This window comes from Spermophilus citellus, assembly GCF_964194105.1.
Source record: "Spermophilus citellus genome assembly, chromosome: 1".
Taxonomy (NCBI): Eukaryota; Metazoa; Chordata; class Mammalia; order Rodentia; family Sciuridae; genus Spermophilus; species Spermophilus citellus.
Window position 1 is genome coordinate 38,268,325 of NC_138182.1, and position 288,358 is coordinate 38,556,682.

Here is a 288,358-nt window from a genome sequence, read left to right on the forward strand (position 1 = left end):
CCAAGAAAAGCCCAGGACCAGATAGATACACAACTGAGTTCTACAATATCTTCAAAGAAAAAAATTAATACCAATACTCCTCAAATTATTCCTTGAAATAGAAAAAGAAGGAACTCTTCCAAACTCATTCTATGAGGCCAATGTCACCCTTATCCCCAAACCAGACAAAGACACATCAAAGAAAGAAAACTTCAGACCAATATCTCTAATGAATATAAATGCAAAAATTCTCAAGAAAATTCTGGCAAATTGAATACAAAAGAATATTAAAATGATAGTGCACCGTAATCAAGTGGGGTTCATCTTAGGGATGCAGGGTTGGTTCAACATACAGAAATCAATAAAAGTAACTCATCACATCAAAAGACTTAAAGATAAGAATCATATATCATCTCAATGATGCTTAAAAAGCATTCAACAAAATTGAGCACCCCTTCATGTTCAAAACACTAGAAAATCTAGGGATATCAGGAACATATCTCAACACTTAGCTATCTATGCTAAGCCCAAGGCCAACATCATTCTAAATGGAGAAAAATTGAAAGCATTCCCTTTAAAAACTGGAACAAGACAGGGATGCCCTCTTTCACCACTTTTATTTAAACATAGTTCTTGAAACTCTAGCCAGAGCAATCAGACAGATGCAAGAAATTAAAGGAATACGGATAGGAAAAGAAGAACTCAAACTATCACTGTTTGCTGACAACATGATTCTGTACCTAGAGGATCCAAAAAATTCCACTAGAATTTTTTCTAGGACTAATAAAAGTTTTCATTTTTACTGCTGGAATGATCATCACCCATTCCCAGAAGTTTTTTTTGTCTCTTTCCCTTGTCTCTTTCTCTCTTCTACCTGCTCTCATGTTATTTATTTCTGCCCATTCTCAAACTCCTGAGTTCCTCCCTCTTGTTCTCACCAAGAAAGTTTTCAAGGGTTCTAGTCTTAGTATGTACAGCAAGACAGTGTAGGAGAGCCAGCCTGCCAAGGTGAAACTCCATTTCCATCATTTCCCTGCTCTCTCCTCTTAAGAAGTCACTTACCTCTCTGTGCCTTTGTCTCTTATATGGATATTAGGGATAACAAGAGCACCTGTTTCAGAGGGCTATTATGAAAATTAAATCAGTGAATATGTATAAAGCACCAAGATGAATTCTAGTACACAGTAAAATTTGAGTTACTTTTATGTGATGTATTTCTTTTTTTGTCTTTTAAAAAATCATTCTTTTTAGATATACATGACATATATATGATGTAATATATATATATATATATATATATATATATATATATATATCGCCTTTTTTTGGAGGGATTGTCTTATTTCACTTAGCATGATAGTCTCCAGTTCCATCCATTTACCAGAAATGCCATAATTTCATTCTTTATGGCTGAGTAATATCCCACTGTGTATTTTCCATTTTCTTTTCATTGTGTATATTCCATTTTCTTTATCCATTCATCTGTTAAAGGACACCTAGGTTGTTTCCATGGCTTGGCTATTGTGAGTTGTGCTGCTATAAACATTGATGTGGCTGCATCACTGTAGTATGCTGATTTTAAGTCCTTTGGGCATAAATCAAGGAGTGAGATGACTGGGTCAAATGGTGGTTCCATTCCAAGTTTTCTGAGGACTCTCCATACTGCTTTTCAGAGTGGTTGCACCAATTTGCAGTCCCCCCAGCAATGTATGAGGGTACTGTTTTCCCCACATCCTTGCCAACATTTATTGTTTCTCATATTCTTGACAATTATCGTTCTGACTGGAGTGAGATGGAATCGACGTCATTGATTTCACCCCACTAACCTTCTGACTGCACTCACTGTTGCCTTCTCACAACCAAATGGTCTAAACAAAAATAACAGTTTGTCCTCTGTGAAGGATTTGCCTAGGAACCTTGAAATAATTTCTTCTGTTTCTTAAATGGATAGCCACAAACTTCTGGGAAGTTAGGGGAAGAGGAAGGCACTTCTGAGAAAACTTCTTTGAACAATCACGCTGAGAAAGTGGATCTATTGGTGCTACCATTCATTCATTCACTACTCTACAAACTTTTATTGTGTGATTTATTAGTTTGCTAGAGCTGCTGTAGCAAAGTTCCGCAAACTGGGTGGCTTAGAACAATATAAATGTACTGTCTCAAAGGCCAGATTCAGCCTTTCTGTGGGTGGTGTCATTTTCTAAAACAGTGAACAATTCTTGGTAAAGAATTAAACAAGGCACTATCCTCCCTCAATGTTCACTGCAGGACCATTTCGGGAAAGTTTTATATATGATAACAACAGGAAGAAATGAGTGTGTATGTGTGTGCACATATATTTGTATTTAGGTAGAAGTTGAAATAATTGTATATATTTGAATTAAGTGCTATGCTCAGCTCATTTTAAATAGGATTTCCACCTACATGAATGTCTGACCTATTTGGAAGTTGTGTGGGGACCACTCTTCTTTGTGCAGGATTGTCCTGGGAGTAGCAGTTGGTCTAACATCCCTGGCTCTGCCATGAACTAGCAGTTCACCTAAATTGTTGCAATCATCAAAAATACCCCCTAAATTTCTAAAACCCAACCTGTAGAGGACTGTTCCCCATTGAGAATCTCTTAGCAAGTCCAAAGCACTACTGGTTGGTCAGTCCTCTCTGTAATAGCCCAGGCATATGCTTAAGAAATACTTACTGAATGAAGGAAAATAGTATTCATGAATGGGAGACTCCAGAGTTGGTTAACTATCAGCAGCAGGAACTTTTGTAGGTATAGGAAGCTTCCTAAGGCAACCATGCACTCAGAATGATTTTTGATTGATTCTTAGAAAATACTCAATACTTTCTTGAATTAGCAGAAAGTTTGAGTTAGGCAGAGAACTACTCATGAGATATAATGATACACCTAAACCTCAAAGGAAGCTTATTTATACTGGTCTTCTTTCTCGTTCTTTTCAATCCTATTGGCAAAGCCCTAGGTCATACCTTATATTATACCAACTTCCCTGTTTGGGGATCCCCTCCCCCAAGCAACAACAAATGTCATCTGTTCCCATTCTGATGATCCTACAACAACTCCCAACTGCCTTATGCACAATATTAAAATTCTAGTTGAAGCCTTTAAGGTTCTTTACCAATGGATTCTTCTTACTCCAAGCCCTAGCTTCTGCTCTCTGCCTTATTCTAGCAGCCCTGGACAATCCTCTGCCTCTCTCTGCCCTCATGGCAAAATCTTATTCCTTTCAATTTTCCAAACACTAATCTAAGAATCACCATCTCTCTGAATTCCTTCTAATTAGCTTAGTTAATACATAGTTCTCAAACTTGACTGTTGATTAGAATCCTGAGACATGGGCTCCACCCAGGACCAGTTAAACCAGGATCTCCAGGGCATAGAGCCCAGGTACTCAAATATTTTCAAACTCAGGATTCCCAGCATAAGCCATGTTTGAGAACCACTGTGCTAGCTCTTCACACAGCACCTGGGTCTTATTAAGCTTGAACTCTAGCTACTGCATCTGTGAATGGTTTTCTAGCATGGACTTTCCATCCACAGTAAGACAGGAAATTCTCAGTGTATTTTGACCTTAAATGTGCTTAAGAATCACCTGGTGATCTTGTTCAACTGCAAATTTCCACTCTAGGAATCTGAGGTAGGAGCCTGAGATTCTGCGTCTGTGCATTGGAAGTTTTCAGCATTTCAAAATATGCCTTCAAAATATGACCACGTTTAATACACCTACCTGTTTTATCTAACACGTGAATTATTCTCAAACTAAGAATTTCAAGGAAGGAAGAAAGGAACACCTCACTGGTTCTCTGAGGAGTTGTTTTAAGCTGTTCCTGGATATGTAAGACCTCGTGCAAATATTTTTTACTGGAAAGAAATGTCTAAAGAAATGATTCAATTAAAAAAGATTAAATCAAAACCACACTGAGATAATATTTCACACCCACTTGAATAATGGCTTTAATAAAAATAATGGAAAATAAGTGTTGGTGAGGATGTAAAGAAATTGAAACCCTCATACACTGATGGTAGGAATGTAAAATGGTTTGGAAAACAGTCTGGCCGTTCCTCAAATGATTCCATGTAGAGTTCTGATGTGACCCCAAAAGTGTCCTCCTAAGTTTACGCTCATACAAATTGAAAAAAAAAAGTATTCATCAAAAACAAGTACAAGAATATTTATAGCAGCACTACTCACAATAGTCAAAAGGTGGAAAAAATTCAAGTGTGCTTCAGTTGATGAATGCATCAACACAACGTGGGAGTTGTTGTAGGAAATATTATTATGCATAAAAGGAAATATTATTCAGCTATAAAAAGGAAGGGAGTATTGAATCAGACCTTAACATGGCTGAAACTTCCAAAAAATATGCTAATCAAAGGAAGTCAAACACATATCATAGGCTCCCATTTGTATTTATATTTCCATTTTATAAAATATATAGCATAGGCCAATCCATGGAGACAGAAAGCACAGTAGTATTCCAGGAACTGTGGAAGAAAGAGTGACTGCTTAGTGGGCTCAGGGTTTCCTTTTGGAATAACAAAAATGTTTTGGAACTAGATAGACGTGATAACTGCACAACTTCATGAATATATTAAGTGCTACTAAACTGTATACTTGAAAATCATTAATATTAGATGAATTTGACCTCAATTTAAAAATTATAAAATCATGGGTCTGTGTGAGTACAGTAATTAATCAATGAAGATATAGAGAATTGAGTATGAAAGTTACTTATGTATTTATGTATTGTCCAATCAGTGCACCACATGGTACTAGGCACCACCTTTTCCTATCCAAGACCAGAAACTATCTCTTTAGGCTCTTTGTGGTCCATTATGCCCTCACTGTATAATTTCATGTCTTCTACCATGAAAAAAATAAATAAAAGTAGCCACATTGTTGTTACTCACAAGGCCAAGGGTCTTCAAAGCCTATTGGATTGAAATATTCCTGATCTTCTTGCCCCTGTATTTATTGATGTGGATTCCATCATAACCATGCACTGCATCACCCACGTGAATACTGACTTCCAGTGTCTCTTCCGAAGGTCTTACTCTGCTTGGTTCTTGGGTGATGACCATAAATAGAAGTCTTCCCCAGAATCTGAAGGCAAATGTGAACAATAATTGGTTTTTGTTTTTGTTAAGTTAAATTTGCTGTTTGGAATTTCATAGAATGAATGTACAACAACATATCTTCCCACCATGTCTGTTGCACTCTTTAGGGTATAATCTCTGCATGCCTGCAATGGGATCTCTTTCAGTGTTGGCTGCATGGCTGCCTTCCACACACCACCACCCACAGGGAGGATTAGAGGAGCCTAGGAGTTATCTCATTCATGCAGTGAAGATCCTTCCCTTACCCCTGGGCAACTGGAACCTGATTACGGAGAGCCTGACATCAGTGCATCAAGTGGGCACTCCAAGGGCATTGACTGACAGGACCACTTATCATGAGGAGTGATAGTCTTGAAAGCCCTGGGAGGAGGTACGCACAGCTCCTTGTTCAGATCTAAGAGCGGGACTGGTTTGGGAGCAGGTATGGCCCACTGAGTTCTTTGTGAAACAGCATTCTGTGCCTGCTGAATGGAAAGAGAGAACAGCACACCTCCACCTTTAGAAACCTGATTTGGGGGCTCAACAAAATTGAATTTTGATTTTCAAATGAACACAAGTTATTGCAAGTAACAAAAATGGATACCTACAAAGTAAGAAAAAAAAATGTCAGTTAAAGATTGACCCTTTGATTTAAAAGGGTTTTACAGAAAACACGGAAGAAGAACAAAAAGAATCATCATCATCATCATCATCACACCACCAGACGTGGAAAGATAAAATTCATACCCTCACCTGAATTTAACAATTTGTCTTAAAAATCTTGTTTTCAATGTCCTGGGAGAGAGCAGGGAGAGAAATCACTTTTTTTTTTTCTGTCATTTGTCAAGTTTATGACTTTATTCTTTGTTTATTTATGGTTCTCTTTGACTTTTATTCTGAAAATTCCCACTTAAATTAGAAGGAAAAAAAAGTTTGCAAGATTCCAATACATCATTCCACTGTGTAGATCTGGTACCTATATTAAGAAGCAACAGATTTGCTTATATGGAGACAGGATGTGGAAACAACCTAACCCTTGAACTACAATGAAGACTCTTCAGTTATGGCACATAAAGCAGACTCAGTGACCATCATTCTTTGGTTTCCACGCCTGCAATAACTCTTCCCAATGGTATTTTCATAAATCTTCGTTATGAGGAAGCGTGGAGGCTTGCTGACAAGTGAAGAGAAGAGGAATCTAATCTTGATGTGGTCATTTCCTCTCCCCAAACGTGAATCCAGAGTAACTGAGTTGCTCTAGGCTGCATGATCATCCAGCAGTTCAGAATATTCTTTCAGAAAATAATTGCATCCTTAGACTCATCAGTTCATCTAGAGAAAGTTCTAGTTTTTTAAACTAATATAATTCCATCAATACCTAACTCATACCATGTAAAGAATGAGATTATTGCAATAAGACTCACAAGCATGAGTCATGCCTACTATGTGACAGACAGAGTTTTAGGAGATGGAAAATTGAGGCCATGACAAGACACAGGAGGCCATGTTTTTGTGTGAGGGCTGTTGGACAAATAATTATAGGGGCAGAATTACAATTGCTATTAATGTTGCAAAGAAAAGTCCCAGGGGCTGTGAAATCATAAGAAATAGAGACTGACATTTTGGAGAGGTCAGAAAGGCCTTCCGGCAGGGGGAGGGGCTATTTACAGAAATTTAAGCTGAACTTTGGAAGGATGAGAAAGAGAAGGCTTTAGTTCCTTTAAATATCTGACTTTCACTCTCCCAGAAGTCTCAGTATTTATTTTAATGCTTTTTCCTTTATCTCACCAAATATTCACACAATAAAAAGGCCTAAGCTGGCGTATTTGTTGGAAAAAGGGGATAATTCTTATTTAGGGCTATATTACTATTATTAATTATTATAAAGTATAAATTATCCAGATCCTAATTCTACTTCCTAAGTGTAGTTAGTCCCCAATTCTTGTTCACCAACATTGGTGGGGAAAGAAATGGAACTCAAGAGATCCACTGTAATGTACGGGTGTAAGAATGTTGATTCTTACATTGCTCATTCGTCACATTAAGTCATTTAGCTGCTTGGATGCTTTTCCAGGCTACTTAGAGCAACGTGTCCTTTATGTTTGTCAGACATTTTTCAGCCCCTCAATAATTACAGCATTCTCTGTGAGATACAGTATCAGAAACTGCTCAAGTATAATTATTTTACTTGGGTAGAGACCAACAGGAAGAGGGCAACTTAAAAATCAATGGTGCAGTTCTCCCAGCTCCCAAGATGCATCTCTCTGGAATAGTTCTACGAGAAATGGATTACCATATGCTCATTAGAGATGGTCTTACTCTTTGTCTCTTGCTCACTATGTTTTTGAAAATACAATGACACATGATCACCCCACCAATTACTTTGATTATCCAAATGCCTGGTTCAATCAGATAGAGAAAACCAACTGTATAGATACAGTACAGGAACATTTACTATATCAAAGACATTCTTCTAGGCTAGTTCTCGAGATCTCCTGCAAGTTTTCAAATGTTCACAGATTAGATCTTTATATGGACTAATGAGAAAATACTGTGAATTAGGCCCAGATGGTCACACTTTAGTATTAAGTCTGAGTAATTCACCAACAGAGCTTCTTCAACTTCCTCCATAGCATGGAGTGGTTTTGCCCCTTGGGAACACTCTTCCTGAACACACATCTCCAACCTCAACCCAGCAGCACTCATAATCACACACTGACTCCCCCTCTTCTCCATATGAGCTCACAGTCATAAGCAGCCATGCCCTTCTGAGATCTCAAGTGAGGTCCTAGCCAGGTAAGGAACCCTCAGTATAAACTATCAGTTTAGCTACTCCAAACCCCTATCCCAGTCCTTGACATGCTACAAGGAAACAGCTCTGCTAACAGACCAGTTCCACAGGCGTCCGAGAATAGAAAATAAAAAAGAATTTCCTCCATCTGTGCTCAGGGTTATGTGTCTCTGTCACCCTCCCAGTTGGAGGTTCTGAAGTAGCCTCTTCCATTTTGACTGCATCGAATTTATTCCGTCCAGCATTTTGGAGGCTTCTCTTGCCTCTGTCCTCAGCCCAGAGAGGAGAAACTTAGCAGAAATAACAGAATTCGTTTGTCCTCAGTTGACCTCCAAGGAAACTAGGACAGCAAGAGGCTAAAAAGGCAAGGACTCTCCATAGCACACCAGTGGTCAAGGCTGGCTTTCAGCGGCGCCTCTCCAAACAGCCAAAATCAGTGTCAAACCACCAGCCCAGGCAGCCTTTCCAAGATGCTCCCAGTGTTTATTCAGCCACTAAGTGTTCTGCCCAGAGTGGACTCCACCCAATGGTGAACTAAGGCCAATCAAACATTTGTCCACATAGTTGGGAGTGACATGCCCACCCAGTCTGGTCTTCTCATGATGCCTGCAGGGTCTAGCTAAAGTTGGCTCCTGACACACAGGTGCTAGGCACCTGGCCAAACTTGGAAGGGATCTCTGGGGTGAGGTGGGAGGAGATGTTTGTACAGAGCACTGGCACCCCTACCCAGAGCCACAGTGAAGGCCACTGTGAGTTGTGGAAAGAGGTTGTTTCAGACCTCATTGACCAAGATTCTAGTTCAGTCTCTTTCCACTTATGCAACCTTGAACAAGTTCCTTAATGACAACGGAACTCAGTTTTCATCCATCTGTAGATTGAGGATAGTGATAACACTTCTGTACAAGCTTGTCATGGGGCCAGAAGTCAAGAACCTGGAACAGTAATGGTCACAGGAGGGGGTCACATAAATGAGAGAGAAGAGGAAAGAGCCTTCCCCCAAGAGACTGAGCAGGTCTTTCAGTACTACAGATGATATGGTGGGAGTCCCTTTGTCCCAAGTCTGGGCTGGAATCCCAGCAGGCTGCTCTTGGAGCCCGTTATATGGAGTGGTAGAGAGACACCAGTCTGGGAGACACCAGTCTGGCCTACGTTTGCTTTAGCCAATTCTATTGCCTTGGATAATCCACCTTAATTCTCTAGGGCTCACTTTATTTATTTATAAAATGGGACTGTTGTGAACTGTTAAAGTCTGTGGGTTCAAACCATTCCCCTGTCACTTCCGATTCAGGTAACTTTGTCAGTAAGAGAGAGTCTCTTTCTGCTTAGGAAGCTCATGGCTGAGGTTCTGAAGCGCGCGTACACACACACACACACACACACACACACACACACACCTACCCAGAGTCCAATATTTAATCCAGTATTCAAGATCTACAATGTCCTGTGCTATCCATTTAGACCACATTGTTAGGATTTCCATTGTATACATGTGGGGACTAGACAATGTCCAACGGTGCAAGATCTTCAACCTTCAGCAAAGACTCCACCAGTCTCCAAGCTGCAGTTACTAGTGAAGGTAAGCAGACTCTTTGGATATATTTTTAACACCCTGCATGGAAACCAATAAGTTTTTTTTATTAACATAGTTATCAGAAAAATCAATGGTCTCAGAACTTCTCCTTCCAGAGTCAGAGCCCTCGAGGAACATACAGTTGAGCCCATTTGTGAGTCAATGGAAGAGCAACGAAATCTCTTCAAGAAAACTAGTCTTGCTGGTACTAGGACTGCTTACCCAGTCTTGATTTTTAAAAATCTTGGAAATACTGAATGACAGTAACTTTCCTACAGCACTGCGGTTTCTTCCTTCCCACTTTCTGCCACAGAATTTAGCTAAAAACAATATATGATGTCATCTCAATCATTGGTTGATTAAAACATCTCTAAAAAAAGATATCCTTCATTACCAGGGGCCACCTACTCAGCTGGTCTCTGAAAAAGTGTTTATATTTCCATCTTTAGGCATCACAAGAGGCTGAGGGTTTTCTATACAATGTTGGCATAACTTTCCTATATCTCAGGGTTAGGCTTCTCAGCCTGAGGAAGAAAGGCTAATAAAATACATCAGCCTGTTCGTGTGTGGTGTTTATGCATATGTCACGAAACATCTGGTCCGAGACATTGTTCTCCACTGTTAGAATTGGTAGTTATTTTGATAGAGAACTATTGGCATCCGCACCTCCAAGCACATCTCACGTTGACATTTTCCACAGAACACTGGGATTAAGTGCCTATCTTCTGCAGGGCAAAAATATCATTTGATTACTTTTGCTCAACATATTTCTTTACTGGATTTTTAACCAGTGCCTGTAAAAATTCTCCTTGGAGCTGACTCAGCTCATAGAAAGTGTTCAAAATGCTTATTGTTCTGCTGTGCATCTCTAGTGCCTGGAACTAGTAAGCCATCAGTAAACATATTCTGGGTGAATGAGAATGCCTTAAAATTATTTATTATACAATAGAGAGATAATGAGAGTGAGAGCCATGGGAGGCCATTGAAGGGAAAGAGGGCATAGATTGGAGTTGATTAAACCCTGTACTCAGTGAGCTTGTGCTTTTTCTTCAGTGGTAAGGAAAGGAGAGTGAAGAAAGAGAATTGGAAATAAGTAGGAATGAGGCAGATATACCAAGCAACAAACTGGAATATCTCTTAATTGTTGGAAAACACACACACACACACACACACACACACACACTTTCCAGGTCAGACTATGGACACACAAACTCACAGTCAGGGATACTCACCTCCTCCAGTATTCCTTTCAAGAGTGTGAGACCCACTGAATTACATAAATTTCTCCATGTTTGTGTCACTTGCTGAGGGCACAGTGAGGACAGGAGGATTATGGGAGCTTGTTTTTACATATTGGTAAATATATCTGGACTTAAAATATTCCTTCCCCCATTTCCTTCTCAGTGATCCTGTCAAAAGTTTTTTAGGTTCTTTCTCCTAATGGTATAATTTTTACTTCAATGTGGAGCAGTACAGGGGAATATGAAAACTCAGAGACAAAAAAACCTTAAGATGTAATTTTCCACCTCATCTTCCCCTCCACCTCCCATCTCCATCACTTTGCTGTTTAAACATGAACTGAACTAAACTTCACAACACACTGGTTATATTGTCAGGTGGTAAGGACAGCCTCCAAATACTCAGAACTTCAGCTAGGTCCAAATGAGACTGCAGATCCCAGATCACACGTACCCCATCACCTCTTGAATTCATAGGGCCCGTGGGCAAACAGAGTCCTTGATTCAGTATACATCTAATGTGGCTCTTTATTCAGTATCCTTCTAATACAACTTCTCATGGTCTGCACATAATGCAAATTTTTAAATTTTTATGTAGGTTTTAGGTGTGATGCATGATACACACATACATGTTGTGTCTATGAGGTTACAGGTCAGTTTTTAATGATTCAAACTGCAGGGTCATTTGGTTTTTCCGTAGGAGCCAGGGCACATCAGGGACCCATTTACCCGGATCCCTGTCATGTTCAGAAACTGAGTAGAACTGCAAGAGCAGCATTCAGCCAACGCAACTTTAGTGAGTGCCAGATGCTGAGCAAAGATCCTGCTCTCACAACGCCTGTATACCACCAGAAGGGCATACATAACAAGAAAGTAAATGCATTAAAGTATGTATCATATGTCATCTGATGGTAAGTAGCTGTAAGAACAATAAAGAAGGATAAAGGGAGAGTGATGAGGTGGGGTGTGTCCTGGCAGAGAGGGAGGTCAGGGAAAGCTTCTACTGGAGGGGACCTCTGAGCAAAGACCTGAATAATATAAGAGATAGAGCCATACAGGTGCTCAGAAGAAGAAGGTTCCAGACTAGAGATCGTCAAGTACAAAGGTCCTGAGGTGAAGCCTGCTTGGTTGTTTCAGAAATATCCAGCAGGTTGGTATAGAAATGGGTGCGGCAAGAGGTGAACATGAGAGCACTTGGCTTATATCAGGCAAGCAGATTCTCATCTCCGGGTGACTCTTGTCCTCTTTGGAAGCAGGACAAGTGTTTGCCAAGCGTTTTAAAATGTTCAAGGCAAACTAGGAAATTTGGACTTTTGTATGAAATCTCCGAATGCTTTCATGTTGGCTCAACATTTTTAAATATTCTGTAAGCCAAAGCAAACACATAGGCAAAGCCAAATCTAGCCTACAGTCAGCTTGTGGACTCTAAAATAAATAGAAGCAATTACTTGATGTGTTTAATATCAGATCTTTTCACCCTACCTTTGGCAATCAAATTTTTTTAAAAAAAATGTACATTAGTGTCTGGTCCAAGCTAGAGTGCATTTTGCTATTCTTGTATTCAATGAGAGTTAGTTCTGTGGATCTCCACTTTCCCGGCTCCAATTGTAGGCTGCCTTTTCTTATTTGATTTAGTATTCTCAATAACCACTAGTTATCTGTGCTACATAAATGTTTTCATAATGAAGTTCTAAGTTAATTAATCAGAATGAAACTTCTGAATGTATTTTTCTCTGAAATACTGATATGCATATTAAAAGAATCCCAAATACATAACTTAAATCAGAAGAGGAAAGCCATTATAAATGTCCAAAAAAAAAAAGCAGAAGAAAAAAAAAGCAGAAGAAATTACATTGTATTTGTAACAATAACCCTTAAAATATCAAACCCACTACCATTTGTACAAGTATCCGAATTATGAGCAAGCATTTGGAAATTCCCAAACTATCATTCTTTATGGAAAGAAAGAGTGAGAAGACAGAAATGAACACAGCATAGCCATGGAGATGCTATCCTTTGCAATCTAGAACTAGGGCATGTCTCTGCCAATTCTAAACATCATTGAATGAAAAGAATTTCCTTCAAGAAGGGGATGCTTCTTTCACGTATGACCCCTGCTTTCCCTTCCTGATGAGCTGGCAGACCTTTGTTTACACTAAGACCTAAAGGACATACACACAAAGCCACTAGGGCCACCACTCTGCACTGCCTTTGGCAATTCCCAAAGCCTCTTCCTTATTTACTCCCCTTGGATTCTCTCAATCACTCTATGAAGTCATACACAAGCTGAGAATACAAGCTCAGGGAAACCAAGCGTAGAACCCCATGTCCCACAGCTAATCTATGCCAGAGCCAGGCCTTCCAAACTCAATGGCAGTGATCTCTCTAATACAGCATGTTGCCCTCTTTTAACATATGCAAAGCTTCAGAAATATACGTCTTTTCTAAAACAAACAAAAAAATATTTAAAAGACTGAGTATGAGCCATATTTTAAGCTTAAAGCTCAGCCCTTATTCATGGCTCCTTCTATATGATTTGGAATCTTTAAAATCTATGACACTCCAAACACCAATTTCAAAGCCAAATAAAATTAAAACATTCTTATATTTAAAGAGGTAGAAGAGAGAACCATATGATCAGGATTTGTACAATAAAATAGGAACTATTTCCAAGAAATAATTTAGTTCCTGTATTTTGCCTTTGGTTGATATCCATTAGATACAAAACAAAATAATTCTGTTCATGGTATTGAGCTAAAATATGAGATCAAATTATGAATCTTTGTTCTAAATGATTTGCAAGTCTACTCGAAGCTACTAGAAATTCCAGATACTACATAATGACAATGTGTCTAAGAGTTAAAGTTAAGACCTAAAGAGTTAACCCATCTGTTCCTTAATGCAGTCACTGCAGTATCAAATTTTAAGAAATAAACATGTTTTTTACTTAGAGTTTCAATCTAAAAAAAATTTTGCCCCTTCTAAAAGGTAGAAATGTAAAGAGTTGTGATTTTAAATAATTGATAATGTTCCCAAATTTTGAGACTGTATGAAACACTATTAGCTAGTCTGAATGCAACCTACATGAATTGGTTAATAAGATAATAGGATTTTAAACCATTAAACCTAGAAAATAGAGAATAACACAAAAGAAAAGCTATACACAATGGCCCAGCACTTTCAAATATGGTATTGAAAAAAAAAAAAAACATCATATTTACTCACCCCAGGCCAACCTGAATTGTGAGGTTAGGAATATATATAATTTACCCCCTAAGAAAAAGTAAGTATATAGTGAAAATGATAGGGTTTTTTGGTGGCAATTCAAAACAGGGTAATTGGCACCAAAAATTATACGGCAATTTTAAAATGAGAAAAAAACTTGTTGGGATTGAGATAAAGAAGACAAATGGTGTTTTTAGTTGAACTTGCAGTGGAAAAGTGTGCTTTCTTGGCTAGCCCCAGAAATAGTTCTTCAGAATAATAAATGTGGAATTTTAGGAAAGTTACATCCTTTCTCTGAGCCTCAGTTTCCACATCTGCAAGATAAGAACAATAATAGGCCTTAAGTATTTCATGTGAAAGGTATAACAATAAAATGAGGAGATGAATTTTAAAAGTGAATTAGTAGGCAAATCTAAAGCTGTTATTTCTGTTAACTTCTGTATTGTACTAGTATTTGTTAAGATAATATAGCAGCCATTAACTTTTCATTATGACAGTAAAGAATGAAAACAGATGTTCACACTAGTAAATATTTTTGATTAGCTTCCAGAATCCATCACTCTTTCCCGATTCAAACAGTGCTCTCCCTAGTCTTTGGAGAATTACTCACCCACCACTATCAGTCATTTATGCTGAGTCACGGTGTTTAACTTCTCATCACCCTGACTAGAATAATTGGCTCAGAGATGAGTACATACTTGGTATCCAGATGAATATAAGCTTAACTAGAATCAGTGAGATATGACAAGATATTTGCTAGAGAATTCCAGAAAGAAAAGCAAAATCTTTTTTTAAAAACTTACTAATTAGGAATTACAAAGCCTTTTCATTTCCTCCTTGACTTAATAGTTAAAATATAATCACAACTAATTTAGAAAATAATTTTAAGAAATAATCTTAAAAACCAAAACTTGTGAGATAGAATAAAACTGAAATATAAGGCAAATTAATAGTCTTAGTATTTGCTGTGGCCTAACCTATCTGAACATTGATCTTGGTCTTCCCACCCTTTAGAATTATGAGGAAATAAATTTCTGTTTTTTATAAATAACCCAGTCTGTGGTATTTTGTTATAGTAGCACAAACAGACTAAGACATTGTTTTATTAGTAAATTAAAAAGAATGAAAAAATATGAATAAGGAAACAAATTTAAGGAAATCAAGATTATCAGAAAGTACAAAATAATCAAATTTTCAACTATAGGAGTTGGTATTTAAAATCAAGATGGTGAGATAAAATAATTCTAACAAATTTTACTAAGAAAACAGAGAAGTAACTGAATAAATCTGGAGATAAAAATGCAGAAGAGAATCAAATGTTGAACATAAAATAACAGAAAAATAATTTTTAAAAATTTTAATAGCCACTCCAGAAGATAAAACAAATTTGTTCAGATAGAAACTAGAAAGGAATGAGTGAAGGAAGTTAACAGCACTCGATAATTACACATAAGACTTTGGCCTACATTAAAAATACATTTAGAGACTCCAAAATGCAGAAGCAAGAGCATGACACAATGAGTTACTTAATCACTTCACTCAAAGTATCCAGAAAGGCTTTTGCTGTTTGCTTGTTTATCTTAAGTTGAGACATGATATAAGCAGAAGACTTTTACTTCTGAGGTAAGAAACGAGTGTTTAGGTCCAATGGATAGGAAAGTCCCACAGGAATCTAGTTATACCCTCAGGGAAGACATAATTCCATGCATCCAGTATATGAGCTACTGGTAAATACTGGCCAGCTGAACAATCTTCTTCTCCCCTACAATAACTGGAAGTAATTATGGTGAACCACAATGGCAGCCATGTACGAATAAGGGAATATGAAAGAAGCATAAACCCAGAATCACCAAACATCCTGATGAAATTATCAAACTTCAAGACCAGCAGAACTGACACTTGTGAACATACAGTTAGTAAAACAAATAAAAACTTTTACAAGAAAATATTAATTTTCTCAAAGGGATAGAACACATCACATCCGTGAAATAAAAGAAAATCACTACATAAAAGAATTAGTTGAAGATCTTAAAAATGAAAAAAGAACTATGATATTTGAAAAACCTAAGAAATTGACTGAATAGGAGAATAAATATGATGAACAGCAAATCAGAAATCTCAAAGATTAAGCTACAGAATTTCCCCGGAACACAATATACACAGAAATGTGATGGAAAATACGAAACAGAAGTTTACAGAATAGATAAAAGATTCAAAGTTTCAATGTTTATCCAGTAAGAGTTTAAGAGAGAACAGAGGATATGCTTTTTTTTTTTTTAAGGACACATGAAACATTCACTCAGTGATGTTATTTACTAGGCCACAAAATAAGTTTCAGTGAATTTTAAAAGACTGATATAATACAGAATATGTTCTCTGAATACAATAGCATTAAGTAAAATCAATAATAGAAAGAAACCTGGAAATATTTTTAAAATTGAACCCTATACTAAATGTATTCAAAGAAACAAATCACAATGGAAATTAGAAAATTCTTAATTAAATAGCAATGGAAACAGCAATAAAATTTATGGAATGCAGCTAAGACCACAGGGTAAAATGTATATATTTAAATACTTCAGGAAAGAAAAACATCAATGATATAACTTTCACAGTATTAAGCTAGAGAAAGAAGAGCAAATTAAATGCAGCATACATTAAAGGGATGAAATAATAGATATCAGAATAAAAGGCAACAGAATAGAAAACCAACAAAAAATAAGGAAAATGAATACAAATCAAAAGTTAGTTCCTCAAAAACACAAAACAAATTTGATAAATTAGCTAAGTTAATCATCAAATATAACAAAACAACAACAACAAAAAAAGATCAAAATCACAGAATACCTGTAGCAGGAACGAGAGTAAGTGCTCTAATACAGACCATTCTAGCATTCATGAGAAAGTCAGAGAATATGGTGAATAAATTTAGAATAGTAAGTTGGACAACTCAGGTGAGGTATACAAATCCCTTCCAAATTCCAAATTACCCAATTGCCTTAAGAAAAATATAAAACTACAATAAGGTACCTACCACATCCACTAGTCTAGTTATAAAATACCAGATTTTGGAAGAACTTGGAGCAACTGGAACTCTTATGTAGTTCTGGGATAAAAAAAAAAAAAAAAAAACCCAGTTACTTTAGAAAAACAATTTGGTGGTTGCTTGTAAAGTTATAGACATGCTTGCCAATGTGACCCAGCAACCCCATTCCTAAATAACTTACCCAGTAGAAGTGCAAACCTAGGTTCACACAAAGGCTCACACACAAAATGTACATAGGACCTTAATTCACCAAGCACACAAACTGGAAATGACATAAATGTCAATCATTGGGTGAATGGAAAAGCAAATTGTAGGTGTCCATATAAAAAATACTACCCAGAAATACAAGTAGTGAACAATGATACCTTGAAGTATGGATAAAACTAAGAAAAAAAAAAACCCAGTGAAGAAAATCCAGATACAAAGGAATACATACCGTATGATTTCATTTAAAAGAAATTCCATAAAAGGCAAACATAATCTATAGAGACAGAAAGCAGATTAGTGGTTGCCCCGGTCTGCAAGGAGGAATTGACTAAAAAGAGGCACGGAAGAACTTTGAGGGATGATGTAAACATTTTCTATCTCAGTTATGGTAGTGGTTTCACGGGCATAAAAATTTGTCAAAATTCATCAAAATGAACACTCAAAATAGGTACATTTTGAATTAGTACAGCCATTATGGAAAACGGTATGGAGATTCCTCAAAAATGACAAATAGTATTCTGTGATCCAGCAATCCAACTCCTGGGTATCCAAAGGAAATGAAATCAGTCCATTGAGGAGATGTCTGCACTCACATGTTTACTGCGGCATTATTCACAACGGCTGTCAGATGAATAGAGAAAGAAAATGTGGTACCATGTGCACAATCGATGGTCCTATTCAGCCTTAACTTTAAAAAAAGGAAAGGAAATTCTGTCATTTGCAACAACATGGATAAACCTAGAGAACGTTATGTTAAGGGAAGTAAGTCAGACATAAAAAGACAAATGCTGCATGACCTCACTTAATTGCAAAATCTAAAGAAAGTGGAACCCATAGAAGCAGAAAGTAGAATGGTGGCTACCAGGATGGAATGAGGAGTTCAGGAGCTGCTGATCAAAGGATGTATAATTTCAGTTAGGAGGAATCTATTCAAGAGATCTACTATGCAACATGGTGACTATAGTTAATAATGTATTATTAATGCTCTTGAAAATAATGACGAGAATAGATTTTAAGAGTTCTCACCACAAAAATAAATATGTGAGGTAATGCATATGTTAAATAGCTTTGTTGAGCCATTCAATAATATATGCCCATTTCAAAACATCATATTGTATATGATAAGTATATATTTTTGTCAAATGAAAGATAAACATTTGCTTAAATATGTGCATTTTACTATATATAAATTGTGCTGAAATGAAGCTGGTTTCAGCTTTTTTTTTTAATTCCTTCTCTAGACTCCACTTCCCTTTCAACTACTACTGCTCTATTCCTTTTGCTAAAATCAGAATTGCTCTTACTGGTTTTCTGTAATCCCCCTCCTCCTATTCCAATGGAAAATCAGCATGTTCCAATCAGGATTTTCTGCATGCCACCCTGATAAAACTATTGTGCTTATTCAACAATGGCTTCCCTTTTACTGAATCCTTTGGCAAAATCAGTCCTCAACTTTTATAACTTCTCAGCAGAATTTGACACCATTGTTCATTCCATCTTTCTTGAAATGCTTTGTCTTCCAGTAGATTCCTCTCCATGGTTTTCCTCCTAAAACAGCAATGCTTCTACATCACCCCTCAGGGTTTACATGATGGAGACCACCAGGTTCCAGCCCTGGACCTCTGCTTACTCTGCCTCTAGTCATTTCTTTAGAGATATCATCCATTTTCGTGGTTTAGTTGCCGGCTACATGTGGATAACACCCACATGGAAACTGTAGTGTGAACCTCTCTCCAGAACTCCAGATTTAATCCAATTGCTTACTTCACATCTCTCTTTGGATGACTATTAAATGTCTCAACATTAGGACCAACCCCCTGCTCAACCTCTTCCTCCCACAGTACCACGACCATAAACTCCATTTCCACTTTTCCAATTCTTCAAATCAAAATCTTTGGTGTCATGGGGGTTTTCTGTTTTCTTTTGCCATCCACACAATTGGAGCCTAATCTCAGCAAACATCTCCACCCTCCCCAACTTTGTCCTTCTGGCAACCGGCCATTCCCTCTTCAGAGTTCCTCTTGGAGGATTTCCTTTTCTGGAGAGACTTTTCTGCCTGACTTCCTGGACACTGAGTTCCCTTTGCTCTCGATCCCTATTATCTTACGGAAATCGCTAACGTATACCATTTCTGTTAGATTTTTTTTGTTGAACTGCTTTGAATAAAAATCTTCAAAATTACAGCAGTAACTTAAACAACAGAAAGCTATTTCTCATGTGAAAATCAAAACAAATTCAGAATAAGCACTCCAGATTGGCAAAGCTGCTTCTTGACACCCTCAGAGACCTAGACGCCTGATCTCCATCATTCCAGCCTTGGGTTTCTCAAGTTTACTCCATGCTCAAGATGGCTACTGGAGTTTCAGGCCAGAAGAAGGAGGGCAACAGAAAAAAAAAAAAAAAAAAAAAAAAAAAAAAGCTGCCCCTGCTGCTGAGTTAGCTTCCTTCATGCTCTCCTTGGAAGTCCACAAAGACACATTTCTATTTATATCTTTATGGGCAGAATGTGGTCACACCTAGTAACAAAGCAAGTTGCTTCGGTTATTGTTGGACACTCTGCAGATCATGAACCCAGATACAAAACAAGTTTTAATTTCTAAGGAGACATGGGAAAGCAGATGTGGGGGTAACTAGTGGCTTCTGACTCACATCCAAACTACTGCCAACTAGAACTTCTTGTTTTGACGTCTGCCTTCCCACTGAACCATGAGCTGCTTGAGGTTCAGGATTGGATTTTATCATCTCTGGATAGATAACACCTTGTACAGTGCCTGACTTAGAGGCAGAGAGGATGTCTGCTCTGTTCCTCATGTTCTCAATGCTCACAAAGAACTGAAATTCAAAAAGGTGCAGGAATGAAGGAGATCTGTCGTTCCAAGGTAAAAGAAATAGAAAATCAATTCAGTGCAACAAGAACTTAGTTGCCACCTATTTTTAAGACCCTAGAAAGAAATCATGTCAGGCTTCAAGCAAAAGGCTTAACACATAGCTTATAAATATTTCACAGGGAGAGCAGAGATTTTCACAAGCCAAACTACTATTAGAGGATCCAAACCAAGATGTAAATTCCGGGAAGAATTTTTCCTTGTCAGTGTCCTCCCCTCTCTTAATTGAGAACCCTGTGCCACTTACCTCTTTCTCCCTGTTTATCAGAACTAGACAGGTGTACACAGAGCAGGGAAAAGAAGCAAAATGATCTGCCTGCTACTGACCTATTTAGAGAGAAGACAATATATTCTAGCTTTAAATATATTAAATGTCTCATCATTAAATGACAAACTATATTGCCTATTCAATTGGTAAGTTATTATTGATCAGAAAATGTCTTTTAATGGACATCTGGTTTTGGTTCCCACCTGAGCTTCAGGTCAGCCAGAAAATCAACCCACTCTTGTGACTTGACTTATGTCAGTAAGTTGATTAAATAGGAGCCTTTTAGGGAAATGCAAGTGCAGCAAAAATTGATTAACAAGCATTAATGAACCTTGGGCTGAATGTCCCATGAATAACCAAACCTAAATCCTAAAAAGTATCCTGATCACTCATTTTATAGGAGAACATATTGCAGCTGCAGAACTTTATCTGAGGATCTGAATACTCTCAGACTTCTGAAATAATTTGCCCTCTGTGGAGAGATTCAGTTAAATATAACTTAAGAAAATATGTTATTAAATTGTCACATTAGTTATTCTACTTTGACATCATGAAAAGTCTAGTTCATAAGACATTTTCATTATCTGAATTTTTTTAAAGAGTATTAATGGTTTCGAAAATGTACTGTGTAAAAAAATAAGAGGCCTCTTTAACCTTTGATTACCAAAACTGAAATCCTGTGAGATGGAACCCAAAATGACCCTTGTTTTAAATCTCCATATTTATTGTCCATTTTATCCTCGGAACAAGGCCTACTCCAGAGACATTTTGAGCTCATCAAATATGTAAATTGTTTTTCAAACACTTTGGGGTTACCACAAAACCTAAATTGTTTTTAGCCAACCAAGCACTTTCTCTCTTTGGTTTTAAAAGCCAATTGTATTTTTTTTTCCAAGAAAATTTAATTCAGATGTTTCTGATTCACTTGCACTTACATAATTAAAACACCATTTTGCAAGAACTGATTGGTGTGCAAGAAAGCTCTTGAGTTTCTTGTCTAAGCCTCTTTAAAATCTGTTTTCTGAAAAACAGGAAATCTTGCTTTGCCAAAAGCAAACCAACTGCAGTGGCATATTTGGATTGAAAGTCAGAGTTATCTCATGGCCAGACTTCCAGCTGCTGGCCATGAATATTCCTGTCCTTCATCTAGAAGGTGTGTCCCAACACCTGTTCCATAATCTAGAATACTCCATGATAACAAAAGAAGCTTTCCTTAAAAATCCCAAAGTTAATAATGTGAGTTTCCCCTGCCTTCAAGAAAAAAAAAAAAAACAACCTCCATTCCTCTAAAAGTATTCTCTCTGGCTTCCAGATGAACACTGGGCCTTGAGGGAGTCTAGGGTTCCCTCATTAGTACACTAAGAGTCCACCAAGAATAGAAGGCAACTGAACATTGACAATAAAAAGACATCAATTAGGATCTCACCAGTTGTTGCCATTGAACAAATATGTATTGAGCACCTATTGTGCCAATCACTGTGTCATTAGAGACAGAAAACGATGATTCCCAAGGAGGCACCTGTCTACAGGTTGAATGGGCTTGAGAAAGCAGAAAAATTGAAATACAAGTGAGAACGTACAACGAGAATATGAAGAATACCACAAGAGATCAATAGAAAGGATTAAGGTAACATAAAAGAAAATAGAGGATAAGAAACTTGAAATGCATCTAGAAATAGTGGTATTATTGAACAGGCAACCGTAAACCATAATCCCATAAATGTTGAATCTGTCTGCCTTCTACACGAAACAGTTTCTTCATTAAAGGATCTGGCAGTATCTTTATATCCCAAGCTCTTAGTGCCTTCATTAAGGGATCTGGCAGTATCTTTATATCCCAAGCTCTTAGTGCCTGGAGGATAATAAATGCTGGTTAATGTTGAATTAAGTAATAGAGTCATCAATAGAGTATTTAAACTTGATTTCTACTTGAAAGCTGCCAATAAAAGTTGAATACTTAAATGAGTCAATGAATACAGTCTTCCAATTTTTCTTTCCTTAGTACTGGGGATTGAACCCAGGAGTGCTTATCCACTGAACCAAATACACAGCTCTTCTTGCTTTTCATTTCGAGACAGGATCTTGCCTAGGACCTCGATAGGTTGCTGAGGCTGGATTTGAACTTTGAATTCTCCTGCCTCAGCCTCCTGAGCCACTGGAATTACCAGCATGCATCACAGTAATACTCCACATTAATTTGGGTGGAAGGTTACCCCATCTACCCTCTTCCTCTACCAGGTGGGAAAACTGAAGTCCAGAGAGCCTGCTGGTAGAGTTGGTCCTGCTCAGAGATGGAGAAGCCACAGAGCCAAGAATGGTAACTGAGACCTCTGATTCCCAGAAATCTTTCCACTCATTTCAGGAATAATCACTTTTTATTATGTGAAATCAACTGCACTCCTGCTAAATAAACTCCAATTCACACTTTTATGAGTCTCTCTGGCAAAATGGGGCTCCGCTGTGTCCATCCCTTTATCTCACAGCTAAAGCCAGAGTGATTTCTCAATGTCACTGGAGCAACAGTGGATGACTCCTTACACAAACCCAACAGCAAATGAAAGGACATCACAGTGGGCTGTGAGTCCTGCTGGATCAGACCTGGCTGGGAGAAGCGGGCATAGAGGTGGAGGGCATGGAGCACCCCCACCCCCAGCCATAGTAGCAAGAGAGCAGAGGTAAGGTAGGGAGAGGGCAGAGGAAGCTCCAAGTCACTGCAAGGATTGTTTTGTTTTGCTGTATTTCATTTCATTTTTTTTACAACTGATATCCACATTTCAAAACAAAAGAATAAGACTTCTGGTAGATTTCCTCAAAGGCAACTGCTGAGAGATTTGCCAAGGCCTGTGCCCCAGGGGTTGGTTTAGATAAACAAGGGCATTGGGAAGCTGTGTAATCTAAACTTTTCCCTCTGGTCCATGCCAGCATTTTAGCTGCCAATAAGTAGATGTGTTTTTGCTTCCAAAAATAAAAAGTGATTATACTCTTGCTACCCAAGTCTACCCTTGGCCACTCCACGGACCATCACAAAGAGAATAGGAGGGATGCACTTTGTGGTGTTGTTTTTGGAAAGCTCCTGTTTAGAAAGCTCTGGAGGGTGTGCTGTCATGGAGGGGCTGACTGCTGTGGGCAAGAGTGACCACCTAATGGAGCCCCTGGAAGGGCCTCTCCTGCCAGGGACACATGGCTTCCATTAGTCAAGAGCCTGCTGGCTTTCTGACCTGGAGTTCCTTCTCATTGTCATATGCTTCTCTAGACTGGACATGAAGGTAAAAATGAAAAAGTGGAGAAAATTGGGTACGTCTTCTGTAATTATGTAAGAGAAAAATATCCCAGGTCAACACCATAAGGACTTAGAAATGTCATCTGTCTTAGTCTGTTCCTCTTTTTAAAAGAATCACTAAGAATGGGTCATTTATGAAAGAAATTTGTTATTTTGGTTCATGGACCTGGAGTCTAGGAAATCCAAGCACATAGCAATGGTGTCTAGTGAGGGTATCCTAACATGGCGGAATACAAAAGGGCAAACAGGTGCATGTGGAAGATGCAAAACATGAGGGCAGCCTCACTTTTTTACAATCCACTCTCTCAATAACTAACTAAGTCTCACAAGAAAGGCAGTGGTCTTTCTTACTTACCAAATCGCCTCTTAATGGCCTCTTAATTATGCCACAATGGTAATCAAATTTCAACAGGAGTTTTAGAGGACAGACTGTATTCAAACCATAGCACCATCTTTCTCCTGAGATTATGATACAGGAAGACTTGGAATCCCATTTTACACCATTTTCTCCCATTCCTTACAGAAGTCCACAGCCTCTGTTCTACTCAGGTGACCAATTTGTCCTAGTTTGCCTGGACTTTCCTAGTTCTAGTACTAGAGGTCCCTCAAAGGCCTAGTCATGCCCTCTTACTAGTAATGAACAGAGAAAAACGGAGAAATGGAACACTGGGCACTACATACTGCACTACATACACTACATACTGCATCATGTACCACTCAGAATTCTCCCAGTGGAAAAGGACATCTTCTAGTCTATGGAGTATAAATTACCAAGAGTATGCAATTATCCTTTAACCCTTGATCTTTTCTCACCTCTGTACTTAATTACCATCATATTTCCAAAGTTAACTTTCTTCTAAGTTAGTGGTACTTGCGAAGTGGTCACAATTGCCTCACTCTGATTTTGGCTACTCTAGTCATGTTGCCTTCTCCTTTGTCTGATTCCTGCATTCCTCTCCTAAGGACCATTAACTAGTCTGTTAGCTAGGCCATTAACTAGACCTAAATAGTCTAGGATAATGAACCTATCTCAAGACCTTCAATTTAATGACATTTGCAAAATCCCTTTTACCACATCAGGTAGCATATTCATAGGAACTGGGGATTAGGACCTGAACATGGTTGTGGAGAGGACTAATCAGCCTACCACAAGAGGGTAAAAGCCTAGAAGTGAGGAGGAACTGGTAAATCATGACATCTTGGTCTCTTCTTTAGCAACAGCAAATTTCTTCCTGAGAGTCCTACCAGCCAGCCATTCCCCCTGTGTAACAGGACACAGCAATGCTCCCACACAAACTTTAAGGTAGGACCCCAATTTTTTTCTAGCCCCTGGAAAACAGCTAACCTCTATAACTTACATACTAAAAATAAAAATGGCACATGTAGGAAAAGAGAATGTTAAATGTAGGGGTTTAGATGAGAGAGGGTCGCTGATTCTCCTTTCATCAGACACTATTGCTGTATTTATATGTAGATGTCATAGAATTTGAGAAAACCATTTTTATCACAGACACTGAATAAAAAAAAACATATACACATGTACCCGTAAATTATAGAGGGGGGCTTAAATCACTGGATGTGTCAAATAATGGGATAAAATGATCCAAAGTTATTTCATGTCATAGGCAAATATGTTAAGGCACACTTTGTTGATGTCCTACCAGAAATTCAAGGACACTCTTATTCATCCAGCCACTGAAGATTCCTTGTTCCCCATATTCCCGATGATCTGAATGAGAATAGACAGTGTCTTAATGGGAGGGAGAGGGCCCTAATCTCAAAAAGCTACATCCTTTCCCAGAAAGGAAAGGCCCTGCAGGTCTGGTTATAGAGCTTTCTGTGCAGGACATTTGGTGTGGAGATAAACGTAAGCCACACTTACATGTGGTAGCTTTTAACCCCCTATAATTAGGTTTAAAATCTTTTAAAACATCAATTTCTGCAGTCAATCTAAGTGCCAATGTGAGAAGAGCTAAGTTGTCGATTTTCACTTTGCCAATTTCCACAAAGAGAAACAAAGAATTTTTTTCATGTGTGCAAGAATCCCCCAATTTAGTCAAGACTGGAATTTTACTGCTTTTACTTTTACAGCACAGTGTTTTTCCCATGGTGGTGGTAGAGGGGTAAAGAAAGAGAGAAAAGAGACAATTTGCCATTGACTTGGAGGCCAGAGTGGGGCCGGGGGTGGAAATCACAACAAATTTTCAATTTTCATCCTGAGGGAGTTGGTCAGTTATTGAGTCAAGCCCATATAAGGATGTCAAATAATGCTGATCCAGGGACCTTGAAAAATCACCTTTTGTTTTTGTGGAAAAGGGAGAGAGGAAATTGAGGTGAAACTGCAAAAAGTTTCATTTTGTTTTCATGAAACCAGCAAAAAAGAAGGTCCTCTTCGGCCGCCAGTGCAAATGTTTTTGCAAAGTTCCACTGCCAAGAGTCCTTTGATGCTGGCCAGTTCTCGTAATTGAAAGATACCTTTTTAAATGAGCTTGCAGGTTTCTTATTGGTGAGAGCAGCCTTCCTCATCTGGGTGTCTCTTTTCCCTCCAGCAAGACCCAGTTTCTTCAAGGACTTCCTTGAAGATCATCCACGATGTTGGAAGGTGAATCACCATGAGAACAATACTCAGCGGCACACTTTAAGAACAGATTTCTTTTCATCACACTTTAAGGATTTTGATACCACCAAATTATATGATGAAATGCAAATCGATAATCTCTGGGCTGTGTCATGCCATCAGTTAGTTCACACATGAGAACCTTATGGGTCTGCTACTGATAATATCAAATTTCATCTTTGTATTAAACAACTTTTATAGTAACTGGAAGAATAACCAAATAAGGCCAATGGAGGCGAACACCAATGTCTGTAAGAGAATTATTATTTTTGTACGGGGAAGGGCTGCAGAAAGACACTGAAAGTGTATTTTTCATAGCACTCCACCAAGACATTTAATAAAACTGCCATTCCTAACACACTACCAGCCACTTTGGAATTGTTTTCACAGTTACTCAGCAGGAAACTAACATTTGAACCTACCAATCTTTTGAGTCGCAAATTCAATTTTAAACTTATTTAAAAAGCCTCAAGAATATCTATCAACAGGCAGAGGGATGATAATAACATGAAATTTTATGAATTATTACTTTCCAATCAAGGGTGACAGACTTGCTTATATGAACAGGGTGAGACTTTTCATAAGCAGAAGAGTTCCATCCAAGTTCTCCTGATTCTATTTTGCCAAAGAAGGAAAAAGGATATTACATTTTAAAATAAAATTCCTCCAAATAAAATCCTACCAATGCTGAATGTCTGAGAGTTCTTGTGGTGCCTTTATGTTGTAAATGCTGGGGTTTTATATTACTTATATAAGTGTTAGTCTCCAATAGAGCTGGCAAACAAAACTCAAGAATGCTGAAAGAACTGAAATACCGTATCTGAGTCATTTAGGCCCAAAACAGACATGGGGACATGGAGCCGGAGAAGGGTTCTCTCAGCCCACTGTGACTGTGTTTTTCACTTCAGCTCCCAGACAAAGAACTAGGAGTAATGGCTGCTAATCTCATAAAAGCGCAGTGACTGCATACAAGTTGGAGACTTAGGCAGGTACTTGCTAATATTTGTAAAGCACCACTTCAAAAGAGAATTCTGGATGCATAGAACTGAATCCAATTCCTTAGAGGCTTTGATTCTATTCTTATGACAAAGGGTGAATCTTACAGATACTGGAAATAGCCAGTCTCAGTCACAAGAGATTGTCTTTTAAAGAAAAAAGCCAAACCAGGAGCTACAGATCCTCAAAGACATTAAACTGCATTCATCCACACTCCCATTACTTTCAAGTTGGTTCCAGGACGGGCCTGAAGTTTGCTGAGCAAATCAAGGGTGAAAAGAATTACAATTTAAATAGCTTAAGACAAACTGTTTCTTAAGATCCTTTAAAAATAATTTAGAAGTATTTCTTCAACTATAAATAACTGACATGTTAATTACAAATGATGCTTTAAGAGTGACATGCTAATTATAAATAATGCTTATATGTATGTCTTCCAAGACCCCCTAGGAGGCAACTGCTCTCTTTGCATATCTAGTACAAGTTGCTCAGCATGTGAGAAGGCGGTGAACTGGAGCTTTAAACAAGAGTTTTTTTAAGCCCATGTCTCGCAAATTCAGGTTGTCTCGCCTCCATTAGTCTGAAATAATAAATTTTTTATGGCAATTCTTTAGTGCACATTCATTCCCAGACTGTTAACTCATTGTGGGACCTATGGCAAGTTACTTAACCTCTCTGAGCTTAAATTTATTCCTGTAGGGAAATAGTGGTGTCCATTTGATCAATGAGTTAATAATGCACATAAAGTGCTTCGCAGAGTAAGGAACAAAGTAGGCTTCAGAAAATGAGAGTTACTACTTATAACAGTTGTAGTCAGAGAAGTAGATTCAGGATTAGAGAAGTTGAAGCAGGATTCAACTGATGTTTTAAGTTACATATTTAGAATTTCTCAGAAATTTGAGCCATAAGTCTGTAGTAATTAAAGTGATTTTGACAAGAGCCCAGGGGGAAGAATTTTCACTAGTCCAAGAGAGGAAGAGAAGTTAAGGATTCATTCAACGAACATCATCTCCAAATAATCCATCACTGTTGCTAGTCAGACATGTCATTTAAGGCCAAAGAGACTTGGCAAATAAGAGCTGGATATCACTGAAGAAAGCCACATGAATGAGAAACTCCACAGACAGACTCAAATTAATCACAGATTAAATCAAATTCTGCCACAGCCCAGTCAATCCTCTTCTTCTCCATAGACCATGACTCCAGATAATGAAGGTCAGCATACTATTTTAATATAACAATTTTGAAAGTTTGTGCCCCCTCACCTAAATTCTCTGAAAATCTCAGGGTTTCTTTTTCTTTTTCTTTTTTCTTTTTTTTTTTTTTGTTAACCTTCCAAGGAAACTGTGCATCCGTGGAACCTGAAAGCTAGGTAGGACCTTAACCACAAGAATACCAGGTTCCAGTGTCAAAGAGGGAGTCTGCAGCCATTCTCACAATCTGTCACAGGAGAAAGGACACAGTGAGTGAGTGACTCTACCTGAAAGGACAGTAAGCACCCTGCTCACCTGTGTATGTCCATAAGTACTCCCTTTCGTTCCCATCTAACAAACAAGTTTTTATTGAGCTCTTGTGACATGCCAGGTGCTGCACTACATTCTGCTGAGGAAACAGAGACCATAAGATATGACTCTGACCCTCCATTTATAAATTCAGGTACCATTTGCAGGACCTGTTGCTCTTTGCAGCTCTCAGTTTAAATCTGTGGTTGTGCCTCTAAACTTAACCTAGAAAGAGACACTCCAATCGCACACAAATTTTTGTTTTATGCCTTTCCTTGCTTTGGAGGAACTGTATCAAGTGAATTTCTTTCACAATATAAATATTCATCTATCTGGTAAAACCTTCATATCTTAAAATTGACTTCATATAAGCCTCCAGAGATCTGGTCAAAGAGAAAGTTAACTTTAACTCCTTCTCAATCACATTATATATAACACTTTATGTTATATATAAAAAGTGAGATCTATTTTTAAATGTAGCATAATTTTTCTCTTCTGGAAGTTATTTTCTTTCTTTCTTTTTCTTTTTTTTTTTGGGGGGGGAGGGTGGGGCACTGGGGACTGAGCCCAGGGGAGCTCAACCACTAAACCACATCCCCAGGCCTTTTTATTTCTTATTTATTTATTTTTTTTATTGATTGTTCAAAACATTACAGAGCTCATGATATATCATCTTTCATACATTATACTCAATTGGGTTTTGAACTCCCATTTTTACCCCAAATACAGATTGCAGAATCACAACTGTTACATACTCACATTATTACATAATGGCATATTAGTGACTGTTGTATTCTGCTACCTTTCCTATCCCCTACTATCCCCCCTCCCCTCCCCTCCCCTCCCATCTTCCCTCTCTATCTCCTCTGCTGTTGTTCAATTCTCTCCCCTTTTTTCACCCCTCCCCCTTGCCCCTCATAACCTCTTATAATTTTGTGTATCATTGAAGGTCTCCTACCATTTCCATATGCTTTCCCTTCTCTCTCCCTTTCTCTCCCCCCATTCGTCTTTGTCTTTGTTTACTGTAGTCTTTTCCTCATGCTCTTCCTTCCTGTTCTGTTCTTAGTTGCTCTCTTTATATCAAAGCAGACATTTGGCATTTGTTTTTTAGGGCTTGGCTAGCTTCACTTAGCATAATCTGCTCTAATGCCATCCATTTCCCTGCAAATTCTATGATTTTGTCATTTCTTAGTGCTGCATAATACTCCATTGTGTATAGATGCCACATTTTTTTATCCATTCATCTATTGAAGGGCATCTAGATTGGTTCCACAGTCTAGCTATTGTGAATTGTGCCGCTATAATCATTGATGCGGCCGTATCCCTATAGAGCGCTCTTTTAAGGTCCTCAGGGAATAGTCCGAGAAGTGCGATAGCTGGGTCAAATGGTGGATCCATTCCCAGCTTTCCCAGGAATCTCCATACTGCTTTCCAAATTGGCCTCACCATTTTGCAGCCCCACCAGCAGTGTACAAGTGTACCCTTTTCCCCACATCCCCGCCAACACTTATTGTTGTTTGACTTCATAATGGCTGCCAATCTTACTGGAGTGAGATGGTATCTTAGGGTGGTTTTGATTTGCATTTCTCTGATTGCTAGAGATGGTGAGCATTTTTTCATGTACTTGTTGATTGATTGTATGTCCTCCTCTGAGAAGTGTCTGTTCAGGTCCTTGGCCCATTTGTTGATTGGGTTATTTGTTATCTTATTGTTTAATTTTTTGAGTTCTTTGTACATTCTGGATATTAGGGCTCTATCTGAGGTGTGGGGGGTAAAAATTTGTTCCCAGGATGTAGGCTCTCTATTTACCTCTTTTATTGTTTCTCCGTTTAGGATGATGCTAGCCTGAGGTTTAGCATATATAGCTTTTACAATGTTGAGGTAAGTTCCTGTTATCCCTAGTTTTTCTAGTGTTTTGAACATAAAGGGATGCTGTACTTTGTCAAATGCTTTTTCTGCATCTATTGAGATGATCATATGGTTCTTGTCTTTAAGTCTATTGATGTGGTGAATAGCATTTATTGATTTTCGTATATTGAACCAGCCTTGCATCCCAGGGATGAATCCTACTTGATCATGGTGCACAAGTTTTTTGATATGTTTTTGTATTCGATTTGCCAGAATTTTATTGAGAATTTTTGCATCCAAGTTCATTAGAGATATTGGTCTGTAGTTTTCTTTCTTTGAAGTGTCTTTGTCTGGTTTTGGGATCAGAGTGATGTTGGCCTCATAGAATGAATTTGGAAGAGCTCCTTCTTTTTCTATTTCTTGAAATAGCTTGAAAAGTATTGGTATTAATCCTTCTTTGAAGGTTTTGTAGAACTCCACTGTATACCCATCCGGTCCGGGGCTTTTCTTGGTTGGTAGTCTTTTGATAGCTTCTTCTATTTCTTCCTTTGTTATTGGTCTGTTTAAATTGTGTGTGTCTTCCTTTCTCAATCTGGGCAGATCATATGCTTTAAGAAATTTATCGATATCTTCACTATCTTCTTTTTTATTGGAATATAGGGTTTCGAAATACTTTCTAATTATCTTCTGTATTTCTGTAGTATCTGTTGTGATATTGCCTTTTTCATCCCGTATGTTGGTAATTTGAGTTCTCTCTCTTCTTCTCTTCATTAGCATGGCTAAGGGCCTGTCTATCTTATTTATTTTTTCAAAGAACCAACTTTTAGTTTTATCAATTTTTTCAATGGTTTTTTTCGTTTCAATTTCATTGATTTCTGCTCTAATTTTAATTATTTCTTGTCTTCTACTACATTTGCTGTTGTTTTGCTCTTCCTTTTCTAGGTTTTTGAGGTGTAGTGTGAGTTCATTTATTTGTTGGTTTTTTTTCTTTTTTTGAGGAAAGAACTCCAAGAAATGAATTTCCCTTTTAAAACTGCTTTCATTGTGTCCCATAGATTTCCGTATGTTGTGTCTGTATTATCATTTATGTCTAAGAATTTTTTGATTTCCTCCTTTATGTCTTCTGTAACCCATTGATCATTCAGTAACATATTGTTTATTTTCCATGTGATGTAGGATTTTTCCTTCCTTCTTTTATCATTGATTTCCAATTTCATTCCATTGTGATCAGATATGGTGCATGGTATTATCTCCACGCCTTTATACTTACTAAGAGTTGCCTTGTGGCATAATATATTGTCTATCTTTGAGTAGGATCCATGTGCTGCTGAGAAGAACGTGTATCCACTTGATGATGATTGATATATTCTATATATGTCGGTTAAGTCTAGGTTATTGATTGTGCTGTTGAGTTCTATAGTTTCTTTATTCAGTTTTTGTCTAGAGGATCTGTCTAATGGCGAGAGTGGTGTGTTGAAGTCACCCATAATTATTGTGTTGTGGTCTATTTGACTCTTGAACTTGAGGAGAGTTTGTTTTATGAATGTTGCAGCTCCATTGTTTGGTGCATACAAATTGATAATTGTTATGTCTTGTTGGTGGATGGTTCCTTTTAACAGTATATAGTGTCCTTCTTTATCCTTCTTGATTAACTTAGGTTTAAAGTTGATTTTATTCGATATGAGTATGGCCACTCCTGCTTGCTTCCGAGGGCCATGTGAGTGGTATGATTTTTCCCAACCTTTTACCTTCAGCCTGTGTATGTCTTTTCCTATCATATGAGTCTCTTGAAGGCAGCATATTGTTGGATTTATTTTTTTGATCCAGGTTACTAGCCTATGTCTCTTGATTGGTGAGTTTAGGCCATTAACATTTAAGGTTACAATTGAGATATGATTTGTACTTCCAGTCATGCTTCTTTATTTATTTATTTTAGTTTGGCTGGTTTTACTTTTTGGTTATTTTCCTCCCCCTTTACTGAGATACCTCCTGCTGTTAGTATTGGGCACTATTTTTCAATTCCTCTTCTTGTAGTATTTTGCTCAAAATGCTTTGCAGTGCTGGTTTTCTTGCTGCGAATTCTTTTAGCTTTTATTTATTGTGAAAGATTTTAATTTCATTGTCAAATCTGAAGCTTAATTTTGCTGGATACAGTATTCTTCGTTGGAATCCATTATTTTTCAGCGTTTGAAATACATTGTTCCAGGATCTTCTCGCTTTCAAAGTTTGTGATGAGAAATCTGTCGTTAACCTAATTGGTTTACCCCTGAAAGTAATCTGCCTCTTTTCTCTCGTAGCTTTTAATATTCTCTCCTTGTTCTGTACGTTGGCTATCTTCATAATTATATGTCTTGGAGTTGGTCTACTATGGTTTTGAATGTTTGGGGTCCTGTAGGCTTCCAGGATTTGGCAATCCATTTCATCTCTCATCTCTGGGAAGTTTTCTAGAATTATTTCATTTAATATGCTGTCCATTCCTTTGGTTTGAGTCTCTGTGCCTTCTTCTATCCCGATGACCCTCAAATTTGGTTTTTTTGTGACATCCCATATCTCTTGAATAGATTGCTCGTGGGATTTAAGCATCTTTTCTGTGTTGACTATATTCTTTTCAAGTTTATAAACCTTGTCTTCATTATCTGATGTTCTGACTTCTATTTGATCAAGTCTGTTTGTAATATTCTCGTTTGAGTTTTTAATTTGGTTTATATTTTCCTGTAATTCTAGGATTATTGTTTGATTTTTTTTTAAGATCTCTATCTCCTGGTAGAGCTCGTTCTTTGCCATTTGAATTTGTTTGTTTAATTCATTTTCAAAATATACTTTTATTGCTTGGACTTGCTGTCTCATGTCTTCCCTAATATTCCTTTCCATTCGAGTTAGGTATGCCTTGAGTTCTTTCCCTATCCCTGCTTCTGATGTTTCTATGTCCTCCTGTAGAATTAAGTTGTCCTGCATTGTTTGTACTCCTTTTTTCCCTTGTTTTCTCATGTTGTCCACGTTACTTTCCAGCTCTATTTGATTGCCGTGTTTCTGCTCTCTTCTATAGATTTGTTTTGGTTCTGTATTACTCTGTTGTTTCTTCTTTGTGTTGTTAAACTGCCTACTAACATGGATTCTGCTGGGAAGGAATTCCGACGGCCGAGCTCCAGTGATGTCACTACTCTGCTATGATGGGCCCCAGGCTCCTTGCTGGCGTGTCCTAATGGGGCTGTGTGACTGGACTGTCTCTGTTTGGTTTCAGCTCTCCGTCGAGGCAGGCAGGCAGTCTCCAGCCGCCCAGTATCTCAGGCAGTGGGCGGGTGATCGGTCGCGGCGGGGGAGTGGACTCCGGCCGCCCAGTCACGCGGGCAGCGGGCCAGCTGTCACCGGTGGGCGGGCGATCTCTAGGCATCCAGTCCAGCGGTCGGTAGTCAGCGGGCGGGTGTTCTCCTACCACCCAGTTACGCGGGCAGTGGGCTAACTGTCGCCGGCGGGCCTGCGGTTTCCAGCCGCCCAGTCGCGAGGGCCTGGCCTCTAGTCCCCTAGTTTCTCCTGCTAGTCTTGGTTTCTCCTGCTAGACCAGATTTCCCTTGAATGATGGCGCTCGGCAGTTCAAACTGTACTCTGGACCTGCCGTTTGTTGGGTGTGGAGGGTGTCTATTGGGGACCCCGGCACTCTATTGTTTTGTTTCCGTTGTGGGGGATAGAACTGTACCGCTTCCTTCCCCCTCTGAAATCCCGCACTCAGCCCGGGGGTCAATGCGGGCTCATCTGGCAGGATTCCACAGAATTGTAGCCACTTTTCTCCCTGCTTGCTAATTAATCACTTCTCTGCGGCACCCCGCCTTCTGTAGCTGCAGGGAAGGCCGGGTGAATCAGTCAGCCCGGATCCCCGGGGTCGCACAATTGGCTATTGGGATCCCTGGCACTCTATCGTTTTGATTTTTTCTGCTTGCCCATCCCCCAGCGCTGGCTAGACAGGTTTCGTTTTGGCTGCTGATGGGAGCGGGAGTTGAAGGTCAGGTGTCTCTAGTTTTCCCCTAATCTTTATGCGGGCTCACTCTGATACTCCCTCCCCCGGAAAGCCTAGGAGAGGTTTTATGTGGATCCCCCGATGTATGGGAGATGGGCTGAGTGACACAGATATGTTTTATTGTTGCAGTCTGTTGGAGAGTGGCGGTGGATACTTCAGCTCTCCAAGATGGTGGCGCTGATTGCCTTGGTGGAGTTTCCGTTGTGGGGGACGGGACTGTATCGCATCCTTCCCTTCCTTCCCCGTCTGAAATCCCGTACTCAGCCCGGGGGTCAGTGCGGGCTTGGCCGGCGGGGTTCCACCGAATGGCAGCCACTTTCCTCCCTGCTTGCTAATTAATCGCTTCTCTGCGGCGTCCCACCTTCTGTAGCCGTGGGGCAGGCTGCAGGGATCAGTCCTTATTTTTTATTTTAAGACAGGATTTTGCTAAGTTGCTTAGGGCCTTGCTAAATTGCCAAGGCTGGCTTTGAACTTGGGATTTTCCTGACTCAGCCTTCCAATCTACTGGGATTACAGGCATGCACCACAGCACCCAACATTATTTTCTTTCTTATTTTCTCTGCCAAGAAAGATCCTGAACAAGTTGCTTAACCTCTTTCACCTCAGTTTCCATATCTGTAATATGAGAATAATCACAGCCCCTGCCTCATAGTGATGTTGTAAGGTTTAAATGATGAAAGATACAAAAACTCTTGAAATAGTGTCTGGCACATAGTAGGCATCCAATAATAGCTAGTCTCATTATCATTGTTATTTTTAGATTAACACTGGCTGTAGCATTATCTTGCTTGCATGCCAGGTGGCTTCTTTGAAGGAGCATCATGGAAGAGTGTGGTGATTCTACCAACATCAGTGGCATCAGAATGCCTCTGTCTAAACCCTCCACCAGGCTTATGTGCCTTACAGAGTAAAACCACTGGACAACAGTATGAAAAAGTTTAATTTTGGTCCCAGTTCTTCTATGAAATTGCTATGTCATTTTGGGCAAGCCAATTTCTAGGATTGCCAAGGAAAAATACAGGATACCCAGCTAACTGTAATTTTCAGATAAACAACAGAGTCTTAGCAGAATGTTTGAAAATGACAAAAAAATTAGTTGTCATTTTTATGAAATTCAAATTTAACTAGGTGACCTGCATTTTTATTTGTTAAATCTGGCCACACAAACTTAACCTTTCTGAGCCTCATAGATAAAATAATGACACTGAATTAGAGTAGGGTTTCTTAAATCCTGCAGAACACTTTCTAGAAGATACTTTTTAATAAATATGATCAATTATCCAATTAATTTGAGAAATGCCTCAAGTTGTACTCTGCTTCTAGAAATTTACAAATTTGTTAAATGCTATATAAATTCAACAATAAATAAACCTGTTTAACTTGATTTAATTAGCATTTACCAAAGGTCTTTTCTCACAGAATTGTCCTTGTGCACCACTTAACACCTCTAGAAAACCTCTGGGACATGACAAACCAGAAGATACCCAAGGGTCTTTCCATCTTTGAAAGTTTTGATTCCAAGGATCCAAAAGTGAAAGCCCAGAAATTACAGTATTTCTTTCTGTAAGAAAATACAAGTGTTAGCAATTGGTCTGGTAGAAAATACAAGAGTTAGCAATTGGTCTGGTAGAAAGTATCATCCATAGAAATTTTTTTTTTTATTATTTTATTGTTGGTTGTTCAAAACATTACATAGTTCTTAATATACCATATTTCACAGATTGATTCAAGTGGGTTATGAACTCCCATTTTTACCCCGTATACAGATTGCTGTGTCACATCAGTTACATTTCCATTGATTTACAAATTGCCTTTCTAGTGACTGATGTATTCTGCTGTCTATCCCATTCTCCACTGTCCCCTCACCCCTCCCTTCCCCTCCCCTCCCCTTCTCTCTCTCCATCCCCTCTACTATAAATCGTTTCTTCATAGAAAATTTTTAAATAGAGATTAATGCATTGGACTTACTAGATAGAGACTTTAAATTGCCCCTTTTAAATATGTCAAAGAAGTAAAGAAACCATACCTAAAGAAGTAAAGATAAGTACAAGAATGATATCTCATAAAATAAAAAAATATCAATATTCTCTACCATAGAAATGAACAAAATAGGAATCCTGCAATTGAAATATCCAATAATTGAAATTAAAAATTCACTAGAGGTATTCAACAGCAGATTTGTTGAGGCAGAAGAAAGAATCACTGAACCTTAAGATAGGTCAATTGTGGGACTGGAGTCATGGCACAGAGAGAGAGTGCTTGCCTAGCACATGTGAGGCCCTGGGTTCAATCCTCAGCACCACATATAAATAAATAAAAGATCCATTGACAATTTAAAAATTTTTTTAAAAAAAGATAGGTCAGTTATGATTGTTCATTCTAAATAATATGCATAAAAAATAATAAAGAAAAATAGAGGCATAAGCCATCAACCACACCAATACATATATAAACAGAGTCCCAGAAGCAGAGGGTTGAAAGAAAGGGGGAAAATAATATTTGAGAAGTAATGACTGAAACTTCCCAAATTTAATGAAGAACATTAGTTTACACAACCAAGAAACTCAACAAATTCCAAGTAGGATAAAATCATAAAGATCCACATCTACATCATAATGAAGTTGCTGAATAACAGAATTTTGAATACTTCATCAATGTGTGAAAAGTAACAATATATTTTAAAATAACAAATGAGTGAAAGAAGAAATTACAGTAAATTAGGAAATACTTTGAGATGAATGAAAATAAAAAGATAACATATCAAAACACTTATGACACACAGCTAATGCCATACAGTTATTTTTTTCTAAGAAGAAAATTTATGTCTGTGAATGTCTATTTTGAAGATGAAGACCTCAAATCAATAAACTAACCTTATACCTTAAGAAACTAGAAAAATAAGGGCAAACAAAAGTAATAAAAAGCAGGAAATAATAGATATTAGAGTAGAAATTGATGCAATAGAAAACAGAAAAACAATAGAAAAATAAATGAACTAACAATTTATTCTTTGAAAATATAGACAAAATTGTCAAATCTCTAGTTAGAATGACCAAGAAAAAAGAGATTTTAAGTACTAAAATCAGTTACTAAAAGCAGGAATGAAAGAGAAGAAATTGCTCCAACCTTACAGAAATAATGAATTTTCACTTGTATAGAAAATAAAAAGGGTTATAATCAAATATTTTGGACGACTGTATGATAACAAATTATACAATCCAGAGGTAATGAACATATTCCTAGAAACATACTAATGCTGATACTGATTCAGGAAGAAATAGAAAATCTAAATAAACTTATAACAAGTTAAGAGATTGAATTAGTAGTTCTATGAAAAGCTCAGGAACAGATGGCCTCCCTCTTAAATTCTGCCAAATGTTTAAATAACAATTAAGACTAATCCTTTACAAATTTTTCCACGAAACAGAAAATGAGGCAATATTTCTCAACTCATTCTAAAACCAGGCAAAAGACATCTCCAGAAAAACTCAGATCAATATCCCTGTGATCATAAGTGAAAAAAACAAAAATCCTCAACAAAACACAAGCACACTTAATTTAGTATGCATTCCTTTTTTTAAAAAAATATGCAAAATGACCAACTGGAATTTATTCCTGGAATGCGAAGTTGGTTTAATGTACCAAAACCAATCAATGTCATTTGGCATATTATTAAAAAAAAAAGGAGTAAACATTACAGGATCATCTCTAATCAACATAGAAAAAGGATTTGACCAAGCTCATTATAAAAGTCATTTCACATTAAAACATTCAATAAATTAGGATAGAAAGAAACTTCCTCAATCTGGTAAATAGCATGAAAGAAGAATTCTTAATGAAGAATTCTTAAAGAAGAATGCTTAATGCTGAAAGCCTGAAAGTCTTCCTACTAAGACCAGAAAAATCAAGTTCTTTCTAGACACATCTATTCAACATATACAGGTGGTGCTTTTGCCCACAGCAATTAGTGAAGAAAAGTAAATAAAAAGCATCCAGATTGGAAAGGAAGAAGTCAATCTGTCTCTATTTGCTAATGACATGATCTTATAATAGAAAATTCTAAAAAAATCCATGAAAATCTATTAGGGTTAATAAATCAGTTCAGCAAGGTTATAGGGTACAAGAGCAAAACAGGAAAAATGGATTTTATTTCTCCACACTAACAATAAGCAATCAAGAAATGAAATTTAAGAAATTCATTTACAACAGCATTAAAGAATAAAATACCTGGGGATAAATTTAACAAAGTGAGTGAACTACTTGAATACTGCTAGAAACCATCATGGAAGGAAATTAAAGAAAATCAGTGGAAATACATCCTGTACTCATAGATTGGAACACTTAAAATTGTTAACATAAAAAATTCCCTAGATCAACCTATAGATTCCCCACTGTCTATCAAAATCCCAGCTGCCTTTTTATTTCTCATGCATAAATTTACAAGCTAACCCTAAAGTTCAAATGCAAATTCCAGGGACCCATAATAATAAAAACAATCCAAAAAAGAACAAAGATGGAGAACTAAGACTTGCCAGTTTTGATACAGCATGGAGCTGTAACAATTAAGATTATATGGTAGAGACATAGGATAGTCATACAGATTGGAATAAGACTAAGAATACAGAAATAAACAAATACATTTGTAGTCAATTTAGGTTTTACTAGAACGTAAGAACAATTCGAGGGTGAGAACAATATTCTTCGATGGTGCTAAAACAAATGGCTATGCACCTGCAAAGAATGCAGGTGAATCCCTACCTCATATCATACACCAGAATGAGCACACAATGTATAATGTCTATATGTAAAAGCTAAAACTATAAAGCTCTTAAAAGAAACTATAGCTGTAAAATTTGTGACCCTGAATTTAGGCAATGATTTCTCAGATATGATATGAAAATCACAAACAGCAAAATAAAAAGTATCTAAATTGAACTAATCAAAATTAAAAAAAAAAACTTTTGTGCTTCAAGGAGTACTATGAAAAAAGTGAAGTTAACCCATGGGATGGAAAAAAAAATTTGCGAATTATATACCTGATAAGAGTCTAGTATTTAGACTAGTATATACCAGTTATGGTTTGGATATGAGGTTCTCCCAAAAGTTCACGTGTGAGATAATGCAAGAAGGTTCAGAGGAGAAAGGATTGGGTTAGAACAGTCTTAACCCAATAAATGAATTAATCTTCTGACAGGGATTAACTGAGTGGTGATTTGGCTGGAGGAGGTAGGAAGGGCCATCACTTTCTGTATATATTGTATCTGGCAAGTGGAGACCTCTCTCTCTCTCTGTTTCCTGATCACCATATGAGCTGCTTCCCTCTGCCACACTCTTCAGCCATGATATTCTACCTTACCTTGAGCCTGGAGGAATGGAGCCAGCCTTCCATGTACTAAGACCTCTGAAACCGTGAGCCCTCAAATAAAGTTTTCCTCCTCTACAGTTGGTCTGGTTGGGTCTTTATGTTAAAGCAGCAAAATAGCTGACTAAAACAATACCCAAGATAACTTTAAAAATATGATAAAATACAAAATAGGGCTGGGAATATGGCTCAGTGGTCAAGTGTCCTTGAGTTCAAACCCCAGTACCCCCCCCCCATTGTAGCATTAATTATTTAGCCAAAAAGTGGAAACAACCCAAATGTCCATTAACTGGTGACCACTAACAAAGAAGATATATATATTCAAACAGAGGAATATTATTCAATCATAGCGGGAATGAAGTTCAGATACCTGATGCAACATGGATGGATCTTAAAAACATGAAGCACAGTGCAGCCAGCCAGAGGCAACAGGCCATGTGCAGTATGAGTTCCATCCATTTATGTGAAATGTCTAAAATAGGCAAATCCATAATCACTGAAAGTAACTTAGTGGTTACCAGGAACGTAAGGAGGGAGGGACTGTTAATGGGTAAAAGTTTTCATTCTGGGATGATGAAAGTGTTCTGGAATTAGTGGCAACAGTTAACCCAACTTTGTGAACAGACTTTAAAATCACTAAATTGTGCCCTTTGTACAGATGACCAGTTTATGTGATTTATATCTCAATTAACAAATGCAAGCCTAGAACTTGATATGTCATTACCAAATACTCAAATAAGAAGGGTTTGCTTCTAGAGTGAATAAGAAGTGAAGAGCATCTCCAGAAGCAAGACTGCAGGCTTTGGGGAGAGGAAAAATAAACCAACTCTCCATGATTTTTTAGATGAGCAGCAGGGGGAGCCCTTGATAGCAAAGAAAATTACAAAAATAATATTTATGCTTCTGATCATATAGCTAATAGATTCTTTAAACAGAAAAAAATCTGGAGAAACACCAAATAAAAGTAATAAAAACCCACCAATAATTCTACTATCCTATCAACCACTATGGCATTCTGTTTGTGCAAGTCCTTCCAGTCTTTTTTCTATGTATGTGCATATGTATGTATATGTATGTATGTGTATATATATATACATCCAAACCCATCAACAATTCTGTTCTGTTGTATATGTGGCTTTGTATTCTGGTTTTTTTTCCACTTTGCCTTTTTTTTTCATTTTTGGAAAGCTTTAAATATTCTTGAGACTATATCTCTGCAATCTGTAAGTATAGATGAACCATAATTAATTAAACCTATCTTTAGAATTTCTCAGTTATAAAGAACACTGAAATAACTCCTTTCACCTAAATCTTTATATTTCCTAAAAATGTCTTCTAATGATATGACTCCTTGAAAAGGTTATTATTCGGTCAAATATTATATCCATAGCTTTAAGTCGTTAGATACATACAACCAGAAAATATAGAAGACTTTGGTATCTCCACCAGCAGCGTGTGAGATTTTTCTTTTTCCTGAACTTTGCTCAAATATGTAATTATTGGTTGGCATGGTTTCGATATGACATGTTCCTCAAAAGCTTATGTGTGAGACAATGCAAGCATTTTCAGAGGTGAAATGATTCGATTCTGAGAGGTTTAATTTAATCAGTGGATTAATCTACCGACATGGATTAACTGGGTGGTAACTGTAGGCAGGTAGGGTGTGGTCCAAGGAGGTAGGTCAAAGGAGACTTTCCTTGCCCCACCCTTCTGCCATGATGCTCTGCCTCACCTCCAGCCCAGAGCTGTGGAGTGGGCCTACTGTGGACTGAACCTCTGAAACTGAGCCAAAATAAACTTTTCCTCCTTTATGTTGTTCTTTTCAGGTCTTTTGGTCACAACAACTAAAAAGCTGACAAAAATTGTTGTTATTGTTGTTTTATTTTAAATATTTACCAATTTGAGAGATGGATGTTGGTGTTTTCTTTAAATTATTTAAAAGTAGTGAGCCTCAAGTTTTCCATGATTTATTGCCTAATTTTTTTCCTCTTTAATAAATTGCCTTTCTTGGTAAATATTAATGATTTTTCTGTTTAGTATACTTATCTTTTAATTATTGATTTCTGGAAGCTCTTCATATATTCACCATGTTAAGATTTGTTATATTTTGCCTTTCCACCCCGTATTCTTTGTCTTATATTTTTTATTGATGAATTTCCATGTAGGCAAGTTTTCTACTTTTATGTTTAAAAAAATTGTCTTCTATTTTTATAGAGTCTTCTTCTACCTTTTTGCTTAAAAAGTACTTCAACATACTGGGAATTTGTAATTTTTTTTAATTATAGGTGGAAACAATGTCTTTATTTTATATTTATGTGGTGCTGAGCATCGAACCCAGTGCCTCAAGCATGCTAGGTGAGCACTCTACCTCTGAGCCACAATTCCAGCCCTGTGAATTTTTACTATAATTTTTTTTCCTTTGTGTTTTCATATTTAGAATTTTTAAGTTATTGAAGTCATCAAGAATCTGATCAGGGATATGTTTTGAGTCCCCTCTCCCTTCAAAAACTAGACTAATCACACCAGCATTATTTGTTGGAATAATCTTTCATTTTCCCCACTAGTTTAAAATAACTTTATCACATTCAAATTTCATACTTCATAAAGTTATTTCATATAGTACATATATATGTATATATATTCAAATGTATTCAAGAACTCTGTTTTTTTTTCTATCTGGTCTTGCACAGTAATCATGTTATTAAAATTCTATAGCAGGACTTTAAAATGTGGAGTATAGTACACTTTATCTCTTTAAATCAAGTTTCTTGGTTATTTTTAACTATACATTCTTCTAGAGTCACTCTACAGTAATATTTTCATTCAAATATATTCCAATCAGGATTTTGATTAGTACCATATTGGATCTAACCATTAATTTGAGAAAAAAATGACATCATTCAATGATGTGGACTATGTCTCAATTTATTCACCTCTACTTTTGAATTATTAACTAAAATTTTACAGCTAAACTTAAAGAGAACCTGTACATTTAAAAAAAAAAACTTATTAATCTTGTTCTTGTTTGCTTTGCTTTTCTTTCTCCCCCCACCTCACCACAGAGTAAATGAGCTTTTTCTCCTCTTTATAACTAATATCTGGTGGTGGGTGTTTATGTTTTGTATCTAGTCATCAGAGAAATAATCTATTAGTTCTAATAGTTGATTTCTTCATTTTTTTCTAAATAAATTATCCTTAAGAAATACTAAATTTTCACCGCACCCTTGCTTTGGGATCTTTCAACTTTTAATATTAAGGCTGTCTTCTTATTTTTTTAAAAAAATAAAAATAATTGGATAAAAATGCCCACATAAAAAGTATAAATAGACGGGGGCACGGTGGCGTTCCCCTGTAATTCCAGTGGCTTGGGAGGCTGAGTTCAAAGGCAGCCTGAGCAATTTAGCAAAGTCCTAAGCAACTTAGTAAGACCCTGTCTCAAAATAAAGTATTAAAAGGTCTGGGGATATGGCTCAGTGCTTAAGCACTCCTAAGTTCCAAGGGGTGGGCGGGGTGGGAACAACAGTATTAATAACTCTGAAAAATAATCTAGATTCTATTCTTCCTATTGAATCTTAAAGAGTTAAGACTACCCTGTAGCATTTTTAAAAATTTAATTAAAACAAAATTCCGTTCAAGTTATTTTTAGAGAAGCATTAGTGACTCAACATGCTCTTTGGGTTTAAATGACCTCTAAAACTACAGTATTTTTTTCCTTAATATTCACTTTTTAGTTGTACTTGGACACAATAACTTTATTTATTTATATGCGGTGCTGGCATTGAAGAACTAAGGGCCTTGCACATGCTAGGTGAGTGCTCTACCACTGAGCCACAACCCCAGGCCTAAAAGTACAGTATTTTTAAAATTTAGGTTTGTTGAGTTATAATTTGCATTCGTAGAATTCATCCTTTTCAGGTGCGATTCTATGGATTTTGACAAACATACACAGCCAAATTGCCGTCACAATAATCGAGACAGAATATTTCTAACACCCTGAGAAGTTGTCCTCGTCCCTTTGAAATGAATCTCCTTCTTCCCGGCGTCTACTCCTAGTATTCTACCATTGCCTAGATGTTCTGCATAACATTTTTATTTCTCAGACTTTGAACTGGAGCCAGAGATGGCCATTATCAAGTAGCACATGGTCCTCTGTTGCTCGTTTGAGCCCACCTTTTCTTTGTTGACAACCAAAAGATCAGTCCTCATATCAGCAAACCTGAACTCCAGCCCTAAATCCGAACAAATTCCTCCCCTGAAACTTGGCTTCAGCAGGACAACATACCCAGACAAACCTGTCGGGTAGCTGAGCCAGCAGGAGAGGGGTCCTCACAGCATGGCATGCCAGTTGCATGCTGTTCTCTTTCTAGCTGAACTCTCTAGTCTAGGTTGGAGGGATGGGTGTGGGTGTGGGTGGGTGTGTGCATGTACGTGCACACATGTACATACCTTGCAAAGTCTCGGTGTATTTGACGCGTTTTGTACACCTCCACTGTGAACAACATACTGGGAGATAATGAGCCAGCAAGTTCAGAAATAATCCTCTTTGTTGGTGAGAGCTGGGGGCGTCTGGGATGCCCTGGGTCCTCCAGAGTCAAAATGGAACATCAACACCTCAGGAGGACCTGAGGTCTGAGGCCAATTTCAGAAAATGCTGAATTGCCAAAGAAACACTCCTTAAGTAGAACATTCAAAGCTGTAGGGGTTTTCACTTTTGTCATTTCTGCAAAGGCCCGTTTTCTTCTCCGATACTTTTTTCTCCTGTTCTATGCACAGGGCTCGGGCTGCTTCCCCAGTTTACTTACATAATGCTGTAAAGAAATCTATCCGTGGTTTTATGTTACCCTGTTGGAGTGTTGTCTGTGAATAGAGGGCATAAAAGAGGATAAATTGCCTAACTCAATCCACCCTTGAGGCCTGCCACATTAAAAAGATATACCACGGAACTTTGGTCTGCCCTGGAATGATTGGAAAACTAAGAGACTGCAGTATTGAAGTAAAACTCTAGGCCTCGTTGGATGTAGATAACTCTTTGATTTACTGTTGGGTTTACATATAACATTTTATATTTGTCAAGGCCTCTCAACATTCTTGGTTAATAACTAGTCCCTGGAGAATCTTTGTAGTTTATGTTAATTCTTATCCTGGAGAAAAGTGAGGCACAGAAAAGGTGGACGAGAGGACATTTGAGCAGGCTAAAATTCAAGCTCACAGGCACACAAACTCTATGATCCACCAAAGTCTGGAGTTGACCACTTAAGCCTACTTTACTTCAAGCACAAAAATATCTAAATTGTGTGCACAATGAAGTAATGAAGTGCCCTTATTTATTTTCAATTCTCTCTCTCTCTCTCTCTCTCTCTCTCTCTCTCTCTCTCTCTCATACTAATTATTAATTGCTTATGCACTTGAGAATTTGCTTAGCACTATATGCAGAAAAAGCTGAATAGAGAAACTTCTATCTGCCCACTTGGTCCTTCATTGGAAAGGGTTCCTGCCATTTACCTAATCCAGTTCACTCAAGACTGGTGCCATGACAGCTCCTGTCTTGAAAATCCTTGATCTAAATGGCCTTGTACCCTATCTATCTTCAGTCTGCCTTTCCTCTCTGTAGACTGGCCGATTGACAGATTTTACCAGCAGCAACGAGGAAGCACCTGGGTCAGTAGTGCAATCCTGGAGAGCAATTGCAGTCTTGAAAGGCAGAGTCAACCATTTTCATTACCAGCTTCCTCTCAGGTGTTTTTACTGAGTCCTGGGCTTCAGATTTCCATTACTAGGAGGGGAAGGCAGAGGAAGTCCTGCTCTACCATGCCCTAGGGTTCCAATAATGGTTCTTGGGCATTCCCTGCCATTCCTGGACACCATATGGAAAGTGAGGCAATAGTTTACACAGGCAATAAACACCCAAGACCTGTGCCACAAGTGTCCTATAGGATGGGGACAGCCGTTCTCCTCTCCCAGGTTCAGGTTTAGAACAAGTCTATGTGGAAGAGTCAGAAGGAAGACTAGTGGCTGCTGAGTGAGGCAAAAGAGTTAGCTGTGGCTTTTGCTTCCCTGTGGCTGGCTTCTTCCTGTCCTCTAAGCCATCAGACCTTACCACATAAGTAGATGTATGTTAAGATCCATTTGAGGAGAAAAACAAACAAACAAACAACAATAACAACAACAACAACAACAAAAACAGGACATAATGCTAGCATTATGGAACTGGCATCTGTCCATGTTGTAGGCATTGTGCTAAGTACCTATTATTTTATTTCATTTAATTCCAACAAGAACCATATTCAGACAGGTATTGCTGCTGTGCCACTTCGTAGGTGGGGAGACTAAGGAACAGGAATTAAAAGGACTTGTCCATATGGACACAGATGCAGTGGATAATTGCATCAGCACTCAAGCTGAGGTTCTGAGCCCAAAGAACTAGATTGTGCTCCGGTGCACATTTCATGTCTAGAAGCAGCACAAAGCATTTTGCAGTGACTAAAATAGCCACATGCATGAAGGGGAGTAGAGAATCAAAAAATCAAAAAAAGGGAGGAGAATCAAAGCCAAAGCCCAGCTGGGCAGGAAGAGAGAATCTGAGGGTATCCCCGTGGGCTGCTGAAACCTCGTCAGGTCCATTTGCTTTTGTTAGCACAGATACTGCACAGTCATTTAAAAACATGTGCTGGCCTGGGAGGAACATCATCGGATGGCAGCCACCCACCTGGTGCTAGCAGCTGCAAGGAGGGAACGTGTTGGTGAATGTGGGTCAGCTCTTCCTGCCCAGGGTGGCAGGCAAGGAAGGTTGATTTTTTTTTTTTTTTTTTTTTTTTTTTTTTTTTTTTTTTTAGTGGACACGATGAGGAAAGCGATTCTGAAATGTTTTCCAAAGAAATAGAAAGTAGTTAAATGGAAGCTGGCACTCCACGGCCTTAGGAAAAAAAAGAGGAGTACCATGGCTAACCCCCAAAGAAGCGCATGTCCAAGCCACCACAGGGTAAGCAATGACAGATCCATAAGTCTGGGCCCCAGTCACAGTGACAAGCTCCATCTCTCACAAATGCCACACAACTCTCAAAGTCACAACTTTGCTACCACATGTGTGTGCACTTGTCCGGTGCTTGCACAGAGCACCCGCCTCTGCCAAGACTTTCCCAACTGCACACAATAATCAGGCAACCAGCCTCCAGAACCCAGAGATACCCCCTTAATCTCCCTGCAAAGACTTCCTAAAATTCTCAGGGATCTGTACCAGAGGCTAGGGAATGCTTTCTTGGAAGCAGAGCCGTTCCCCCTACTGGGATGCATGCCCCAGAGCCGGAACCCCAGCCCTACCCTATGTGGAGAGTAACTGCTGGATCTAATGGTGTGGTGCTGCGCACACTTTCCTACCAGCTGTAACATTCTGTCACTCTGACCCTGTTATTACTGGCTCCTGCCTTATTTTAGGGACATTAACCTGCACACATGTGTCTGCTAGCTCCTTGCCGGTAAACTCCAGGTTAAAGGCTTCTCAGAAAAAGGGGCTTTGTAAGTCTTCCTTTTACAGACATTTTTGCATTTTTTTCCAGTTGCTTCTCTTTTCTTCCTCATTCCTTCCTTCCAAGAGGGGTGGGGGATGTCAATTTTTCTTCAGGACACCTTGTAAACCAGCTGGTCGTATTTTGTGAGAATGTGTTGTTCTATGAGCCTGCTTCTAGGCCACAGGTTCAGAGCTGTGGAAACTGCCCAGGCTGTTCTAAAATGCTGAGCTGGGGTGACTTGTGTCCAGCCTCGGGCTAAGCCCCACCCTGTGAACTGTAAACTGGAGTGAATAAGGCTAACCAACTACTCCTTCCTCTGCCAGCATCCCACACCCCAAGGGAATGGCAGAAGAAGAGGAGTCTGGGACATGACCCCACTCACTATCAACAGGTCTGACTTTTTCTTTGTCTTTCTTTTTTTTTTTTAAGAAAAATTAATACTTCTTTAGAATCGTGCAGGATGGAAGCCAAGGCCCCAGGCATGGTATTCACACTTCCCTCCCCTGCACAGTTGTTCCCTTTCTATGACATGGACCTACAGAATAACAAGCCCCGTGGGCTCAGACTCTAAGCGCTGTCCTCACACCTGGTAACTCCAATATCCTCATCTACTGCACTAAGATGTCTACCATGGCAAGAGATTCAGGCACAAAATTCAGTGTGGGCAGTATGAGAGGGTGGTTTCTAGTCAATTTGGGCAGAATTTTGTTCTAAGGAACAAAATTTTATGAATGCTTCAAGATCTCCCTCTGGATTTGCTGCCCCAGGAGACTATTTCTCACTGCAGAAGGAACTGAGGATAGAGCTGAAACACATCTGGGCTTGGAATCCCCAGGATTTCATCTCGCCCTTTTTGACCACTTTTGTGGGTCTGGGTGTCTCTGGGCTACAGATTCCTTCCCTATAAAGTGAAGATCCTAATCTCACCCTACAGAGCCATGGCCTGGTTCACACTGAAAGGAAAGTGAGGAACCAGGAGACAGGCGAGCAAGAAATAAAACGGAGACCAGGCAGAGACACACATGAGAGTTTATATGTCAGACCTGACAAATAAAGGCACATCTCTCCATAGATGGAGAGAGGCAAAACAGGATTGGGGTTCAGGACTTTCATGGGGCAGGCTCAGGGATTAGAGCCAGGGGAGTCCTAATGCGGGCAGTGAAGGGTGGGGTCGGTATGAGGGAGTGGTGAGCCTTTCTCAGAAATGCCCTTGGGTGGGAAAGCAAAATTTTTCTTAAAATGCCAGCTGTCACTTAAGATGGCCGTCCAGGTGCTAAGCAAGGACCTTACACACATCACATGAAGAAATGTGTAAGAAATTGCTTTGAAAAATGGAAAACACCACAGATTTTAAAAACAGAGAGGAGAGAGACTATTGTTATTAGGCTTATGTTTTGAGGCAGGCAAACAGGCATAGAAAAGAATTAGAAATCATCCTCTCTAAGATTCTGGGAGAATAATGGCCTTATTCTCCTCCTCCAAGGGTAAGATCTTTTTTTTTTTTTTCTGGAATGTTCTGCTATGACAGCAGCAGTAATAGGAGCAACTCTGCTGCTATTAGTAATGAAATAGCCAATTCTGCACTCAACTGTGACAGAACTCTGACTGAATTATGAACCTGACATCATTTCATTGCTAGCCTTCAAACCACCTGAACAGTTCCCAATTCACTGGTGAGAGAGTGCAGTGTTAGGAGCTTGGATCCTAGGACCAGGGTCCCCTGGGAGTAGCTCATTTGTATGACACCTAACTAGATGATTTGAAGCAAGTGATATCACCTATCTGTGCTTCGATTTACCCCCTATAAAATCAATATGATAACATCAGCTACCCCCATTGTGTTGTGAGAATACATTGAGTGATGAATGCAAAAGACTTTGAGAAACTTCTGACATGTTATAAACTAAGGGTAGCTATTTTTATTTTCCAATAAAATAGTTTCTCTCTTTAAAATTTCTCTCTAAATTGTGGGAGGAGATTCTTCAGGCACAATGGAGAATGGAGGTTGAGTTGGTTTCAAGAAATCCAACCCCTACTTTCCTCCCCCACTCTAGTATGAAGTATCTGCCATGCCAGAATAGGTGAGATCACAGGATGAAACCGAGCCAACATGGTGAGCAGATGCACGATGTCTCCACTCACTGGTGGAGCCCAAAACTAAATGAAAACAGGTAACGTGGCTGGATCTGAGTTCTCCAGCCACTGCTGTATGACCCCAGATGCCTGATCCGTCTCTCTCTACTTCCCTTCCTAAGCTTTGCAATGGGATAACAAAAGTACCTGCCCCACAGGGCTGTTGCTTAGAATAGCAGAGTAGATACACAGAACCTTAATTTCAACTATTATTATTATTACCCAACTTTGTGATTTCAAGTTTTGAGAAACTACATAAATTTCATATTAAATTTAGAAGAGCTGAAGAGCCAGATAAATGCAACCTATAGCTATATATTTTTTGTTTGTTTTTGGAGACAAGGAAAGGAAAAGCCACAACTTGGCAATTGAGCTATTTGGTCATATAGTGAATCTACAATTGTCAATTCACATAAAAATTGTTTTTAATTAGAGTGAATTGTTTGGATCACAAAAATTTCTGTACATGAAAACTCTATCCCCCTTAGACTCTTCAATTTTCTGTCATAACCTAACCCAGTAGATGTGGATAATCCTAGTCATTGTTTCCAACATTGGGTGTAGAGGATAGAGGGGACCATGCCAATGTCTACTAATTCTGGTCACTCTAAAATTCCTTTTGCTTTTAAATTTCCCTAGTGTGGCACACCTCCCTATTTGGGAGACTATGTATCTTCAAGAATTGGCTCATCAGAATATTTGAGCAAACTCACATTGGAGAGAACTGGAAAGTTCCATGTGATTTTCAAAATTTTTAAATAGCCCCATGGGGCTGGTGACCTTAATCAGGTCAGCTATCAAATTTTGGATAAAAATCATAATGTGAGTCAAGTCAACCAACAACAGAAGGGATGGGTTGGTCGACAGCATTATTTTTCTCTCCTGGCCCCTGCAGTGAAGTTCTGGCATTGGGGCTACCTCTGCAGACAGAGTGTTTGGTTTCTGACACACTGGGAGGGTCCCTGGGGAATGCTGGAAAGGCTGTCAGAGTCAAAGGGCTGGTGTCAGTAAAGTTAGCACAAATTTAACAGCCCTAGAACAAACCTGCCCTTTTATTTCTCCAGTCTGATAATCCAAGCAATTAAGGGACAGAGCAGAGATTTTGGTGGCTTTTTGCATTTTTAAAGTTCCATCTGGGCAAACACAGAAATGTGTCTCCACGTTATCCAGACCTGCTCGCTGTTTGCTGTGAGCCTCCAAGATGACACTGGCAGCTGCCGTCCCAATGCACATATTTTTGCCTTTGACTGAAAGAAGACAGAAACCTGAAGAGAAGGAATGGGGCTGTGGAGAAAATGGGCTTCCATGAGCATCCTGGGAGACTGGTCCCCATCCCAGATGTGCTGGCCGTGAGTGAACCTTCCTTCATAATGACGTGACAATGTAAATAAACAGTGTGAATCTGCAAATGTTTGATGCAAAGCCCTGGGTTCAATCCCCTGCACCATTAATTAATTAATTAATATGATTATAGCCAAGGAAATGGAAGAATGAAATATAGTATCCCGGTGGGGGTTCAGGGGAGATTTTAGATATTATGTGGGAAAAGCCTTGAATTAGACCATTCCATTATATTGGATTGTCCAGCGATGATGGTCACCCAAGCCTTAGGAAATTGAAGCACCCGATGAAAACCCAATCTAAGGATTTCAATGGCTGTGTTTCTAAATACACCGCACACATCCCACTATTAAAGCATTTAAAACTGTATCCAAAGAAGTTATGTGGAAGAGGGACTATAATTTCAAAATCACTCACTGTAGGACTGTACACTTAAACGTGAACTTGAAACTAAATGTTGCAGAGTTAAACCAATTTTATTTGATAACACCAGGAGAATTTACACTCTTTCATTTGGGGGTGGATGGAGCCCTTGGCACAGTCTAGAATTTAAGGCTCCTACCCCACAGGAACAGTTAACTCTTTGATCCTACTACACTCTGTTCTCCTAGAAACATTTAACTTCAAAGTTAGACGTTTTGTTTTGTTTTTTCTTGGCTGCTTTTTTTACCCTAAGCCCTGCAGGCTGACATACTAGATTCTTTCCCTCTCTCCCTGCCCCCCCCACACCCCTCTGTCTCTCTCTCTCACTCTCCCTCCCTCCTCCCCTTCTCTCCCTCTCCTTCCCTGAAGTTTCTAAAGCAATTCCTACAGTTTTAGTTTTCTTTTTCTAAATTTACAAACTTGGCTTCTGGCTATAAAATGTCTCCCCAGCCTCCAGCAGCCCCAGCCCCCTGCAGCCATTATTGGCGTGATCTGTAAATTAACTGGAGTCACTCAGAGCCCTTGGTTAGTTTTTAGTCAAACATTAGCAGCAGTGTTTACCCTTGTGTAATCTTCAGTTGTTACTTAATTTAATGCCAGTCAGCATTTTTTTAACATGTTCAGCAAATCCTTGGCACGTGCTGTTTAAATTCTTTGCTCTTCCCCTCCCCCACCTTGACCCAAATCAAGCTAAATTTATCTGAGTAAAGGCTTGCTCATATTTAATTTGCTAGTGCAGTTTGCTGTCTTCTCAAGGAGAGAAGAAAGAGTTTGCTTTCTGTGGCAATGCAACTGCCTTCTACTCAGAGACCTTGGTTTGGCGTCCCGTATCCCACCTGACATCAAAGAACGTGAACTGTAAATTGTTAGTTTTTGCTGCTTGTTGTTCTGTGGGGATCTGTGAGTGATGTAGGATGGGAAGCATCCTCAGACTTCCATTTTGAGGATAGTGGTGTGGCCCCGGAGAAGAAAAGCCATTGGAAGTGAACTTTGAAGCTCTGCCAAGGGGAGAGCTAAATGCTCAACTGTCACGTCATAGCTCAAGAGCAATTTGATGTGTTTTGAACCTTTTTCTTCAGCTGCTACTGCCTTGAAAAGTAAATAATAAGAGCACTGGCCATCCTGAGGTGTTCTGGTGCTCCTTTTGTAATGTGACTTCCTCCCAGGTCCAGCAGAGAATGTCTCCAAGGCCAGCGTAAAGGAAGAAGGAAATGGCACAGGGACCCTCAACTGCAGAGAAGAGCAAAGCCCCTATCAAGGATGGATGTGGGGAAATTATGAGACCATCTTCAAAGATGCAACAGACAGCCCCTCTCTGTTTCCACCCGCTCTATACAGGAACTCCTTCCATTCGGAGGCTTTGGTTAACTCCTCAATATTCTGGGTTGAGGGCCAAGAGGACAAATATTACCTTGAAAGTCTTATACTTTTGCAGAAGTGATTTTTTTTTAAAAAAGTGTACATCTAAAGAAGAGAAAGGTTTGAGTCAGCTTCCAGGTCTCTACTAAGGATTCCACCCCTTCCCCAAAAACTTGACCTTGCATTTCATTCTCTCAGCAGTACCTCTGTTTCCTGGTCAATAAAAAAATCACGATTCTCTTCCATACACCACAAGGGGAAATCCTATTGCTAAGGACCTTAAATGGGTGTTATCCCTCTGGTGATATCCAAGGGAGATAGTTATCCCTTGAAGAACAGCAGTGTGGATAGATGGGACAAGAAGAAGAAAACTAGGGGACTTGAGGTGCAGCTCAAGTGGTAGAGTGCTTGCCTAGCAGGCACGAGTCCTGGGTTCCATCCCCAACACTGCAAAAAACGAAGAACAAGTGGGAGGGAGGAAAACAAGAAACACTGAGGACTGAGGCTTCTTCATTCAATTGCTACAAATGATCAAATACCAAAGGTTTTTCGCTGTTGTTGTTTGTTTGTTTTGTTGTGGGTATTTTTTTTTCCTCTCTCATGATAGATGAGATGTTCCTAGCCTGAAGTCATACAAAGTCCATGGTCAGATTTCTAGGAAAGCCTCAATGAGGAGCTGAATTATGTGCTATTAACTCAAACTGCAGCTGTCCTGGGGGTCGAGAGACCTGTCTGAGCTCATGTTTCAAGTGCACACTGGTGACCTGTGGTTGGGGGGGCAGGTGTTCCTGGAGGTCAGTCCTGAGATCTCCAAAGCAGCCCGAATGACACGTTTCCCTTTCCCTGACCACCAGTTCCTGGTTCTCCCCCTACCCCAGAGCCTTCTCCGTAACATCCCCCACTGAGGCTCAAAAGCCAGCCATTTTGCTACACAAACTATAACTCAAGAGCAACTTTCTTGAGCCATCTTAAAAGTGCTCAGAGCACAGGACTGCACCAACAAGAACTTTAAGGGGTAAGAACTCGCCCCCAGATAACAGCTCTTCTCAGTGAAGCAATCTGCTGCGGTCCCTCCTGTGCCCAGACAGCACTCCTGATATATTATAGCTGTGCTGCAGAATCGCTCTCTGTTATTTCCACTGCTGAGCCATCCAGCCATTGGCATGCAAGGCTTACTCCTTCATTTTCTTTGCACAACTCTTTCATCAGCTTTCTCTTTAATTTCCCTGTCTTGCCCATCCTCAACCCAATGTAGCAGTGACACTTGTTTGGTTCTCACTGACAGTGTGTGCCTTTAAACCTCCTCAGAGGAGAGCACTTGAAAATACAAAGTGGAACTTTTTCAGGAAAAATGTGTCATTTAATTCGAGGTATAAGCCCTAACAATAAATCCACTTCTTTTCCACTATGTAATCCTCTTTCCCTCTCTGTGGGTGCATGCAACACATGTGTGCCTATGTCTGCTAGGGCGCCATGTTGTGTAGCTCTCTTTCCTAGCACTTTTGTGTTGGTGGCCTCCATCTGCTGGTGCCTGCCCAGGACCTTGCACTAGTCAATGAGAAATCAAACAAACTGGGTGCAATGAGACGTTTACAGCCATTCACCAAGAGAAAACTTTGGGCCCATTCCCAAAAGGCTAGGCTTTAAGGCTGCAAAGAAGCTGCCTTGCAAACTTCCCCCCACACTTAGGGTTTACTCTGTTTATTCTGTCAACCCTGTTTATTCTTTCAACTCTGGATTCTCAGCGGAACAACTCATCACACTACAGCCAGATTGTGGAGACACAGAAAATATCCAGAAAGAACCCCAGCGAGCACAATCCTGCTGATTCACCCACTAAGCCATTTGTTAACAAGCTGGTTTGGGGTCTTTCTTTTCCACAATTTTCAACACTTTAGGGAATTAATACTGCCAGCTGTTCTCATCTTTAAACAAAATAGCCTACATAATTGGGAATTTAAAATAATTTTCATTATGATAGTCCCCTTCAGAAACATGTCAGACCCAAATAATCAGTTAATGAAATAATTTGGAAATCTGGTCAGCGCCAAACAGACGTAAATATGACTCCAGACAATGCTTAGTAAACATTTGCTGATGCAGACCTGGTTTCCTAAGGTTTTAAATGTACAACTAAATGACATACAACTTCTAAACATCCTGGCACCAGAGAATTAACTAAAAGGCTACCAAATAGCAAACTGGACATGGGGTAAGGGAGAAGTTGCAGGATCCAACATGATCAGACTCAAACTGTGTTCCATACTTGCTGTATAACCTGGAGCAAACGACATGTTCTCACTAAGCTTCAGTGTGCTCATCTAGAAAATAAGGATCATAAGAAGAATCCCCCAAATCAGTAGGTTGTGGGGATTAAAATTAGGAAATGCATATGAAACACTTAACTAACTATGGCTTCTCACTCTTGAAAGCACTTAATAAAGGAAAACCATTGGGCATTCTTGTCCTATAGATAATGTCTTTAAAAACTGGGAACTTAAAATAATATTTTAAATTTATGAAACAGGACATACCACTTTGGGAGAAATATCTGACTCCCAAACCAGGTGATGGAACATCTTGGAAATCCAGACCCCGCAGAGCAGACTTGTTAATGTGCCAGGGACAGGGCCCCTACCCAGCTGACACTCAATAAACATTTATTGATACTGACCATGGTCTCCTCAGGTTTAAAATAAAGTGTGTCTGGAAGAATGACAGAATCACTTGTGGTTATTTCTGAAATATTACAGCATCAATGTGAAAATTCAAAACATCACCGAAAAGAAATCTGGATATCAATGTTATTTGAAAGATCGCAATGACCCTAAATTCAAGCATTGCATGCGAAGCAGAGATTAGAATATGAAAAGACCAGACTGAAGAAAGTATTCCTAGAAATGGAGGGGCCTAACCAACTTTCACAGAGATTTTTTTTTTATTTTATTTATCATCCTGTTGTCTCCACAGGATAAAGGAATAATGCCAGCAACCCATCTGCAGGGTCCCCGGGTGAGACCACCAACCCTCTGCATTTAGCCAAAGGGCTACCAAATTATAATGGAACTTGGGTTGATTGAATCATTTAGACTCAAATTCAAACAGATGATCTCACAGAGGAGAGCCCCCACACATAGATGGGGAAGACTAAGGGAGGCCATAGTTTAAAATTTTTCTTTTTATCAAGTTAGAGCTTGCAATGTGACAACAATTAAGTTGTAGGGGAGGCTTTTTAGCAGAGTTCACGCTGGTCTCATTCTAACTCACTGAAATACACCATTTGCTTTTCTCATCTTCCTTTAATTTTAGTCTAACAACAACCATGTATCTTAGTATTCTCTCCCACACAGAGCAAAAGAAGAGCAGAATGTGCAGAATTCAGTAAGGCATTGATGAATTCGCGTTGGTCTCTCTTGGAGATATTAAAAAGACAACCAAGCTATGACCTCCATCCTTGAGAATAAGTCTCTAATCTTCAGGGATAAACATTTTAAAGGAGCCACTTGCTCTTCACTAAATATCAGATAAATTGATCTCTGGAACAGTTAAAACGCCAGGCTGTGTGTGTGGTACAGTAGCACACACCCGTCATGCAGGAGCACACACAGGCACACAAGCACACGCCCAGGTGGAGAGAACGCAGCGGCAGCAGCAAGTCTTTCTTTGGTTTGCTTTCTACAGTCATTTACATTTCCAATGCAGAGCAGAACCATAATAGGAAGGAAGCCTTTTGCAAGAAACAGGCGGGCGCACCGATCCACATGAAGGGGGTTTGTCTGCAGGTGGGTATGAGAATGCAGGGTTTATGGAAACTTAACCTGTTATTTGTTTATTTTCATATTCGTTGTTGAAACAGCAGATCTGGGTGAGTTTAGCCAGTCTACCTACTATGATTCTGGGGGAGGCTCAGCTAGTTCCACCACTTGTCCATTCCACCACACAGGCACATGAAGCAATTTAGCCGAGTCAGCTGCCCCAGAAGCCACAGGCTCTGCAGTGCCTATTAAAATCCAGCAGGAGCCCCGATGAGGTTCACTGGCCCTGGGCCCAGTGAGCTTCTGACTGCTGTCTGGCCTTTCAGTCAGCACGAGGATTGCCCTCCTCACCACCCTTAATTTTCCTTGTCCCCACTGAAGAGTTACATGAAGAAAAGCTTCAGTCTTATGTTCATACTAAGAACCAGCTTTTGGATTACCATATTTGTATCAGTTCTTGTCACTCCCAGAAAGAACTGGGCCTTTTGCAAAACATGCAAAGAAAACTCTTCTTATTGTCCAAGGGCAAGGGCAAAGCTCTCACCCTTCTCCCATGTGGCTTTATCATCAATCATCTCCATGCTCAGGAAGAAAGTGAGTGCCCTCACATAAGAATCTCTGACACACACACACACACACACACACACACACACACACACACACATTTTTATTCCCCCATAAACTTGATTAATCTCAAGAGAGATTGTGTCTCACTTTCTTCTTTCTTTTATGCCTACTTTTTTCCCCCCCCTTTCTTTTCTAACCTGCAGAAATCTTCTCTATTTTTTTTCAGGGGTTAACATAATGCCATGAAACGTTGATTAAGATAGAACCTGAAGCTCAACTGTATTTTAAAATCCAAATCCTTTTAGGAGTCAGAGGAAAACTGCTCCTGCCGCCACCAGGCCGTGTCCTTCAAAGCCTTAGATTCCACCCACAGCCAGAGTATTTTACCATCTGCTCATTAACTTTTCAACATTATAAAAATTGAGAAAATGCACTCATTTACCAAAACCTGTAGCTAACCCTAACATGCAACTCAACACTAAAAATAAAAATTAATACTATCTAGAAACGTGTTTTGCCCCATCCCAGCTTCCATTGTTAAAATGAGCTTTTACTTGGAACAAACTGTTGTCAAAATTCAAATATCCTTAGAGCCAAAAGAAACCTCTGACTTCAGAGCCTCCTCTTGGTCTGACTTGCTTCGCTGTAACCTAATTCAGTGAGGATTAGCAGGGTTGTGGATTGAGGTATCCCTTCTAAAGCCCAAGCAAATGTCATGTCCAAAGAAGATGACATTAGTCAGAGAAACAGGCCTGCCGCTTACTAGGGCTGGCTGCTTGCTCTCTTCTGCTTAGCTTTGCTTATGTTTGTTTGTTTTTGCTTTTCTGAATCCTGGCTTTTTAGCAGGACATAGAACCCAACTCAACCCACCCTCAAGTTCCAGTCTTTCCAGTTCAGACTGTCTCCTCACATGGAATGACTCCAGAATGGTCGGCCAAGAGAATAATTAGGATCTCAGAGAAATCTACGAAGTATTTAAAGAACTACCAGAGAAAGCAGGTAGAATGAAATGGAAGCATTGACTGTGAAGTTACAAAGGAAAAGAGATGAGAAAGAGAAAATAAGCCACGGGTCGGGAAGGTAGAGAAAGAGCAGGCCAGGAGACAGGAGGAGGTTTGCCCAAAGAACAGCTGTAGGCTCCAAATGTAGGTGCTGTAAAATAGGAACTTGTCCTAAATACTTTCTCCTCCCCTGCCTGGCTGTGCCAACTCTTGTAAACTCTTCCACATTTTTATGGTCTTTTAGGTACAGATGCTTGCTCATCAGCTCAAAGGTGAACTGCAACTATTTCACAGAAAATAAATTCAGAGTATTTTTATGTGATCAATGCTCCAAGACAGTAAGGAAAGAAAAAAGATTCAACATACAAGTCTTTAAAAAAAAAAAAATTCATTCTAGCCAAACCCTTAACTTAGACGGTCCCCCTGGCTCCTTTTCACTGTGCTCCCCACTAGACAGAATTATTTGGAGTCACAAGTAGAGAAGTCACAATTGCCACCGCTTGGCTGGCTGTTCAGGAGTCTGCACACTCTTCAGGGTTCTCTCCAGGGAGCACAAAGATCAGTGTGAAGGTTTTACTTCAACACTATTCGGGGCCTTTGGGGACTGCAACTGATTACATGAAGAAAGGTTTCAAAACTACACAACACACTGGGGCATAAATATGGCCTCTGTCCCTAAGGGGTACCTGAGAATAATTCCTTATTTAGTTTTTTTGAAATCAAGCAAATGTTCAAAGTAGCACAAAGTGAAACCTAAATGTGCTCATCAGCCCAGCTGCCTCTGAGGCTGGCCTTGAGGCTGGGGGGTGGGGAAGTGGTGGCTTCTCTCTGAAGCTTGGCTGCTACAAGTCCAGGAGCAGCCAAATTGCAGGGGCTGGAGGAAGCCACCTTCCCAGCCTCAGGGCCTCCTCCAGAGTGGCAGAGACAGGCCAGCGGTCCTCTTTCACACAGGCAGAAAGGAAGGAGGAAAACCAGAAATATAAAGGGGTGAGCTGGAAATTTTAGGACCCTGGATACAAACATTTTTGCAGCAATTAAATATTAAATCAAGCAGGAGAAATTATATTGAACAGGAAGCAAACAGAGGAGGGGGAGGGTGAACCTTTATTTCTGCTTTGATAAAACTAAACTGAGGTCCAAGAAAAGAGAAGAGGTGCCCTCCACTGGGTTACTCATTTTCTGTCTTCAGTAATGAACGAATCCAGCTAATCCATAGAGCCCAGGGTGTCCCCTCCCACACAGAGGCTGCTTTTCTCAGACTCTGTGGTTGATAGTGTGTGTCAGAAGGGAACCTCCTCCCCATCCTCTTCCTCAGCTGAAGATGGGCTCCCTGAGTCACCAAGATTACAGAAGAGGAACTTGCAGTCACTCCCACTTCTGTCAAGCACCCACATCTCTGCCTGCAGACCATGCTCTCTGCTCACTCCTGTCACTCTGTGTGAACAGTCCACAGCCCCGGGACCACCCTCCACCTGTGCACTAGAACCCAAACATTTTCACATATCCAAGGGCATCATTTGACCCTGGTCCATCTGCAGTATCAATGTTTACTCTATTATTTCTACACATCAACATGCTACAAGTTCTCCCACATCAGAAAATAAATCTCTCAGCCCACTTGTCCCGTCAGCTACCATCCACTGATCTTCTTGCCTTACCAAAAAAAAAAAAAAAAAAAAACTTCTTGACAGCATTATTTATGCCTGTGTTTTCCAGCAGAAGTGTAATATGAGTTACATCTATTATTAATTTTTCTAGTGAAATCAATTTTAATAATATAATTTACTTACCCCAACACATTCAAAGTAGTATCACTTCATTGTAACATTGCTATAAAATTTAAGATAGTTGACACCCTTTTTCATACTAATCCCGGTATATGTTACCCTCACAGTGTATCTCAATCCAAAGTTCACAATTCCAGGTGCCCAGTAGCCAAATGTATCTAGAGGCTTGCAATGTGGACAGTGATTCTCTCTTGTCCTGGTCTGTCTTCCTCCCATCCTCTCTTGAACCTGCTCCTCTCAGACTCTGCCTTCATCGCTCTATGAAAACTGCTCTTGTCAGCGTCTCCAATAATTTTGCTCTGCCTAGAGGTCAGTGCTCAGCCTGGTTCTTGCCTGACCTACCAGTACCATTCTACCCACTGATCTCTCTTTCTTGCTCTATAAACTGTCTTCACTTGGCTTCTAGGAAACACAGTCTCCTGGCTTTCCTCAGGGCTGTTTTCTCAGTCTCCTTTGCTGGTTCTTCTCATCTCTTTGCCCTTTTATAGTAGCCCTGTGGACATGCCTCTTCGCTTTGCTAGGTGTGCTAACTCCTGGATGATGCCATCCAGCTCTTGGTTGACAAGTCTGCACCCTGGATCTCTCCTAGACTGCAGGCCCACAAGCTCCATTTGAATTCATACATCGCCAATGGGACATCTCAGAGCATATCAAACCTAACATGCACAAAAACAGGTCTCCCGGTATTAACCTCTCAAAACCTTTTTCTCCTGCCTTCATTCCATCTTCATATGGCAACCCCTTGCCCTAGCCTTGAGTACATCTTTGGCTCATATCCTCCATCTACCCCTTCAACAAATCCCCTCAACTCTACCTTCAAGTTAGAATCAGTCTGTCTATTTCTGTCCACCCTGTCTACTTGGCTCCTCACAGTGGTGGACTGGTACAGATGAGGTGATCAGTAAATGAGTGGCTACATGGTGAACCTGTGAGAAGTAGAGAAAGGCTGGTTTTCTGTTGGTTTATGCCCAACTGCAAATGATATTACAGATACTACCATAATACCAGAAAGACAGGGGTGGAGACAAGAGGTGCCCTTGAATAGAGAAGGAGAGACTAAACTAAGCAGAATAGCTTAGTTGTGGTCACTGCAGCATAACCAGGTAGAACGTCATGGCTCGGCTGCCCTGCTTCACACATATCCATCCAGACTCACCAACTCAGGTAACCCACCAAGCCCCTCAAGAATGAGCATCATTTTCTCCTGTGTGGGCTGCTCGGATTATAAATGCCTTCATGCCTGTCCCATGGGCCATCTTTCTTGCTCCTTCAACCTGGTAAGAGAGAGAAAAATCTATAGACTTATTGTTCAAAGTTTACAAGTCAGATTTGTGCTCACTGAATTTTTCCAGTGTCATTGAATCTAAAATTTTTAAATAAATTTGTAGACATCACAAAGTAGGAGATCCAGGGGTTTTATATGTAAATACCAAAATCTATTGCATATGCAAAAACCAAATTACAAGACTCTGAGCTTACATACAGCAGTTGCCCTGTCTGTCCCCATACCTTTTGGAAAGAGAGAGAAAGAGAGAGAGAGAGAGAGAGAGAGAGAGAGAGAGAGAGAGAGAGAGACTTTTACTCTGGAATGTGAACAAATCCCAACTAGGAATGAGGGGGAGGTTTGTAGATTTTTACTACTCAGAAATGTAAGCAAATGACTCCAAGGGAGAGGATCTCTCTGGAGCAATACATTAGTTGTGGCTTGTAGGCATATTTGTTATTCAACCATCTTTTAAACAAGTTTGCTAGTGCTCTTTGCTAGGAAAGTCTAAACTGTGCAGAAATGCAAAAATCTTCACAGAGAATCTCCTCCCAACACTATCCTGGAACAGATCATCGCCCAAACCCTCTCTATCTCCAAACTCACTAAATCAGGTCCCAGTGAAATCCTTTCCATGCAGCTTGCTTGTGACCCTTCAGATCCAAGCATTTTTGGGTTTTTGTTATTTTTTGGTTTTTAAAAATGTGTTCTTTTTAGATATACACCAGAGTACATATTATACATATGTGGAGTACAGTTTTGTGGTTGTACATGATGTGGAAATACATTGTGTATTCATATAAGAACAAAGGAAAGTTATGTCCGATTCATTCTATTGTCTTTCTTATTCTCGTCCCCCCTCCCTTCTCTTCATTCCCCTTTGTCTAATCAAATGAACTTGTATCCCCCTACCCCACCTTACTGTGTGTTAGCATCTGCATATTAGAGAGAAAAGTTGACCTTTTGGGGGATTGGCTTATTTCACTTGGCATGATAGTCTCTGATTTCATTCATTTACCAGCAAATGCCATAATTTCATTCTTCTTTATGGCTGAGTAATATATCATTGTGCATATGTACCACATTTTTCTTATCCATTCATCTATTGGAGGACACCTAGGTTGGTTCCATAGTTTAGTTATTGTGAATTGAGCTGCTATAAACATTGATGTGGCTGTGTCACTGTAGTATGTTGATTTTAAGTCCTTTGGGTATAAGCTGAGGAGTGGGATAGCTGGGTCTAATGGTGGTTCCATTCCAGATTTTCAGAGGATGCTGAGGGCCATTGCCAAGTAGGAATGACGCATCGAAATTTCCTTGCCAGCGTACCCCATGTTAAATGGACTTGCCTTGGAAATTCGCTGTGACATTGCATGTGTGTTTGAGAAAGGTGACCCTGCTCAAGGACCAGGGTGGATCCAGGATTAGGGTGTATCCTGCAGGTTTGAGGAAGTATCCCGCTCCTTGGGTTTAGGGCGTTCCGGTTTAAGACAAGTTTAAGGCGTTCCCAGTTTAAGACAATATGGGTTTTAGGGAAGTTGGATGTTGAAGATTATTGCTGCTGGGAATAGGGCGTTCCTGCTGCTTGAGTTCCCGTTGAGTTCTCGTGAGATTCAGAAAGTATTTGGAGAAGAAAGCCTCTTGGAGTAGGTGAACTGGGCGGCGGCAGAACTGGGATTTCCCCAGAACGTGTGTGTAGAGGCCGGTGTGAGTTCGGGAATAAAGAATTGCTGTTTGAATCTACAAAGCTGTGAGTGGCTCGTGATCTTGTGCCCAGCCAAGACTGCGGCAAGAGGAATCTCCACATTGCTTTCCAGAGTGGTCTCTAACCTCCTTGGAACCTCCATTCCATTAACCCTTCTACCCTCTTCCAATCTAAGTGCTTTCTCTTTCAAATGATTCCTTTCTGGGCTTGAATTGCATGATGCACCTATGGCAATCACATTTGCCAGTGTCCTGAACTCCCTTCCTTTCTGTTTTTATATCAACAGCTGCTAACAAAATTCTAGTGTTTCCTAAACCCAACTGTCTTTTTCTCCTGTGCGTGAACCCAAACAGACAAGTATTGCCAGAGAGAGTAACACACAGAGCAGATTGTAAAATCGTGAACATCAAAAACAGGTGTCTTCAACACCCCTCAGCAAGATTTCTACATGCACCTATGGCTTCTCTCTCCTGCAGAGCTCTCTAGTAATTTTTGCAAACTTTCCACTGGCTCCTCACACTTCTGATTTGCCTTTTAATATCCCCCACCTTCCACCTCACTCTTAACAAATGACCTCACTTCCTACTTCACAAGGAAAACATAAGCCATAAGACTAGAACTCCCACAGGGAACTCTTTACATCTCCAGCCATCCCCTTTTCTTCCCTTTCTGCAGAATAGAGTAGCCTTTCTCCTTTATAAGGCCATCACTCTCATTATTACATTGGCCTCTTCAGGAAAATTCAGCTAATTATTTTTCCTCTTTTACATGAAGCGGATCTTTCCCACTGACATTTACACTTACTCAAGTTTCTCTTGTCTACAAAGAAAAAAAAAACCCTTCTTTATTTGTAACTAGTCCCTCCACATTATACTTACTGTCCTCCCAATGTCTTCTCCACTCTGCAGACTTTGTGTTCTTTTCTCTTTTTATTCCTATTTTGATTGCGACATTATAATTAATTATACGCAGTAGTAGAATTTATTTTGCGACATTTGTACATCCACCTAATTCTTCATGCTCTTTTCAAATTAGACCAAACCTACCCTATTTAAAACTCATCATTGTTTTCCCAAGCCTGTCGAATGACAACCCAAACCCATTATATGCCTCACAGGGTCCCGCATGGCCCACATCTGCTCACTCTTCAAGCTTTATTTTGTTATCACCCTCCTCCTTACTCTCAATACTACAACCTTGCTGATTTTTTAGCCCATCAAATGTACCATACCCCTGACTCTCCAGGACCCTTTTATATGCTGCACCAGAAGTTTACCTGTTACTTCATTCTGTATACCTTTCCCCAATCCTGACCAGCTCACCTAGTTCAAAAATTATCTCATCTAGGGAAGACTTACGAGAACCCTCATGTCAGATAACTTCCTTTCAGAGTAACTTGAAACACAGGTTACCTGAAACAAAGAACTACCTGAAATACATTTACCTTTGTAATTACTCGGTTGGTATCTATATTCCTTCAATAGATCACAAGCTCCATTGGGGAACAAAAAGATTCCAGAATTATTTATCTGAAGCATAGTCAATGGTAGGTAAAGTACTGGATATATCTCTGATGAATGAATAAATAAATAATAAGTAAATGAGCAAAGATATAAACAAATAAATAAAGACTGGCCCAGAAGAACCTCCCCAACTACGTAATTCATGTAATCTTATCTATAGTCTCCATTTGTGAAGATAACGAAATAGAGTTTGCTAAGGCAGAAATTGCCTCAGGTACTCACTGGTGTTCCATTCTGAAAACAAACTGAATTACATGCTAAAGCAAGGACCAGGACTAAGAGACCCAGTGCTGCCTTCTGCTCATCTTCTGACCATCTTGCTAATCCCCAAAGGAGGGCACTCACCACAAGGCATGGTAGTCATCTCAGTTTCCATTATTCTTGGCATGATTGCTGAGGGTCATTTCAATTACAGCCCTCTGGTCCCTGATTGCAGGGGCCATCTGAACCTAAGAGTGCTCACTTAATCCTGCTCAGAAAATACAATATCATATTCCAGTTTGGTGGTTGGATGCACCAGATGAATACACATGGCCAAGACACTGAGGGCTTATGAACTCCATGGGGCCTATATGCTTTGTGGAGAAAATTCTTTTGGGATTTAGGCACTTGGAAGACATGACTACAGGGTCTGAGTTATTAGATACATTTTTAGGGAGTCTGACTTGAAAGTTGCTTCCTCGCCTTTAGCATAGAATCAGCTAATCTGCAAAGAACTTCTAGAGGAAGAACAAATACTTTGCATTTACAAGTGGACTCCTCAGAAGACGCTGGGATGAGCTAATCACTGAGGTACCTGAAGAATTGAAAACAATTTAATTTAGTGGATACAAATTCCAAAACAAAAACTATCATAGGAGATATTCATTATGGATTATCTTCTAGAAGCCTGGTGCTTTGCAGAGAGTTCACAATAATCTTATGAGATTGGAAATGTCTTTAAAATTTTTCATATGAGAAAACTGAAACTTGAGGAGGTAATTTCTCTAATGTTCCTTAACTTACCAGTGAGAAGGTCAAATTTCAAATTTATCTGAATTTAAAATTCCCAATTTTTCTAGAAATTACACCATGAAAATACCTGAAATGATGTAAGGCTATGACTTCTAGAAGACATTGCATTTCTCCATAGTTTCCTCTTTTACCTCCTGCATTTTTACTTCCATTCTTCAGGACTTTTCCTGTCTCAACTCAAACATTGTTTTTTTGTTTGAAGTAATAGAGTAAAATGTCCTTGGGACATATCTGGATGAATTTCATCCAGGAAAAATTTCTTGATCATCATCCACACTAAGCCAAAGTGCCTTCTGTTGGGTTTCAAAGAGCCTAGGATCTACCATTCTGATGTGCACTAGGTTGTCACAGTTACCAGTCTGTGTTTCTCTGCTATGAAACATCTGAATGGGATGAGCCAGCTCATAGTCACATTTGCATCTCCAGCTTCTGGCACTGGGACTGGCACATCGTAGGTAGGTGTTCAAACATGCTTTTGGATTAAAGTTCAACAGAATATCTCTTTATTCCTTTCCTGGATCCTTAAAGAATAGACACTATTTTTTAAAGTAATAAATAAATAAATAAATAAATAAATAAATAAATAAGAAAAACCTGCAGAAAAGGGTTTTCAAGAATATAGTGCTTGCCCAAAATAGCATGAATAAAAAGAACAAAGAATGTACTCCCGACCCCACATTGGCACTCTGACAAGCATGAAGTGACAAGCGACAGTGCTGAGAGAATTCTATGAGCATGGAAAGAGACCCTCTCTGAAGCACTGTGTAAAAGAGAGCCCTGAAGCTGAGGATGCACATTAAGAAAAGGCCTTCTGCAAACCAATCCTTGCCCTAAAAATTAAGTACCACAAAAGGAACCTGAAGCCTATGATGCATTGTGGGCAACCAGAGCAGAAACCATCCCCTATTCAGCTCAACTCCTAACAAGGCTGGCTCAATAATCCACAAAAAACTCCTAGCAGAAGAAGTGTGCTCACTTCCAGGTATGAAACCCACTTCCCTTCCTGTGTACTGTTCTACAGGTATCCAGATTCAACCAGAAAAAAAAACAAAACAAAACTGCACAGTACACAAAAAATGTGGCAGGGAAACAACACAACATCAAGAGTAGATTGATAGAACCAGAGCCAGATAGGAACATATGTGTTAAGAAATTTAAAATAATTATAAAAATTTAAAATAATTATAATGAATATGTCAAAGGCTCTAAATAGGAAAGGGAGACAATGTGTAATATCAAAAGAGTGATTTCAGCAGAGACAGAAACTCCAAGGTAGATTCAAGTAGAAAGGCTAGAATAATAAAAAGTTACAGTAACAGAGATGAAGTATACTTTTGAGTGGACTATAAGTAGCTTTATGACAGTCAAGAGAAAAAAAACAGTAAACCTGAATATAGATTGATATAACTTACCCAAACTGGAATTCAAAAAGAAAAAGAAATAGTGGAAAGAAAAAGCAGAATAGAATATGCAAGGTATGCAGGATAATTATGTATATCAAAGATACTTTTAGGGACAGGATTTTGGCTTGGTGTTAGAGTACTTGCCTAGTACAGGTGAGGTACTGAGTTCGATCCTCAGTGCCACATAAAAACAAATAAAATAAAGGTATTTGTCCATCTGCAACTAAATTTTTTTAAAAGATACTTTTAATTGGATTTCTACAGGAAGAGGCAGAAAAGTACAAAGCCAACAATTTTCTAAAATCAACAACCAACACTAACCCTAGGATCCAGTAACACAAAGAACACTGAAGAGGATCCATGCAATACAAAACAAACAAACAAACAAAAACAGAAAACCAACACTAGACATATCCAAATTGCTTTAAAAAAAAGGAGGAAAAAAAAGAAAAAATTTGAAGGTAGCCAAAAATAAATAAATATCAACATAACTAAATGACTGAATAAATAACTTGGAAAGAAAAGACAGATCTTCCTTGCTGAAAAATTTCAAATAATTTATATAGCAACTATATGGGTAAGAAGAAGAAACAATACTTTGTAGTTGTTATGCATGGGCTGTGCATACCGACATCTTTCCAAAGAATACAAAAGAGAAGGTCAGGAGTAATTTTACAGTAGAGACCTGTCCAACACTGCCTAGCAAGGTGGTTAAGGTCAACATTGAGAGTAAACGTGATGTTGACAGTATGTCTCCAAGATGTTGTGAACCATCATGTTGTTAGGCAAATGACATTCAGCCTCTGTGACTTTTATCCCCAAACCCCACAACCCCAGTCCAATCATGAGAGGAGCATCAGATGAATCCAGCCTGAGGGACAAGTTACAAAACACCTGACCAGAACACTTCAACCCTACTAAGATTGTCAAAAACAAAGAGAATGAGAAAAACTGTCAGTATCAAGAGGAGCCGAAAAAGACTAAATATGACTAAATATAAGGAGGTATTTAGACAGCATCCTAGAACACAAAAAGGATATCAAGTAAAAACTATGGAGGTCTCAATCAAGTATGGACTTTCATTAATAGCAATTTATTAATACTGGTTCATAATAACAGCAAGTGTACACTACTAAGTTGAGATATTAATAATGGGGTATAGGGTATATTGGAATTGCATTTTTTCTGTAAACTAAAACAATTCTAAATATAAAGTTTATTTAAAACAAAATTAAATGAAAGACACATTACATGCAGAGGAATAAAGATAAAAACAACCTTCTCACCATAATCATGATAGTCAAAATAAAAGAAAATTAAGTGATAGTTATTAAAGATATTTTTTGGTCAGCCAAATAAAATTTTTAAATGAAAGAGAAATGCTTTTAAAAAACCAAGCAAACAGAATAGAGTTAATTGCCAAAAGACTTATACTATAAGGATACTCAAGGAGTTATCTAAGCAGAGGAATAGAATGCCAGATAACAATTTACCAAGAAATGAAGAATTGCTAGAGAAGAAAAGAATAAAGGTTTATAAAATTTATTTTCTTTCTCCTAAGTGCTCTAAAAGATACATAATTCTGCAAAGGAAAAACAGTAGAAATTTTCTGATTATAACATATGTAAAATTAAATTGTGTAGCTAGGCATGTAGCTACACCTGTAGTCCCAGCTACTGGGGAGGCTGAAACAGGAGGATCACTTGAGCCCAGAAATTTGAGACCAGCCTGGGTAATGTCATAGCAAGACTTTGTGTCAAAGAGAGAGAGAGAGAGAGAGAATTGAAATGTATAGCCCAGGTATAGGATAAAGGAATTAAGACTATTTTGGAAAGGTCCTTACATAACATAGTGAAGGGATACAGTATTATTTGAAAGTAATTGGATTAAATAAAAATGAAGATTACAACTCTAGGGCAGCCACTAAAAATAAAATTAAAACAGATTAAATAACAATCCGATATTATCTTGAAGAGATAGCTGAACTTCCATATACCTATAGTCCCATTATTCACAATAACCAAGGCACAGAAGCAACCTAAAAGCCCACTGAAGATGAATGGATAAAGAAAACATGGTATATCCATACAATGACAGAGCATCCAACCTTTAAGAAGGAAATCCTACTATTTGCAGTAACATGGATGAACCTGGAAGACATTAAGCTAAGTGAAATAAGTCAGACACAGAAGGAAAAATGTTATGAGATATTACTTACATGATGAATCTAAAATAGCCCACCTCATAGCAAAGAAGGGAATAGCAATTGCTTGGAGTTGTAGAGAGGAAGAATCAGGAGGTATTAGTCAAAAGGTCAAAGTGTTGATTACATAAGATGAATAATATTAGAGACCCATTGTAAGGTCTATACTATTGCTGTATGACAAATGTGAAAATATTCTGAAAAGGGTATTAAGAGTTCTCATCACAAATAATAATGATAATAGTAACATTAAATAAAAAGGACAGGGGAACATCTGGAGGTCATATAAAGTTTATGACATAGATTATAGTGATGTTCATGAGGCTTGCTCATTTCTGAGCTCATCAAGTTGTATACCTTGAATATAGACAGCTTTTTGTATGCCAATCATATCTCAATGAGGTTGTAAAAGATAATAATAAAAGTCATAAAACAAAATGATAAAAATTTAAATTATCCCTTCAAAAGGCAAAAAGAGGAAAAAAAACAGAACAAATTGAAAATAGCAAGAGAGCTGGCAGATTTTAATCCATCTAAAAAATGTTATCAATAACAACATTAAATATAAATACATAGGTTTATAGTAAAGGGATAGAAAATGTATACTATAGAAACTATACTATAAACTATATGCAAACTATATGTGTGTATGTGTGTTGTTTTTTTCTATAAATATATATGTATATACACATATATATGCACACACACGCATATACACATATTCAGGTGCAATTAAAATACAAATTAAAACCACTATAAGTACCACTACTTATCTACTAAAATGATTTTAAAAAAATTTTTTAAACTTAACAATAGCAAGAGTTGGTAACAAAGCAGAGCAACTGGAAAACTCACACATTGCTGGTAAGAATACAAAATGGTACATCTCCTTTGTAAATCGGGGTAGTCATTTCTTGTAATCTTAAACTCATACTTATCAGTCACCTCACTTTCAGAATTCTACCCAATAAAAGTAACCTATGTCCACACAAAAGCCTAGGCAAATGTTTACCAATGCTTAACTGATAATCACCCAAAACTGGTAATACCAATGTCCAAATGTCCCTCCAAGGGTGAATGAACTTGGATAAACAAATGTGGTACATCCGTATAATGGAACACTACTCAAAACAAAACAAAACAAAAAAAAAGGAATAAATTACTGATACAGGAACACATCATGAACAAATCTCATTTTGTCATGTGTTATGGTTTGGATGCAAGGTGTCCCCAAAAAACTCATGTGTGAGACAATGAAAGAAGGTGCAGAGAAGAAATGATTGGGTCACAAGAGTCATAACTCAATCAGTGAATTAATCACCTAATAGGATTAATTGAGTGGTAACTGAAGGCAAATGGGGTGTGGCTGGAGGAGGCGGGGCATTGGGGGCATGGCTTTAGGCTGTATATTTTGTATCTGGCAAGTGGAGCTCTCTCTCTGCTTCCTGATCACCATGTGAGCTGATTCCCTCGGCCATACTCTTCCACCATGATGCCTTGCCTCACCTGGAGCCCTGAGGAATGGAGCCTGCTGTCTACAGACTGAGACCTCTGAAACTGAGAACCCTCAAATAAACTCTTCCTCCTCTACATTTGTTCTGGTCAGGCCTTTTAGTCATAGCAGTGAAAAAGCAGACTGAAACACCAAGTGAAAAGCAAGACACCTGATATCCTTTATATGATATTCAGGAAACTGCAAAACTCTAAGGCTGGAGAACAGATTGGCAATTGCCTGGAGGTGAGAAGATGGACTACAAGTGGGCAGCATGAGTGGTTCCTTTTAAGTGTGGGAACCCTCAGTGTGTTGATGGTGGTAGTGGATACACAACTACACATTTGTCAAAATGGTGTACCAGGACAATTGGGTTCTACAGCAAACAAACTTAAAACAAAAATTAAAGATCTGTTACACAAAGGAAAAGACAGAATTTAAGAAAAACAGTCTATCCTCTAGAAACCTGGCCACCCTACAGAAGGGGTTCTGCCCCCAGGAAAAAAAAAAATCATGGTCCTACTCAGCTACCTAGGTCATCAAGGCTTCAGATTAACCATCCAGTGCAACACTTCACAAAAGTTCTCTGGGAAAAAAGAAATGCACCTTAAGATATAATCATTAAATCAAACACGACACTCCCTCTTCATGTATTAAGCTCCTGATTACAGGCCAGCACTGCAAAATGTTTGAGTAAATATAACCAAGTCTTTCCCCCTTCAACATAGCAAGAGCTTGAAAGCCTATAAATGTGCTATTTCAGCTGTTTTAAGCAGCTTATCATGATTTTTGTGAAAGTCTGGCCTCAAGACTTTGGATCCCTTCTTAATAACATTTAATGCTACCATTATGTAATTGAATCCATTTTGTCCATGTAGTGGGAATATCATTAAACTGTAATTCATTTCACTGTCTTCTAGCTTTCAGACCCTCAAGTCCAAGTCCAGCGCACCAGGAACTTGAAGCAGAGAATGATCCTAATCCTCCCCCTACCCACACCCTCCTGAGCCAGACCCTTTCTCCTCACTGCAGTGTTAGGTTAGCCATTTCATTATCAAGACCAGGATGCTTCAAGTTTGCAGAGTGTGTGCATGGTATCTGCAGGCCCCAGGCTCAACTGTCAGTGCCTTCAATTCCCTGATGCTGAATGATACCCCCTGTTTTACTGAGTCTTAATCAGGGCCCAGAGCATTTTTGGAGATGCAATCATATCAAGAGATGGTACTTTTTACATCAGTTACCCCTTTGACATTAAGTAACTGGCACCTTGCCACCTAATGTGCAAGTAGCCACATTATTATTGAAACCACATGTTCATTAGCAAGGTTGGCACCAACTCAACCTCCACTGTCCTAAGTTAATGTTATATTCCATTATAGTCCAGACAACGGGACAGTGTAGGATACAGTTTGGGCATGAGAACAAACAGTCCTGTTTGATGAAATCTGAGTCTTCAACTGTTAGAAATATGATCCAGTTTCTATCTTGACATATGTCTGCACTGATGTTTCAGAGAGGGACATGTTTTGAAAGAAAATACCATTCTTTCAGTGTTATCTTTGCAAAATTGTATTTAATTCTTTCCACTACTTGCAGGGATAACCGGAGTCCGCTGGCTTCTTGCTGGGCTAATCACTTTATCCCTGGAGATTCATGCAAAAGTGTTTCACTTAATATAAAGGAGTGACTCAGAATCATTGCTTTCAATTAAGAAAGCCTGAGAGAGTTCTGAGAACAGTGTTCTCTTCTTTTAGAAGTAGGGAGGAGGGGTGCAAAGACAGGGAGGAAGGGAAGGAAAAAAGGGAGGAAAGAAAGACCATAAGCAGAAAAAAAAAAGACTTTTGCGTTCAACATGAAATCATCAATTCCATTCACTGGTTTCACAGAATTTAATTCAGATTGCGCAAGTTCTCAGCCTTTCAGACATTATTTATGCACAATGCATATTGAATCTCTTGTTCCATCCTGCGAGAAAAGACATGCTGGATCATTAAAAATGTTTATTATTATTTCTTCTCATGTGTGTGTCTCACGTGCGGGTCAGAGGGCTTGGATTTTCTTGTATCCCTTACTGGTGAAGCAAACCCACTTTTCACAAAGCTGTGGTAAGTGTTTGTTTAAATCTATTAGTGGTGTTATGTTACAGAAGAGTTTCTTATAGCTGGCCTATGACAACGACCCTTCTTGTTTATATCTGGCAATGACAAAACAGGATTTTATAATTTTAGAAAACTACATTGTAATGAGTGGATTAAGTATTTTTATGTTTTCTGCTGGAAATAGTGGCGTTGAAGATCAAGTTTTTGTCTGAGATGATCCATGAGGTATTATAATCCTTCCATGTACAACTAGGTCTGTTCGAATAAAATATTTTCCATCAATCTGAGGATGACCTAACTCACCAGTTTCTCCCAAAAGCATCTATATTACAACCCAAAGTAAACAGTACTCTTAGATCAGCATAAAAGTATCAGCCAATAAACTACATCGGTGAGCAGATCATCCCACCAGGTTTCCTGACAAGTGATTATTTGGACTGCCTGAGAAGATGGCACTGAGCCAGTACTATGTTACCCAAAAGTAAGGCAAGTGTCCAGGCCCCAACAAAGCATGAGTACTAAATTTTGGGATAAAAAAAATCATTGAAGGAATTTGATATTTAAATTAATTTTTAATAAAAATTATTAATCCCATGGGGAAAGACTATTTCGAACTGCATATTTATTTATATTTATCTCTGTTTATTCATAGTGTATGATTATTTTCCTTCCAGCTGGCTTTGGAGGAACTTAATCTTTATAGTATTAGAGGCTTTGAAAGGTTTTCCTGCAGTTTTGCTCTGCTTATTGTCCTGAGACCTGAGAGGAAAATCCCTGACCTATTTCTTGAGCATCCTTCTTTCCATACTCTGGATCTTTCCAGAGTTCCCAACACTAACAGAGCAGTGATTCCTATTTTCTACCAACTGCAAATTCAGTTTAAAACCACCTGAAGATAGGAAAATAGACTCCCTTTTCTTATATAAGCAAAGAGTTAACTCTGACAGACAATGTGCTAAATGTGTTCTTTTATGCAGGCGCTTGCATGTCTAGTTTGAGCTACTCTGCCCAGGCTCATTGTTCATATGACCTTTAGCAAGTAGCTGAGAAAGGCATCCATTGTTTCCTTGCATTTAATGAGTTTAAAAACATACTCCCCCCTCCCAACAACTGAAAAGGCAAGTCAGAGAAGAAATGATGAAAGCAAAGATGAAGTATTTTCCCCCAGGAAAATTTATATATAAAGTCAGCCATGAGACAGTGGTTAATTTAGAAACTGCTCCATGTTTGTAAGCTATGTAGTGGGTTGAATAGTTGTAAAGATTAGCCCCTAGTCAGCTCCTTACACATGTTTTCTATACAAGATAATTTTTTTTCTTTCAATCAAAAACAGCAGTATAAGTCAATCATATAAGCTGACCTGGCTGAGTTGGCATCAAAACATACTTATTGTGTTAGAGTTGATGATTCAATAGATAGATAGAAAGACAAAAGGTGGGTAGGTAGATAGTGTTGGTAAGCTTTCTGTTACTGTAACAGATCAACCTTTAAAAAGAAAAAAGGTTTATTTGGGCTGACAGTTTGGGAAGTGTCAGGCCTCAGTGGATTGGCCCTGTTGCATTTGGGCCTGTGGCAAGGCAACACATCAGCGTGGGGAGTGTGAGGTGGAACAAAAATATGCTTACCTCATGGCCAGGACAGGAAAAGAGAGAAAAAGACCAGAATCCCACAATCCCTTCAAGGGTACACCCTCAAAAACCTAAAATCTCCCACTAGGCTGTACCTCTGAAAATTTCCACCACCCCCAATAGCTCAAAACTAGGTCCAAACTTTTACTGTGGTCTTTGGGGAGACATTTCAGACCTCCAAACAATAGCATGGATGCATGGATAGACATAATTAGATTATGTCTATATTATATGTTGTATCAGAAAGAAAGATGTGTATATTATGTGTGTGTTATACTTATAAACCACCCCCCAAACCCCATCCCAAGCTGACAGGAGGATGGCTATGATAAGTAGCCATCCTTCTGATTATTTGCACAAGTAATTTAGTATTATTAGTATTTCAATCACTGACTGTGATAGCCAATTCCAAAGATGGCCCCAAACAATCTTACCCTTCCCAGTATGCTCACGATACTCCTCTCATCAAGAGATGGAGTATCACGTGCCTGCAGTCCCAGCAGCTTGGGAGGCTGAGGCTGGAAGATGGCAAGTTCAAAGCCAGCCTCAGCAAACAGGAAGGTGCTAAACAATTCAGTGAGAACCTGTCTCTAAATAAAATACAAAAAAAGAGCTAGGGATGTGGCTCAGTGGTCAAATGCTCTGAGTTCAATCCCTAGTACCACCACCACCACCCCCCAAAAGAGAGAGAGATAGGGTATATTTCCCTTCCTCCTGAATCTTGACTGGCCCTGTGGAGCTTTGACCAAGAGAATGGAGAAGAATGTTCCAAGACTTTAGAGCCCAGGCATTAAGAAGGCTGGCAGTGTCTGCTTCCTTCCCTAAGTCTCGAGTGACCATGTAAGAATCCTAGGACACTCAGATGGAGAGAGGGGTCATGGGGCGAGACTCTGGAAGCTGAGCTACCAACGGAGAAACAAGCCACAGAAGGGAGCTCCAAGTCCTGAGACGTTTAGCTGTAGCCTTCTCCACTTTCTAGAACTCCAGGAGAAATGCAGAGAAAGAACAGAAGCACCATCCAGTTGAGGAGGATGAGTATTTCAAGCCACTAAGTTTTCAGGTGGTTTCCTGTGCAGTAATCAATAAATGAGACTATTCTTTAAGTGGCAGTTGTTGTTGATTTGGTAAAATGACAGCTTCACATTTTAAATAGAACACAACAGACCAGCATTTGTTTGGGTTTTGGTTTGGGGTTTGGTGTTGTTTTTGTTTTTGGACACCAAATAGTTCTAAAACAATATTATTCAAATGCACTAAATAGCATCTAAATTGAATTACTTTTAAAATACAAATGATTTGTCCAACAAGAGGAAAAGTGTTTGGCACAGTGTGTTTTGAATGTTAGTGATGCCCAAAAGCATTTTGAAGAAGTTCTCCTACGCTTGGTGTAAAGGGCTAAAGGAAGTTTTGCTTCCCTCCTCAAAGGTTCAATGATTGAGCCTCTGAAAAACTGATAGTCAATTAACAAAAGATAATAATATCTACTTATTGTTATATAGGGAGCATCACATGGAGGAAAGTGGATTACTCCCAAACCCCAGGGGAACCAAGACCTTACACATCCTCTTGGTAAGGGAGTGGGGAAGAAGGCTCACAGCAGCAAGAGCTGTCTTGTACAGAGCTCATCACAAGGAACAGCCACCTGTCATTTCTGGCTGGTTAGATGTCAGACTCCCAAACTCTTCTTTCTGGGAAAAGGTCTTTCTGAGGTAGAAAGCAGGAGTGGTAGGGGATCAGATCAAAAAGGCTTCACCCAGAGCAGAGGTTTCCTTTACGAATGCAGGATTTGATATAAACTCTTTAGAGAAGGACAGCTTTTCAGAGCCATTTCAAACTGCAGAGTTCTGTGGTTTCTCTAAATAACCAACTCAAAATGTGCCAGAGAAATGTAGAAGGGATGGGATGTTTTACACTACCATGTTGATTAGCGCCTTCTACACCCTAAGTCTTAGCAGGGCTGTCAAAGAGGCATTCCCTAATGTTTCTAAAGCTACTTATCACAGAAAGTTCGAATGAATCTCAATTTAGAAGAGCATAATAAACCCTCATTTATCCAATATTCAGTTTCAACAACTATCAATTCACTGTCAATTTTGTACCCAATGCCATTTCCTTGCTATTTCAAGTACAACCAAAGAAACATATTTTGCCTATAAATATTTCTATGGATTCATAGATAAGAGATAAAAATTATTGTTTAAAACAAAAAAACACAATATTGTTGTTATACCTACAATTTTTAAAATATAATTATTTAATAGTATCACATATTTTATTAGCATTTAGAGGATTATTTTTGATTTGGTTAAGATTTAAATAACTTCTATACATTGTTAATGGTTAACGTTTTCTAGCTTTTTTTGTTTTTAACTTATAAGATCTTCCTCTCCTTTTTTCCTTTGCCAATTTTGTTGTTGCTACAAATACTGGATTGCTTTTCCTGTACAAATCAGGTTTTCTACAAGCCTAGATTTGCTGACTGCATTTTCTTCGTGCCATTTATCATGTTTTGCTGTTTCTTGTGATCCTGCAAAATAGCAATTAGATTGAGATTTAATGGGATTTGGGATTGATTTCTTTTTTTTTTTTTTTTAAAGAGAGAGTGAGAGAGGGGAGAGAGAGAGAGAGAGAAAATTTTTTTTTTAATATTTATTTTTTAGTTCTCGGCGGACACAACATCTTTGTTGGTATGTGGTGCTGAGGATTGAACCCGGGCCGCACGCATGCCAGTCGAGCGCGCTACCGCTTGAGCCACATCCCCAGCCCCTGGGATTGATTTCTTGGTAATAATGCTTCACAGTGGTAATGAGAACTTCAACTGAGAAAGACATATTCTAATTATTTCTTTTTTGGCAACATTAGCAACCACTGATGATCACTGACTACATCCATTCATTAAGGGTTGCGAAATTATGAAACTTAAATTGTCTTGTGTCTTTCCAATGAATTACCTGAACTCCATCTTTAAGAGAAATTTCCCTTTCACCTGAAGTACTTTTAGTATAGAAAAGCAATCATCAGTATAAATACTTGACAATTTTTTTTATTTATCACTCCTCAAATAATAAGTTGATTCCCTAAGTCATTCAAAGATGACCAATATGATGGTTTTATACCATTAGAAATCATGGATACAAATAAATTGATGTGTTGCAATTCATTGACATTTTTTTCCAAGTTTATTGCTTAAAATTTAGCCATTGGGAACTGGGAATATAGTTCAGCTGGTAGAGTGCTTGCCTCGCATGCACAAGGCCCTGGGTTCAATCCCCAGCCCTACAAAAAAAAAAAAGCTGGTAGGAACAACTTCAAAACAGTTCCTCTCCTGCAGACTCTAGAATTCATATCACTTCCCTGACCTTTCTTGTTTTCTGTTATGACAAGATGTTCCAGATTAACCTTGTACGTTTTCTGTCCTGCAGCTAGACTAAGCCATTTAAAATCTCCAGTCCTAGTTCCTTTTCTTGGGACACAGCATTTAAAGAACACAATCTAAATCCCACAGCTACTCCTTTTTACTGGATTGATGGTTGATTTTATTTCTATGCACTGAAAACATGGTAGTATTTTTTGAGCATGTTGGGAATTGAGATAAAATCAATTCTAATGTAGACAACTGTGTTTTCACTTCACCTCCTTCATCTTATATTTCAATTTCCTTTCCCTATGCCAAAATTCCAGCTCTGAATGACACTCAGAATATGCCTGTAAACTTGGTTTTTCATCAGTCTGATAGTTAATTCTTGTCACAGTATAATTTCAACATACATTTCTTTTCCTGTGCATGAGATTATATACTGGTTCATTTGATCAAGGATATTCACATCTCATTTTTGAGAACTGTCTATCTCTACCTGATTTTTCCATAGGATCATTAATATTTTACCTCTCTGTTTTAGTTACTCCATTTCCATAACCCTTTGTCCTCAAGCAAATTGTAAATATGTCCTCCATGCTTGTCTTTTGTCTTTTTGTTTTTCCTAACGTAGATTTTTTTTCCTGTCATATAACATTTGCATTTATGTTATTGGGAGTGTCCATCCTTTATTGCTTCTGAATTCTGAATCAGAGGAAAGTTCTCCACCATGGTTTCTTCTGGTACTTGTAGGGTGTCTTTTAAATCTCTAATACATTTAAAGTTTATTTCGATGAGCAGTGTGAGGAATGAATCCAATATTATCTTTGTATAAGGCCACGCAGATTTTCCAACATGTTTTAAAAGTCTATCATTTCTCCCCACTGATTTTCATATACAATTAAATCTATTTCTGATCCACTGGTCCCTTTATTCATGAACAGGAACCACCTTCTTTCAATTATATAGCTGTATAAACATAAGCTAGCTAATCCATTCTCTATTTTCTTTATTTGACTATTCTTTCTTGTTTTTCCAAATAAACTTTTTAGTTAACTTGTTTAATTGATTATAAAAAAATTAAAAACCTGATGACATTTTTATTGGGATTACAATACATTTATAAACTAATTTAAGAAGGATTGACAACTTTATTATGTTGAATTTTCCTATCCAAGAACATAGTATGCCTTTCCATCTGTTCAAGTTTACTTTTGCAGTTTGGGGGAATGTTTATAGTTTTCCTCATACAGATTTTTATTCCAGGCCTTGTTAAATATACACATACGTATTTTCTTTTAATTCATTTTTTCAATTACATTCTATTTTATTGGCTATTAAAGGTGGAATCTTCCTTTCCATTCTATCTGTAAAATAGTTTTTACTTTTATGCATAAAGACTTCTTTTCATATGCTGATTTTATATCCTAATACTCTATGATATTCTTTTATTAATTAGTTTTTTAATTGATACATTTGCTATTTCCAGATATTCATTCAATAAAATCTAAAAATAATTTTGCTTCCTTTCCAATTTTTATTGCTAATCAAACTGTCATCTTCTGTCCAGTTTTCTCTATTTCATAATTTTCTCCACTCTGCCATTTGTAATTTTGTGTATTTCTGCTTTTTTTTTTTTTTTGCATTTCTTTCTTAATTATCTCATCTAATGGTTTGCTATTTTGTTGGCTTTATAAATGGCAAGTTTTTTGTTGTTATTTAGCTGTTCCACATTTTTCTTGCTTCTTTCTCATTAATTTCTGCTTATATCTTTATTGGGGTTTTTGTTTGCTAGTTTTATTTTGTGGAGAAAGAGTCCCACTATGTTGCCCAGGATATCAACTAGAACTTCCAATCCACTTGCTTCATCCTCCCAAGTCATTGGGATTACAGGTGTCTACCATGGTGTCCAGCTCTGATTTTCTCTTTATTAATCCTCCCCCTTTTATTGTTATTATTACTAGTATTGTTAAGTGAGCTTTTTATTTATTTATCTTTTCATTGTTTATCATTATAGGCTTTTTGAAGATTATGAAAGTTATTTTGATAGCTTCTTTAGCCTGAAAGTTAATTAATACCATTAATTATAGTTGTTTTGCTAATTTCTATTTTATTGCACCATAATTAAAAATATTACTTAAAGTTTTTCTTCTCTTTGTTTGATACCTTCTTTGTTGTTTAGACATCATAAACCTTTTTTTTTCCCCCAGTACTGGGAATTGAACCCAGAGGCGCTTTAACACAGAGATACATCCCCAAGCCTTTTTAAAATTTTATTTTGAAACAGGGCCTCGTTATATTGCCCAGACTGGCCTCAAACTTGAACTCCTCCTAGCTTAGCCTCCCAACTAGCTAAGATTACAGGTGTGTGCCAGGACACTCAGCTAGACACAGTAAACTTTAATAAATGTTCCACATGCATTTGAAAACAAAATTTATTCTCTCTTATCTATGTTCAGAATTGAATATTTATGTATGAGATATCTTAATGATTATGTCATTTAGATCTTCTATAACCATAATAACATTTTTATCCACTTAATCTGAGATTGGGAAGTGTGCTTAAAACACTTTTTCCTGGCATATTTTTACCGGTCTCCCTATTGCTATGTTATTGCAAATATAAACATTCATAACTTGTATTTAAACTGTGGATTGCAACCTTTTATATCACAAGATCTTCTTTTTCTCTTTCAATGCTTTTAGAGCTAAAATCTACCTTGTCAAATATCTTAGCTAGCAAGCCTTCCTTTTTCTTTTATCTTTGTTCACCTTCTGAACATCTATGTAAAAGTTTATCTCCTGTATTATCTGTATTTATCTCCTGTAACACACAGTGTTACATTTTGCTTTGTTAAGTAATATCATTTTTATTTTAATAAGTAAGTTACACCCATTTGCATTGACTAATATATTCCACATATTTAGCTGCAATCTGTTATTTTGTGTGTTTGTGCGTGTGTATGTGTGTGTCCTCACATATTAAATACAAGGCCTATTTTGTACTCACCCATTTCTTTGGCATATATTTGATATTTTGGAAGGTTTATATTTTTCTGGTTACTTTATCTACTAACACCATCTGTTTCTCTCTCTCTCTCTCTCTCTCTCTCTCTCTCTCTCTACTAGCTATCATTCAACTATACACATGATTGAAATTAGCTGGTAAACACTCCTCCCATTCTCTCCTTTTATCTAGTATTTAACTTGAAATACCCTTTTTTGTTCCTAGTTTTTACCTATAAGGCAATAAAAGAACTTATTTTACTTATACTAAAATTTTCCCTGGTTATCCCCCAAATCTCTTATAATTGATCTATCTACATTGTCAGAACATATAGCCATGATATACTATAAAGTCTCTCTCATAGCATTATATAATATTAATTCAACACATTACTATACATTCGTTGCTCTCAATCCAGTCCCACTAATTGTTTTATTTACCTGATGCTTGTTTTTCAATTGTGTCTTCATGAAGCCTCAGAAGAACCACATCACAAGTAGTTTTGCATAATCCTCACAGTTTGTCCTTGACCTTTATAATTAAATATGTTTGACAAGGTATGATATCTTTGGCTCATATTTCAACTCTTGACTCTTTTAAATGTATTACTGCATAGTCTGCTGAAACAGATCTGAAAAGTCTGGACATCCAGATTTCCTTTCCTTTATCAATGACTTCATCTCTTTGTTTAGATGACCAAAGGATTGCTCCCTTTTCTTTAAAACCCATAATTTTAATGGAGTAAGTCTTGAGTAATTTTTCCCAGGTTTACAGTATTATTACCTTCCAATAAGTTGCTTCAAGTCAAGAATTTTTTTCTTGAATTATAATTTTGACCATTTTTTCTATCCACTGCTTGCTTTGGTTCTCTCTTTGGGGACTCTTATTATATATGTGTTGGATTTTTCTTGCCTGATTTTATAGACATCATCTTTTCTCCAATCCTTTACATTTCTTTGTCCTCTTTATATTTTGATGTTTTTTTCTTCTGTTTCTCTTAAGTGTTATCCGATTCATTTAGTTGCTCTTAGTTTTCTTTTAGCTCAGATTTCAACACTGAACCTGATATGTAAAAAGTTGAATTTCCAATTCTTTGATTTCTATCTTCCCTCTTTTGGATTCTTTTCTTCAATCACCTCATTTCTGAGTTTTTCTAATTCTTATTTGTGTTGCTATTATCATCAATATCAATTATCTGTTATTTTCTTCCATATCTATTATTCCAGATATATTACATGCTTCTTAATTTCTTTCAGCCCATTTTATAAATGTTGGGTTACAGTTTATGTCTGCCTTGCAATCTTTTGCTGGGGCGCTCTCATTGTCTGTAAAGACACTGTTCTATTAATTTTTTCTTTTTATTTCCCTCCTCCTCCTCCTCCTCCTCCTCCTCCTCCTCCTCCTCCGATGCTGGGGATTGAACCCACTTAACCACTGAGCTACATGCCCAGCACCACCCCCACCCTCTATTTTTTTGTATTTTATTTAGAGACAGGGTCTTGCTGAGTTTCTTAGGGCCTCACTAAGTTGCTGAGGCTGGCTTTGAACTTGCAATCCTCCTGCCTCAGTCTCCTGAGCCACTGAAATTACAAGCATGTACGATTGCACGTAGCCCCTTTTTCTTATAATAACTTTATATGGGGTCTAATCATTATCCTTCCCCCATTGCTCAAGTTAAATGAGCAATGTGAGATGTGTGCTCTTACACTTTCAGGTTGGTAGTGAGGGCCTAATTCTGCAACAAACTTTTCTATCTGTCGTTATTTTAAACAGCTTTTATATCCGGAGGGATTTAAAAAGCATGGCCTCATACTGTCTATTGTCTATACTTTCTCTTTTTCTTTGCTTCACCATCTGAGTTTTAGATACATTCTATCCTCAACATAAGGTTTTGTCCAAAACACAAGTTTCAGTTGGTCAGTTCCAAGAGCCTGACAGTCATCCATCAGTCATCTGACCTGACATGGCCTCCTTGTGTTCACCTTCAATGGGGTCCTGGAATGCCCCTTCCATGAGCCAGTGGATATCCTTGGTGTTGACCCTTGTGCTTTTCAGTGAATGGTATTGATGAGCTGGGCTTCTCCACCATAAGTGGAGTAAAGTCCATCATAAGTCTAGACTCCCTTCTTCTCTTCTTGCACACTTTTGGTGATGTCACACAATTCTTTTTGCTCTCAGACTTCTTTACAGATCATATCTCATCCATACCTCTCTAGGACATTAAGGAATAATAAAAGCTAAGAAATTGGCAAATTTTGAGATAAAACATACTTTATACCAGTACTGGTAAGGGCTATGAGTTAATCTTCTAAATGTTATTTTTAACATTCTAGGTACTAATATATGGATGCTGTGGAGGCTCACTGAATACTGATGATACTAAATTCTTTAGTTCTCTATATTTCCATTCTTTATTATTGTTTTGGATTTTTCTCTAACTCTGACATCTCATTTTTCTTTCCCACAAAATAGCAATTTCTTTCAGCTTATGTGCAATCTCAATCCCAATCCCATACCAATATTTAGCCATTGGTAATAGTGTTCCATAAATAGATGGAATAGATTTGTTATTATATTAAATGAGTTGCTGTATACAATATACTTAGAACAGTTCATAGAAGTTATACCTGGTACAAAGTAAACATCACATGAATGTTAGTTTCTATTGCTATGAGGACATTTATCATTGGTATTGCTTTTATCAAGGGAATACATATTCTAGCCCCTTTCACTTATCGAGTAGCTTGATAAACACTTCTAATGCAGTGTTTTAGAAGGAAGTAGACTTTATGTTACACAGAACATTATTTCTGTGGAAAGTTAAGTCGTTGTGTTTCAAATATGTTCTATTGTCAAAACACAAATGAAAAAACTCTAGAGTAAAGGGAAATAATATTTCCTTAGCACACCGTGGTTCACTAACAGTGATATCTAAAGCATGATCACTGTGCTCACCCACTTTCTTCCTTTCACATCCTCCCCTGCCATGCTGCCCTAGCAGTTTGCTCTTATAGTTCCCATCTCTGAGCACAGTGTTCACCTCAGAGGCAAACTTAAGCATACTTCTCTTTGCCTCAAAGGAAACATGGACAGAAGAGACACAGATGATTTCTAGGTTGAGTTGTGTTTAAAAAATGGATTTTTTTTGTACTGATGTGTGTATTTTACTTTAAAACATTCATATAGTCAATGTAATATAATGTTTGACCAATTCAGACTTTAATTCTAAGGATGGTTAGCTGCCATGATATCCAGAACGCAGAGTTCATGGGTGGCCATCTACATGAAGGCCATGTTCTACCATGTCCATTAGAGTCTTGAGGTTCCCAGTGTCTGAATCAACAAGCTATTCTGCTTGCTGAGTATCCTAAATATCAAAATGGGTTTTATTGGTTAAACTATTGAATATCATGATAACTGTTAGAAATAGGCTCATTGGCAAAATCAGAAGTACTAAGATATGGAAATCAGCCCATGCAATTCAGAAACCCTCTTGTAGGAACCAAGTCTGAAAATCCAATGGATCCTATGCTCTAAATGATTAGGAGGGATGCTTAATTATAGCACTTTTTCAGAGGATTTCTGATTTCCTACTGCTTATTGCAAAATCCTAACTCTGGAATATCATGCCTGTTTAGAGTGTATCTTTCATAAAAGATGTGGCAAGTGTCAAAAAAGAATGAGAACATAGACTTCATCAAACTTACAGGACAGGTTATCTGAACTATTTTGTTCTTACTGGCTAACAAATGGCAGTATAATAAATGTAGAGGGGCAGAATCTCTTCTGAGATGTATTTTTGTTACAGACCTGTAGAAAGTTTGTAGGGAGATAGTTAATCCTAGACACCTCTAATTTCTTTGGTAGCTACTGCTACCTAACAAAAAATAAGAAAATAAATTTTTTTAAAAAGACAAAACATTAAGAGTTCTACATTATTCAAACTACTACTTTGGGAAGTGGTAAGTTACTTGATATTCAAGAAATTCAAACAGACACTGAACCTTGACTGCATTTTGATCACTAAAAAGCTCTTAGCTAGACTGTGGTCAAAAACACCTTTCTTAAAAAGAAGATAAAACAGACATTATTTTTAGAGTAGTTTCAGATTTATATAATAACTGGAAGTACACAGAGTTTTCATCTACCCTACACTCAATATCTTTATTGGATTTGTGCAGCTATAACAGAACACCTGAAACTGAGGAATTTATGAAGAATAAAAATTGATTGGCACACAACTGTGGAAGCTGGTAAGTCCAAGATCCATGGGCCACATCTGGGAAGGGCCTTCTTCTTTCATTCTCACATAGAAAGAGGCAAGAGGCAAAAAGTAAGAGAAAGACAGACAGACATAGAAAGAGAAAGAAAGGGAGGAAAAACATCATTCCTTCCATAAAGGCATTGATTCATTCATGAGGTCAGAGACACCATGGCCTAATCAGTTCTCATTAGGCCTCACTTCCCAAAAACTGTTGCGTTAAGGACTCAGCTTCTAATACATGCTTTTGGGGAAACATATTCAGAGCATAGCACTCAGTTTCCCCATTGTTAATATCTTACATCTGTGTGATGTGTTAGTTATAATATTAAGACATTATTATTAACTAAGTCCACAGTTTATTTAGATTATTTTATTTTTTGCCTAATGCCCTTCATCTTCTCTGGGATCCCGAACAGAATACCACATTGCATCTAGTTGTCTTGCCTCTTTAGTCTTCTCTTTGCTGTGGAATTTCTCAGGCTGTCCTTGTTTTTGATGACCTTGATAGTTTTGAGGAGTACTGGTCAGGTATTTTGTAGGATACAGCACTATTGAAAATCGTGTGCTTTTTTTTTTTCTCAAGGTCAGACACCAGTAACGGGTTATGGGGAGGAAAATCCTAGAGGTAGACTGGCATTTTCATCCCATTATATCAAAAATACATATTGCCAATATGATTTATAACCTTTGACCTTGGCCTTGATCACCTGGCTGAGGCATTATTTGTCAGGTTTCTCCAATGTACATTTGTTCTTCCTTACCCTTTCTATTTCCACACTGTGCAATCTGGAAGGAAGTCACTATATGCAGCCCACACCTAAGGAATGGGAGCTATGCTTCTTTGCTTGAGTAGGGAGTATCTTCATAAATTATTTGGAATTGTTCTCCTTGGGCCAAAGTGCCTTTTAACTCAAGTTTTTATGATTCTGTGAATTATCTTTAGGAATCCCGAAACCTCCATCGATGTTCTTCCTGCTTGTACATGACTTGCAACATTTTCTAATTTTCCTAAGTAATTATCAGCAACATATCAAGATTTTGTATTTTATCATTTACTTCAACTATCAGACAAAATATTATAAGACTAAATAAATAACTAAATCTTAACATTATGTAAAACATTTTTCTCTCTATTGGTTATTCCTGTGGTTAAGGGTAGCATCATTAATAAAAGATATATGTGAAGTACCCTCCAAAAGCAATCGGATTCTGGGGAAAACAATTCTGCAACACTCTTTCTTGGTATTGCAAAGCATTTTAAATTATCCAGAGACATAAAAATAGAAAGAAATCAGCAAGTGGTATTTTCTTTTGTTTTTGTTTTAGGAACAAGAATTCAACTATGATCACTCCATAAATTTCCAGCACTTAAGAAAACAAAGTAAACTACTAATTTGGAGGCAGAAACCCAGTATTTAACCATAGAGACACAATCCTGTACAATAACTGGATGTTCTATAAATATCTCTTCCTTTCTGCACCAAGACTGACAGAGGAGAGCTCTCCATGAGAGCAGTATAGGAAAGGTCAAATGTCAAGAGTCCCATCGTAAATTCCCAAGGGAGAAGAGACAAAATCCCAGAAAGTCTGGAGTTTCCAGATGTTTTCTCTGTGCCAAACAGACACGAGAAGCCATGGGAGGAAGTTGGAATAAGCAGAAGAATGTTATTTTCAGAGAAATGATCATATCAGACCTGAACATTGAATGCTCCCATTCTCTGAGAGAAGAGGCTAAAGTAAAGTTAAAATAATTCTCTGATCTCAAAAGCTTATTCATGCATAGATCATTCAATATCAGGCAAGCAGTGTCTGGGTAAAGTGGCTAGGCAAAAAAGTGAAAATTATGGTATTGGAGCAAGTATATGTGGGGGGGGGGGTGGATGTATTGTGTATTGAAAATGTGCAGGTTTTTGTTGTCTACTTAAGTTCAGGTACGGAAATCATAGTATAATCATGATAGAATCTACTTTTTGTCAGCACTTTACAATTGGAAGAGCTTTTTAAAAGTATTATTATTATTATTATTATTATTATTATTATTATTTGTAGTTGTAGATGGACAGCATGCCATTATTTTATTTATTTTTGTATATGGTGCTGAGGATTGAACCCCGTGCCTCACACATGCTAGGCAAGTGCTCTCCCACTGAGCCCCAACCCCAGCCCAGCCCCAGCCCCTGGAAGAGCGTTTTGACATTTGTTCTATGTAGATTCCAATTCTTCTGATTAGTAAAAGGATGTTATTATTATTCTCATTTTACAAAGGAGAAGACAGCGCAGGGATATTTAATGACTTACTTGCTCAAGTTTTTGGAACTGGACCCCAGCTCAGCAGCAACTCAGTTCTTTGAATTGCTGCCCCTGGAGATTTTTCACTACACTGTCCTGATTTTCCTTATATGTGCATGAACTGAACTTGCCCCAGGCAAAAAGTGTGGTTTCTCAATTGTGAAGATACTGATTCTAGTTCATTAGACTACAAGTAAATACACACACACACACACACACACGTACACACGCGCACACACACACACACCACACATACTTGCCTCCCTTTATTATATTAACAATATTTCTTTCCCAAACACCATTAAGAACCACTGTATCTTCTCTATACCAGTCTAAATCTTGACAGTCTTTAAGTAGCTTATGTTAAGAACATGAACACTGCTATTTATTTTCAAATATAAATGTGTTAGGTTTTCATTGCTGTGACAAAAATACCTGACAAGAACAATTGAGAGGAGGTGAAGTTTACTTTGGTTCACATGATCAGCCAGTTCCATCACTTTGGACCTGAGGTAAGGGGTGAAGCATCATGGCCAGTGGAGGAAAACCATTCAGTTCAAAGTGGACCAGAAGCAGAGAGAGAGGGAGGCGGTGGGGAGAGGCTGCAGGGAAGATGAATTATTCTAGGGCATGCTCCCCAGAGAGCCACTTCCTCCAGCCACACCCCAACTGCTTACAGTTACCCCTCAGTCCAAACTAAGATGAGTTGATTAGGTTGCAGCTCTCATAATCTACTCATTTCACCTCTGAATATTCCCACATTAACACAAGCATCATGTGCTTATGTGTATCCAAACCATAACAATAAATATTAAAAAGGCTTTTTTAAAAGCACTCTATGCTCCAGCCCCCATATACTGTTACAACTCAGAGGAGCATGCTAAACTTCCCCTCCATACCTCTCTCAGTGAATCTAGGTTTCCTCCTCCTAAGAACAACAAAAAAATTGAAAGTAGAGGCCACTTATCTGAATGCATCCCTGGCATATGTGTTTAGTTGGATGCACTGAAGGTAAAACCAAGAAACAGCAAAATACTACAAACCTTCTTTATTAAGGCATGTCGAAAAAATCCTTAATCCACAAATTTTCTTTCCAATATATCTCGAAGTTAGGAATGTTTTTAACCTGCAAAATGATGTCGGGAATTACAGTAATTTTCCAGGTAATTTAAATTCAAAAACTTCCTTCCCCTCATTTTGCTGTGGCATTTTGGCCCAAATTAGCCAGGTGGTCGTTACTATTCTGTGCCTCACTTTCAACCTGAAGAGCTCCCACCTTTGTAAGTACTGATACATGTTGAGCTCAGACCACATTCTGGCTAAATCAGCACACACTTGCCTGGCCGGTTCCCTCCCTGAAAAGAACAACCTTTGGTTTCTCCAGCTTCCTAACCCAGCCATCGGAGAAGAAATTCAGGGTGAAAAACCCTTCCTGGGTCATCTTGCTCCATCTTTAGAAGTATGAGGGACTTCTTAAGGTTTACTCTCTGGGATTTTGCCTGAGCTTTCCTGCTTTAAACAGAGATCCCATCCTGTTCCACAATTCAACTTCATATGCCTCACCGTCAGTATTGATGAATCACTGTTGACATTTTTCTCCATTTCTGTTTTGGAGATATTTTTTGCCCTACACTATTTTCATCTTTACATTTTCATTGTCTTCCAATAAATAATGATAGCTAACAATCATAAGCATTTACAAAGTGTTGTAAACATGTGAATGTCTTTAATCCTCACAACAACTCTATTGGTTGGGTGAGTTTAATTATAAAGTCCATTTTACAGATAGTGAGGTTGAGGCACAGAGGATTTAAGGCTGCACAGCTGGTAAAGAGGCAGACTCAAGACCTGGAGTCCTACAGTCTCATTCCAGAGAATGGGATGCAGCCAGTCCTCTGTGTGGCCCCAACAGGCTCCTTTATCTGTATGAGTCAACTGGTCACCTAAGGTGTAGTGTTCCTCATAAATTAATTCCTTTTCTATCTTGTGTTGCAGGGAGGCTTGAAGGTCACCCACTAGTCCATTTTACTGTCTGATAACTAAAAGACTGGTCTTGTCCACTGAATACTCTTTATCCGTGCCATAAGTATAAAATCTGGTCTTCTGACAAGAATAGAGGAAGGGGATCAGGGGGATCCAGCAGAGAAGGGAAAGGGGAAGTACTGGGGACTGAAATGGAGCAAACTATGTTATACTCATTTATGAATATGTCAAAATGAACTCCATTATTATGTGTAACCATAATGCACTAATAATTTTTTTTTCAATTTGGTATGCTAAGCATAATTTTCAGAAAGACCCCCCTTAAGAGAATAATAATAACGAAATGACTATGTTTCTTCTTCAACCCACCTCCTCAAGAAAATGACCTCATGGACTTCTTGGCCATTGGTATTGTTTTGCAGAAGCCTATCAAGGTGAAAAGGGACGGTTTGTTTTCATATTATGACATATTTTTTGAGTACTTTATTTCAAGTCATCATTCCCTTTGTATCTAATCCCCAGTTTATATTATAATAATAACAACAACAACAACAACTAGCATTAGCTCAAGCTGACGATATTGCAGGTACTTTCCATTGCCTTACAGGGATTAAACTCTATGTATGCAATAGGTACTATTTTTATAATGATACACATTTCGTACATATAAAAATGGAATTATGGAAGTGTTAAAAAACCTGCCCAAAGTCACACAGCTAGTGAGAGGGACCACTAATGCCTGGGACTCTACCATCACTCTCCTCACTATTTTTCCAAACAGAGATAATAGTACCAAATGCTCCATATGCTCCTCTCTTATTCCCAAGTGCCTTGCAGGTGGGCAGGGCCATGTGACTAGCTTTAACCAATAGAACAGGAGTAAAAGTGAGGTATGAAAATAAATACCATTCAAAAAATGTTACCAAAATAAACAGCTGAGCATTTATGTATTGAGATGGTGTTTTAGTCAGCTTTTTTTTGCTGCTGTGACTAAAAGACCTGACCAGAGCAACCATAGAGGAGGAAGAGTTTATTTGAGGGCTCACAGTTTCAGAAGTCTCAATCCACAAACATCAGGCTCCATTCCTCAGGATTCAAGGTAAGGCAGGACATCACGGCAGAAGAGTGGCAGAGGGAAGCGGTTCACATAATGATCAGAGAGCAGGAAGGGAGGTCTCCACTTACCAGATCCAAATATATAAGCCAAAGCCATGCCCCAATGCCACCCCCTCCAGCCACACCCTACCACTTTGTTAGTGCTCAGTTAATCCCTATCAGAGGATTAGTTTTCTGATTGGGTTAAGTCTCTTATAACCCAATCATTTCTTCTCTGAATCTTCTTGCATTGTCTCGCAGGTGAGTTTTGAGGGACACCACATCTAAACTATAGCAGATGGTGATATCATACAATGGAGGGAAACTGGACCCCAGAGCCTCTGTCTGGAGATTTGCTGCTCTAGAAAGTTTTCTGACCTGCATTGGATTGTATGAAGCAAGAAATGAACCTTTATTATTAAACCACAGCATGTAGACATTTACAATATTAATATAACATGGTAACATAATATTACTCTAATGTGTTGATCTTCCTATTTCTCTGTTAGCTATAATCTTATATCTTAGACTTTTAGCTTAATAATCTAATTTTATTAGGAAGGAAGTGACTTAAAGGATTTCTAATTTTATCAGTAATTGATAATAGGACAATTGATTTAATGGAAATGGAAGAGTTTTTTAATGTTGATCTTAAGTATGAATAGTAATTCTTCTATAGATAACAAATATCTAATGCCTGTATTATTTTATTATTTTATTAACCAACTCATAAAAACCTCCAATAAACTAACATTTCATGTTCAAATTTCTAATATATTTACTCAAAGATCATGGTTCAAACAGAAAAAACAGTCAGGGAAGGAAGGAAAAATGGAGAAAGTTTGGCTTAACTGAATTATAGTATTAAAAGTCCCAGAAAGCCAAATGGAGAGGTCCTTGCAGACAGGAAAGGCAAATTGGACCTCTTTCTGTAAGTAGCAAGGGCCACTGAAAGTTTTGGGGCAGGAAAGTGTAAGAGTTGTGCTTCAAAAAACCCCTGATCTACAGCTAAGTATCAAACGAACCAGATGGAGAATGGAGGCTGAATAGATTGGGGAAATTATTATCCATCTAAACTCAGGGATGAGTGAGGAGGGAGGAGAAGAGAGGGTTTGCAGAGATATTGAAGAATTAAAACTCAACAAGATTTTGGTCACAAGAGATTGAAAGGAAGAAGCAAAGACCATTTTGAGTTTTAGAACCTGGAAGGCTGGTCTGGGGTTGTGGCTCAGTGGTAGAGTGCTGGCCTAGCATGTGTGAGGCACTGCGTTTGGTTCTCAGCACCATATATAAATGAATAAAATAAAGGCCCATTGACAACTAAAAAAAAGAAAAGAACATAGAAGACTGACAGGATGTTGGTTTCATGAATACACAAAGAACACAAGATGGGGAGGGGGCAGACTGTTCAGCTTTATCTTCCTATAGAGTCACTGGCTGTATATTTTAACATTATGTCTTACTAGAAAGCAAGAAAGTTTCTTTCAGAGATTCCTACATGAGTTCTCATAAATATCATATGTTACTTTTCTCTCTGGAATTCATTCTCCCTCTCTCTCTCTCTCTCTCTCTCTCTCTCTCTCTCTCTCTCTCTGTACTAGTGATTAAACTCAGGAATATGCGAGCACTGAGCCACAACCCCAGCCCTATTTTGTATTTTATTTAGAGACAGGGTCTCACTGAGTTGCTTAGTGCCTCACTTTTGCTGAGGCTGGCTTTGAACTCCGGATCCTCCTGCCTCAGTCTCCCGAACTGCTAGGATTACACACCCGGCTGGAATTCTCTTTCTTTCTTTTTTCTCTAATAAACTCTCTTACCAGAAGAAGCCTAACTCCAGTGGCAACTACCTCATAGAGTCACCCCCATATCCCTCCCTGCCATGGTTCTTGCTGACAGTACCCTTCCTACGGGGACTTAACTATATACACATCAATTAGATTCCAAGTCTCTAGAAGAGAAAAATGTATGCTTCCTTATGTGCTTTAATCTCACCCTAATTGTGTGATGAATATGTGCACACAGAGAGAGAAACTTGCTATGGTGGGAAGGGATTTGCTACCATTCATATGTTTGCACTATGCATTGTTATGACTGTTAAAACATATACTCAATATTTGACAGATATTAATATAGCCCTACCATATATAATTTGCTCCAATTATTGAAATATTCCATGTGAAATAATGGAACAAATTGATGCATAATAGGTGGTCTTTCCCTTGTTGACCAAGAGGCCACCATTAACTCCACATGTTTCGACAATTGAGGGCCAAGAATTGTGGGTAGAAAAGGTTTTACAGATGGCAAAACAAATAGAAAGAGAACTTTCCTCAAAGCCTCAGTTATATCAGGAAGACAGTTTTCTTTTCTTCCCACTCCAGATCCTAGGGCTCCTCTTCCTTTTGAACTTTCTAAAATGCGCACACTACCCAAGAGATCATTTGAAGCATATCTCATGCAATCTGACACTTTGGGTAGATAAACTTATCTTCTCTTTCCTCAGCTATAAAATTGAAATGCAAAAGTGAAATGAGCAATCGGAATAACTATTAAAAGCAAAGTTGCTTTGGGGATCCGATGCCAGTGTTCCTCTGAGACCAGGCTCAAATTTACCACTTCTTTCCCAAACCATCTAAAATCAGGCTCAGAGCCCATTCCTAAATTCACTCAGAAGAGCCAAAGGGTTAAGAGATGATCCAGAAAGCATAATGTGGCATTTCAAATGACTGCACTTCCAATTGAAATGCAATGTTTATTACTTGGATTCCCCCCTTTCCCTTCCCACCCTCCTTTCTCCAACCCCAAGGCATTCTTTGATTTTTATTAAAAAGAAATAAATTATTGTCTTAATTTAATCACACAACTAGCAGGAAAATGAATTCGATGGATAAAAATTCTCACAAGGGGTAAATGATAGAATTCCCTCTTAGCCAAGCTTTCTGTCTAAAATGAGACGGCTTTTCAGAATTTACTGCTGTTATTAAGCAAAGGTCCTCTTGACAATGAAGCGGTGCCTCTCGGATAGAGAGTCCTCTGTAGTACAGGCTAAAGTGCTCTGTGATGGACGACTTTGACGGGCTCCAGGGACCTCACCCTTTCCGTGCTATAGTCTGTTCTTTGTTCACCAGACGAAGAGGCTCGAATGGGATACACAGTTCAAGACCAGCACTTGGAGAAGGATGGACATAAGGATGCAGAGTACCTTGTTTCTGCCAGGCGAACATGATGAATTACTGTGTATTAAGAAAGTGTTGACACATGTGGGAATAAGCTCTTGACAGGCTTGCCAGTAATTAAGGCACATTGTATGTAAAGTCACTACAAAACATTGCAGTCTGGGTCTTTGTTCAAGGTCTTCTGCCAAGTGGTGTTATTCATAAGCTTGATGGAAAATACGTGTATCTACGAACTCTTTGTGGTTCAGGGGAGGATGGGGCAAGAAGAAGAGCGAATGAGTTTTATGAATGTTTTCCATGTCCCTGAAATTAGGTAGGTACAGTAAATGTTTTCCTTCTGCTTCAGAGGGCCATAGATGTTTCAAGATAAATCACGTGAAATGGACAGGACAGGAGGGGACTTAGGGGATGTTTGGGGAAAGCAGAAAAGTTTCTGATCCTGTACTTTCTCTGATCATTTATCTTTATTATCCCCCCCCCTTTAAAGTTCAATGGAACGACCAAGAACTGTATAATAGAGCAGTGTTTTGTGTCCCCTTTCTTAAATCCACCTGGCTCCTTTATCTTTGGCCACTGCCAAAAAATTAGGCTTCCTATCTGTGATAATCTCTAGGTTGACCCAGTGCTGACAAGCCCTATGCCCATAACTAGGCTTCAGACCAGAGCCAGAAGTCTCCATCCAGACCCTTCCCACCTGGCTTCCAACCATCTGCACAATCTCATTCCCCAGCCCAGAAAAGGCCTCAGGACCGAGCTCCCAGTCAGGAGCCCCAAGGAAAGACAGAGCTGAGTTACTTCTGCTGTCCAACAAAATTTAGGACATTTATGATTTGTAAGTGCTGTATCATATGTCGGTCTGGCACTTTTAAAACTTATTTTCCTAATAAATTGTTTTATTGAGTGATAAGAAATAGAATTGACATCCAGGCCAGGTGTAATGGAAATTCTTGGGATTGTACATCACTAGAAACCAAACTAAACTTCTTGTTCCCTGAGGTTTGAACAGAAAAGCTCATGTAAACAACAGCTTCATACTGAGTGATTCTCACTGGAGAGCTATTATCCCAAATTGCACCTCTGCAAAGGACGGATATTCAGACTGGACACCTGGCTGACATAACGGTGACTTGCAGGCTCTGCCCTACACTCAAAGGACCAAAAAAACAGACTGAAGGTGGGACGGGCTTTCACTTGCCTCTGCTTATCCTGTCTAAGGGACCCCCTGCCTCCACTTCCTTAGCTGCTAAAATGAGCCAAGATGTCAGAACTTTCTCACACATCCTTAGTAAGCCTCTGACAATGGTTCTGAATCTGGCTGCATGACAGAATAACCTGGGGAGTTTTAAAAGTACATATCAGTGCTCAGGAGATCATTATTAAAGTCTCCCAGATGATTCTAACGTGCAGCCACGGGCCTCTGGGGAAGCCTCAAGTCCTATTAACAACAGTGACAACAGGTATTCCTTGGAGACCTCTCCAATGCAAGTCAGACACTTGTCACAAAATTGGCACACTGTGCTGCAGTGATCTGTCACTCATTCTTTTCATGACTACTTTCTTTCCTTCAAGAAAAGGCAATGCATTGATTTTGTATTATGAAATTGTGAAAATAAATGTGTAAGAGCATTCCATGTTTAATATAGAAAGTTTGGAAAGTAAATTATGAAGAAAAATACAAAACCCCAAATCCCCAAATACAGATACAAATGCCTTTACTATTTTAAGATATTTGTTCCCAACCTTTTTATATCTATACATGATAGCATGCACATCTGTTTAAAAAATTGGGATTATACAAGATTATCTAGGAATATCTTATGTATACCATAAGATATACATAGGAATTATTGTTCCTTGAAAATTTAAGAGAATTTACCATATAACTATATTGTTCTAAAGTCACTTTTGGATATAAATCTTTGACATTAAAAACTTTTCATTAGTGTATTTGTCCATTTAATGTTTCTTTCTTTTAGAGTCATTCATGATAATTCACAATTGTCCAAGCTTGAGACCCATTTATTTGGCAATTTTCATTTTATCGGCATAGAGTATAATGTAGTGTCTCTTTATATCCCTTGTTAATCTCATGTGAGTTCTCAGTTGCCGTGGGACAGGTGGTACCAAGAAAAGGTGGACCCAGAATCTCCTAGAAAGCACTTAAAGAGATCATGCCCCAGCAATTTCCTAAGGTTCCCATCATGCTGTACCACACCCATCCCTTGCTCCTGCCACTGCCAGTCATCACTGAAGTGAAATGGACCCAATGACAGAGAGCCACACATGCACATCACACATACAAATGACATGAAGTCATCAAAAAGGATATTGAGAACCATCTTGTGACTACTCTCACTGCAGAACCCCTTGGAGTAGAAGACTCTTCCATCACTGGAATAGAATCACTGTCCTCTGCTTTGATCCATCAGAAGCATGACTTGAAAGAACACACTACACATGGTCATGCAGCGCTAATGCTACTTACATTCAGTGTGGAGCAGAACATCCATACTTATAACTTCTGCACATGTTCCTGCTATAAACCATTGGGCTTCACAGTTATATCCAATTACTTTTCATATCCAAGAATTCAATCATCCCTGTCATAAGATGTTCATTACATCTAAAATTTTATTTTTGCTTTCTTGGCAATTTACAACCCTTCTTAACATTGGCCCTGAGGAAGACATGGAGTGCTTCCAGACCTGCAAAAGAAAAAAAAAAAAAAAAAAAACTAGGCGTCTTTCCGGACAACTCGATGAAGATGTATGCTCAGTGCTCAATGGTCGTCCAGAAAGGGTCGGAGATGGGGAGGGCGGCAGGCAGTGATGGAAGTTACTTGGAAAAATATGGGATGTATTATCATTCTGTTTAATAAATCATTCCTGTCTTAATCTTTATCATTCAGAATCACCCTCCCAAGAGGAAAATATGTTCCACAAAAGATCAACAAAAAGGCAATAAGGCAGGGTGTGAATTTTCACAGACTGAGGAATTGGAAAGCTCAGTACATTTTAGGAAAAGGAAAACATTACTTTGGAGTAATTGGAGAAACATGAAATAATGTGCATAGGTGTAACAAAATTAAAACAAGAGAACAAATGAATGACTGGCATTCTATGCAAATTAATCAATGCTCTTAAAATCTCTAGCCACAATTATAACAATGATTCAGATTTTTTTCTCCCCATGTTTTATTGGTGTATTATAGCTACATGATGAATTTCTTTTTACATATTCATACATGCAGACAATGTAACAATATAATTTGGCCAATATTCCTCCCCAGAACTCTCCTTTCCTCCCTCCTTCCATACAATTCAGAATGTTTAAGCCAATTTTTATTAACTGACAGATCACTAGAGGATTCATTTAAACTGAATTAAAGACAATGAAAAAAATCATATAAAATTCCAGTTCCTAAAGACAAGCAGAACAAGTTGCCTTCTACATTTTTCTGTACTAGAAAAACTATCAACTTCTAACTTAAACGGTATCATTCATACTTTAAGAAATTATGCAAATAGATCAAATAAAGTAGTTTGAGTGAAATATGGTCCTATATAAGTAAAAGACCACATGAAAATGTCATTTTCCTGGAGGACTCAACACAGTACATAAAGTGAAATCTGAAAATCATACAACCAAAAAGAAGCTTTGTTAAAATAAGACTCACTGGGAAACACTTAATAAAGATGATTAACTCCTACTTGGAAGAACTGAAGGACAAGAGCTTTGGCACATTTATGAGACAATGATGAGCGACCTCACATAAAAGGAGCATACACACAGCACTGTGTATAATGTGTTTTCCCTATTTGGACATTCAACTCGGCCTATAAATGAGTTAAGAATGTAACTACATGCGTTATAGATAACAATATTTAAAAATTAGGACTAGGTCTTCCAGCACTAGGAATTTGCCGGCCATAGAGAACTGTCACACTTCTATGCTTTTCCCCCCACATCTTTATTGGTGCATTATATCTGCATGTATTTATGAGATTTGTTGTTACATATTTGCACACAGTATAACAATATAATCTGGCCAGTATCACTCTCCAGCATTTCCCCTTCCCTCCCTGTCTCCCATCTCTTGGTCCCTTTCCTATACTGATCTCCCTTTGATTTTTAAGAGATCCACCCCCATCTTTGTTTTTTCCTCTCTAGCTCTTGCATGTGAGAGAAAACATACCCTTGACCTTCTGAGTTTGACTTATTTTGTTTAACATGATGATCTCTCATTCCATTCATTTTCCCACAGATGCCATAATTTCATTTTTCTTTGTGGCTGAATAAAACTCCATTGTATATACACACCACATTTTCTTATCCATTCATCCACTCATACCTCTATGCTTTAAAAGCAAGCAGAAAAACTCTTGGTGAGGGCCTGGGAGGAGAACATTATGAAGACAGGCTTATCATTTAGTTCTGCAGAACTCTAAAGAGCCAGAGGATCAAGGAAAAGCCTGCTCTGAATTAATAATCCTTGCTAAGAAGTGTCAAACCAAAACCCTCAGTCTTCTAAGATCTCAGTGTTACTCAGACAATGGTTCTTTTCCCTCTCTCAAGAGGATATCCCCTTAATCGCTAGATTGTATGCCTAGCAACTAAGAGACAAGTCTTATAAATAAGAACATAAGATATCACAGTGATTGGCACACTGGTTTTGGCATTAAACAAACATAGTATGACTTACCAGCCTGGAACAACAAGGAGATTACTCAAGCTCTGTGCATGTCAATTTCCTCATAGGAACAGTGAGAGCAGCAACAAACCACTCCATGTACCTTCTGGGAAGTATAAGTGAAAGATGAAATATATACACAAAAGGCAAGAACTGGAAAATATTGGCTTTTATTACAGAAAAGCTGAGCTACTACCTACATTATCTGAACATGTAGGCTCTCACAAACTGCACATATTCTATTAAAGCAGTATGGCAACAGGTCTCAAAAATCTTAAAAGTGTTAGTATTGCAGAAGATATCTCACTTCTAGGAATGCAGCTTAGGGAAACATATTCATATATAGGAATGCACATTGCATTAATGGATTTTATTTTAAACTTTTTTTAGATTATTGCTGATGCACATGCAGTTACATTAAATAAATGCAGAGCAATCCTGTAGACCCTTTCCCACATTTCCCCTGATGGAAGTATCTTACAAAACTGTTGTCCAATATCACAACCAGCATATTAATATTGATATGGTCAAGATGCTAAGTCTTTCCATCACCACAAGAATCCCCAGTGGTGCCTTTTATAGCCACAACTACTTCCTTCCTGCTTCTCTCCTGCCCCTTATCCCCACCACCACCACTGCCCCAATCCTTGGCAATCACTGACCTGTTCTCTGTGTCTATAATGTTGTTATTTCAAGAATGTTTTATAAATGGAATTACACAGTATACAACCATTGAGGTGGGCTTTTTATACTGAACCAATGCCTGGAGATTCATCCAAGTTGTTGGGTGAACCCAGAGCTGCTTCTTTCTTATGGGTGAGTGGCTCTCCATGGCATCCATGTACCATGACTTGTGTAACCTTCGCCCCTTGAAGGACATCTAGGTTGTTTCGAGTATAGGGTTATTATGAATAAAGCCGCTATGAACATAAGCTTTTATGTCTATGGGAAAAATGCCCAAGAGTTCAATTGCTGGGTTGGATGGTAGTTCATATTTCATTTTTTAAGAAGCTGCCAAACTGTTTTCCAGAGCAGCTGTACCATTTTACATTCCTGTTAGCGATGTATGAGTGATCCATTATATTATTTTAAACACTAAAAATGGTAAATAATCCCATTTTCTAGTGTCAAAAACAAATTATGCTACAGTCTCAGGGTAGAATATTAATTCAGCTATTTAAGTTAGTATGCTAATACATCTTCATTGGAAAAAAAAGCATACCACTTAATGCTAAGTTTAAAAATTCAATTATAAGTATGCATAAATAAATATAACCATATAAACATATTTTTATAACATTTATATGTTATATAAACACACAGACCAAATATATAATATGGACTAACTCTGAAAAACAAAATTTCAAAGGGCTTTTTAAAAACACTTATTTTTCTGAATTTTCTACATTGACTATGTGCTACTTTCATAATTTAAAAATGTCTCTTTTGTGGGGGTGTGTGGCTGTGGCTCAGCGGTAGAGTGCTTGCCTCGAAGGTGCAAGGCCCTGGGTTCGATCCTTAGCAACATATAAAAATAAGTAAATAAAATAAAGGAATTGTGTCCAACTACAACTAAAAAGTAAATATTTAAAAAACTAAAAGTAGGGCTGGGGATGTGGCTCAAGCGGTAACGCGCTCGCCTGGCATGCGCAGGGTGCTGGGTTCGATCCTCAGCACCACAAAAAAATAAAATAAAGATGTGTGTCTACCGAAAACTGAAAAATAAATGTTAAAAAATTCTCTCTCTCTCTTTAAAAAACATTAAAAAATAAAAATGTCTCTTTTTAACCAATTACATTTTGATTGTCTCACCTAATAAATATCTTTTTTAAAAGTAGCCCCATAATATTCTACAGTATGAGTGTTATTATTTATTGAATGTATTCCCAGATTAAAACATTAATGACTTTTCCTGCTTTTTGCCACTTCAAACAAGTTCATAATAAGCATCTTTGAACACATACTCTTACATGCTGATGAGTTCATTTCTAGAGAGATCCTGAAAGATAGTACTAATGGATCAGAGAACATGATTAATTTTTATTTTAACCTTCCAGATGACTTTCCCAACAAGGAACATTTCACATTCCCAAGGACAATTTATGAGCACTGTTTCCCCCACATTCTTTCTACTTCTGAATATGATAAATCCTTCACATTTTTTTGTCAATAAAATGCATAAAAGTGACGGTTTGTTGTAGCTTTAATTTACATTCTCCTCACAACATCTTTTCACGTGGGTACTGCCCATCTGATTTCCTCTTTTATTACCTGTTGATACTCTTAGTCCCAACTTAAAACTAAGTCAATTAATTTTTTTCTAACCAGTGTGTAGGGTTTTCCTTATCAGTGTGCGGGGTTTTCTTTTAAGAATATCAGAACATTAACCTCTTAAAGTGTTTGCTTTATGCATTACTAATATTATCTCCCTATTGGAAATTGTTTTCAACTTTGTTTGCTGTATTGTTTTCCAAGACAAAGTTGTTTTTCTTTTCTTTTTCTTTACAGTCAAACTCATAGGTCTTTTTGGCTTCTGGGTTTTTTATTTAGAAGTTCACTGAAGGTTATACAGAGGACATCATAGTTTACCTTTTAGTATTTTTATTATCTTATATTTAACTCTTAAATGTACTTTTATTTTTCTTTAATAGTCTTCATATACAGTACACAGCAAACATCTACCTAGATGGAAGGAAGGGAATTATTTTCTTACCAATTTAAAATGCCAAATTCCTATATGAACTTAGAATTATTCCTAAACTCTCTATTAGGATGTAATTTTTGTGCTGACACCTACTATTTTGATTAAGTAGTTTTATAAGTTTTCATATCTGATAAGGCAATTTTGAAAATTGTCTTTGAATTTCAAACATGCTTATCGTTCTATACAAAGGCTTAAAATGATTTTTTCCCATGATATATTAACTGAAAATTGTCAAATTGCTAAATAGCATACATTATATGGAACTTATGATCATATAAAAATAGAAAACACTGAGAGAAGGGAGGCCAGTGGTATGCATGTGGTTTGCTTAAGTTGCATGAGTGTAAAGAAAAGCCCAGAAGTGCACAAACCAAGCTGTCAACAGTGGTTTCTTCAGACGGATGTGATCAGGAAGATGGGGTAGGTAGGCCTCTCCCCTCAATGGTTGCCTGTGGTTTGACTTGTTACAAAACCAATAGTTTGAAAGAAAGAGCCAGTTAAATATTTTAAACAAATGAAACGTAATTATGTTATTAAATTTGGAAGACACATCAGAATTTATTTCTTCCAACTCCTACTATAACAGGAATCTGCTTGGCAACACCTCTACCAGATGGCCTTCCAGGATATCTGAAAACTTCCAGGGACAGGGGTTTTTCTTATTTTGGCATGGCTGCCTGCTCTATCACTGAAGAGCTCCAACTGTCCGTCTCTCATATGCACCCAGGTCCTGGGACCTACAGAGCAACATAGTATTAAAAGATTTGCATTCCCTAAGCATTTAGTTGTATGCTGCACTACAAGCTAGGTCAGTTCTTCAACTGTATCATTATCGTCATCATCACAATTATCCTACATGTTTTGGAGCATATAGTAAACACTGCTAAGCATTTTACGTGGATTTACTTATTTAATTCTTGCAACAGCCAGTGATGTGGCTGTTGTTAACTTTCCTCATTTCCAGATGAGGAAAATGAATCAGAGATGAATGAAACTGCCTGAAATCATTTAGCCAGGAAGCAAAAGCATCAGGAATCCAATCTAAGTCTCTCTAGCTCCAAAGACTATAATCTCACTAGTACCCTGCACACCACTCTCCCTTTATAATAATAACACTATGAGGACTTTTTTCTTAACATAAACAATGCTGCAGTGGACATCTTTGCTCTTCCTCCTTTACCCATGTGCCAGAAATGAAAATCCAGCTCACCCTTTCAGTGTTGCACTATAAGGTAGCTGTTTGATTTATATGCTTGCTACGAATAGCTGAATAGTGGATCCCCAAAGATATCCAGAGCCTCATCCTAGAACTTGTGAATATCACCTTGAAAGGCACAAGCGACTTTACAAAAGTGATCAAAGCAGAGAGAGGTGTGACTACAGGAGAAGAAGAGAAAATCAACCTGATTATGGAAGCTGGGAGAGAAAAGATGATGTCACGTGAGGAAGGGGCCACAGCTAAGAAGTGCAGGCAAGGATGAGAACCCCCTGCCATCGCTGGAAGAACCAGTGTGCCCACACCCTGATTTTGAACCCTTAAAGCTACTTTTGGATTTCTATTCTCCTTATCTGTGAGAGAATAGACTCATGTTGTTTTAGCCCACTAAATGTGTGGTAGCTTGTTATAGTAGACATAAATAATCAATATACTTTCTATGACATTTTTTTAAAATCATTAGTACGTGGAGTTAGATCTCTTTTCTCATTTTTTCTATTCCTATTCCTATATCCACTGAGCTATATTATTTTCTTCTTTGTTAATATTTTGAATTACATTGATAGATGGAAGAGTTTTTGTTTGTTTTGGTATGGGTTTTTTTTTTTTTTTGGTGGGGGGTGGTCCCAGGGATTGAACCCACATCCCTAGACCTTTTCGGTATTTTTATTTAGAGACAGGGTCTTGCTGAGTTGCTTAGGGCCTCACTAAGTTGCTGAGACTGGCTTAACTTGAGATCCTCCTGCCTCAGCCTCCCAACCTGCTAGGGATAACAGGCATGTGCCATGGTGCCCAGCCTGATAAGTTTGTTGTTGTTGTTTTTTAAGAGAGAGAGAGAGAGAAGAGAGAGAGGAAAAAAAATTTTTTAATATTTATTTTTTTCAGTTTTTGGTGGACACACCATCTTTATTTTATTTGTATGTGGTGCTGAGGTTCGAACCCAGTGCCCTGCGCATGCCAGGCGAGCGCATTACTGCTTGAGCCACACCCCCAGCCCCCTGATAAGTATTTTGACAGCAACTCATTCCAACATTTTTGAGGAAAAGTCACATTAAGGATATATTTTTTAAATTTGCAAGCATTTTGCTTGTCATTTTTTACTGCCCAACTACACCCGCCCACCATATCTTCACATCTGAATATCTGCCCCTCTGTCCCCAAGGCCTTTTCCTGATAGAATGCTGTCATTTCAGGCTCCCACATCCTGTATTGATGTCACAGTTTGTAACTGAAATGCACCTTCCTTTCATTTATAATATATAAAAATTGAAGAAGTACCTTTTGAGTACCAGGCACAAGAGATTGAAAAATTGAAGACATAATCTACTCCTTCAAGTAAGTTGCAGTTTGGTGGGGAGACACACACGGAATGATAGGATAAAGTTCTTTCTTTCACAGAACATAGAAGGAACAGCAAGAACAGGAGAGCCAATAACCATGCATGGTACATATTTCTTGTCTGACTCTAAGGTCTGGTGCTTCTGTGGATCGACCTCACACTGCTCTGCTGAAACTGTCCTGGTCTTTTGGATGCTCCTTAAGAGTCTCTTGAAGATCAATTTTATCAGCCACATTTCTGCAGGCAATCCCCCAAGGTCAGGCAGTCTTTTCTGGCTTCCTGCCTGAACCAGAGTCAACTGTTCACAAGGGACTTCCTGCTGCTTAAGGAGTCTTCTTTCTCAGCTTTTTCTTTACCAACCCCAGAACCAAGTGCCCTCCCTGCCTCACTCCCCTGAAGTACAGTGTCTTCTCTTCCCCAGCCCACCAAACAATTGGAGTTCTTGTCTCAGGGTCACTCTCAAAAGCAGGTAAGCATCAGAAAAAGTTTAAACATATTTAACTTCCAGCCTACTCTGCCAATTTCTGGAAAAAAAAATTGTATCCCAAGGAAATAATTAGAAAGGTACAGTCAAAAAAATGTTCACAGAAGCATTATTTATAAATTTTTAAAGTTAAAAAAACAGCCTGTATCCTTGTATCAATAAAGAAATGACAAATTTTAATGTGTCTTTATAATGGAATATATAGAGTCACTGAAATTGATAAAACATATTAATTTTTGTTAACATGAAGAAATACTCTTGACACATGAGTGGAAAGGAAGAATGTAGAGAAGCATTTATAATAAGATTTAATCTATTTCCCAAGAACTGGGAAAACAGAGTTTAGATTAGAGGAGCAACAACATCACATTGCAAAAGGAGAATATAAGGCGGCCATTAGCTGGGGCCATTGATATGATTAATTAACCAGAATCAGATATACCATCAGCAGAAATATGTGACAGAGACGATGTTAAATAATGCTACCTTTGATCCATCCTAACAGGGGACAGGGTGCAATGGAAGCTGTCAATTGGTAAATGGCCACATCATGCCATGCTTTTTTAATATTGGCAATTCTTATTATTTTTTTCCCTTGGTGATTTATAGGCAGTAGTTGTAAAAATACTTTGGCAACCAAATGCTTTATCTAATACCACCATATGTCTAAAGCATAGGAAACTGGCCTAGTTTTTACATGGATAAAGTCTCTAAAATTTCTTGACAGATCCGTTGTTGGAAACCTCTACTTTCTATGTAAAATGTGTATGTTTTTTCAAGGTTCAATTGGACATGACTTTCCCATGATCGGTTCAGAAATAAACAGACAAGGATTTAGTAATTGTGTTAAAGCATGTCATCTGTTAACTTGTAAATGTTGACACTGACAGTTGACAGGTAGATAAGAACTGTTTATAAGGATTGCAGGCATTTCTGAGTGTGTATTTACTCAAGCTTTCAAAAGTTAAACTTAGAATTTCTACACGTGTGTAATGTTAAACATACCATCTATTTTGAACTTAATATGGTATATAAACATGTTTATAAGAATTGTATTCATTTTTTTGAAAAGCTCTTTTTTATCCAAGTCAAAGAATTTTTATGTGTTTTGGAGCACAAATTTATTTAATCAAAGGTTTAAAAGTTTAAGGAAGTATAAAAATGGCTGAACCATGTGAAGGAATTAGGAATTCTGAGAAACCATGGGTGAAATTCTAATGAAACATTGGAGAAGAGGTTCAATAAATCCCCAAACTAAAATAAAATTCTAAGATGATAAAGAGAGAAAAAAACACTTAAGAAAGGCAAGTACTCTTGGAAAAGAGTAAAGGAAAAAACCATAGACAAGATCAAATTGGAAATAACTCATGTCAATAATTAAATTGGAAAAGCACTTCAAAGAAAATATATGTGCTAAAATAGTAGTAGGCAATGCAGATATTGTCAGCAAGAGTTATACACATGGAACAAATATAATCGCCTTTGGTTAATAACAATTAAGAGCTGATAGACAAGTTGCATTATGTCAGGGAGGGCTAGTGTACAACAGTTACATGACCACGTGCTGCTACTTATTAATCTGAAGGTCATAAATCACGTCACACGTGTTAGTAAATTCTTACAGCAGCTCGGTTGATGTCGTGGTATCTTCTACAAAGCCAGGAAAATAGGACTGAGGCATAGACCCAGACACAGAGAACATTAATAGCAAACCTGGAAGAGAACCAAAACCTTAACCTATGAACCTCATTCCTACTTTTGGATCCACCTCACCAAACCAATCCCTTGAGATGGTAGATTGATTGCCCTCGAATTCAGTTGCCAATTTTTAACTGTTACTTTTATTCCTGCAACCCTGCTGTGCTGTAGAAACTCAAGTTTGAAATAGTCCTTTGCTTTGCCTATTAGGAAAGCCACAGAAAAATTAAGTGCTGGAAACCAACACCTCCACGTATTTCCTCACTTGATTTATTTGGACTCAGTGGAAAACTCACACGCCTGTAGCTGTGCCTGGAAAGCCAGCCTGAGGACCAGAGGGGTGTGAGACAGGGGGCTCAGGGCCATGCCTTCCTATGGTGCCAGCTCAGCTCATCCTGTCATGAGGAGACTCTCAAGTTGACTTTGACGAGAAAGAATGCTCTGGCAGGAAATTAAATTCGTGCCTGGAAATATTCCTTACAAGACTTCAAAATTGTTTTTCAATAAAGTTTGTAAGTCATTTAAGAGCTAGCAGGGTAGCCACAAATTGCACCAAGCAGCGCTAAGTCCAATCTTAGGCCCAGAGGAACTATGCCGTGTGCACAAGACAGGGGCATGACACTTCATGGCAAGAGACCTGAGAAAAGGGAAAGGTAATCGGCCCAGAGGCACCTGATTCAGAAGGGAAGAGGCTCTCCCTTTGTATTTCATTGTATTCTTCATATATTGAGAAAGGGGAAACTATTATTCCTAGGGTGGAAGGACTTTTATTGGCAAATTTCAGCAAAGTTGAGAAAAGATTGAGCAAGGAAAGAAGATGAGCATGGTAATGGGACCCATCACGGAAGTTATTATCACTATGAGAGAAAGTGACAATTTGAAATTACATGTAGGTCCCAGGAAGAAGACTGTAAAAGTTACAAGAGAGCAAAGACAGGCAAAATGTTCAACACAAAATTCATAAATATGTATGTATGGGACAGAGAGTCAGAGACAGCAACAGAGACTAGGATGTCACAAGAGCCTGTCAACAGAAGCTAGGATGTCACTAGGATGTCTCACGAGAGAGTGAGGATGACTTGCAAATCCAAATTTCCTTCTTGGGTATTATCTGAATACAGCAGTGAAACCTTGGTCCAGTCCTACTCCCAAAGAGGAGGACCTGAGCTGAGAACAGGACTGGAAGTCAGGAGCAGAGAATGGACCATCCTGTTACAGTTGACTGTAGCAGACCAACAAATTAGAGATTGGAAGGAGACTTAGAGGACTCAGCAGGAAAAATTCCCCCAAACCAAGGTATAGAGGACATTCCAGGGCCTGATGCTTGATCTGAAGAACTCTGATAACCAGGGCTTCCACTTAGGCCATTTCCTCTTAGCTGACTCTGAGGCATAGATCACAGGTCTGATCACAGTTCTAGCACAAGTATTTTTCTGCTCATTTAAAAACCCTATGATGGTTTTAATTCCTGTACTGCCTGGGAAGTGATTGAAGGAGACAGTAGTTCCATCCATTTTTGCAGTTAGACCATAATGACCCACCACCTCCTGGACCCAAGCCACCTTAACTCTTCCCTTTTGTTCTTCAGGGTTTCTTCACAGTCACATTGCTGAGTCGTCCCAGGAATGGAACAGGGCCATCTCAGTGTCTGGAGACCACAGGTACCTCACGGTGCAAGTTCCAACAGCAGCAGTATCTGGTCAAGAGCATAAAGCCAAGAGTCATATCTGACAAGGGCCCTGGGGGGGGGGGGAACCTTTCCAGAGAAGATAAAAGAGAAAGCCTTTAACAGTGGGTTCTTCCCTGTAACCAATTCAATACCTTTATTTTCCTCATTGATTATCACAAACTTTTTTGGGAGGTGGAGGGTACCCAGGATTGAACTCAGAGGCACTCAACCACTGAGCCCCATCCCCAGCCCTAGTTTGTATTTTATTTAGAGACAGGGTCTCACTGAGTTGCTTAGCACCTCTTGCTGAGGCTGGCTTTGAACTCACAATCCTCCTGCCTCAGCCTCCTGAGCCACTGGGATTACAGGCATGCACCACCTGTCACCAGCTCTCACAAACTTTTAATTCAAACTCACAGTTGTGTTTCCTTATTCCTCCTGGGACTTGTGAATTTGTTGTTCACCTGATTTTCATGCTGTTCCTCCTTGGTTTACGTTCTTGAGTTTTGCTATCCTTTACTGAATGTCTTTCTTTCCAAAGTAGTTTAATTTTATTTTTTAATATTTAATTTTAGTTGCATTTGGACACAATACTTTTATTTATTTTCATGTGGTGCTGAGAATTGAACCCAGGTCCTCCAACGTGCTAGGCAAGCACTCTACAGCTGAGCTACAACCTCAGCCCCAGTAGTTTATTATTATCACCAGAGGACTTGCCACTACTCCTTCCCATTGGCAACTCATTAAAAAAGGTAGCAGCCAGTACTAATCCCAAGGTTCAACTCTGCATTATTGCATTATTCATACTTTGTTTTTCATTTGACCCCGCTCTTTGTCTTGATTCAAACTATGTAATTTTTTTTCAATCCATAATTCATCATTCTTACAGTTGACATATTTGTACATATGCCACGTATCTATGCATGCACATGTGAAATTATTTAAACAACATTCTTTTTTAACTTTACTTAAAAAAACATTTTAGTTGTAAATGGACACAATATCTTTTTATGTATTTATTTTTATGTGGTACTGAGGATTGAACCCTCACACATGTGATACAAGAACTCTACAACTGAGCTATAGCCCCAGACCTTTAACTTCATTTTTTAAAGGACAAGCCTAACATAGCTGAAAAGTACAGTCTACCCTCTGAAGGTGTGTTCTCACGTATATCTTACACAATTTGTAAGACTTTCTCAGTTGCTTTGAAAACTCTTTCAGAAGGAGACTGTAATGTTATCTAATTTTTTAAAATAAAATAATGGGTCTTAATCAATTAATTCACTACAATCCACAGATAATAAACTGAATATTTTTTCAATAAATCATACATTAAAAAATAAAGTTTTTTTTAAAATCCATATGTGCTCATGGTAGGAAAACTAGAAACTAAAGAGAAAAAAGAATGAAATTTCCCATCAACTCTAATGTGACTGATCTGTTGATGTCATCAGCCTGTGCAATTTAGGTTTGACACTGACAATATTGCAGGTGAACCAAATGACTTTCTAAACAGTTAAAGGAAATGCTCAATTGATTTAATTATCCCACAATTTCCTGCAGAGTTAGAGCCTTTGACCTGCTTCTATCTCCTAATAGCAGTACTGATAACAATAAGGCTCATAATAATGATCATCAGTATGGCTCACATTTGAGTTTTTATCATATTAAGCTCTTAAACACTGTACAGACGCCACCATATTTAATGTTCATAAATTTTTCATGGGAGAGGCATGATTATGCACCCCCACTATGCAGGTGAGAAACTGAAGTCCTGGTCCCAGGTTCCCTCAGCCGTAAGTGGTGGGTCCATGCCTAGTGATCTGACTCCAAAAGCTGGTTTTATTACCACACCAGTGGATTGTGGAACTTGAGCAGCTATAAAAATCACCTGGAAAACTTGTTCTCATGTCAGATTCTCCAGCTCCAGTTGTTGACACTGGGATTGTGCAGGTCTTAGCTGGGGACTGGGGATCTACACTTCTAAAGCAGACTTTGACCAAAATGGTACACCAACTTCCTGCCCCGTTATGCTGATTGTGTGAGGTAGAAACCATGAACCACCTCCAAATAGTTCTCTAGTCTAGGAGGTCTTCAACCAAGTGTTTCTTATACTTTTGGGAGGATCCACGATCCCTGTAAGAATATGATGGATGTTACAGACCTCATAATCGAAATGCACCAATTTTTTTTTTTTTTTGGTATTACCCCCCACCCCAGGGATTTAAAGCCTATACTTTAGTATACTATTCCTGTACTAATCTTTCTCCACCCTTTTTTTTCCCCTCAACCTCATTATTTCCACTTGTGCAATAAGGACACTAATGCTACTGGCTGCCTGTTTTGCAAGGCTGATATCAGGATATTTTTTTAAAATACGGGTTTTGAAATACAGAAACAGAAACACTGCAAGTAATAAACCTCATGCTTATAATAACAATAGAGAAATAGGGAAGAAGAGATTTGAGTAAGAAGGGGCCCACTGTAGTTTGAATCTAAAGTGACCCCCCAAAGTTCCATGTGGCAAAGGCCTGAACCCCAGTGTGGTAATCTTGGGAGGTGATAAAGCCTTTAAGAGATGAGGCCTAGTGGGAGGTCTTCAGGTCATTGGGAGTTTGCCCTTGAAGGGGGTAGTGGAACCCCCATCCCACCCTCCCTTCCTTGTTTTCTCTTTTGTTTCTGGGCCGTGAGTTGAGTAGTTTTGCTCTGTCTGGTGCTCCCTACCACAGGCCCAAAGCAACAGGGCCAACGGATCACAGACTGAAACCTCTAAACTATGAACCAAAGTAAACCTTTTTTATTTATATGTTGATTATCTCAGGAATTTATTATAGTAACAAAAAGCTGACTAACACAGAGCTCCCAAAGAGGAACTCAGACAGCACTGGTTAAGGGAAATAACCAGCAAACAATCATGAGCATATTAAAGTGGACATTTGCCCCTTGTTGAATACCTGCCATGAGAAAGGCACTCTGATTCGTACCTTAAAACCATTTTCCTCCTAGTGACAACAGCTCTTCAATGGTATCATTTTTATTTCACTAACAAGGAAACCCGGGTTGATAACTTGCCAAGTACTGAATAGCTAATAAAGTGACTCAAACTCAGATCTGTCTGCATGCAAAGCCCTTCCAACTTCCATGATGTAAGGAGATGGCCATGGCTCCTTTTAAGACCTGATTCCATACACGGCCCAGGCAGAGATTTCTGAGGCCAGTGCCCGGGACAAAGAACCTGAACCTCCACCTCCTCTCCCAGCCACCAATTTACCTCCTAACAGGAAAATCTGCCACACCTCAACAGGCTTCATTTCCTCCTGCTCTGTAAATAAATAGGTCCTGAGGCACAAGGTCACCCAGAACTCCTCCCAGCATTCTGAAGGTTAATGTCTCTAGGCTTGCTCCGTGGCCAGTCCTACTGTGAAGGCTCCTGGGAGCAACGGCATGAGTCAGAGGCTAGAGGCTATTCCAACTAGTAGGAAACAGCTTTTCCTTTAAATAAATTTCACTTTCAGAAAAGGCTTTAAAGCACATCACAGGGCCATGAAACATTTGGCTCCATGTAAATCCTTCCACAGCAAAAGGAAACCTCCTCGTGTACCAGAAAAACTCAAACGAAGTCCAGGAAAGTCTTAGCCCTAAGTGCCGAAGAGATATCTGGTGGAAAAGAGTGATTCATGGCTGCTCTGTTTCAAACCCACAGCCATTCTTTGGAAGGACTCTTTTTCACAATAGAAATTAATAGCGAGAACAAAGGAAAAAAAAGAAGTGTTAAGTGGAGTACTAAGCCCAGCAGGTAGTCTGCTCTGCTTCCCCCTAAGCCACCCGTGCATCCTCCTCCTCCGCAGCCTCAGCACAACCTAATGTCTTTTCCTACTTCTGCTTTCACATCCTTGTTTTATGGAATAAAGCGGTAACCCCAGCTTGCCTCAGCACTACCAGATGTTGCAAGGACTCTCTTAGGGCTTGAATCCCATCTCTCCCTTGGCCTCAGGACTCCTAGCCCATGAATGCCACGGGCCTTTGCAACAAAGTGGGTACATCTTAAGTTGCTCCTGCTTTTTTTGAACTATAAAGTGAATCTTTTCCAGTTGAATTTTAAAAAGTGGGAGTGGGGATGGGGGCACTAGGTCCAGTATCTATCTCAGTCTACTCTTGGCTGGTTAGTGGAGAAACATGTATCGTCAGGCAGTTGCTTTACTTGTTATCAAAAGATAAGCTTTTTGGACCCAATGTAGACCTGATGCTGCTGTTTATTAACTAACCTGGTGACATTCAACAAATTTTCATACTTCTCTGGGTTTTTATATAATACTTCATGCTGGGTATGATGGCACATACCAATCATCCCAGCAACCTGGGAGGCTGAGGAAGAAAGATTGCAAATTCAAGGCCAGCCTCAGCAGCTCAGTGAGACCCTGTCTCCAAAAAAGGAGGGGTGGGCAGGGACCAGGGATGTAGCTCAATGATAAAGCATCCCTGGGTTCCAACCCCAGCACCAAAACATAAATAAGTATAATATTTTATTATGATGGTTATTGGTACAGATTTTGTGTCATATATCATCTGGGGGTTTCTAAGACACCCAGAAGCAAAAGCTTATTCTCGACAGGACAATCCTAAACCCAGGCTCTGGCTAGATAATTAGTCTTAACATTTTTCTGAACAGAATTTAATAGGTAACAGATTCAACATTTTATTAAACATAATAAAACCCATAACCATGGATTTCTAATTGCTTACCATTTACCAGGATACAGTAGACAAACAATAGCTTGGAATTCAGGAATCAAAAGTAACACATCAGTGCTTTTGTAAATAATTGTCTAAAACCAAGGCAATAGTAACCAGGGAGGGCAACCCTCGGTAATACCTAACTCAGAAAGTTTGATTCAGCCTCTCACTGGCAAGCTGTAATGGTCAGAATTCCTCTGATAGGGGGGCAGAGGGGGACCAAGCAAACAAACTAGGTTCTTCTAGGGCAGTAGAAGCAATACCTCTGCCTCCCTCTGTATTCTGAGTAAGTATGCATCTAAGTCACATGCATCACTGGCTGCAAGGAAGTCTGGGAAATGTAGGTGTTTAGCTTTGGGGCACTTGTAGTCTGGAAGGCCCAGGAAGTAGAGGTTGAAATGGATGCTGAGTGACAACCCCAGAAACCAATGCCAAAAGACTATCTTCCTCACAATCTCTTCTCCTCCCACCCCCAGATTGCTGGGAAGAATATGGGAAAACCAGTTCCTCGCTGTAGTAAGGATTTGACTGTACTAACAGAAGGTGAGGAGTGAGCAGAGCTGTTTGTTTAGGCTGCTCTGGAGAAGGAGGGAGTATAATCAAGTGAAGGAAGCATTGCCTAGGTAGTAATCCCTCATTGGGCAGCAACATTTAAGAATGAGCACTGTCCTCCTTTGTCTGAGCTCATTATGTCCCTGACTGCCCTACCCACAAGGCAGTGTAGGGTAACTTCTCTTCTGAATGAGGCGGTCAGATTACTTAACCTGTGAGTGACTGAGTCCTATGGGGCAGGGTGGACAGCAGATGAGCCCCCCAGTCATCGGCTGATCCTGCAGTATTGGCAAAAGCCGAGCCTGGGAAACATTCCTTTCCAAAAGGTAAGGATGTTAACAGCCTTGACACTCGGCTCTGATGCTCGCAGTTATCAGATGTTCCAGGACAATGGGCTTCCTGGGTGCAGCAGGATATTAGCAGAATGCTCCTAGCACTGCAACAGTAGGATAGCTGCAAAAATGTTTCTAGCTCTGTAACTTTTTAGAACACAAAGAAGCCTCTTGCAGTGCCCCTATGGTTTAACTTCCTGATCATGAGACCCTATATAATAAACTTGCAGTTAGTTCTGGGTCACTATTCCTCCATCAGAGTACATTGATGGCCCCAGCTTTACTTGGAAATGTCTCTGTGTTTTCTTCGTATATGTTTTTCTCCATCTCCAGTCACCCTACTCAAGACCATTATTAATGTTTGCACAGGTCGCAGCAAGGCAGAACTTCTTGGCTCACCAGTGGGTAACTGGGGAAGGGATGGGTAGAAGGTCATCTATTTATTAATAAATACCTAGCCGAAATAGCCTTGTCTCTACAAGGAGAGTAGCCACAGTGTTGTTGATATTTGTAGGTATTTTATTACAGGCTCTTTGCTTCCAGTCTCACCAGGATAATGTGGGGACTATACCTTCTTTCAAGTGACTCTGAATCTCAAGTCCCACCATTTGTTGAGCAAAATTCTAATAAGCGCTATTCTGTACCCAGGTACAGGAGACATAAAATTTTAAATAAATGAGACAGACACAGCTTCTGCCCTTGTAGAGCTTACAGTCTGGTGACAAATTCTAAAAAGATGCTTAGCATAAAAAACAACTTCTTTACAGCCCTGAGACATGTGCAGAATTTCTGAGATGAATCCCTCACACCTCTGGATTCTGTTTCCACACATTAAAAAGTCTCAGCTAGGGCTGGGGATGTGGCTCAAGCGGTAGCGCGCTCGCCTGGCATGCGTGCGGCCCGGGTTCGATCCTCAGCACCACATACAAACAAAGGTGTTGTGTCCGCCGAGAACTAAGAAAAAAATAAATATTAAAAAAAAAAGTCTCAGCTAGCCAGTTTCAGTGGTGCACATCAGTAATCCCAGCAGTTTAGGAGGCTGAGGAAGGAGGATCACAAGTTCAAAGACAGCCTCAGCAATTTAGTGAGGCCCTATGCAACTCAGTGAGACTCTTTCTCTAAAATACAACAAAGGGCTGGGATGTGGCTCAGTGATTAAAGCACCCCTGAGTTCAATTCCTGGTCCGAAGGAGAAAACAAAAATCTCAGCTACAAAATAAAATAACTGCAGGCTTTAAATTTGGAGAGTGTTCTTGGAGAACACACAAGGTCAGGGCAATCTACAGACCAAGCATAGCATGCACAGCCCCTGTCTAATGACTGGCAGACATTTCTCTTCTCAAGGAGGGAGCCTGGGGCTGATAGATATATCAGTGAGAGCCCTCACAAAACCTCCATCACAATGACAATTAACAGGCCACAAGTCACTTCACTCATCTTCCTGGAAAACAAGGATTACAAGGAAGCAAAACTAACTTAGCCCTGGTTTTCTTTCAGTTTGGCTAATACCTGCTTTCAGCTAGCTAGGAGGAAAACTATATTTTTAATTAAAATTCCCTCTTAATTCACATGGTTTAGATCAGAAGGAAGTGTAATATAAACAAACAAACAAACAAAAAGCTGGGGGAATTTTGCCAAAAAGATTTAAGGGTAGTTCTCCACAGTGTGAAATCCATCGAGTGCCCAGTACCCTCACCTCCAGGTTGATTCCAGTTTGGATTATAGTAGGCTGGAATTTGGGTAACATTTCATGCTATCCTAACAAAACAGTTACAATGTTAGAAGATAAATGGTCTAACCCTTGTGAGTGATCCCTTTTGCCCTTTCTTTTCAACAATTTTTATTATGAGCTAAGCTAGTGTGGGGCACTAACAATATCAGGTTGGGTAAGTTATGGTCCCTGCTTTCCAGAAAAGTGGCCTGCAGTCACAAAAGGAGGTCAAGTACAATTTCATGAAAGACAAAGGGTCCTATCTGACACAGGGTCCACCTAAACTGTCTGACAAGGACTTGAAGCAACAATGAAAACAAAGACCAACTCCATGAGAAAAGCAAAGCCTATTTATTCAGAGCTCCCTGGAACAGGGAGTCAGCCACCATCACTTAAGTTTGGGCAAGAACTCAAAGGCAGCAGCGGAGTGGGGAAGCTGTAGAGTGGAAAGAAGGGAAGGCGTGGGTATGCCCCGATGGAGGGTGTTGGCATGGAAGCTGTAGTCAGGTCAACCAGAAGTTGGCCATCCTATGGGGCTGGTTAGGGGACATATTGGGTTGTTCTCTGGTTGGTCCAAAGTTGGAAGTGGGTAAAAAATTAGAGAAGTTGTCAGTTATTCTTGAAGTCTTGGTCAGCTGGGGCTAATTATCATAGAATTATTATTTAGCTTCCTGGATTATTAATAAAGATAACAATCTGGCTTCCTGAAATCTGCTTATAGCAGGCTGGTGACCTGAGAAGGGGATTGATTTCCTGGGCAGCTTAGGGATCAGAATTTTATTTTTATATATGGCCTAGCTATTGTCCAATTGTAGCCTAGCCTAAGGTTCTGTTCTGTCCTGGCCCTGGACTCCATGTGACTCCATCCTGCCCGCTTGCAGCACTTCCCACCTGGCTTCCTTGGTGCCTCCCAACATGTTGGCTGCTGAGCTTCAGGCCATTCCAGGAGACAGTCTCTGACTCCATCCAAACATGGTTCTCCCCACCTCAGTATCCTAATGCCACTCTGTGTAAGACAAGGTTAATCACGCTCACTGAAAAACAAGCAATTATTTAAACAGCAAGTTATTGAATCACACATGACCCTGTGGCAAGGGCCTGATTCATTTTTAATGGGATTAAATATTGTGGGTATAAGCACCCCAAGGCAAGCATAATAGCAATGCTATAGCAAAAACAAAAACACAAACATTACTGAATAAAAAGGCATTTAAAGAAAAATAATACACAGTATCATATTTTAAATAATGTATGTGTGTGTCTGCATGGAAAAAATATGGAAAGGTAGGAAAAAATTCAGCAAGTTCTCTCCCAGTTGTCGGACCAAAGGGTTTTTTTATTCTTTTTGCTTGTTTAATTTCTTAAAAATTTTACAATCAACATGCATTTTTCATGAAATAGTAACAATAAACTTTAATTTATTGAAAGCCTATAGAGTTTTTTTAAAAAATAGAATCCTTTCATTAACAACCTATCTGACTCATGGATTCATTCACAACTGTCACCCATCATTCTCCACTTTTGAAGTTATTATAAGGAACACATAAGGTAGATGTTTCCATTGGTCTTACAGATGAGGAAACCAAAGCACAGGCAGGTTGACAACTTGCCCAACTTCAACTTTGGTGCCTTCAGCCACTATTCTGTTTTGGTTCCTCTGTAGGACACATGTCCTTTAACTATTTATTCCTCCTCCTCCTAGCAGGCATATGACCAAGAAAAATCACTTCCATTGGCAAACAGGGATGGTAATTATGCCCACCTCCTGTGGTGGACTATAAGGAAAGGAGAGGACTAGGGCTGTGGCTCAGTGGTAGAGCGCTCATTTAGCACATGTGAGGCCCTAGGATCGATCCTCAGCAACACATAAAAATAAATAAATAAAGGTTAAAAAAAAAAGGACAAGGAGATCACATACACAGAGGCCAACACCGTGTCAAGCCCACAGGAAGTATTTAGCGCATGATCACCAATGTAAGGGGCTACTGTTGTCAGGATTCTATGAATTTTGTATTTAAACTCAAAGAAACAGCAATGAATAACAGGAATTTTTTTCATAGGGATTAAATTAATTTTAATGAAGAAATTAGGGTTTGAGGTAGTCAATATTAGTTAAGAACAAATGTGAAGAATTTTTAAAAATCCATTCTTGGGATAATCTCCCCCTTTATTCAACATTTACCAATTTCAGTAATGAGTTATGATTTATTTTGACAGAATAGCAGAAGAAAGGAAGTTCTAACCTTTCTCAGTTCATATTACCTATGCCTGAGGTCAGGCCGCCCTGGGCCTGAGGGCAGCTGAGACTTCACAAGACCCTGAGAGGCTGCACACCCTCACTTCTTACTCTGATCCTGACTGCCTAATAAAATTGTCCAAGAATCTATGAGACATTCTAATGTACCAGACCCACCCTAGGGGCTGTGGCAGAATTGGTCTGGGTGGGGCCTTAGCAAAGGTAAGGCTTAAAAAGCACGCCAAGGTGATTCAATGTACAGTCAGCCAAGAACCATTCAAACTGAAAGCACAGAGAAATAAATTCTTTGGGACTTAATTTACTGATCAAATATAGGAGACAAATAGAAGTTTGTTGGATTAGACAAAGGGAAATGAAGGGAAGAGAGGGGAATGGGAATAGTAAAGGCAGAAGAATGAGCTCTCCTATGTTCATATGTGAATACATGAGCAATGAAACTCCACATCATGTACAACCAAAGAATGGGAAGTTATACTCCATGTTTGTGTGATATGTCAAAACATACCCTACTTCCATGTATACCTGAAAAGAATAAATTAAAAAAAAAAAGAAAAAATATGAGACAACAGTTACAATCCCAAGATTCAAATGCATGTTCCAAAGCAATTAACATTCACTTTGTATTTAACTTGTTTTCATTTAAACTCTCCACTAATGAAAATAATACCTAATATTTCTTGAGCACTTATAATATGCTTGACACTTCTAAACAATTCATAGTTAAATAGATGGTGTAGGATTGGAATTCAGGAAGCCTGACCCAAGGATCTCATCCTGATTTTATGTTTTCAATAATGTAAGCATTCTTAAACTTTAATAAAGGGTTAGCGCTGGAGGCATCACAATATCTGACTTCAAAGACACTACAGAGCCAGTAACAAAACAGCTTGGTATTGGCGTAAACATACCCACATAGACCAATAGAAGAGAATAGAGGACCCAGAATTAAACCCATCCAAGTACAGTCATCTGATTGTCAATAAAGGTGCCAAAACATACCTTGCAGACGAGACAGCCTCTTCTAAAACTGGTGCCAAGAAAATTGGATAACCACAAACAGAAGCATGAAATGAGATTGCTATCTCCCATCCTGTATAAAAATCAACTCAGAATGGATCAAAACCCTGAATTTGAGACCTGAAACTTTAAAACTACTAGAGGAAAACAGAGGAGAAATACTTTAAGATACTGACACAGGCAATGATTTCCTGAATAGAACTCCAACAGATCAGGAAACAAAAGCAAAAATTGACAGATGGGATTATATTAAATCAAAAGGCTCTGCCCAGTGAAGAAAGCAATCAACAGAATAAAGGGATGATCTACAGAAAATGAAAGTCTTTGCCAGCTATTCATCTGACAGAGAATTAATATCCAGAATATATAAAGAACTAAAAAAATAACAAGAGAACAAATAATCCAATCAATAAATGGGCAAATGGAAAGGCAGCAGAATACAACAGACACTAGTATGGCAATATGTAAATCAATGGAAGTGTAACTGATGTGATTCTGCAATCTGTATACGGGGTAAAAATGGGAGTTCATAACCCACTTGAATCAAAGTGTGAAATATGATATATCAAGAACTATGTAATGTTTTGAACAACCAACAATAAAAAAATGGGCAAATGATCTGAACAGATATGTCTCAAAAGGAGGAGAGATGGCTCATAAAAAATATATATAAAAGAAGGTTCAACATCTTTAACCATCGTGGGAATACGTAACAAAAATTCATTGAGATTCTCTCTCACCCTAGTCAGAATGGCAAAATAAATAAATAAACAAAAAGCTAGAGTGGCTGTAGAAAAAAAGGAATCCTAATACACTCTTGATGGGAATATAAATTAATATAGCCACCATGGATAACAGTATGAAGGTTCCTCAAAAACTGAAAATAGTTCCAGCTGATAAACCACTCCTGGGTATATACCCAAAGGAAATTAAGTGGGCATACAAAAGAGATACCTGCATACCCATGTTTACAGCAGCACTTTCACAATACCCAAGATATGGAATCAGCCTAGGTGTCTGTCAACAGACGAATGGATAAAGAAAAGGATATATATACACTACACAATGGAATTTTATTCCACCGTGAAGAATACAATCATGTCATTTTCAGGAAAATGATGGAACTGAAGATTATCTTATTAAGCAAAATTAGCCAGACACAGAAACATACCATGTTTTTCCTTATGTGTAGAAAGTAATAAAAATTAAAACAAGATGAACTGAAAATAGACTATCAGGGCAGGGGAAGGGACCTGGGGGGAGGACAAAAGAGAGAGGGTAGATAAGATCGAAGCACAAGATGTGTGTGTATGGAAATGTCACAGGAGAGCCCATTAATTTGTACAGTTAATATGACTGAATATTTATAATGAAAATGGATTAGACATTGAAAATTAACTTAAAATTTGAAAGTATTACATTTTTTTGCACCTTCCCAAATAGGCATTTCTTATTTGTAAAAGTGTTCCTCTTATCTACTTAAGATAAGTACAGAAAGAATGTACCACAATATAGCAGAGGCTGTATATCATATCATAATAGCATACTCAATGATGAAAAACTAAAGACTGTTTCTCTAAGATCAGGACAAGACAAAGATGCCCACCTTTGGCACCTCTACTCACCATAGTACTAGAAATCCTAGAGAGAACAATTAGGTTAAAAAAAAAATCAGAAGCATCCAAATTGAAAAGGAAGAAGTAAAATAGTCTCTGCTTTCAGATGCCATGATCTTATATATAGCAAGCCCTATAGACATAACCAAAAAAAAATTGTTAGAACTGGGGCTGGGGATGTGGCTCAAGCGGTAGCGCGCTCGCCTGGCATGCGTGTGGCTCGGGTTCGATCCTCAGCACCACATACAAACAAAGATGTTGTGTCCGTCGAAAATTAAAAAATAAATATTAAAAATTCTCTCTCTCTCTCTCTCTCTTTAAAAATATTGTTAGGACTAATAAATGAATTCAATAAAGTTTCAGGATACAAAATCAACATACAAAAACAAGTGCTATTTCTATACATGGACAACAAATTTTAAAAATCAGGGGAAAAAACATAATTCAACAATCACTAAAAAAGGCTTATATACTTAGAAGTAAATTTAGCCAAGGATGTGAATGAAATATCTGTACACAGAAAACTTTAAAACACTGATGAAGGAAATTGAAGAAGACACAACTAAATGAAAAGATACCTAGAATTCACAAATTAGAAGGATTAATATTGTTAAAATGTCCATATTATTCAAATTGATATATAAATTCAATATAATCCTCATCAAAATCTCAATGGTATTTTTCACAAAAATAGAGAAACAATTCTAAAATTCACAAGAAGCCATAATAACCTCCAAAGAGTCAAAGCAATCCAGAGCAAGAACAAGACCAAAGGCATGGCATTTCCTGATCTCAGATTAGGTTCCAAAGGTATAATCATAAAAACAGTGGGGCAGCAGCATAAAAAAGAGACACACAGCTGAATAGAACAGAAGAGGCCACCCAGAAACAGACCCTCATATATACAGTCAACTAGATTTTGATAGGTTCACCGAGAGGATGCAATGAGGAAAGGGTAGTCTTTTCAATAGATGGAGTTAGGAAAACAGGATATTGACAGGCAAAACAATGAAATTGGGCCTGTATCTCATTCCACACACAAAAGTCAACTCAAAATGGGCTAAAGACTTAAGTATCAGACCTGGAATTAAAACCACTAGAAGAAAACATAGAAGGAAAACTTCTTTTCTTGTGGGAGGGGAGGGAGGTACTAGGGATTGAACTCAGGGGCTTTCAACCACTGAGCCACATCTCCAGCCCTTTTTTGTATTTTATTTAGAGACAAGGTCTCACTGAGTTGCTTAATGCCTTGCTCTTGCTGAGGCTGGCTTGGAACTCACAATCCTCCTGCCTCAGCCTCCTGAGCCACTGTGATTACAAAAGGCTAAGTAAATCTTCTTGACACTGGTCTTAACAATGATTTTTTAAATATAACACCAAAAGCACAGGTAACAAAAGCAAATGTTACCTGTAAATTAAGTATAGAAAGAATGTATCTCAACATAATAAAAGCCTTCAAACTAAAAAATCCTGCACAGCAAAGAAAACCATCAACAGAATGAAAAGGTGGCTTATGGGTGGGAGAAAATATTTGCAAACCAGATATCTAATAAGGAGTTAGTACCTAAAATATATGTGTGCAACTGTGTAACTCGGGCGAAAGGGCCCCAATTTTTAAAATGGGCAAGGATTTGTAGGGCACAGTGGTGCACACCTATAATCCCAGCAGCTCAAGAGGCTGAGGCAGGAGGACTGGGAATTCAAAGTCAGGCCCTCAGCAACTTAGTGGGACCTTGTCTCCAAATAAAAATATAAAAATGCCTGGGGATATGGCTCAGTGGTTGAGCGCCCTGGGTTCAACCCATGGTACCAAAAGAAAAAAAAAATGAGCAAAGGACATAATTGAACATTTCCCCCAAAAAAACCCATACAAATGTCCAAAGTACAAATGGCCAACAGATATATGAAAGGTGCTGAACATCATCAGGTAAATGTAAATTAGAACCACTCTACCACCTTATACCTGTTGGGATGGCTTTTAGTTAGTTAATATGTGTGTGTGTGTGTGTGTGTGTGTGTGTGTGTGTATAAAACATATACATATGTGTATACAAAAATGTTGTCAGGACAGAGAAAGGGAAGTTTGGTACATTGTTGATGGGAATGTAAATTAGTATAGCTATTATGACAATTCTCTAAAAAAGTATTAAAAATAGAACTACCATATGATTCAACACATCCACTTCTGTATATTTATCCAAAGGAACTTAAATCAGAATCTTGAAGAACCCTGCACCTCCTGTTCACGGCAGCATTATTCACAGTAGCCAAAAAACAGAAACAACCTAAAAGTCTACTGACAGATGGATAGATAAAGAAAATACATATATGTACAATGGAATGTTATTCAAAAACATGTAAACCTACTATTCAGGACAACATGGATGGACCTGGAGAACATTTTGTTAAGTAACATGAGCCCAAACCAGAAAGACAATAATTATATAATCTCACTTTTATCTGGAATTGAAAATAGTTAAACTTACAGAAGCACAGAATAGATGGTGGTTGCCAAGGGCTGGGGAGCAAAGGAAATGAGAAAGTGATATTCAAAGGATGCATTTCAATTATGCGATAAATAAGTTCTGGAAATCTGCTATGCAGCATGTTGCCTATATCTATAGTATGCTATAATGTATTGTATACTTAAAATTTTCTAAGAGTGTATATCTTATGTCACGTGTTCTTGTAAGAAATAATAATAGTAAAAGGAAGAGAAAGAAACTTTGAGAAATGATGGATAGGTCTATATGGCCTTGATGGTGGTGATTGTTTCTCTGCTGAATATTAGCCCCAAACTCTTGGACACAACTATTGGAACTAACAAACTCATGAAATTGTGTACATTAACTATATACAGCTTTTTATGTGCCAATCAGATCTCAATGACATGTTTTTAAAATAATACTATCTAACTGAACTCTTGACATTTCCTCCCCTGGAAAATAAACTCTCAAATTACCTTTTACTTGATTTAGTTATTTTACTTTCATAATTTTGAATTTGAAAAATGAGTAGGGTACTCACAGAAGGGATCTGGTGTCAGACCTACCATTTAGAATGTGGAGTATAATTTAATGATGTGAAGTGAGCAGAGGGGAAAAACACTGAGTTATGCCCAATTTTTAAAACTTGTTGTAAATTTTTTGGAAACTGATAATATTATACCACAGGTACCATATCCCTATTCAGAAACTGAAATGAAAAACTGTGCAACTATATAGAGTATTTGGCGCACACCCCAGGAGGCACTTCGTTTGCATAAACTAAATTAAAAAAGATCAATATTTGCATGGAGTTGGGGAAGGGCAAAATCTTGAACCATCTGGGTAATTGTGTAATTTACTAAAATAAACCTTACCACAAACTGCTTGCTTTCTTCACCCACAATCAAGAGTTAGAAATAATAAAAGTATCAGAGGAGGGGTTATGTGATTCTTATGTTTGTGAGAGAGCTTGAGTCTTTTACCCCAGGGTGTGTCACTGTTAGGGTTAAAGGATAACTTTCCTAAAACAAACAAACAAACAAACAAACAAACAAAACCATTTGATGATTGCTTATAAATACATGTTTAAGAAAAAAAAAAACTAGTTTCATTTTAGTCTTGAATGTCTCAGACTTGGTCACTCTTCCCTAAGGGAAATTACTGTGGAGTAAATGAGCAAAATAGTCTTTAGCAAAATGTTATTTTTCACAGTCAGAGAAAAGCACCTTTGCCCTTAGTGTTCTTCCAAGATGTGTGATTCCAGGACCTCAGACTTGGCAAACAGATTGAGGAGCCCCAATTGAGAAGCAGGGCCAAACCGACTCCACTAGCTGAGTGTTCTATTTAAGGTTTTCATCTCCAGATAACTGAGTGCTGTAATAGGAGTATTTCTGCTCTGTGGTGAAGTCTACTTAGAAACAAAATCTCCAAGGAAAAGGCTACCAAGTAAACTGAACTCGCTGATGTTCTCTCCAGACAATAACAGCCAGTTAAGGAAGACAACTGGAATAATTCATCTTCCTAAATCACAAAGCATGAAAGGCAATATGAAATATGATATGAAGACTGCAAAAATAAGTGTACAAAAGTCAGGAGTATTCATCCAAAATAAAAAATATGGGTGAGTATTAACTAAATTTTTAGAAGTTGCTCTGATATGTTTTAGTCCACAGAAAGAATTCCTTCCTGCCGAGACTCAGTGTCAGGTAGCAACATCAAGTCTAGCCGCTTAGAAATACGCAGGTGTGGCAGCATTGAAAAGCTGTCAGCAGTGAGTTACATCCAGCTGACTGCCCTTCGAATCCCCATTTTATGCATTCATTCCTCACCCAGCACACAGCCCCCGTGTGAATCTGTCTCCTTGGACTTGGCAAACATACCTGGCACTTCTTTTGTGTTAACCCTTGGCTTCCATTGTGAGAAAAAGTCTGTCTTCTCCACTTCTCTGCTTTGTGTCTCTGGTTGGCATCTCCCAATTATTTCTAATCTACTTCTATACCCACCCCTAGAGGCACTGGGCTACATTCACTTCACAAGATTACTTCAAAATAGATAAATTCTAAGTGGATCAGTTAGAAAGAGGCCCTGACAAATCACAACTCCAGGGAACAATTTTAATATCCCTAAAGCAGATCAGAAAAAAAGTAAACAACAAAATAAATGACCTTGATCTAATAAACATGCATCACACAGAGGATGCTGTGCTTTTGAGAATACGTGAAACAATTCCAAAAACATCTTTGAAGCAAAATTAAGGCAGACTCAACAAATACCAAAGAAATAATATCATATAACTCTGTTCTTGAGCCATAACACAGCATAATCAGGAATCAATAAAAATTTTAGTTTATGTTTGAAAACTAGAAATATGCTTCTAAATAATTTGATGGTCCAAGAAGGACTGTTGTGGAAATTTTTTTTTTTTTAAAAATGGAAGTGTTTTTCAGGATGCAGCTAAGTGGTATAGGAAAAATGTATAGAATTAAATTCAGATTAGGGAAAAAATCAATGTAAATTAATAATTAATACACTCAACTCAAAACATTATTTTTAAACTACAAAGTAAGCCAGGGTAGAGGGGAGAAGAGAATATGGTAAGAGAAGAAACAAATTAAACAGAAGAGGGTAAAGAAAACAGTATTAACAAAACCAAACATTCTTTCTTTGAATAGCAAAACCTTTGGCAAGAGACAAGAAAGAGGGTATGCAGAATAAGAAATATTAGAAATGAAAAGGGAGCAAAATATAGATATAACAAATGTCTTAGTCTGCTTTGACTGTTATAACACAGTACCTTAAACTGGGTTATTTATAAACAACAGAAATTTATGGCTCACAGTTACAAGGTCGAGAAGTCCAAGCTCAAGGTACCAGCAGATTCCATGTCTGTGAGGGCTGCTGTCTGCTTCACCAGCAACTATATCTGCTGTATCTTTGGCAGGAGTATTGGACAAGCTCCTCGGGTTTCTTTTATAACCATCTCCTAAACTTTCCACCTTTAAACACTATTTCATTGTGTCTTAGGTGTCAGAATATGAATTTGAGGGGAAGCACACTCAGGCTAAGGAGTAAAGTTTTGTGAAATGAAATGAGAATACCATAAAATTTTTTTTTTAGAAACTTAAATATCATGGAAATTTTCCTGAAAAATACTGCATCTACCCAAAATTGATTCAAGAAGCAGCAAACACATAAACACACACACACACACACACACACACAAAAAAAAAAAAAGAAACATATATCCACTAAAGAAAGTGAATCAACAATTTAAAGGTGGGGAGTGGGGGTGTGTTATTTTACAAAGAAACACCAAAGTATCAGGACCAGACAAGTTTAGGGCATATTTTACCAGACCTTTAAGAATTATATAACTGCTTTCTTATTCAAACTTCTACAGAAACCAAAAGAAAGAAAAATCTCTCCAATCTTTTTATGAGACGAGCAAAACCTTAATATCAAAACTGAACAAAAAAACAGTATGAGAAAGAGAAATTTCAGGCTCACTTTTATGAGCATAAATCCTACCCATAACATTAGCAAAAAACGAGGAATGTAAAGATGATTTAACAAAGGTAAAATCTATTAATATAAGACGCAGACCATATCTGATTAACAAAGAAAGTCAACATACTTTCATAATAGGTTTATGAAACTAGGAAGAAGGAAAGAAAACTTTTTTAACCTAGAAAACAGTATATGCAAAAAATATATAACCTCTTATCTAGTGATCAATGGTAGAAGTACCTACTAAAAAGTTATTAATATAACATAACTGTTTAACTTGTTGCTGGAGGATTTTACCAATTCAATAAGACAAGAAATAGAATGAAAGGAAAAGGGAAAAAAGTTAAAAATCACCATTAATTGAAGATCATATTTTTGTCCACAGAAAATCCAAAAGAATTCACAAACTATTGGAACTAACAAGAGGGTTCAGCAGGATTGTAAAATTTTAAGATCAAATAATAATAATAATAATTAATGCCATTTCCATACATAATCAACTATAAGTTAGAAAATAAATGACAAATTAAAATTACCATTGGGGCTGGGGATGTGGCTCAAGCGGTAGCGTGCTCGCCTGGCATGCACGGGGCGCTGGGTTCGATCCTCAGCACCACATAAAAATAAAATAAAGATGTTGTGTCCACTGAAAACTAAAAAATAAATATTAAAAAAATTTTCTCTCTCTTAAATAAATAAATAAAATTAACATTCCATGATAAATGGATGCTTTTAATATTTAAGACCCTTGGAGATAATCTATCGAAAGTAGCATATTACCTTAAAGATTTAAATTATACAATTTTAATAAAGGATATAAAGTAAATGAAAAGATACACTATATATTTATTTACTAGATCATCTCAATATCATAAAGGTGTCAACCTCCTTTAGATTAATCTACAAATTCAAGGAAGTCCCAATAAATATGGCTGCTTGTCATGGAAATTGAAATATTTTTCCTGAATTTTATTGGAAAGGTAAAGAGTCAAAAATGGCAAAGGAGAGTACAGAAAAAAAAATACTTCTCCAGTTGATAGCAAAGCTATGGCAAATCTGTAGTAATTAAATAATAATTAAAATAACATAAAAATGACAGATCAATGGGAAAAAAAAATAGAGACCTTAGAAATTGAAACAGTCCCAGAGGAACTGTCTTTATGATCTTGGGTAGGAAACAATTTCACAAACAAAATATATTAAGCCCAAACCTAAAGGCAAAAAAAAAAAAACCTATAAATAAATTCAACAACATTAAAATAAATCCTCCACATAATTTAGAAGTTAAAAATCAAGCTACAGATTATGAGAATTATTTGCAGTCACTATGAAAAAATATTAATAATACAAACATATAAATAACTTTTACATACCAAAAAGTCTAACCAATAGAAAGTGGACAAACGATATGAATAATCAATTCATAAAGGAGCCGTTTGACTCACCAAAATACAGATAAATGATGTCTAACTTCATCAGTCATCAGGGAAACGTAAATTAAAATAATAAAATAGCATTTCATGCTCATGAGATAAACGAAAATTAATAAGTAATGAAAAGTATGAAGGATGTATAAAACTGAAAATTCTACAGGTGGAAGTTAAACCTTATGTAAGCTTTAAAGACAGATAATTGGCATCATCTAATAAAACCGATGAATAACCCAACTATTCAGGAATGCCAAGCCTCAGTGTATATCATAAGAAAACTCTAGCACGTATTCCTTCAGAATCATGCAAAGGATGATCACCGAAGCATCACTGATGATGTTAAGAAAGACAGAATCAACTGTGTAGTGTCTGCGACTAATGGAATGGATAAATAAACCATGGCATATGTATCTATCAGAGCATGGATCAGCAGCTAAAATGAATTAACTAGGTCCACAAACATGGATAAATATCAAAAAGGTAAGAGGAAAAAAAGCAAGCACTATTCATATCAAATGTCAAGCATACTAAATGATATGATAAAGTTAATAGAAATAAATATGTAAATGTGTATATATACTAAAAGCATCAGGAAAGTAAAAAACACAGATTAACTTCAAAAAAAATGTACTCTGGAAGAAGGAAAGGGAATGAATGGGTCAGGGAAGGTAAAATTAGACACACAGCTGCTATGTTCTGAATTGTGACCTCCTTGGTTCATACATTGAGGCTATAACCTCCACTGTGCCTGTATCCAGTGATGGGACTCTAAGGAGGTAATCAAAGGTAAGCAAGGTAGTTAGAGTGGGGACAGCCTCCTGATGGGAAGAGGCATCCTTCCTCCTGCTCTGTGTACATGTACCAGGAAAGGCCATGTGAGGTCATAGCAAGCCAGGAAGAGAGTCCTCACCAGGGACCAAAACCATAAGCACCCTGCTCTTGAACATCCCGGCTTCCAGAACTATAGGAAAATAAATTTCTGTTGTTTAAGCTACACAATCTATGGTATTCTGCTATAGCAACCCAGGCTAATACAATGGCAAAACATTGACATTTGTTAAATCTAAATAGCGGCTCTACAGGAGTTTCTTATATTACTCTCTGTGCTTTTTATTTTATTCTGAATATTCCTTCTAGATGTCTGCAGTCATTGTATAATCTGATGCTACGAGGAGAACATCAGAATTATAGTCACACTTAGAACAATGCTATAGAAAACTCAGTTTTCCCAAGAGGTCATAAAGTTTTATAACATTTCACTGAATAAAGTCTTCTAATATGGAGGGTTACTCTTGCCAACTAGTGAGGTCACATGAGATGCCACCAGGAGATTGGAAATCTGAAAGGCACTGATGCCCTTCTCCTACATTGAGTGCCTTCCTGGCCAAGCAGTAAATGCCCAAGAGGATGGATGCTATCACTGGTTTTCTGTTCCATTCCTTAAATATTAGAGAAAAAGACTGTGCTGGTTCCAAACCTGTCACCCAAACCTGTTGACATGCCATCATTCAAACAGCAAGAGTGTGTTGTGTGCTATCCATATCCCAGTGTACTAAAGACTGTGATACTTGGTGTGCAGCCAGCAGATTAACACGATTACATTGTAAGCACTCAACAAGACAGTCATTAAACAAAGAGTTTGCATTTTGTATATTACTATTTGATTTTTAGTTCAGCATTTATGAGTTACTTAGGCATTACCGCATGAAACAGGACAAAAACTAAACCAAGATGTTTTAGATTGGAAGTCATTATCCTGGAATGGGGACCTGGTGCCAGTGGATCTTAAAGTTTATAGTGCATCAGGATCACTAGGAAGACTCAATGAAACACAGATTGCTGAGCCCCACCCCCAAATTCCTAATTCCAGAGGTCTAAAGTGAGGCTCAAAAACCTGAATTTCCAGCAAATTTCTAGTTGATGATGATTGCACTGGTTTGGAGATGACATTTGGGGAATTGCTGGTCTAGCCTTTCAGGGATACGTGGAGAAAGTAAGGTTTCCCTTCATCTGAACCCTACTTTATTCCTACATGTAGATATATATAATATGTGATAACAAAAATGTACAGTGACATATATAACAACCATGTTATCCCTTAAATTGTAAATTCATAAAATGAAAAATATTAATAGCTACCAAAGAGTGTCTATTGGGAGCAGGTCACTGTGGTAATCGCTTATGATACATTGTTTAGTTTAATCTTCACAACAAATCTATAAGGTGAGATTATCCCTATTTTCCAGATGAGTAAGCTGAGCCCCAGAGAGGTTAAGAGACTGGCCAGCTAGAAAGTGGTGACACTGGAGTCTGTACCCATGTCAGGCTTCAGAACCCAAGCACTCAACTTTAGTTCCATATTGCCTTTACCTCTGGAATAGCCAATGGGACTTTTCCTGACCCCACATCAATCCACAAATCTGATAGCTGTTTACAATTTAGAGCAACGACAAGCAACGACAAGTACAGCCATCAAGTTCATACTGAGAAGCTGGTAATGGGGAAAGGCAATATAGAATGGGCTTCCTCTCCCCTGAAATGAACCACTTGCCCTGCTGAGAGGAAAGAAGACCAGAAGAAACAAAATTGAAGACATTAATAAAAGATCCAGGTAGCATTCTTCTTCTTGATCTCTCAAACCACAAGAAAGATTCCTCCGCAATACATTCATTTCCTATCTCAGTCTCAGGGGCATCATTTGCAAACACAATAAAGAAAATGACTAACTGCAGTTTCAAGGAAATATTTTGGCATCCTTTGGTTTGGTTCTCTCTTGTGAGTGAGATATCTCAGAAAATGGTGAAGTCCCAAAGTTTAAGAGGACACAACAGAAGACACCAATAGTTTCTTAGCAGTCCTAGAAGTTTGATGATAAAAAAGAAGAACAAGGAGGGGCGGAGGAGGAAGAAGAGGAGGAGGAGGAGATATGTGGCCAGATTGGCCCAGTCACAAAGCTAATAAAATGTCAAGAACACACAGACTGGGAAAATGGAGACAAGCTGCTCTTTAAATAACTGGGAGCAAAGTGCCATCTTTCTTTTTAAAGTTGACGGCATGTTCATTCTTTAGATTTTTATAGTTTTCCTAAGTTTTAAGGAAGAAAAAAGTTAAACCATTAAATACTAAATGGACAGAGCGGAGCTTCCCATTAAAATGAAGGCACTTTGTTTTACTGTTCTGAAAACCCTAATGAGCTCCAGACTATTAACTACATTCCGTCAGTTTTTGAAAGAAGAAATGTCCAATGCATTTCCAGAAGGCAAGTTAGATGGATAGCTACTTAATTTATCTTAGAATTACAAAATTTTAAAAATATGCTAAATGCATAGGAAAAAAAAAATGGCACATTATACTCTTCCTTTAGGGTATGTCCAGATCAAAATCGTCTTGCTTTCTGTCTGTGATAAGGCTTGTTATGGTTTGGATATGAAGTGTCCCTCAAAACCACTCTTGTTAGGCAAAGGAGAAATATTCAGAGGTGAAATTATTAGATTATGAGAGCTGTAACCTAAATAAGGGATTAATTCGTTTGATGGATTAACCATTTGAATAGATTACTGGGTGGTGACTGTGGGGCATGACTAGAGGAAGTAGGTCACTGGAAGCATCCTCTTGGTGATTATATTTTATCTCTGGCTTCTGGCTCTCTGTCTGTCTGCTTCCTGGTTGTCATGAGCTGAACCAAGCTCCTCCACCACGCTCTTCTGCCATGATGTTCTGCCTCACAACTGGCCCAGAGCAATGAAGTTCGCCAACCATGGACTGAACCTCTGAAACCATGAGCCAAAATAAATTTATCCTCCTCTAAGTTGTTTTTCTCATGTATTTTGGTCACAGAAACAAAAAGCTGACAAACTTTCGGCTTTTAGTGACATTAACCTTAGAAAACTACTGCCTCAATCTATAAGAGGTCATTCTGCTACATGGCTGATGATGTCAGCTTAGTTGACATTGATCTTATATGCATGTGGGGTTGAGCAACCTAATATCTAATTAGCATCAGTGTTTGTGCATAACTCAGAATTAAATCTTAAATTGATTCATATGCCTCTTTCTCATACTGAACTTGTAATTGGCAAATCCTGTCAAATCCACCTTCAAAATTCATCTCAAATCCAGCTTGTCTACCTTCACCACCTCCACCATAGGTCAAACCACCAGCATCATTCACTTAGACTATTGAATTGGGCTTCATCCTGCTTCTGCTTCTACAGAATATTCTGCCCAGGGTGGTCAAAGTAATCTTTCAAAAACCAAAGTTAGGTTATCTCCACAGCTCAAACCTTCCAATAACAACCCATGTCACTTGGAATAAAAATCCAACGTCATTACAACAGACTACAGAGTTCAACTAGCTCAGACACTGAGACATCTCTCAGACCTAATTCCTACCTCTCTTTCAGTGATTTGTAGACTTGACCATCTAAGTGCTGCACAGAAATCACAGTACTTTAAAACTTTTTCTCCTTCCTCAAAATCCTCCCATTCTCACTCCTAGCTGATAGCTTTGCTCCCAATGTGCTAAGAAAGCAATATCAATTAGAAGAAAGTTCCTTGCTCCCACCTCCATATTTACCACCTACAAGCATCTGTGCCATTTTCTCTGCCCTCCCACTGGACACACTGGCCATGCTTCTGCTCAAAGCCAACTTATTTTCTTGTTCACTACATTCCTTTCCTCTTACCTCCATCAATTCTCTCTTCTCACTCCTAGCTCATCAATTTGCCCCTCCCTGCTGGATTAGTCTCATCACTACACAAACATGCTATAATTTCTCCATTTCTAAAAATAAAACCACCCCATGGCAACAAAACCTCTCTAAAAAGATGTCGATATTTTCTCTCCTCTTATTCACTCTGGATCCCACCTCAACTTCTCAAAGTAAATTTAAATCTAATGTGTCAGAATGTACCTTGCATGATCCATCAGCATTTTTTACATAATCCATCACTCACTCCTGATACAATTTCTTCACTTGACTTCCAGGATGACACAAAAATTCGGGTTTTGCTCCTGGTCACCTACTTTCCTCTACCCCACTCATTCCTTTTCCCACTCCTAGACTTGGCTTCTCTGACGTCATCGCCTATCATGCTTCCTTTTCTCTAGCTAGCTACACAAGTTGGTCTCATTGCTGTTCCTCGGGTTTATCACCTTAACAAGCTCTATCATTGTTCTTATCTCTACCTGGGGTACTCTTCCCTCAACTCCTTTCAGTTTTTGTTCAGTGTCACATAATGATCGATCCCTTCCCTGACCACCATACTTGAAATGGCAAAATCCACTGCCCTTCAACTTCTTTTTCTCCATGGAGCTTACCTCCTACTAAAATATAACAAAATTTACTTATTTGATTTAGGTCTTCCATTTGGCCAGACTATGGCCACTTCATCATTAAAAACTCATTTACCAGAGAGCTGTGATTCCAGATACCTAGCAATATGCATTTAGTAAATAAGCATCAAATTAATGAAGCTAGTAGTCTTAGATTCTAGCATAAAGTTAAAAGATATATCACTACTAAGGACTATACATTAAAAAGAAGAGGCATACCAAAATAATGAGCAAAAATATTCAATAATAAAAGTGTATACTAAGTTCCCAATACATTGCTCACTGTACAGCAAGCTTTAACATTCATTGTCTCTAGAATGATGTCCATGGTCATGTTGGGAGATACTTAACCATTCTTGAAAAGAGATGCCCCTCAAATCCTTGAGTCAGTGCTCTATATAACTAAATGAGTAGAGAGAATTAGATCCTGCTTGACACATAACAGTCACTGGTCCTTAAATGCTGTCATCCCATTAGTAGTTTGCTCCTAAATTTTTCCAACTCTTCACATGAACATGGTTATTTTATAGAAACAATTCTAAAGCAACACAAGCAGCCAGATGATTTCAAGCCAAACTAACGATCCCAGAACATGCAAGGCATGACTTCTCTGTACAAATCCACTTCAGAGCAAGGGTCAAAATCATTAAACTGACGGTAAACTTGAATCACTAGGTCCTGAGTGCCCCATGACTCCAGAGGATTGAGATTTGTAAGAAAAAATGCTAGATGCAGGGAACATGTATAACCACTCTAGAAGATTCTTTATACAAATGCCTTTTGTCTGAAATCAAAACTCAAAAAAAAAAATAGAAATCAAAGTTTCTACTTTTAAATGAAAAATATCTTTTCAAAGACTTTCAAGAGTTAATTGTAAAAGGAAAAAATTCTAAGCATGAAGTAAGAAGATATCAGTGCTTGACTTGAGTAAGTATTCTATTAAATCTTTTCTTTTCTGTTTAAAATGTTCCCTAGAAGGGTCCAGTTCCTTTAAGTGTAAAAGTTCAAGCTTAACAATTTCTGAGAGCTTTGGTGTTGGTATGATGACCAACTTTCTCCCACCTCCCACATCCCTCACTCCTGAAGAAGTGTCTTTCTTGAGAATTGAGTTGTAAGTGACTTGGCCATAGGATGTGCCACAGGAGATGAAGATGAGAATCCATGTTTGCTGAGTTTTAACTTCAAATTGAAATACAAGGTCTGCTGTAACAAGGAAATCCTCCTCCACAGACCTAGACAGCTCCTCACTTCTGATCCCCTTGGTCACACATCTATACTACATCCCCCCAGCCTTCTTTACAGTCAGGTACACCAGCCCATGGAAGGTGAGGGGAAATGGAGCATGCCACCCCCAGGCCTCACCTACGGAAAAGCTTTCCAGGCAATGCTAGCTTGACACCAATGGGCATAACTACCTTAAAAATCCTGGGTCAGACGCAGCAGAGCTACAGATGAAAGGACCCCAGGAAGGAGCCATGAACCACTACTTAGAATTGTACATTTAAAGAGAAACAACTTGGGACATGACATAGATAATAAAATAAACCTTTGGTAAGTCGTTGTTGTTACAGCAGCTGTCATTATCTTAACAAACATAGTTCAGAATGGGAAGATTTAAAGTAAATTTCTAATGACTAATCCAGTTAAGGTAGTAACTGTACAGCAAGCTCTAACGTTCATTGTCTCTAGTATTCAAATCCAACATGCTTGCAGCATCTGTAAGTAGGCAAACAGCAGGGTCTGCCTTTCAATGTCTAAAGCTTTCAGTGAGCTCAGAACTTGAGATTTCTATAAATATGACAAAAGTTTGCTGTTGCTAGTGTTGAATAAAAATACTCAAGATCTCTTTTACTCTTAATATCTCTTCTCCCAAACTCAACCTTGGAGAAGCCAGAAACATTGGAAAGAGTGAAGGAAGAGAAATGAGCTAGGAAGAAAAGGAAATTATCCTTGAGCCATGGATGAGACCTGGGCAAGGTGAGGGATAAGCTTTGGATTCAACATAAAATTGAAGTTCCATTTTTCATGGACAGGACTTTCAAAGGATAGAAATAAGTCAGTGATCAAAATGAAGAAAAGGGGGGAAAAACAGATGGGAAAACAGAAAACAAACATAAACATAAAAAATATATATATCACATCATTTCAATAGTCATATTAAAAGTAAATGACCTAATTCCCTAATTAAAAGGTAGGGATTATCAAATTGGAAAACCCAACATCATACTACTTACAGGAAACCATACCTTAACAAATTAACATTATAAGGAACAAGAAAAATGACATCACTACAGATTTGACACATATTAAAATTATAATAAAAGAATATTATAAGCAATTTAACACCAATAAATTTGGCATAGGTAGAATTGACCAATCACTCAAAACATAAAAATTATCAAAGCTCTTTTATAGAAAAAAAATAGATAACATAATTAATCCTATACTTATATCAAAATTTGAATTTATAGATTAAAAACTTCCAACAAAGAAAACTCATGGCCCATGCTTTTACTGGTGAGTTCTACCAACATTCAAGAAGAATAAAATCTATTTACATTAACTATTTCAGAAAAGCCATCCAGATAGGAAAAGAACAGGTAAACCAGTAAATCTTCTGTTATTCACAGATGATATACTCATTTATGTGGAAAATTCAATGGAATCTGCAAAAAAAAAAATTTTAAGTAAAACTAATAAGTAAATTTAGCAAGGTTATAGGCTACAAATCAATATCCCCCAAAAAACATCTTGTATTTCAAGCAATGAACACTTGAAAATTGAAAATTTAAAATATTTATAATGGCAAAAATATGAAACAGGTATAAATCTTCAAAAGATTACAAGATCTAGAAACATAGAACTATAAAAACTGCTGAAAAAAACTTTAAAAGAATACCTATCTATTTAGATGTATACCATGACCACAGTTTAGAAGACTTAATTTTGTTAAGATATCAATTCTTCCCAAATTGAACTAGAAAACCAGTGTAATCTAATGGAGCTCCTAGTAGGCTTTCTGTGAAAAACACAAATAGAGGCAAAAACTATAAAACAGTTTTAAAGCAATTTAATAAGAAAGGTATAGGATGTATAGAATCTTCTCAAAATATATAATGCAGATCCTGAAAAAGAATGAAAAAGCATTCCATGTTCTTGAAAGGGAAGGATAAATGTAAATTTTTTAATTCTCAAAAAATTAATGTACAAATTAAATGCAATTTCAATAAGTAGCCCAATATTTTTTTAAATTGAGTATTCAAAATTGTATGTGAAAGAACATATAACCAAAAAGTGTAAAAAAAATGGTATGGAAAGATTTTTCTTACCAAATTTCAGGATTTATTATGAAGCCATAAGCTCAAATAGGAACAAATAAATGGAGCAATAAAACAGAACAGATACTCCAAAAATACATCCCGGTATAAATAAGTGTTTAATATATTATAAAGGTGATATATATTCAATAAGTTAAAATGATAGATTATTTAATATAATCACTAGTAAATCCTAGGTAGTCATCTACAAGAAAATAAAAATGAACTATGTCCTTTAATGAATACAAAAATAAGTTTCAAAAGGATTAAAGTTTTAACAAAATTAAGAATATCTTTTTAAAAAAAATCTCATCACTCTCATTACCCAAGAGTATCTCAAAATTGTGACTACTTCTTAACTATGACTAGAAAGCTAAAAGCTAAATCTGGCTGCATTCGACTACATAAAAAAATTTTAAAGTTATTGAAGAGCAACAGACCTCATAAACAAAGATAATGTACAAAAAGTTGGAAAATATTTGTAACATAGGTAATAAATAAAAGCTTATTTTATAATATAAAAAGATCTCTTCTAAATAGAAGAGAGACAAAAACCCAGTAAAATAATGGGCAAAGAATTTGCAGATGAGTAAATCAACAAACAAATAAAAAGATGTACAAATTCACAAAGCAATAAGTATGGGTATGTAAATTGCAGTAACAACATGATCATTACCTTATATCCATCAGGTTGACAAAAATTATAGAACCACAATCACTTATACAGGTTAAGACAGAACAAAAAGAATACTTTTAAAAAAAAGGAATACTCTGAGATACTGCTGGTGGAGACAGGAAGTGATTTAACCTTTGGGGAGGCAATCTAGCATCATCTCCTATAAAAGAAACTGTGATAGATAGATAGATAGATAGATAGATAGATAGATAGATAGATAGATAGATGCACACACACACACATACACATATATACATATACAAATTGGAATATTACTCAGCAATCAAAGAGAATAAAATCATGGCATTTGCAGATAAGTGGATAGAGTTAGAGAAGATAATGCTAAGTGAAGTTAGCCAATCCCAAAAACTAAATGCTGAATGTTTTCTCTAATATAAGAAGGCTGATTCATAGTGGGGTTGAGAGGGGGAGCAAGGGAGGATTAGTCCAACTCTAGATAAGGCAAAGGGATGGGAGGGGAAGGAAGGGGGCATGGGGGTAGAAAAGACAGTGGAATGAGATGGACATTATTACCCTAAGTACATGTATGAAGACGCAAATGGTGTGAATATACTTTGTATACAACCAGAGATATGAAAAATGGTGCTCCATATGTGTAATATGAAGTATAATGCATTCTGCTGTCATATATACAAATTAGAATTTTAAAAAACATATATTCACACTAGGACCCACACAGCAAAAACATTCATGGCTATTCTATAAAAATAAGAATATTTATTTGTAAAGACATAAATAAAAAGATATTAATTGCAGCATTGTAAATGGGGATAAAAGAAGAAAAACTAGAAACAAAAGCAATGCCCATCAATAGGAAAATGGCTTTATAAAAATTCCAGCCATTAAAAACAGTGAATTGGAATCTACTAGATGACTTGGAGAATGTTTAAATGAGACATTTTTGAATGAAAAAAAAAACTAAATCCATAAAACATGTAACATATGAACCTACTTTCATTTTAAAAAAAAATCACATATACAACTTTGTGGGTATACATAATGTGTGAATGTATACATATTTGTATTTTATATGGAGATTACATGAGGATAGTAGATATATAAATATATATCATTTAAAAAGATATGTATATAAAATTTAAAATATTTTAAGGAAAAAAGATGAAAGCACCAATAATAATAAAATGACTTCTCCAATCATCAAAGAAATAAAAAAATAATAATAAGATAAGATTTTTCCTTGGAGGATTAGAGAATATTTTAAAAATTGGTAACACCCACTGGTTGTGTAGATATAAAGAATTAAATACTTTCAAGTGTTTGTAAGTGTAAATTATCAGGACCTTACTGGAGGATACTTCTGCAGTGTTTATGAAGAGCCCTTAAGTAACCACTGTGCAATCAGACATAAATGTATATTTTTTTAAAAAAGAATGTAATATCAAGAAATTGTAAGCAAATTAATGAATGAAACAATGTATGTAAATTGCACAACACAAGCTTGGAATATCAACTAGCACTCAGAAAATGTCCTGACTGAAGGATTAATTAATCAAAGGGGAGCCCAGCTCACTAAGACAGAAAAACATGATAAAGTATTTAATAAATGGCACTAGCATCCTGGAATGGAAAACAATGCAAATTTTCAAAATGATACTGGGAATCTATATTCATGACCTAGAAAGACACTCCCAAATCACAAAATTTTATTAAAGAGAAAAAGAAAGTTGTGAAGCTGAATCCATTCTTGAAAAATGTATTGCAACTGCACTTGTGTAGAAAAAAATCTGGAAAGCTGTGCACAAAATAATAACAGTAGTCATATCTGAGTGGTGGAAATTTTTTGAGGTTCTTTTTTTTTTTTAAATCTATGCTTTCAGTTTTTCCATGAGAGTGCATTTTTGCATAGCTTTTAAACTTTCCAAAGTGTAACAGTATGGATGAGTGTTGGGATATGGAATAAGAATTCCTGCTCCAAACTTAATAGCAATGTAACATTAGATATTTGACTGTTAAAAATCTTTTTTCTCATCTGTTCATTAATACCATAAAACGAAAGTACCCATCTCCTGGTCCTTCTTAGACAATTGACATTTACTGTACATGAATTCACAGCAAAATCAGAAGGAGGGTGCATGCTGACCTTAGTTCATGCTAGCAAAATTTTTATGTTGTTCTAATGCATATTTAAAAGACTGGAACAGACGTAGGAACTTACATGGTTATTTTCAAACATCTCATGACTTGAAAGAACAGGTGTTGGAGAAAAGTGTGTCTACATATTTGCTAGGCAAGCATTCTCAAGTTTCTTTTCTAATCGTGGAAAAGATGATACATTAATGGAACTATTACCCCTACTTCCTGAAAACAGTCAAGCAACCAGATGCATGAAACCCACATTCAGGAGCAATGAAGTCATGGGTAAGAGTCCCAAGCATTCTAGCAACGAAGCTAAAAGAGTTGCATAACCTACAAGTCTCAACAAGTTTTCCCAGGTCCACCATGTACCTAATAAAACTTTTTCAAGGACTACTGAAGAATTTCCAATTCATCTATCATGGCCTTTGGATCAACTCCAACAAAACACAAAGTGTCCCTGATGGGGATGTTTAGGGATGCAATTGTTGCATGCATGGAAATATTTGATTCACAGATGGAAAGAGGAAAAAAAGGAGAGGACATTCAGTTCTGGGACCAAAAGACTACAGTGACAATGAAGAGCAGGAAGTGGGATGGATGCCTCCACTTGCCTTGGGAGGGCAGAGAAGGGAGGACAGTGAAACTTCACAGGGAGCTTCTGCATCGCACACCAGCCCAGCGCCAGCACCATTCTTGGGTGCTGTGAATTCCTTTCAAATGAAAGCAAGTGATACTGCTTCAAGAAAGAACAAGAAAGCTGAGCATTCAGGATAGTTCAGTGTGGAGTTAAACAAAAATGATGCAAGACAATGCACTTTTTTATTGGGGGGCAGAGGGCAGGTACCGGGGATTGAACTCAGGGTACTCGACCACTGAGCCACATTCCCAGTCCTATTTTGTATTTTATTTGGAGACAGGGTCTCATTGAGTTGCTTAGTGTCTCGCTGTTGCTGAGACTGGCTTTGAACTCCCAATCCTCCTGCCTCAGCCTCCTAAGCTGCTGGGATTTCAGGCATGTGCCAACGCGCCCAGCCAAGCCAACCCTCTTAAAAGTCAGCCTGGGCTTGTGCAATGGCCTCTTCACTGCCCTCCCTGTTTCCCTCTTGCCTTCCATTAGTTCACCTTCGAGAGTGATCTTCTTAAAACACAAATCAGATCATGTGCTAAAGGTTTCTCTTCACAGTTACAATATCCAAAGTCACCGACGGTGGCCTAGAGAGTAAAGATGATTCTTAGTTTTCCTTTTACAAACTTGGTTTACGGCTATGGAGGGTACACCCTACCCCACACTCCCATGGATCATTCCTTTGCTTGATCCAGGTCTCCTGTCAAACATCATCTGCTGAAAGACTCCATCTCTGTTGAAGAATGGTGTTCTGTCCCCAGTCCCTGCTTTGATTTTTTTCTAATGCTTTATCACTATCCTTTCCTTCACATTTTTATTTCTTAATATCTTGCTGGTTGGAATTATGCCCTGCGATGGCATAACTTGGTCATCTTCACTTGCTTGCTCCCAGCACTGACAGCCATGCCTGGCACTGGGCAGAGGCTCAGGCAACAACCAATAAATGAATGAATGGGCAAGTGAATGACTCTCTGGCCCTGCCTGGCCAGTATTCATTCAGGCTGCACTTGTACTGAGCCTTACTTGAGCTAGTGATTTGTAGAATCCATGGCAACCAGTACAATGTTTACACTATCAAACTAAATTTGCCTTTTCCTTCTGATGACTTTGCCAGGTTCGAGTTGTCATGGGAATTGTCTGTGGAAAATGTCTCTAAGACAAGCCCTGAGTATGGCTTTCTGGCAGTCAAGTTCTCTATACGGGAGCTTCCCCAGCCCCATGGTTCAGGCTTGAAGGTCTTTGCCTACCTATTAGACATCCGTAACCTTGAACTTTGCCTCTCTGCATGCAAGAGCTGAGCAAGGAACTAAGAGTCAACCTGACCTTGTGCTTCTTATTAAAATGTCCTGAAAAATACACAATACAAAAAAAGAAATCACCCAAATCCCAGCACATCCGATTTCTGTTGAAACAAGCCATACATTGTCACCGAAGTAAGGAAATTGAGTCTCTGAGTGTTTAAGGGACCTGCCTGAGTTTGTGTCACTGGTAAGTGTCAATGCCCAAATGCCTAGCTCCACATCTGTCTGGCCCCCAAATCTAGGTACCTTCTAAAACATAAAGGATGCCGGTTTTTAAAAGGAAAATGGATTTTTCTAAACTTTTTAAGTGGCTCATGTCCCAAAGGAGACCTGAAAAACATATTCTTGATTGGATGGTAAACAGTTGTCAACAACAGCTCCCAGGTGACTCAAATTCCAACACAGCCTATCAACCAGCTCGGTTTCCCCCAGCTTTAAAGACAGGCTATAGATGGATGGATATACTTCGGCCACACCACAGCCGAGGACGCCTCCCTTGGCCTGGATTATAGGCACATCTGCCTTTGTTCTTCTGTTGCCAATAAATGGTTGCTCTTGAATAATCAAACCGGAAGAAAAAACTGACCTTCAGTGCAACTCGCAGGGAGCTTAACAGTTACCACTTAAATTACTCACAAACTAAATTTCTGTTTTCAGGTCTCAGAACCTGTCACCAAGACTGCTGTGGGAGAATCTCCATCCCCCGAGGGAGGTTCAGGGAGTAGCTCCCCAAAGTTCCTGTTTCGCTTTGTCTCAAAGTAGACGCTTGGGATCCCAGCTAAGAGACCCGAAGCACTCAAAACTGTAAGCCTAAACAGCATCTGACACCCCTAGGCTTTGGGAGGGGATGCACCACATTGAGCCCTTCTCTTGAAAAGTCTTAACCTGGGGATTGCTAAACTTGCATGCAGAGAGCTGCACAAACACTCTAGCTCAATTCTCACTGCACCCAGCCTTGAACTTTACAAGGGAAGCCCACCATCTGCTTTTGGTTGTCTCTTGGCTTCCCTCTACCACCAATTTAACCCAAGGTACCATATGGGTCTGAAAAATGGCATCACGTCTCTCGAGATTCTTCATGATATCCACCCCAGAGCAGGTGGAGAGGACAATCCTGAGAGAATGAAGATATAGGATGGCTGGTCACCCTGAAAGCCCACCCTCCAAGGCTTTGCTCATCCCCTGGTAGAGATGCTGGGCTCCAGGATATGTGGGTGCAGGCTGAGATCCAGGGGGATGTCAAACAACTATTTCTTAGGGGTGAGAAGGCTTGTCCTACATCCTGAAAGAACAGAGAGGTCACCTGGGGCAACTACTCCTCTGGTCTCTGTCTCTATAGTTTTGCTTTTTCCAGAATGTCATATAAATGGAATTCTATAGTATGTAGTCTTTGGAGTCCATTTCTTTTATTCAGCATAATGTATTTGAGATCCATCTACATTATTGCTTGTATCAACAATCCTTCCTTTTTTATTGTAGGTAGTATTCCATTGAATGGATATACCATCAGTTGAAAGATATTGGGGTTATTTCTAATTTTTAGAGATCGTGTATAAATGGCTATAAATATCTACCTGTAGGCTTTATGTGAACATAATGTTTCCTTTCTCTTGGGTAAATATTGGGGAATGGTGTTGCTGGTCCTATAGTGAGTGTATTGTTTAACTTTATAAGAAACTGACAAATTGTTTTTTAAAGTGTCTGTATTATTTTGTGTTCCCACCAGCCATGAATAAAAGTTTCCATTGCCTTTCATCCTTACCATTCTTGATATTGTTAGTTTGCCTTTAATTTTTACTTAAATTATTCCTATATGTTTGTAGTGTTATATCATTGTGGTTTTATTTCACATTTCCCCAATAACTAATGATGTTTAGCATCTTTTCATGGCCTGTTTGTTTTCTCATTGTTGAGTTTTGGTAGTTCTTCACATACTCTGAACACAAGTCTTCTGTCAGGTATGTGATTTGAAAATATTTTCTTCCAATTTATTACTTGTTTTCATTCTTTTGGTGTCTTTCCTACAGTAAGAAGTTTTAAGTTTGATAGAAATCTAACATCAAATTTTCCTTTTATGGATTGTTTTTTTGGTGTCAAGAATTGTTTTTGATAATCTCAACCCAGAACAGTCTGCCAATATCAAAAACATTTCAGAAGCATTATTAAAAATAAAAAGAATAGCCAAGTGCCGTGGCACGCACGGATAACCCCAAAGTTGAGGGAGACTGAGGCAGGAGGATTGTAAGTTCAAAACCAGCTTCAGCAACTTAGCAAGGTAGGCAACTCAGCAAGACGGTGACTCAAAAATTAAAAAAAATTAAAAGGGCTGAGGATGTGGCTCAGTGGTGAAGCACCCATGGGTTCAATCCCTGGGACAAATAAATAAATAAATAATAAAAATAGAAGAATACAAGAGGTTAGGGAAGTGCCCCAAGACCTCACCAGGAAGTAGCTGAGCTGAGATCAGCACTTCATCCAGGAGACCCTTACAGGAACGTAGCATGTTTAAATAGAACTTTATAGTCTTCAAAACACCTCCTTAGCCATGAATACATGGAAGTATACTGGGTGAGGGAAGAGCACTCAGGACCAACATTGGTACTAGCCACAAAGGAGAAGCTGAATAAATATTTGTTGAATAAATTACAGAATGGACGAAAGACAAGAGAGCCCAAAAACCAGGCAGCTGGGAAGAGGAACTGGAGTGTGCTTTAGACATGTTCGGAGAGGGGGCTCAGTTCCAACCACTCACCTCTGCTGGCCTCAGGCCATGTGTAAGATCCAGCAAGGCTATGAAACCCAAATTCCCAGATAACCGAAACAGGTTTTAAAAACAAAAGGCAGCTAAACCAACAACTACCCTAATTTCCATATTCCTCTTTGCTTTGCATCCTTGAGTTGTTCCCTTACTTTCTTGAGAGCTCAAATATGCACTTGAAAGAATGTTTGTTATGGTCCATCCAGCATTTCCAAGTGCTTTTAGCAGAAGAGTTTCAGGTTATCTGGTTTGCCTGTATTACTGGAAACTGAACCACAATTTAAAAAAACAATATGTTTTTCAGGGTAATGGAATTCTACTTCATGTACTTAGCCTAACATTACTCACCTAAAGTCACCCTACTTCAATATGTACTTGAAAAACCTGCACCCAGTGAGTGTGTGCTCTGTCCTGTCTCCACCTCCCTGCCATAGGTCCACCTCCCTTCCCACACTAACACTCACTGAGGTCTATTTCCCCTTTCCTTCTCCTGCTTCAGAGATCCTTCATCCCCTGTTCTCAAATTTGGGGAATCAATTGCCCAGCCCAAACCAAAACAGCATTCTCCCCAGTAACAGCTCAGTGCACAGACCAAACCAGAGCATAGTCTCCTCCTTGATAGTCAGCAAAGTGTTTTTATAAACTATCATCTCATTTTAGTCTTCTTATTATCCCAGGATATGGGCAATACTGTCCTTATTCTAAAGAAAGGGAAGAGGCTCAGAGGACCCAAGTAGTTTCCCTTTTCAACAGAGAAAGTGGTGGAGATGGCTTCAATTCCAAGTCTCCTAAATGGATATACATTTTCCCTTGGATCACAGCAGTCAGTACCAGATAGTAGGTAAGGGATAATAACTAGAATGTGTGGTTTTTAAATATATGTAGTTATAGATGGACACAATATCTTTATTTATTTATTTTTATGTGGTGCTGAGGATCAAACCCAGGGTCTCACACATGTGAGGCAGGCACTCTGCCACTGAGCTCCCCCCCAGCCCCTAGAATGTGTTTCTTAAATGCTCTCTCCCATAACTAAAAGAGGGAAGATGATGAAGAAAATTTTGATATTAGGTTTACTAAGCTGATTGGATCCTATCTAATGGCCCGTGGATGCTAGAACAGGGAAATATCCAAACTGAATAAAAGCACCGTGGACTTTATCAAGTACTTTCCCAATATGAGTACTAGCATTATAGGTGACAAATAGCAGCACTTATTAAGTTATATATTCTTTTTGCTATTCTTTTATCAATTACCCTAGAGACAGCAATATTTGCATTTCTAGTATGTTCTGCAACTGATTAGTGTAATTCTGATACACACTAATATCTGAGAACTATTTCCACTTTTGAAGGAAGGATCCAGAGGACACCCAACAAATGTGGGCAAGGGGATTTGATGTGAAGAGCTAGATGAGGGATGAGCAAAGCTGTGGGGATCTCTAGGGCCAGAGGGCAGGGACTGGTCCCCATCATAGGACCCTCCTTTGCCTTACTGCTTGGGGAATGAGTGGTCAGGAAGCAGCTTCTTTCATGAAGGTTAACTGGCTATTTCACAGCCCTGCCAGCTTCTGAACTCCACACGGCGGCTGGGCATCTCTTACGTTTAAGTTTGTTGCAAGGTTCAGTGTTATTCTGACCATCAGGGAAGGAGGAGGTAGGAGGAATTTCCTGTAATAAAAGTATTTGGCTATCTTTCAGCATCTGTGAACACATGGTCTTTAGATATAATTGTCAGTATTTTAGACCAAAAAAAAGTTAAAAAAAAAAACAACTGAAATCACTGAAACCAATTTTTAGAGTACCCATCATTTTTCTTCAGACCTATTACTAAATATCTATGACCAAACTTGGCGTTAGCTGAAAGAATCAAGGTATCTGTGGATCATAGCTAGAGATGGTCAGGAGAAGCTGGACACAGATCAGATCTCCAGAGCAATGAACTGGACTCAGGCTGCTGCATTCTCTGCTGATAGATGCATAGGTCAAACAGATGTGCAAGTCAATTCCCTTATATCTATATTTTAAAATATTTAAGCAAAGAATTGCATTCTTGTTTTAATTTTTTTTTAAAAAAATCTTTTAAGACTACAATAAGGGTGAAAAGGAGAAATAGCACATTTTTTGATGTGTATGAAATTTCCACCAAGGAATTCCTATATTATATTATTTTTCAGTAAAATTTTAAAACAAGGTTAATTTGTATCTATTTACTTTGTACTATCCTTTATTATGGAATTTATTTATACCTTTGCCATCAAACACTACTGTTTCCGTTTTGTTTTGCTTTGTGTCAAGGAGACTATTTTAAATTTTCTGTGCCACAGCTATCTACTATTAGGGGTAGAGGTGGGGTTGTAGACTCAAGAAATCATAGGCAGGTTCCTGAGATCTACAGAATGAGCTCTAAGTAGGTGACTACAGCCAGGCATTCATAAACCTAGGGTCGCCAACACATGTAAATATCTTATCTGGAATATTTCTCTTCAAAGACATACTTACTACTCTTCAAAAATTCAGAACACAGCACCACCCAAGGAGGGCTGAATGCTGCATTTTCTAAAACACTGTTGTCTAAAATGTGTTCTGGAAACCACCAGATCCATGAGCTGCTTTGTGGGGGGAGAAAGCAATCTGTAAGCAAATCAATGTGCAAAGCCATGTTTTCTGACAATGAGGATAAAAACAGTAATTATAGCAGCGGAGACTCAGGCCCTGGCAACATTATTATTCACAACTAAAATAGAAACAGCAATAGAGATCCCTTTGCTCAGTTCAATTGCATAACCCAAGAGGAAAGACTGAGCCGGTGTCAACACATAACCCGAAGAAATTGCTCTGTAGTCTTGCACACAGAGGAAGTATGGAACATGATCTCTGTCCTTCTTAGCTGCAAAAGGCACAATGTTCCCCAAGAGCAGGACAGAGGCGTCAAAGACTCTCTGACAAAAGTTCTCCAGCACACAATCCCTTCCTTCAAGCACTCAACATTTAACAATGATTTTCTTTCTTTGCTTCACTCTTTTACTGTCTATGTCTCCAACCTAGAATGTACGCTCCAAGAGAAGAGAACCATGTCATTCACGTTTCCAGTTCACCTAGCAGCAAGCTTGACATAAAACATAAATATTTGTAACTAAGTAAATGGGTGAAGTCCCTGATTAAGGCCTGACTTTTAAGGTCTAAAGTTTACTAAGAGTCATCAAAGAGATGGATTTTCAAGAGAGCTGGAAAAACATGTCATGCAAATCCCCAGAACGACATCTAGACCATATCAGCTTTTCTCTGCCCCTTCCCCACAAGCCCACCCTACTTGCATGCCCAAGATCAGCTTTGGGATCACTGTGTCTCCTGGAACCACTCAAAGGCCACAATGTGGGGTCACAGGTTTGCAGCTGACTTCCAATTTCGCCAGACAGCTCTGCTTGTCTTTACATTTTAAATAAATCTTGTTGACTGAGATTCGACTAGGCTCTTCCCTGAGCTGTGCCCTCAGTCCTGGCCAGTCCACATGAGCCTGGGCTCAAGAGGACAAAGCAGCCTTGGGCTTTCAAACATGAGAAAGCAGAGCTTGGTGGAGCCCTGAGGGAGGACAGAATGGTGTACCCACTCCTCCCGAAAGGGATTGCTCATCTAAAGTGGAAATTGCGCTTACCACTCAGTCTTTTGAACAATTGCTTTTGAACAATTTCCTTCAGAGCAAAGGAACTCATTCTGCAGGCCAAAATGCTGATCAGATAATGAAAGTTAGAAGAGTCATTATAACATCCAACACTTAGGTGGTGTGTGCCAAGAGCCTGTGCTCTGCTAGGCATGGCGTATGCATGGTTATCACAATCCATCCCCTCAAACACCCTACAATGCAGATCCTGCTGTTGCTACCATTTTACAGAAGATGAGAGCTCAATACCTATTAAATCAAACAATAGAAACCCAAGGTAACAATCAAAGCAACCCAGCCCCCTTGCTGCTGTCCCACATATCCAATGTAACGAGCAGCGGCAGGTAAGATAGAAGGACTGGAGTCCTAGTAAAGTTATTGCTTCTCTGGGCCACCCAGCGGCACCTGAGAAAGACTCCATGGTATCGATTACTCATTTTGATGCACGGGCTATAGGTCTAAACAGACTCCGGTACCTGCATTAGTCACTGGAGAGCCTTTAATCCATTACTCAATGCATTACTCAGCTCCTGGTACTGGGGAGGGAGTGGCGGGAAGTCGAGCTCAGTTATACATGGATGAAAACAATAATAATCTTGAAAACACCTGCACCTGTGAAGAAAGGGCCATAGTTTGAAAACACTGGACTGTCTAAATGTTTGATAATTTGACATTTTAAAAGGCTTGCCATGGATCTTATTTTGAAGCACACAGTATCCTCATGTGAGTGATCAAATTTTAAATATTCATCCTATAATTAAGAGTCACCCCAATCAAAAGTGAGTCACTGAACTTTTCTTTAGTGTTGTATTTCAGTAAGCCAGAATAAACACATGAAATTGTTACTATGGAACCAAAGGTACTGAAAGGACCCAGCCTCTCATTAAAAAATTGACACACCAGCAGGAAAAAAAAATGATGGATGTTGTAGTTATTTTAGGGAAAATCATATCCCAAATGTTGAGGTTAAGTCAGCCACCCCTTTTCCTCAAGGAAAAAAAAAGTTTCCGATGCAAATGGTTTGACTTAATGCCATGGATATTTATAACAACAGTCTGGTTAGGGAATTTATTTGCTATTCATCAAGTAAATGTCCCCAAGGATTAAAAGTGCCCAAAGAAAATATTTTTGAAATAATAAATGAAATGTCTTTTGGGGTGGGAAGCAGCTATGTTCATATTCAGCAATAAGACTGCTGAGTGTTCAAAGCCCAAGTCCACAGGATGGTGCCTTTGGAAAAGATAGCAGGACATGTGTCTTTGCTGTCATGACCAAATGACAGCTAGGCCTTTCTTAAGTTGATACCCAAGGAGCTACCCCAGAGTGGTACTCAGATCTAAAATTAGAAAGGCACTGATAGTCTTTTTTTAAGTAACTCCTTAGGCTTTAGAGGGAAAAGAGGCATAACTTTTTTAAGAATATCATTGGAAAATGTCATCCTCACTCTATTTAATTGACTCTTTTTAGTTGTACATGACAGTAAAGTCCATTTTGATATAATTATACAGCATGGAATCTATCTTATTCCAATTAGGGTCCCAGTCTTGTGGATGTACACAAGAATGGGGAGATTCACTATGTATTTGTATATGTACGTAGGAAAATTATGTTAGATTCATTCCACTGTCTTTCCTATTTCTATTCCCCCTCCCTTCCCTTCATTCCCCTTTGTCTAATCCACTGACTTCTATTCTCTCCCCATCCCCCTGCCCCTACCACTTGTGGGTTAGCTTCCATATATCAGAGAAAACATTCGACCTTTAGTTTGGGGGGATAAGCTTATTTTACTTAGCATGACACTCTCCAGATCCATCCATTTACTAGCAAATGTCATAAAGTCATTCTTAACAGCTAATACTCCATTGTGTGTGTGTGTATATATATATATATATATATATCACATTTTCTTCATCCATTCATCTGTTGAAGGGTACCTTGGCCGATTCCAGAGCTTAGCTATTGTGAATTGTGCTGCTATAAGCATTGAGGTGGTGCATCACTGTAGTATGCTGATTTTAACTCCTTTGATTATATACTGAAGAGTGGGATAGCTGGGTCAAACGGTGGTTTCATTCCTAGTGTTTTTGAGGCATCTTCATACTACTTTCCAGAGGGATTGCACCAATTTGCAGTCCCACCAACAATGCACGTGGGCATTTCCCCCACATCCTCGCCAATGTTTATTGTTACTTGTATTCTTGATAATTGCCATTCTGTCTGGAGTGAGATGAAATCTCAGTGTAGTTTTAATACGGATTTTTCTAATTGCTAGAGATATTGAGTACTTTTTCTTATATTTGTGGACTGTTCATATTTCTTCTTTGGAGAAGTGTCTGTTCTGTTCCTTTGCTCATCTATTTTTTTTTGTTTTGTTATTTATTTTTATTCTGATTTGTTATATATGATAGTATATTACACATATAGAGCACAATTTTTCATACTCTGGTTGTATATAAAGTACATTCACACCATTGGTATCTTCAAACATGTACTTAGGGTAATGATATCCATCTCATTCTACTATCTTTTTTATCCCCATGCCCACTCCTTGCCCATCTATTGATTGGGTCATTTGGGTTTTTGTTTTGTTTTGTTTTGTTTTGACACTAAGTTGTTTGAGTTCCTTGTTTGGTGCCATCCCATTTATTTATTTTTTATTTTACTTCTTGCCTTTTAGGAGTCTTGTTAAGAAAGTCAGTTCCTAAGCTGATATATTTGAGTGTTGGGCTTATATTTTCTTCTAGTATGTGAGAGTTCATGATCTAATGCCTAGGTCTTTGATCCACTTTGAGTTTTGTAAAAATAGCAGGGAATACAGAAATATTGTTCTGGTGATATGAAGTTTACAGAAGCGCTACCCAAGGTGCTCTCCTGCAGGGTGACTCTGTGAGAGCCACCCAAGCATGCAGTGGCATCTAGAGCCAGACAGGGAGGCCAACATGTTACCAAGGGCCAAAGAAGGCTCTGTGAGGGTGGGGAACAGCATTGGGTTCTCCCTCCTGCCTGGTCTCCTTCTAGCCGTCTGGTCCAGGTGACCCAGCACCATATTGATCCTGTCTTTATTTCAAATGTCGATATTTTGTTCAGGTACAGATTTTTCTTTGCATTCATTTTTTAAAATTTTATTTCAAATATTTAATATTTGTCTATTTATAAGTGATGCATTAAAAATATTTGTCTTGTTTGTTGCATTTTGGACAATCCCTGAAACTTTGTGCCTGTAGCAAATGGTTCATTTACCTCACCCGGTACTCTACAGTGTTTCAGAAAAAGAAAGCCTGCTTCCCCAGAAGATTCTTTTTTTTTTTTTTTTTTGATGATGAATTCTTTATTACAATCACAGTTTATCAGATATTTCAGGCAAGGTAATAATTGTTATATCAGACCTTTAATTATAAAACCAAATTTCATCTGTCTGTATTTGCATTTATAAACAAACATCTAAATTATATACACATTTTCAAAAACACTATTCTTGAAAGAATCATAGACTCATCCTTGGAGGATTCTGCTCAAGGGCAGCCACTGACAGGGAGAGTCAGCTCCCAGTTTCTCTCTGGGCAAAATCTTCTGCTCACAGAACTTCCCCTCCCTTAACCCATCAGTCCAGAGCCCACTCCAGCCCAAGCTGAAAGGCAGGACTGGAGTGCTGGCATTGGAGTCCTGGTTCCAGCCTCTTGTCTGCCTTCTGTTAGCCCGGCCTCCAAGTTTTGTGTTATCTATAAAGACACCGACCTCCTGGATTTGCTGTGAAGATTCAATAGGGTAATAGGGTCAATCACTGAGAAGTGTTTAACTTTATTTTTGTACCAGAGACTGAACCCAGGCGTGCTTAACAACTGAGCCACACCCCCAGCTCTTTTTTATTTATCATTTTGAGACAGGGTCTCGCTAAGCTGCTTAGGGCCTTGCCAAGTTGCTGAGGCTGGCTTTGAACTTTCGATCCTCCTGCCTCAGCCTTCTGAGTTGCTGGGATTACAGGTGAGCACCACCGCACCCAGCTATAACAGAACTTGTGATCAGTGTCAGTCATTACTGTTGTTCTCAAAACTTTGGTTCCTCCACTAGTTACTTCACCTCCCAGAATCTCAGATTCCTCTTTCATAAAATGAGGAAATATTAGCAATAACTCTTAAGGTTGCGGTAAAGATTACATGAGTTTCTATAATGATGTCTGCACATAGTGTTAACTACTGTTATTACAACACACGACTGTTGTTAATTTCACATTAGTTTATTCTCCCTTCTCTTCCCCCTCCTCCCATAACTACTGCTGTTACTACCACTGCTGCTGCTACCATTACTATTCCAGAAGTTGGAGAGCGTTATGGTTTGGCTATGAAGTATCCCCCCCACCCCCCAAACTCCTGGTTAAACTCCTGGAATGTTCAGAGGTGAAATGATCAGATTATGAGAGCTATAAGCTAATCAGTGGATTGATCCATTTGATGGATTAATAATTTGCATGGACTAACTGGTGGTAAATGTAGGTGGGTGGGGGATGGCTGGAGGAGGTGTGTCACTGGGGGTGATTCAGGGAAGGTTCATCTTTCCTGAGGCCCCTTCCCCTCTCTCTCTATGATTCCCAGCCATCAGAAACTGGGCAGGTGTATTCACCACCAAGCCCTTCAGCCATGATGTTCTGCCTCACCATGTGCTCAGAGTGAAACTGTGCACTCAAAATAAACTTTCCTTTTTCTAACTTTGTCTTGTTGGTTGTTTTAGTCATAGCCATGAAAAACTGACTAACACCAGTAATTAATACAGTTAAATGAAACAGCAACTTCTTCTTCCATGGGAGGGACCCTTGGGCTGTGTGTTATGAGCAAGCTATGCCATTCACAAAGACCAAATCCATTTGTCTTTGTCTACAAAGTCAGAATTTACTGAGAATTAATAAATTCACGAGTTACACCATTTCCCTTGGTTGCAATTCACCTAGTACTCGTAGATCACCTGCTAGTCATAGGCTGAAAAATCACAAGTTCTTTTATTCCACCCCAAACTTAATTTCTAATATCTATAAGGCTCAAGTCACATAATTTACTTCACACAAACTAAGAAAGAGTTAAGACTGCCACAGGGTTATAGGATGCTGTGCCAAGAGCAAAGGCAGAGAGAAGATAGGAATGCAAAGAGTCATCGTAGGTGGTCAGATAAGGGCTCTAACAAATCAGTTCTGTAGAGTTGCCAAGAGAGGGGAAGGTCTGAGACTGACAGCAGTTTCAGAGTGTCAGGTTGCAGTGTCAGCTTGAGGTGTCAGGTTGCAGTGGCCTTGCCCTGTTGTCACTGGCAGAAGATAATACACTGAGCTGAAGCCCAGGGACAGAGTATAGGAGGCTCATCTCTGCAATTTTCTGGGGCAAGGCTCATGGTAATTGTCCAGATGATGGGATCCGGGTGTTACTGTGTCCAGTCTTAGGGGGCTCTTCCTTTTATGGGTGTTAGGTGAGGGGATTGCATTTTGGAGGATGATGAGCTCCTGTGTCCAGTATTTCTGATATGATCTGGGATGCCCACAAGTCCAGGTGCCCTGATTTAGTTTGATAAGTTGGTATGAATAAGTTATTTATCAATTTTTGCCTTTCGGTTGTGCCAGGAAGATGGTGGTTGTCAACTTGTACAAACAAGGTAGAGTTGTTCTGCCTTGGCACTTAAAATCAAAAGGAATAATTCTTGGCAAATTTCTGTTTTACGAAATGGAATAACTCAAGGTTAGGCTTTGGCCTGAAAACTACTGTTCTATACATCGTGGAGTATTTCAGAGCAGGGTACAGCCTGCTCTCCTCACTATGTTTAAACTTTCACATTAATTTACCATATGCTATGCTTTTCTAAAATGTTTTAAGTTGTTTAAATATTTTTATTTTCTTCATACGATGCCAAATAACCTGTTGGGTTGATTTGCTCCTTTTTCAAGCTAAGTTGTTTGGGTATGCTGTAGACAGAACCCGAGACAACAGAAGAGTTACTATACTTCAATTGTTTATAAGGGAGCAGCATAAAAATAATCTTTAAAGCTAAGGGAATGCTAATATTTAGATCTATCTAAGGGAAAATAATAACTGTTTGTGATTTCCTCCTTCTTCACTTCCAGGGCAAACATTTTTAAGGGAGGATTTTATTTTGTAACATAAATTGTTTTCTATATAATCCAAAAGACATGAGTGATTAAGAGTGAGCTATAGAAAGGGATGCCCATAACTAGCAGCTTGGGTACAGTCAGATATAAACATATATTTTGTTTGTGAAACATGTAGTCTGGAAAAAAAATCACAACTTACTAGATGTCACGGTAGGGTCAAGATATGAAGAAAAGGTCATTAGAACAAAGATTTTTTTAAATAAAATAAAAGTGAGATATAATAAATAGGTGCATACACATACCACACTAAGCCTGAGACAAAATTGCATCAAGGTTCACCATCATCATCATCACTGTTGCTAATTATGACTAGTATTAGTACTGATTTAACGTTGTGATTCTGATTTAACTTAACCAAGAACCTTAGCCAAACACAAGTACCTCAATTGCAGATAAATAAATGCTTTTCATATAATGGATCATTAACATTTCAATACTGTACAATGTGTTCTATACAGTTTATTATCACTAACAATAGAATCAATAGCTGCCTGGTGGTGCATGCCTATAATCCCAGTGACTCAGGAGGCTGAGGCAGGAGGATTGCAAGTTTAAGGCCAGCCTCAGCAACTCAGCAAGGCCCTAAACAACTTAGTGAGACCCTGTCCCAAAATAAAAAATAAAAAAGGCTGGGGATGTGGCTCAGGGGTAGAGTACTCCTGGGTTGGATCCCAGTACCGAAAAAAGAAAGAAGGGGAGGGTGAAGGAGGGAGAGGGAAGAAGGAGGAAAAGAAAGAAATAAAGAAGGAAGGAAGGAAGGAAGAGAGAGAGAGAGAGAGAGAGAGAGAGAGAGAGAGAGAGAGAGAGAGAGAGAGAGAGAGAGAAAAGAATCCACTGTATTGGCACCAAGATGCAAATACAACTAAGGTGAGGAACCTGCCTTGCAGGCCAGTGGAGAAAACAGATATTACAATATGAAGCAAAGTTCTATCATGATGAACATCCTAGGATTAGGTATCATTTTCTTTGTTAAAAGAAAAATCTGGGGGGCTGGGGTCATAGCTCAATGGTAGAGCACTTGCCTAGCATGTGTGAAGCGCAGGATTTGATTCTCAGCACCACATATAAATAAATAAACATCCATTGACAATGAAAATAATTTTTTTAAAAAAAGAAAAATTTTGGACAAATTAAGTTTAGCAGAATTTATTTAGAAAAAAATAACAAATCAGCCCTCAGAACAGGTTGTTTAGAGAAACTATGTATAATATGTGGTAAGAAAGCATCTATGAACAAAAACAGAAATGAGCTACAAAAAATGGAAATGAGGCACAGAAACAGCCCCACTGCTTGTAGCTGGATGTTTGCCCTATTTGAACATAGGTAATACTTTTGGTGGCTTGAAACTGACTGAAGCTTGGCTATAGTCATTGGCTGAAACTTAACTATTGTTATAAGAGTATAATCCTAAGTAAGGTTTTCCTGTTAGTTTGCTTAAGTTAGGTTGTACTTTTTTTTACATAACAACCCAGTATGGAGGCCTCCTCAGACAAAATTGAGTTTAATTTAATATCCATATTATGTCACAGGGCTAGGCTCATCATCCTTTCAGCCTCCACAATAGCCCCAGTTCCTTTATTCTAATTCACTCCAGAATACGTCCACCTCCTGCTAAAAACCTCAGTGGTTCCTCCGGGTCCACAGTGGTATTTCCCAGTCTAGGTTTGGGAATGCTACTTTCAGGAAATCCGATAAGGTATTATGCAAAACGGGGGGCCTATGGTTCCTTCCTAAGTAGATGGATCACTTGCTTGAGTTTTTGCTTGTAGCTCTCCACTTCCAAATGCTCTCACCCTATTCCTTTATTCTACCTCTCTGTTCTCTATGTGAATTCTTATCAATACTGAAAAACCACTTAAATACCACCTTGTCCACACTGTCTTCCCTAATCTTTCCAGTCTGGGTGAATCATTCCTTTTCTATATTCCTGTTACTCTGCATATTGTAGCATGGATCACTTTGTATGACACATGTCTTTGCCTCCATCAATAGATTATTAGCTCCCTGGGCTTCCTCTTTGTTCTCCCCGCATCCATTGCATTGTCTGACACATAAATGGTGGTGTACACACTGAAAATTTCATGCCAGTGTTCCACACATTAAAAAAAAAGCCACTATTTGACACCTGCATTTTGAAGAAATTCAGGTATCAATTTCATCTGCATCTTTCTTCTAAATTTAAATTCCATGTTTGAAAGGGGAAGTCTTATCAATAAATAGGCTTCTGCAGTTATTACATAGTGATTCCTAGGTCATACACGGCATCTTATTTTTTTTTCCTTCTGGCTAATTATAAAATGACATAGTAAGTATTTTAATTTGTATTAATTAATTTCCATAGTAAGTATTTTAAATTGAAAAGTTTTCAGCTGTATGAAGTTGTAAACGAAAAGGTAAAGAGAGGAAGTCATACTTTATGTCATCACAAAATATATATCTCAGTGCCTGAACCAACAAGTATTTGCTGGGAGTGTTTAAAAAGTTATACTCTTTTGAGAAAAAAAAATAGCCTGTCTAAATCCCAGCTCTAACCCCAGATGGAAGAAGCCTACCTACCTGCTGCCTGGGCTTTTCCTCTAAATTCTCTTTCTTTTGTGTTTTATTCTGCCCCCTCATTTCCAGGCACCTCTAGAAAATCAGAGAAATGGCTCTCTCCTCCTCCACTTATGCCATTCTCCCTGCCCCACTGCCTTCTCCATGAGACAAATTAAATTGTTCACTTTGCCAAATGATTCTCAGACACTTTCGGCTCAGCAAAGAGGTTGGCTTATTTTGCTTGATGATTGGGAAAAAAAATTGACATTCTTCTTCTTATTATTAAAATGCAACTCATTCTGGCCACAAAGGGAAAAACCTGCATCATGGTTCCCAAATGTTAAAATGTTCAGTTAAGTGGCACTGTGTTTTAGTCAGCTTTTTCACTGCTGTGACTAAAAGACCTGACAAGAACAAATTTAGAGAAGGAAAAGTTTATTCTGGGGCTCACAATTTCAGAGGTCTCAGTCCATAGACAGCCAGCTCCATTCTTCAGGGCTTGAGGTGAGGCTGAACATCATGGTGGGAGAGTGTGGCAGAGGGAAGTGGCTCACATTATGATCAGGAAGGAGAGAGAGAGAAATAGACTCCACTCTCCAGATACAAAATATATACCCCAAAGGCACACCCCAATGCCCTACCTTCTCCAGCCACACCCTAACTGCCTACAGTTACCACTCGGTTAATCCCAACAGGGAACTTAATTCACTGATTGGATTAAGATTCTCATAACCCAATTATTTCCCCTCTAAAGCTTCTTGCAGTGTCTCATGCATGAGCTTCTGGGGGACATCTCACATCCAAACCATAATATACTCTCTCTTCACATCTAAACCCTCAGAAACTAGCAAACTCATGCGGGTTCTCCCAAGACTCTACTCCTTCGCCTTCCTTCCACTACGCCCAGCCCTCCAGCACTAGCTAGAAGTAGGGTACAGCTTGTTGAGGCTGCTAGGCTGTCCTCCTCCATGCCTCTGCCCCTGGGATTTCTGCCCTCATCTCAGACTTCCAAACTCAGCTCAGGATCTCCTCCAGGAAGTCCTTGCTGACTACAGGGCACATGGTGATCCTTCCTGATGCACAAGGTATTTTATGCATTAAGGCCTGGGTGGGCATTCAAAATGTTCCTAGCCTCATGTTCATTGTTATGTCTTGACTCTCCGACCAGCCAGGCAGGGCGCTGAAGAAAGGGAGGGCATGAAATCTGAAGTCATGCAGCTGTTGGTTCTGGATCCTAATTTCTGAACTACGTGAGGCTCAGTTTCATTTCTGTTAAAATGAAGGAATTAACCAGCCCTTACAAAGTTTAGGGTTGCTGTGAGTCCTATGCAAGGTGTCCCATGTGAAGCCCTTGCCTTCATGCCCTTCATGGGCTAGCTGTCTGACTGCTTCTCTGAGGGCAGGACTATATCCTACACCAGCTCCTGGATCCACAGAATGCCTAGCACAGTTCTGCAGGACGTGATCAGCAGCAATTCTTGATATGCCCAGAATTAACAAAAAGCTGGAAACACAATCCCAGTTGGCAAGGATATGAGACAGATCTTTAACCACTTAAGACCAATGAATGTGCCGCTAGAGTTGAAGTGGAAAATGAGATAGTATAAAAAAAGCAGACAGATCCTTGCACACAGATCATTTCTGTGTAGTTAGAATAGTTAGAAGCCTATTTTATTGAGCACACATAGAATAAAAAAAAAAAAACACCTTTCGTAAGGGCTGCCTTGAGTCTTGCAGGGATATGCAATAAAATGATGGCTCCTTCAGAGGTCTTATTAGGTTCTATAATACATCAGATCAAAAGGCAGGGATTTGAAATAACAATGAGATCTGAAGTGTATTTCTTCAGTTTCTGTGTGAGCAGAGAAAATGCTGCACTCTTAAGTGGTGGGGTTCACTGACTAAGCCTTCCTCTTCACCTCAAAGGCCAGAACAAAACAACAGGACTTTTTCAGTTATACAAAGTGTGGGAGGTGAAGATTTCCAATTTATGCGATTCCTATCACTAAATGGAAGAAAATGCCATTTATTCACATAAGGGGCTTCACTGCAAAGCAAAGCACTTCTCTCTGCTTACTTAAGCACTGGGGTAGAATACGGAAAAGCACAATAAATTCTAAACATGGTGCACATCTGGTCCAAAAACCACAATCAATTTATTGCTGCATCTGAAACATTTTCAACGACTGTCATATAATATATTTTCACACATTTCTAACAAGACGTTTTCTTGGAAACAAAATAGACAGGTATATCTGTCAGTTCAATTTCTTGCAAATGAAACAGAAATATGTTTGGCTCAGATGTCTGTATGGTCTTTGGAGCAGCGTAACTATCATATGAGAAGAGTATTATTATTCAAAGATGCCAAAAGCTCAGCGATTACTTCCAAAGGGTGGAATCACTGGCTACAGAGAAAAATGAAAAGATAAATTTGCATGTGTGTGTACCTTCCCTTTTTTCCCATTCCAACACAACCATTTATTGAACTTACTTGAAAGAGATGTGCCCGTGTCTTGTTAAATCCATCTATCTCTGAGTACTAAAATATTGGAGACCTTATTAAATGAAATCTTTTGATCTCTGTGGCTCTTTAAACAGAACTTTATTAAAAGTTTCATTAAAAATTAAAATGCAATTGAAATCACATTAAAATGCTTGAAAGTTCTATGTTTTCACCCTAATCCTTCAAGGGTGTTTGCAAGGAGAGTAAAAAAAAGGGTACCTGATAGACAACGAGTCCCAAGCCCAATAAAGAGGGCTGCCAAAGTATCTCAATATTGGCCCCAGTGAAACCATTTACTGGCTCACTGTTGGCTGTGTAACCTGCCTTTGAGCACTTTCTCCTTTGCAAAAACCACAGGACTCCTTTAAGAGCCATGTCTTAGTACATGAAACTTTCAAGTGACTCATCCTTCCCTTCCCTCCTTTCTTCCTTGCCCCAGCCCCAACCCCCATCCATACAGGCTTAGACCTTTCCAGAGAACCCACTCAAACCCATGTTCTATTTGCAGGGCTGGCAAGACATGAGAACAAGATTCCTGGACCCTGACAGGATTCAGAAACAGAGTGGACATGGTCAACCTCCTAAAGATTTCTGACCCCTAATGCCTGGGTTGCTCTTTCCGAGTGCATTGACTTTGCCTGGTCAATGCCACATCACGCTTCCAAAACTCAGTTGAACTAAGACTTTTTGATGGTGCTTTCCCAACACGAATGCTTGCCCTGAATGAGGTGGTCTGTTCTCCAGCATCCGAGACATCCCTGCACCAACCATCTCCTCCCATCATGCTAGTGTCCAATAGACTACCATGTGTGTCATTGTGTCTCTTTTGCACACCAGCCTGCAAGTCCCAAGTTATACTCTTATCACATCCCCAGCACCTAGGATAGTGTGTTTTATAAGAAAGGGGCTCAACAAATGTTTAATGAATGGAAGAACCATCACAGAAAGCCAGAGAACTCTTAACAATGCTTAGACCGAAAAAGAGCTTCAGCTGGTCCTCCATGAATATAAAAGAGAAGCTCAGAAAACAGCCAACTCGGAGTTTTGGTGTCTTTCAACCAACAGGAGATGATAGTAAGGAAGTCCAACTGAACTGTGAGGAAATGAAGGAGAAAGATGTTTGCTTTTACAACTGGGGCCCAACGGCCAGTTATCAGAAGAAGAGACCTAGAAAGGAGACCAAGGAAAGTACCCAGAAGGGAATTTAAGGAATCAAAATGAAGAGACTCCATGGAGCACACACTACACTCTGAAAGACAAGAGGAAGACAGGACAGGAACAAGGTGAGGAAACCAGGCAGAGGCAGGCAGGATAGGATGGATCAGCCAAATTTCAGCATCCTACAAAAGGTCTCTTGAATATGAAAAGAGTTGTATTCAGGGGAAATTTTAAGACTTTTCTTATATTAGTGAACAAAAAAAGAAGAAGAAAAGCAAAGAAGGGGACTGGAAGGGAGGTAGAGAGAAGCCCACAAAACAAAGTGACCCCATGTTGTGCTCATTTCTGTCAAACAAACTACAAACTGTACTGATGAGTGGATCTGATCTGGTGCTGAAGTTCACAGAGGAGAATTCCAGTGGAAAACAGAAAACATATGGGTAGTTTCATGAAAACAGAAACAGGGGTGCACACGCACGTGTGGGGAAGGGGTGGTGCAGCCACAAACACATCGTGTTCTGCCTGCCGGGGCAGGGTCCATAAAGCAGTGCAGGTGTGTTTGTAGGAGAACGCCTAGCAGCAGCTGAAATAACCAAAAACAAGGTGGTGAATGGCTTTCCTTGGCCAATATGGGACAAATTGGCAAAGTAGATCGTTCCACGCAGAGCTCTCTCCAACTATTTGAGAATTCTACCATCTCTCCTGAGGTGCCCCAAAAAGGCAAAAGGGAAAGGTAGAGCCTTTTAAAACTTTATATGGTTTCTTAAGCATCTTAATTTTTAACAAAAAGTTCTTAATAATGCTCTGGATAAAAGACTGGAGTACTTAAGAAATCCTTTTTATAATGCCAAACTCTTTGTGCAATGTATGTATATATATTTTAAAAGACCGTGGTCTGGCAAATACTGACAGCCTCTAACACACACCATATTCTCCTTCCGTTTACTGAGCCGCTTGATGCTGTGGCCAAGGGCGAATCCATTCAATGCTCTGCTCCGACTTTGCTTCATATACCGGTGAGGAGTTTAAAGTGAAATGTAACATAGTGGTCGTTTCCAGCTGCCTTAGCCACTGAAATGTGTTTATCCAGCAGACGTTGTTTAATGCTAGCTTCTGACACATTCTGAGGCCCAAGCAAGCACATGAGTGGCATGTATCTCAGGTGCATTTCGGGAGGTGAAGGCCATGTGGGAGTTGGCCATCACAGCTACCGAAGACAGCTTCTCATAAGTGCACAACAGAATGCTTGACACTTTTCCGTCATTCAGTTAATGCTTTACAATTTATGAACTCCTTTCTTTGAGGCTCAAAGAAGTTGCATGATTCACCAAAACTCTGTGGCTCAGTGCCAGGGCTAGAAGCTTCACGGGCTTTCTTTCTGCAGGCCAGGCTCTGAGGATGATCTGCCTGGAGCACTAGTGCCCAGGGGCGAATGCAGCAATAGTGTGTAATGATGGACAGCCCAGTTCTGGAGTCGGGTAGAAAAGTGGCCCTTAAGAGAGGAGTCAAAGGCGCCTCTCAAAGATGAATTCAACACCATGTTCAAAGAACAACCCAGAAACCATTCTCAACACAGGAGAGAGGTATTATGATAGCATGGTCAGCAATGACTTTTGGGGATCCATGTTACAGAATTCAAACATTTGGGGAAGAGAAAATAACATTTCATGTGGCCTAAGCATCAGGGAATTGCTAAAGTTTCAGGCATATAGATAAATGTGCCACTCAGAAAATGAGTCAGTTGGTTAAATCTTCTTGCCCTTTGTCTGAGAAGGAAGTGTCAGAGATGCTTGGAGAGAAAGACAAGGTTCTCTCAACAACAAAAAGCAACACAATGGTTTTGTTTCTTTGATTGTTTGTTTTTGCAATGCTGCAAAAGCAATGCATTTTTCCAAGCTATTCGTATCCAGCTTGTGAAATTAGATTTCCTTTTAGCTTCTTGGATTTATGTGGTGGGTTTCAAACTGTCTTCTGAATTCAAAATTTGACTTTTTTTTTTTTGCTTCAAAGAATTAAGAAGTTAAGAATAACCTGAGAACACAGACCAAACTAGTGAAGGAAAGTCAAATAACAATAAGAAAACAGGAACTTTCCCATTCATTCATAGATATGAAACTTGACTCATTTTCTAAGGGAATAACACATCAATCCTATTCTGTAATTTAGCCTTTTTGTTCTTATCTATAAAGAAGGAAAAATAATAGACCCTTTCCACGTCCACAGGTTGTTGTAGGGATTAAACACATCGCTGTAGATTACTTGGAACAGTGACCAACAAAATAAATGATAAGTAAATGTTAGCTATTATTCTTATTCCAATGAGTGTTTTGGTTTCTATAAATCATAAAAAGTGATCCTTGCACACATGGGTGCAAGCAGTTTCCAGTGGTTCTTTAGGTCTATGAAATTTGATCTTCCTTACTTTTCCTTGGCAGGAATCTTAACTAGCAAAAGTTATTGATCCAGGTAGCAAGATCCACAGCTCTACATGACTGTTTCCACTCACTGAAAATTTCCAGAAGGTAATCATTTCAGGCTGAAATTGTCCTCACTTGGTCTCAGCCCAATGGAAACACACTTGCATTGGACTATGGAAGCAAAAGCTATGCCCTGCTTTGGAGTACCCAGAGTTGAGGAGCAATAGACTAATTCCTATCCCAAAATCATGTCTAAAGTTTAGGTGAACTTTAGAAATTTCACTGAAACATTGTAAGTTTAAGCTTCCCTGCATATAAATGTGGGATCACCCACTCGGCCACTGATGAAGACATTTGTCTTGACGTTCCCTTTTTTTTTTTTTTTTTGAGACATGGTCTCACTATGTTGCCCAGGCTGGCCTGTAAATTCTGGGCTCATGCCACCATCTTTGGAACTCTTGTCATTTTCAAGGTGTATTTCTTTTTCCCCTATGAGACAGAGTGGTCCCAAGTTGAAATTTGTTTTTCAGGTCCCAGTTTTTTAGCTAAAATACTTTAGATTTTAATAGTTTCTTCTCTGATTTTTCCCTCTTATTTAGCTTTGCTAAATATTATATAGCTCTGAGAGGCTGGTGACCTTGTTTTGGAAAATATTTTTACCATACATTAAATGCCAGAAGCCCTCCACTCTACCTACCAGACTCAGTCCTTGTCTTCATGGTGCCAAGACATTCAGATCTAGAGTTCATTTTTTAATGGTCAGACTGAGCACAGTCTGTACCTAAATCATCAACATCCTCAGCAACTGACCCAGTGCCCACCAAAGTGATGGCAGGTAACTGTGTTTAAAAAAAATAAAAATAAAAATGAATGGTCATTGAGTAGGCCAAACTAGCACATGGTTTGCTAAATATTTTACATGTCTAGAGATGATTTTGATCTGTTGCAAGTTTTCATTTATTATAAGTACTTTATTTCTCCACCACAAAGATCTCTTTTCTCTTTGACCAAGTTATAAAAGCAGTGGCTACACATCCTCACATCTGTGATCATTCAGGGTTGTCTGGTTTTGACTGCATGGCAATCGGAGTACAACCTGTCCAAAGAAAAATGCCTCTGAAATGAGAAATGAAACCCCTCTGGCTTCCCTCTCCTCTGCCACGCTTCCATAAATCAAAGAATCTATTCTGATCTGAATTAGGAAAGAGCATGGATACAAGGAATGGAAATGGGCAAGGGCACACACCTCCCTCTCTTGATTCTGCATCAGAGCAGGCCACCAGGACTGTGTAAACTCCCAGGAGTGACAGATGCAGAACTGATAGCCCCCAAAATCCTGCACCCCATTCTCATCACCACTTTCACAATATGAGCTCTGGTCAGCCTGAAGTTCCTAAAAGGCAAAGTCCAAGTCTCTACTGACTGATATTCTCAGGGACCTAGGGCGGGGGAAAGGAGATGGAAGTGCTTGAGTATTTTGGGGATGTAGGAAAGATGGAATGACAGAAGCAAGAGATAAATTGAACTTCCTTAGAACCTGCATATTACTAAGATATTGCTATCAATGACGCTGTCTAGAAAATAGTCAACCAACCCTAACTACCACCTGATGCCTCAAAAGTAAGTTCTTTGTCCTTTTTGCTCTCATTCATCATCCCTAATTTCATCTTTCCAATGCTCCTTTTATAACAAAGGAGGTAAGCTGTCAGCCATCATCTGATCCACAGATATGATTTGTGTTCTGCCATTGTTGCCAACTCTCTTAGTCTCTTATAATAAAATACCCCATACTGGATAACAGAAATTTCTTTCCCCACAATTCTGGAGGCTGAGAAGTCCAAGACCAAGGTACTGTGCTCACTGGTTCAGTTCCTGGAGAGGATTCACCCCTTGGGTGCAAGTGGTCAATTTCTCACTAAGTGGCCTTTCCTCAGTGCATGCATGCAAGGAGAGTAAAAGGAATCACTTCTTTTCTTATAAAGCTACAAATCCCACTATGAGGGCCCCAGCCTCATGACCTAATCCAACCCCAATGATCTCCCAAAGGACCATCTCCAAATACCATCACATGGGGGTTAGGGCCTTAATATAACTGTTGGTCTGTAACACCATTTTCAAATCTGGAGTCTTCATTCAGATTCTCACCATCTTCTGAAGAATGAGAATATGTAATTATTTGTCATCCTTCCACCTAGTTGTCACCTGGCACAAACTGGTTATGTCTGAATATAAAATGCCCCTTTAGGGAAAGTAAGTTCCTGCCAGGTCACTATAGCCACCACAGCTTCCTACTGTCTTGCATTCATGTCTCTAATTTGTGTCCAGATCATTTTCAGTTTTCTGGAGAACACGAGCCAAGAGGAAGACCTGAAATCAGGTTGTTATCTTATGTCTCCATGTGGTTTCCTTTAAATACAGTGTTCGGCTGGAGGTGGGGGTTGGCAGAGAAGCCTAAAAAACATGGATGATGATTGAGAGCAAAAAGGACAAATCATATTGTTGAAAATAGTGACGGCTTCCCTTGAGTCTTCAAGATTTGTAGGCATGGAAAATTAGACACCTGAAGCCCATGACATAATCTCTGAACCAGAAGGCCAGATTCTTTGACTGGGCCTCAGGCTCTTGGAATCTCCTGATTGTTCATCTCATATTAATGATCCAGGGGAAATACTAGAAGGCAAGTTAACCAGGTTCACCGCTGACTGGACTGGGAGGGAATAGCCTGAAATATCAGTGATCAGCTGAAGAAAAGAAATCATTACAGGCTGACTGAATTAGAAACTTAATCTCTTCAGTATTTCTCCACAAGTAAACAAAATTCAATCTATAAAATACTATGAAGGGAAAAACAACTGCTGTGCATACTTATCACTGTGCATCTTAGAAAACTAGCTACTTCTAGACCCTTACCTATGCACTCCTCAGAGCAATAAACCAGACAGGTAGCCTCCAAAAAACAGAGTGCAATCTCTAAACAAGAAGTATTTCAAAAGGTAAATCCTCAAACTTAATCCACCAGGACTCAACATCCACCAGAACTCAACATCCACCCAGTGAACACTGAACACCCATCCCGAGTGGCCACCAGGGTACAGAGGTACAGAGGTAAGGAAGAGCCCATCCGTGGGCTTATGATTGGAGATGATTCTTCCCTTGGAGGAAAACAACAGGGAAAACCACATTTCTAACTTCAAAACCTCTGAACTTTGAATTTCCATGCTGGGGAGTATGCCCTTAGTCCATGTTCCTCTCACAGAGCTTATGGGGAATCCCCCCTTTGGAGTCAGTGGACACCCAAGGAGAGTAAAAGGAATCACTTCTTGTCTTATAAAGCTATGAATCTCACGATGAGGGTCTAAAGAAGGTCTAAAGAAGCTGTGAGCTGGAGACTGGCCTCACCCCAGACTGCCAGAGAGGGGCATCTGCCCTCTGAACCCATTTCCCCCCATCTCTGTCTGGGTTTCTCTTACAAAGGTTCCTAATGGGTCATACACCAGAACCACTGAAGGAACTTTTTAAAAATACAGATTCCACACCCTACCTCTATCCTGCTGAATCAGAAAATTCCTGGACTGAATAGAATCTACTTTTTAACAACATTTTCAGGAAAATTTTGCATCAGGTTAGAACCACTGGACATTACAAAGAGTGCAGGCATTGGTGCCAGATAAACCAAGATGTGAGTTCCAGCACAGACACTTAATTAACATAATTAACCCTAAGGGACCTGGCTTAATTACTTAGCTTCTTTGTGACCCAGTTTCCTGTGCAGTAAAATGGAACAATGCCCAGTGTTGTTGTAAACTTAGAATCTAGTATGCAAAACACCTGTCACTGAGATACTAGGATAATCTCTTCCACCCCTGTCAAAACCTGCTCCCAGGAAAACATATCAACATTTTAAAATTTGGTTCAAATTTAAGTCAAATTTCTCCAGGATTATGGTCAGATGGGTATATTTCTAGCTCTAGAAAGAAGAGCTTTGTTCAGTAATTTTAAGACTCCAGGAAACAGATTATAAGTAGGAAAGATTCAAAGATTAGGTTGGTTTTAGCCATTAGGGTGAGCTATGTGTATCTTTCCATGGAAAGACAAAGTCGATTTTATCCTGAATAATTGAGTGCAAGAGATACAAACCTGTTGAGAATTATGGGAAAGAAAAGTGGCCGCTATTCTTTCCCCTTCCATTTCTGTGATAAGTTATCATTCATTGCATGGTGAAAAATGTTGTACACAAAAAGACAATGGACTAGAAACCAGAAAACCCAGGTTCAAATCCCAACCAAGTAACTTTGGACAAGTCATTTCTCAATCTCTTTGTTCATGACATGGGGGGTTCAAGGTACTAAAACTGTATTGCACTGACTATGACCTCATATCTCTCAAAGCACAGAATCTTCTCCAAACAGTCACATAAACGAAGCAGGAAGATTCTAGCAGGTCCCAGAGCAGTGGAGAGCCAGGAAAACCCTCTAGCATGGCCAACTCCCCCAGAAACATGGGAAGAGAATGTCTCACAGGAGTCTGATATCAGACAGCCTTTACCCTGAATTTGCCACCCCTCAATTGCATTAGCACTCAGGAGAGTTAGCCTCAGCCCAAACCCCCCAGTAAAAACACCCCAGCAGTGTGTCCTCAGGCCATGTGTCCCTGGATGCTCCATAGGCAGGAGCCTCCAGAAAATATTTGATCCCAAACTTGGTTAGAAATGGGCTGTATCCAAGGGAATACACAAAAAGTAAAAAGACCCAGCTGGTGTTCCAAGAAAGTATGGAGAACACCATCCAGGGATGAGAACCCAGTCAAGAGGGTCACGTGAGAGCTGAGAGCTGGGTGCTGCTGGGGCCCCTGTCACTGGTGTGCATCAGAGGCTCAGACATACCTCTCTGTGTTGAGCCACCAGATTGTGGCAGGGTCTGCAGCTGGGTTACTCCTGGGATGATGTGCCCCTGATTGAGCAACCTCTGAGGAGGGCTGTCAATGCAATACTTTTGAGAAGGAAAAAACCCAACGAACATTCTACTTCCTTTAGAAAACCCAGGCTCTGGCCTGGTCTTCCTTTCCTTGCCTTCTCTCCACTTCCTAATGGATCTGCTTTTCCTCACACCCTCCCCTTCATCTCTCCTTTCTCAGAGGATGAAATGCCACCTCACTGACTCCTCTGTATCCTTCCATCCTGAAGGACCACATACCATGCTTTCCCGGGACCACAGGAAGTGACTTTGGACAAGTCATTTCTCAATCTCTTTGTTCATGACATGGGGGGTTCAAGGTGCTAAAATTGTATTGCACTGACTATGACCTCATATCTCTCAGAGCACAGAATCTTCTCCGAACAGTCACATAAACGAAGCAGGAAGATTCTAGCAGCCACCAGAACAATGGAGAGCCAGGAAAACCCTCTAGCATGGCTTTTCCTCTTGGACATTCCTACTGTTGGTTTCCCTTATCCTTTTTTTCTTCTCAAAAAAAAAAAAAAAAATTGCATCCACTCTATGGCCTCCGCCACCACAGACTCCCAAAATCAATGCCAGAGTTTTTTCCAAATTCAGGCTGAAGTTTCTTATTTCAAGAGTCCCATTGTTCTCTCATTTGAGAACTAAAAGAAAATGGCCTGAGCTACAAGAAGAAGTCAACAGTAGGATGTACCTCAGAAGGCTTTTCCTTCTTGGAAACTACTTTGAGGATATTTCCTGTTTTCCTCTTCAAACCACTCCCCCTTCACAATCAACCCCACAGATACTAAAGCAGATAGAGAATGGTACAAAGGTGTTGGCACCTAGATTTGAATCCCATCTCCACCCTTAGGCGACTTATCTAACCTCCTCAAGTCTTAGCTTCATCATTTGTCTTGAGGGGTTTGTAATATAATATCCACGTCATTGAGTCATTGTGAACTAAAATGAGATAATGCCTATAAAGTGCATAGCACAGTCGCAGCACTTAGAAAGAGCTCAGTAACATTAGCAATTATTATATGGTTGTAGTTATTATGCAAAAGTGGTGGTTCACATTCCAACTTCTGTTATCTCCATCAGGTAGAAAAAAAGAAAATGTGTTTCAACTGGTTCTAAATCCCTTAACCCCTTCCTGCCCCACAGCTACACATAATCCAAACGGGGAGCAGGGGGGCCACCAGGTCCCAGGGTAGCAGATAGAAGAGGCTCATGGAGGTGGAAAGGCTGCATTTCTTTTGAATATAAATATAAGATTTTCCTATTAACCAGAATGAGTTCATTCATGCCAAGTGTCCTCTTACACAAGGTGAAGCTGAAAGGAAAGACATACGTCTGAATTCAAGTTGCAATGAACACAAAAAGATGAACATCAGGCAATATCAGGGAAATGAAGTGCCAAGTACAGGAAGCAAGTTTTTTTGTGTAAGAAAATACTTTTTGAAAATTTGCTCTGCACTCAAATCCCATATTTCTCACTTTAATTAAAATTCCACATTCCCATTCCCAATCAAACTGGGTGGGACAAAGAAAACGAGATCTCACGAAAGACAAGTGATAGGAGAGACAAATTCTTGATCAAGTAAAATAATGCTGTCACTTACACACTTTACCATTGGAAGAAAAAAAAAAAATATATATATATATATATATATATATATATGTCTGTGGACCAAGAGAGCCACCTTTCGCAAGATTCCCCTCCTTTCCAAAGACAGACAGTATCACAGCCAATCACAGCCAATATCTACCCAGTCGACGTGGGGAGTTCAAAGCCTGATCTCTGCCTAAATTCAGAGCAACTCTGAATGGCCATCTCAGGTCCAGAATTCTGGGCAGCATTGGTTGGAACCTTTGTTTGGACCACACCACAGTACAGCTTTTCCTTCTACCCAATCCCCTTCTCAGTTCTCCTTGCAAAAATCTCCTGGTTGCAAATCTCCACCTGAAAATCTGTTTGCCGTTGAACCTGTCCTATAACAGGAACTGAGACAGCTAACATTCCAAGGCACACGGAGACCAATATTCCAGAAATGCCCACCAAGACTGGATGCATTCCTCAAGATCGAGGAAAGCCATGGGGTAGTCTGTGGTGTTGGAGAGACAGGAAAATTGGCTCCACCGTGAGATGGGTGCTCAAGTTAAGCTCTGGGGGATGAACAGAGCTGGGATTGAAGCCAAGATGCCTTGGGCATGGTCCCTGTGCCACTTCTACAGGTTTTTTTTTAGAGCTGTGCTTTTCAAATTATCAATGTTATGGGACCTTTTTTCTTCTTTCAATCTTCAATATATTATGAACCAGTGTTTTTATAAAATACAATAAAATAAATTACAACTCCCACTCCCTAAGTGTGGGCTGCTACATAGTAACTTCCTTCAAAAATTATAGTCTGGAAGGAGAAGATAAATTTACAGCAGAGAACACTGACAAACACTGCCTCAGCCAGATGACCAAGGGCAATGTCAACAGTAATAAGTCATGTCAATAGCATGTGGCTTTGAAATGATGAGATAAAAATGATATTTCTGGTCTTCCTCCCCTAAATCCATAAGCCCAGTTTAATCATGGGAAAGATAAATTTCAATTGAAAAATACCCTATAAAACACCTGACCAAAAATTCTCGAATCTATCAAAGTAGCCAAAACCAAGAAAAGTCTGAGAAATTGTCACAACCAAGAGGAGCCAAGGGACAAGACAACTAAAGGGACAAGACAAGTAAATAGGATTCTGCTAGAGAAAAAGGACATTAAGTTAAAAACTAAGGATATGTGAATAAAGTATGAACTTAGTTACTAATACTGTATCAATATTGGTTCACTAATTGTAACAAATGTACCATCCTATGAAATATATTGATTATAGGAGAAGTGTAGTGTCAGGCATGTGGGAAATCTCTGTACTATCTCCTCCACGTTCCTTCAGTCTAAGGCTCTCCCAAGCTATTTTGACTGCACTCCTCCATATTTCTGTAAATCTAAAAACTGTTCCAAAAATAAAGTTTATTATAAAAAATAAAGTACACACAAAAGAATTCTTAAAGGCATACAAAATATAAATGGAGGTGTTTTTTATTATTAACATCAGTCTGTTAAATTCTGTTCAATTGCTCTGTCAAAAGGTTATAAGTTTGTAGGTACTTACTGTTGTTTTCAATGTGTCTAATGTCACAAAACAGTAGTAAGAGGCTCTCAGAGGGGCATCCATGTGGTGACTACATTCAAGGAGCATGGAATTAGAGGATTAGATCTCCTCTATTCCTTCAAAGATGGCCTCTGGGATGCCTTGATAAGAGCTTACCTTTTGCCAAAACCAGCAGGTGCTCAGAACCAAATGTCCAGAACCAAGCCCTTCTGATAATAACACGTGATCCTCACTGTCTAGTAGCTATTTTTTCTCCAAATCTCCTGTCTCTAGGCTTTTTTCTTCCTTCTTTCCTTTCTTTTCTTTATTGTTTTATTTCTTCTCTTTTCTTCTTCTCTCTTTCCTTCTTCTTCTCTCCTTCTTCTTCATCTTCTTCTTCTTCTTTATCTTCATCTTCTTTTTTTTTCTTTTTCCCTTCTTTCTTTTTCAGTGCAGAACTAGGAAAGGGAGAAACTAACCATAAGAATAATGCTGTGTTCAGGCTGTCACAGATGGTCTGCAAGCCAGGGTGGTGAGTGTTCCTTTTCTCTCTTCCATTTGAACCCCCAGGAAACCAAGAGAAAAGCCTCTGTGCCAGAAGATCAATGGAGTCACAGCCCAGCTGTGGACCAGGAACCACAGGGCTGTCTGCAGGCCATGAAGTGTCACAGTAGAGACAGGGCACAGTGTGAAAGAAGACACAACCCAGATGCGGAAGTTGGTAAAATGATTAGAAAGCAAACCTTCCAAGGAGTAAGGAAGAAAAAGAGTAGCAGTTGAAAAACAGATGGTAGCAACCTGTCCCATCGAATTCACTTTAAGACATGAGTGGTAGGTTTCAAAACAACCAGGGAGACAATTATATGGCTCAGAGGGCCAGAGATGATTCAGTTACTTGTGGGTCTTGGAAAGCCTGGAACTGATACCTATAGCAGAGGCTCCAAGAAACAGGAAACACATGCAGCAAAGGCCAATAGGGAGTTTGAAACAAGAACACATGCCACCACTCAGCCACTGTGAATGATAAAGGACAGTTAAATATTGGAATTTGGGGGTGATTTAAATATCAGAATGCTTATTCATGTGTCATCCATATTATCTCTTATTAATTAAATATTATTTCTATTAACTAAACTTCTATTTCAATAACTCTGTGAGCCACCTTGATCTACATATTTGATCTATATTCCAGAAATTTTCAGAGATGTGTTAGTGTAGACAGCAGGCTATGCCCTGCTCTGAGTTGCTCCATGTATAGAACAGTTTTCAGACTATGCTTCTTCCTAAGTTACTCTATGAAGGAGTAGTTTGCCATGAGTTACTCCATTTTGAGTATAAATGCCAAAGTAGAATGACTCTATACCTTGTTTGTACCATGAATAGCCACCGTCTTCCCAGCATAGTCATAGGCAAAAAATGAAAAATAAAACATGCTAATCAAAATGACCACCTGTGAACTTATCAACTTAATCATAAAGCCCATGGATGCATGGGCGTATCCACCCCACATAAGAAAAAACAGACCACCAAATGAAACAACCCCCTCACCTGAGACCTACCAAAGAAGAAATATAGATGGCAAACACGGTGCTCCAGGAGGAGCATCCCAAGACTGGACACAGCAATTCCCTGACCCATCACCTGGTCATTCATCATAAGCATTGCCTGGGAAAATCACCACAGTGACAAACATTCATTTCTGTCCCTGGGCTTCAGCAATGTAAGGTGTCTTCTGCCCCTGACAACCCCACAAAGCTCACTCCAAGCTGATACTTTGAAACTATAACACATCTGGACCTCGGCCTAGAATAATTTCCATGCTTTGACAGCTCTGAGCCATGAACAAATTCCTAGACTGGTTCTTAATCTTATCTGACCACCTACAGTGTCTCTGCATTCCTGTCTGCTCTCTGCCTTTACATTCTGTTCAGCCTCCTGAACCCTCTGGCACCATAACACTTTCTTAGTGTGTGTGTGTATACACATACACACAAACACACACACACAAACATACACACACATATACATAGCTGAATATGTATATGTACGTTATATATGTATGTGTGTATATATTATATGTGTATATATACACATATATGTATATATATATACATATATATATATATTTGTATAAAGTGTGATGTTTGACTTGAGTGTTATCTACAGATATTAGTAGTTAAGATTAAAATAAAAGAACTTATGATGGTCCAGTTTATGACTACCAGGTGGCCCAAAAAGTGTTCAGTGAATTACAACTGTTAAAAATAATATAACTTGTGAATTTATTGTTATTCAATAAATTCTGACTGTGGAAAGACACAAATATGTCACAGAAAGACACAAATGTGTCTGGTCTATATTAATGGCATAGCTCACCACAGTCAGCAAAAGTAATATTCCACAAGAGTGAAGTGTTAGTCATGGTACGCAAATTGCTCTAATAATCTCAAGCTCTAAATTTCAGTGACTTCAACACATCAAATGTGTTTTGATGTAGGTCAGCGATAGGGGCTCTGCTCCAGGTCCTTCAGGAACCAGGCTCCTCCTATGTTGTGACTCCTCCATCTTAAACAGAAGCCAGCAGGCAAATCTAGGGGAGTAGAGAATGGAGAAAGCTTACCTGCTCTTACCTGCTTTGGCCCAGAAATAACATTCTGCTTTTATTCACATCCCCTACTGGCAAGAACTGGTCACATGACCTCACCAGCTACCAGAGGGCTAGGAAATAGTTTGACTAAGTGCCCAGGAAGAAGCAATAGGTTGGGTGAGCTCTGAGACTGCCAGAAATAATTACAAGAGGAACTCAGACAGCTGCCTGGGCATGTTGCTCATCAGTGGCTTCCTACATCTTGGAGAAGAAAATACGCAGAAAACATGGGCACTGTCTAGACAGCATTCTTATTAGCACTTGTGCCCCACCCATTAGCATGTATTCATAGGATTAAAAATGTGGGTTCTAGAGTTGACTGACTTCATTCAAATTTGGGTTCTGCAGCTTGCCTCTTATTTCTCATTTCACAGGGCTGTAATGAGATAATTCTTATAAAGCTCTCAACAGAGTCCAGCATGCAAAAACTTCTTAACATTTGTTAATACTTCCTATGTGCCAGAGGTACCTTCAGGGCTTTACGTTAATAAATAAACAACACTCAGGTAAGAACTGTTTTCTTGGGCATGTACGGACATTTCATAATGAATGCCACTATTACACAGAATCACAATGCACCAGTTAAATTTTTTTTTCTAAAGAAAAAGAAATCTTGAGGGGTTATTCAGTACAAAGTCATCCAAATAGCAAATGTAAGACAAGAAAACTTGGTACCTAATATGTTCTGGCTTCAGAGCTCAATCTCTCTACACTGTGATCACTCAACTCTCAATAAACATTTCCTTTGTTATTGCTATTTAGTGCCATATTGATATATGATTGGTTTATTATAACCTGAACTTTCTTAAATTTGCCAATCTGATAAGTTCTCTCTCTCTCACACACACACACATACACACATATCTATGAAACTGTCGCCACAACCAGGATTATGAGTATTCCCATCATCCCTAAGAAATCCTTGAGCCCCTTGGGAATCCTTTCCTCCTACCATTCCCCACTCTCATCCATCCCCATCTGTTTTCTGTCCTAATGGTTTATTCTGAATTTTTTCAATTTAGATATAAATAGAATCATATGGTACATCCTCGTTTTTTATCTGCTTTTACCAGTGTACTTATATTGAATTTTACTTACGTTGTTGCGTGTATCAATAATTCATTCCTTTTCATTGCCAAGTTTTATATTGTATGGATAGACCACAATTTGCTTACCCATTCATCTACTGATGGACATTTGGGTTGTTTCTAGTTTTTTTTTTTTTTTTTTTTACTATTACAATAAAGCTTCTCTGAATAATCATATTCGAGTCTTTGAATAGACATGTATTTTGATTCCTCTTCAAAAAAGCCTAAGAGTAAAATGTCTGGGTTGTGTGGTGACTATAACTTTAGCTCTTTAAGAAATGGCCACACTGTTTTCTGAAGTGATTGGAGCACTTTTCACATCCATTAGCAGCGTAAGTGTTCCGATTTCTCCACATCTTTGACTTGCCACGGTCATTCTTTATCCTAACAGATGTGCAGTGGTATCTCACTGTAGTTTAAAAATCATCACTAAAGAATTATTATATTGAAAATTTTAATGTACTTACTTGCCATCTATATTTCTTTTTTGAAAGTGTCTGTTTCAATTTTTTGGATCATTTTTTAATTTGGTTGCTTTCTTATTACTGAGTTACGGTAGTTTCTTATTTCTTACACAATCTAATTAGATAGGTGATTTTAAAATATTTCTTTCCAAAATATAGCCAAACTTCATTCTGTTAACACTGTTTTGTAAAAAAATAAAAGCTACTAATTTGGGGTGAAATTTAATTTATATTTTTTCTTGCATGAATTATGCTTTTTGTATGAAATTTATGAAACTTTTGCCTAATGTTTAACTTTTGTCATCATTTTCTCTTAGGTTTCCTTCTAGAAATTTTATATTTTTTAATTTTACATGCAGATGTATGGTCCATTTTGGATTTGTATATGTTGCCAGATTTTACTCAAAGAGTTTTGTTTTGTTTTGTTTTTGCATCTTGATGTCCAACTGTTTCAGCACTAATTGCTAAAAAGACCACCTTTTTTCCACTGACTTGCTTTTAAAATTTTAACAAATATCAACTGATGATAAAGGTATGGATTTATTTTTCCATTATAGGTATATATTTATCTGTCTTGACACCATCACCACACTATCTTGATTACTGCTATTTTTATGATAAGTCTTAAAATTAGGTATGATTCCTCCAACTTTGTTCTTTTTAAGTTGTTTTGACTATGTTAAATGGTTTGTACACTTCTACATAAAGTTTAACATCAGCTTCTCAATATCTAAAAACAAAAACCTACTGGGATTTTGGTTGGGAATGCCTTAAAACTATACATTGATTTAGGAAGAATTGATGTCTTAACAATGTGAATTCTTCCAGTCCAAGAATTCAGCAAGTCTCTCCATTTTTTTTAAATCTTTAATTTCTTTTAGCAACCTTTAGTGACTTGTCCTTTCATCCATGTGCCAACTACCTTCCATAACTTGCTTGCCTTGATTCGTTTCCTGAGACCTTCAGGTAACTGCTCTTTGCATTCTTCATCTGTGGCCAGACTGGTAGCAAATTAGCCATCCCAGGAACAAAAAATAGGTATGTATGTTTTGAAATAACAATTAGGCATAAAACATTTAGGTGCGTGAACTAATTTCTTGTATTAATATTTTTCACAACAAGAAGATTTAGAGGAGCAAGAGAACACAAGAGAGCTTAGAAGAAGAGGGTTAATGTTCTGAAAGTAGAGAAGATACAGAAGGGAAGCTGAGCCACCGAAGACAACCGAATTTTGCATGAGGTTGACTCTGGACCAAATCTGACCAAAGTAAAGAAGGTCATGGTTAACGAAGAGGAGAGCTATGTGGCCATGCTCAAAACCTTCTGTTTGCCCCCAGGTCTGCTCTCCACTTTCTCCACCTACCTTCTTGGCCTGGTAGCTGTTCTGTATGCACCACATCAAGAGCTCCCTGTGCCTCAGGCTTCCCTTAGGGTTCAACCAGTAGGGGTACCTGCAGGAGATGAAAAGGAGGCAGGAGATTGAGATCAGGATCTCTCCTCCTTCCCCAAGATCTTTCCCTGGTAGGTTTTTGTGGGTTGAACAAATCTCTTCATCAAAGGTCACAGTGCCTCTGCAAAAACTCTCTAGGTTCTGGCAAACACTCTTCCTCTTCCCCCTTCTGGCTTAGAGTTGGAAATAGCTCCCTACTGGGGTACTGCAACATCCCTAGTCGCTTTTCCTAAATCCTGCACACACCTTTGTAAACAGTCCCTTTATTAAACTCTTTCCAGCATGAGTGCACCATCTGTTTCCTGCCAGGATCCTGATGAATTGAGCACTCAGAAAAATAACTTTAACAGGTCCTTAGAAACAGCGGATGGTAAAGCACCAGCCACAGTCAAGCACGGGAGGAGAACTCAAATACCTCCAAAAATAATAACTTGCAAATTTCTTTCCCATGTGTTGTCTAATTTAACGCTAACAGCACTCTGATTGAGTATGTATTGATATTCTTTACATTATAGACATGTCAAAACTGAGGGTCTAAGATGGAAAGGGGTCACTGGGATCCCATGATCTTCTTTAGGTTATAAATCCCATGACCTTCCCACTATTCCCTGACCTGCCCTAAATGCAAAATGATAAATGCAAAAATGCAGAGCTCTCCAGCTTCTGGTGCAGCCAGGACATTTTTAAAGTCCTTGAAGCCCAAGGAGGGAGGGAGTGCCCTTCCCAACTTTACTCTCTGTAAAAATCCAAATGCTAGGGAAATTGTACCTGACAAACTAAACCAGCTCAGAGATCTGAGTTTATTGTTCTGGGACCCCTCTCACATTTACTTAAAAGAAGCTATTTCAAAGAAACTACAAATAGGAGTTATAGTGTGTACAGCTCACTTAAGTATTCCTTTAATATCACCACTGACTGTCTAAGAGCTCCCAAGATTCACTTTGTATGAAGCTTTCTAGTCTCCTGATACAGAAAGAAGATGGCAGAATAGGTGAGACCTCTGGCTCTGAAGACAGGCCTTGTTTCACAACACTTGTTAGTAGCAACATCGTAGCCAAACTGTATAACTTCTCCTATCCTCCATTTCCTCATCCATATGATGGGAATAATAGTACCTATATCACAATGTTAAATAAATAGATAATGCATTTTAAGTATTTACCAAAGGGCCTGACTTGCCATAATCACTAAATAAAATGCACCCAATATTAATATCCAGATTCAAATTCACAGCAAAGATTCACCTTGCTATAAAATTGCACGTAAATATTAAAATTTTTCAAAAACCTTTTTAAGTTTATATTAAAGCTCCCCAGTTCACAATTTAGAAAGAAAAATTAAGCCCTCAGTGTAACCACCATTGCTCCCATTTCCATTTTAATTAAAGAGAGAGAGAGAGAGAGAGAGAGACTGACTTCGGAAGTTGCTGGCCGTCTAAATAAACCTTGTCATTTCCTAAAATAAGCCCTATGTATCACTATGTATAAAATATAAAAGAAGGCTAAATGCTCAGTTTAATTTATAGTTTCTGTATTTTCCATTTCCTGTTTTAAAGCTATAGACATCCCTTAAATTGTAGCAAAAATTATTATTGTCACTGAATGCCTAATCTAGAGGACACGCAATCCCCCAGTGAACTACAAAAGGGCATGTTTTTAAATTAGGGCTATAATGACTTGGGAGGCTGAGATAGGGGGATCACAAATTCAATGCCAGCCTCAAGCAACTTGGTGAGGGCACATAAGCAATTTAGTGAGACCCTGTCTCAAAATTATATAAATACACACACACACACACACATATATATATGTATATATATATATATATATATATATATTTAGTGAGCTAGTGAAATGACTCAGTGGTTAGATACCCCTGGGTTCGATCCCTAATACCAATAAATAAATAAACAGGGCTATGCTGGTTGCCCTGCACCTTGTTCTGACCTTACCACTCAGTGTGATCTCTTTCTGCAGATGAAACTGCTCTTGTAAGCAGTGTGGGATCCAAATTTTGACCATGGAAGGCATTCTAAAAACATTTATGGAATGATTGATTTATCAAAAAAGGGAAATGTTTTAATAGTCTTTGGCCATCTTCCACGGGGAGACCAGGGATGCCCCGTTTAAAGTCTTTTTAACATTTGAAATATTCCATCCCCAAATTCCATTCTATCCTTACATGCTCAAGCTCAAGGTCACTGAGCCACCCTTCAAGACTTGCCTATAGGCAGCTTTGGGTGACCTACTTCTCAGGTACTGGTATCAAGGCATAAGCATGGAGCTTGGTCATCCTGCAGTTCTGGATCCAAGGCCAAAGTCTTTCTCTCCCAAGAATCAGTACCCAATTAATGTCCCTCACACATTGCTATAGAAATTACCATGAAATCAATGCTATAATCAAATATTTCATTATTTTTGTTTGTTAGTTGCCTCCTTCATAACCAATCTGTGTTCTGAAAAGTTAGAAGAAATAAGTTGCAGTGGTTAAGATTTTGTGCAAATGGTCTCCCATATGAACAGCAAGACTCCAAAACTATATACTTGTGACAAATTTTATCAATTGAAACACATAATCTAAACCACTATGACTTTCAGCACCCCAAGACTTAGTTGATCTAAGTTATTTCTGGGGAAAAACTATTGGATTTTAATTTAAAATGTTACAAGAACTTCAGTGACTCTGATGACAGATATTTAATCTTCCATTCATAGTACCACAGGCCTGTAAGAGAAAGAGAAGTCTTGGTACAACCAGTATCAAGATTACTAAACTGTTGGACAAACTGCTTACAGCGAAAACCAAATTTCAGATTTCAGGCACCAAAATAGCCCATCACTGTGGCCACTGTTATCTCAGGTATCCCCACCTCGGGGCTGGGTCTCACTAATAGAAAGGAAGTGGCTGAGTGGTGCTGCTCAGGCTTGTGAGCCATAAGCTTGGAAGCCAGGAAGTCTGCAGAGCAGCTGAAAAGCAGGCTACCTGCTGCCCCATAGGGAACTTGGCAGCACCCCCACCCCCCACAATCTAAACATCAGCAGATGGGCTAACAGGGTGGCTCCAGCTCCCTCTGCCACAGTGCCTCCAACTGTCTCCATCAGTAGACACACCTCTCTGGCCCTGACCACTGGGAGGTGTCACAGAGAGAGCAGGTGGGGCTCTCATGCTCTCTACATACAGGAGGCTCTTTCAAGGGCTGCTTCCTCTGCTTTGTAAACCACCACCGGAAATTGGAAAAAATCAAAGCTTTGCAGCAATGATAAGAGCACTGAGAAGAAGCAGATTTCCTGAGGTTGGAAAGGATAGGTCACTGGAAGATATTTTTCTCACTGGCCCGCCTGTGTTTTCTTAGGCCCAGCAAATCCGAGGCTGGTCTCTCCCTATCTGAGGCTCTCCAGAAAACTGAGGGCAGGCAGCTACCCAGGGGTCCAGAGAGCTGGCTGCCTAAGATGTATGGCCGTGAATCCAAGAAAGGGATCCGAAACCCTCAAGAAGGTGTGTAATATTTTTGTTGAATCAAATCGTGGTTTTGTAAGGGGAAAAAAGACACACATAAAAGTCCATTTAATGTTTGGCAAAAGGAGAAGGGGAAAAAAAAAAGAAGGGCTTTCTGTGTTCAGTGCAAACTCACTTCAAGGGAGCTGTAGATCAAATTACCAGCCTGTGACATGTGGAGATTGGCTGGGCAGCGGGTTAACGGTAACTCAAATTCCAATGCTTCTGGACTATTCCCGAGCCCATAAACGACACAGAAAATGATCCTGTTTGCTGAATTTTCAGTTGCAACAGCTGCTATAACAACTCAGAGAATTTTAATATGTATATACAGGCCTGGTGAGTAACCACTTCAAATACTCTGTGACGGGGTCACCTCCTTCCTGTCGGTCCTTTTAGCTGGAGGTAATAGAGCTGCCTTAGGGGACCCAGAAAAGTGACCAAGCATGGGTGTATGTTCAAGGGGGTCACACAAGGAGTAGAACTAGAACTGGAATTCCAAGTAGAATAAATATACAATAAACATATTGCTGCCCTACTTTTATAATGTAAAAAGTGAATTTTTAAAAAAAAAATGTATAAATCTCATATATCATCATGATGAAGACACACTATATGATAAATAATTCTCAAATGAGTTTGAAATTCACCAGATGAGTGTGCAATTTACTAGGAAGTGAATATACAAGTGGGATCATGGAGCCAGAAGACAAGATTTCTTGGTACATGGATTTGTGAACCTCTTGTAATAAATCAAGGGAATAAAGGATGAAGTCCAATTTGTGGTGTCCTGGAGCAAGATTGCAACTTCCAGACAATCCAGGGAACGACATGCTCCTTGGTTGGAGCAGGATTTTACAATGTTTGACTATGAATGCCTTTAAGAGGAGAACACACCCTTCCATTGTCACAGTAACTGCCTTAGCCCTTGATCATACACCACTGATTCATACATCCACAGGCCTGAGCCTTAAGACATTTGAGTTTCCAATATCTTCTGTCTCACCCTATCCCTTCACATTCTGATAAGGAAGTCGAAAGTCAAAATAATGTTGGTAAGTGAAAATGTAGAGAACCGTGATGAAAATCAGTGAAACAAATTAATTGGATTGCATAATCTTGAGTAGCACTCCAGTGGTCTGTTAGTTAGCTGGGGCTACCATAACCAAGTACCAGAGACTGGGTGTTTTAAACAACAGAAATGTATTTTCTCACAACTATGGAGGCTGGGATTCCAAGATCAAGGTGTTGGCAGGGCCTCTCTGCTTGCCTTGCAGACGGCCCTCCTTTCCCTGTGTCCTTGCATGGTCCTTCCTCTATGTGTATCTGTGTCCTAATCTCCTCCCTGTACAAATACACCAGTCTTATCAGATTAGCACTTGCCCATGTGACCTAATTAACTTAATTATCTCTTTAAAGTCTTTATCTTCAAATAGAGTCCCATTCTGAAGTACTGGGGTACAGGATGTCAACATATGAATTTGAGGGGACACAATTCATGAAGTCCATCACAGGTGGCCATAGGCTACTATTCTTCCAGAGTTTGCATTTTACATGCTGTTTCATGGCATACCTGTGTTGATTCGGAAATTCCTACAATCTTCCTGCCATTTGCATTGCTCTTTGTATTTCTATAATTGTTGTTTTCATGATTATTTCCAGGTTATTTATTTTCACAATTATTTCAATGGAAAGATGAGAGGAAAGTGAATCTTTTCATTTTAGGTGATTTAGTAATTTCTGAGAAAGATGCTAACCTGCAGTTTTCCTAGCTGCATATGAGCTTTTTGGAGAGCCAAAATTGAAGGGGTGGGTTAAGTGAGAAGGACGCTGGTCAGATGACCAGAGAGAGCACCTGCACCTGAAAGTCAAGGTTGATAAATGCACTGTTTCTTCCCACCCATCACCCTCCAGACCAAAGTCATGACCTGGCTTCATAAAAAGGCCCTGAGAAAAATGTAAAATAAGATCATAACAACGAAACATGTTACATTAAAAATATAGAAAAGCGATACTAATATAAATAAAAGAACTCAAGTAATCAACAAAAGGTTAAAAACAACCAGGAGGAGGGAGGGAAAGAGGAAAGACTGGGGCATAATATTGGCAAAATTTCATCGTATATCATGTGCATGTACAAATATGTAACAACAGATCCCACCATTATGTACAACTATAGTACACCAATAAAAATATGAAGAAAAAGGTTAAAAACAGATAAAGGAAAATCTTTGTAATGAAATTGTGTATACCTACAGAAAAATTGAAGAATAGTAAAGCCAATGCCTATATCTCTTTTCTATAGACTCAATAACGGTTGATATTTTGCCATATTTACTTTATCCATTACCTTCTTGTATAGCCTAAGGATACTCTCCTACAAAACTTTTATGTCATTATCACACATAAGAAGACATATTCCAACAGTATATAAATTTTCACAGCTGTCTTAAGAATATCTTTGCTAGCTGTGATTTGTTCTGTTTTAGAACCAGCCTCTAATCGTGGTTCAAAATTACTTGTGGTTAATTACCTGTGGTCTCTTTTAATTTAGAACATTCATACCCCTATCTTTTTATTTTCCCCCCAAATGGTGGCTCTTTCCTGGATTTGTCTGAATGTGTCCTTGTGCTATTGTTTAACTTTTCTTTATCTCCTGTAAGAAAGGAAGAACTTTTAGAAGATTAAAGAATATACCAAAACAATTAAACCCATGGCATAATAAAAGAAAATAACTGTGATGTGTTATTAAGCAAGTAAAATACAAAAATAAAAAAAAAAAAGAACTGAAAGTCAATGTCTGTGGGGGGTTGGTTTCAGAAACCAATCAGGCATACCAAAATCTGCAGATGCTTACTCAGTCCCTTATATAAAATCGTGTACTATTTGCATTAACCTACACACATCTTCCCTGTATCTTCCTATATACTCTAAATCACCTCTAGATTACTTTTGTTGTTGTTGTTGTTGTTGTTGTTGTTCCAGGGACTGAATTCAGGGGCACTTAACCACTGAGTCACATCCCTGGCCCCTTTCTTGTATTTTTATTTGGAGACAGGGTCTCACTGAGCTTAGCACCTCACTAAGTTGCTGAGGCTGGCTTTGAACTTGAGATCCTCCTGCCTCAGGCTCTGAATGCTGGGATTACAGGTGTGTGCCACTGTGCCCGGCTCTAAATTACTTTTAATATTCTATACAATGTAAATGCTATGTAAGCAGTTACTTCATTATATCATTTAGAGAAAAAATAACTAAAAAAAAAAAATCTACTTGTCCATTACAATTTTTTTCCAGAATTAAAATCTAATGTTATAAAAAGAAAGGTTAAAATACACATACATTTATAAAAGGGAACTAATAATAGGCCTATATATTTCAACCCTCGTGAGTGCTCAGAACAGTACCTGGTACACAGTGATAGCCACATAACTTTTCCACTACTGTCATCATCATCATCATCATATCATCATCACCACATAAAATGGATATTGAGTAAAAATAAAAGTTAAAAGAAGAAACCTAAAAGATTCATGAAGGAGAAAAAAAAAGGAAGATAATACTATGCTGAAGGATTCAAAAGAAAAAAATTAAGAGGAACTCAAATCATTATTAACTAAAATATTCTTATTGCAAAACAACACCAAAGACCTTTTGATTATATAAAAAGTAAGATGTGATAGGGAGGGGACAAAAGGCCACAGAAAGTGAAAGGTAGGTCCTCTCAAGGGTCATCTAGCAAAGAACCTGAATGGCTTCTCCATGAGGGGGGCCGCATCACTTATAATGCAGAACAGAGATGCCCCACAGTTGCTGCACATAGGGGAGACTCCTGTGCAAACCCCAGCTCTCCTAGAGTGAGGGGCCCCCGAGTCAAGTCCAGTCTCCCCGACCAAGTGGCCATGGGCCTGCACCTATGCAGCAAGCCATTTGTGTCAGGACTTCATTTTGTTCTCATCTGCAAGATAGGGAGTCAAACAAAACTATTTGGAAGATATTTTTCAATTCCAGAAGCCTGAGTGTTCTTAGGTTCAGGTTTTATTGTTTGTCCATTTATTTATTCATTTACTCATTTTCCAGTTGAATTTCCCAGCGTTTTGGTCATGTCTCACTAGGTCAGACTAGGCTTAAGAGATGGAGGCACGGATCTGAAATTATAGGACTTCATACACCCTGTTTGCATTCTTTTTTTTTTTAAGAGAATTTTATTTATTTATTAGTTTTTCGGCAGACACAACATCTTTGTTTGTATGTGGTGCTGAGGATCGAACCCGGGCCGCAAGCATGCCAGGCGAGCGCGCTACCGCTTGAGCCACATCCCCAGCCCCCCTGTTTGCATTCTGAGGACTGTTTTCCTCTGTTCTTCTACATATGGTTATAAAACCAAACAATGGAAAACACCTACATGATTTCCCCTTTTCAAATAAAGACCAAATTAAAATCCCTGAGCCAGTAAAACTCTCTGTTGAACCTATACATAATTCACAATGTTGTCACCCAGGAGGGGGAGATGGGGCAAGTACCCTGGAAAAGCCCACAAGGCAGATGCTGACAGACAGGTGAGCGTCTGAGAACTTGCACACATTTAGATACTCCACTGCTAAGGAGTGACATCAGCTATTTACAGCAAAGGACACATAACCAGGTGAAAATTTTGGAAAGACAGAGATTGGATCATTCTAAGTGCTAGCCCTTAGAAGAGAAGAAAGACATGCACTTCTACATGCCTAGGGGCTGCACCGTAACCAAACAGGCATTCTTTTAGAAGAAATGGAATTTGCAGGTCTAAGAAAATCAATGTTTTTCGAGGCTTTTCTGCATAGCAAAAGAAAATCTCCATATAGAAATTCTGGAATTGCTTCCAAATATAAAAGCATGGAAGTTATTCCCTTCTCTCCTACACCTGGACATCTTTCTCCACTAATACCTACCATTTCCTCCCAAACTTCATCCCTCTCCTTTCCCATTGCTAACCTGTTAAGATAGAGCATCACAGAGCAACATTCTGGGGATCAATCCACAACCTTGCAATCCACTTGTTAAAAAAAAAAAAAAAAAACTTTGAATAAATGCACCCTGGCTTCAAGTTTCTCCAAATGCTTTCATCCAGACATTCTGAAGTCCTGATTGCAATGCTATCTGAAGAAAGAAAATGATCTAGCTGGAATATCAACAGCTATATGGCTATCACTAGCAGCAAGAGAGGTACACATTAAAAAGAAGGAGGGCCTCACAGGAGGTGAGAAGTACAGGTTGGAGAAGCCCAAGTCAGCTCTACTATTCAAAAGGTTCCTCAGCCCTCTCCAGCCAGAGGGTCTGGTCAGCAGTCCACTCAGACCCCAAGTGCTCTGTGGTGCTTTCCTTTCTTCCATCCATTTCTCTACCTGGGATGGAAGAGCTCCAGGGACGTTTCCAGCTCCCAAACATTACACAGAATCCGAGTTCTTGTTCCTTCACTAAACCACGCTTATGCAGTTTATTTTACTTTCCATACCAGCTCTCTTGAACTTAAAGGTTAAGCCGGAGCAGGAGTAATTCATTGACTAGAATTATTTAACAGGATGCCCAGCTAGATAGAGATCTTGTCAATCATTTCTGTTCAACACAAATAATCTCTCACTGGCACTATTTTTTAATCAGTGCTCTACAATGTTTATTAACCTAATAATCAATAAAAAACTGATATTCTGCTTACCCAAGAAAACACCTGATTTTATGACTAAAGTAAAAGGGTTGGGTTCTTGGAAAATGTTTCTAAAGGAAAATTCCATGTGCTTTCTGAGTCAACAATAAGAAAATTTCAGCAAACGCAATTTAAATTGTAATTTCCCGGAAATGACAATGTACAAATAACATGTGCTTTAGGGGGAAAACCTGTTTTAAACAAAACCAACTGCACTACATTTGCAAAAGATATTTGCCCATATTTTTATATTCTCTTTGTTGTTCACTTTGACCCTTCTCCTTCCTCCTAAAGTGTATTCTCAGGAAATTCCCTTCCTGAAACACTCTGGGAAGCAAAGGCTCTCAGCTTCTGTGTGTTTCAAATTATCTTTATTTGCCTTCATTGATGGAGATAGTTTCCCTGGGTATAGAAACCTCTGGCTGATAGTTCCTTTTGTTCAGTGTCTTCTAAAAGAGTAATTTAAATCAGGAATCGATGGTTCATTTATTGAGGAAAACGCCTTCCTGGCTATTGAAGGACAAGAAATGGGAGGCCTCCTGGGGTCAATTTGGTTGTACTAAGACAAATTCAGGGGAGATGAATCCCCCTCATATTGAGCTGAAGGGAATTTGTATTGCTAAGGGCAGCCTGAAAAAGAATGAATATGCATGTGTGAATGAGGTAAGAAGAAGTACATAAAGAGGTAAGAAGTTCTACAATAAAGAGAGAACTTAAAAAAAAACATGATAGACAATGGATTGGGACCCTAATCAGTGAAATTAAGAATGGCTTATAGTTTCTAGGAAATTCTCATTGATGTAATTGTATAAGGAAAAATTAACCTTACCGAAAAGAGAGATTCTGCCTTTGCCCTCTGCTATTAGAAGGTAATGTCTCAGCTCGTGGAGTGTCTTGCCTGAAGGGAGAGTCTTTGCTTACACGGGGGATTTGGCCACCCGAGAAACTAACTAGTTAGGATGTTAGAATCTAACTAGTTAGGATGGATGGAGGTAATACCTCTGTTCCCACCTGCAGAGAAACTGCAGATACAAGGAGTTAGCCCCAACCTCAGGAAGGTCCTGGAGACTACAAGTCAGCCATGAACGTGATCAAGCTCCAGGAAAATTCTAGACACCAAAGTCTCACCAACCTTCTCTGACAATGTGGTCAGGAGGAGAGAACCCAAGCCGTAGCTAACCTGGAGCTACTCGACTGGACCCCTCCTGGACTGTGCCCTAAGCATCTCTTCCTTTGGCTGTGTCAATCTGGATCCCGTCTCTGTAATAAACCATGAGTGGTGCTTTCAGTCAATTCTGTGGCTCCTTCTAGCAACTTATCAAGCCAGAGCGTGGCGTGGTGTCAGAAAAGAGAGCAACCTGTGGGGCTGCTCCCTCAGCCCTTGAAGTTTGGTGAACTCCTCTTTAATTACTTCACACTACCCCCCAAACCCTCAGAAAAGTCAGCTTCACACCACCATCTACATTAGCAGCACTTTGGGGAAATAAAGGAAAAGAAGAGAAATCCAGCACAGAAGGCAGTGCCAGAACAAGTCCCCAGCCCTGCACCCCCACGAAGAAACCTGGTGGAAGTCCTGGGTGAAGCTCTGGCTCTTTGGACAAACATGGGAGTACGACTCATGCCTTTTTATTTAATTAAAGAGCAATCCTTCAACCTTCCCACTCCACCCCCTATAAAACTATAGAGGATTTGGAGACTTCCAGGGGAATGGATTATTAGGTTGTAATAAAACCAGGCATAATAATATATAAAAGTCTAAACTCCTTGCTTTTAGGGAACCTTAAATTCTTAAATAAAATACAGAAATATTTTTTAACTATGAAGAGCGTGGTGCACAATAGATATTAAATTGATGTTTTTGAACAAGGGAAAGTAAATGACTAAATATATGAAAACTTCAGTTTATTCCCAATAACAAGAACTTATTAAGAAGGACATGAATAACTAAATTAGATAATTCAAAAAAGCCCAGTCTATACATTTTAGTAGCTAGCCTCGAATTTCTTCCAGAAGTTATAACTACAGGGGCAAACTGGCAGTAAAAATAACTGGCTTACAGGCCAGGTGGTGCACACCCACAATCCCAGCAACTCAGGAGGCTGAAGCAGAAGAATCAAAAGCTAAAGGCCAACCTCAGCAACTTAGCAAGGCACTAAGCAACTTAGCAAGACCCTGTCTCAAAATAAAAAATAAAAGTGGTCAGAAATGTGGCTCAGTGGTTGAGCACCCTTGGGTTCAATCCGTAGTACCAAATACATAAATAAATAACTGGCCCAAGATTCACCTCTTTGGCCTGCACTGGAACTACCAATTAACATAAGATGCCCAAATGCCCTTTGGACCACCCAAGGGCAAAATAAAGAATCAGATAGTCCACAAATAGGATTTTCATACCCTGTTCTTCTAAACATGTTAGATGATTGGTACACAATTAAAGTTGCACTGAAATTTTTCATCCCATCCTAAGCTATTACTGCCTCACACAACATCTGTGACATCTTTGACGAGGGCCACAGGTGGTTGGCTCTAGCTAGTATATCAGGAATATAATCTGAGTTGTCATCATCTTTAACACATTTCAGCAATGACAAATTATCTGAATCCTAAGCAACCATGTAATACCAAGCTGCATGCTGTGACATTCTTTGGTTTTATGTTCTTAATTTATTTGCCACGAATGGAGATCTTTCAATTCCCAGTGGAAGCAAATCATCTGAGGCTTCCACATACTTTGCTATTCTTGCGGCATCTCAAAGCTGGATAGGTGCAAATAAAACTGGGTTCACTTTTCTACTGCTCAGTTCAATGGAGAGAGAAAAAAAAATGTGGGGTACTCTGAGGCAAAGCAGCAAGAGCCAGCACTGAAGAGTACAGGACTACTGATTTCACTGTGGAAGCCTAAGAAACTTGGAGAAAGGGTATGATAACCTACTGTTAAAGTCCAGAAGGTTCTACCAGGTATTGGGAGTAGAGGACTCCTGGAAAGAAGCCAAACAAAGCAAGTTTAATTAGCAGAGACTACTGGATTGCATGTAAAACAGACCAGAAATTCCAAAGGGAAATTTCTACAAATATCCAAGTCCTTAAAACTGTGCATCACACTTTGACCCAATAATTCCAGTTCTAGGGCTTTATCCTAAGAAATAATCATAGATGTATACAAACACCTGCAAGGTTGTTGTCACAGAATTGATTATAGAGAGCAGCAAAATAAATAAACAAACAACCAAAGTGTCCGTTATTGGGAACTGATTACTTTTGACACACAAGATTATGGTGAAATCACTAAATACGTTGCAATAAAAAGAAAAATACATTTACCATAATTAAATGGAAAACAATATAAAACAGCATGTAAAATGTGCTCACATTTATAATTAGAAAGAGAGAGAACATACAACCCATACAGACAGATGCCAAAATTTAAGTGATTATCTGAATGAGAGTAATTATAGGTATTTTTTATGGTCAGCTTTGTATCCAGTTATGTTATTAATTTTGCAGAAAGAAAAAAGTTGTTTTTTAAAGAAAAAAAAATCTTGAGAACAAGCCAGAGGTGTTCGTTAGGCTTTTTTTAACTGCAATAGGCAGAGCTGTCTGGTTACCTCAAATTATGATGGAATTTATTGTATGTATGCTCCGGATAATAAGGCGTCACAATAAAAAGTCAGGGGAACAAGAACAGGAATGTCTTGGAGCATCCAGGAAGTTGCTCAGCAGAAAGCCAATTGGAGGGTCCCCTATAGAGTTCAATATAAGGAGAGGTTACCTCGCTGCCCCTCCGCTGACTCCTATTCCCTGTCTCCATTTCTAACACTCTTGAAGCAACCTATCACCCACCTTGTTCTCCACTTTGCTTATCTTCCCTCCTATGCGAAGTGAGATTCGTCTACACTTGACTGATTTATTCAGAGATTCTCAGAGATCCAGTGGCCTCACGGGGTCTTGGTTATGTCTATTAATTGGATGCCCCATCCAGGACCTTGGCCATCCTGGGATCAGGTGACCACTTTCTGCTCTCAACAGCCATGGGGAGAGGAAAGTAAAATTATGGCTGCCTGTGAGCATGATAACTGAATAGTTTTCCTTAAAAGCTATGTGGGGCTGTATGTCATGGCTCACACCTGTTATTCCAGCGGCTTGGGAGAAGGAGGCAGGAGGATTGCAAGTTTAAAGCCAGCCCCATCAAAGGCAAGGTGCTAAGCAAATCAGTGAGACCCTGTCTCTAAATAAAATACAGAATAGGGCTGGGGTGTGGCTCAGTGGTTAAGTGCCCCTAAGTTCAAACCCCAAAGACCCCCCACATACACACACACAAAAAAAAAAGCTGTGAGGGTTCTACATTAATGAAACCTACTTGATTTTCTTCAAAGCAAATTTTCACAAAGTTCTTTGAGCACAGGATCCTTTTTCCAAAACACCTATTACTACCAGCGAACCACAGGACCCAGTTTAAGGATTGCTGCTACAGAGCAAACTGTCAACACGAAAGGAAAGAAAAATTAACAATGACATTTCTTTCATTTTTCTATATCTGGATTCTTAGTATGAATCATTTGGTTAATTAAGACCTTTCAACTTCATCAGAGACATCACCATGAAAATATCTGACAAACCCAGATTCATTCTTTTTTATCAGAATTAGGAGTAATTAACTATATTAATAAAATAAAAGCAGCTTCCAATTATCAAGGTCCTCTTGTGGATATAGAGCTTCTTAATCAAATAAACAAATAATAAGACTTGAAAATGAACTTGTAGAATTCAAATGTTGTTCAAGAGCTTATTAACTTCTACCCTGTGAATGGTTCAAAACATGATTAGGGGACGGAGGGCACTTGAAGCTTAGAGAGAGAGAGAGAGAGAGAGAGAGAGAGAGAGAGAGAGAGAGACACCAAGACCAGGAAATGGAGAGAGTACAGAGCTAGAACACTCAAAGGGAGAGGCCCAGCCATCTACAGTCAGAAAAGAATCAGAGCAAAGGGGCCCAAGAAGTGGGGATGAGCAGCAAGTCCCCTGGGATACAGTTCTGAGGAGGTTGGTCGCTGGCCTCTTGGTATTCTGTGTGTCTGTTTTGTTTCGTTTTGTTTTGTTTGTTTTCATGCCAATTCACCATGACTTTGGCCTGTACTCTGTGCTGATCCAACTGAAATCCCTCTGACTCAACCCAGACTGCAGCTCTGGAATTCCTGGTCATCAGAATCATCGTGGTTAGAACCCTCAGGACTTCCTGGGGAAGAAGGGCATGGAAATCTAAGACAAGTAAGATGCTGGCTGTTCATTTTACTATTTTTGTTTCTGTTTGGGTTTTTAATCTTTTTTGAGAAAAGGCCTTCTGTCCATACACAAGTAAATAAAGCTTAAAGAGCCCGCTCAGCCACCAAACCAGGTTAAAGATGACCACTCCCATCACTTTTTATGTGCACAGATTTTAAGTCAAAGCCCTGAGTGACAGAAAGAGAAAAAGAAGAAAAAAGGGAAAAAAAGGGAAAGAGGCTAAAAAATACACCAGCCCAAAGAATTCCCAGACTGATAATAATATTAGATATCTGGTTATTTTTACCTTAAAAAAATCTAATCTAGTACCTATTTTATTGCATAGGTACTACATGCCAGTACTGTGCACAATGTCTCTGATACAGCATTTTATTCTAAGTGTGCCTTTTTGAGATAGATATGAATAAATAACTCCTCATTTGCAATTTAGAAATCCAAAGCTCTTAAAAATGAAAGTTTTCTTCATAAGTCTGGAAAAAATTAATTGACAGAAAAACCTGACAGTCTAACAGGAGGCTACTTATTATCTTTTATCCATTTGGTGCACATCTCAGTATAGAATTATTAATGTGTCTCACTGGGGGATATTACCTTCAAACCCTTCTTAGAGTTCTACATAATCAATTAAATATTTATTTTCTCATCATTCTAAAATATTAAGCATCCTGAATTCCAAAACTCAGCTGGCTCCCAAGAGTTTAGGATAAGGGGTGATTTCTCCCTATTGTACAGATAAAGAAACTGAGTCCGTTTCAGTTTGTCTTTGTTGGCATATCTCTGATAATTTAGTTTTTATCTTTGGGACTTTACTATTTTGGTGATGGTTTAAATTGTTTCCCTCTGCACCATTTCAGTTCGCTTCCTTACTGACAAAATTTTAGCAAGTTCTCTTGGGGAAAAGTTTTAAGATTTCGTTTTTCCCCAAAAAAAATGGAAAATGCTGACATCCTCAGAAATCTTCCTTGAACTCAAGTGAACCTGCTTTTCATTCCCCCACCCTTCATTTTCAGATTACTCAGTGTATTTAATGCTATCCTTCCTCAATTCCACACCAAGCTCACATGGCCATATTCAGGGCATTGGTTAGAACCCGGCAAGGAGTCTGCGTGGGTCCAGACGTTGCTAAGCCCTCTGACATCTGTGGTGAGCGCAACTACATGAAGATTACCCCTGCCGGGCACCAGTGCTTCAATCACAACCCCAGAATAAGCGCCTGGTCACTCTGTGGTCTACACTGTGAGAGAGGAGAGCATTTCAGACGACACTGCATTTCATAAACAATGATTTGATACATTGAAGAAACCATAAATATTATTTGTCTTACCGTAGGCCTTAGAATGCCCAAACACCACAGCTAATTAGGGTTCAATAATAGATCCAATAAGCCGAAGCCTGTTTTTCTGGTTTATTCTAACAAGTACAGCAATGGTCATTACTTTCTCATTTGCAAGCGTTTTGTCTGATGGCTCTGAATGGAAAGTATGCAGGGCTGCTGGTCCTATAGGAGTCCATGCCACCATCTAAAGCAAGCTCAGAACCACATCTGTTGTCATTTAGGATATGTTTTCCATTTGTTGAAGAACATAATTTGTTATAATCAAAACATATATTCCAATACAGATGAGGCTTTTGCTAAAGGATAGCCAATATTTTCTAACCAGCAAAATGACAGATTTGGTCAAAGGAAACAGATGATAATTTCTTGTTTGATCAGTCTTTTCCCAACAACTGGCATCTGTGAAGATTGTAGCTCACAAGCTACCAAAGAGAATAAAGTTCTCACAATGAAGCAAAATACACTCCAACATTTCACTTCTTCTGAGTAGCCCAGTTGAAACCTTTTAATCAAGACCTTCTAATCCAGAATTTCTCAACTTCAGCCCTATTGACTTTTAGGGTTGGAAATTCTTTGTTGTGGGGTCTATCCTGTGCCCTGTAGGATGTTAAATAGAAGCATCCCTGGACGTACACACTAGATGCCGGCAGCACCCTCCTTACCAGTTACAACAACAAAAAAAGCAACCAAACATCCCCCATGTTGCCTGGGGAGGACAATTATGCCCAGTAATGTTCTTCCTCCCCTTATCAGTGACACACAAATGATTAAGTCACCATGGGAGGTGACTTTCTAACATTTATAACCTTCTTTGTATGTACCAGTATTTAAATAAATGAAGCATTTATTTAAAACTACATCATGCTATCAACATTACTCTTGCCTTACATATTTTACATAATCATATATCTTGGAAACTATTCCATTCATTTCAGAAAGATCCACCTAAATATGTGTAATGGCCACATAATTTTCAAGTATTTTCTTGAGTGGATGTGCCATAATTACTCACAAGTCCCCTACCAAAGAACATTTAGTTCATTCCCAATTTTTTGCTATTACAATCGTGCTTCATATATAACCTCATAAATAAATCACTGGAACATAAAAAAATTGATATACACAGGTGAAATGAATCTTCAGAAAAGGCAATCTCAAAAGGTCTCATCCTATATGATTCCACACATTTAACATTCTGGAAATGACAAAATTATAGAAATGTAGAGCAGTTTTAGTGATTGATTGTCAGGAATTACAGGTGGGGAGATGGAATGGGGGTAGTTGGATATGATTATGGAAGATCCTTGTGGTAAATAAACTGCTGTGTATCTTCACTAGGAGGTGCATACATGAACCTGCACATGTAGTCATATTCTACAGAACTAAATACATGCACAAAAGAATACAAATAAAACTGGAAAATCTGAACAAGATCAGTGATTTGTGTCAATGTCAATGTCATGGTTATGACATCATACTATAATCTTACAAGATGTCACTCTCATGGGGAACTGGGTAAGGCTTACAGGAGACCTCTATATTATTTTCTACAACTGCATGTGAAACTCTGTCTCAAAATTAAAAGCACAATTTTCAAACACACAGATATCTCAAAATATGATGCAAGAAAACATCAAAACAGCAGTGGTTTGAGTCATATGTTGCGAATTTTTCTTTCAGTTTGTCTTTTGACTTTGGTTATGACATTGTTAATGTCAAAACCATTGTTTTTATGTTGTTCATTTCACTAATCTTCTCTTTAACAGCTTCAGAGCTTTGTGCCAGATTTATAAATACCTTCCTATGGTAAATTAGTACTGACATAGTTTCAAGTGTATCATGTTTAAATCTCTGATGCATTTGATGCAGCAAGTTAGGTTGTAAAGGTGTGGTATTTGTATGTGTTTACAAATGAATACTCAAGGGCCAGGGTTTGATTCCCAGCATTGCAAAAAAAAAAAAAAAAAAAGGAAAGAAAGAAAAAGGGATACTCAATTATCTCACTGTTATTTGTGGAATAAACTACACCAACTGGCCTGCCACTCCGCCACCGATTATCCCCATTACACTTCATTCTCATTCTCTTCACGTACTTCTTGTGGAAGTTGAAATGCATTCAGTCATATATCTCCCTCTTTTGGAAGAGATCTATGTAAACATTGTCATCTGCCCAGAGAGCTCTTTCTTAGCACTCAAAACTGCAGAAGGGAAGCCCTCCAACTCTGAGAGCTTCCTGAGTGTTACATGGAGCTCAACTAGGTGGCGAGCCAAAGAACAAGTGTTCAAGTCCAGTTTTAGCAAGAAGGGAAGCTTGGGCTTTGCTGAAATAGCAGGTTAGGAAACTTCCTATGACCTAACCCCCTCAGGTGGAACTTGCCAGGGAACAGAATTTCTAGAGTTTGAGGGCTTCAAAAAATTTATAACATTCTCCCAAACCCAAGGCAGAAGCTGAGGTTGATCTGCCCACCTCTGTGATCTGGAATACGGTAGACCCTGGAACAAGTCCTGCTGCCAAGGCTGCTCCTGTGGGGGATCCAGCCCTATTCTGCAAGTCATCTTCACAACATTATTTTCCAACTCTCTCGTTGGATCATAAAAGAGGAATTTCAGGGTAGGGAGAGGGAGGGGTGTCAGAAGCTTAAGTTCACACCTTATTATGTTTTTATTACTCTTCACAGTCACATCTGAATAATCCACTGTAAGAAATGCCTTGGAACTTGGTGGTAGGCTGTGGTTACTCCTCAACCCTCAGCTCCCTCTCTTGTGGGTCAGTCTTTCTGTCCAGTGCGTCGTCCACCGCTCTCCTCACCTCACACCTCAGTTCCTAGAACAGGTAGTCTCCTCACTAATTTTCTTCCTTCCTTTCTCCCACTCCACTCCATCCCACACACAGCTGTCAGAGTAATCTTCCAGGAATCTCACTTACATCATGAAACATTTAATTACTTCTGTTCCTCTCTCCCTCCCCACGTCGTTTCATTCTCAGTCCTGTCTCCTCCCTGAACTATCTCAGAGTGGCCCCAGTCCTCAGGGAATTTTGCTTCTCAAAACTTAGACTGAGGGGCTGGGGATGTGGCTCAAGTGGCAGTGCTCTCCCCTGGCATGCACGGGGCGCTGGGTTCAATCCTCAACACCCCATAAAAATAAAGAATAAAGATATGTGTTCACCTAAAACTAAAAAATAAATACTAAAAAAAAAAAAAAAAAAAAAAAAACCTTAGACTGATATTCCTGTTCACTCCGTAAGTGTGTTCTGATGGCACTGGGAATTGATGGTAATCTAGTCTGATGCCTGTGCAATATCAAGTGTTACTTACTGTGACTCATCCTTGTCTGTAGCATCTATTGTCTCCATCATTGAGTTAGCATTCTGTCACTGTGACAGAATACCTGAGATAAACAAATTTAAAAGAAGAAATGTTTATTTTGGCTCACAGTTTCAGAGGTTTCAGTCCATAGCCAATTGGCTCTATTGCTCAGGGTCCATAATAAAGCAGTACATCGTGGTGAGAGTGGGTGGTGGAGAAGCACTATTCACATAACGGTGGCCAGGAAGGAAAGAAAGAGAAACAGGAAGGAGCTAAGGACCCAATATGCCCTTTAAGGGTATGACACCTATTCCTTGCATTCACAATCTTCTTTAACCTGCACTGTTTTCCCCCCCTATATCATTCATCTTCTTCTAACAGTTCATAATTTATATATTTAATCTGTTTATTGCTCATTGTCTTCCTCCACAAACTAGAACTATTAGCTCTCTGGGCAATAATGTTCGTGGGTGTGTGACTGGGGATCAAACCCAGGGGCACTTAACCACAGAGCCACATTATTAGCCCTTTTTTATATTTTATTTAGAGACAGGGTCTCACTGAGTTGCTTAGAGCCTCATTAAGTTGCTGAGGCTGGCTTTGATCCTCCTGCCTCAGCCTTCCCAGCTGCTGGGATAACAGGCATGTGCCACTATGCCCAGTGGGCAGGAATATTTTTTAACTGTGAAGTTAAATAAAGTTTATGGAAGGCCATTGTTTCAGACTGAGCTCCAGCACTAGCTTCCAACAGACCAGACCAGACCAAATTAGAATGGAGTCACTGGGGCTAGGTACCATGTAATCAAGCAGAACTTCTTGGAAAACTGGGAATGGAACCACCATTTGACCCAGCTATCCCTCTCCTCAGTCTATATCCAAAAGACTTAAAATCAGCATACTACAGTGACACAACCACATCAATGTTTATAACAGCACAATTCATAATAGCTAAACTGTGGATCCAACCTAGATGCCCTTCAGTAGATGAATGGATAAAGAAAATGTGGTATGTATACATAATGGAATATTATTCAGCATTAAAAGAGAATAAAATCATGGCATTTGCAGGTAAATGGATAGAGTTGGAGAATATAATGCTAAGTGAAGTAAGTTAATCCCAAAAACCCAAACACCAAATGTCTTCTCTGATATAAGGATGCTGATTCATAATAGGGATGGGGAGGCAAGCATGGGAGGAACAGACAAACTTTAGATAGGGCAAAGGGGAGGGAGGTAAAGGGAGGGGGAATGGGGGTAGGAAAGACCATGGAATGAGGTGGACATCATTGCTCTAAGTACATGTATGAAAACACGAATGGTGTGACTCTACCTTTTATACAACCAGAGACATGAAAAATTTTGCTCAATTTGTGCAATATGAATTGTAATGCATTCTGCTGCCACATATAACAAATTAGAATAAATAAAATAAATAAAATTTAAAAACCAGTTTTCCCTAACAATAGGAGATTTATAACAACCAATCCAAAAGGGCCAAGTCAATCTGAACTGGCATGATAAGGTAGTCCCTTCTGCTTTAACCAGAATAAAAAAGTAACCTTGAAATAGCCAATCAAGTTTTTGTTCTTTGCTTCTACTTCTTTGGACTTTCTCTTCCTATAAAGCCAACTTACTCTGCCCTGTTCATTAGACCACTGTTCTATTACACGAATGGCATGCTACCCAGTTCACAAATTGCTGATAAAAACTAATTAGATCCAACTGGGGTTGTAGCTCAGTGGTGGAGTGCTTGCCCATCACATGTGAAGCACTGGGTTCAATCCTCAACAGCATATATAAATAAATTAATTAAATAAAGGCATGCTGTGCATCTACAACTAAAACAAAATATTAAAAAAATAATTAGATCATCAAACTCAACTTGTTGGACTTTGGTTTTTTCTTTTTTTTTAAAAGAGAGAGTGAGAGAGGAGAGAGAGAGAGAAAGAGAATTTTTAATATTTATTTTTTAGTTCTCGGCAGACACAACATCTTTGTTGGTATGTGGTGCTGAGGATCGAACCCGGGCCGCACGCATGCCAGGCGAGCGTGCTACCGCTTGAGCCACATCCCCAGCCCTGGACTTTGGTTTTTTGACAGTGGTAAACACATACAACATAAAACTTAAAATTGTAACCATTTTAAAGTGTCCAGTTAGTTCCATGGCATTAAAGAACATTCACCATGGATTTCCAGAACTCTTTTTATCTTGCAAAACTGAACCTCTACATCCATTAAACAACAGCTCCTCATTCCTCTATACTTTTCCAGCATCTGGCAATCACCATTTTACTTTTCCGTCTCCATGAATTTTGCTACTCTAAATACCCCATATAAGTGGAATCATATAGTCTTGTTTCTTTGGGACTAGTTTACTTCACTTCACATAATGTCTTCAAGATCCATCCATGTCATAACAAGTATCACAATTTCCTTCTCTTTCAATACTGAATAAATTCTGCATGTGGTAAATGAATATACAGTGGACACCCCTAATCTTTCAAGGATACGTTTCAAGACTGTAATAAAAGCCTGAAATCATGGATGGTACCAAATCCTATGTGATATTTTTTTCTATACATATCTTTCTATGATTAAGTTAATTTATGAATTAAAATCTGGGTAACCATCTCTTACTTGCAGTAAATGACTTAGTGTCACTTGTTTCAGGAGGTCCGTTGCTGAAGTCTTCATATAGGTAGCCCTTCTTGTATAACACATCATCAATCAGAATGCATTTTCTGTTCTGTCTTTTGCCCACAAATTCAATGCCTTTTCCATCTTACCAAAGCACTTATCACACATTCTGGCTGGAACATTTGGAGTCTGAAGTGCAACAGCAAGTCTAACATGAATTTATTTTTCCTTCTTCAACAATTCCCAGAAAAAAAAAAAAAGATATTTCTTATTCAAATCTTAGAAATTTTGGCATACTTATTTTCCCCTTAAGTTGAGAACTTTTACCTTTTCACCTAAAGGAAGAATTCTATGGCATCTCTTTGGTATCTGAATTGTTAGCAAGCATAACTACTCTAGCACTTTGGAGCCATTGTTAAGGGCAACAAGGGTTACCTGAACACTAGCCCTGCAATTCCACAACAGCTGACCTGATAACTGAGACAGCTACGTAGGCCCAGTGGGTATACAGTATACTCAATGCAGATGTGCTGGATAGAGAAATAATCTGATCCTAGTCAGGACAGAGCAGGATGGCATGACATTTCATCATGATACTCAGAACAGTACATGATTTATGCTTATAAGATATTTTTCTGGAATTTTTCATTTAATATTTTTGGACCATGGTTGACCATGGATAACTGAAACTGAAGGAAGTAAAACCATGGATTAGAAGGACTACAATATGCCACATTCTATTTATCCACTCATCTGTCTGTCAATGGATACTTGCATTGTTTCTGTCTTTTGGCTAATGTAGCTATAAATATGGGTGTACAAAAAATCTCTCCAAGATTCCACTTTCAATTATCTAGGGTTTTTAAACCCGAGTGGAATTGTTCAATCATATGGTAATTGTATTTTTAATTTTTTGAGTAGCTGCTGTACTCTCTTCCACAATGGCTGCACCATTTTACAGTTCCCACCAACAGAACACAAGCATTTCACTTTCTCCACATCTTTATCAAAATTTGTTATTTGCTGAAAGGGAAAGGACCATTTATTGAACTCTGCTACAGAACTGGTGTTGGCCAAGTGGCTCAGCAATGCCTAGGTTTGAATCTTAGCTCCCACATCCAAACATTACACTATGAACATTATTTGGTTTCCTGAAATTCGGGTTATCATGCATCTGTAATAGCATCTCCTTCAAAGGATATTATAAGAATCCAATAAGATTGTGTTAGTCATCTTTTCATGGCTGTGACCAAATACCTAACAAGAACAAGTTAGATGAGCAAAAATTTATTTGGGCTCATGGTTTCACAGGTTTAGTCCATGACTGACTGGCTCTATTGCTCTGGGCCATAGAAGTGGCAGAATATCATGGCCAAAGTGTGTGGTGGAGGAAAACTGCTCAACTCATGGTAACCAGGAGAGAGAGAGAGAGAGAGAGAGAGAGAGAGAGAGAGAGAGCGAGAGCGAGCCAGGAAAAAAATATATTCCCCAAGCACATGCCCCTAGTGACATACTTCTTCCCACCAGCCCCACCTGCTTACAGTTACAATCCAGTAATCCACTCAGATGATTAATTCCTTGTTTAGGTTATAGATCTCATAATCTAATAATTTCACCTCTGAACATTTCTGCATTGCTTAACAGGAACTTTGGGGGGAACACCTAATATCTAAACCATAACAAAGGTGATATGTGAAAAACTCTCAGCCCAGTGTGTCTCTGACACTTAGAAGTCTCTTTCATGCTCCCTTCTCTCCTAATTTGAACAACACATTGATTTGACTCAAATAGAAAGACTACCAGTAGTCCAGGGTTTGATGGATTTTTTTTTTTTTTTTTACAGAGAAGTCTCTGCATTTTTTTGGTGAGGTTTCATTTGAACACCTCTTGACTTGTGAATCTAAGAGAATCGCCATCAACCAACAACCTTATGTTGTTTCTTTGTTCTTTTAGTCAGTTTTTTCATCACTATGACAAAAAGACCAGACAAGGACAATTTTAGAGGAGGAAAAGTTTATGTGGCTCTGATGGTTTCAGAGGCCTCAGTCCATAAAGAGCCAATTCCGTTCCTCAGGGCCCAAGGTAAAGCAGGGCAACAGCAGAAGAGTATGGTGGAGGAAAGCAGCTCAGGGCATGGTACCAGAAGCAGAAAGAATCCTATCCTCTCACCAAGTACAAAATATGTATCCCAAAGGCACATGGCAATGACCCAGCTTCTCCAGCCACACCCGACCTGCCTACAGTTACCACCCAGTTAATCCCTATCAGGTGATTAATGCACTGTTTAGGTTAAGGTTCTCATAACCCAATCATTTCACCACTAAACTTTCTTGCATTGTCTCATGAGCTTTTGGGGGAGACCTCATATCTAACATTGTTCATAGCATGTCATTACCTGAAAGTATACGTCTATTTTTGTTTGTTTTTCCATCTTCTCCACCAAAATACGAGGTCCGGGTAGTCAAGGCCCTTGTCTGTCTGGTTTACTGCCATATTTACAAAGCCAATTGCAATGCCTACCACATAAAAAGCCTCAAGAAATATTTTTTGAAAAAAAATAATTTGAGAAGTAATTACCTAGTGTAGGCACTGTGGATACTACTGGGCATCTGATAAAATAAACCATAGTTCTTGCTTCCAAGGAGCTCAGTTTCATTAGCAGGTGACTGATACACAAACTATTAAATATAGTGTGAGGTGCACAATAAGGATGTATGTAAAAAATACAAAAACAATTACTAAGTCTTGCTGGAGGCTTTCATAAGAAAGAGTCCCTTAGAAATCTTTGGTGATTAAATTTTGCAGGTGGAAAAGGAGGAAAGTTAAGTTTAAGTGATAATAAAGTCACAGGGATGGGGCACATAATAATGTAATTGTGGAAACAAGTGATTTTGTGTGGCTAAATATAATAATGGAAGACCATGGGAAGCAGGAGAGAAACCCAGAGAGGGAATGGACCATGGAGACTTGTTCTTCTTAAACTTGAATACGCAGACAAAGCCACCAGAAAAGTATACAGAGCAGTAGCATGATGTGATTCTCATTTTAGACACCTATTAAGGATTTTTTTTTATTATTATTGGGATAGAACCCACAGCCTCACACATGCTAGGTAAACACACTACCACTGAGCTTCATGCCCAGCCCTAGAGACTTGTGACGGCCTTTGGATGGCTGGAAGCTTCTTGGGTAGAAGAACTTCACAGAGCTTCCTGGAGATGAAACCAAGCATTCTGCTGGGCTAGCAACTAGGCCCTGGATTCAAATTTGCATGTAATAAGCAAGTACAGAGAGTCTGAATCTCTGCCCTAGCACTTTAAATGAAAGTTTTGTCATGGTTCTAGTCATTTGGGTTTTAGAATAGCTATTTGGATTAGGATAGTTATATTGGATGAGGAAATAAATAGCCATTAGACAGTTGGCTTCAACATTCCACATTTCAAATTCCTTTTCATTTATGTAACTAGCCTAGCCTATACTTTTGTGGACCCACCAGTAATAAAAAAGGGTGTCTATTAAGCTGGGGCTAGTTTGTGTTATTTGAATGAGTGTACTCTGTGTGGTGGGAGGAGAAAGACTTGGCCATCCAAGCCAGATTACAGATTGCCCTCCTTGGGTCCAGACTCCACTAGGGGTTGGGGGTTGGGGGAGGTAGTTCAAATGTCTTTCATGACTCTCATCACGACACTAAAATCAGCTTAAAATCTACCTTCTCCAATAACTTTGTCTCCTCTGGTTGTCCCCTTAACCCCACATTTTCATCCTCACCACACATGGTGAGGATGACATAACATACCTGACATCATCATTACTAGGTACATGTTTCTTAAGGACAAGAAGCATTTCTGACCATCTTAAGTTTCCTAAGGCTGCCAAACAAGGTACCACAATTCAAGTAGTTTAAAAATAGAAATTTATTATTTTCCAGTTCTAGAAGCTAGAAATGCAAAATCAAGGTGTCAGCAGGGCTGAGCTCCCTCTAACCCTGTAGATGGGAAGTCTTCCTGTGTCTCTCAACTACCAGGGGTTTGCTGGCAGTCTTTGGCTTGTAACTTCATGAATTCCAATCTCTGCCTTCATTGCCACATGGCATTCTCCCTCTGTGTCTCTGCCTTCACATGGCCACCTTCTTCAAACAAAACAGTCATGATGGATTAGAGGTTGCTCTGATCTCAATGTTTGCATCCCCCCACAATTTGAGTGTTGAAATCCTAATGCCCAAGGTGATGGTATTAGGAAGTGGAGTTTGGGGGTAGTTATTAGGTCATAAGGGGAAAGATTTCAAGAATGAGATTAGTATCCTTGTAAAAGAGACCCCAAAGAACCCTTCAGCCACATGAAGATACAGTGGGAAGGTACCACAGGGGAACCAGGAAATGAGCCCTCAGCAGACACTGGATTTGCTGGTGCCTTGACCTTGGACTTACCAGTCTCCAAAAGTGTGAGAAATAAATTTCTGCTCTTAACAAGCCACCCAATGTAAGGTGTTTTGCTTGAGCAGACTGAGATATGTACTACCTTGCTTTGAGAAAGAATCTGTTCCAGGCCTCTCTCTTGGCTTTGTGGTAGTTTGCTGGCAATCTTTGGTTGTTTCTCGGATGATGTATGCATCCCTCCAATGTTGTATTCACATGATGTTCTCACTTTCTCTATGTATTTGTATCCCAATTTCCCCTTTTCATAAAGACACCAGTCATATTGGCTTGAGGTCTTCCCTACTTCAGTATGATTTCACCCAAACCAATTATATATCTGCAATGCTCCTATTTCCAAATGAAATTACATTATGAGAAACTGGGGGTTAGTACTTCAATGTGTCTTCTCAGAGCTGCTCATCTGTATATTTAGGTCAGTGCTATGATTGTGACAGGAAACGCTGTTTATTCACGTGAATGAAGTCACCTAGCCAGATGTCTGTCTATAAAAGAGCACAATAGCACCGTTACTGCCCTTGTACTACACACATAACAATTTTGCTTTCAAGATGACTTGGGATTCTGTCAAACTTGTGGCCATTCTGACTGAAAACTGGAACCAGAATTTTTCAGTGCCTCTTGAGATATAATGGCACCATCAAATTTTAGCATGATACCAAATTAGAATTAAGGTTAATGAGGCCTATTTAGATACTTCTGAGCCATCAAATCATCCCAGGGCTTTCAAAGGACAATGATAGTTTTAATCATAGCCTCTTTGTAATTAGTAATGACAATATTTCCTTCAGGTCACCCTAGAGGGCTGCAGCATTTGCAGGTTGTCACCCTTGTAATTGCCAGACTAACAGCTGGCAAAGAGCCAAATGAGGGGGGTGGCAGGGAGAGGTCTGCTACCAAATCAAACAGGAGTTTGTTTTGAATTAAGCACTCAACCTGCTGGTAGGGAAATCAGCTATGATTGCACCCTGCCATTTAAATAATGTAAAAAAGATGTTAAAATAAAAATACATATCCTGTATTCTTGTAGCTGTTAATAGTCCTCAGAGTTCTTTCTCATTAAGGTATTTCCAATGGGACCCACAGAATTCAAGTTCATGATTGAAGGAGCTGCCCTTATGCTAGAGAAGGGTCCCTGAGAATAATCAAGAAGACATGGTTTGTGTGCCTTTCATTTATTTCGTTTCATCCAAGCAAACAGTTGCAAGAACAGACATTTCCTATTGCCTGGGCAATGTTTTAATCACTGTTTAAATATTTGCCATCCTGTCTTTGTTTGGGTTAGAAATGCTGAGTTGTGTGATACAGATTGGTACCTTCTGCTGAGTGAAATATAGATTTCATCTTCTGAACTAGAGCTATGTTCACTAGAAATAGTTTTCCCCCACCCCTTACTTTCACTACTTGTCCTTTGTTTTATGCATTATTTTAATCCCTTTCATATCTTTTCAAATGCCTACAGGTTACTGACAAATTGTCCCCAAGTAATTCAAATACCTTCAGTGTCAGCAAACCTGGCTCTATGGATGACTCATTACAAAATTTTAAGGAACTCTAAGTCAATTCTTCTGTGTTACAGCCCAGAAAAATATCACTCTGAGGCAAGGACATCGTTAGTTATCCCGTGGACATTCTGAGATCAAGGTAAAATGAGTTTTGGCCTCAGGCCAGTTTCTGATTGGCAATGAGTTTGTGCCAAGGACCTCTTCTATTAATGAAGGCCTGTAAAGGTTGAGTTAAATCCAGGCTAACTTGTGTAACCTGATTATCCCTGGGCCCCACCAGAATGGGTGTGCTTACATGGTCGCATTAACAGTAATAACTCAAATTTCACTGCCTCTTATTCCTACCTGCTGATGGAAGGCCTCTGGCTCCCTGTTTTGCATAATTTTTAATAAAAGTGTACTTTCAGCTTTAACAGTGAACTCCCTCCCAGGGCAGCTCTTCACAAGTCTAATGGAAGCTGAATGGGAAATAAATAAAAGTGACTGGCATCTTTCTCACTGCTGTTCCTCAGCTCTGATAATTATAGTTCTGTTTTTTTGTTTTTGTTTTGTTTTGTTTTGTTCCTGCTCGTCATGTCTTGTTTCTTCTCCCCTAGGATAAGAAACTTTGCACACATGTATCTTCTCAGTCCTCATCATCAGTAGGACTTTCCAAATGTCCAGTTCTAAATCCTACTCAGCTCCATTGAAGACCCCATTACACCTGAAATAAATGCTCACTCTTCTAGAAAAACAAACATAATAAAATTACAACCTAAGTAATTACTACCAAGTCTTCTATGAAAGAAAGCTAGACAAAATGAATAAAATATTAAAAAACATGTTTGATGACACAAAAGAAATAAACATAGAGTGAACAATTTATCAGAACAGAACCCACAAGACACAAGACAGAAAAAGAATGAGAAGAGCCCCATAATAGCCCCAGCTTGCTGCCATTAAACAGTTTGCAGGCATGGCACAGGAAGGGGGACTCAAATGCAGCCCAACAGATTATCTATGACAAAGAAATGGAAATGAAGATCTGAAAAGACTGATATGGCTAAAGATGGCAGAAGAGAGGGAGAAGAAAATGATGTAAGGAAAAAGAACTAGATATCTGTAGAGGGTCTCCTTGATTAGAAGTCAATTTTACAGAGTACAAATCAGTGCATAGTGGTGAGTAAACTAGCAGAGCCACAGGGAGACTCACCTTCAAGAATTATAAAGAACAGGACAAGTATAGCGGCACATGCTGGTAATCCCAACTACTTAGGAGGCCAAGGCAGGAGGATCACAAGTTCAAGGCCAGACTGGGCAATGTAGGGAGACCCTGTTTTAAATAAATAAATAAACATCTGGGGATGCAGTTCAGTGGTAGAGCACCCCTGTGTTCAATTCTCACTACCACCACACACATACACACCAAAAAAAAAAAAAAAAAAAAAAAAAAATTTCCAAAGAATAGAACCTAGAGTTCAGGCAGGAATAGGAAAAATGACTGTTCCCATCAGCCAGGTTAAAGAACCTCATAATTTAGATGGAATTAAGTAGAATACTCCGAAAGTTCTTGTCTCAGTAATAGAAAATAATTATCCCTAAACTAAATAATGATCTAGCCCTGCCCATCAAATATTTAAATTTAAAAGGATCAAATGGTTTCTAAGTAACTTAACTACATCTCAGAACAAAGCTCAAAAAATTAATATGAATTTTTTAAAAGCACGATATCTACCATTACATCAAACATTATTAGACATTTAAAGAATTAGAAAATTACTGGAGAGAAAAATCATTCAGAATCAACCCAAAACTGACATAGATGTTAGAATTTACAAGAGAATACATAAAGATACTATGACTGTATTCCATATACTCAAAAAGTTAGAGACAGAGTAGGTATTTTTAAAAGAACTAAATCAAATTCCTAGTCATTAAAACTGTGCCAGAAGGGATTAATGGCAGATAAGATGTTGTAGAAGAAAATTCCACTAAAATAACATACAAAGAAAAAAATCTTTTAAAAATCATAACTGAGTGTTGGTGAGCTATGGGACAACTTTAAATGGGTAATTACCTTTAATATGTAGACAATTGGATCCTCAAAGGAAAACTGAGAAAAATAGTACCCAAAATAACGCCATACCAAAAATAATGCCAAATGTGTTCCAAGTTCATTGAAAATCATAAACCCATAAATTCACATATTCAGGGGGACCCAACATGGCGTCTGGCGAGGAGGCAGCACTTTCAATGCCTCCGCAGTAACGGGATCAGAGAGACCCATTAATACACCTATATGCAACCTGCTGAGAAACTTCTAGCAAAATTCCACTGAAAGGAGACCTGCTGGGAATTAGTAAGTTTATTGGAGGAGTCAGTTTGTCCCAGACGAGTGAATCTCGGCAACGTGGAGCAGGGGCACAGTCCCACCGGCCGCCACAGTCCCGCCGGCCGCCACAGAACTGCCGCTGCCCACATATTGCAGCGAACTTACGAACATCCGCTGCCTCTCTGGGCCCCTGCCGGCCCAGCTCTGTGAACCGCCTCTGGCGGTTCGGCGCTGCAAACGACGACATCCCCCTCCTCATGTGAACAGCTCCCGCCCGCCGGGCTCTGAGAAAGGCCCCGCCCACATGGCTAATGGCCCCGCCCGCCCAGCCCTGGGAACAGCCCCTCCCACATGGGTCTGCGAACAGCCCTGCCCCCATGGGGGAATCAGGAGTGGTGCGGGACCCACGGCACGGAACTCCCTGCTACCGCTCCCACCAGTGCTGACAACTGAGGTCTCTTGCACCAGCTTCCGGGGACGTGGCTACGGGATCGCAAGCAAATTCACTGGGGGTTCTCAGCCCCAAGCTCTACAAACTTAGGGTCTGAGGGAATGGCAAACAGAGAGAGTGTGCCCAGGCGTTCATGAAAACAGGGCTCACAGGAGCAGCAGACCTGGCGTGTAGCCAATATTGTGGTGAGGGTCACCAGTGAGAGGGGCCTGGCTCAAGGAAAAGTGGGGAAGTGACTAGACACAAGAGAAAGCCCTAGGCACTCAGGATTGGAGACCCGCCCAGTCCGGGAGGAAGAGCTGCTGCACAGTGATTGACTCCCGCCTACTGAGAGGAGAAGCTTGGCCTGGTGGGCACAGTTCCACCTACTGGAAGAATAGTTAATCGAACTCTAAGACTGCATTTATTAAATTTTTTTTTAAATTTTTTTAATTCATTTTATTTTATTTTATTTTTTAATTTTAATTTTCATTATTATTATTATTATTATTTTAATTCTTTTTAATTTTCTATTTTTTTTTCTTTTTTTTTCTTCTTTTCTTCTGTCTTTTCATTTCTTTTCAATTTTCTTATTCCCCCGTCCTTGAATTTTACCTGCCTACTCTCATTCTCTTTAGTGACTTCTTCCCTTCCCTTCTAATACCTTTCCTCCCAAGCATCAAATAAATTTATAGGAGTAAACAGTAACTCAGCAGTCAAACAGAACAAGAAGTAACATGAGCAGCTTCAAAAAGCAAGGAAGAAAAGGAGTAAAAACAATGCAGGACAGCCTAAATATTCAGGAGGACCTAGAGTCATCAGAAAAATGGTCATATAAAGAACTCAAGGAATACCTTAGACAGATGGAATGGAACCTTAAAGAGGATACGAGACAGCAAATTCAAGCAGCGAAAGAACACATTGAGAATGAATTACATAAACAGATAAAAGAAGATGTTAAGCATCTTTATCAGGAGATAGAGATTATAAAAAAGAATCAAACAATAATCTTAGAAATGAAGGAAATTATAAACCAAATTAAAAACTCAAATGAGAGTATCACTAATAGAGTGGAGCAAGTAGAAGCCAGAACGTCAGATAATGAAGACAAAATATATCATCTTGAAAAGAGTCTAGCCAACTCAGATAGGCTGGTTAAAAATCACGAGAGAAACATCCAAGAGATATGTGATAACATAAAAAAAACAAATTTAAGAGTCATCGGGATAGAGGAAGGTATAGAGATTAAAACTAAGGGAATGAGTAACCTGCTAAATGAAATAATTACAGAAAACTTTCCAGAAATAAAAAAGGAAACAGATATACAAATTGTAGATGCATACAGGACACCGAGCATACAAAATCACAGTAGACCAACGCCAAGACACATTGTTATGAAGATATCCAATATACAGAACAAAGAGAAAATATTAAAAGCTACAAGAGAAAGGAGGAAAATTACATTCAGGAGGAAGATTACATTAAACCAATAAGGTTAACAACGGATTTTTCATCACAGACACTGAAAGCGAGAAGATCCTGGAACAACGTATTTCAAACACTGAAAGACAATGGATGCCAACCAAGAATTCTGTATCCAGCAAAATTAAGCTTCAGGTATGACAACGAAATAAAAAATCTTTCATGATAAACAAAAACTAAAAGAATTTGCAGCCAGAAAACCAGCATTGCAAAGCATCTTGAGCAAAACACTACACGAGGAAGAAATGAAAAACAATAACCAAAGCCAACAGTGGGAAGTACCTCAGTAAAGACAGACGGCGGGGGGAAAGCTAATCATGGAGAAACAAACTAAATTAAAAAAAAGAGATAAATAATCAAACATGGCTGGAAGTACAAACCATATATCAATAGTAACTCTAAACGTTAATGGTTTAAACTCTCCAATAAAGCGACATAAGCTGGTAACATGGGTTAAAAAAAAAATCCAACAATATGCTGCCTCCAGGAGACACATCTGACTGGAAAATACATACACAGGCTGAAGGTGAAAGGTTGGGAAAAAATATACCACGCACACGGTCCTCGCAAGCAAGCAGGGGTGGCCATCCTCATATCGAATAAAATCAACTTCAAGACTAAGTTAATCCAAAGGGATAAGGAAGGACATTATATACTGCTAAAAGGAACCATTCACCAACAAGATATAACAATTATCAATATTTATGCACCAAATAACGGTGCTGCGACATTCATAAAACAAATTCTCCTCAAGTTCAAGAATCAAATAGACCACAACACAATAATTATGGGTGACTTCAACACACCTCTCTCACCATTGGACAGATCCTCCAAACAAAAGTTGAATAAAGAAACTATAGAACTCAATATCACAATCAATAACCTAGACTTAACTGACATATATAGAATATATCAACCATCATCAAGTGGATATACTTTTTTCTCAGCAGCACATGGATCCGTCTCAAAAATAGACCATATATTATGCCATAGGGCAACCCTCAGTAAATATACAGGGGTGGAGATAATACCATGCATTTTATCTGATCATAATGGAAAGAAACTGGAAATCAATGATAAAAGAAGGAAGGGAAAATCCTATATCACATGGAAAATGAACAATATGTTACTGAATGATCAAGGGGTTACAGAAGACATAAAGGAGGAAATCAAAAAATTCTTAGAGATAAATGAAAATACAGACACAACATATCGGAATCTATGGGACACAATGAAAGCAGTTTTAAGAGGAAAATTCATCGCCTGGTGGTCATTCCTCAAAAAAAGAAAAAACCAACAAATAAATGAGCTCACACTTCATCTCAAAGCCCTAGAAAAGGAAGAGCAAAACAACAGCAAATGCAGCAGAAGGCAAGAAATAATTAAAATCAGAGCGGAAATCAACGAAATTGAAACAAAAGAAACTATTGAAAAAATTAACAAAACTAAAAGTTGGTTCTTTGAAAAAATAAATAAGATTGACAGACCCTTAGCCATGCTAACGAAGAGAAGAAGAGAGAGAACTCAAATTACTAACATACGGGATGAAAAAGGCAATATCACAACAGATGCTACAGAAATACAGAAGACAATTAGAAATTATTTTGAAAACCTATATTCCAATAAAACAGAAGATAGTGAAGACATCGATAAATTTCTTAAGACATATGATTTGCCCAGACTGAGTCAGGAGGATACACACAATTTGAACAGACCAATATCAATGGATGAAATAGAAGAAGCAATCAAAAGACTACCAACCAAGAAAAGCCCAGGACCGGATGGGTATACAGCAGAGTTTTACAAAACCTTTAAAGAAGAATTAATACCAATACTTTTCAAGTTATTTCAGGAAACAGAAAAAGAGGGAGCTCTTCCAAATTCATTCTATGAGGCCAACATCACCCTGATTCCGAAACCAGACAAAGACACCTCAAAGAAAGAAAACTACAGACCAATATCTCTGATGAACCTAGATGCAAAAATCCTCAATAAAATTCTGGCGAATCGGATACAAAGGCACATCAAAAAAATTGTGCACCATGATCAAGTAGGATTCATCCCTGGGATGCAAGGATGGTTCAATATACGGAAATCAATAAATGTTATTCACCACATCAATAGACTTAAAGATAAGAACCATATGATCATCTCGATAGATGCAGAAAAAGCATTCGACAAAGTACAGCATCCCTTTATGTTCAAAACATTAGAAAAACTAGGGATAACAGGAACTTACCTTGACATTGTAAAAGCTATCTATGCTAAGCCTCAGGGTAACATCATTCTGAATGGACAAAAGTTGAAGGCATTCCCTCTAAAATCCGGAACAAGACAGGGATGCCCTCTATCTCCACTTCTATTCAATATAGTTCTCGAAACACTGGCCAGAGCAATTAGACAAACGAAAGAAATTAAAGGCATAAAAATTGGAAAAGAAGAACTTAAATTATCACTATTTGTGGATGACATGATTCTATACCTAGAAGACCCAAAAGGATCTACAAAGAAACTACTAGAACTAATAAATGAATTCAGCAAAGTGGTAGGATATAAAATCAACACGCATAAATCAAAGGCATTTCTGTATATCAGCGACAAAACTTCTGAAACGCAAATGAGGAAAAACACTCCATTCACAATATCCTCAAAAAAAATAAAATACTTGGGAATCAACCTAACAAAAGAGGTGAAAGATTTATACAATGAAAACTACAGAACCCTAAAGAGAGAAGTAGAAGAAGATCTTAGAAGATGGAAAAATATACCCTGTTCATGGATAGGCAGAACCAACATCATCAAAATGGCGATATTACCAAAAGTTCTCTATAGGTTTAATGCAATGCCAATCAAAATCCCAATGGCATTTCTTGTAGAAATAGATAAAGCAATCGTGAAATTCATATGGAAAAATAAAAGACCCAGAATAGCAAAAGCAATTCTAAGCAGGAAGTGTGAATCAGGCAGTATAGTGATACCAGATTTCAAACTATATTACAGAGCAATAGTAACAAAAACAGCATGGTACTGGTACCAAAACAGGCGGGTGGACCAATGGTACATAATAGAGGACACAGAGACTAATCCACAAAGTTACAACTATCTTATATTTGATAAAGGGGCTAAAAGCATGCAATGGAGGAAGGATAGCATCTTCAACAAATGGTGTTGGGAAAACTGGAAATCCATATGCAACAAAATGAAACTGAATCCCCTCCTCGCACCATGCACAAAAGTTAACTCAAAATGGATCAAGGACCTTGATATCAAATCAGAGACTATGCGTCTGATAGAAGAAAAGTTTGGCTCCGATCTACATATTGTGGGGTCGGGCTCCAAATTCCTTAATAGGACACCCATGGCACAAGAGTTAATAACAAGAATCAACAAATGGGACTTACTTAAACTAAAAAGTTTTTTCTCAGCAAGAGAAACAATAAGAGAGGTAAATAGGGAGCCTACATCCTGGGAACAAATTTTTACTCCTCACACTTCAGATAGAGCCCTAATATCCAGAGTATACAAAGAACTCAAAAAATTAAACAATAAGATAACAAATAACCCAATCAACAAATGGGCCAAGGACCTAAACAGACACTTCTCAGAGGAGGACATACAATCAATCAACAAGTACATGAAAAAATGCTCACCATCTCTAGCAGTCAGAGAAATGCAAATCAAAACCACCCTAAGATACCATCTCACTCCAGTAAGATTGGCAGCCATTATGAAGTCAAACAACAAGAAGTGCTGGCGAGGATGTGGGGAAAAGGGTACTCTTGTACATTGCTGGTGGGACTGCAAATTGGTTCGGCCAATTTGGAAAGCAGTTTGGAGATTCCTGGGAAAGCTGGGAATGGAACCACCATTTGACCCAGCTATTGCCCTTCTCGGACTATTCCCTGAAGACCTTAAAAGAGCGTACTACAGGGATACTGCCACATCGATGTTCATAGCAGCACAATTCACAATAGCTAGACTGTGGAACCAACCCAGATGCCCTTCAATAGATGAATGGATTTTAAAAATGTGGCATCTATACACCATGGAGTATTACGCAGCACTAAAAAATGACAAAATCATGGAATTTGCAGGGAAATGGATGGCACTAGGGCAGATGATGCTTAGTGAAGCTAGCCAATCCCTAAAAAACAAATGCCAAATGTCTTCTTTGATATAATGAGAGCAACTAAGAATAGAGCAGGGAGGAAGAGGAGGAAGAAAAGATTAACATTAAACAGAGACATGAGGTGGGAGGGAAAGGGAGAGAAAAGGGGAATTGCATGGAAATGGAGGGAGACCCTCATTGTTATATAAAATTATATATAAGAGGTTGTGAGGGGAATGGGAAAATAAACAAGGAGAGAAATGAATTACAGTAGATGGGGTAGAGAGAGAAGATGGGAGGGGAGGGGAGGGGGGATAGTAGAGGACAGGAAAGGTAGCAGAATACAACAGTTACTAGTAGGGCATTATGTAAAAATGTGGATGTGTAACCGATGTGATTCTGCAATCTGTATTTGGGGTAAAAATATGAGTTCATAACTCACTTGAAGCTAATGTATGAAATATGATATGTCAAGAGCTTTGTAAGGTTTTAAACAACCAATAAAAAATAAAAATAAATAAAATAAATAATTTCACATATTCAAAAGGGTCAACAAATTCCCAAGGACAAAAAACAAGGAAGACCAAAACCCAACATAATCAAACCACTCAAAATCAGTAATAATATAAAATAAATAGATAGATAGATAGAGCAGAAAAAACATATTATATACAAATGAACAAAAATAAAAATAAAATAAAATTTCTTATTAAAAACAATGCAAACAAGAAGACAGTAGATCAGCGTCTTTATTTTTAATCCCCTACCTTACCTTGTTAAGATCAAGGTTATTTCATTCTGTAGAAGGTTTTACAATAACTCTCTAGTCTAACACAGCATTTCCCTTATGTCTGTCCCAATTTGTTTCCCAATCTCCAATATGGAGGGAAGGATTCCTTTCCAAGAGTAACTATTTTTTCTGTTGTTGTTTTTGTTTTTAGTTATACATGACAGTGGAATGTATTTTGACTTATCATAGATACATGGAGTATAACTTCCCATTTTTGTGGTTGTACATGATATGGGGTTACACTGGTGTGTATCATATATGAACATAGGAAAGTTATGTTTGATTCATTCTACTATATTTACTGTCGTTCCTATTCCCATCTTCCCTCTCTTACCCCCTCTCTGGCCCCCTCCAATCTGGTGAACCTCCACTTCTCCCTCCTCACCCCAATACCACCCCACTCCTGCCTATTGTGAGTCAGCATCCATATAGTAGAGAGAACATTTGACCTCTGGTTTGGGGGGATTTGTTTATTTCACTTAACATGATAGTCTCTAGTTCCATCCATTTACTGGCAAATGCCATAATTTCATTCTTCTGTATGGATGAATAATATTCCATTATGTATATATACCACATTTTCTTTATCTATTCATCTGTTGAAGGGTACCTAGGTTGGTTCCACAGCTTAGCTATTGTGAATTGAGGTGCTATAACATTGATGTGGTCGCATCACTACAGAATGCTATAGATCAGCATCTTTAAAATAAAATAAAATAAAACAAGCTAGAATTCTATGCCCATTGAAAAATATCTTTCAGAAATTATGGTACAATAAGGACATTTTCAGACAAATAAAGATAAATGACTTTCATTGCTGGTGAAAACACAAATTGGTGCAACCCTCTGGAAAGCAATATGGAGATTCCTCAGAAAACTTGGAATGGAACCGCCATTTGACCCAGTTACCCCACTCCTCAGTACATATCCAAAAGAGTTAAAACCAGCATACTGCAGTGACACCACCACAACAATTTTTACAGCAGGTCAATTCATAATAGCTAAGCTATAGAAACAACCAAGATGCCCTTCAACAGATGAAGGGATAAAGAAAATGTGGCATATATATAAAATAAGTTATTACTTAGCCATATAGAAGAATGACTTTATGATTTTTGCTAGTAAATGCATGGATCTGGAAACTATCATGCTAAGTGAAATAAGCCAATCCCAAAAATCCAAAGGTCAAATATTCACTCTGATATGTGGATGCTAACACACAATTCTGGGGGGGAGAATAGAAGTTCATTGGATCAGACAAAGGAGAATGAAGGGAAGTGGATGAGAATAGGAAAGATAGTAAAATGACTCTGACATAACTTTCCTTTGTTCACATCATGTACAACCATAAGAATGGGATCTGAATTAGAATGTTATACTCCAGGTATGTATAATATGCCCCAATACACTCTACTGTCAAATATATCTAAAAAACAAATAAAAATAATAATTTTTAAAAACAGTGAAGGAGATGGAACAAATAGAAGAAAAATAGATTTAAAACAAATCACATCAATAGTCACAAAATAAATGTTTTAAACATTTCAATGAAAATCTGCATATATAAAGCTTAATGAAAAAGCAAGTTCCAACTGTATGTTGCCAACCACAAGTAAAGTGAATTTAAAAGAGAAGAACATTTCTGGAGAGAAAGATGACAAAGAAACCAATTCACCAAGCCAACATACTAATCTTAAATGTGTATATACCCAATAACAGAGCTTAAAAATGCATAAAGGAAATGCTGAAAAGGGAAAAAGACAAATCCATAATTATAGTCAGAGATTTCAGTATTATTTTATACACACACACACACACACACACACACAGATTAAAAAGGTAACCCACAAAATAGGAAAAAATACTTGCAAATCATGTGTCTGGTATGGAATTAACACAGAGAATATATGGAGAGCTCTTAAAACTCAACAACAAAAACAAACCAATTTAAAAATGAGCAAAAGACTTGAATAGATCTTTCTCCAAAGAAGATGTATAAATGGCCAATAAGCACATGAAAAGATGCTCAATATCATTAACCATTAGGAAAGTACAAATCAAAACTATAATGAGATATATTATGAGGGCTCCTATCAATACAGACAAAACATAATAAAAATTCTGGTAATGACATGGAGAAGTTGGAGCTCTTTACTCTGCTATTGGTGGGCTAAGTAAAGTGGTACAGCTGCTGTGGAAAATAGTATGGAGGTTCCTCAAGAGATTGAAAATAGAATTGCCATATGATCAGACATTCCACTTCTGGGTACACACTCAAAAAAATGAAAGCAAGGTCTTACTGATATATTTGTGCACCCATGTTCATAGCAGCATTATTCACAATAGCCAAAATGTAGAAGCAACCCAAGTATCCATTGACAGATGAATGGTATATATATAATGGAATGTTATTCAGTCTGAAAAAGGAAGAAAATTCTGACATATGCTACAGTATGAATGAATCTTGAGGACAGTATGCTATGTGAAATAAGTCTGTCACAAAAACTACAAATAATGTAAGATACCATTTATATAAAGTCCTAGAGTAGTCCAATTCATAATGATAGAAAGTAGAAGAATGGTTGCCAAGGGCTGAGTTGAAAGGGAGTTAGTGTTCAGTGGGTAGAGAGTTTCAGTTTTGCAAAATGAAAGTGTTCCGGAGATAGACAGTGGTCATGGTTGCTCAATGATGTGTATGTACCTAATACCACTGAACTGTACATTCAAAAATGATTGAGATAGTAAAGTTTATATGTGCATTTTCCCAGAATACAAAATTGGATTCTATAGATCCAATAATAAGATGGGTGGTGATGGATACATTCATTGATTTAATTATAATCATCATTAAATAATGTATGCCTATATCTAATCATCATGCTGTATACCTTGAATATATACCATCTTTATCAATTAAATATTTTTAAATAAATAAATAAATTTGGGAAAAATCCAGATCTTAATATCTAGAGACATTAGAGACCTATATATTCAAGTAGTAAAATATAAAGGAAAGCTTTATATGTCATTATATGTCATTACAATGAAAGTTAGGGTAGTGATTATCTTTATGGAGAAAAGAGTTGGTGATTGGCAAGAGGCATGAGATGCCAGTGATCTTCTATTTCTTGACTTGAATGGTTGTTCTGCAATCACTTGCTTTATATTATTAAGCTGTACATATTTTCATGTACAATTTTTATATGTATAATATTCCATGATTCTTTCCACATTTTTATTGGTACAATATAGTTGTACATAATGATGGGATTGGTGGTTACATATTCACACATGCACACAATATAACAATATAATTTGGCCAATATCACTCCATAATTGTTATATACCAAATTTTTTAGAAAAGAATTCTCTGGCCAGGCTTCTATGCCTTATGTGTGAGTAATGTATTCAAGGAGAGGCTATTGGCTGAACACTGATCTGTCAGTGCCAAAACTAGATTCAGGAGAGAACTGGCTTCAAATTATTTTTTCCTATGTGCTGATGGTTGTCAGATTTAGTGCAATAAACCAAGCCAGGGCAGGCACTCCTGTGTTTTCACTCATTATCGTTTATTCATACCAATGCATTCATTCATTAAATGCAACGATATTAAACACTGTGTTCCAAGCACTGGGCAAGGGACTAAGGTTTCAGTGATGAACAAGTTAGGCATGAGGGAAGGGGAGGGGGGAGAGAGAGAGAAAAAACAAACAAGCAAACAATATTAACACTTGTGTGGAGTGAATGAACAAATGCTACTGTTTCTTTATCAAGAAGAATCTGTATCAGAATATAATAGGGAAAAAAATCTGAGAAGTTACCTCTTATGGAAGGTAACTTCCCAAATTCCTTAATAAAGAAGTTTAACAGAAATCCATGTGATATATTAAGAGTACCCCTTTGGTGCTGGGAAAACTGGAAATCCATATGCAACAAAATGAATCTGAATTCCCTTCTCTCACCATGCACAAAAGTTAACTCAAAATGGATCAAGGACCTTGATATCAAATCAGAGACTATGCGTCTGATAGAAGAAAAGGTTGGCTCCGATCTACAGATTGTGGGGTCGGGCTCCAAATTCCTTAATAGGACACCTATAGCACAAGAGTTAATAACAAGAATCAACAAATGGGACTTACTTAAACTAAAAAGTTTTTTCTCAGCAAGAGAAACAATAAGAGAGGTAAATAGGGAGCCTACATCATGGGAACAAATTTTTACTCCTCACACTTCAGATAGAGCCCTAATATCCAGAGTATACAAAGAACTCAAAAAATTAAACAATAAGATAACAAATAACCCAATCAACAAATGGGCCAAGGACCTGAACAGACACTTCTCAGAGGAGGACATACAATCAATCAACAAGTACATGAAAAAATGCTCACCATCTCTAGCAGTCAGAGAAATGCAAATCAAAACCACCCTAAGATACCATCTCACTCCAGTAAGATTGGCAGCCATTATGAAGTCAAACAATAACAAGTGCTGGTGAGGATGTGGGGAAAAGGGTACACTTGTACATTGCTGGTGGGACTGCAAATTGGTTCGGCCAATTTGGAAAGCAGTATGGAGATTCCTGGGAAAGCTGGGAATGGAACCACCATTTGACCCAGCTATTGCCCTTCTCGGACTATTCCCTGAAGACCTTAAAAGAGCGTACTACAGGGATACTGCCACATCGATGTTCATAGCAGCACAATTCACAATAGCTAGACTGTGGAACCAACCCAGATGCCCTTCAATAGATGAATGGATTTTAAAAATGTGGCATCTATACTCCATGGAGTGTTACGCAGCACTAAAAAATGACAAAATCATGGAATCTGCAGGGAAATGGATGGCACTAGAGCAGATGATGCTTAGTGAAGCTAGCCAATCCCTAAAAAACAAATGCCAAATGTCTTCTTTGATATAATGAGAGCAACTAAGAATAGAGCAGGGAGGAAGAGGAGGAAGAAAAGATTAACATTAAACAGAGACATGAGGTGGGAGGGAAAGGGAGAGAAAAGGGGAATTTCATGGAAATGGAGGGAGACCCTCATTGTTATATAAAATTACATATAAGAGGTTGTGAGGGGAATGGGAAAATAAACAAGGAGAGAAATGAATTACAGTTGATGGGGTAGAGAGAGAAGATGGGAGGGGAGGGGAGGGGGGATAGTAGAGGACAGGAAAGGTAGCAGAATACAACAGTTACTAGTAGGGCATTATGTAAAAATGTGGATGTGTAACCGATGTGATTCTGCAATCTTTGTAATGTTTTGAACAACCAATAAAGTAAAATAAAATAAAATAAAATAAAGAGTACCCCTTTGGCAGAAAAAAAATTATGGGTTCTCTTCTCTTAAATTAAGTCCTTTTGGGAAGTCTACCCTATAAGTACACTATTACAACATGTCAATGGAAAAAAAGCATTTATGTATACACAGACTATCCCTAAATTATGATGGTTCAACTTGCCATTTTTCAACTTGATGAAGATGTAAAAGCCTCACACATGCAGCTTATACACACCTCTCTCTCTCAATGCTGGGCAGCAGCAGCAAAGCACAGTTCCCAGTCAGCCCTGCTATCCCAGGGATACCAATTACCCCAGTATTATTATCCTAATGGTTACAGCTGCTCATGTTCCCAGAAAAACTCCTTTCAGAGATATGTTCTCAGAACAACACAGGGTACTGTGTTGCTAAACCCTGGTGGGCTGTAGATCATGTAGATCAAATGCATTTTCAACTTGGGATATTTTCAACTTACATGAGCTTATCAGGATGTAAGCCCTTCATAAGTCTAGGAGTGCCTGTAGATCAAGATAGGTCCTTTTAATATGTTTTGCATCCTTGGGATCATTGAAATTTAATGTTGTGTCTGTAGCCTTCTCTTTTCGTGTTTGGTTTATTGTGGACTGCATGCTTTTTAGTTGACTTTAATGATTATGTCAGGCCCTGCTCTAGGCACTGGGATACAAGGATGATGGTGTCCTATCAGACAGGAGTATTCCAGTATTAGAGGAATTCAAAGGCTTTGGCTAACCACCAGGGCTAACATGAGCTCCTAGATGGGAATTTCACATCATATGATATTTCTAGTCTCAGACCAGACTACAAACTCAAAGGAACTTGGCAGGACAGGGCAGTTCAGCTGGCCTTCTAAACAGTAAACTGCTCAAACATTGCCTGGCCATATTAATTTTTTCATTAATTAAACCATTATTTATTGAGCACCAACTACCCCAGTATTATTATCCTAGTGGTTACAGCAGCTGATGTCCCCAGCAAAACTCCTTTCAGAGATATTTTCTCAGAACAAATAATAAATGTCTTATGTGGGGTTAGGACCCTCACCCAGGGTCACATGGCAGTAGATGGCAGAGCTGGGGTGACAGGTCTGCTGGCACAAGTGTTCCCACCACACCTCTCGGTGGATTTGCACATCAGCCTGGTGGTTAGCCAAAGACTTTGGGTTCCTGTAATACTGGAATACTCCTGTCTGATAGAACACCATCATCCTTGTGCCCTGCCCACACTGCTTCTGAGCATGGCACGAGCGTAATCTGAGCAGGAGTCACCAGCAGAAAGAGAACACTTTTCCCATTTGGTACCTTCAAGACTGTGCTGCCCTCAGGGCTGGGCTGAAGGGTGGGGAGAGTTAGTAAGACAGTAGACACCTTGAAGCCAACCTCTTATCCCGAAGGTGTGGGGGTGCGGGGGTAGGAAGCATGCCTTGAAGCTGGTTTAACAATTCCACCCTGAGGAAAGTGTTCAGCAAACTGAATTTAGGCAGGCTTATCAAAGAACCCACTGGTTTGCAGAAAAGAGGACTCAATCCTAAGTGATTCATGCCATCATCAAAGTAACAATGATATATCCAAATTACCTGTATTCAGCATGAAGTGGTAGAGCTCCTACTGTAGTCCCAGCTACTTCTTAGGGAGGCTGAAGCAGCAGGCAAACAACTTGAGTCCAGGAGTTCGAGGCCAGCCGGGCAACACAGTGAGACGCCCATCTCAAAAAAGAGAATTAAAAATTACCTGGCTTTCTTACTTCTCCAAGGTCAAAAGCAAATATCACTCAACCTCCAGGGCCACCCCAGAAAGACATGTGGAAATAATATGAGGCTCATCGAATGCTCCATTCTCCCAAAGGACACCCATCACTACTTCCATCCCTGCATGTGACAATGGCCCACCTGTCTGTATGAAGCATGTCACTACTCCAAGGGCAGAGAGTTCTTCCAGTCTTCTCAGACCAGAGATAATCGCTCCATTAAAGGAGAGATTCCTCTCCAAGGAAGTGCCATTTCTTTATTGAGAAAGATGAAGTATGTATAAGTATATGTAACACCTGTACTACTAGAAGAGCAAAGTATAAGATCTGGGCAGAAGAAAAGAATGTGTTTTTCATTTATCTTAATTAGGTTTTCAGGGATTTTTTTCATTCTTTTTTTTTTCTCTCTACATGAATCAAGAAAGAGAATGGCAGTAAGAATGTATATAGGACCTTTTCTAATACTTCCATCTCCTTAGGGATATGGAAAGAGGACAAAGGAAGGTGTTTGACATCATATTAGACCTTATAAAAAGGTCTGGTATCTTGGCATATCCTGAGTAGAAGTGCACAGTGACAGCTACCAGCATCCTGGGATCAGATTCTACCAGTTTCCTCTAATGTAGCCACCCCCAGCCTCACCCCAGCTAACACAGATCTGAAAGTCACCCCAGCTAAAACAGATCAGAAAGCCTGCCCTCTTTGCATTTAAAAATGTTTGCAAGTCATCCAGGGAATTTATTTCCTTCCTCAAAAAAAATGAGCACCTCAACATTTATATTGTGAAGAAGCAAAGAAGAGTATCTTGCAGCCCACAGTCTGTGGGCTCACCCCAAAACAGAGAAAATATGCTCATGACTGAGAACTACACGTGTAAGGCTGAACAACTCTATTCATTTCTTTCTCTCCTTCAATATGAAATGAAGATAACCTGTTGGAGAACTGTTTATTTGGCTCGTTGAAATACCAGTTCCTCCTCTTAACAATACAATGTGTTAGCATGAAATTTTACTGACATGATTTCCAACATCCGTTTGTACCCAGGCAGTTCTGTATACCAGAAGCTTCTCTTGACGGCCAAGAGCCATTAATCAGAAGAAATGGATGCTGAAGACCCCGCAAGGGGTGTAGGGATTCTGTTCTGTGCAGACAGTTTCCTTCTTCTGCCCCATTTTGGCCTAGGTCCCAGCTGAAGATACAAGACCCTCCCTTGTAGAACAGGGGCTGCAGGAGGATACTTGGGGTCAGGGAGGTACTGCGACTTTCGGAATCTCTGGTGACATTAGTGGGTGTCAGGATAACCAAAGAAGGCAGTGAGGGGTATAAAATGTAGTTACTCTGCGTAAGACTAGATAAACTGTGGGGACCTTTCAAGTTCATAACCTACAGTTTTTGGAGATATCTACATGTCAGCCAGAACTGGTCAACTCCATGACAACACCATCTTTGTCAAAGGCAATGCCTGGCCCCCACCCAGTAATCCCATTTTCTTCATGCCCACTCTGTTCTTTCCTGGCATTTGAAAAAGGAAAGGTCTAAGAAGGTAAATAGGTTACTTGAGTTCACTGACTTGATATTTTATAACAAGGCTAAACTAAATTACTTGAAGATCCAAGATTAAATTTGTGCCACCAATGACCACACATTTTCAAGAGTTAGTGGGTATAATGGACTAAAATGATGCTAATGATACTATCAATATTCAAGCCACAGAGAGGGAGAGAACTGTCAGAAACATATCCAACCGAGAAAGAGCGGCCCGGTCCCTCTGACTCCTTTATTTTGTACCTGGCCTGGGCAGTGAGGAGATTTGATGTTAGCTTTTGGTTTTTTGCTGGCGGCAAGCACATTTCATTGTCGAGCTGTGCCGTGCCAGTTAGTGACATAATGTCCACATGGTAATATGATACGGTAAGCACAAATGCAGTGCACAAACCAGACTGCAGCCTGAGAAAGACAAGCTCTTCCATATATCACCGGGAATGGCTTGGAACTCGGGGCGAGTGTTCTGAAGCAATCGCACATGAATTCACCTTCAAGAGATTACAGGCTGATGTCACCAGGAGAGTGAAGTCATCAGAAATGACCTAAACTGATGGGACGGTGCCAGAACAAAGCCGTGCTGTGCAGACACAGGGCTTAACTCCTTCTGGGCTTAAGATTTCTCTGAAGAGCTTTTTGGTGAATAAGAGGAGTTTTCAACTGGGGACAACAAAGCCAATGTGACCCCCACTCTCCTTGGTATCAGTCAGTGACACATGAAGGGAAAGAACTGAGAACAAGTAGTTTCCACTAAACAAACACTCAAGAGGTAAGCCTTATCTTTTTATCCAAGACTTCTACCCTGCCTCTATAGTTTCTCAGACAAATAGTGCTAGTAGTCTTTTAATAAATAGCAATGAAAGTGAGTTGCTTTCACTTCAGAATTAAGTCCCTGAAATGGCAATATCAGGACCCACAGAATGGTGGCATATAACACTACAAAAATACTGCCCTTGATAAGCAGCTGGTGGCCTGCTTGTGTCTGTGCTTCTGGGGGGAACTGGACGTCCCTTGCTCCATTGAGCTGCAGAGCAGTGTGGTGCCATCATCTTGTTCTTATTGTCATGATTCTGAGAGCCATTGAGACTTGCTTGTTTCACTCCCGCTAATATTAACCCTTGTGCTCTGGAGATATCATATGGCCAAAAGTCCTTGCTTAGGCCAAGGAATAGTGACATAAGTTCAAAAGTCACACATTAATCATACATAGGAAATAATTTGAGATCAATGCATTCCATTGTAGGCAGTAGCCACATTATCACCTGATCATAAAAAACAAGCTAGAAAGCTTCACATGCTGGAGGTAGTAGAGGCAGGGCGTTGGACCTGGCCTCTTCTTTGGGAGGAAACTAGCATCTGGCATCTAGAATCCATAATTTAAAAAAAAAAAAACACCTTATAAGCTGGGAAATATATTTGGTTGAATAATTGGCCATCTGACTTCATGATGGCCCTCTACAAAGCAGGGAGGAAGGAGCAACCTCAGCAGGGGTCCTGACCTTAATGGGTAAGCAAAGTGAAAGGCTGGCAACGGGTGCAGGAAGGTATGATATCTCCCATCCCTCAAGTTCTTGGAGCCTAAAAATCTACCTCAAGTAACTCACCTGTTAGTGCTTTTCAAATTCTTCTCATCACAACCCAAGAATACGTTTTACAGCATTATTCAGTACTCTCTTATACACACACAACTGAAACAAAAGTCTTGTAAAAATCATATTTCCCTGCTCCCTATGATGTGAGCTGATAATTTTGACTCTGTCACGTGATTTCATTCTCTACTACCGATTTGACCCGTAAATTTAATTGAATAGTCACTAATGGGTCAAGATTCACAATCTGAAAAAAATATTAAGAATTAAGTCCATTCAGGAACAAAACAGAACAAAAATATGAATTAGGGTTTCACAGTAGGAAATTGGGTCCCAGGAAGTGCAGAATTCACAATGGTTTAAGGCTGAGAAGTCAGAGCCTGGAGGAAGCAAAGACCTGCTTCTACGGCATCACGAATTCCTCTGGGCTTCCCCTGGAGACCCTCCTTAGAGCCAACCCATCTCCTACTACCCAGCTCCCACTCAGGTCACCCATTCCCAAACTCATTCCCAGTCACAGAAAGGAAATATAAATGCTTGGGTAGAACCTAATGGAAATTGTTGTGCATTGTCAAATTCAGACAGTGAACAGAGATCTAAGGGGCAAAGACCAAAGAACAGACTAAAACCACTACAAACCCTGAGACTCAAGTGGTCTAGTTTTCAGAGTGTGAGTCAAATCACACTGATGTGAGGGCACTCCTACATCTGTTTACACAGTATGTGGGGAAATCAGCTCCACTTATCACAGTAAAGTATCTTCGACAAATCATCAAAACTGTTTGCTTTAGACACAAGGGTTGGCTTCCAACGCTCTTGAAGCACCAAGAGATTTAGACCAGGGCTGGGGCTGCAGCTCAGTGGTAGAGAGCTTACCTAGCCTGTGTGAAGCACTGGGTTTGATTCTCAGCACTACATATAAATAAAATTTAAAAATAAAGGTCCATTGACAACTAAAAAAAAAAAAACAACTTTTTAAAAAAGAGATTTATTTAGGCCAATGCTATCTTGGGCTCCTGGATAAACAACTGTGACCAAACCTATCCAGACATTCAGTCAATTTTTAAAATATAATAAATATTGACTGAGTCCTTTCTAGGCTGTGCACTGTAATAAATTTGTCAAGCCTTTTACTTGCTTGAATAGTTCAGGTGTTTGATTGAACTAACAAAATTCAGAGTTGTGGTTATGCTTATTACCATAACCCTGAACCTGAACAACCTTCAAGACCCTGATATATTGTGTGGGTTCTTAAAGTACTGTTTAACATTTGTTGTACTGCAATGAAAATGTCCCTGTTGATCCTCTGGATGTGCTTAATTAAATGCATTCTCTGCTGATTCATTTAAAAGAAGGAAACTAAAGTGGTCAATTTCATTTTCTGTTTCTGTGGAGACAAACTTCCTGTGCACCTGCCATTAGAGTTTCAAATGAGTCAGAAATTTACCTGTATTTTTTATGAATATTCATGTTCATTTGCCTTTTTTGAAGTATTGCTCCAGCCAGCAGGACAGACAGTATGCTAGGTACATTTGTAATATTTGGAGACCAGCTCTAAGTTATTCCTTTATCTTCTCACCCAACAGCTGCACATCAAGGAGCACTGGTTATATGTGTGCAGATGCTCCAGGGAACAGATGCAGTCTGCAGGCTGTCTCCATTCCCATCCCACACTCCTCAGACCTGGTGTGTGCACACAGGGTCAGGAAGTCTAGGTGCTGGTTTTGAAGCATAGTCTAGAAGTGGGTTGTTAACAGAAGAGTAAGGGATGGTCAGAGGTGAAACAGAGTACGCACGGGGTTCAGGAAAGGAGTCCTGATTGTCTGAAATCTGAGGAGGTAGGTGGAACCAGTACTATGCTAGTAATAATCTGTTCAAATTAATACATTCAGTGTGCTAATATCTGAACATGAGACATCCACAGCCAAATAATGAAACCCACCATTATATCAACAAACAAACATGAATGCATGTCCAGCCCTAATAGAGAACTCAACAAAATTAAACAAACAAAAAAAAATCAGATTTCATTGCTTTTGCTGAAACAACTTTTTTTTAAAAAAGTCTAAATTGTTCACATATTTTCTTTGTGAATGATCTTTTTCCTTTTGCTTGTTTGTTGTGGTGCTGGGGATTGAACTCAGGGCCTTATGCATGCAAAGCAAGCACTCTACCAACTGAGCTACATCCCCAGCCCTGTTTTTGTTTTAAATGGCACTCAGAACTCCACTTTGAGCATATTCAGAAAGTAATTGAACTTGATGTTCCCTTTTCTGTTGATGTATCCAACTCATTTGCAGAGAACATGGAGAGAGAATGCCTGGGAGATACACACTTCATTGGTTTAAGCAGAAAGTCGATCTTTTCCAGCAGTTCTGTATGTCAGAGAAATGGGGAAAGGGAGGATGGGGGCTAGTTAAGCCCATGTCTCCAGACATCAGCCTAGTATGTCATAATAGCCTGTCTTTTATAGAGTGTCGCGTAACCCGTAGGAAAGAAAACATTTCTCACACACCTGTAAGTCCATTGCAGGGTGCAGATACGGCATCTCCTCCCATAAGGGACTGCTGTAAATTTAAAATCAACAATTAAGAACAGCTGCAGCTTTGCAACCAGCTGCCCTTGCTAACCCCCTCGCAGGGAGGGCAGAGAGAGCGGTAATCAGCACAGAAGGCTGAAATTGCTCTTGCCTTGCATTACTTTTTCCTCTTGTGAAATGTGTTGGAACATTCTGGTATGCTGAAGGTGTTTCAAGGCTGCTTTCCTATGAACCAAAAGGCCTGCAACATTTCCCTGCCTTGTTGGCTGTGATGATGTTTAATCTTCTATTCCTCAGAGCTAGGACTCATGGCTTCAAATTGCTGCAGGAACAGATTCAAATATGCAAGGAAATTCTGTTGCTTTTGGAAAGGTTCCTTTGGGAAGAAATCAGTGAAATGTATCATTTGGTCACAGGTTGTGGGACCCCTCAAGAACTAAGAGAAAACCAGAGGGGACTTACAGCCATTGATAAAATCACGTATATGGCAAATCCTCTCAAAGGATGGAACAGCTCACATGTTGGAAAAAGAAATCACCCTAACAAGGTGATCGGAAGGCTAAGATGATGAGGAAGAACTCAGGTGTTTCCCAAGAGGAATCCAAAGAGGAAAAGAATTACAGGGTTGTTGGAGGATTCAAGTGATTAAAAATCATCTGAAAAAAAAATGAAACTCATCTGACAAAACTTCCTGATACTGATTTTTTTTTCTCTTTTTCTTTGAGGACTATCTCCCTGCGAAAATCATCAGCTAAATCATTTATAATGAAAGGGAGAAAGAATGAGAAAATAGAAGACCATATCCAAAACATGACCCTCCTCCTCCAAGCCTGTTGGGCAGTGAAGTGGTGAGTTCAGTGAAATGAAGTCATGGACGCTTGTCTCTTAATCTTGTTCATGAAGACCTGTTTCTGGCTGTTTCTCCCACTCCTTTTGCCTATGGCCCTACTGCTAATGGAGGAGCTCCACACAAACCTGGGATTCACTCGGTTTCCATTGAGCATCTCCATTTCACTTTTTAAATAAGTTAGGTCACCTTATCATAAGCATAAATGGTGATTTAGAGAGACGACAGATGACTAAATCAGGTTTGTAGGCCTGCTGCTGTGGATAATACATACCCATCTGGGTGACATTGTCCTTGGGTCAAATTCAGAACTTAGTTTGACAGCCTTCTTGCATTTGCCCATTCTAGGACTTGATAGCATATAATATAAAAGAAGTTTCACATAGCAAAAAGTTAACTCCTTGGTATCCTTGGGTATATTTGGCCTTACTTGCCTCTTTTAAAAAACATAAACATCCTGACCTGCTTTTGGTTTGCTATGTCACCACACACCGAATGTTTGATGCAGATATTTTCAGACCTGAAAAATTCAACCTATTTGAAATTTTTCATTTAAACTTTTAAGTTTTCATGACACCTAATTGAGATGAACTAGTAAGACTTAAAAAGAAAATAACTCCTAAAATCCTCGATCTAACATGATAAACACTGGAGACATCCAGCATGTCTGCTCCCTTCTCTTCTCATTTGCAATAGGTCATTCCCTTCCTGAAGTCCTATCAACACATGCTGACCAAGCCGCACTGTATATTTCATGAAAGTAACAAGCATCCCAACACACTCTTCAATTTCTTGCCAAAACTAGCTAGTCCCATGGAGGCTGCCATGGGACTGTGTCTTACAGATCTCCAACTACAGGGACTATAACTGACAGAGGCCTCCTGCCTGATATCCACCTTCAATCTCTCCCAGCCCCACCCTAGCAGGCCAGGGAATAACAGGAGTCATTAACTCCCCTGAGCTTCAGGAGGGTCATTCCTGCTGTGATAGGAAAAGCCCTGGAACTCTGCTCATCAGATAAGATGGGAAGGTACCACTTTCCTCCTCCATTATTCATCTCTGCTAGTTTTGGAAGAATTAGTTACTGAGTCAGACCTTGCTAGTTGTCTGCCTGATGTTCATTCTCCTTTTTTTCCCTCACTAAGGAAAAATATCTCAATTTTGTTTAGGGTGGCAATATGTCCAGCTAAAAATATATATTTTCCAGTTTTCTTGCCACTAGAGATTGTCTCGTGACTAGACGATGAGATAAAATAAGCAGTCATTGGTTGGGGCTTCTGGGAAAACTCTAAATGAGAATCAAATAAAGGTTGAAATAAATGATGAACTGATTCTAAAATGTATATAGCAATGCAAAGGGCCAAAGACAGCCAAGCCAATCTTAAAAAGGAATAAAAAGCTGGAGGACTTAAACCACTAGCTATCAAGATCTATTTTTATGAAATAAGATAGTTTGGTATTGACTCAAGGATAGATACACAAATAGAATAATGAAACAGATTCACACAAATATGGACACCTGATTTAAAACAAAGGTAACACTGCCAGGGTACAGGGAAAGAATGGTCTCTCCAATAAACTATGTTAAATCTTCATGGCAAAAATAATCTTGACTCCTCCCTCATGCCATAGAAAAATATTAATTCCAAATATATTGTATATTCAAATGTAAAAAGCAAAATGATCAAGCTTTTAGAGTAAAACAATAGAGCAAATATCTTCATTACTTTTCAGTGGGCAAAAAGTTTTAAACAGGTCCCCAAAAGTACTAACCAGAGGGGGGAAACTGATAAATTAAACAACATTATGGTTAAGAACTTCTGTTTTTGAAAGACACCATTAAGAGGACGAAACAGCAACTTACAAAGTCGAGAACTTGTTTACAATATGTGCATTCAACAAAGGACTCCTTATAGACTAATTTATGTTCTCACAAAATTCATATGTTGAAGTCTTAATCTCCAGTGGTTCAGAATGTGCCTGTATATAAAAAGATAACCTCTTGAAGGAGATAATTAAGTTGCAATCGGACTATTAGAATGGACCTCAATATGACTGGTGTCCTCATAAGAAACGGAGATTAAGACATACAGAGGCTCGAGCGCCCCCGAGGTCCCTGGGCGGCTGAGTGTGGTTTCGCCGCCGCCAGGCCCGCACCGCCGGAGCCCCGCGGAGCCGCTGCCTGGGACGGAGCCCAGGCCTGTGATTGAAAACATCAAGTCATGAGCCAAGGTGGAGGAAATCCATCACGACTTCAGCGCGAACAGTAAGGCTGCAGCCCCAGGTACACGGCTCTATCGGCCCCATCTCCTTCTCCTCGCGGCCTCTCCGCCTTGCTTCTCTCCAGCTGTCTCTCCCCCCAAGCTCAGTCTCTAAATCTAGATTTCAATTTCTTTCCCCCATCCCGCCCGCTCTCCCGCGTGTCTGGTACCCGGCCCCCGCGCCCCGAGGCGCCGCCTCCCCTCCCCCAACCCACACCCCCTCTCCGGGGGTCCCGAAGGCCGCTGCCGCCGCCTCCCACAGAGCACCATAGAGCAGACTCTTCACCACGCGAATGAGCTGCCGAATTAAATGAAACAGCTGATAAGATGAGAGACAATTTAAAATCCAAGTGAACCGAGAACACGCACTGAGCCCTGATCCGCTGAATTCAAACGCCCGGTCACCTGCTTCCCGCAGACAAGCTGCCCGGCTCCTTCGGCCCCTTCTCCTTCTCCTCTCCGCCTCTCCGCCTTGCTTCTTTCTCCCCAGCTGTCTCCCCTCCCAAGCTCAGTCTCTAAATTTAGATCTCAATTTCTTTCCCCCACCCCACCCGCTCTCCTGCGTGTCTGGTACCCAGACCACGCGGCCCTGAGGCGCCGCCTCCCCTCCCCCAACCCGCACCCCCTCCCCGGGGGTCCCGAAGGCCGCCGCCGCCGCCGCAGCCGCATCCCGCGGAACACCATAGAGCAGAATCTGCACCGCGCGAATGAGCTGCCGAATTATATGAAACAGCTGATAAGATGAGTGACAATTTAAAATCCAAGTGATCCGAGAACACACACTGAGCTCTGACCCACTGAATTCAAACTCCCGGTCACCTGCTTCCCGCAGACAAACAGCTATGACAGTGCATTAATTCATCCGGCTGAAACAACTGGTCAGCCCTTCTCATCATACGAATGTAAATGCCTACCGAGCCTTCATAAGTAGTGGCCACTGGTTTGAAACGGGGCTTGGGAGAGGAGGGCCCACACGTTGAATTGGTCGCCCGGCAAAGGGAAACGACGTCATCAGACTGCTGCAGAGGAGATAACTTAGTTGAAACAGGTGTGTGATCCCATAGCCTTACCTCTCCACACATCGGGAAACCCTTAGGGCCCCTCCCAGCTCTCCCGTGAGTGCTACAGCCAGCCCGAGGAAGTCAGGGGTGGTGCGGGTCCCGCGGAGCGGAACCACCACCCCCACCAGGGCTGACAGCTGAGGTTCCTTGCACCAGCTACCGGGGGCGTGGCTACTGGAGGGCAAGTAAAATACGCTGAGGATTCTCAGCCCCAAACTCTACAAGCTTAGGGTCTGAGGGAATGGCAAACTGGAAGAGTGTGCCCAGTCGTTCATGAAAACAGGGGTCCCGGGAGCAGCAGACTTGGCGTGTAGCCAGTATTGTGAGAGGGGGCCTGGCTAGAGAAAAAGTGGGAAGTGACTAGACACAAGAGGAGGCCCTAGACACTCAGGATTGGAGACTCGCCCAGTCTGGGAGGAGCTACTGCACAGTGATTGGTTCCCGCGTATTGACAGGAGTAACTTGACCTGGTGGGCACAGCGCCATCTCCTGGAAGAGAAGTTAATCAAACTCTAAGACTGCATCTATTAGGGTTTTTTTTTGTTTGTTTGTTTTTGTTTTTGTTTTTTTTTTTTTTTGATCTGGGTTTTTCTTTCATTTTCATTTTTTCTTTCTTGTTGTTTTACTAATTTTTTTTTCTTTCTTAAAATTTTTTTTTAAATTTTTTTTTCTACTAATTTTAATTTAAATTTTTTTTTTAAAAATTATTATTATTACTTTATTTTATTATTTTTTTTAAAATCTTTTTCTTTTTTAGTTCCTATTCTTTTACTTCTTTAGTCTTTTCATTTTTCTTATCCTCCCTTTTTTCTTGAATTCTACCTGCCTATTCTCATTCTCTTTAGAGACTTCTTCCCTTCCCTTCAAATACCTTTCCTCCCAAGCATCAAATTAATTTATAGGGTAAACAGTAACTCAACAGTCAAACAGAACAAGAAGCAACATGAGCAGCTTCAAAAAACAAGGAAGAAAAGGAGTACAAACAATGCAGGACAGCCTAAATATTCAGGAGGACCTAGAGTCATCAGATAAATGGTCATATAAAGAACTCAAGGAACACCTTAGACAGATGGAATGGAACCTTAAAGAAGATACAAGACAGCAAATTCAAGCAGCGAAAGAACACATTGAGAATGCATTTCACAAACAGATAAAAGAAGAAGTTAAGCATCTTTATCAGGAGATAGAGGTTATAAAAAATAATCAAACAATAATTCTAGAAATGAAGGAAACGATAAACCAAATGAAAAACTCAATTGAGAGTATCACTAACAGAGTGGAGCAGGTAGAAGCCAGAACGTCAGATAATGAAGACAAAATATACCATCTTGAAAAGAGTCTAGCCAACTCAGAAAGGCTGGTAAAAAATCACGAGAAAAACCTCCAAGAATTATGGGATAACATAAAGAAACCAAACTTACGAGTCATCGGGATAGAGGAGGGCACAGAGATTCAAACCAAAGGAATGAGAAACTTGCTGAATGAGATAATTACAGAAAACTTTCCAGAAATAAAAAAGGAAACAGATATACAAATTGAAGATGCATACAGGACACCGAGCACACAAAATCACAGTAGACCAACGCCAAGACACATTGTTATGAAGATATCCAATATACAGAACAAAGAGAAAATATTAAAAGCTACAAGAGAAAGGAGACAGATTACATTTAGGGGTAAACCAATACGGTTAACCACGGATTTTTCATCACAGACACTGAAAGCAAGAAGGTCATGGAACAATGTATTTCAAACACTGAAAGACAATGGATGCCAACCAAGAATTCTGTATCCAGCAAAATTAAGCTTTAGGTATGACAACGAAATAAAAATCTTTCATGATAAACAAAAGTTAAAAGAATTTGCAGCCAGAAAACCAGCATTGCAAAGCATTTTGAACAAAACACTACAAGAAGAAGAAATGAAAAACAATAACCAAAACCATCAGTGGGAAGTGCCTCAGTAAAGACAGAGGGCAAGGGGAAAGACAATCATGGAGAAACAAACTAAATTTTTTTTTTTTTTTAAAAAGGATAAACAATCAAACATGGATGGAAGTTCAAACCACATATCAATAGTAACTCTGAATGTTAATGGCTTAAACTCTCCAATAAAGCGACATAGGCTGGTATCATGGATTAAAAAAACAAATCCAACAATATGCTGCCTCCAGGAGACACATCTGATTGGAAATGACATACACAGGCTGAAGGTGAAAGGATGGGAAAAAATATACCACGCACACGCTCCTCGCAAGCAAGCAGGGGTGGCCATCCTCATATCCAATAAAATTGACTTCAAGACTAAGTTAATCAAAAGGGATAAAGAAGGTCATTATATACTGTTAAAAGGAACCATTCACCAACAAGACATAACAATTATCAATATTTACGCACCAAATAATGGTGCTGCGACATACATAAAACAAATTCTCCTCAAATTCAAGAATCAAATAGACCACAACACAATAATTATGGGAGATTTCAACACACCTCTCTCACCATTGGACAGATCCTCCAAACAAAAGTTAAATAAAGAAACTATAGAACTCAATACCACAATCAATAACCTAGACTTAACTGACTTATATAGAATATATCAACCATCATCAAATGGATATACTTTCTTCTCAGCAGCACATGGATCCTTCTCAAAAATAGACCATATATTATGCCATAGGGCAACCCTCAGTAAATATAAAGGGGTGGAGATAATACCATGCATTCTATCTGATCATAATGGAATGAAACTGGAAATCAATAACAAAAGAAGGAAGGAAAAATCCTACATCACATGGAAAATGAACAATATACTACTGAATGATCAATGGGTTACAGAAGACATAAAGGAGGAAATCAAAAAATTCTTAGAGATAAACGAAAATACAGACACAACATATCGGAATCTATGGGACACAATGAAAGCAGTTTTAAGAGGAAAGTTCATCGCCTGGTGGTCACTCCTCAAAAAAAGAAGAAACCAACAAATAAATGAGCTCACACTCCAACTCAAAGCCCTAGAAAAGGAGGAGCAAAACAACAGCAAATATAGCAGAAGGCAAGAAATAATTAAAATCAGAGCGGAAATTAATGAAATTGAAACAAAAGAAACTATTGAAAAAATTAACAAAACTAAAAGTTGGTTCTTCGAAAAAATAAATAAGATCGACAGACCTCTAGCCATGCTAACAAAGAGAAGAAGAGAGAGAACTCAAATTACTAACATACGGGATGAAAAAGGCAATATCACAACAGATGCTACAGAAATACAGAAGACAATTAGAAATTATTTTGAAAACCTATATTCCAATAAAATAGAGGATAGTGAAGACATCGATAAATTTCTTAAGTCATATGATTTGCCCAGACTGAGTCAGGAGGATACACACAATCTGAACAGACCAATATCAATGGATGAAATTGAAGAAGCCATCAAAAGACTACCATCCAAGAAAAGCCCAGGACCGGATGGGTATACAGCAGAGTTTTACAAAACCTTTAAAGAAGAATTAATACCAATACTTTTCAAGTTATTTCAGGAAACAGAAAAAGAGGGAGCTCTTCCAAATTCATTCTATGAGGCCAACATCACCCTGATCCCGAAACCAGACAAAGACACCTCAAAGAAAGAAAACTACAGACCAATATCTCTAATGAACCTAGATGCAAAAATCCTCAATAAAATTCTGGCAAATCGAATACAAAAACACATCAAAAAAATTGTGCACCATGATCAAGTAGGATTCATCCCTGGGATGCAAGGATGGTTCAACATACGAAAATCAATAAATGTTATTCACCACATCAATAGACTTAAAGATAAGAACCATATGATCATCTCGATAGATGCAGAGAAAGCATTCGACAAAGTACAGCATGCCTTTATGTTCAAAACATTAGAAAAACTAGGGATAACAGGAACTTACCTTGACATTGTAAAAGCTATCTACGCTAAGCCTCAGGCTAGCATCATTCTCAATGGACAAAAGTTGAAGGCATTCCCTCTAAAATCCGGAACAAGACAGGGATGCCCTCTATCTCCACTTCTATTCAATATAGTTCTCGAAACACTGGCCAGAGCAATTAGACAGACGAAAGAAATTAAAGGCATAAAAATTGGAAAAGAAGAACTTAAATTATCACTATTTGCAGATGACATGATTCTATACCTAGAAGACCCAAAAGGGTCTACAAAAAAACTACTAGAACTAATAAATGAATTCAGCAAAGTGGCAGGATATAAAATCAGCACGCATAAATCAAAGGCATTTCTGTATATCAGCGACAAAACTTCTGAAATGGAAATGAGGAAAAACACTCCATTCACAATATCCGCAAAAAAAATAAAATACTTGGGAATCAACCTAACAAAAGAGGTGAAAGACCTATACAATGAAAACTACAGAACCCTAAAGAGAGAAATAGAAGAGGATCTTAGAAGATGGAAAAATATACCTTGTTCATGGATAGGCAGAACTAACATCATCAAAATGGCAATATTACCAAAAGTTCTCTATAGGTTTAATGCAATGCCAATCAAAATACCAACGGCATTTCTTATAGAAATAGATAAAGCAATCATGAAATTCATATGGAAAAATAAAAGACCCAGAATAGCAAAAGCAATTCTAAGCAGAAAGTGTGAATCAGGCGGTATAGCGATACCAGATTTCAAACTATATTACAGAGCAATAGTGACAAAAACAGCATGGTACTGGTACCAAAACAGGCGGGTGGACCAATGGTATAAAATAGAGGACACAGAGACTAATCCACAAAGTTACAACTATCTTATATTTGATAAAGGGGCTATAAGCATGCAATGGAGGAAGGATAGCATCTTCAACAAATGGTGTTGGGAAAACTGGAAATCCATATGCAACAAAATGAAACTGAATCCCTTTCTCTCGCCATGCACAAAAGTTAACTCAAAATGGATCAAGGAGCTTGATATCAAATCAGAAACTCTGCGTCTGATAGAAGATAAAGTTGGCTCCGATCTACAGATTGTGGGGTCGGGCCCCAAATTCCTTAATAGGACACCCATAGCACAAGAGTTAACAACTAGAATCAACAAATGGGACTTAATTAAACTTAAAAGTTTTTTCTCAGCAAAAGAAACAATAAGAGAGGTAAATAGGGAGCCTACATCCTGGGAACAAATTTTTACACCTCACACTTCAGATAGAGCCCTAATATCCAGAGTATACAAAGAACTCAAAAAATTAGACAATAAGATAACAAATAACCCAATCAACAAATGGGCCAAGGACCTGAACAGACACTTCTCAGAGGAGGATATACAATCAATCAACAAGTACATGAAAAAATGCTCTCCATCTCTAGCAGTCAGAGAAATGCAAATCAAAACCACCCTAAGATACCATCTCACTCCAGTAAGATTGGCAGCCACTATGAAGTCAAACAACAACAAGTGCTGGCGAGGATGTGGAGAAAAGGGTACACTTGTACATTGCTGGTGGGACTGCAAATTGGTGCGGCCAATTTGGAAAGCAGTTTGGAGATTCCTGGGAAAGCTGGGAATGGAACCACCATTTGACCCTGCTATTGCCCTTCTCGGACTATTCCCTGAAGACCTCAAAAAAGCATGCTACAGGGATACTGCCACATCAATGTTCATAGCAGCACAATTCACAATAGCTAGACTGTGGAACCAACCCAGATGCCCTTCAATAGATGAATGGATAAAAAAAATGTGGCATCTATACACAATGGAGTACTATGCAGCAATAAAAAATGACAAAATCATAGAATTTTCAGGGAAATGGTTGGTACTAGAGCAGATTATGCTTAGTGAAGCTAGCCAAACCCTAAAAAACAAATACCAAATGTCTTCTTTGATATAATGAGAGCAACTAAGAACAGAGCAGTGAGGAAGAGTAGGAAGAAAAAATTAACATTAAACAGAGACTTGAGATGGGAGGGAAAGGGAGAGAAAAGGGAAATTGCATGGAAATGAAGGGAGACCCTCATTGTTATACAAAATTACACATAAGAGGTTGTGAGGGGAATGGGAAAATAAACAAAGAGAGAAATGAATTACAGTAGATGGGATAGAGAGAGAAGTTGGGAGGGGAGGGGAGGGGGGATAGTAGGGGATAGGAAAGGTAGCAGAATACAACAATTACTATTAGGGCATTATGTAAAATTGTGGATGTGTAACCGACGTGATTCTGCAATCTGCATTTGGGGTAAAATTGGGGGTTCATAACCCACTTCAATCTAATGTATGAAATATCATATGTCAAGAGCTTTGTAATGTTATGAACAACCAATAAAAAAAAAAAAAAAGACATACAGAGACAGCAAGGATGTGTGCACAGAGGGATGCCCTTATGAAAAGACAGCAACAGGGTCCCTGTCCTTAAGCCAAGGAGAAAGGCCAGTGGGGGAAACCCACCCTGCTAACTTGATCTTGGACTAACAGACTCTAGAACTGTAAGAAAACAACTAAAACATCCAGTCTGTGGTATTTTGTTATGGCAGCCCTAGCAAACTAATATGAGACTCATCCAGAAGTAAACTTCACAAAACAATGTGAAAAAGACAACACAATGAAAACTGTACAAAGAAATATGAAAAGTACTTTGTATCTAAATAGCGAATAAATATATGCATATGAAAGATGCTCAGCTTAATTCATGAATAAAAATGACTACTGTGCATCTACCAGAATGGATAAAATTAAAGAGACAGATAATACAGTAGTCCCCCTTTATCCACGACTTTGCTTCTCACAATTTCAGTTACCCATGGCTGACCATGCTCCAAAAATATTATATGGAAAACTCCAAAAATAAATAATAAGTTTCAAATATTTTTTACACATTTTTATAATTGTTATACTTTAATTATTAGTTGTTTTTGTTCATCTCTTACTGTTCCTAATTTATAAATTAAACTTTATCACAGGTATGTATGTACAGGAAAAAACATGCATGAAACATATATGAAAAAACTATTCATGGTTTCAGGCATCTGTAGAATGTCTTGGAATGTATTCCCTGCATAAAAAATGGAGGCTACTCAACTACTGTACCAAGTGTTGACAAGGATGTGAAGCAAATGAAGCTTATATACATTGCTGCTAGTAGGGTAAATTGGTCCAAATACTCCAGAAAATCACTTGGCCATATCATAGCTAAACATAAGCACAATGTATAACCCTGAGATTCTTCATCTAGGTATATATCCACAGAAATGTGTACATATGCTCACCAAAAGACTTATACTGGAATGATTATTGCAACATTATTTATAATAGCTAAAATCTGCAAGCTACCTGAATGCCTGCCAATGTTGAAATGGGTTAAAAAAATTGTGGAATAATGGAGCCATGAGAGTAAATGTTCTGCAATTACGTATAATAGTATTTGTGAGTGAATCTCACAAAACATTTTGTTAAGCAAAAGAAGGCAGACACAGTAGAATACACGTGGTATAATTCCACAAAGTCCAAAACAAGCAACATTAATCTATGCTTTTACTCTAGGTATGTAACAGGGACCTCTGGGAGAATAAGGAGGATTCCAGTGGCTTGGGATGTTCTGGCATTTGTTTTGAGTGCCACTTACCCAAGTGTGTTCACTTTGTTAAAATCCATCAGGCTGTATACTTGTGATTTGTGAACTTTTCTGTGTGTTATATATCACTATAAAATTTTTTATGAAAATGAGAGAGCCAACTCAGTTGGCTTGCAATTCTTCCTTCACCTTCCCCCCTTTTCCTGCCTGGAACACAGATGTGATGCCTGAAGTAGACCAAGAAGTGACAAGCATGAGAACAAGAACCACATGCTAAAGATTGCCGGGTAGAAAAACAGAGGTAGCCTATGGGGTTACTGAGTGCATTGTAAAGCTCTGAACTGCCTACCTCTAGCCTTCTGATCACTCACACACACACACACACACACACACACACACACACACACCAAAAAAAATTGAAATCTTAACTTGTTTAAGACACTATCTAGTCAGATTTTCTGCACAGCTAAATACAATGCTAATTTTGATAGACCAATTCTTCAGCAGCTTCCTATAAAACGAAACAAAGAAGAAAATATGTACTGCACATGAGAACTGTGGATAAAGGATGGTGAACGGAGATAATCTGGACCCAAGTAGAGCCTGCCCACCCTTTGCACTTGGTAGTTTTGTACCTACATATGACTCTGAGCTAAATTTCAGGCAAAGGAATTTAAATTCATAAGGGCACACTCTTTGGAAGCCTTTAATATAGGACTAAAATGGGTCAAGAATTCAGATATCACTACAATACTAGAGAAACATCCAAATTCTGTAAATAAAGAAGTAATTTTACTATAAGTGTGTCTATGACTCAACTTCTCTATCATAAATCCAAATTAGCAATGGCTTCCATATGGTAACCTCTAAGTGTTAGGGATCCAGGCTCCACCTATACTGTCATTGTATACTCCTAGGACATTGACCTCATGGTTATAGTCCAAGATGGCACACCATTACTCTTCTGCATTCCAAGCAGCAGAGTCAGACAGCAAGAAAGACAAGTCTCAAGTGTGTTTGTGTGTGTGTGTGTGTGTATGTGTGTGTGCTAGGCACAACTAGCAGTTGCACTACCACTTCTGATCGTATCTGATTGGCCTGACCTTGGTGGAATTCATTAGCAAGGAAAGAATAGGATATTTGTTAGTTAAGTGGCCATGGTCTCAGTTAAAAATCATGGGATAAGTAACCTGCTAGTATGGGGATAATATAATAATTTCTGCATCCATTGCATCTATTAGGAATCTATATAGCAGTAAGAACAAGAAGCAAATTTCTTATTTTATTAAATTAAATTTCTTAGGGGAAGTATGATTTAAATTATTATTTTTTTTTTAATTTTCTAACTAACTTCACTTCGCCATGTTCTATTCTCTGAGAATTCTGTTCAAAGTTCAACTTTCCTGTTAAGCACCCCAGATGAACTACACCTGGCTCCAATCACTCTAATCACTTTCCCAATTTCACCCACAGCACATTATGTGTCTGTGCTTAGCACTTAAATGATTATGCATATGTGTATACATTTTTTTTACTGAGCTTATATGGATTTTTCTATGATGAGTGTGGAAATAATATGGCTTTTGAAGTCTGGCAGACATTGATTCAAATCCCAATTCTGCAGCCAGTGGCTACCTGCCCTTGCTACACATCTCCCCACTGATGCCTTTGGTCTCAAAAGAGGGATCTGTTCTATTCTATTCTATCCCTTCTGTGGACCCCAGCCTTCACAACTGCTCTAACAGTTATCCCCTATACCTTCAAACTGTCTTTCTACACTAACTTCTGTCATATAAACCAGATCACGTTTCTCCAATTATTTCAAAATGGTCTCTCACTCCTCTTTCCCAAACTAGCTACCTCTTCTCTCTTGTCAGTCCACCATAGAGCTTCTTAAAAGTGTGCGCCACCTTCCTTGCTCTGGGTCACCCCTCTGCTGTCTGATTTTATTCCTATTTTTTCCAAAATAAATCTGCTTTTACAAAAATTCCTGCCCACCGCTGAAAGTCAATCCAAGAGTCAGTTTTCTGAGATCTCAGAGGTAGTTGGCCACTCCTTCATTTACAAATGTTTCCCCCTCAACTGCTCAAATCTCTCCCTGACTCTCCAGCCTTCATTTCTGAGGATTCTTCATAAATTTCTCCCTCTATTATCAATAAAGTTTATTTTGCTCAAGAGTTATCTCTTCTTACTGTCCACATCCTGGAGGGAGGCTCATCCATCCCGATGGCTTCCATAAATTCCAAATCAGTCTCTCTAGTCCAGACTCTGCTGAGTTCTAGATGACCCCATTTTTCTCAGGACTGAAGGACTTCTTTGGACCTGGCACTTTTTGTTTTAAAAGTGAGAAAAATCTCAGCAAATCAGAATGAGTTGGTTAACCTAGAAACTCTAAGATCCTGTTGGACCTTGTTACCTAAATGTCCTACAGACACCACAAGGTCAACATATCCTTCCTTGAAGGCATCATCATATCCTACCCCAAACCTCTTCTCTTCATTTATTCACTATCTCAGTGAGTGGTACTGTCATCTAGTCTATAACTGAAACAAAAACCAGGAGGCATCCTGGATGCTGACCACATTCTTACCTACCATGTCCACTAGTCAACAGCACCCAAGCAGAATCTGAAGGTGTCTTCATTGCCTCTCTTTGATTCAGGACTCTCTCATCTCTTTGAACTATCATTGCCATATTCTGATTTTCCTGCCCTGAGCCTTGTTCTTCCAGTCCTTATAGCCCTCAGAGCAATTTTTCCAGAACCCAAATCTTACCATGTAAGTTCTCTGCTTTATCAAAGCTTCCCACAAAGTTCAGACTCCCTTCATTGGCCTACAACTTCAGCAAGACCTAAGCCCTGCCTGGGACTCCTCTTTCTGATCCCTGCCTGCACCCTGTCATTCCCTTACGCCAGCTTCTGCTCCTTCCACACCCCTGAGAGAGGAGATGCTATTCTACAGATCTGCCATCTTGCTCACAAAGCCTTCTGTATTTGAAATGTCCTTTCTTGCTCCCTAATGAGCTTATTAACTCATCAACACTTGGCCCAACTCTCTCCTTCTCAGAGAAGCCTTCCCTGTATCTACCATATACTTCCATCCTAACCACCCCTTAACAGGTGAAAATGAAATTACAGGTGTAGTCACGTCTGTTTCCCCTGCCAGACTGGATACAAAAGTCTTGAAGGTGGAAACCTTGTATATTCATTTTATACTCAAGAATGGTGTTTGGAACACAACCAGAACTAAACTATATTTTTAGTTGACTGACTCAACCACTCTGGTTCCCCTTCTGCAAGAACTCAGATGTTACTCCTACTTTGAAGGATATATTGTGGGGATTGACAATATATCATCCCCCTGCCAGGAACTCAACAGACCCGCATGTTTCTCTTCTCCATCACAATTCAATTAAGGCCTATACTTTCCGCATCCTTTGTCACATCCCCAGTAGAAGCCTGATCTATAATTCTGAATAATTGACACCATGGTATGGGGTTATGTACCCAAAGGTGCAGGCAAAGAAGTCATCTTAGGGATTAACCAATATTTATATCAGCATTGGTTCCTATCAGTAACAGAATTAGAAAGTACCTGTGATGCTCCACCAGGTTCACATTCATGAAAGGATAATCTAGTTTCAAAATTATTCTCATTTGTACACCATGAACATTGAACCTGCCACTGCAGAAGTGCTTGATAAAGATAGCTGAGATTAAATATTTGAAAAGAGAGTTAAAACTATTTCACACTCACCATATGGACAAAAAATTTTTAATGACATTGCCAGATATTGGCAAAGACAGAACTTGAAGGAAATTTTCATACACCACTAGTGAGAGCACAACTTAGTATAACCAGTTCAGAAAACAACTGAGCTTTACCTAGTAAAGTCAAACACATACATACCTTGTGCCCGGGTAATTACACCCCTGTGAAGATGCTCTAAAGAAACTCTGGCATATGTGTACAAGGAAATATATACAAGAAAGTTCATAACAGCATAGTTTATTATAGGAGAAAAGCTGGAATTTTATTTATGTAAAGTTCAAAATTCACAACAAAACAAAATAATGCACTGCTCAGAGATCTACATGTATGATAAAACTACAAAGAAAAACAAGAGAATAACTTGCACAGAATTCAGATAATAGTTCAGGACAGAGGTGGTAAGAATCTTCCAGGAGAGACTCTAAAGAATTTCAAAGGTTTGAGTTCCATTAAATGTCTTAGTCTGGTGGTTAGTAAATGATTACGTGTTCTATTTTTGTATTGTTATTAAATTAATGCTCATTGAAATGGACCTGTAAGTTTATGCTCTCGTTTGTTTTCAAGACACACTTTGCATTTTTAAAAGTGGTTTTTAAAAGAGAGGCTAAGTAACTTTTTAAGGTCATACTAATAAGGAACAGAACTGTGACTGCAACCAAATCTGTCTGATCATAAATTTTCATGGTGATTAAAGTACCTTGAATATGCACTAGCTCCCCAAACACTGTACTCACAAGGAAGTCACAACCTGTATCCAAATGTCCATAAGTGGAGGAATGGATAAACAAAATGTGGTGCACACACAGGAGATATTATTAAGCCTGAAAAAGGAAGGAAATGCTGACCATATGCTACAATGTGGATGAACCTTGAGGACATTACTTGCCAAGGGAAATAAGCCAGTCACAAGAGAACAAATACTGCATGAATCTACTTATACAAAGTACACAGAGTAGTCAAAATCAGAGAAAAGCGGTTGCCAGGTACTCAGGGCATGGGAGAAATGGAAGCCATTGTAGAAAGGGAACAGAGTTTTGCAAGATAAAAAGAGTTCATGAATGGATGGTAGAAATGGCACATGATATTGTAAAAATGGACCTAATGTCTCCAAACTGTACATTACAAAATGATTAAAATGCTATACATATTTTTTCACCTTTTTTTTTTTTTTAGAGTTGCACATCCCTATCTGGATAACAGTCAAGGTGAGTGGGGCACAGAGGAAAGCTACTTCCTATATTTCCCCGCCTGCTCTTTTGGCTGTACCATCCCCTGAGTTTCTGGGCCATGGCCTCCTGGAAGTTGGTCTGTCAACCAAGGCAAGTGCCATTTCTGGCTCGCCCCTGGCCACATCCCCCTGGTGATGGAATGGAATGTAGGGTGGCTGCCAGATGGCAGATGAGTAAAAGGGCAAGATCTGAGGTTGGGAGAAACAAGAAATAAAGGGGTAGCAGGTGCTGCCGAAGCAGGGCTGGTGCTTGAGGGTCTGTGGGACTAATCGCTTCAGCCCGCCCGTCTCCAACCACATGGTGAGAGGCACAAGAACAGAAAGGGATGTGTCATCAGAGGAAGAAATGAGGAACAGAAATCTGCACCTGGAATGCTAGAGTCAAGAAGTGGAAAATTTTCCATAAAGCTGAGCTTGGAGCCTGAACACATTCTCAAGGAGGAAGATTCAGCCCATGTAGAACTTAGCAGCTTTCACTTAAAGCGAACAGAGTAACACACAAACATACACATAGAGATAGCCCAAAACACAATGCTGAAAAAGAAATGGTCTAATCATCTGGATCATTTTCCTATACAATACCAAGAAGCCAGCATCTAGATGATGGACTTCATTCTTTGCACCTGACTCTGGCAGCAGGCTGATCTAACCTCAGTGTATCTAAAGGAAATCCAGGAGCAGGCTGACACTCTTTTTCATTGAATTAAACATGTCACACAATTATTTTAAGAATCACCATGGGCAAAGAGAATATTTATATTAAATTAACATTTAGAAATGAAATGCCACTGAAGTAGCAGTGTTCTTAAGCACTCATGGAGCATGATTTCACGTGTGGAAATGCTTAGGATTTGATTTTCAGTTAATCCTCAGAATATCTCCAAAATGAAGTCTTCCTCACCATCAAGTCTATCAGGACATAATTTCCCCACTAGGCCATCTCCTCTCTGGGTCTTCATGCTTTAAACACGCACGTGCGCACACACACACACACACACACACACACACCTCAGCTGGGTGCAGTGATACACACCTGTAATCCCAGCAACTCAGAAGGCTGAGGCAGGAGGATTGCAAGTTCTAAGCCAGCCTCAGCAACTTAGTGAGGCCCTAAGCAACTTGGTGAGACCCTGTTTCCCCAAATAAAAAATTAAAAGGGCTGGGATGTAGCTCAGTGGTAAAGCATCCCTGAGTTCAATCCACAGTAACAAAAAACAAAAACCTCACATCTCTAGTTCAGTGAAGAATGGTCATTGGTATTTTAATAGGGATTGTATTGAATCTGCATAACATTTTTGGTAGTGTGACCACTTCAACAATGTTAATTCTGTCTAATAAAGAATATGGGTGGTCTTTCCATCTTCTAAAGTCTTGTTCAATTTCTCTCTCCAAAATTCTATAGTTTTCATTGCAGAGGTCTTTTACCTCCTTGGTTAGATTTATTCCCAAGGTTTTGGTTTTATGCTGTTGTTCTTGTTTGGGTTTTGTTTGTCTGTTTTTGAGGTTATTGTGAACTGGATAGTTTTCCTGATCTATTGAAATACAAAAAAGCTATTGATTTTTCTATGTCGATCTTGTATCCTGCTACTGAATTTTTTGCTGAATTCATTTTATCATCAGTAGAAGTCTTCTGGTGGAGTTTTTCTGGATCTTCCACATATAAGATCATGCCATCAGCAACAGATAATTTGACTTCTTCTTTTCCTATTTATATCCCTTTAGTTTACTTCTCTTGTCTCATTGCTCTAGCTAAAGTTTCAAGAACTGTATTGAATCGAAGTGGTGAGAGTGGAAAATCTTGTCTTGATCCTAATTTTAGAGGAAATTCTTTCAGTTTTCCTCCATTCAGTAAGCTGTTGGCTTTGAGTTTGTCACACATAGCCATTATAATGTTGAGGTAAGTTCCTTCTATCCCCAGTTTCCCCAGGGTTTTTAACATGAACAAGTGCTGAAATTTGTCCAAGACTCTTTCTGCATCTCTTGAGATAATCATGTGATTCTTGTCCTTAATTTTGTTTATATAGTGAATTATACTTACTGATTTGCATTTTTTGAACCAATCTTGCTTCCTTGGAAACCCTTTTGATCGTGGTGCTTAATGTGTTTTTGAATGCTATCTGCTAATATTTTTTTAAGGATCTTAACATTCTTCACAGAACTAGAAAAACCAATCCTAAAATTCATTTGACTATTCTGGGTCTTTAAAATAAAAGACCCAGAATAGCCAAAGCAATTATAAGTAAAAAAAAAAAAGCAATGATGGAGCCATCACAATACCTGACTTCAAACTATACTACAGGGATAAACTAACAAAAACAGTATGGAATCAAAACATACATGAAGACAGAACAGAAGACACAGAGATAAATCCATATAGATACAGTAATCTGATATTTGACAAAGGTGCCAAAAACATATGTTGGAGAAAAGGCAGCCTCTTTAACAAATGGTGCTGGGAAAAATTTATATATATATATATATATATATATATAAATCTGCATATATATATATATATATATATATATATATATATATGCAGAAGAATGAAACTAGATCCCTATCTTTCACCCTGCACAAAAATCAACTCAAAATCAAAGAATTCCACAGAAACTTTGCAACTGCTGGAAAAAAATAGGGCCAACATTCTAACATATTGGCACAGGCACTGACTTCCTTAACAAGCCTCCTAAAGCTCAGGAAATAAGACTAAAAATCAATAAATGATATGGCATCAAATTAAAAATTTCTGCACAGCAAAAGAAGCAACTAAAAGCATGAAAAGAAAACCTCAGGAATAGGGAAAACAAAAATCTTAGCCAGCTACTCTCTGACATGGGATTAACATCCGGAATACATAAAGAACTCAAAAAAAAAATAACACCAAAAAACAAATAACACAATCAATAAATGGGCAAAAGAACTAAACAGACATTTCTCAAAAGAATAAATACAAATGGATGAAAAATATATGAAAAACTGTTCAACATCCTTAGCAATTGGGGAAATGAAAATCAAAACTAATTGAGATTTCATCTCACTCCAGTCAGAATGGCAATTATCAAGAAAACAAATAATAAAAAATGCTGACAAGGATATGCGGGAGAAAGGTGCACTGATAATTGTTGGTGGGACAACAAATCAGTACTACCTCTCTGGAAAGCAGTGTAGAGATTCCTCAAAAGACTAGGAATGGATCCACCATATGAACCAGCTATCCCACTCTTAGGTATTTATCCCCAAAATAAATTAAAGTCAGTGATACAGGCACATCCATATTTATAGCAGCACAATTCATAATAGTCAAGTTATAGAACTAACCCAGGTGCCCATCAACAGATGAATGGATAAAGAAAATATGGTACACAACCCAGAATAGGGTTGGGGTTGTGGCTCAGAGGTAGAGCACTTGCCTAGAGTGCATGATGCACTGGGTTTGATCCTCAGCACCACATAAAAATAAAACAAAGATATTGTGTTTACCTATAACTAAAAAATAAATATGTTTTTATAAATACTCAGGATAGCTAAAGCAATCCTTAGCAAGAAGAGTGAAGCAGGAGGCATCACTATACCAGACCTTAAACTATACTCCAGAGCAATAGTAACAAAAACAGCATGGTACTGGCACCAAAACAGACTGGTAGACTAATGGTACAGAATAGAGGACACAAAAACTAACACACAAAAATCACAATTATCTTATACTAGACAAAGGCACCAAAAACATACATTGGAAAAAAGATAACCTCTTCAACAAATGGTGCTGGGAAAACTGGAAATCCATATGTAACAAAATGAAATTAAAACTTTATCTCTCACCATGCACAAAACTCAACTCAAAGTGGATCAAGGATCTAGGAATTAAACCAGAAACAGTGTGTCTATTAGAAGAAAAAGTAGGCCCTAATCTTCACCATGTTACATTAGGACCCAACTTCCTTAATAAAATCCTATAGTGCAAGAATTAAAATCAAGAATCAATAAATGGGATGGATTCAAACTAAAAATCTTCTTCTCAGTAAAAGAAATAATCAGTGGGGTGAACAGAGAGCCTACATCTTGAGAGCAAATTTTTACCCCTCACACATCAGATACAGCACTAATCTCTAAGGTATATAAAGAACTCAAAAAGCTAAACACCAAAAAAAAACTAATAGCCCAATCAATAAATGGGCCAAGGAACTGAACAGACATCTCTCAGAAGATGATATACAACCAATCAAATATATGAAAAAAATGTTCAACATCTCTAGCAATTAGAGAAATGCAAATCAAAACTATTCTAAGATTTCATCTCACTCCAGTCAGAATGGCAGCTATTAAGAACACAAACAACAATAGTGTTGGTGAGGATGTGGGGGAAAAAGCACACTCACACATTGCTGGTGAGACTACTAATTGGTGCAGCCAATACAGAAAGCAGTATGGAGATTCCTTGGAAAGCTGGGAATGGAACCACCATTTGACCCAGCTATCCCACTCCTCGGTCTATACCCAAAGAATTTAAAATCCGCATACTACAGGGACACAGCCATATCAATGTTTATAGCAGAACAATTCACAATAGCCAAACTGTGGAACCAACCTAGATGCCCTTCAGTAAATGAATGGATAAACAAAATGTGATACACACACACACACACACACACACACACACACACAGAACGGAATATTACTCAGCAATCAAAGAGAATAAAATTATGGCATTTGCAGGTAAATGGGTGGAGTTGGAGAATATAATGCTAAGTGAAGTTAACCAATCCCAAAAAATCAAATGCCGAATATTTTCTCTGATATAAGGAGGCTGATTCATTGTGGGGTTGGGAGGGGGAGCAGGGGAGGAAGGAGGAACTCTAGATAGGGCAAAGGGGCAGGAGGGGAAGAAAGGGGGCATGGGGATAAAAAAAGATGGTGGAATGAGATGGACATCATTACCCTAAGTACATGTATGAAGACACAAATGGTGTGAATATACTTTGTATACAACCAGAGATATGAAAAATTATGCTCTATATGTGTAATATAAACTGTGATGCATTCTGCTGTCTTATATAACAAATTAGAAAAAAATGTGGTACATATACACAACGGAGTTTTACTCAGCTATAAAGAAGAAGAAATTATGGCATTTGCCAATAAATGGATGGAGCTAGAGAACGTTGTGTTAAGTGAATAAGTCAGACTCAGAAAATCAAGGGTCAAATATTTTATCTCATGTGCAAAATCTAGAGCAAAATAAGGGGGGAAAGAGGGGAGTGATGCCACTAAAATGGAAGGGAGATAAATCAGTGGAGTGGAGGAGGGAGGTTGGGGGGAAGGGGTGGAACAGGAAAGGGGAAGAACAGCAAAACTGGGTTGATCAAATTATGCTGTGTACATGCGTGAATGTACCACAGTGAATTCCCCCTTTGTGTAGACCTATAAAGTACTAATTTATAAAAGCAATAAATAGACGGGGGGAAGGCCAGCAGAGTAAAGGAGAAGGAATGGTGGAGTGGGAGAAGGGGAGAGAGTGAGAAGGTACTGGGGACTGAAATGGGCAAATCATATTCCACATATATGTGATTATGTCAAAATTAACCCCACTATTATGTGTAGCTATAATGCACTAATAAAAACATTTTTATAAAAGGAAACCCCAAAGAAATCTCAAAGAAAGTCCTGGTGATGGAAAATTGATGGCAATGCTAAATCTCTCTGAAATGCTTGCTTGCCAGATCCATATACTTCATCAGCTAAGATGCCCTTCAAACCCAGGACAAGGAGTAACAGGTAGTCTCAACATCCGTCTTGCAACTGCTCTCCTGGAAAGGTCTTTAATTTGAAGAAGAAGAAGAAAAACAGCTGCAAGTTCAAAATGGTAAGAAAAGAAAAAATAGAAACCCGCATGCCTCTCCAGGTCTCTCTGCCAGCAGCTCCACAGTGCATCTGGGACGCTAGCATCCTCTGGACTACAGTTTTCATCACATTTCTCAGACTGCGCTGTGTACCCCGAGTTAATTGTTTACCCATGCAGCTGCCTCCCAGCTGTATATGGCTGCCTGCAGAGCTAACCAATCTCCAGAAGACCGAGAGCCACCTGCCCCCTGCAGCACAGAAATGTAGTTCAGAGATGAAGCTATGCAGCCGTGCATCCTCCCAGCCAAGATGGTACTCTCTACCGAAGACCCGACTCGCTACAAGCAGTAGTGAATCAGAAATCTCAATCAAGGGACAGAAATCTCAATCAAGGGACAAAAATCTCAAGTATGCCAAAATGTCCCTGTTTTTCTTTGTTAACTCAAGTTCACAAGTGATATAAAAGGTTAGTTGATTCTAGATAAACAAAATACAGATGCTCTCAGCTTACAATGGGGTTATAACCTGATAAATCCATTGTCCGTTGAAAATACCATAAATCAAAACATACATACAACCTGTATTGTCAAGACAAAAAATGGGAAGTTGAGCCTTCGGGAGTTGGGAACCATCTGTACTTGGGATTTTTCTCAAACATTGCTACTTTTTTTATATTGTTTCCATATTTTCCTCCTCCCACCCCTTTCCTCTTCCCTGCTAGACTGACCTGAGTTCCAGCAAGTTATCAACTATCTTGGCATTGAAAGTGAGGGTGTTTTAGTATGAAGCTGTTCCCTCTTCTCCCCAGGGTGCCCTGAGTTGTTCGGTTCTGCCTGATTTTCATGTGACCATCTTTCCAGGCTGTTAGGTGTCTATATACCCACCTTGCCTTTGGCTGTGACACTTGTCCCACTTTCTGCTGCAAGAACTCTGCGTAGAACCTGTAGTCCCCTTGCATCCACTGGCTGTCTTATTCCTGGGGTACTGAGTCTCATCCTTCTTTCTCCATCAGTCAACCTCCATGCTTTCCACAGGGCATAGGAGACTTCGGCTGTCCCAAGGGCAACAGAAGGTTAGATGAACTGTCTTGGTCCTCCCCTCTCCCTAGCACCCAATGAAACCATCTCAACCTTCAGCTTCTTCTCCAGGCAACATGAGGATCCTGTGTGAGGCAGCATCTTCCTGGAGCTCCAGAGGAGAAGGGTACCCACATTCCCTTCTGTCCTTAAACCCAGACTTTTCTGCATATTCTGTTCCCCTCTGTAGCCAACTCTGCTGGATGAGAGGGAAGGACAAGATACCCAGCCCCCTCCAAGATCCCACCTCCTTCCTCTCTGCCTCTCTACCCCACCTTCCTTGCCCTTGGCACTTGCTGTTGTTTGGAAATTGACTGTCCCCCGCCCCTGCAGAGACCCATGTGTTATAGGCTTGGTTCCCTTGGTGGTGACCTTGGGAGTGGTGGAACCTTCAGAAGGTGGGGCCTAGTGGGAAAGCACTAGGTTTGGGGGAGTGTGCCCTGGAAGGGGATTATGTGACCCTGGCTCCTTCCTCTTCCTCTTTTGCTTCCTTCAGATCCAGCAATGGGTCTGCTCAATTATGAACTGAAACATCTAAAACTCTGAGCCAAAAACGTTTTCTTCTTTATAAGAATTATCTCAGGTATTTTATTAGAGTGATGAAAAGATGATTTATATACATCATTTTTTTCCATTGCAGAACATTTATTCTGTAGATTTGTTTTCAAATATTTCTACCCTCTCTCTGGACAGCAGTGATCGGGGTTCTTAGTGTGGACAACTTTCTCTGGCTTACACTGAAAAAGAATTTATTGAACCAATATAGGTTCAATAAACTTTTCCTTTTTCACAGGAAAAGTTGGAGAATGAAGTTTAGATATCCAGGGAGAGACCAAAGAGTCTGGGCAGCAGAAACCAAACACTGAATAGTCAGAGCCTTGCCATCACTGGGCATCCTTTACCACAGCTGTGACTAACCACTAACTGAGACTGCAGCCCTGGGCCACTCTCTTCACACACAGTTTCCTCATCTGTAATTAGGATATACCCTCCACATGAGGCAGTGTAATAAGGCTTAAGGTTCACCACTACAAGCAATAAAGCTGCTTACAAGTTACATTATAAGCCATGAGTTCTGGGATGGCAATGGAGTGGAAAGGGAACCACTGGACAGGGAAGGTACAGGCAGACTGGCTTCCAGATACTTACCACTAAATCTCTGTGGACCCAGAACTTGCCATTTTACCTCTCTGGGCCATTTTGTCACCTCTAAAATAAAAGTGTTGAGCTAAATGAGCACTAAACTCCCTCCAATCCCTCAAACTCATCGTCCATGAGTTCTTCCTGCAAGGCAGCTCTAAAGCCTGCCAGATTCACAGGATGGGATGATAACCAACAGCTCCCAGGTGAGAGACCTCATCTCCCCACTCCATTCTGAAATCACAGTTTGATCTGACATATCAAACTGTGGAGCATGACATAGGACACACACACACACACACACACACACACACACCCCTCAGGGTCATTTTCACCAGCAAAGAGAAAGGCTGCAAGATGTGAACAGCATAAGGCAAAAGAAGGAGTTCAATACACGTCCTTAGTTTCCTCTGAGATCTGGAAAGAGAAACCAGGAGAAATGAAACTGACTTCACTCTGTGGAGTAATAGATGACAGATGAGTCTTGAAGAAGCAAGGCAGAATGGAGGGATAGGTAGGCCAATACGAAGAAAGCTCTGGCAAGTTCACGGCTGCATTTGAAGTAAGGCTGCTTGGGAATACATCATTACAGGTGTCACCAGGGCCACAAGCTGCTCCCTGATCATTGACCTTTGCTGAAGTCCTGAAATTGAGGGTCAGCAACTTCTTTCTTGGGTTCTCACAGCACTTAGCATCTTTCTTATTGCACCACCTCAAATGCCCTCTAACCAATGTGTCCCCCACATCAGGCTCTGGGGGTCCCTGGACCCTGGGGACCCAGCAGGTCCTCAGTCATGTCTATAAATCCCAGCTTGGGGAGGTGAAAGACAAGTGAAGTTCCACAATGGTTTTAGGCAATGAGCAAGATATTTTTTTTTAAGTGGAGATTTTTTCTGGATAGGAAAGCAGAGAGGTGTTACAAACAGAGAAAAGACAAAGCAAAAGAGAACAAAGCAGTAATGAGGACAGACAGGTAATTTAATCCCTGGAGGAGACTGGGGTGGGAGGGGGCTAAATATTGGAGGATGTAAAATTCAGTAACCAAGACAGAGAACACAAGGAACAAGGGAATTTGAAGTGTTTGTAGGAGACCCAGAAGAAGTCCCAATCAGAGGCAGCAGTATGAATATGGGGCTGAAGTCAGGGCTTCAGATGGCCAACAGACAGTGTGCAGAGGGCCAAGGATATGTCTTTGAAGGCAGTAGCATTTCAGGAATCAGGAAGATAAATGCATGGAGGAGACTTGAGAAAGAACATGGAGAAAGGAGATGAAGCAGCCTGGGGCTGTGCGGGGAGAGTGATGAGAGAAGAGAGTTTCTAGAAATCAAAGACCATAGGTAAGTTGAGCCACCTTTTTAGATTTAGCCCCAGCAACACTCTAAGTGGAGTCATTTCAAATCCCATTTCAAATCCCAGCCAGTTCTGACTCAGGAGCCCTACCCTAGGTCATCAGGGTCCCACTGAGCCCCTGGAAGTTTTTACAGACTGTGCAAATCCAATTTGGTACCAATGAATGTGCCTATGTTGCATGACTTCAGGTTTGCAGAACTGGTGTCTTTCGCAAGAAAGAAAAAGTGGGACCTTTTCCAACATGTGCTAAAGGAACCATACGAGAATGTTCCTTGAGATAATGGGTAGTTATTTTCCCATCAGTAATCCTCTACGAAACAATCTGGGACTGTCCTTCCTTGAAGGGCCAAGGCTGTTTGCAGGGGCCGCCATCTGGGAGAGCAGGTGTGGCTGAAAAGCGACACTGACAAGCCGGCCACATGAGCACGTGCACAGGCTGGTGTTTATCTCAACGCTGCAGCTGCTACTCACAGCAGATCTGACGCTGTTTAGTGCCTAGCTATTAGAATCATGGGGTGGTTTTAATGCTGTAATTCTTAATAACCTATCTAGATTCTGCTCACTACATAATGTGCATTTGTGCTCCACTAGAGTGCTTGAATTTTGCAAATGCTTTAAACAACTTCGGAGACCCAAGTTTGTTGTTTCTCAGAAATTCACCCAGAGGTCTCACCTACAATTCCTAAATGGCTTCTTACATCCATCCTGGATTCAGTCTGGGGAGTTTACAGATTCCCCTGTCTGCCAACTGGTGCCTGAAATTCCTAAATGCAAATCCTCTGAGTTGGAGCACCATTCTCAGTCCTCTGGGGAACAAAGGAATGCCCTTGAGCTTCTGGCTAAGAAACAAAAGAACATTCTAAAAACTTCCCCCACCAAATAACCTCCATGAACAACAAAAATACCATGCAATAAGAAAAACCATCCATGTAATAACATGGAGCTTTAGATAGTACAGCACTCTGGATTCCAGTACAAAATTAAATAATCCTCCTTAATCCACAGCAGGCGGTCAGCACCTGTGCATGCTCCACTTCTGTGCTGAGGGCCCTGGGGTGTGTCTTGTCAGTCTGCACTACCCTGAGACCCTTCTGTTTCTGCATTGCTGCAAGATACTGCTGAGGCAGAACCTGCAGATTAAAGAGCTGCCTGATTTTTGTTCTTGACTTTGCTATTTCAAAAAGAGAGGCTTTATCAAGTGGGATTTTATTTCTGTAAGATATCTTATCAATACTACAAAAAACAAGATGTTTGTAAAGAGGAAAGCCCTCAGCAAGTAGCATATGTTTGTGTGTGTGTATGTGTGTGTGCCTGTGTGTGTGACAAATCAGAATAAAAGGAAAGTACAGAAATAACAAATCAAGATGCCCAAAAGAAAAATTAATTTAAAAGTCATGAAAATAATATAAATGGATCAAATGCCAATGAGCTATTATAAAAGACTTGGTATATTGTTTCTTTGAGACTGGAAAGAATGTATCAGGCAAATGCAATATGAAATTCAACACAAAATTACATTAAACCTTACAAAAGAAGCCAATTTTTAAAAAATTGATAAATGGTGTGTCCATAATAGAGATTTTACAATCAAAATCTTTCATACACCTAGCAATAAAGCACCAAAATAGAAAGCTGACATCGTGCTCAGGGATACCAGGTACCAGCCAAGCAATACCTTACAATCACCCTGAGGCACTGATATCATAAATGGTCTTGTTTTACAGATAAGGAAACAGACTAAGGAAAGTGAAGTGATTTGCACAGGGTCATACAAGACTATCTGATGGGAAATCCTGTTCACAAAATCCTAATTTTAAATCATCCACTATTGCCTTGTTTCTGCCTCTGTCAGATGTAGTGGCTAATGACTATTCACAAACACATCAGACTTCTCATGCCAATTTGCGTGCCCACCCACTGGAGATGTGGTGTGTCCAAGCACCCACATGGGCTTCCTAACCCTCTCTTTTTCTACTGCTTTGGCAGCCAGCAACGTTCCAGATAATGAGTGCAACGAAAACACAGAGCAAAGACCCCTATCCATACCCATATCACCTCACAGGGGACTATAAGTATAAGGAAAACCAACCTCTGTTGTTTTAAACCATTAACGAGGCGGGGGAGGGGGCGGCGTTCTTCATTACTACAGCATGACCTAAATCCATCCCGACTGATTCATCATAATAATTTTTCCCCCCTCTAAGACAGAGCCAAGGACAAATGCCTGGCAGCATTCCACAGGAAGCAATTTCATAGGCCAAAAGCCATTAATCAGTCATTTTTGGCTTCAACCATTTAACCAGTTACTAATTCCCCTAATTGCACTGTCATGTTGTCTACAAGGCTATCAAGAGAGACTTTATCAATGATTTATTAAAATGGTAGAAGGTATCATGCCTATTGCATTTCCTGTATTTGTCAAAATAATAATGCAAAAAAAAATAAATAAAAAGATATGATGTTTAGTGCAGAATTACTTCTTCATCAATGATCCACACAGGTGACTGGTGACTGCTGGCTTCTCTCCCTAAATATTCACAGACCTTTCTCTTTAGAAGTGAGTCCTAGGAAACAGAGGAAGGTGACATTTGATCTGAATCTTAAAAGATAATACAATCTTCCCAGGCAGAAGTTAAGGAGAAAAGACATTTCAAGTTGAATAACAGAATGAACAAATTCAAGATGGAATTAAAGAAAAAAAAAGTACCTGGCTTTGAGTTAACAAGCCTTTGCTTCTAGTTTAGACCACAATGCAAAGGTGGAGACGGTGACCTCATGTGTGAAGACTGTTAATGCAAAGAGCTTAAGAGCGAGTAGGATGAAAAAAAAAAAAATCTCAATTTTAAGCCTTCGGCATCTTGTAATAACTGGCAAAGTCTATCTTTAAATTTACCAAGAAGAATTTTAAGTATATAAAGAATTTCATATCACCTAAGCTTTCCCTAAAATTACTTCCTAATAATAAATTTTCAATGACAAAACTTAATTAAGAACTCATTCTTCAGGTTATAAGCAGATAAATAAAAGACTTTTTAAAAAAGAGTTTTCCACTTAAGGAATGAATTCTCCTTGCTAAGTCTTTTTTTCCCCCTCTCAAATTGAATTTGTTTCCCATGCACTTGATGACTACACTCAGAGATTTCACGACAAAAATAATAGAAAGCATCTGCAGGATAATTATGGGCCTTCTCTGACTGACCTTGCCATACCTTGCCTCATGCTGTCATCCCAGAGGTCAAAGGTCTCTTGTCTAGTCCACGAAGCTGGAAATTTCCAAATAATCTAAGGAGACACCCAAACAGTTTCAGACAGTGTTTTCCATTATTTACAATGCCGCCCACGATAAGATGGAAATTTTCTGAGGGCAGCGTGATAAGCTTCCTGTAAGCAAGACACACAGCCGATGGCTTGAGGAGTGGAACTCTGGTGCTTCCTGAAAAGACCGTTTTAGTACAATCTTCCCTTGACAAGGTTAAGCTGCTTATAGATTCCTTAGATAAGATTGCAAAACAGCCAGGAGAATGTAGATCCAGCACTAATACCTCCAGACCCAAAATGACAGAAAATCGCAAACTAAATACCAAAGAGCAAGGAGCTCCTGAGAGTTAAGATGTTTCTCTTTTTACCACCTTCAGTTTTGCTGTCTCCACTGAAGACCGAAATGAGAGTTCCAGTAAGCTTCCGCCACAAGCTAAGTAAGCACTGTCCCATGGCATGAGCCAAACTACAGACTTCACCTAAACTGCCAATGAATTTGAGCCCCCGCTTTTCAGTTTCCTATGGTTGTACTGAGCTTACTACCTGGTTGTCATTTTTGAGCATGTCTACACTTGGGCTCTTGGTCACAAAACAGCAGGGCATAATGATAACACCAACCGAGACACACCAGAGAGCCATGTGCAAGCTTTGTGCTTCTCTGCCCATTATACATGAACGAACTGCCTCACTCACTTCTGGGCATCAGGAACCTCCTCTGTGAAATTTGCCAAGTAGCAGGCAGGGGCCCATCCTTGCATGACTTAAGTCCTCACCAGCTCACATTTTATTAAAAAAAAAAATAAAAGGAAATAATGATCTTAGAAAAAATGCAAGTTCCTACTTTCATGAGATTTCTCAGGCTATTTTGCAGTTTCAAAACCCTAAGCTGGTGCCTAAAAAGTATGAGAACACAGAATTGTTAAAAACCATGAGACTCAAAAGATCTTCTGGTCCAGAAGGTCCTTTGATAGATAAGGAAGTAGAGTCCCTCAGAGGGGAAGTAACTGGTAAGGATCATAGAGCTGGTGATCGTAGAGAGGCAGGCTCCTGGTTTCTCTCTATGCTGTACTGCCTCCTTTATCTGTGAAGTCCATAAAGGGTCAGAAAACTGAGCGGACAAATTCTACCATCTAAATATCTCCTGAGTCAATTTGCTCTAGCCCCAATGATCCTGCCTTCCACATATCTTTTTTTTTAAGAGAGAGAGAGAGAGAGAGAGAGAGAGAGAGAGAATGAGAATTTTTTACTATTTATTTTTTAGTTCTCGGCGGACACAACATCTTTGTTGGTATGTGGTGCTGAGGATCGAACCTGGGCCGCACGCATGCCAGGCGAGCGCGCTACCGCTTGAGCCACATCCCCAGCCCCCATATTTCTTAATTATTGCTGCTAAGCATAATATTTTCTTTCCTGATGAATTGCATAGACTCAAATCTCATCTTCTCCAATCCAATCCTCACTATTTTGAGCAAATTAGACTTCAGGGAAAGGAATGAGGGCCTTTGACATTGTGAGAAGGGAATGAACTTTGAAGGCAAGGGGGTTGGAAACGCTACTGTCTGGATATGAATTCAATGTGTCTCCCAAGGGTTCATTTATTGGGAGGCTGGTCCCCTGTGTGGCAATGTTATGAGGTGGTGGGACTTTTAAGAGGAGGGGCTTAGTGATAGGCCATTGGGTCATTGGGACATGCCCTCAGAAGGGATTAGAAATGTAGTTCTCATGGGACCCTGATTAGTTGTTAGAAAAGAACAAGCCTGGCCCTTTCCCATACTCTGGCTTCCTGTCTCACCGTATGCTCACTCCCTTTCATGCATGCTCCTACCATGATGCTATCCCCAGTGATATAACACACCCAGGGTTGGAGGAAGACTTGCTATTTGGACTTTCATCCTCCAAAACTCTCTTCTTTAAAAAGTAGTTAGCCTCATGTATTTTGTTATAGAAATCGAAAACAGACTAATATGCCATTACACAAAAAGTCTTTCCTAATAGCCTCAACTCTCATTGCACCATAAACAACTTCTTTGGTTACAATTTTATAATGTTTGTGGTTATTTGATTAACATCCATCTCTCTCACTAGATTATTAGTTCCATAAAAGCAAGAATTATGTATGTTCTTGGTCTCTAGAGTCTGATTCACAGCACAGAATGCCTAAACACATATAAGGTGCTCAACAATTTTTAGCTAACTAAAAAGAGAAAAAATTAAGGGAATCTAAGGTCACAGGGCCTCTGTGAGAACACAACATTAGCCAGTAAAGCTCTTAGCTATCTCACATATTACTCCCCTATACCTCACAGTCAAAACTCAGAAGAAAATCCTACAAAAGCCTGAATCCGAATTCTTATCTTTTCCTCAAAGTCATTCTCAAAGTTCTTTGCACTGAGACTAATTCCCTTTAGATACCTGATTAAAGTCGCTACGGTTTAGACATAAATGATTAATTGGCTAGATACAACAAAGAATTGTCTGTATCCATAAAGAGGCTCCTCGTAGGCCTCAAGATTTTCAATACCCTAAAGGCTATGTTCTCACCACCAGCAAATCCTGCTCTGATGGTGTGTGTGTGTGTGTGTGTGTGTGTGTGTGTGTGTGAGTGTGTGTGTGTTTAAGGTGTGTGTAGAGGTGTGGTGGGGGGCGTTGCATGTGAGAGTGAGAGACAGCAGGCTTCTCAGTCCCCCTCCCAGAACCCACATCCTCACCAATGTGTCCTCGATTACAGGTTAGGACACACAAGAGCTACCATATAAGCGGTCACTGATGGCTAAGAGAGCCTCATGGACTGGACCACTTACTGGAAATAAGAAAGGGAAATATTTGGGAGGCTCAACAACTCATTCAGAGCAAGCACAGAATTAGGCCAAGATAATAGTAGAGGAAAACAATGTAGTTTTACTATCTCTGAACCTTATGAGGAAAGAGTGGATCAGTAATTTTTTTTAAACTAGTAAAACATTTTGCTTGCTTATAAAAAGTATATAGTAAAACTGGGCACGGTGGTAAGTGCCTGTCATTTCATACTCGAGAGGCTAAGGCAGGACAATTGCAATCTGAAGCCAGCCTGGGCAACATAGTAAAACCCCATCTCAAAATAAAATAAAAAGGATTGGGGATGGGGTTCAGTGGTACAGTACTTGCTTAGCATGCTTGAGACCCTGGGCTCAATCCCTGGTACCAAAAAATAAAATAAAGACCATATTAAGAATAAAATCTACCACAAAGGGGAATGAACAAAAATTTTCCAAAGCATCAAATAATAAGTAATTTTTCCTGTACTTCCAAAATATGTGATTTATTGATGGCATCTGGAATTTACATTCAAGAGAAATATACTATCTAAATTTTTATGAAGCCCATGTGATTCTTAATTTGAAAACCACAAAACAACAATCACAAAGCATGCACTATTGCAGAATAGGTTTTGCAATTAGAAAGGGTGCTGACTTGACCATCAGCACCCTGACTCAGGCACTGAGTAACGGGATGACCTTGGCCAAGTTTCCATCATCTCTCAAGTGGAGAATGATGGCAATCACCTCAAAGGGGTATTGGGAAGAAACAAAGATAATTTCTGTGGTCCCTGATACAGTAGACACTCAACAAGTGTCTAAGTAGGAATAAAACCACATTAATAAGTTATACACCGTGTATGTATGTATATCAAAATGCACTCTACTGTTGTGTATAACTAAAAATAACAAATTTTTATAAAGCCAACGGTTATAATAGATACTGTCTTAAGTATATATAGACTTTGAATTTAGGTAATTCCCTTTCCTTGAACGTGAAATCCTGTATATCTTCTTGCTTACACCAATCTCTTCTCATTTCACTTCACAACTTGCTTGAGAAGTAGCAAAGCTAATTATTACTAATCGTCATTCTGAAGTTGAGAAATTAAGGATCAGACAAGTTAAATTAACTGTGTGCTGTTCTCGCCATGACTAGAAAGCAGCAGAAATAAAGTGCAAATTCAGAGTCTGGCGCCATCTCAAACAACCATAATCCCAGCAGCTCATGAGGCTGAGGCAGGAGGATTGCAGGTTCAAAGTCAGCTTCAAAAACAGAGAATGCTAAGAAACTCAGTGAGACTCTGTCTCTAATAACATGCAAAATAGGGCTGGGGATGTGGTTCAGTGGTCAAGTGCCCCTGAGTTCAATCCTTGGAACCCCTTCCCCACAAAAAAATTGCAAATTCAGGGGCTGGGGTTGTGGCTCAGTGGTAGAGTGCTTGCCTCACACATGTGAGGCACTGGGTTCGATCCTCAGCACCACATAAAAAAATAAACAAACAAAATAAAGTTATGTGTCCATCTGCAACTAAATATGTTTTTTAAATGCAAATTCAGGAGTTCTGAGTATCCCAAGTACTTCAGTCTTTTGATGCCTCCAAGTAGCATGGTTTCTAGGCAAACAAATATGAGATGACCATGGTGAAGTAGACAGCTAACTTTAGGAAAGCTTCTCAAAACAAGTGCTAGAACCAGGTACGGTGACTCATGCCTATAATGTCATTAGCTGGAGATCGCGAGTTCAAAACCAGCCTCAGCAACTTGGTGAAACCCTGTCTCTAAATATAAAACAAAAGCGGGTGGGATGGTGAGGATATGGCTTAGTGGTTGAGTTCCCCTGAGTTCAATCCCTGGTAAAAAAAAAAAAAAAAAAAAAAAAAAGTCATGGAGACATAAAGGGCTGTATTCATAGATCATCTGGAAAGAACAACCTTTGCAATTTCTACTAAAAGAAATAAATATTGGAAAGCCAACCCAGCTTAGCAAACAACAACTGATGGTAAGACAATGAATAAAATCAGAAAATATATGTTGAACTTGTAGATATAGCAATAGCTTTATTTATACCAAGAAAATTTTTACAACCAGATAGGTACTAAAATGAAAAAAAAATTCTCCATTGTTGTTAGGCTAGGTTATAAAACTACATTTTTTGATAAATAGCATTTTTCTGATGAACCACATTTGAAATAGCAATTCTTTCAGTGAAGCAAGATCAGCACAGCATTTCCAAAATTTATAATGCTCTGAAAACCAAGTGTGTTTTTTTTTCTTAGCTTTGACATCCAAACTCTTTTGGTGAATTATCATGAGGTTATCTCCTGCAGTGTGTGGAAATTCAGATGTTCGGATCAGAAATACTGTGCTTGATTATACCCCAGATTCTGTCTGGAATATCATGTAATGCAGGCACCTCATTCTTCCTCCAACATCTCAAATATTTTCAATTCTTAAGGATATCTGGCCCCAAAAGTTTCAGGTAAGAACTTTCAGACCTCAATTACTATTTCATTTTAAAACTAGAAAGTGACTCCATCTCAAATTGATTTTTATTTCATTGGGTGTCTGATACTCACCTCTAGGTAAGGATACTCAGAGAATTTGGCTAAACAGAAAATCATGTGATCATCAAACCATTTTTAAGGCTTCTTTTGTGCCCAGAAAGAGACCTAGGATCTGTCTACAAAACCAGAAGAAATTAGTTCAAAGAAAAATCAAATCACGTATAGAGTTCCCCAGGTTACCTCTTAGTAACTGTAACAAGACTGCAAAATAAAATATTTTTATCAAACTGTGTTGTTAAAACCATTGAGTTATGGAAGTAAGAGAAAGAATCCAGCCAAGTCATCAGAGCGGTGTTCATAAAGACAACCCAGACTATTCGCCTATATTTTCATCTCTGCCTTGAATTGTGCCCTGGGACTGGCCAAGGACTCCAGACCTCTCCTCTCTTGGATGACTGCCTAAAGCAAAGCTTGAGAGGAAAAGAGAAAAGTTACATCCTGAAAACAGCAACATAAAAAGATCAAACAAACCCACAAAATTCTTCCGTTTGAGGAAGATTTTTCAAAAGAATTATGAGGTCTCTGGGCAGGGTTTAGGTGGTTTCAAGGTTTGAGCAGCTGTGAATTAGTTTGGATTGTCACATGGAGATTGGGTAGGGGCAGGCTCCTGGTGGTTTGCTGAAAGTCATCTGCTTCTGATCAAACTATTGGCTTCAAGCTTAGAAATGAGGAGCTAATCCTGAAGAGTACCAAAGTCAAAAGAAGAAAGGGTATGTGCATTGTGGGGGATGTGAAAGAAAGGGGTGGAGGAAGCATTTGTCTTACTCCAATTTTTGTTGCTACAACAAAACACCTGAGGCTGTGTACTTTTATACAGAAAAGACACTAATTTAGCTCACAGTTTTGAAGGCTGAAACTTGAGAATGAGGCATTCCCATCTGTTCAGGCTCTGGTGAGGAACTTCTGGCTACATCACAAAATGGTGGATGGCATCATGACAGGAACATGTGCTAGAGAAAGGTCACATGGTGAGACAGAAAGCCAGAGCCTAGGGAGTAGCCAGCTTATTCGTTTTATAACAGCCTGCTCTTGTGGGAACTAATCTGCTCCTTACAAGACCTGCCTAATTTCTATGACACAGATTAATCCACTCATGAGGATGGAATCACTGTGCCCTAATCTTCTTCCACTAGGCCCCACACCTTCAAGGTTCCACCTTCCCAACTGCCACACTAGGGACCAACATTCCAGTCCATGAACCTTGGAGTACAAACCATATCCAAACCAGAGCAATAATATATCCTGAACTAGATTCCCAGAGTTTCCCTGGTCCTTTTTAAGCTAAGAATAAATCCTGACATGAACTTCCACTCTACCTTCCTGTTCCTTTGCCTTCCGGTAACTGATCTGCCTTGGAACAATCAACCGCCAAGTTCCCTGTGCTTGGAACAGTCTTTCCTTCTCTTGAGGTGAGGAATGTGAGCCAGTTAGGCAATGGCTTAATCATCAGGCAACGAGGCCATGAGAGCCTGGACCACAAAGGTGAGAATAGAAATGAAGAGAGACAACCTTAAGAAATGCCTAGACTAAATTTTCAATGTGAACAACTGGATATGTCCGAGAGAAATAGCAAGGTCTCAACAAGAAGTTAGTTTAAAGATCATAAGAAATTAAAGGGATTATAGGTGGCACTGACTGACCGTGTACCACATGCCCGGGGTCTTATCTTTAGTTTTCACAGTAACTCTCTTAAGTATTATTTCTGTGTCTCACCTATGAATAAAATTCAAAGCTGGTTTATAAAGGATGGTTGCAGTCACATAGGTAGTGGTTTTCAAACCACAGCATCTTCTGGTATCACTGTATTAGGTAAGGATATGCTTCAGGATCCCTTCCCCCACCACAAACAGCACCTCCCCTTCATCTGCCTTGTATAATTCTCTATGAAGAAATTCTTCTTTTAAAAAGAAAAAGTTTGAGAACTACAGAACTAGGCAGTAGTGATTAGGGAATATGATGGTAATTTTGGAAAGATACATTTCATTTGCATGAAAAGAATTTAGTGTTGGTAGAAGAGGGGAAAATATGGTCTTGGGCTTAGGCCTCCAATTGGGTAGTGAAGACCTCTACTAAGAGTGGATAAAGGAAAACGTTAAATGTTTTTAAATGAAGAAAACAACTTTGGTTAAGTTGAGTTGAGATGAAGGTAGTATAGGATAAGATAACTCTATGAAGATATTTAGTTGGAAATATAAATCTAGACCAAAATATGGATGATGGTGAAGTCATGGTATTGGTTAAGATTATCAAGGAAAAGAACAAGGAAGAAATAGAGAAAAGATCAATAACAGAACCCTTGAGAAAACTAATATTTCACTTATTCATTCATTCATCCACCTAAAATGTATTTATTATGTAAAATGAAGTTATTAAAAGGTGATAAAAAGACAAAGAAGAATAGAGAAGAGTAATAAAAGATAAAGGAGAGTTAATATACCAAGAATGGAAGGGATTTCAAGGATGGAGTGGATAGCATTATCCAAGATGGTACAGTTCAAAGAGAATAAGATCCATGAAAGGGGAGATATTAAACATGACAATTTGAAGATCATTGGTGACCTTCAGCTTACAATTATTTTCTGCACATCTCTGAATTACCAGACACTGGACCAGCCTCGGATGTTAAATGATGAGTACAATAAGACAAGTCCCTGTCTTTATGGAGTTGACAGCTTAGTGAGGGAGATCAACATTAATCAAATAAGCTCATTTAGTTTATTTATTTAATTAGTTTATTTCATTTAAAAACTAAAATAAATGAAGAGTGGCAATTATGACAAGTTCTAGCCAAGCCATGGCATCTACACTAGAAGAATTGGACCTTGTTGGGGAACAATTCCCTACAGAAATGATGCTTGAGCTAAAACACTAAGAGGGAAGAGCTCATGCAAGGCCCTGTGTTAGGATAAAGTCCAAGATGTGTTTGAACAATTAAAAGTTCAGTAAATCTAGAGCAGAGAAAGGAGGAGTGAGCAAAAAGGAGATTTAGGCAAAAGTCATATTGTACGGATTTGCAGGCTACATGGAAGAGTTTTTTCTTAGGATACACTAAGAGTAATAGTGACCCCTGAAGGGTTTAAGTGTGTGGGAGTGGGAGGGGGGAATAGGCAGGGAGATGACATCAGATTTGTATTCTGGAAAGATGGGTCCAGTTAGTAGGATTGGAAAGCAAAGGAAGCAGACTATCTAAACTATCTCAACAGACTATCTCGACTATCTAAACAAACTCTAGTGACCCAGGAAGATCAGTAGGGATGAAAATAAGGAGGTAAGAACAAATTTAGAAAGGATGCCTCTTCCTGAGAGATGGGAAGGACAGAAGGGAAGATATGAGGAGATGGACATTTGGAAGTAAAAGGGGGAAGTTTAATTGAAAGTTGATTGATCTGCTAAGAATAAAGAAGACATGGAAAGGAGGTGAGAGTACAGTCTTCTCGCAGTTGATATTCACTGGAGAGCTGGGGTTGTAGCTCAGTGATCAAGTGCTCACCTCACATGTGTGAGGCACTGGGGTCGATAAATAAATAAATAGATAAAATGAAGTCATTGTGTCCATCTACAACTGAAAGAAAAATATTTTTAAAAATGAAATAAAAATATTTACTGGAGGTTAATGAATGTAAAGGTTTTGAATAGCTGCCACAACAAACAACAAAAGGATCCGGCAAGAGATGAGTAGAGGGACTGCCTAGCAACCCACAGCCCCACCTTGCTGAATCTACTTAGTGTGGGCCATCAAAGTCCATAGGGAAAAATGTGTCGGCTCCAAAATATCATAAATTTGGAAACACTGTGGACACCTGCACTAGGAAAATCTGAATCATGCCGTCATATTGCTTTAAAATGCTCAAAATTAGAGGGGAAATATCTTTAAGGCACTTGATTACCACTTCACAAGGGTAACATTGGTCATCCTGTGATTAGTCATAGGTGGTTTGAATACTTTGGAAATGATTTTTGCCGTTTGCATTTTCTAAAGAAGCTTAAATTATGACTAAATCTCTCCTGTTTATATGCATTGCCATTCCTTCCCACAGCTTTCATCAACAAATAACAATCAGAGCAATATGGCTAAAAAAAAGTCTTAGCTGTGTCTTGTTGCTAACGCTGTGTCAAGCTCTACTTGCTAGGCGGCCAGATGTTGCCTATTATCTCGTCTCTTCTCCAAGTCCTAGAGGGTACGAGGTGCTGTCTTGAGGACCAAATGCAATAATCACTGAACACAATGTAATTTGGACTGTTTGTAATGAGCAGGGGAAAATACATTTCTTTCTGTCATAGCACATTATCGATAGAAAGGCATTTTACCAGTGCTCTCCCCAATAGGGAACAAATGGATCCACTGAGGTATGGGAAGAAAATTTTAGAACTTGATTTTATGCTTATTTTTGTTTTTTAGAAGACAGGGAATTCTTACTGGTGTAGAATTTATTATATGACATGACACTGACATCTTGCTCGGTCTAAACACTGTCACCCATGGACGACTGAGTGGGAGTTCCATGGCTCAGAAATTCTGGCAGTGGTTTTCTCTGCTGTTGTGTCAAGTTAGGTAGATTTGTAAGCAACCTCAGAAGACTCTACTTTGTTGAGACATCAATTAAATTATCTACATAGATTCAATGCAATCCAAATCAAAATACAATTTTTATAATAGCCAAAAGCCAACTTTCCTTTAGAAACTGGAAATATGATCCTAAAATTCGTATGGAAATGCAAAAGACCTAGAATACCTAAAGCAATTTTGAAAAAGGAACAATGCTGAAGGAATTATACTCCTTGATTTTAAGACTTATTATAAAGCTATAGTTATCAAGGGGCATAAAGATAGACAAATAGGCCCAGTATGGTAGCACACGCCTGTAATCTCAGCAACTTGGGAGGCTGAGGTAGGAAGATCTCAAGTTCAAAGCCAGCCTCAGCAATGGCAAGGCACTAAGCAACTCAGTGCTCTAAATAAATACAAAATTGGGCTGCGGATGTGGCTCAGTGGCTGAGTGCCCCTGAGTTCAATCCCCAGTACCAAAATAAAAGATGAACAAATAGGTCACAGAAACAGGATGGAGAGGCCAGAAACAGATCCACAGACGTAGGAACAATTGATTTTTGGCAAAAGTACACAAACAAGTCAAAGAAGTAATGATAGATTTTCACAAATGGGACTGGAATATATATATACCCACATGCAAAAAAAAAATAAACTTTGATCATATGTTAAATCATTTATAAACACTACCTCAAAATGAAACAGATCTAAATGTAAAACATGAAATCATACTTTGTGATTCTAGGCGAGGCAAAGATTTTTAGACATAACACCAAACACACAGGCCATCAAAGGAAAATCAATAATTCAAAACTAGACAATCTTTTGAAGAACAGAAGTTTTTAATTTTGATGAGAATGAAAAGACAAGCCATAAACTTACAAAAATATTTGTAAATTATATGTATGATGAAGAACATACAAAGAACTCAATAATAAAACAACAAAAGAAAACAAAAAAAAACAGAGAAAATTTTGAATAGACACCTTTTACCTTATCAAAGAAAAGAGACAACTGGAAAATAAACCCATGTAAAGATCCTCAACATTGCTAATCTCAGCAATTGCAAATTTAAATCATAAGGTACATGTCACGTCTATTAGAATGTCTAAAATTTAAAAGACTGAGCACACCGTGGGTTGGCAAGGAAGCAGAGCAATTGGAACGCTCATCTGCTGTTGGTATGAATGCAGAATGACACAATCACTTTAGAAAACAGTTTGATGATTTCTAATATGTTAAACATGCACCTAAGTAGATCCAGCTATTCTTTCCTAGATTTTGATCCAAGAGGAAAAAAAATAGTATACACTCATTCAACGACTTGTACAGAAAAATTTATAGCTGCTTTTTTGGTGATAGCAAAAAAAAAAAAAACTGGAAATAATTCAAATGTCCATCATCATGAGAATGAATAAATAAATTATAACATAGCCATATGATGGGCTATTTCCCAGCAATAAAGAGGAATGAACTAGTTATACATTCAACAACATCAATGGATTTCAAAATAAAACAATATATACTGTGTGTTACAATTTACATAAAATTCTAGAAAAAGCATGTTAATATGTAGTGACAGAAAGATCAGCGGTTACCTGGCAATTGAGGGGCAAAAAGAATGAGAAGGAGGAATTACCAAGGAGTCCACAAAAGTTTTGAGGAATAGTAGATTTATAATGTTGATTGTGGTGATAGTTTTAACATGTATATGCATGTGTTAAAATATCAATTTTTACACTACATATGTACAATTTATTGTATGTTAACTATACCTCATTTAAACTGTTGAGATTATGTCCTGCTCGAGAAAAACAAAATTCATAGATTCAGCAAATTTTCATCCATATTACCTCACTTATAGCACTACTTATATAAGAGATATAATCCACTAATCCTTCAGTGTATATATAAAATGAAGATAACACTTAACCTCACTAAAAATGATGAAAATTATTAACTAGCCTTGTTCAAGTCAACCAAAAGTGCCAAGTGGTTTATTTTTTTTAGTTACAAAATATGGAGGTTATCTCAGGTCCTTGGATCTGAGTGTGTCATTGTTGGCTGAATTTATCCTACATCCTTTGATTTGGACAAGTTATTTGATTTGTAGTATCAGCTAAATGTACAGAGAGTTCAAAGTTTTCAGGTGACTGCACTCACATACTGGTAAATATTGTATTTTGCCTGTGATGAACGTGCTTATTTATAAATTAAAACACTGATAAATATGATTGTCATGGTGTGAGAAAGGTTGGTTCCCTCTGAAACTCATGTAGGAATCTGATGTCATTGTGGCAGTGTCAGGAAGTGGTGCCTCTAAGAGGTGATTGGGGACTGGGTTAATTCCTGAGATGGCAAGTGAGCTCTGGGTTAGTTCCCAGGAAAGATCCTCCTGCTTGTTTCTTCTCTGAATGTCCCTCCTTACCCTGCCAAGTTTGCCATGTTGTGAAGTAGCACATGGTCCTCATCAGATTCTGCCACCCAATCTTGGACTTTCCAGCCTCCAGAACCATAAGCCTAAATGAACTTCTTTTCTTTATGATTCACTGGTCTCAGGTATTCTGCTATCGTAGAGTAAGAGAAAGGAGGAAGACAATGGTGGGTTTCATAAATAGAAACAATGTTATTATCGAATGCCATCTACAATCAATACATCAAATACACCTGGATAGATTTCTTCAAGAAAGAATTAGGGTGCTTAAATATGAGAAGGAAAGCCTCTTTGGGGATCTTCACACTCACTACCTAAAGATGCTACACAAGAAGTTCATTTTTAAAAAAATAGCATTCTGGAGTCACACAAGACTGAGTTCTAATTCCAGTCTGGCACTCACTTGGAATGAGATCTTGGGCACGTTATTATTGGCTTCCATCTTTCTCTCTGTAAAAAGGAACAAGATGCTCACTCACCTTCTGTGCCTCTGAACACATACCATTCTGAAAGTTTACACAACTATCTAATCCTCAATATTTACCCTTAAATCATCGCTGCAGTGCTCTTCAAATATAGCACCTTAGTAAAGGTAAGGAACTCTGCTAGGGTACTACACTATGGCTTGGTCTAACCTCAGAGGGCCCATGCCAGAATAGGTTTATTTACTGTAACCCAAGTTACTCAGACACATTACCAACCCTTGTAAAACCGAAATTTATTTTACTGAGGCTTAAGAGAATTGACAAAATTGGTGGCACTTTCATAAAAGAATCATCCAGAGGCTAGAGTTGTGGCTCAGAGGTAGAGCACTCACCTAACACATGTGAGGCACTGGGTTCAGTCCTCATCACCACATAAAAATAAATAAAATAAAGGCATTGTGTCCAACCACAACTAAAAAAAAAAAAAAAAAAAAAAAAAAAAAAAGACATTTTGTAAAAAAAAAAAATCATCTAGTTACAACCTTCATTCATTCTACTAATATTTAAGTACCTACTGTGTGACAGGGAGCCTGCAGTAAACAATTGCAGTTTACCATTGGGTGTGAAATGAATTATGTGTACACACACACACACATTGCACATATACACATATACCCTCACATATATATATATAAGATGTTACACAGATGTGCTGTCTTTCAGATGTATCTGTAACAGCTTGGAGGTCCTCCAAGGAATCTCTCTGTGACAAGGTGATTCTTGGTCTACAGGTGATTTTCTAATCCAAAAGGAAACATTTCCACCCCATCCCAGGAGAGGAAGAAAGGAAAGCAGAGAGGTTATACAAAGGGTAAAAGATGTGGAAGAAAACAGACTTTTCATCTGTCTGTTCTCCTCACCTCACTTCCCCCATGGAAGCTGGCACTATCCTCAATGCTTCAGGTTTTGGCTTTAAACCGTGGTCCCACCTCATTGTCCCACATCGCATTTTGCCAGGAGTGCTGGTATTGCATCTATAGTTGCCCGTGCAATATTTTCACTTAAACGGCCCTAATTCATCTCATTAGTCTACTCACCATCAGTAGCACTTTGGGGGTCCCTGCGTGTCAGGAACCATCCCATGACATTTAATAGAGAATTCATCTTAAATTTTCTCTCTCTTGACCTTTCACAGAAGAAGCCTCATCTGAAGAGTATTTTTCCACTTCATCTATTTTTTTTAATTACTCAAATGTCCAAATGTCCTGCCTTTAATAAGTAAGCTACATCTGACTGCTTGTGAATAGCCATTTTTATACCCAGAAACATGTTTTAGGCCTTGACATATCCCACTCCAACCTATGAATATGTGAGTTTTTATTTTTTAGGTGCTCATAGGCAGTTTTGAAATAAAAAGTTTACTTTGACTTTAAAATAATATTAAGTGGGTTCAGCTTTATTAAAGTACCAACCAAATAAACATCAAGCAAGGATAAATAAGCAGAATACGTCACGAACCAAAGATTTTGAGTGGCCCAATTTTAAGCACCCAATAGCACAGACACTTCATTATTCCTTAAGTTTTTAAGTTCAGCTTACAAATATCATTCTTCTATTTTAACAATCACTTTTAATAATATTTGGATCATATTGATTCTAATGTTTAAAGATTTAAAACTGAATTTATAAATTTCATATACCAATTTACTTTTTTAAGTACAAATTGTATTTAACTAACAAATTTTCCTATGAACTTGAAGCAATCCTTATATCTGAAAAACTTATAAATATGTATATATCTTGGAGCTAGTGTTGTGGCTCAGAGGTAGAGCACTTGCCTAGCACGTGTGAGGCACTGGGTTTGATCCTCAGTACCACATAAAAATAAATAAATAAAAGTATGGCATCTATCTACAACTAAAACATATAAAAAATAAATATGTATATAACTTAAATTCTACTAAATGTCCTAATACTATATATATATATATATATATATATATATATATATATATATATACTAATTAAAATCTCAAATTTAAAAATCCCGGGGCCTAGGGTATAGCTCAGGGTAGTATGCTTGCCTAGCATACTCAAAGCCCTAGTTTTCATTCCCAGTACTACAAAAACAAACAAATCACAGCTCAAAATCAACTGCTCAAAAAGTGTAATTTCTTTGACATCCATTTGTTCCAGGAGCATTTGCCAAAAAAATGAAGACTATACTCTCTCCACTGAAATGCCTTGACACCTTTGCCAAAGATCAGTTGATTAATTGTGCAGATCTACTTCTGGGGTCTGTGTTCTGCTCCATGTTTATCCTTTCTTGAATACCATTATTTCTAGTCTTGGTTATTTTTATAAGTTTTATTCTATTTTTAATTGATGTACGATAATTGTATGCATTTATGGGGCCCAGTGTGACACTTTGATGTGTGTGTGCATTATGTAATGATCAAATCAGGGCAATTAGCACATCCATTGCTTCCAATATTTATCTTTTCTTTATAGTAAAAATATTCAAACTTCTCTTTCCTAGCTATTTCAAAATATACTATAGACTGCTGCTAACTATAGTCACCCTATTATGCAATAGGATATTCAAAGTTATTCCTCCCATCTAACTGTAACTTTGTATCCACTGGCCAAACTCTCCTCATCCCCAATCCCCCACGCTCTCCCCAGCCTCTGGTCATCACTATTCTATTCTCAACTTCTATGAGATCAACGTTTTTAGATTCCACATAGGAGTGAGATGATGCAGTATATTTCTTCTGTGCTTGGCTTGTTTCACTTCATGTAATTTCCTACAAGTTCATCCATGCTGTTGAAAATGATAGAATTTAATTTTTATGGGTGAATAGTATTCCACTGCCTTGCTTTAATTAGTGTAGCTGCTCCATAAACCTTGAAATTGAGTAGTATGAGGTCCTCCAACTTTGTTCCTCCTCAGTGGAATGTTCGCTATCCTAGTTCCTTCGCCTTTCCATATAAACTTGAGAATGAATTTGCTGGTACCCACAACAAAGCTTGCAGGATTTAATTATGATTGCACCAAATCTATAGGTCAATCTATTATATTAACAATCTAGGCATGAACACAGAACACCTCTCCACTTACTGAGACTTTTGATTTCTTTCATCAGTGTTTTGTGGTTTTCAGCACATAGACACATACAGTTTGTTAGATTTATATCTAAGTATGTCATTTTTTTTGAATACCATTGTAAAAAAAAAAAAAGGTTTGTGGGTGGTTTGTATGTTTTTTTTCTTTCCCCAAGACCAATTGTTCATTACTGTTGTACAGCAAAGAAACTGACTTTTATTTTATATCTTGCAATGCTGCTGCTATGCTTGCTTTTTTAGTTCTAAGAGTCTTTGTATCGATGCTCTGGGATTTTTCTACATAGACAATAAAATCATCTGTGAATAGACAATTTTATTTCTTCCTTTCTACTCTGTATACCTTTTATTTCCTTGTCTCATCTATCATACTAGCTAGGACTTCTAATAGACTGCTAAATAGGAGTGGTGAAAAAGAACATCCTTGTCTTGCTCCAAACTTCAGGGAAAAACATCAAGTCTCACCACATGTACATAAGTTTCAGGAATTTTACAAATGTTCTCTATCAAGCAGAGAAATTTCCCCCTGCTCTCCTGGTTTGTTGAGCTTTTATCATGAATGGGTGCTGGACTCTGTCAAATGCCTTTTCTCTATCAAATGATGCAATTTTTTGATTTTTCTTCTTGGGTTAGCCTGTTGATACAGTGAATTGCATGGATTGATTTTCATATGTGGAACTAACTTTGCTATCCTGGAATGAATCCCAACTGATCATGGTTTATAATTCTTTTTATATGTCGATGCATTCCACTTGCTAATACTTTGTTGAAATTTTTTGCATCTATGTTAAGTAGAGACATTGTTTTCTTGTAATCTCACTGTCTGGTTTTGGTATTAGGGTAAGTATGGTTTCACAGAATGAGTTAGGAAGTTTTCCCCATGCTTCCATTTTTCTGGAAAAGATTATGGAAAATTGAAATCATTTCTTCCTCTGATATTTGCTAGAATTCTCTAGTCCTGGAGCTTTCTTTGGAGGGAAGTTATTCATCATTGATTCAATCTTTTCAAACAAAAAGTAGGGCTATTTAGGTTATCTATTTTCCCTTTTATGTTTTGATAGTTCGTTTCTTTCAAACAATTGATTCATTTCCCATAAGTTACCAAATTTTGTGGCCCAGAGTTGTTCATAATACTCCTTTTTATTCTTTTAGGGTCCATGAGATTGTCTCCTAAGATATATAAATACATTTTCCATTTAAAGAATGTTGGAGGTTCCTGAGTTATTTGCGTATCTTAGGGATATACAACTTGAATGATTCTCATTCTAATTATAGAGATATCTCATTTATTTGTCTATATTACTGCAACTTCAGAGGTCATTTTTCCAGTAGGATTAGAAGGAATATGAGTTTGCAGTTTGTTTAAGTAATTGTTCATGGAGTAATTGATCCAGACAAAATTTTAAATAAAAATCCTCCTAAAATTACATATAATATCAGAACATTTGAGAATGTAAGAATCAGCATGTTTAAAATTTTATAGGTTTATAATTTAAATCTTCAGAAAAGTTTCGTTATCAGACAACTACTTTAAAACTCATAATATTTAATCTTAAAAAGTTAAATGTAAGGAAGAATAGAATTAGTTTGTAAACAAAAACATTATCCAAAGGCAATCTTAAAAGGGATTGTTAAGTATATTGACATAGCTATAAGCTGAATTCAAAAACTAAATTTGTAGGTTTAAAAAGTGATTATTAATTCTTTTTTCAGTCATCAGAAAACTTTATTCTAAGAACATTCTTACATCAGATAAAATAAAAGATGTTTCATGGCACCTCTATAAATGTATGCGTTTATTAGAAGCCGAGAAGGGACCCATTTGTGCTGTATCAAATAGAGAACGTATTTAACTGAGCACTTTATTCAATATTTAATGTCCAGTTCTCCCTATTTTAGAAGGAAAAAAAGAATTATATAAAGAATTGAGCACTGCTGGTTGATGACACACAAGTCCTCCTGAGTGACTGGATGGTGTTTTCTCACTGAACACACATAGTCCTTCCCTGCAGGGATATGCCCAAGAGAAACCAAGAGGCGAAGACAAGTAACCACGAGGCGGACGGTGTCTGCAGCCCTACTCCAGAGGAGCAGCGGGCCCTGCCACATGCCACAACTCTATGAAACCTGTGTCCCTGGAAGAGCCACCCAGGAAGGACCCCGTGGCGCATGGTTCCCTTCACCTGAAGGGCACAGGATAGACAAATCCAATCCATGGTCTTTGTTCATTTTTTAGGCTGTAAGAGCGGGAGGCTGGGAAGTCCAAAATGAAGGTGCCACACCTGTTAGGGCCTTCTCCCAGTGCCTTAGCCTGGCAGGAGGCAGGAAGGGCTAGGGTGGAGCCTGATCCCTGGCCACTCCTGGGGGGGTGGGGGGGGCAGCTCTGACACACCCCCAGTTGCAACTGGCTGAGTCTTAGAGGCCACAGATATTCAAGCCATTAGCAAGACAGAAAACAGGTCCCTGGGGCTGCTGGGCAGGGGAGGGGGCCTCTGGCTGTTGGTGCAGCACAGGGTTCTCTTGATTATTAATTTGAAAGCCAAAATAAACCCTGTATCATCTTTTTGGGGGAGGGAGGGTCAAAAATACCTCTTGGGTCACCAAAAACTCACATTTCATGGTTCCAATATTTTGGAATAAGAAAAATGCTCTATAGGTTAGATTTTGAATGTCCCCCATGGCCCATATGTTGAAAGCTTGGTCCTTAGTCTATGAGTTACTGGGAGGCACTGGAACTTTGCGGAGGTGGAGTCCAGTAAAAGGAAGTGAAATCCCAGGCGCCTCCCCTTGAAGGGGATATCCCTTACTCTCTCTCTCTTTGCTTCCTGGCTGGATAAGAGGTGAACGGGCCTCTTCCGTAACACACTTCCGTTACACACTGTGCTGCCATGCCCAAAGCAACTGGAACTAAAACCATGAGCCAAAATAAACCCTTCCTCCTTTTAAGTTGATTATCTTAGCATTTTGTCACAGTAGTGGAAAATTGACTAACAGAGTGAACTTGCAAGTAGAGAAGGGTAGACAGACTGGATTTTCACAGGTACCTGATGGGGATTCCAGTCCTAACAAAGTGCAGTCCCTAAAGATAACCTGACGCCTGAAGCCATCCTAAAGCCAAGGGTTTAGTACCTTGGAAAAGGCAAACCAACTCCAAAACACATACATTTATTCCTCAAAGGCTACAAATCAATAAAGAGTAGGAAGAGAAGAGGGATTGTGATGAGACTGATCATGTTGCTTAATTGTCTTTAAATATATCTCCAGGAATACTTCACTTGTCACCCTGAACTTGAATGAGTGCCCTTTCTGAAAGATCAGAAGCTTATGTAGAGGCTTTCAAGGGCAATCTCCGACACTTCAGCAGGGTAATAAAAGGCAAACCAAAGGCTCTGAGGGAGCTAACAGTCACAGTGGCTAGCCTGAGTGATATGGCAGATGAAGCAGGCTTAAAGCTCAGCCACAAACTCTTTCTCCAACTAGCTGGAAACAGTAGAGTTCCCTTTTCAGGACTTGTGTAATGGCCTATGTGTCAAGCCCTTTAGCCTTTGGCTGAGAAGCACCACACAAGGACAGATTACTTTGTCCTGACCACAAACAATTCGTTATAAACAATAGCTAGTGGTAAATAAAATATACAAGGAAGAGAACCAGCTTTTGTCAAGATGCATATCATCTGCCAGGTACCACAGGAATTGTTTCAGTGAATAATATAATTAATCAGAACAATCCTATGTTGTAGATATTACTATCCCTATTTAGTTGGAAACTGGACTTTAAGAGTTTTGACAATTTATCCAAAGTCATGAGGCAGGAAATGACAGCTCCAGGAACTGAACTTCTTATGACTCTTGACTTGCTACTATCCAATAGAAATATAATGCAAGCCCCAAATTTAAGCCACATATGTAATTTTAAGTTTTCTTATAGCCACATCTGAAAAGGAAGAAGAAGAAACAGATGAAATTAATTCCAGTAACATATTTTGTGTCTCCCACTCTAACCAAAATATTACAGTTTTAACATGTAAGTCAAGATAAAAACTATTAATGAGGTAGTTTACATTCCTTTTAAAAAAAATACTAAATCACCAAAATCCAGTGTGGTCTTTTCAGGCATGTTTCAAAACCTTCAACAGCCAGTGGCTACCATTTTGGACAACACAGTTCTAACCTCTGGGAGACCCTACCTCCACAGATTAGAACCAGCTGTGCTACACCTGCAACCAAACGTCACAGATTAAAAGTCGAATTTCTAGAAAACAAGACATTTTCTGGTCAATCGACAAATGAAAGGAAGTAATTCATCAAATATGTTCCTCTGCACAATAATCATAAATGCACCAACTGCACTGAGCTGTTTATCTCAGTGGGACAGGAAACCAATGATCTAAAACTCATAAATCCACACATTCAGAAACTGTCGGCTGCAAGGAGGTAGTAAATCCAAATGAGTCCTATATGAATTCTCTGGGTTGTCCTTTTCTGATTGATTTTAGAGGAATCCCCGCAAGTCATACAGTTCTATATGAATTTCACCTACCCACCCCCTCAACCCATTCTAACAAACCTCCCTCGAGGGGCTTAGTTTGGGTAAAGGAATTTCCTTTATTTATTCTCTATTTCCTTCCTGTTGTAATTATATTTTTATCCTTCCTGCTTCTCCTCCTTCCCTCCCTCTTTCCTCTAGTTGGTTTCCCAGATTCTTAAACCCACACTGGGTTTGTCTCATTGTATTTTTTTAACACTATTCATATTATTTTGTTGCTGCTTTTTCTGATTGCCTGCCATGCAGATCCTGTTCCCTCCTGCCCAGAGGAAAAGTAGGAAACCTTCCCAGGACCCTCCGGCTGCCTGACAGGAGCAGGAGCCCCCAGATGAGTGACAGTGGAGACTTATGTAAGACATACTCCTGGTCAGGGGGTGCAGAGTGGAATGAGAAGGATCCAGCCACCAGCGCGAGCTATCACAGAAATAGAAGAACTCTTGCCAGGGTAAAACTCATCGACTTTGGTTGTTCCAGTTTATGTTTACAAAATGAAAGTAACTTGTTTTCTTAAGCTGTCAGAATAATACAATAGCAAGGGGGAATAAAAAATACGTAGTACCTGAACTCCCACTGCCAGAGGAAGTTAGTGTTTTGGTTTTTAAAAATCTTTATTTAAGTCTTTAACCCACAGAAGGTGAATGAAGCACTCCCTATTTTGATTAGTTGTGAAATAAAGTTAACTAACTTTTGAATCTGAAACGAGCACACGTTAAATTATGAATGAGCAATCCCTCACTCAAGCTGCTAGTGATGTTTGACTATATGTCCTTTTGAATGTAACTATAGGATAATAATAAGGACAACAGCGCTGGGGATGTGGCTCAAGTGGTAGCGCACTCGCCTGGCATGCGTGCGGCCCGGGTTCGATCCTCAGCACCACATACCAACAAAGATGTTGTGTCCGCCAAAAACTAAAAAATAAGTATTAAAAAATTCTCTCTCTCTTTAAAAAAAATAATAATAAGGACAACAATCATCATCATCATTTTCTGGATAGTAACATCGGGCCATTGTTAAAGGGAGTACTTGCCATGTCTTCCCATTTTAATTATTGTCATCATCCCATGAGTAAGAGAGAATCTTTCTTGTACATGAATGTGGAAACTGAGACTCAGAGAGGTGAAGCCCAGCTACTAAGTGACCCCATAAGAGTCTGAACTTGCTAAAAAAGAATCTATGTTCTTCTCATTGTAACACATGGCCATAAATCACCAAAGTCATTGTAAACACCTGCAACTGTGCCATACAAAGTTATTGTAAAAAAACAGTTACTAAATTTACCTTTTCTAATTTTAGAACTTAAAACTGTAGGATCTAAGAGCGTGATGTCAAACATGAAGAAATTTGCTGGGCATGGTGGTGCACACCTCTAATCCCAGCAGCTGGGGAGGCTGAGCTGGGAGGATCATGAGTTGAAAGCCAGCCTCAGCAACTTATCGAGGCCCTAAGCAACTCCGAGAGACCTTGTCTCTAAATTTAAAAAAAAAAAAAAAAAAGTTTGGCGGGAATGGGAATGTCGCTCAGTGGTTAAGTGCCCCAGGGTTCAATCTAGTACCAGGAAAAAAAAAAAAAAAAGAGTATCAATTTACTTCTGGCAGAAAGACGTGGACTTCCACCACACCACTTCTCTAGCCCCTGGGACAGCTAGAGAGTTTCTCTCACTGAAGGAACTCTACACCCCACTGGAAAGCACATGCCCACAGTCCACTGTCTCCTTCAGGACCAGGATCACGGGATGCAAGCAGCCATGCTCATCTCCACAAAAATCAAGAGAAGCTTCTTTAAAAAAAAAACCCCATACAATTGGAGAAACATTCTGTCTTTGATCAACAAAGAACTTTTACTTCCGAGTGCCACATGGCTTGGGCTGTTTTCCCAGGGATAGAGTTGGGATTGGAGTGAATTAAGAAATTCACACATGTGGGCTAGGGATAGAACTCAGTTGGTAGAGTGCTTGCCTTGCATGCACTGGGCCCTGGGTTCAATCCCCAGTACCACTAAAAAAAAAAAAAAAAAAAGAAAGAAAAAAAATTTGCATTTGCTATCTATAATCTCAGTACCCAAATGTCCTCAATATGTACCCTGACTTACAAGTACTGAAAAACTTTGGAGCAAAATTGATTCATAACAGAAAGGAGAAACAAAGAATTATTGGCAATAGATTAAACTTCTGAAGGCAAGGTATTAGCCAGTTTATCTATACAAAATATGTACCCATAACTATACAATAGGCTCTTTTTGGATCACTGCTTTCAACATTAGTCATAGCATGGCACTCAGAGAAAATGATACTTGCATGGCAGAATGGGGTCAAATGGAGGAGGACTGAGGGAAATCATTACAGCTTCCTTACTGAAAAAATGAAATCAAAATATTAGGGAAGTTATTAACCACTGAGTTATTTAAACTTTTCAAACAAGATGGCGGTACACACCTGTAATCCCAGCTACTCAGGAGGCTGAGGCAAGAGGATCACAAGTTCCGGGCCAGCCTGAGCAACTTAGTGAGACCCTGTCTGAAAAACAAAAGATAAAATGGGTATAGCTCAGTGGTAGAGTATCCCTGGATTCAACTCCCAGTACTGGGGGAAAAAAAATCTTGAGTTTACTCCTTTAAACATAACTTTTTAATATCAGCTTTTATTTACAAAACAGTCTCATTCCTTTTCTGACCCAGGCTTTTAAAGTCCTGTTTCCTCAAAAATTCTTAGTGACCACCAATGAGAAACTGCACAAACAAATGATAAATTGTTTTTAACATTTTATAACCATTCAAAAACTCACAACCATTAAAGCTATATTTAAAGAGAATCTAAGCTCTTCCTCCTCTTTTAAACTAAATGTCTCCTTAAATGTGTTTCAAAGCCAAAACATGTACTATTTATATGTTAAATATATTTTTGTCAAGAATTCCAAAATAATGATAAAATTGTAATTTATAGGTGTACACAAGTTGTTAGTGCAATGCTCCTAAAGATAACATGGATGTCACTCAAAGAACCCATCTGTAGCACAGAAGCAGACCTATGGATAAATGAAGGCAGAGACATGGTGGCCACATGAAGTGTGCTCTCCACCAAGGGGACGAATCCAGCCCCATATTTAATGCTGAAAAACACTCACAGCCTACTGCCCTTCTCTGTCGCATCTCTTACCTACGTGGTGTTGACTGCGCATGCATCATAGGTTCTCAACTAAAAAGCAGAAGATGGAAGCAGAAAAATGGCTGTTACCTACGTTTGTGTCTCAAGAGTCTAAAATCCTTCACCCACTCACTATGGCCCAAAGTGAGTGGACTTTCAAGGTGCCCCAGATTGTTCAGGAAAGATCCTCCTCAAGGGGTCTGGATCCAAGGTAGGATGAAGAACATCACCTCCCTCTGTCTCTTCAATTTTATTTTCCAGCCTTATTTCTCCACTCTGCGTCTCCACATGCATCCTGCATTTCTCTTTGTTCAAGGACTGTGAAACTCATTTACATAAACTTGAAGACATCTGCACCAAGAAAAGGAAAACACAAAGGACAAGCAGGATCTACACAAAGGAGGACATGACAGTCCCATTGCCTTGAGATGGTGAAGAAAGGCGTTCCTATGCCAATCAGCCAGCTCTGTATGCACCTTCAGGCAGGGTCATCTACTTCAACTCTGGCTTTTGTTCTTTGATGGGTTCCCATGATGGCTGGTGATACACCTAGAGATGACTATGCTCCCAATTTTCTTTCCATTCTGGCCAACATGGGCCTACGTGCTCAGGAGGTGCTAAATTCTTGGAGCAGGGGACCAGGCACTTTCACACACTGAATGGAGACTACTCTTATAATTCCAGGACAGCCTTTCTTATGCATCACTGGAAACATTATGGCAAGATGTCAGCAGAAAGATTGCAGACTGAAGCTTTGTTCAATCTGAGCTTTCCCTCAGCAAATGTGCCCTGCTTCTCAGAACAGACAGCACTGTGTGTTGATTCAGTTAGAGTTCATCTCCCTATCTGATTAATATATGATTAACTATCATTGACTCAAATTTCTGAATGATTTTAGCTTTGGTAAGTTTTGACTCTATGATTATCTCCCTCACATGAAAGTCCTACTTCTGTGAGAGAATAAGATGAAAAAAAAAGCCCACTAGCTGGCTGGGATGTTGCTTTCCTCAGATCTCATTCTTGCCACATTTTCTTTAAGCCCTTCATGCCCTCAAGCCCTAGTTGAACACACACACACACACACACACACACACACACACACACACACACCCTTACAAATCAAGATTTCTGTCAGGATTGTTCATACCACACTACTATTTAAACCCTTTCCTATACAAATAAAAATGGAATTGTGCCCCATTTTAACATTTCCCATGAATGGCCAGTTGTTAGTACTTCAGGTGAAAACCCAACACTAAAATTCAATTTATAGCCAATTGATTTAATACAATTATATTAATCATTATTTATCTGGACTGTTTCAAGAGTTTGCCCTGATTTTTCCAGTGTGGTAATAAAAGGATGTTTCACACCTTCATTATATGGGTCATTTGCAAATCTCAGAAGTCCTTTAGCCCTAACATTAAAAACTGGAGTAATAGCATGAATAATGGTTTAGAGTTAAAAATTTTTTTAAATATTTTTTAGTTGTTGATGTATTTTTGAACCTTTATTTTTTAATCCAGTGCCTCACACGTGCTAGCGCTCTGCCACTGAGCCTCATCCCCAGTCCCTAGAGTTAAAATTTTAAGAGCAGTAAAGATAGTGACTGTCAAAGAGTTCAACATTAATAATATAATTTAATAACCTCTAGACTCTGATACATCAAAGTGATCCATAATAAAAAAATAGGCTTGTATATTTTTAAATTTTGCTTGTTATGAATTTTGTACTGCCTGAAATGAAAAACTGATAAACTCAGGAATAAGTAGGACAAAATTTATTATATGTTAGCATATCTTTGCATAGTTCTATTTGTGGTATTCTTTTCAGATTCCAGATCCAAAGCCACACAGTTCTGAGCACTTCTGTATTCTCAGCATCCTCAGATTTTGGTAGGGTTGGGCATGTCGACTCCTTTTTCCTTTGTGAAGCATTCTTCTGTCTTGGCTTCTCTGATCATCCTGGATTTCCTCCAACCCCATAAGCTGCTCTTTCTTAGCCTCCTGTGCTGGTTCCACCTTGTTTTATAATCTTTGTGTTCCTCAGAGCTCAAGCCTACACCTTTTTCTCCTTTTTTCTCATTCTATCCTTAGGTAAATATGACACTCCTCAGATCTTAAAAACTATTTTCCACCTAACATCCAGTACCGTATCTCCAGCCTTGACTTTTTCTCCATCTCAACTTCTGCCCTTGAGTATTTTAAAAAATGTAAACTCAACATGGAAGATCTAAATGGAATTCAAGTACCAAAGTATAAAGGATCCAGAATAGCGACACATCCTGCTTGTCTTTTATGTCAATATATCTCCAAATAGCATTTAAAAACTTTTTAAAGATATGGTTAACATACAACAGATCGCACATATTTAAAGTGTGTAATTTAATCATCTGGGGCAATATGTATACTTGGGAAATCATCACCACAAAGTGAACAAAGATTTCATTATCCTCAATATTTCTTCATGTCTATTTGTAATTCATCCTTCCCTCTACCTCCATTTCCAGAAAACCATCAATTGACTTTCTGTCACTGTCGATTAGTTTGTGTTTTCCAGAATTTTATATATATAGAATCCTATCCTATGTATTCTTTTGTGCCTGTTTTCCTGCACTCACCAAAATGATTATGAGATTCATCCACATTGTTATGTTTATCCACGGTTCATTCCTTTGTATCACTGTGTAGTAGTCCACAGTGACTATTTATTTATCCATTCACCTGCTAATAGACTTTTGATTTGTTTCCAGTTTTTAACTGTTAAAAGTAAAACTGCTGTGAACATTCATGTACAGATCTTCACAGGAATATATGCTGATTTTCACGTGTAAATACCTAGGAGTGGAACAGATGGTTCCTATGGTAGGTGTATATTAGGTTTTTCAGAAACTGCCGAAATGTTTTCTAAAATAGCTATACCATTTTACACTTCTATCAGCAAAATATACATATAGCTATATACATGCTTGCTAACATTGGGACTTTTTAATTTTTGCTATTCTAAGAGGTATGTAGTATAATTTCGTGCTGATTTTTATTTGAAGTTCTTTGATGAGTAATGATGTAAGGCATCTTTACATAATACTTACTGGTAATTCATAGATCTTCTTTTGTAAAATATCTACTCCATTTTAACCATTTTCTTATTGGAATCCTAAGAGTCCTTTGCCTATTCTAAATGTAAGTTGTTTGTCTAATTTGTCTAATGTATGTATTGATAATATTTCCTCAGTGTGTGGTTTCCATTTCTATTTTATGTTATCTTTCAAAGAAATAAAGTTTTAATTTCATTAAGTCTAAGCTACCAGTTTTTCTTTTATGGCTCATGCATACTGTGCTCTATATAACCTTTGCGTATCCAAGGTCACAAAGATTGTCATCTGTGGTTTTTTTTTTTTTTTAACTGTAGAAGTTTAAATTTTACATCTAGGTCTATGGACCACATCAAGTGAATTTTTGTGTGTGGTGCAAGATGTTCAGTCACTACTTGCTAAAAAGGATTTCTTTTCCCCCGTTGAATTTCTGTGGCACCTTTTTTGAGTTGACCATAAATGTGCAGGTTTGTTTCTTGACTATTCTGTGACATTCATCTGTTTGCTTATTATTTTTATGTGTTGCTGAGGATAGAACCCAGGGCCTCACACATGTAAGGCAAGTGCTCTACCACTGAGCTACAACCCCAGCTCTGCAATACTCACCTGTATGTCTGTCTTTTCACCAATACCAAACCCTTTGACTGCTGTAGGTTTACAGTAAGATTTGAAATCATGTAAAGTAAGTTCTTTTGTTATTTTTAAAATTATTTTGCCTATTCTAGGTTTTTTCCATTTCCACACAAATTTTTAAATCAGCCTGCAATTTCTACCCCCCAAAAAATTTCTGCTATAATTTTGATTGGAGTAGTAAGGCACATGTAGATAAATTTAAGAATGACCATATGTACTATTGGTTTTAAGAAGTTCAATTTTGATAAGTTTAAGCATTCTTTGATTTTTATCCTGTTTGGGGTTCATTGAGCTTCTTGATCTATAAATTGTGTTTTCCATCAAATGTGGGAAATATACTGACCATTAATTCCTCAAAATTTTTTTCTGTCTCAATTTCTTTCTCCTTTTGTTCTAAAATTTTAATGATATCTAATGATACAGTCCCACACTCCTTAAAGTTCTGTCTATTTTTTTTTCAATTTTTTTCTCTGTTCTTCAGATAAGATAACTTCTATTGATCTGTTCTCAAGTATACTGGCTCTTTTTTCCATCATTTCCATTTTACTATTAAGCACATCCAATTTTCAGACATTACATTATTTTAATTCTAAATTTTCTACTTTATGTATTGGGGGGGATCTACAATATACATCTGGCTCTCTATGTCTCTGCTGAGTGATTTTATCTTCCCATAAATTTGAAGGATATTTTCCTTATTTCATGGTGCATAGTTATAATATCTGCTTTAAAGGCTGTGTCTGATGATTTCATGGATCACCTCGATCTTGATTCATGTTGATTATATTTTCCACTGGGATAAGGCATGGGCACATTTTCCTGAGTTTTTTATATGTCATGTTACATAACATGAATTTGTGCTTTATGGACACTGGGTCCTATTATAATCTTCTAGAGAATGTTCCTGTTATTGTTTTTACAGTAATCAACTGTTTAGGCTAAAAATGCAAGTTACATCTTGCCCTCTGTGGGCAATGGTTCTAACCTCAGTGTGGTTGTCCATGCCTGTGCGATGCTAGTTATCCCTCCTATTTATATGTCCAAGGATGAACCTAAAACTTTTACAGATTCACACACAGAACTGGGGACCCCTTTCTCTAGCTCTCTCCATGCTGATATTTTCCTCTCACTTTCCAGCTTCCAAGTATTTCTTTTCTTAATTATTCTAGCCAGAAGGACTGGATTTCTACTGAAATTTCATCTGCCCACACTACCATCACTCCCTCCATACTCCATAATGGGGATTCACCCTTAGGGTAAAACTGTAAAGAAAAAAAAGAAGAAGAAGAAGAAAAAATAGGAAACTCACCATCATGTGGTTATTTGTCCAATTTCTGTCCCTATTTGGCAGTCTTTACTTTTCAGAGTTCTCAGATAGTGTTTTATTTGTATTTCCTTCAGAGTTTAGAGTTGTAATCAGTGGGAGGGATGGGCTATACTAGGCTTACTTTGCCATGCCAAAACCAGAATCCTCAAGAGCTCTACAGGCTGAGAATTGGGGTATGTGTGTGTGAGAGAGCTTGTGCACTGAGCAATTGATCTGTGTCCCACAGACTTGTTCAAGTTCTTAAAGTGTTCTGCAAGTTTTAAGTAAGATAATGGAAATCAGTGCCTAGTACAGTGTTTGGGAAAGAGCAGACACTGGTAAATATTTGTTCCCTTTCTCACTACGAAGTTTAAAGTTCACTGTACTGAAATGACTGTTTCTTAAAAGCAAAAAATAATAGCTATGATGGAAAGTTGAGATGCTTAGCATCTCATTATTATGCACATAATTTCTCTTTTTGTTCTTAATCAAGCTACTCCTTCATTTTCTCTTGTTTACTTGCTCTCTGTTAACAATCATCTGTGTCACTGAGGCAACACTGAAGTCAGGCACACCTATAGCATTCACCAAAGAAGAATCTGTTTCCATGGTTCCGCCCCATCCGAAAACCTTAAATCAACTCTCTGCCTGCTTTGCATCATTGTCACATACAATGGAATTGCCTGAAAGGAAACCACAAGAAAAACAATAACCTTCTAAATCCAAACTCACTTCAAAGTGAAGAAGTTCTCCATATGGAACCAAGGATACTGGGTGCAATACATAAGCAGCATACAGCATTCAACAATAATTAATAAAAGATAAGTGCAACACAGTCTCCAAACAAAGGTTGCAGGGGGGACTGAAAGAGGAACAGAGAGAGAGAGGGAAAGAGAGGGAGGGAGGGAGTTGGAGAAAGAAAAGAAAAAATTAAATTTTTCTTGTTCCTTAAAAGTGTAGGAAGAAGTCTAGTCAAAATATAATCATTCAAATCCTTTTTAGTCTCGCAGCTGTAACAATATGACCCAATCCCACAGAAGTCAAAGCCATTTGCCATAAATAGAGGTGTACCATCACCCCAGGTCATGCTTAGAACTGCATTCCTGAAGCCCCTGTTTTTGGTACTCTGAAACCTGAAAGCACTCAATCTGCACAGAATTTAAACCTCTCTTACTAGCCTCTAAACATGACCAGACTCACCACTTCTTCAGGTGGTCCTGGTTTGACAAGTATGGACTCAGAACTTACCTTCTTCAGCCTATTTCACTCATTGATGAAACAAAATTAAACCTGTAGCATTAATCAGGGCATCTGTTTCCAAAGCTCCATGCCATTCTCAGGCCTTAGGTCAGCTCTTTGCCCACTGTGTGTCATTGTTACACATGACAGAACTGGATAAACAGAAAAACAGCAACTTTCTAAATCCAACATTGCTTCAAAGGGAGAAAACTCTCCCATGTAACCAAGAACATCAATGCAGAATATCTGAGGGCATACAATGTTCAAAGACAGTTATTAGAATATTAGTGCAACACAGTCTCTAAAAGCATGAAACTGGGAGAAGGCAGAAGAAGAGGTAGCTAGCTCCCTATATTCAGGCATTGCCCTTCTGAAAGCAAAAGCAATCCTGTTTGTTCAGGCATTCTACAATCCAGTGGGATCTGAAAAGGGAAGAACTGCACTGAGGGGCCTGCCTCTTCACACCCCCTGCCACTGGAGGTAACTGGACTGTGCTGGATCCCTGGTTAAGCAGGAGGCTATTACCTTCTCAGGTAGCTCAGCTTTGCAATTAGGCAAAAAGTATTGGTGATCCCAGAGCATGGCCCCAAAAAGCAGTCTCCTGAAAGGTAACAGGATCAACTTTCAGTCTGGAACCAATCAGGAAACTGGAGAAAAACAGGCCTAATGGATTGTTGATTGCCAAGTGCCAGAGAGCCGGCTCACTGCACACAGAACTACTGCATACAGACATAATTCTCACTCTAATGTCTTCAGGTGAAAAAAATGGCAACTAAAGTTAGCAAAGGAGTATTTCCAGCACTTAAGAGGATGATTGTTTTAACCCATGAATGGCTTAAAAGTCTAAAAGCCTTGGATTTGCTGAATCAACATCTATTGGGCTCCCAGGATATGCTATCATTGAACAACAAATCTTAGCTCCTCCTTCAGATATTCACATATTTTCAAATGGCAATCAATTCCATTCTTTTTAAAGAATTTCATGATTTTTTAAAAAATTTTTTTAATTGACACATTATAATTATACATGATAGTGGGATTCGTGGGGCCATATTTGTACATGCACATAACATGATTTATCAATCTCATTCCCCCACAGTGTTTTTTAAAATTGATTAATATTATTGAAGCATTTTTTTGGCACCTTTATTTTGTTTTGCTGTGAGTTAACAAAAAGGAAAGAGAAATTTTGAGAAAAAAATTTTAAAACAATAATAACTGCCATCTTGGAAGTTGTAATTGTTCCCAGACAGTGTTATAGAAAAATCCTAAATGAAAAGAAGGAAATGTAACATATTTAGTGACTACTGTGGCCAAGCAAACACAGAAAAATGACCCACACAACCTATGTAACTGGTTCCTCCCAGCTTCTGATGATTGTATGACAATAGAGTGATCAAGGATGCTACATACAGCTCTGGCCAAAGGCAAAGCAACTTACCATTTTATTTAGCCTGTAAAACTTTACCTCAGATGAAATATATTCTTGCCATTAAACTCCTTGAAATAGTTTTTATACCCATTTGGAACCCACAGGTGATTAGGGAAATGAGTTTTCCTCAATCTGTCTGTAATTCTAAGATAATGTAGGTATCTGGAATGAAAGAACAATGGGGGTGAGGGGATAAATCCTAATTCTAGCTCTGTCTCATGTGACCCTCAGGAAATGACTTCCCTTTCTTTCCTCAGACTTCCTTTCTGCAATTGAAGAGTCAAAATCACTATTCATCTCTGAATTTATGAATCATTCTGGGATTACAAAATCACTGCTAATATCCAGAATTACTAAATAAAATTATGTAACAGGGTTCTAAATTTGTGCACATGACACCCAGAAAATGTACTACATTTCATAAAGTCTAAATAAATTTTTAAATTTACATTTTTAACACTTCTAAAATGGATATGTCTTTCCATAATATGTCATAGTCTAATTGGCAGCTGTTATGATCAGTTTTATGTGTCAACTAGACGAGGCCATTTTCAAATAATACTTTCACCTTCACCATACCCAAAGGAGAACAGTCTTCTTTGGATCCCCCATACCATTACCATATTCCACGTTGGGTTCTTTGAGAAAAAATAAATAAATAAATAAAAAAGGAGCCTGATACCTGTTCATCTTCTTATTTCATAACCCCAAACTAGAAGGGCAAACTACATAACATGTGTTAACTTTCCAATGCTGTGACAAAAATACCTCAGATAAATGACTTATGAGGAGAAAATATTGATTTGGCTCATAGTTTCAGAGATTTGAATCCTTGATGGGGCCAATTACATTGCTTTGGATACTGGGCAAGGCAGCACATTATGTCAGGGACCGTGTGCCATGCTCACCTCAAGGCAACCAGGGAACAAATTATGAAAGAAAGAGCAAGGGACCAGGGTCCTATAACCTCTTCAAGGGCATGCCCCTAATGACCTAGCTTGTCTATTAGGCCCCATCTTCTAACTGTTCCACCACCTCCCAACACCATCACAGGCTGGCAACCAAGTCTGTAGCTATGAGCCTTTTGGGGACTTCTAAGATCCAAACCATAGCATCATGTCTCGCTTCTATCCAGAAAAACCCTTAGCTTATCCCTCAGAGGCAGAACAGGAATCTTCTGAAATTCTGGGAAAAAACTAAGTTCGGGGTCCTTCAGACCAGGCTCTTGATAATCTTTATAAATTTATAAAAGCCCTTTTTATTGGTCTATTGAGACCATCATTTCAATAAGTGGGAAGCCTCCAAGTTAATTGAGATTTTTAATAGGTATAAATACATCTGGAAAAGAATACATCATCTCCATTATAAATACACTTGTCACCCTTAGTGTTGAGAGTCTACATGCCACAAATGAACTCAATGCATGGGCTTTTGTAAGCCTATCAAATCAGGAAGACCTGGATTGACTGAATTTTACTCAATCAACAATGAGTGGCACACAGAGCAGCAAATCCACATCCTGCCACTTAATGCATTTGAGCCCTGCTTCCTCTTCCACAAATCCCTTACTGAAATGTGAAAATGTTTGATAAATCTCACAGTGCTGTGCATACAAGGTACTGATATTACCCTTTTTTAAATCGTTAAACTTCTTGCTTCCTGAATTTGAAAAACTATGTTACTTGGACTAACTTTACAAGTACCACCAGTGTATGGAACTATGCCAATTTCCCAACTAAAGAAATTCATAGTATCATTACTGTCATTGGCAGCACAATTATTGTTATTACTGACTCCATACAGTATGTTCACAGATTGGCATTTCTTCCTTTTTCTCCACCGTCCCACCCTTTTATAACAGATTTTTTTAAAACCAAAGTTTATTCAATGTCATAGGACAATGAGTTATAACTAATTTCTGAACACTGTCATTTGAAAAATAAAAATGTGTTGCCTCATTTTTCAAACATAGAAAACATTCTATAGTTTTCCAGAATTTCAACCAAATCTGTCAAGTAGAAGAAAATTACAGAGACTGGGATTTCCCTGAATGACGACTGTGATTATGGAGCACCTAGTGATTCTTAACAGAAGTCATATACTGCCTAAACCTGATGGTACTAACAAAGGTGAGGGGGTGGCTGATAAGCGCAAAGGTTACCCTTGGTTCAACAAAATCATGCTCATGCCACTGTGGCTCTAGCAAACATGCAAGTAAATCCTCAGATCCAGCTTCTTAAATTTCGCATTTTTTATTTCTGTCTTAAACCATACCTCTAAGGGCTACAAACTGCCTTTCTAAATCTAAGACATGGACCCTTGTGACTATGAAATGCACAAACATGTGTGACAGGCGCTTTCCTCCCCATCCATACCTATTGCAGTTGCTGCTACTAAATGCTACATTGCTGCAGGACTGCTCAGCCCCACAGGTTGGTTTAATTACTTCTTTTTTACCAACAGATTAGAGAAATGTCTCATCTGGATTCTCTATAGAATGCTTTATTTGGCAATTGGTCTAAGAACTGAAGAGGAAGCACAGATTTTTCTTTTTTTTTTTTTTTTTTGGCTAGAGATGAGGCCTCCTGGCAGATTTCTGGGAGTCCTATTTTTAAACAAAGAGAGTGTTCAGGCAAATCATCGATGAAGCTGTTAGTCCACCCCAGAAGTCAGACTGTTCCAGGAGCCTGCACAACACAACTATTAATACAGATAGTCGTCAACTTGCAATGATTAGATATACAATTTTTCAACTTTCTCATGGTGCAAAATGATGCACATTCAGAAGGAACTACACTTCAAATCTTGAATTTCTATCTTTTCCTGGGCTGGTGATATGTGACATGATCCTCCCTCTCCATGCTGGGCAACAGCAATCTCCCAGGCAGATTGCTAACCTCAAGGGTAATAGCAGATACTCTACAGTGAGCTACCCAGCCTGGATGTTTGGTAGGTTAGGTGTATTAAATGCATTTCTTTTTAAAGATATTTCAGTTTACCATGAGTTTGGATGTAACTCCACTGTAAGTCAAGGAACAGCTGTATATTCCAGGGGATTGAGGGACTGAGGGATTTGCCACTGCTGAGGGCATACCTGATTTTTGGAGATAGATAAATGTTATTTGGAGCCAAATTTGCTGAACCAGAAGCCTGGGCTCAAAAATT

The 288,358-nt window shown here is 38.8% G+C and overlaps 1 long non-coding RNA gene across 1 annotated transcript; it reads right to left on the reverse strand.

The window, feature by feature from the left end:
- Positions 1-4,912: 4,912 nt before the first annotated feature.
- Positions 4,913-124,734, reverse strand: LOC308651881. The gene is made up of 3 exons (XR_014022679.1): positions 124,656-124,734; positions 123,699-123,800; positions 4,913-5,099 (listed from the first exon to the last, which is right to left on the reverse strand). It is a non-coding gene; the product is annotated as an uncharacterized lncRNA (long non-coding RNA).
- Positions 124,735-288,358: the final 163,624 nt, after the last annotated feature.